The 245092-nt window shown below is 41.1% G+C and overlaps 15 protein-coding genes across 34 annotated transcripts; 8 read left to right on the top strand and 7 right to left on the bottom strand.

Moving 5' to 3' along the window:
* Positions 1 to 9656: 9656 nt before the first annotated feature.
* Positions 9657 to 30712, top strand: epn1a (epsin 1a). Of its 10 annotated transcripts, XM_033640304.2 has the most exons (16): positions 9728 to 9765; positions 9850 to 10041; positions 11092 to 11136; positions 11461 to 11509; positions 14936 to 15098; positions 15421 to 15522; positions 15885 to 16043; positions 17399 to 17527; positions 17888 to 18008; positions 18162 to 18319; positions 18527 to 18598; positions 20083 to 20166; positions 21410 to 21692; positions 22332 to 22496; positions 22688 to 22930; positions 26142 to 30712. In XM_033640304.2, the coding sequence occupies exons 6-16, from the start codon at positions 15454 to 15456 to the stop codon at positions 26606 to 26608; spliced, it is 1950 nt and encodes a 649-aa protein (XP_033496195.1). In that variant the 5' UTR covers positions 9728 to 9765; positions 9850 to 10041; positions 11092 to 11136; positions 11461 to 11509; positions 14936 to 15098; positions 15421 to 15453; the 3' UTR covers positions 26609 to 30712. The 10 variants fall into 10 exon arrangements, with proteins under 10 accessions (XP_033496200.1, XP_033496203.1, XP_078027745.1 ...); XM_078171621.1 differs by lacking the exon at positions 14936 to 15098 and having other exon boundaries at positions 9727 to 9765; XM_033640305.2 differs by lacking the exon at positions 11092 to 11136.
* foxj2 (forkhead box J2) lies at positions 28230 to 37629 on the bottom strand. 2 transcript variants are annotated; one of them, XR_013492190.1, is made up of 10 exons: positions 37341 to 37629; positions 36698 to 37053; positions 36470 to 36544; positions 36256 to 36345; positions 33825 to 33986; positions 33262 to 33751; positions 33029 to 33181; positions 32756 to 32916; positions 30213 to 30554; positions 28230 to 28670 (listed from the first exon to the last, which is right to left on the bottom strand). XR_013492190.1 is itself a non-coding variant. In XM_033640313.2 (10 exons), the coding sequence occupies exons 2-10, from the start codon at positions 37025 to 37027 to the stop codon at positions 28558 to 28560; spliced, it is 1857 nt and encodes a 618-aa protein (XP_033496204.2). In that variant the 5' UTR covers positions 37028 to 37053; positions 37341 to 37629; the 3' UTR covers positions 28230 to 28557. The 2 variants fall into 2 exon arrangements, 1 of the variants encoding a protein (XP_033496204.2); XM_033640313.2 differs by having other exon boundaries at positions 32815 to 32916.
* A 164-nt stretch (positions 37630 to 37793) lies between these two features.
* isoc2 (isochorismatase domain containing 2) lies at positions 37794 to 42856 on the bottom strand. The gene is made up of 7 exons (XM_033639858.2): positions 42699 to 42856; positions 42401 to 42510; positions 41891 to 42015; positions 41236 to 41448; positions 38926 to 38996; positions 38671 to 38788; positions 37794 to 37965 (listed from the first exon to the last, which is right to left on the bottom strand). Coding segments are annotated over exons 2-7 (594 nt in total). The 5' UTR covers positions 42402 to 42510; positions 42699 to 42856; the 3' UTR covers positions 37794 to 37899.
* A 1-nt stretch (position 42857) lies between these two features.
* atg12 (ATG12 autophagy related 12 homolog (S. cerevisiae)) lies at positions 42858 to 53352 on the top strand. Its single transcript, XM_033639859.2, has 4 exons — positions 42858 to 42990; positions 49704 to 49840; positions 49962 to 50024; positions 53153 to 53352. Exons 1-4 carry the CDS (start codon positions 42897 to 42899, stop codon positions 53210 to 53212), a joined length of 354 nt encoding a protein of 117 aa, XP_033495750.1. The 5' UTR covers positions 42858 to 42896; the 3' UTR covers positions 53213 to 53352.
* Positions 53353 to 56970: 3618 nt separating this feature from the next.
* Positions 56971 to 64888, top strand: LOC117266462 (germ cell-specific gene 1-like protein). The gene is made up of 7 exons (XM_033641687.2): positions 56971 to 57047; positions 57205 to 58261; positions 62687 to 62869; positions 63003 to 63050; positions 63173 to 63325; positions 63436 to 63547; positions 63646 to 64888. Exons 2-7 carry the CDS (start codon positions 58066 to 58068, stop codon positions 64016 to 64018), a joined length of 1065 nt encoding a protein of 354 aa, XP_033497578.1. The 5' UTR covers positions 56971 to 57047; positions 57205 to 58065; the 3' UTR covers positions 64019 to 64888.
* Positions 64889 to 65537: 649 nt separating this feature from the next.
* Positions 65538 to 71363, bottom strand: rcvrn2 (recoverin 2). Its single transcript, XM_033641689.2, has 4 exons — positions 71261 to 71363; positions 70604 to 71139; positions 67477 to 67588; positions 65538 to 67013 (listed from the first exon to the last, which is right to left on the bottom strand). The coding sequence occupies exons 2-4, from the start codon at positions 70982 to 70984 to the stop codon at positions 66925 to 66927; spliced, it is 582 nt and encodes a 193-aa protein (XP_033497580.1). The 5' UTR covers positions 70985 to 71139; positions 71261 to 71363; the 3' UTR covers positions 65538 to 66924.
* A 6146-nt stretch (positions 71364 to 77509) lies between these two features.
* On the top strand, positions 77510 to 80533 carry LOC144464490 (uncharacterized). Its single transcript, XM_078171623.1, has 2 exons — positions 77510 to 77634; positions 79801 to 80533. Exon 2 carries the CDS (start codon positions 79871 to 79873, stop codon positions 80303 to 80305), a length of 435 nt encoding a protein of 144 aa, XP_078027749.1. The 5' UTR covers positions 77510 to 77634; positions 79801 to 79870; the 3' UTR covers positions 80306 to 80533.
* Positions 80534 to 82095: 1562 nt separating this feature from the next.
* On the top strand, positions 82096 to 98654 carry LOC117266270 (C-Jun-amino-terminal kinase-interacting protein 3). Of its 2 annotated transcripts, none has more exons than XM_078171615.1 (28): positions 82096 to 82219; positions 84006 to 84403; positions 84493 to 84687; positions 84814 to 84934; positions 85116 to 85186; positions 85765 to 85829; positions 86819 to 86891; positions 86984 to 87153; positions 87301 to 87572; positions 87977 to 88034; positions 88229 to 88381; positions 88497 to 88539; positions 88682 to 88809; positions 88949 to 89002; positions 90405 to 90539; positions 90695 to 90791; positions 92525 to 92611; positions 92710 to 92757; positions 92911 to 93052; positions 93208 to 93250; positions 93347 to 93427; positions 93583 to 93650; positions 94906 to 95054; positions 95144 to 95315; positions 96221 to 96334; positions 96431 to 96529; positions 96646 to 96732; positions 97529 to 98654. In XM_078171615.1, the coding sequence occupies exons 2-28, from the start codon at positions 84305 to 84307 to the stop codon at positions 97645 to 97647; spliced, it is 2943 nt and encodes a 980-aa protein (XP_078027741.1). In that variant the 5' UTR covers positions 82096 to 82219; positions 84006 to 84304; the 3' UTR covers positions 97648 to 98654. The 2 variants fall into 2 exon arrangements, with proteins under 2 accessions (XP_078027741.1, XP_033497262.2); XM_033641371.2 differs by having other exon boundaries at positions 90659 to 90791.
* Positions 98655 to 99758: 1104 nt separating this feature from the next.
* On the bottom strand, positions 99759 to 100923 carry LOC117266388 (transmembrane protein 238-like). Of its 2 annotated transcripts, none has more exons than XM_033641558.2 (2): positions 100777 to 100923; positions 99759 to 100393 (listed from the first exon to the last, which is right to left on the bottom strand). In XM_033641558.2, the coding sequence occupies exon 2, from the start codon at positions 100389 to 100391 to the stop codon at positions 100065 to 100067; it is 327 nt and encodes a 108-aa protein (XP_033497449.1). In that variant the 5' UTR covers positions 100392 to 100393; positions 100777 to 100923; the 3' UTR covers positions 99759 to 100064. The 2 variants fall into 2 exon arrangements, with proteins under 2 accessions (XP_033497449.1, XP_033497448.1); XM_033641557.2 differs by having other exon boundaries at positions 99759 to 100398; positions 100777 to 100919.
* Positions 100197 to 106588, top strand: ccdc106a (coiled-coil domain containing 106a). 4 transcript variants are annotated; one of them, XM_078171617.1, is made up of 8 exons: positions 100197 to 100321; positions 103038 to 103107; positions 103203 to 103301; positions 103416 to 103637; positions 103777 to 103833; positions 103911 to 104192; positions 104284 to 104451; positions 104543 to 106588. In XM_078171617.1, exons 2-8 carry the CDS (start codon positions 103038 to 103040, stop codon positions 104857 to 104859), a joined length of 1215 nt encoding a protein of 404 aa, XP_078027743.1. In that variant the 5' UTR covers positions 100197 to 100321; the 3' UTR covers positions 104860 to 106588. The 4 variants fall into 4 exon arrangements, with proteins under 4 accessions (XP_078027743.1, XP_033495524.2, XP_033495521.2 ...); XM_033639633.2 differs by lacking the exon at positions 100197 to 100321 and adding an exon at positions 102400 to 102527 and having other exon boundaries at positions 103203 to 103268; XM_033639630.2 differs by lacking the exon at positions 100197 to 100321 and adding an exon at positions 102400 to 102527.
* A 1742-nt stretch (positions 106589 to 108330) lies between these two features.
* u2af2a (U2 small nuclear RNA auxiliary factor 2a) lies at positions 108331 to 120066 on the top strand. 4 transcript variants are annotated; one of them, XM_033640744.2, is made up of 12 exons: positions 108331 to 108946; positions 109951 to 110092; positions 111816 to 111851; positions 112174 to 112280; positions 112449 to 112600; positions 112726 to 112842; positions 112937 to 113075; positions 113217 to 113296; positions 113819 to 113941; positions 114068 to 114154; positions 114999 to 115247; positions 119832 to 120060. In XM_033640744.2, the coding sequence occupies exons 1-12, from the start codon at positions 108898 to 108900 to the stop codon at positions 119964 to 119966; spliced, it is 1416 nt and encodes a 471-aa protein (XP_033496635.1). In that variant the 5' UTR covers positions 108331 to 108897; the 3' UTR covers positions 119967 to 120060. The 4 variants fall into 4 exon arrangements, with proteins under 4 accessions (XP_033496635.1, XP_033496634.1, XP_033496636.1 ...); XM_033640743.2 differs by having other exon boundaries at positions 108332 to 108946; positions 112937 to 113093; positions 119832 to 120065; XM_033640745.2 differs by lacking the exon at positions 111816 to 111851 and having other exon boundaries at positions 108332 to 108946; positions 112937 to 113093; positions 119832 to 120066.
* Positions 120067 to 133078: 13012 nt separating this feature from the next.
* Positions 133079 to 147523, top strand: cacng6b (calcium channel, voltage-dependent, gamma subunit 6b). Its single transcript, XM_033640239.2, has 5 exons — positions 133079 to 133435; positions 136940 to 137633; positions 141997 to 142071; positions 144814 to 144951; positions 145404 to 147523. The coding sequence occupies exons 2-5, from the start codon at positions 137276 to 137278 to the stop codon at positions 145622 to 145624; spliced, it is 792 nt and encodes a 263-aa protein (XP_033496130.1). The 5' UTR covers positions 133079 to 133435; positions 136940 to 137275; the 3' UTR covers positions 145625 to 147523.
* Positions 147524 to 152164: 4641 nt separating this feature from the next.
* Positions 152165 to 181440, bottom strand: cacng8b (calcium channel, voltage-dependent, gamma subunit 8b). Of its 2 annotated transcripts, none has more exons than XM_033641113.2 (6): positions 181168 to 181440; positions 165573 to 165867; positions 164703 to 164927; positions 157998 to 158081; positions 155081 to 155221; positions 152165 to 154814 (listed from the first exon to the last, which is right to left on the bottom strand). In XM_033641113.2, exons 3-6 carry the CDS (start codon positions 164923 to 164925, stop codon positions 154018 to 154020), a joined length of 1245 nt encoding a protein of 414 aa, XP_033497004.1. In that variant the 5' UTR covers positions 164926 to 164927; positions 165573 to 165867; positions 181168 to 181440; the 3' UTR covers positions 152165 to 154017. The 2 variants fall into 2 exon arrangements, with proteins under 2 accessions (XP_033497004.1, XP_078027740.1); XM_078171614.1 differs by having other exon boundaries at positions 165573 to 165864.
* A 6412-nt stretch (positions 181441 to 187852) lies between these two features.
* cacng7b (calcium channel, voltage-dependent, gamma subunit 7b) lies at positions 187853 to 208400 on the bottom strand. Its single transcript, XM_033640086.2, has 6 exons — positions 208158 to 208400; positions 200035 to 200230; positions 199531 to 199617; positions 196645 to 196785; positions 192660 to 192805; positions 187853 to 189961 (listed from the first exon to the last, which is right to left on the bottom strand). Exons 2-6 carry the CDS (start codon positions 200228 to 200230, stop codon positions 189512 to 189514), a joined length of 1020 nt encoding a protein of 339 aa, XP_033495977.1. The 5' UTR covers positions 208158 to 208400; the 3' UTR covers positions 187853 to 189511.
* A 2879-nt stretch (positions 208401 to 211279) lies between these two features.
* Positions 211280 to 240425, bottom strand: prkcg (protein kinase C, gamma). The gene is made up of 17 exons (XM_033640351.2): positions 239459 to 240425; positions 238185 to 238431; positions 229875 to 229906; positions 229675 to 229757; positions 228663 to 228774; positions 226887 to 227015; positions 226614 to 226770; positions 225325 to 225526; positions 224640 to 224837; positions 220903 to 221076; positions 219840 to 219931; positions 219331 to 219393; positions 219010 to 219148; positions 217787 to 217867; positions 217490 to 217597; positions 215246 to 215386; positions 211280 to 214400 (listed from the first exon to the last, which is right to left on the bottom strand). The coding sequence occupies exons 2-17, from the start codon at positions 238424 to 238426 to the stop codon at positions 214239 to 214241; spliced, it is 2115 nt and encodes a 704-aa protein (XP_033496242.1). The 5' UTR covers positions 238427 to 238431; positions 239459 to 240425; the 3' UTR covers positions 211280 to 214238.
* Between the last annotated feature and the right edge of the window lie 4667 nt (positions 240426 to 245092).

Below are 245092 nucleotides of genomic sequence, written 5' to 3'. Positions count from 1 at the left end.
CCCTCTCAGCCAGTCTAAGTCAGGAATTCCCCCCACTGTGTAAGATCCCTCATTTAATCAACAGGTATGCAGGAATGATCGGAATAGGCCAACAAGCTGTACCCATGATCCCTGAATGTTACTGGGATTACAGGGTACACTTAAGCACACCTCTTTATTGTCCAGTATTACGGTCCTTTTGCACTGCCCTTTGTTCTCGGTTATCTCTGCACGAGGCATAAAGACAATACAGTTTGAAATACACTAAACCCAGGGCCGGGCCTGGTGCATTCAATGCCCTGGACAAGCGCTAATGAGAAATCAATGCTAATAAAAAACTTAACAAACAATAATAATAATTAACAAACATCATGGGCGGATTATGAGTCAATGAGTCCTTGGGCACAGATATGCAAAAGGCCCCAGCACCTCTCCTACGCAGAAGCAGGACATGGAGACTTTATGGTGGTTTTATGTCTCTTTGTTATGCATCTTTTGGTTGTTTTGTGTCTCTTTGTCATTGTTTTGGTTGTTTTTCCTGTTTTTGTAGTTGTTTTGTGTTTCTTTGCAGTTCCTTTGCATCTCTTTGTGGTCATTTTGTGTCTCCTTTTGGTTGTTTTGTGTCTTCCTGTAGTCATTTGAGTCTCTTTTTCTGTTTTTTGAGGTAAAGTTTTTGGCTGGTTTGTGACCTTTTTAGTCAGTTTGTGTCTCTGTGTTTGCTTTGTGTTTTTTTGTAGTCGTTTGGATCTCTTTGAGGTAACTTTGTGTCTTATTGAGGTAATTTTGTGTCTGTATAAGTTAACTGTATGTGTGTTTTGGCCATATTGTGTTATTTGGTAGTCATTTCATGTCTCCCTGTGGTTGTTGTGTGTCTCCTTTTGGTTGTTTTGTGTTTCTTTGTAGTCATTTGGGAGTCTTTGAGGTAATTTTGTGTCCTTTTTAATTGTTTTGTGTCTCTTAGAGTTTGTTTTGCCTGTTTTTGAAATTATTTTGAGTTTCTTTGCAGTTCATTTGCATCCCATTGTGGTTATTTTGTGTCTCCTTATAGTTGTTTTGTGTCTCTTTGTGGCCTTTTGGGACTCTTTTAGGTCATTTTGTATCTTTTCATGTCATTTTTTGGTTGTTTTGTATCACTCTGTAGTCATTTTGTGTCTCCTTGTGGTTATTTTGTTTTTCTTTATGATAGTTTGGTAATTTTGTGTCCTTTTGCGGTTGTTTTGTGTCTTTTTGTAGTAGTTTGGGTCTGTTTGAGATAACTTGTCTTATTAAAGTAATTTTGTGTTGTCTGGTAGTCATTTTGTGTCTCTTTGTGTTTGTTTTGCCTGTTTTTGTAGTTATTTTGTGTTTCTCTGCAGTTCTTTTGTATGTCTTTGTGGTCTTTTTGTAGACATTACAGTATGTGTCTCCATGAGGGTGTTTTGTGTCTCTTTGTGGTTATTTTGAGTCTCTTCCTGGTCAGTATGTACTGTATTAATTTGAGTGACATTTTGCAAGTGAAGGCCAGGGGGGCCCCTGACACTTTGGTCCCCTGAGTCTAAGCTGGGTAGGTCCATTCAGTAATCCATCCATGACAAACAATAAAAGTATTTGCAAATTTTGTCTTCCTCACACACTCAACTCCACCATGTCCCTTATGTTTGGGGGGTTGGCAGTGGAATTTGGGGCCCCCCTCCCTATAGGAAGATCCGCCGCTGACTAAATCCATTTAATTTTACCGTGACATCCTCATGCCTCTGGAGTCTAGAGTAAAGAACATCTTTAAGGTTAAAATCTTTTATTTTTTTCTCATCTTCGGACAAACTTTGTTCCCTCAACCTTCACTCTCATGTCATGAACCCATCTTGCTTCACCTCTTTCCATATGCACATTATGGCCAATCATCACAGCCCTGACATAGTTAACAGCTGAAACCTCGCCTTGCAAAACACCTTCGCTCTGTACTTTGCTGTCTACATGCCAACTCTGTTTCCTACAGCTGCACCTCAGGCCTCTTCCTCAGCTCCCATGGCCTCGACACCCTCCTCCTCTTTCTGTCCACTCAGATAGATTTCCCTTGGTACAACATACTACAGGACTATTATTGCCACTGGCTCAATGGTTGCTCGTTATGTAACACAAACACTGGCTGCTATCACAACAGCTGATCGCTGCTCAGGTTTCTACCACCGCCGTGGTCATGTGGGCTGCTATGACCAACATGTACTTCCATGTTTGTGCTCGCACCATAGGGTCCTCTGGCCCCTGCTGTGACAACCTCTCCACAGCCAACACACAACTTTGATCGCTTTCACCCCGCTGATGCCAAGAGAGTGTCACTTTCATTCACAAACGCTGGATGTAAAACAGACACATGCAAAGTGTAGACACTGCGCACAGTCATACGAACATGGCGTCATGGAGGGGCTTGCGCACATGCACAAGAGCACACACTCCGGACAACTTTGCTGACAGTTACTGGCAAGTTACACAATGTGCTGTTTGCTATTTGATTACACTTCCATATATTTGAGTGCTTTTGATTACTAAAAAAGGAAATTGTCTATGCTTACACTGCAGATGAGATGGTCTTCATTTCAACTCCTGAACTCTTGCACTTTGGATGTACTGTGTATATATAGCGAGAGTATACTGTACAACAGCCATGATATAACAAACATGATATATTAACTGACAGAAGACTGCAAGATTTTTTAGCTTATCTTTTTTCTCATTTAAAAAAGAAACAAGACATAAATTGACAAAATATTTAATTCCACAAAATCACATCTGTTTGTCATTAACTAAATATATTAGTGCTGTAGCTATACAGATCACCTAATGCTTCATTTTGCTGGTATGTGTTGTAAGAGTGCTGCAATGAAAGAAATAACAGATTCCAAAAGAGGTAGAAGCACTTCACAACGTCAACACTTCGGAAATTATGGACATCTTGCAGGTTCCAACTATGGAAATTGGCTTTGATAACTATATTCTAGTGTTTTTCTTCTTGTGCCTTTCATAACACCTCCAACACATGACAATATGAAGTGGAATAATTTAGGATTCAGGATAAAGCAAGAAAATCTTTCATTCATCCTGAAGATGACATGACTTACATGACAAAAAAAGATTTAAAGATGATGAAGTTCAAAGCTCAAACGTTTGAAGTGATTTATTGTGAAATGAACATCAGTTACAATGGGAGTCATTGCCATTAAAAACTTGGGCCACAGACTCCCTCCAACAATGCAATTAAAAATATATAATTATTAGAATAATAAAATCTCACAAGTAGAAACAAAAAAGAGAATCAGGAGACATGGATATAAGGATATAAAGTGGTGCAGGGTAAAAAAAAGGATAAAATATAACATAAATAAAATATAAAGTGACTGATATAAATCAGTAGATGCACACATAGAGTAATGGACTGTGGTAAAATGTATATGCATAACAAGGCTGTAAATAAATACCAATTAAAAGCCTAGTCCCTTTTAATAGGCCAGTGTGGCTCCACATTTTGGGAAATAAACGCCTGTGTCAATTAGACGCCTGGTCTGGTTGCCAGCTGTTTATTTTTTTATAGCAGTTCTTCTGATGTTTGGCTACCTCAAATTAATTATTCTTCGATTACCTTGTAAATTATTCATATTCCTTTAGTCTGTAAGGGTCCTCAGATCAAAAAAATCAAAAGGGTTTTTCATAAAAATGAATCCAAGTTGTGAGGATTGTTTTAACAGGATAAAGTGGTGTTGTGTCGGTCTGATGCACTGTCTGTCAGAGCTAGATCAAATTAATGATTCATAATTGATATGTTATCTGAAGCCTAATTTTTATACAAGTAACATTCATACAGGTTTAAATAAACAGTTTGATTTTATTTCCTGATCTTTGCTGAGCAACAGTTTTGAGTAAAAGGAATTAAAGGCCTGTCCCATAGACATTTTACAGTATCTCCTCCTGAGACCCTGCGTCCTCATATATGGACATAGGGTTTCCTGCCCCTTAACTTCATTCTGCTTAACTTGGACCTGTTGTCCTCATTTGTCAAAACTTTTTTGGGCCATAGTGGTAGTAAGTACGGCAGCATATTGATGCTAAGCTGAGAAAAAAAAAAGATCAGTATCGGGTAATAACAGTATCAGGTAATAACATGAAAAGTTTTCCTGGCGTGGCATCGATATGCTGCCTTAAGTAAGAGCACAATACACTAATCTATAAAAACAAGATGGGAGCCATCTCTGACAAGTCAGTCTGCAGCCAATCCTGACACAAATGTGGACAAGGTCCAAAACCTGATCAGATTTTATGGCTGATACTTGTTATTTTATGCTTAATGTTTGTAGTTTGATAGCAGCAGTAACAAGCAACAGTACACTGTTAATCAGGAAGTAATCGTTTTAGGACGTTGGAACTTTATTATTGTTTCATTTGAGGATAATAATGAAAATGAATCACAAGGCTTTTAAATGTGTTGCATTATTTGTAATTTAGTTTTTGCACAGCCAGGCATTGAAATAAACAGGTTTATATTTTATCACACACTTGTGACTATTAAAAATAAACTCAATATTCTTTCCTATAATTTCAAGACATTATTTTTTTTTTTTCTGTCCAAAGACAATGTGTTATTGTTTTTACATTTATCCAGGTCCTTTTCATCCCAAATAACTAAGAGAAATTAAAAATGCATACTAAACAAAAGCTGGGGTCTCACGAGGATATGTGAACAGCTCAGTTTAAGAAAAGCAAAGTGGCAATATAATGTAAAGTGACAGTTCCCAATGTGATGAGCTCAGAGCACAGAGCTCAGGGGCTGAAACTGCACATGCAGAAGCACAGATCAATGAGCATCTCCTTGACAGGATTTGACTTCTGACTTAGATTTGTCTGAAGAGGGTCTACTCTTCCACTTGTTCATCTGGGAATCATTGTGTATTTAATATGTGCATCAAGATTTAGGGCAAGCCAATAAATGTCTCTTCCATCCCCAAACTGATAACAGACATGTCTTGATTTATTTTGAGTTTCAGATTTGATATTACACTACAAAACATCAATTTTGTGTCATTTTGTGTCTCCATGTGGTTGTTTTGTGTCTTTTTGTCGTTGTTTTTGTCTCTGTGGTTATTTTGTGTCTCCTTTTGGTTGTTTTGTGTCTCTTTGTAGTTGTTTTATGTCTCTTTGTGGTCATTTTGTGTCTTCTTTTGGTTGTTTTGTATCTTTTTGTAGTCTTTTGGGTCTCCTTTAGGTCATTTTGTGTCTTTCTGAGGTAAGGTTGTGTCTCTGTGGAGTAACTTTATGATGTTTTTGGTTGTTTTGCATCACTGTGTGGTCATTTTGTGTCTCTTTGTGGCTGTTTTGTGTCTCTTTGTAGTTGTTTTATGTCTCTTTGTGGTCATTTTGTGTCTTCTTTTGGTTGTTTTGTGTATTTTTGTAGTTGTTTTTTGTCTCTTTGTGGTCATTTCATGTCTACTTTGGTTGTTTTGTGTCTCTGTAGTCTTTTGGGTCTCTTTTAGGTAATTTTGCATCCTTCTGAGGTAAGGTTGTGTCTCTGTGGAGTAATTATATGATGTTTTTGGTTGTTTTGCATCACTGTGGGGTCATTTTTTGCATCTTTGTGGTTGCTTAGTGTCTTTTTGTAGCCATTTGGGTGTCTTTGAGGTAACTTTGTGTCTCTCTGAGGTAATTGTGCCTGTGTTTTGGCTGTTTTGTGTCATTTTATGTCTCCTTGTGGTTGTTTTGTGTCTCTTTGTTTTTGTTTTGCATGTTCTTGTTGCCTGAGGGTCTACTCATCCATTCAGTCATTTGAAAATCATTCTGTTTTGCTGATATGTGCATCGGAGTTAAGGGCAAACTAATAAATGTCTCTTCCATTCACAAACTGATAACAGACATGTATTGATTTACTCTGAGTTTTAGATTTCATACATACACAGCAAAACATCAATGTTGTGCTCTTAAATGAATGACAAACTCTGTTCTAACACAGCAGGGCCAGTGAGCATAAAGGCAACACTGTATAAAGTTTCTCTGTGACATAACAGTGGAACAACACGTGTCGAAATAGCCTTTATGCTTGGCCTAATCACCTGCGTTTGTTTGTTTGTCTTCATGAGATTACTGTTTCCAAAGCAGTTTGACAGCACATCACAGTTGTACAGTTTGCTTGAGTCATGCTGCAGTATTTCTTTCAGTCCCCTCCTCCCCGGAGAGAAGGCGAAGATAAAAGGATAAAGAGATGGAAGATAAAAGGGGGACTTGTACCACACATGCACCCCAGCTGTTCCTGTGTGGTTCTGATCTATCAGGCTTAACATGGAATATTTATGGATCCAGTGACAGGCGGCTCTGAGGTGAGCTGCTCTGATATCACTTGATGCCACAGTTAGTTCAATGATGCCTCTGTGTGGACAAAGTGTGCCATTACATCACTGTGGATAAACCACACACAGTATTGTGCATTACATTACACGACTTATTAATGAAGCTCAGGGAGTTATTTTGCATTTCTAGGTCAGTCTTGATTAAGGTGCTGTAAGCTTGAAATTAGAGGTGAAGTACATGCTGCTCTCGACATGATGTGACCTGTTGCAGATTATAGTTTCAAACCACTGAGGAGAATCAATCAGCAGCCGGCTCATGTGTCTCCCCACTGAGGCTCCAACAAGGAGACTTTTGTTTGATAAGCAGTCATAAGGAGCGTCTGGGGAAGTAAATGTAATGTGTTTAGGACTATTTGTGCAAAAAGAAAATTGATTCAGATTACGTAACTTCCAGCTCCTCTGCTTGAATTGCAGACATGAATAAGAGAAGCTCTGTGTGGGTGAGGATGACTTTAAATCTGTATAGCTGATCACTCTTACTTTCTAAGGACAATTAAAGGAATACTTCACCCACAAAACCTTGCCTTGAACTTGTGAAGAAAACTTGTTGTAGTTTTTCTTGCATGCCTCTGTGGAAAATGGTGAACATATTGATTTACTGATTAATTCGGGACCATGTTCAACAACAGCAAACTATATCAAAACATCCATTTATAAACTCAGAAACTTGAGCAGTATAATCCAAGCCTTATTTATTTAGTTGTATGCTCAGTACTTCCCAAAACACATTTTCACCAAAAAAAAAACTTGGCTTGAAAGAGAGCATTGATACTTTCAGTCACTTTCAGTTATGTTTTAAATCGTGAGTTCTTGCAAAACTGCATGTGTTTGGGAAGTACCCAGAATACGACTGGATAAAAGAGACTTGAATTGTACAGCACAAGTCGTGTGAGAGTTCATGAACTGATGTTTTGATACAGTTTGCTGTTGTTAAACATGGTCCACAATCAATCCATAAATTAATATGTTCACTGTCTTCTGTGGAGGCATGTAAGAAAAGTTTTCTTCACAAATTCAAGGTTACACGGCACGACTTACTGATTTACACATGGTCATTTTGTGGGTGAAGCATTCCTTTAAAGCATAAACTACATATGACAGAATTCATATGACCTGCACACATTTTCACGTTGGTCACGAATGTATTGGTGGTGACAATGATGGTGATAATATCCCCACAGAGTTTAGGTAAAACAGCTACGTCATAATGAACCACATGCACTGGGTTATGTCCTTTAAACCAGAAATTGGGAAAGGCCAGTTTGTTGACTGTTAATATAATTACAATTTGTAGTCAATAAAGAATTCATTAAGACATAAATAGGCAAGGTAGCTTTATTTGTATAGCACATTTCATACACCAGAGCGATTCAAAGTGCTTAACGAGCAATAAAAAATAAAACATAATAAAGGATAAAAAAGATATAAAAGGTAAAATTAATTCTAAATGATTTACAATTTAAAAAATCCCCGTTAAAAGAGGTGCAAAGATAACAAGATTATTTAACTGATTTAAAATGAAGTTTAATAAAGTTGCAGTACAATTAAAATCAATAAAAGTACTTGATTAATGAAAATTACAGTGCAGTGCAAACAGGGTGAAGTTGGGTAGTTTGGGGTATCAGGTAAAATGGGACAAGTAAGGTTTTACATTTTGGGTTCTTTAAATATTAGCAAGGAATCACCAAACATGTTATTGCAAAATATGTTTTACGTATATATATATTTTTATTTTTTTTTGGTCTGAGAGAAATAGTGTGGGCCCTTGCAGGGACGCCATGTGGCATGTTGATTCTCTGTTCTGTTTTGAAATAAGAGAGCTGCAGCTAAAACAATCAGGGAAGGCCCTTAACAACAAAAATGGCTGTAGAATATTTGACTTATAATCAAAATAATTTCACAATACACTTTACTTTTCTTGGGAAATGGTTTTGAGTGAGTATATCATGCGCCTAGGTAAAATGGGACAAAAGAATGAAGCTAAAATTGGATGTTTTTCTCAAGTGAAACCAGCATATTTTAGGCTACAAGGTACCATACAATCATGACCTATGCTATTGTGCACCACCCTGTAATATTACAGACATTTTTAGTATTTTTTTTTTTGTCGATTAAAAACATGACCATGTGCAGACAACTGCAGTGGTACCATTGGTTTTCAATGTACCCTTGGTTTTAACAGACAATTATGCACCTTGAACATGGAACAATCTCCAAAAAGATCTAAATTAGAAACACTTATATCCATCCATGAATTTAAGGGCATCATAGAGAATGTGGTGATAGAGACATGTGCTTGTTTTTTCTTGAGAGGTCACTATGTTTGAATAGTTGTTGTTTTATTGTGGATTTTTGTATTATATGTTGTATTTGTTGCATTTTAAATATGTTCTGATTGGCTGCTGTCTCGGCCAGGTCTCTCTTGTACAAGGGATTTTCAATCTCAATGGGACTTTCTGGTTAAATAAAGGTTAAATAGAATAAAAATAAAAAATCATTGTTGCACACACAAGCACACACACGTATTTCCACTGTACAAACGGGTAGTAAAAGAACAGGCAAGGTATGGCAGAACAGTTGGATGATCTTTTTTAATGAATATAGGTTACATTAATTAGATAATGAATTACTGACTGAATTGATGAATGGATTTAACTATTTAAAGCACAAACATGTCTGTCCCATTTTACTTCAGGGTACAAGCTGTCCCATTTTACCTGAACATGACCTGAACATGGGTCCATGACTGAAAGTTTCTTAAGTATTTTGCTTGGCAACACATTTTTTATAGAGATGTAGCAGAGATACATAACAAGTGTAATGGTAACACTTGGTCTTCAGAATTTTAGGGGGTTTTCTTGGTAATCTACCATAGACTGTCCCCAATTAGACTACCTGACTTCACCCTAGTTTCAGTTTTGGTTTAAAGAATAAAGTAGGCTCTAAGTTATCTGTTGATCACCCTCTGTATAACTGTACTCCCTGCTTTCCACGTGGCTGTATGAGCCCAGTCAATGCTTTACTTTACATCTGATAGGCCTGTATGTAAGTATACATGGTGTTTAAAATGTTCGGTCTACAAAAAAGGAAATAGCTTCACATGTTGATGAAAGAGGATGTGATTTCTTTCCCCTACACAGTGCGTGGGTGGTATTTGAATAAAAAGGAAATTAGGCCAGACAATCAATTAAAAGTCACGTTCCTGTCTCCTTTTGAAGGGCTTAAACAATAACAAAACGTCGTTTCACTTTGTTTTGCTCATTTGGGACTTTAATTCAGGCTGTTAAAAAATAAATTAATAATTCATGAGTTTTCTACTACCATCCCAGGAAAACAAAGCTACAGGGGGTGCGGTCTTTCCTGTAGTCGAGAACGGAAGCGGAAATTCGGCCATCTCCTCGTACATTCAAGCTACAACAGGGTCAGTACACACTTGATTTCAATTTTTACTGTGCTGTGTTGTCTTTATTTCTTGACATTTTTGGCTTGTGGTTTAAACTCGTAGGTTCAACACTGCCCTGAAGCAGGACGTGTCCTTGTTAAAGCTTGTACAGTCCAGCAGTCCTGTTGCGAACTAACTGGCAGGAGCTAGCTAGCTAACTGCTACCTTGCTAGCAGGCTAATCTTTCCTAGCAGCAGCAGCACCAGCAGCAGCAACAGAGCAGCAAGTGATTTCTTTTATCAGTCAAACTGACAGGTAACCTTAACGTCCGTGTCTGGTCTGGTTTGTTTCAGTGTTGAGATAAGAACACCACCTTTAATTTGACGTTACTTTACCTGCTAATTCCTGCCTAGCTACACCTTTCTGTACCCCTGTTTATACTTTACCCAGACTTTACCCAAACCCTGGTGTCAAAGTGCTAGCCAACTGTTTCGACTCGCTTAGGTGAGAATGGGAGAGTTTGCCTGCTAAGTGGCTAATGTAAGCTAACAGTGCCAGGTGACAGCTAGCGTTTGTTGGCTAATTAGCTGTAGTAGTTGCTCGTAAACTTGTCTTTCGCACACAGTCTATGTGGCACACATATGCTGGTTTGACGATGCACCTGGTAACACTGTTGTATAACGTTAATGTGAGGGTAACCATTAACTCTGAGTCTAGACTCTGCGCTGTGTCAAACACCCAGCGTAAGTTAACAGTTGCTGGTTAGCTAGCATAACGTCAGTTGACACAGCGTTAGCTAGCTAACTTGGTAGGTGTGACAGGGAAAGCTGCATTTGGATGGGCAGCGGTTCGTTAACGTTATCTGTGTGCCAGCTAACAGGGTGTGGGTAACTTTTTCGTTGTGGTGTGCAACGTTAACTGCATGCAGTTGATAGAAGGAATACGTTAGATCTGGTATCAGCTTTTATTGGCAAAGTAAATGTGTAAATATAATAGGGCTGGGCAGGATATCAATATTAGATTGATAGTGTGGTGATAGACTAGATACTGTCTTGTCTTCTCCTGGTTTTAAAGACTGCATTATAGTAAAGTGATATACTTTATTGAGCTTCCCAGACTGTTGTAGCTTTACTGTTATTTGCCTTTACCCACTTAGTCTTTGTATCCACATTACAGACCATTACTTATTAAAAACCTTATTGTGTAAATATTTTGTTAAAGCAACAACAAGCAAACCTACAGTACATTCACAATATGGACATCAAGGTGTTTGTTCAAAAATATATAGATTTTTGATTTTCTTCATATTGCCTACCCCTAACACATACTAGGAATTTGACTCTTGAGTTTTTTGTACTTGCACAGAAACAAACATAACAGCTAAAAGCAAGGACAACAAAGCTGAACAAGGTAAACAAAAACATCGCACTACCATGACTTGATATGAATATATATATATATAAAAAAAAGTACATAACATATATAACAAAATTTACTTTGTGGACAAGAGGCAGGGTACACCCTGGACAGGTCGCCAGACTAACGCAGGGCTGACACATAGAGACAGACAACCATTTACACTCACATTCACACCTATGAACAATTTAGAGTCACCAGTTAACCTGAATGTCTTTAGACTGTGGGAGGAAGCCGGAGTACCTGAAAGAAAACCCACGCTGACACTGGTTTCTCTCATGTTTCTCTCTGGGTTTCTCTCATGCAAACTCCTCACAGAAGGGCTCCCCCCATCCAGGGTTTGAACCAGGAACCTTTTTGTTGTGAGGTAACAATGTTATTATTATTATTACTACTACTACTACTACATTGTATTATTTTTAGATTTAAGGGCGGCAGTAGCTCAGTACATAGGGACTTGACTTGGGAACCATAATGTCTTCTGTTCAAGACCCTGTATGGAGTGTGGACTGGTAGCTGAAGAGTTACCAGTTCATGCTCTTGTCCTTTTGAGCAAGGCACAGAACCAGGGTTGGAAATTAGCACCAGACACACCAGCCAAATGTTGGTTAAGTATACATGTGACTGCCAGATTAGCTTCACTTACCAGCCAAAAAAACACAGTAATCCATTGAGTGGCTGGTAGATTTTGGAATCCACCAGTCACAGTGGCAGGTGGACAAGAGAGTTCATTTCCACCCCTGCACAGAACCCCCAACTGCTCAGGTGCCTGTCCATGGGCAGCCCCCTCGATCTGACACATCTCTCCATTAAATGCACGTGTATAGGTAGTGTTTGTGTGAGTAAATTTCCCCTCTGGGATTATTAAAGTAAGTCGTCATCTTCTTCTTCTTGAATAGAAGACAGTTATGCAGTGGCATGGAGTGCAAAGGGTGCTGGAATAAAATTTATTATTATAACAGGTTGCTTTACATACATGAGGTAGTTGGATTTGGCAGTATATAGCCCACAGCCTGCTTATACTCATATTGATGTTGATATTTGCATGTTCAAAAACTGTGTCTATAAGCCATAAAAATACCACAAAGTTATTGACACTGCATGACTAATGTTACCTGTTCATCATAGTGACTGCCTGTGGAAAGAAACTGTTTTAGTGTCTGGTTGTTTTGGCATACGTTGTTCTGTCGCACCTTTCAGAGGGGAGAAGTTTCAACAGGTTGTGTCGAGGGTGTGAGTTCTACACTGCAGTAATATCTTAGGTTTAATGCCAACTCTTCACCCTGTTGCTAATGCAAAGCTTACGTTACATTTGTAACATAGGTGTAACTGGGATTTTTTTGGTCCTCAATCACTTATCTACAACAGGTTGTAAACGTTCAGTGTTTAGCTTTGCATGGCTAGCTGTGTGTTGAGCTAAGTACGGCATCTGTCTCTCATAATAAACCATAAAGTGATTGTGTTTTCTGTCCCTTAGTGCTTCAGAACAGCAGAAATTAAATGTAGTAAATTACATTTTCTCAAAGTGGTATAGATTGTGGAGAAATGTAGGACAACCAGAGATACCAAGGGCATGTTATGTCCCTTATCACAGATCAGCGTGTCTGAACTTTGGTACAAAGCTTCAGGAGTCCCTGAGCTGGCTTTTGCAATAGTTGCCTTATGTTCCTTTATGTAACATGGTCTCGTATTTGTCTGACCTACAAATCTAAACGCTGACATACATTTGTGTCAGGCCTATACGAACACTTTAAAAAGTTGTGTTTTGGAAGAGCATATTTGTCATGTCACTGGTTTGCCAAAGAAAACCTGAACAAAAAGTCATGTTTGAATTCATATAACTGCTAAAATGTGTTACTCTTGTTAATAAACCAGTTTATTTAACTGTGAGTGTGGGAAACAGTCCACAGGCATGGAGTGTGCCAATATTCTTTACATTGCTTATAACAAACTAACAAACAAACAAACAAAAAAACAGTAAACCCAGGTAAGTCTGTGTACCTCCCTGTCACCATTGAGTCTGAGTGCAGTCTGCAGAAAGGTCTGCAAGAATGGAGGGAGCAGCACTGTTTCTCCTTTCAGTGCTCATTTGCCTGGTCGGAGGTAATATTCATGCAGTGGGTGGGATGAATTTGTCATCTTCTTTGGCGCAAAAAAAGTGTCTTCCTCCCTTTAGTCTTTAAGAGATTGCAGCTGAGGGAGTGGCCAAGCACTGTGTTTGAAGATGATCTTAAATGCCCTTTGCTGAGCTTGCTCAAACTTCTTCTCTTTCCATTAAGTACATCTAAAGAGAAGAACATGTCCAAACTCAAGCAATAACATAATTATAGCACAGCCTTATGAAGAGGCAGACAAATAACTGGATAATGACTGGGTGTCTTTTATTATTGTACGGGAAAGGTTAGGGTTAAGGCTTGTTCTTAAACTTTCATCGAGAACTTTTAAATGGACTGACAACAAAGTGATGTCTGGAGGTGAGTTAGGTACGTCTAAAGCCACTTTCAGAAAGCTTTTTGTTTGTCATGTTGTTTTGTAACAGGCCAAGATGGCGTGTATTTGGTGAGAAAATGCAGATAGTAGCGGTGAAAGGATACATCTGGTCAGCAACAGTGTTTCAGCCTGCTGTGTAAGCAATCAAATACAAACAATGCTCCGTAGGTACCGAGGGATCCGATATTGTGCCACAAAATCATTCTCCGCATGCCATTACACCACCAGCAGCAGCAAACTGGATGGGTCTGTGATGCTGCTGTCAAACTCAGACCCAGCTACCAGTGTGGCACAACAGAAACAACCATTTATTTCAACAGACACTGTCTCCGCTTGTCAGTCATCCAGTTTGTGCTGATAACTTGCTCACCCTACACTTCACCTCTTGTTAATAGTTGACAGGAGTAAAACACTGTGTTTCACTTCGAGGCTTGACAGCTGTATGTTCTCAGATGCCCCTGCACATAGTGTCTTATCAAGTTCAGATTTGTGTACTCTTGGCTCATCTCTTAAATAAAAAAGTCATTAGCTTTACAAGTCTTTCTGTGCTCTGGCTTCTGTCTTTCCATTCCTGTAAACTCTTATTCCACTTGATGTTACTGCCTGGTAATGAGATTAAGATAACAGCTCATGGTGTTATCAATCTGATGATAAGAAATATTATTACATGAAATTAAATGGACACATGTTGTTGTGTAGCAGGCCGCAGAGTTCAAAATTCAGTTTCTGTGCAGAAATCCAATATTCATTTAATGCTGCTGTTGCATAGCTTGACCCTGATGGAAAGATAGAGGTTGCCTGAATGATTTTCAAATGTGAAAGTAATTATTGACTGAACCATGAATCAATCACAAGTTTGAAATGTGTACTTGAACATGTGAACCACATGTCTTACTCTTAACACGTGCAGCTCCTTTCAACTCAGATAATGTGACTTATACCTAATGCTACTATTTAGATTTGACAACTGATTTTACGAGTACGAGGAACAACACTTTTTTTTTTTTTTTTTTTACCATTCTGTGTGTTAGTGGCTCAGCAATAGTCTCTGCTATTGTTAAGAGAATAAAAAGGACTTCAAGACCCGACTTTCATAAGTAAGATGAAGTCTTTAACTATTATGTTAAATCTAAATATTAGCCATGTGTGGATCAGCAGCAAGTCCTGTGATTTGTTGCTGAATATCTGCTTTGTAACCCAGCATAAAGTTTTAACTTGTCCTTATTTCTTTGTTGTGATTTAGTAGTAATCTTTCAGTGACTATGGGTTATTTTTTAACGTTAATCTCAATCTTGCTCTGTAGTTTTCATCTCCTCACGCTCGAGGTTTTGGGACCCAATGTTGCCACGGGAAGAAACAGACAAACTGAGACATAGCACTCCGTGAATGAGTGGCTCACGAGCCAGAACACACGAAAAAGATACCAAGAGGAGAGACCCTTATTCTGCATCATTCTTGTGTAACAGGTGTGCATGACACTGTTTCTCTTCCTCTGTTGATGCCAGTAGTCACGTGATTTCAGAATGATCTCTGGTATAGACACCATCTTTCACACTCCGATTGTTCCTCTCAAGGTCCCTCACTCTTTCATCCAGACTCTTGTGCTTGCATACATCTGCTCCAGTCCGTTTAACTCTTCATCTTCGTGCACTCTTTTTTTATCAGTAATAACTCTTTTAATGAAGTATTTTTGTCTTACATTTCATTTTAAATAATGTTCTTTGCCCTGTCGCTGTTTGTTTTGTATTAACTTTATTCTACAACCCTTCTTCTCCGTCTGCTGTTCAGATTGCAACAGAACTCGACGGCCAGACCGTTGCCATGTCGACCTCATCGCTACGGCGACAAGTAAAGAACATCGTCCACAACTATTCAGAGGCTGAAATCAAGGTTGTGTGTTCTTCTGCTTATCTGGCTTCTTCTGCTGTCCTCTCACACCCACATCCCCCATATGTCCGTGGCTTAAATGTCGCCCGTGTATCTCTGCAGCACATCTGACATAACGTAGCTGCTGATAATCTAATATTTCTTTGAAGCAATCTCCTCATTCTTTCCCCTGGTTATACATGATACGACATAATCTAATCATATTATCCGTTCATTAGTTTTTCCCTGTCTGCCTTGTGTTGTAATTGAGTTTGCATTGCTACTCAGAACACTGTGGACCATTAAATTGCCCCAAATTTTTCTTACCACGGACAGTCTTGGATGGAGGATAATTTCACTTTGTCGCTTGCTGTGCTGTTGTGCAGGTTAGAGAGGCGACATCCAATGACCCATGGGGCCCCAGCAGCTCTCTGATGTCAGAGATTGCTGACCTGACCTACAATGTTGTGGCCTTCTCGGAAATCATGAGCATGGTGTGGAAGCGCCTCAATGACCATGGCAAGAACTGGAGACACGTGTACAAGGTTTGTGTATGTGGGTGTGTTTGTGTGTGTTAAAGCCAGGGGTGTAGTGCTATTTCTTTAAGTACTGGAGTGCACCTTTGACACATGTGTATTTGTGCACAGATGTGGTTAAGTTGTGGCTCTTTTGAAAATTATGTAACTGCTGTTCCTGGAAAGTTTACAAAGTCTACAGTGGTCAACTACAGCTGACCACATGATCAAATGTTAGAGAGACTTTAGTAATGGTTTCATCATGTTGTGATTATTACACAGTAGTCAGCCAAACATTAGAGCATAAGGCTCTACTGTGAATGTAGTCGATTGTAATTAGCGTAGCATTAAGCAATACAGTACAGGCCAAATAACGCAAGTAGTTTGTGTTTTGAATGATTCATTTACATACTTGTGCGGTGCACATGAAGCCGCATTCATAACATCCGTTCTCAGGAAAAGTTGCAGTGCAGGCAGAGGTCAGGCTCGTTAAACGTAGCTTCCCTGCAGGCATTGGAGCATAAGCTGGCCAAGTTTAACAGACTGGCTTTGTAATGCTTCTTTTCAAATGCTTCATTAATGAAGAAACCGTTGGAAGAGTGATGCATATATCATATACAGTCAGCTAGCTATAGACTGAGAAAAAATAATTGAATTCACTGCTGCTCCGGAGCTGCCGGCGGCTCCTGGCAACTTTTAAGGTGGAACTTTTTCTTGCATGTTACTCAGTGCACAAGCTGATGTTGTCATGAATCAGTCAACACACCCTAATTGTACATTTGGCAACTTTGACCATTCTATTTATTTATTTTATTTGATAATTGGATCTTCAGGCACTTATTAAATGTAATTAATTTCAACTGGAAAATTGAAACTGTAAATATTTCTGTACTTTGAGGAGAGAAAAAGTGGCATAGCGGCGTTCTGGTGCGCTCCAGCAGCACTGCACTTATGGTTGGGAATATTATTGTGGTGATCACAGTACATACCAATATTTCAGTAATGTGTTTGCAGTGTTGTAGTGCAATGTATGTGTAATGTACATTACTCTAGCAACGGGATGCGTCTTAAATTGCACCCTATTTACTGTGCAGTCCACTTAATTTAATTTAGTTTTTATCTTTTTTTAATAGTATTTTAGAGTGAAATTTCTATTCTATATAGTGCTTAGCTGTATTTTTCCTGATTTTTGTGGTAAAAGTTTTCACATTATGAGTTATTTAGTGATTCCCACTCTTTCACTACATACCTGTGTATTTTTGTGTGTGAATGCTGTAAATGCTCTAATTGTAGCTTTCTAACTGCCCTGATATCTGCATTTCTGCTATCTCACTATCCAGACTTTCTTTTACATTTGATCATTGTTTGTGATTTGTATTTTCCAGGCTATGACTCTTATGGAGTACCTGATCAAGACTGGTTCAGAACGTGTTGCCCAACAGTGCCGAGAGAACATATACGCAGTCCAGACCCTCAAGGATTTTCAGTACATAGACAGGGACGGCAAAGACCAGGTACACAAACACGGTCACGCTCACAAAGCTGCATAGAAAGTTAGAGTGATTTGTGAGTAAGGTCCACCTCTGTGGAATGCACAAAGTCAAAGGCAGTCAAACACGCCGCCGTGTGTCATTCAAGGACAATTTACAATGAGTGTCCGACCTCTTGTGCAAACTTACAGAGCTGGCCATAAAAGGTTTTTATGGGTTGTTGATAACTGAAACTGTGGTAAGTTAACGAGCTGTTACACTAACAGCACAGTGTAGTCACAGCTTTAGTAATTAAATGTATGTGTGTTTGTATAATATAACATTTAAAAAAGGGAACACACATCTGCAGCATGTAATTGTGTGCTTACACCTGTGTTTTTCCAGGGGGTGAATGTGCGAGAGAAAGCCAAACAGCTTGTGACGCTGCTGAAAGATGAAGAGAGACTAAGAGAGGAGAGGATCCACGCCCTCAAAACCAAAGAGAAGATGGCACAGACCTCCAGTGGTGAGACTTGCCCTTAAAACAGACATAATAAAGGGTTGAGCCAGTGCTCAGAGATACAGTGATACACTCTGAGAGAAGCTCTGAGCTTCTCTGAGACGTTAATAACCTGAGTCGAGCTCTCATCCATGCATATGCTTATTTGTTTTGCTGCAGCCTCCTCAGCTCCCTCAGCACCCAGCCTGGGGGGCAGCCTGTCAGTGGGCTCCCACTCTGGAGGGGCAGACCCTGAGCAGGCGTGGCCACAGAGCTCTGGAGAGGAAGATCTACAGCTCCAGCTGGCTTTGGCCATGAGTAAAGAAGAGGCAGAGCAGGTAACACAAAGCAGCATATTCAAGGCAGGGACAGCTGCATTACTGCTCTCTAAGATAAGGATTAAAGCATGACTATAACTAACTACAGCTAAGTTTGCAGTTTGTACAGTCTGTTGCAGCAGTTGTGTACACAGAGGCATATTACTGATAATTTTCACGACATACACCTAGCTTTGCTCTCACCATGTAACACCTGACCTCCCCCAGACTAGCAAGGACCCTCTGGAGGACGCAGAGCTCCGCTATGCAATCACACTCAGCAAAGAGATGCAACAAAAGGTCAGGGGCAGAGAGTGAGCCCAGCTGACTGGCCAGCCAGTCACCAACTATCTGTCTTTCTATCAATTGGAATCTCTCAAACACACATCGTGTATTGATCAATCAGGAAAAATTAATTTATGCTCATATTTGTCATGTGTCATTTTCCTCAAGATGCAAATTTGCATCAGACTGCAGTAATTTGGTTGAGATAATTTAGTTTGCTGTGCAGTGTCACATTTTTTCACAGTGCTTGCACTCATAAAAAAGTGTAGATGCTTTTCAAATCTTTGTCCAAAGTGAGCCCCCGAAGAATTAACTCTAATTTGATTTGTTGAATTTGCATGGCATTGGCAAATATTCATCATAACTGACTAAATTTAACACTGAATGGTTTGTAAGTGTTGATTGTTCTTTCCTCCCTGTCACCCTCTCTGATGGCATGCTTTGACCTGTAGCCTTTATTTGAGATGCACTCTTTTCCTGACCTGTTACACCTGTCTCCTGCTGTTGTTGTAACCTCCTTGTTCTGTGTTCACTGAGTGCAAAACGTGTTTGCTTGTTGTATTCAGGTGGTTAGAGTCCTGAACCTGCTTTACCACTTGACTGGTTAAGTTTATAAATTAATGCAGGGTCTTAAGGGGGATAATGCTGTTGTTGTTATTGCTTAGTGGCATCATGCATGAGACTTGTTCAGTTCTGCAGCAGACACGGCCTGTTTCCTTGTGGATTAGTCAGTGTTCTGCTGTGTGATAGTCAATCCTCCTTATAAAGACGTAAGACAAAAGGTGGCATTAGGTAGGGATGTCCTGGACTGATCTGCAAGATCTGTATTAGGTGTGATTAAGGCATTTTTATTCAATATTGGTTATGTAAAGCCTGCTTCATTTCCACTCCATTTTTTTTATCATAACCTTTTGTGCTCCTGGTAGGCTGGATGATAAAGTGGCTCCACTGTGCTTAGCTGAAAAACTATCTCTAATGCACAGCATCGTGAGCGAGTGAACCACGAGCAGCAGAGACAGATTAAAACCAGCCACCAGTTTCTGTGGATTATTCACAATGACAGCATGTCAGCAAGCAAATTAACCACAGCTGCTTTCACAGCTGCCCCCGCCCATTAAGTGCTGCTCTTGGTTGAAACTGCGTTCAAACCTCAGTATTCTGTTTTTCACATCCTATCTGTGTCTAAACCTGCTTGTCACAGCAGCACTACAGTTCTCAGTATTGTCTTGGGTAGTCTTGTGTCAACGGTTGTGAATGAGCTTTTTTTCTGTGTGAAACAAGCATTCGTCTGATTGGTTATTAGTTGAAATACTGTAATGTAGAATTGGTTGATTTGCGTTAATGTTCTGTCGATGATTAAAGGTCAGGTTCATTGTCCAATCCCACTGATTTAGACTTTTATTGTGGAATTGTAAACCAATCCTGAATCCATACGTGTGGTGTGCTGTCTGAAAGTGTGCGTCTCAGGTTGCTGACATCACAGTGTGTGTGATTGACAGGAAGAGCGACTGCGCAGAGGCGACGACCTGAGACTGCAGATGGCCATCGAGGAGAGCAAGAGGGAGAAGACCAAGCCTGAGGAGGTATGTGAAACTGTACATCTCTCACTCTTCTGTTGTTACTCTCTTTAGCTGTGTGTCTGTGTTTTTACAATTTACTGTACATATGAACTCAAACATTTTGTTGGTGGTTATTAAAGCCTCTCACATTAAATCAGTCACATACTTGAGTTTAAATCATTAAGAAGACGATAGAATGCTCAGCTGAATAAACCAGATGCTTTCATAACTAATGTAGGGGTGCACAGTTCGTACATATTACTAACATCGTTGATGCAAAGTAGATCAAAATCATGCCGATTTTTTTTAGTCGCTAATGCAATACCATTTTTCCATATGTGAAACCTGTCCAAATGGGGCTTTCTTTGGGATATGTCCAGATGTTCACAGCCACTATGTTTGGATTTATATTTGTTTTTCAGGCCTGTCAGTTGACATATTACTTGATGTAGCTCATTAATTTAAATTTTTCAGATTTTCATATACATTGATCATACTAGAAGATGCCTGTGTGCTCACACTCTGTCGACTGAAGCTGTACTTGGCATTATATGCTGTCAGATTCTTAAAGGTTGTAACTGGCATCGCTAGCTTATTTCAGCCTCGATCTGGGGCCTGAAATATCTGCAGAAACTGTCTCTCTGTTGAACGCAGATGGCCCTCGAACCACAGCATCGGTGTATGTGACTTTAAACATCTGTGCACATGGTGCAGAAATCAGGAATAGAAATCTTGTAGTTTCGTTAAGTTATAATAACACTGCACAGACAAGAAACTGAGAATTTATGGTAAGAAGTTCAGTCTGGTTTTGTTCACCGTCTGTTTGATGCAACTGTGTGGTCTGCAAGTCGTCTACTACTTCTGTGTTTTATGAATCTTATCACAACACCATCATCTAACCTCAGCGTTGTGGGGTGATTGTGTCTTAGATTTCTTAGCCAAATATCTCTTCATGGTCTGCTAGCTGTCTATTCGATGGGCGCTGAAAAAAACCTGGTGTTCATGCCTTGGTTCTGTAAATGGGAAACAAACAAACCAGCTCAGACAGAGTTGCACCACACTATTCCAGCCAATCAGAAACAGAGCACGAGACTGTGGAAAGGCCATGGATATATTCAGATGGATATAAAGGCGGTGGGAGCGTGTACAACAGTAAAACGGAGCATCTGGAGGAGCACTGATTTGTTTTAAGTGTTTAATAAAATATCAACAGTCTTGCTCCAGGGTCACTGACTCCACCTTTGATCTATAATATATTCTCTCTCAGGGCTCTCTGATGGAGCTGAGTGCCGTGGACCCCTGGGGGGCCGCCCCTGCTGCTGCCACTGTGGGCTCTGCCGGTCCCTCGCCTCCACCCACAGTACCTGCCCCTGCTGCCTCAGGTCCGTGGGGCACAGCCCCCGCAGACCCTTGGGGGGTTGCGTCACCCACATCTCCTACAAGCTCCGACCCCTGGGGTGGGGGAGCCCCGCCCACTATAGCCCCTCCCCCAGACCCCTGGGGAGAGACGTCCAACAGAGTTAACAACGTCGACCCCTGGGGGAGCTCCGGTAAGATGCTGCAACACTGGTCATGTATTCACTCTGTCAGGTTTGTTGGAAACATACTCATCGCTGAGTATAAAACAGAAGCGTGTCCTGCTCTGTGGGTGAAAGAGGATGTGAAGACGTCTCGACTTTTATTCCTCTTCACTCCACTGTTCCATTTCCTGTCTTCATTACAGCCCTGTTACATTTTCTGTCATGTCCCCATGCTGTCATATTATCTCATACGCTCACATGCTTTCAGTTTGTAATGAGGAAAGCAAGCATGCTAAACCCATTCTCCCTCTGTGTCTAAACCAGGGATTTTTATCCTCTTGTTTCTACTCAGGACTGACTGTGGCTGTGTCTCAACCAGCGCTGTCTCTTCTCTTACCCTTATGTGCCTTTTTAATGTATGGGCTAGCTGCTTACTATCTCTCCTTTACCTCCACTGAGTTTTAGATAACAAATAGGTGACAGTAACACGGTGGACAGCTACAGAAAGTCTGCTCTCACCTGTGGAGTTAGTGGGACTGCAGAGGTCAAGGAGAGAAACACCAGTGTTGGAACCCAGCCCAGCTTCCTGCTCCCTCCTTATTGTGGATTGTACCTGTAAGGTGTTGTGTTAACCCTCCCCTCCCCTGCGTCTCCTCCCCTCCCCTGTAGCTGTGACCCCCCCCAGTGCCGACCCCTGGGGCCCCCCAGTGCCACCCAGCACGTCCTCCTCGGGGGGGCCAGTAGACCCCTGGGCAAGGGACGGGCCTGTCCCTGCCTCTGACCCTATCACCTCCGACATCTGGAGTGGCACCGCCAAACACACAAACGGCACAGGTACATTCACACTTATAGCTACACGGACTCACAGACACTGAGGTACTGGTTCACACGCATGCACACAACAGTTGTCTTGTCCTACATTTCATCCTCCTCCAGTATCTGTGGTAAAGCAGTTCTACGTTCTGTTTCATTATAATGAAAGAAATTATATTCTGATTTCTATTCCTCCTTCGTTTCCTCCTCAGGAGACCCAGAGCGACGAGGGTCCCCAGCAGCAGGCTGTGACAGCACAGGCTCACCGGTGCCCTTCGACCTTTCATCTCTTGGTTCCTCACTTCCTGTTCGTAAGACTCCTGAGTCCTTCCTCGGCCCCAACGCAGCGCTTGTGGATCTCGATTCCCTGGTATCATCTAAACCCAAACCCAAACAGCCGCCGCCTCCTTCCATCTCTTCCTCTTCAGCACACAACCCCTTCCTCCAGAACACAGGTTAGTTACAGCTAGGTTACAGTTAGGTTCAGCATTACCTCTCTAGACAGTCTTACTCTTCCTGGGAAGGGTTTTTAAGCTTTTGGTAGAGCCATGCAGGTTGCACGAAGTTTTAAATGTCATCATCAGCTGTTTAATTATTCACAATAATACACAGCTGAAAAAGACCATCTATATAAAATACGCTCTGAATCAGGTCCTTAATGTCTTCAATTCAATGTTACAGTAAGACCTTAAACGTCATTAAATAGCCTTAAATTTGAATTTGTGAGGTCTTAACTACAGTTTATCTTATTTCCTTTATCCATTTTTTAATTTCTTTTTGTGAAAATGAGTGAAGCCTTTATATGTAAAAGTCCCCATTTCTAATGTCACATATCTTTAAAAAACTATAATACTGTCATTTTATTTAATACTTGTATTTACCTGTTGGCAAAATGTAGACAAACTTCACTCTCTCTGATAACTGTATTCATACATAACAATTACCTCTGCACAAGACCACATATATACTACTTACCTGCGATGCCTGGATAAGTAAAACATGATTTGTCAAAACATCTGTCCTAAATTTGGTTAAAAGGTGTCTTGAATGGGTCTTAAAAATCAATAAATTTAAGTGTCTGATACCTGTAGGAGTATGGGGAGAGTTTGGCTGAAAGGAATTTGGTTTTTCTGAATACCCCAGATCAAATGCAGGCAATGAACCAACCAACAATCATGTGAGAGATGAACTATACTCATGTTTTCTGGAGTTGCACTAAACTAAGCCTTTCTGGGACGATTTAAATGCAACAAATAGGCATACAAGACAGGGTATGCTGAACAAGGAGTCATATAATTAGTGTAAAGCTGAGCAATAATTTGAAATATTTACCAGTCTCTTCAGAGTTAAAGGATGCTGAAACCAGTGAACGTTTCGTTTCGTTTTTTTTTTTTTTTTTAAAGATATTTTTTGGCACGTTTTAGCCTTTAATTGATAGGACAGACAAGCATGAACGGGGGAGAGAGGGAGGGAGTGACATGCAGCAAAGGGCCACAGGCTGGAGTCGAACCCAGGCCGCTGCGGCAACAGCCTTGTACATGGGGCACCTGCTCTATCTACTAGGCCAGTGACGTCCCACGTTTTGCATTTTTGCCAGAAAAAAATTATTATCAGAAAAGTTTGGGGCAGCAGGGTGGCGCAGTAGTTATCATTGTCGCCTCGCAGCAAGAGGGTTCCTGGTTCGCACCCTGGGGATGCGGTGTGCAAAGCCTGCATGTTCTCCCCGAGTCAGCGTGGGTTTTCTCTGGGTAGTCTGGCTTCCTCCCACAGTCCAAAGACATGCAGGTTAATTGGTGACTCTAAATTGGCCGTAGGTGTGAATGTAAATGGTTGTTTGTCTCTATAGCCCAGTTTCCACTGAGCAGTATGGTACGGGTCAGTTTGGTACACTTTTTTTCTGTTTCCACTGTAAAAAGTTGTAGATGGTACTAGGCATGTAACGATATGTCGAATTCCGCGGTGTCATGATAAAATAAATTGTCAATACCATCGTGGGAATGCCACGGTAGTTATATAGCAGCGTTCTCCTATAGAGCCGGTAATATGACTGTGCGACTGCATTCCCCATAATCCTTTGCATGCAACTGCGCGTGCAGGTGAGAGCATACTCGTGCAGCTTAGCCTCCGTCTCTGACCCGTGCGTGACCGGAGGAAACAGCGAATAAAAGTACGAAGATTGATTGTTCTTCTCTGTGGATTTTCTCCGCGACCGTGTGTCATAGCGAGAAACCACGTATATCACTTGAAACAGCGGAATCGTGGCTTTCCGACAAGACCAAGCACTTGTCGGTAGTCCAATGTTTTCACAGCGAAAAAAAAAATGATAAAGTTACACTAAAATAATATATAACAAAGCTTTCATACAGCTTTGCACATTACTTTTGGATGGATTACTCGCGAATGCAGGGTCGCACAGAAATGCCACGCATATCACATGAAAGCGCAGGACCAGAGCTTTTCTCTCCTCATCTCCTGTTCTAGGGTCTCCTTGATGTCAAGATTGTCAACCTGGCGTGAACAAACTGAGTGAATCGTGTGTTTTTGAGTTTTTCTATGACTTCCAGGGAAATGGCTGGGCTTTATTTATTTTGGTTTTCTTTTACACACATCTCTACCCACCTCTCTCTCTTTCTCTCCCTCTCTCTCTCTCTCTCTCTCTCTCTCTCTCTCTCTCTCTCTCTCTCTCTCTCTGTGTCTCTCTGTGTATCTGTGAGTGAGGGATTGAGTTTACATTATTTCTAATTTGTTAATTTTGTTGTTGCAGGGTCTGATTGTTCTAAGTTCTGTATATTTGATGAATATTAAGACTACTCTATCCTCATAATTTGATGTCATTCAGATGACTTTCTAGTAATAGTACTACATTACTTTTGTTCAGAGTAGGTTAAAAAATAGTGAATGTTTCCATTTTCATATTCTGTCACTTTAGTTTTAATTGACATGACTTTGTTATGGCACTTTAATGTCTGCCTGCCTAGCAGTAATAGGGGGGAAATGAAAGCACATGTTCAACTGTGTGTTGATTTGTTTATGATACTTTATGATGCGCTTCCAAGTTAAAAATAACATGCTGTACAGTGTACATGCACTATTTTTGAATAAAATAGCTATTTTTAACAATAAATTTTCTCTTTTTTCCCCTTGTATAAATATCGTGATATATATCGTATCGTGGACTTTTTATTGTGATAATATCGTATCGAGTTTCTGGTATCGTTACATCCCTAGATGGTACAGATGAAACTGTTTTGTACCATCCCCATTTTTGGTCACCCCCTCTGTTGGGGTACCTAGCACACAGATCTGGTGTTAAAATGTGGAGTTAAAACACTGCATTCCATTGACTGGTCAACAAAGAGTCATTACTTTAGCCCTGTGATAGTCTGGCAACCTGTCCAGGGTGTACCCCGCCTCTCCCCAGTGTCAGCTGGGATAGGCTCCAGCTCCCCCACGACCCCTAACAGGATAAGTGATTACAGAAAACGAATGAATGAATCAATCACAAAAGTTGCTGATAATTCTGTCGATGTACTTATCGATAAAATGACATGTCATAGATTTGAAAACCTGATATTGATTAAAAAAAAAAATAATTCTATGAAAATGTGTTGAATATAATGTACGGGTAGATATTAAGTGACTTTTTCTGTCCCCTCTGACCCTCAGGCTCATCTCCTGCTCCTGGCATGGCAGTGACACCAGGAAGCACCATTTCCAGTCGGGGAGTTTCTCCAACGCCTGCCTCCTCCAACCCTTTCGGCGTGGCTCCATCCATGACCTCCATCTCACCTCAGCCCTCATCACTTGGCCTGAGCGGCCTCCGCTCCAGTCCTGTGCCTCCCAATCCCATGCTGGGCATGGTGCAACCCGGAATGGGCATGGGGCCAATGAGTGTGGGTATGGGGGCTCCAGGAATGGGCCTGGGCATGATGCAGGCCAGCCCCATGGGCATGCCCTACAGCGGGCTCTCACCTATGGCCCCCCCGGGCTCGGCTCTGTTGGGGCCCGGAGGCACAGCGCCTCCTCAGCTGATTTTGGGTGGGCCCGCTGGAACAGGAGGAGTGATGGGGGCAGGAGGGTCAGTTGGAGGCGGAGGAACGACGGGAGCGAGCACCAACCCTTTTCTTCTTTGAGGAAGTGTCACCACTACTTTGCTCACCTGTTTCAACCTCCTCTGTCGTACCTGCTGCCCCCTTCATTCACCCCCCACCCCCCCCCACCCCCACCCCCAAACACAATTTGTGTCCAAAAAGAAAAAATGTGTACATCTCTATATTTAAAGAAAAAAACAAAAAATCAAAAATTTTGTTTATCTTCTCCTTGGAAAGCATTATTTCATTTCAGAATAATTTTCCACATTTAGTTCCTTTCATTTCAGTTTTGGGTTGTTTTTGGGCGGGAAAAAGAGATCTATTTATTTTGTTTTAATCCTGTTCTGTTCTGTATCGTTCTTCATGTTGTTGGGTTTTTTTTTTGTTTTGTTTTGTTTTTTTCAGTCCTGTCTTGAGATGAAGGTAAGTCTGTGAGCGCAGGCTTCTTCAGTAGTGTCACTCTGTTGTAATATTAACGCACTGAGAGAGAGACAGAGGGAGAGGGGACTTAGCCACTAACAAACTGAACAGTGAAACTGTCGTACCTGCCTCTTCCTCTTCTCTCCCTCTAGAATGAAGACAAACACTGAACCACTGAAATGAAACGAGTGCATGAAGGATGAATTTTAAACGAACTCCAGACTGAGATATGGACTGAAAAACCTGCATTAACATTTAAGGCACAATGTGGTCAAACTATTTCACTTTTAATTTAATTTAATGTTAAATGTAATTTATTTTTTTCCAATTTTTGGGAACAAATAAACAAGGAAGATCACACGATTATGCCATTTAAATCAAATGCTTATTTTCCCCCCTTCCTTACTATTGTAGAAAACTAAAGAGAGCTCTGACATCTGTGGTCCGACGGGGAAAATGATGGGATGTTTGATGAATGTGTGTGTTTGCAGCAATGTGAGAATATGAATGCTCATTTGTGAGTGTGCAAGTATGCAATAGTGCAAATGCCTGTTTTTGTGTATATGTATCAATATCGGTCTCCATTTTTCCTGTGTCCCAAATTATTTCAGTGACTCAGAGAGGAAGAAATGACATCCATTATTTTTGTTTTTAAAAATTGTCACTTGTATTAATAATATGTAATGTTGGGATTTCAAATGAGGTATTATAAGGGTCACACATTTCTCTGCCAATCATTTTTATTTTTTTTTTGTTAATCGGAAGCATTAGTTATTTTTTTCCAATCTCACATTTCATGAGATCCCTGGTGTCCAGGTGTCCCAGAGCACCACTGTCCACCTGTTTCGTCCCTCTGTCCTTTGGGGAGGGAGAGCTACTGATGCTTCTTTAAAAAAAAAAAGACAATTATTTCAGTGAATGAAAGGAAGAAAAAAAATGGGACTTGACGACATGCTCCATGCTGTTCTTTTAATTTAGTTTGATGAATTTATTGTTATTTTATATCAACAAGAAAAATATCTCTTTTATCGGGTAAGGTTGAATTTTGTGTGGTGATGACTGTGAACATTCACATTTGAAAAGTAAAATGGAAAAAAAAATCAAAAGGAATTTATGAAATAAAACAAAAACACAGGATGTGTGTTTGGCTTGTTTCATGCTTCCTCTGTAGTTCATGTCTATATCCCATATGTGGGTTTTTTTTTTTTTTTTTTACTGCTGCGGAGAACAAAATGTGACGAGAATAAATTTACACTTTATTTTCTTTGGTGAACATGTTTATAAATCTAAAACAGAAAAAACACCCTGCTGATTACCTGCAGAAGAAAAGCTTAACAGAAGTTATTACAGCATATGAATTTGAATAAAACGTGGAAAAAAAACATACAACTATTTCAACCTTGAAATACAGCATTCAGTCATATGTGACAAACTTGATCTCAAACTTGCTCTCTGAGAAGCTTCAGGATGCACAAGTGAGGCAGCCTCTGCATAGAGTTTAGTAAAGACGGCTGTGAGAGCCACATTTCTCTGAAAAGTTCTGTTGTTTCTCCACACGCTCACGGTGAGGCTCAGGCGAGCAGAGAGTCCCAGTCAAAGTCGTCCTGGATCTCCTCACTGTTGCTGTGGAGACTCTTTAATGGAGGACGCTGTCGAGGCGTCATAGACTGAGGCTGCATCCCAGCTGACACAGGGACAGAAACACAGACTGAGTTAGAGGAAGCCAGATTATGCGAAGGATATATTTCCATTTAAATAACTTCTCCTTTAAAACAGACTGCATGTTTCCATTTTGGGAAACGGCTAAGAAACATAAAGGTTAGGTTCACACTTTCAAGTCTACTTTAATGAAACCGTCACATGTCTGCGTGTACAGATGTGTGTGCATGTTGGCTGTGAAAAGATCCCTTCCTAACACGATTTTAATATAAATGATGTGACTGAGCAAGTATTCAGAGCATTTACTTCCATAAAAGTACTAATACCACCTTATAGAAATACTCTGTTACAAGTAAAAGTCCTGCACTGAAAATGTTACGGAAATAAAACTATGATTATAATCAGAAAAATGTTCTTCAAGTGTTAAAAATACAAGAACTCATTTCAGAAAAATGTTCCCTGCAACCATTCAACTATTGCATATTATATCCTCGGATTGTTATGACTCAGTGCATTAATGTAAAAGCAGGATTTTATTGTTGTAGTTGGTTGAGATGGAGCTCATTTTGAGCTGTTGTATGCAACATTCAGATCATTACTATGGCAGCAAACCACTAATTGCTATGTAAAGACATGGAGGAGTCTTGGCACTCCTTCTGTGTGTGTTGTAATTCAAGCTTCTCTGTGTTTTGTTGTGGTAGATGGTCCGGATAAGGGAATACTTAGCATATCTATTTCCAAACAGGTGCATCGGAGAGGGATGAGCAGAACGCAACTTGTAGATAAACTCCCAATCATTATTTTTACAAGTGAAACTGCGTACAGAAATTTTTCTACAAGACAGTCCGGACACACATCCCTGTCAGTGCATGTGTGTATCCCACTGGCTCACTCATTGCTGCCACTTTGCACTGCTGTCATATGGTGGTTACCGCTGATACCTGCACAGCGTTGTCACTGAAGCGTAGCACCCACCTTCTTGTTACCCCCTGGTTAACACTGTTAGCTCTGTCAGCACTGTCGCTGTTGTTTAACACTGTTTATGGAGTTGGCACCATTATCTACTAGCCAAAGTCATCCATTGACTTGTGGACGTCTTTTTCACAATGTAAGTCTATGGGGAAAAAGTATTTTTGGGCCCTGTGGCTTCACATGACTTAATGCACTGTTTGTACTGACATGTTTTAAACTGTAATGTTGAAGCAAAAATGCATGTGCCTGGGAAGTACTGAGTGTACGACTGGAAAAATAAGACTTGGAATATACTGCAGGAGTTGTGCAAGAGGTTGTGAATGGATTTTCTGATATAGTTTTGCTGTTGTTAAAGGCGGACCCTGATTACTTTAATTTGGTCTGATTGCTCGTTCACTGTGGAGGCATTTCTTTCATTTCATTTAAATTAAAATCACTGAAAGAGAGAATCCTTTGGACGGGAGCAGTGACAGTAACAGTTTCAGCCTGCTTGTGAGAATCCTTTTAAAACAGACTGAAAAATGTGAACCTTTCCTTCCACAAGCCAGACTGGAAATGTTCAAACAACTTTTAGAACAAGATGTTTGGGTCTTACCGGTTGTGTGTGCAGGTTGTGTTAGCTGTGGCCTGTGGAGGCCTTGTCCCTGCAGGTGCAGAGCCCTCCGGGGCGGCTGCACGCCACCGATGGGGTGAGCCATGGGAGAGTAAGGGAGGGGTGAGGGGTGAGTGAGGCTGGAGAGGGTAGGAGGAGGGTTGGAGGTGAACGGTGGGACCTGTACGGGGTGAGGTGCACCGAGGGCGAGTGGGGAGTTACTCATGGAGTTGATCATGCCTTTCTGAGTGAAGAAGCGGTTCAGAGAGTCACAGAGGGAGGTGAAGAGCGCTGGGTCCAGGGCCCAGTCGCAGAGCTCCGCCTGCCGCATGCTCTCCAGCAGGTCTGGTGACAGACAGGGAGCGTCTTTAAGTACAAGACGAGTTATGAAGAGAGGCAAAGACTTATGTAACAAATACACATGATTACATTTACAACCTTTTTTTTCAAATATCTCAAGACATTCTGCCAAATAAAATGTTACATTAGCTGCAAAAGAAAAACATCTTAAAGGGATAGTTCACCCAAATCACAAAAAAAAGGCATTTTCTCACTTACTTCTTAAAAAAATATGATACCAGTACCAACACAAGTGATACTGATATGAATAGAGTACTTTATTCGATACCAATAATGTGAGTGGAGTGGCGTGCAGTATAGCCGTACTTTCTCGACACACTGAACTGCAAACTTCATTAAATAGCACTGAATTCTGTAGCTGCTGGAGTGTAATCTCTTCATCTGGTCACACACACACACACATTGACAGGGGTAACTGTTAGCTTCACATGGCTAACATTACATAATGGTTATTAATGGGTTTAAGGACAGAGTTTGTTGAAAGGGTGAAATGGTTCAGTGTTGTGTTTTTGTTGTTAACCGCTACTGCTGTTATCTTGTGCTAAAGAGGTAAATGTTGAACTGACCATTCTCCATGGGAGGAGGGGCTTTGGAGAAGGCAACAGAAAGTTTGCTGACCCTGCAGGGAGTCAGGACAGTCTGGGATTAGACCCCCAGTGCAATGCAAGTATCATTTGACTGGAGACTTTTTGATACTACTTGGAAATGGGTTATTTTGGTCGATACCTTAAAGGTATCAAATATCGATTCTCAGCACTATGTAACTTCAAGTTGTATTTAGCCATGGACATAGCTTCTGTTTAGATATCAGTCTCTGAGATTCCTCCCTCCATGCTAATATTCTGTAGGCAAATGGAATGTAGTTTTTGGTGTGACACTGAATTGAAAAATGTATTTATTCATTCGTTAATTTAAATGTTTTGATGACACTGTGTCATTCTAGCCTGCAACGATCATTTATTTTCATTGCTGAATAATCTAAAACTAAACGAAACTAAATGAACATAAATTTTCTGTTGCTTGACTTATTTGCCGATTAGTCCAAAACCCAAAGATTTTAAGTTCACTATCATAAAAGGCAAAAATAAAGTATCACATGTTCATATTTTAGAAGTTCGGACTAAAAAACATTTGGTGTTTTTGCTTCAGAAAATTACTGTCAGTTCATTTTTCTTGATGTACAATGGACAGACTTTAATAGTCCTTTGTGTTCACACTATAATCGACAACAAATCAGCATGGCCAGCTATGTTACTGCCATTAAAGTGTTGCTTGTGCGCTTCTTAACATAGTTACGTCATCACAGATTTGTGTGTCTGCTACTTGCCTCAAAGCACCTCAACTGAACATAAAGTTTGTATTTGGTCAAAAATACATGCCAAGTAAGCTAAATGACAGTACAGGAACACAGCTAGAGAGAAAAACATATGATTGGCTGACGCTTCACTGCATCATTGAAGCACTGAATGTTGAGGCCAGCTCAACTTTGATTTGTAGCGCATCATGCCCGTCCACTGCAAACATAGACTGTATAAAATAATGGACCTAGCTACTGTGACATCACTCATTGGGTTTGTAGCCCTGAGTTGGGCATTTCAGCTGTCGCCATCTTGATGTTGTGGAGCGAGAAGTGACCATGTTTGGAAAGGAGGGTACATTTGTGGAAAAGTGAGGAATGGATCTGTCTGAGAACCTGAGATGAGGCCTCACAGACACCCAGAGAGGCCATGGCCTTAATCATGTGTATCTTTAAGTCTTGATAAAAAGTAAATGGCTGCGTTATAGAGTAATTCACCCCTAGCACAGTTGTCATGAAGGGGGAAACTAGCTACAGAGATCAGAACCATTTTTGTACCAGGCTGTACACACGTTTTTCTGCTCTAAGGTTGGATGTCTATGGGGATCGACTGGCTTCAGGAGCCAGCCTCAAGTGGCCATTTGATGAACTGCACCAACGTTGGCTTCATTTTTCAGCTCCAGAGGTTGCTTCTTGGCAGCAGCAAGTGTTGGGCTTCAGTTTGTAGCTTCATGTCACCTGTTGCTGTGTCACTCGTAGTGTGAACACTGCACAGTACTAAGTGGATTCATGACTGATGTGTAGACGGACCAGAGTTAACACTCAGACCAATATCATAAAACCTCAGCAGATAAAACCCGAACTGCCCCAGAGGTAAGTGAGAAAATACCTTCATTTGTGATTTGGGTGAAGCCCCCCTCAAACAAGACTCTGGTAAACAGCACAGACCTGGGTGACTAGAGAGGTCTATGTTTGCCCAGTCTAGACTGCTGGCAATGCGGAAGCTCTCCTTCAGAGAATCTGGGTTACTGAACCAGTCAGCTGGCACCGCTAAAGTGGAAGAGAGGAAGGTAACTTTAGAAAGCACTGATCTTTCCTGTGTCATGTTGCTGCTTTTAATACAGTCCAAGGATTTCTAGGGTCACGGCAACGTGAGACTCACTGTATTGTGGAATGCGGTCCGTCTCAGGCGGGTGCGCAGCTGGTGGAGGTGGTGCGGGCGGCGCAGGAGCAGGGTGAGGGGACAATGGTAACAGAGTCGGAGTGTGAAGAGGGGTAGTGTCACTGTGCGGGACAGCCAGAGGAGCACCATCAGCTGTAGAGAATATAAAATAAGTCATTTATTTCTGTTTGCGTTTGCATACTTTATAGAGTTAATGGACACACAGTACTTACACTGTGAGCCCCCCCGCTCCCGCATGGTCTTGAAGAGAGACTTGAAAGACGCGTACAAGTCCGGTAAGGTCATCTCATCGAAGGTGAAGCGCAGCGGAGGATCAGTGGAGGAGTTTAATGAGACAACAGGAGCAACAGATGATGGGACAACACACACAGAGGGGTGAGTGGGTCCTGGCACAGTGCACACAGACACAGGCGCTGCGTTAGGAGCACAGGAGAAAGTGGGAGCACACACTGAGTTAGCAGGAAAGGTCAGAATGGCGTTGGAGAAAGAGGGAGCCACCGAAGAAGCTGCGGACATGTTGGCAGCAGACAGAGGCGTAGCAGAGGCAGTGGGGATGGAGTAAGTGGGGCCAGGTGGATGGGGAGGTGGGAAGGAGTTGATGGAGGAGATGGGGGCGGCAGGTGGGAGCCCAGCTGAAGGAGAGGCAGATGGATGATGGACAGGGTGAGTCGACCCCGGGCTGGGCATGTAGTGTGACGGTTGCTGTGAGAATAAAAGACATTAGATCAGATGCTGCAACTGTGGCTGTGATGAAGAGGAGGGAAAGTGAGTCTACCTTGCATGGGGGAGGAGAGAGGGAGGCAGAGTGGGGCGGCTGCTGCTGGATGGCTCCCATTGGCTCTGTGTTATGAAGATGGTGGTCTGTGTTGGGGGGTGGTTGTGGTGGTTGATGAGGAGAGGCTCCTCTCTCTGCTTGTGACCCCTGTACTTGAAGAACCTGTAACAGCACAGCGGTACGATTTTTAAAGATGGATAAAGAGAAGTAAGAGAAGCATTACTCAAGTTAAAGGCCCCCTCCAGTGAGAATCAAGTTCTTACCCTGGTGTTTTTATAAATCATGAGCAGAATAAACAGTCAATACTTTGGCTGAGTATTTCCCCATTGGAACTGCAGTGTACCAATGACAATCTCAAGTACACAGACACTGTCTTCTGGGGTTTGTTACATCACAAATATAGGGAACCAATCCATTCAACATGCAGGTTGGGGCTTTCCATATCATTAGCATACCGCTAAGGTAAAACCTATTTTGCTATTTTGTAACTTAATTTCAACGTGTCAGAGCTGGCGATTGGGACCCAGGCTTATCTAACATCAACAACACATTATTAGCTGTTTGATAGTCTGAGTTCGCTGCATAGATCAGCTTCTCATTGGGTGGAACGAGCCTCCAGTTGTGTAGCAATTTTCAACCGTTTTCAACACGTCCTTTACTAACTTTTGCGGTGTTTGATCTTGCGGGGATGTAGCCATTTTTCTGCCATGGTTTGCGTCCTGTAGGTGATATTTTTGTGGGCGTGCTACACCAAAACCTGTTTCCCCCGGCAATATTTTTGCAAGCGCACCGTTGCTGTGGCACCGCCCAGAATGATTGTGATTGGTTGAAAGAAATACAAGCAGCTGGGGCGTTTTTTTCTCCAATCTTAAAGTGAGAGTCGGCCCAGCCAGACCTTTCTTTTCTTGAGAAAGGTCTGGTGAGCGAGACTAGCTCTTTGATAACTTAATCGAGCTAAGGGTTCGTGTTATCTATCACTGTTAACAAGCAGAGGTTTGTGTGTTTGATGAGCAGAGTCGAAGGTGAGCAGGTATGCTTTCAACCCAAATGCCAAAAAAACCTGGATAGGTAACATTTGTATGTTACTATGGAGCGGATATGTTGAAACTTATTGTTTCTTTATGTTTCAACAACGCTGTGGTTAATGTGTGGTTAGCTTTAGGCACAAAAAACACCTGACTATAGTTAGGGAAAGATCATGTTTTGGCTTGAAATACACAGTTTTCGTGGCACTATTCGGGCAGGAATTGCAGCAATGTCTTGGTACAAAAACACCCACATTTGGTGGCCAAAACGAAGACTTGCTAAAAATTAAAATAATAATAATAATAATAATAGTAAAATTTGCTGGTCTCGAATACTGGTCCGCCGCTTGGCAGGTGTCTTGCCTAGGTTTCACGCCATCCACCATCCCCCTCCACCTCTGGATGACAAATTCCACTCATAAATTACATCACTAGGTTGCTGTGATACATATGAAATGTTCGGATGTATCATACTTGTGATTTGCAGAAACATACAGCGCTAACATTTTCTTCTGGTGACTGGACTGATGCTTGAGAAGGCGGGGAGTGACTGAAACTTGCATATTCATAGATCTGTGCAAACTAAATGAGGCAAAGGAGTTACATTTAAGCCATTTTGCAGCATGAAGGGATTTTTTTATGGAAAAAATAAACTTCTAAATATGTAATCTTGAAGAATACAAATGAGTTTTAGGGATTTAATCAACACCTGCAGAGGAACTTTAAAGGTTTGGTTCACCCAAAATACCAAGAAATACCAATTTGGTTGCCATGCTTTTCTTTGCCTGGGTTTTTAAGATTTATAACTCTCAAAAAATAATGTCAACCTTTTTCATATTAACAACTTCTTTCATATAAAGTAAAGCCCCTACATAAAAATGTAATCTGCATGGTCTGCAGATTCTCACGAGTAGCCAGGACACTGCTGGTGTTGAATCTTAAATGTAATATTTTAATGCTGTGCACAATAAATTATGTTTCATTCATCATTTTATTGTGGTGGAGGCAGAAATCTCATTTCTCATTTTGTCTCAAAACCTCGACAAATGAAACCAAAACCAGTGTCTGCATGACTAAATAACACCAGAGGTAAATTAGGGAAGATGTTGTATGGGTGAAGTGACCCTTCTGAAGTAAATAAGTATTAGGAATAAAATGTGTCACGGAAAACTAGAGTGCTAGGTGTTGATTAATGAGTTTTACCTAATGCATTACAGGAAGTTTTTAGTTTCAAATCTTAATTTGCCAATACACTAGTGATTACATCTGACAGACTAATGTAGAGCAGTAAAGAGTAAAATATGGGGATAGAGTGCCAGCATTATATGGCTTCTTTACACTTTTGGGTATTTTAGCAATATTGGTTTGATAGTAATCAAGTTAATAAGTGATATTAAACAACATACATCCTGCCTCTCCTCTTCCTCCTCTGGGTAGGGACGCTTCGGTGCCCTCACTGGATTCTCTGCAGGTCCATCCATCGTCCAATATGAGCCCTACAAATACAGCACAAGTCTCCAGTTTAACACTCTTTTATGCAAACATTTTTCCATCTCACATGCACAAGCACAAATATGTGTACAACATCATGATATAAATAGTATATAAAAAGTAATTCACCTTGCCGGGGTCATTCTGAGGCCGAGGAACTTTCCTGAAGCATTTATTAAGAGACAGATTGTGACGGATGGAGTTCTGTTAAGGACAAAAACTCAGTCATAAACCAGGTGATGCAAATAATATTAAAATTGTTCATAAAATCACCTCCTACTTCAAACGCATCCTTCAGTTACAAAGACATTACTACCCCAGTACACTGACAATATGTTGTTCTACATTACAGCTCACCTTCCATCCACGGCCCGCTCGGCTGTAGTAGGGAAACGTGTCACTGATCCAGGTGTAGATGTCATTCAAACTCAACTTCCTCTCAGGTGCAGCTGCTATTGCCATGGCGATGAGAGTGGCGTAGCTGTGAGGGGGTTTCCCTTTATAGTTAGAAGGGGAGGGGTCCGGCACAGAGGGTAGAAAGTCTCCTCTCTCCCTCCCTCTGTCTTTCTTCTTGTCCCTCTCGCCTCCTCCTCCTCCTCCTCTCTCTTTCCCCGAGCGCAGGCTGCTGATTCCCAGCTGAGGCAGCCAGTCAATACTGGTGAGACTGGAGTCCAGTTCAGAGGACATTGTGTGCCCTTTTCTCTGTCCAGGGTCTGGGGGATCAGAAGAGGAAGCACTGGATCAACATGTCCTTTTTACTCTGGACACAGCAGCAGCAACACAAACACTGTGAAATGCTTAAGTGGATTCCTCTCTGCCTGTAATGTAACACTGTCAACCGCTCTGTTCCTGAACTTCCACCCAGCAAGATCAGACACTTTGAGCTGCTCTGGAAACTATCCACTCACAAGCAAACACAGTGCATGAATGTGTGACCATTTTACTGTCACAGTTCCACCTACACTTTCTATTTACTGAGGAAGAAGAGAGGCTTGCTTACCTTTTTATGGTCACTCGAGGCCCAAGGCCTTAGAAAGTGTTAATATTTGATGTTGTCATCAGCTGTGCACAACTGCTGACAAACTGGTGCCCGTCCCTCCCTTCAGATCTCTCTCTTCAGCATGTTGATCCACACCGGGCCTCCAGTCATACCTTTGGATTGTGAAAGTTGGTGTAACTTTGGAGAAACACACAAAAAAACTTGTCGGAGAGCTTCCTTTTTCTCTCCCTGTCTCCTTCCCCTCCCTTTCTGACTATACCAGAATGACGTCACTCACCCCTCCCTCTCTGTGACATAACTCTTTGCTCCCGCCTCTGTCAGCTGGTCCCTCCTCTTCAGCTTCTCACAGCTTGCAGTACAAGTTTCAGCTCTCTGGGTTCAGTAAAGAGGAACAACCTGTAAGTTTGTCCTCAGGTTTAAGGGTTTGATTCAGAAACACAAACACAAACGCAGTGCAGATTTATAGCAGCATCACTTTATTGAAGCACTTTAACAGTGTGGTGGAAGCAGTGAAATTCTGTACAGTATCTATGGGACAGAATGACAGGTGATGATCTTCCTACAGGGCGCTGAAGAAGGCGAGGAGGCCGGTGTCAGGGGACGGGTGGGCCAAGAGCTTCTGGATCTGTCAAAAGAGAGTATACGTTTGTCACTTCATTGCTTACGCTGGCAGCTCAGAATAAAATCAAAATTTAAGACTACAAAAAAGTACCACTGCAGCATAAAGTCTCCCCTCACCCCACAGTATAAGGTCATCTGTAGCTGGCCCTCAGTGTTTGTGATAAAGGTTGTAAGCAGTGTATTTTTGGCAGCCCTGAAGCTGCAGTCTCTGGACTGATAGCAATCTGTGTACGTGCAAATCATGTTTTCCTCTGGAGTTTACTGCCAGGCCTATGGTACGTTCCATTTGCATTGGGAAGTCAGAATTTCCAGCCAAGCGTCCAGTTGGAAGTTTCAACTGGAACGCCTCCTGAAGTCAGATTTCTGATTTGGAAAGTCGGAAGAACCTCACCAACCCCAACCTTGACCTCAAACTCCAAGATAGCTGCTGAAAGCTGTAGTAATATACTGTTTATTAGCACTTTGGTCTTATTTGTGACACATTAAAACAGACGTACACACAGTACTGTCCAGCTCCTGACTTTAGATATGTTGTTATGGTGTTTGTATGTGCAAAATACAGCTTAAAGCGTTCTTATTAACTGGTATTGCTAACAACATCGTGGTTTTCTGACTCATATCTAATATCATTCCCAGCTCCGACTTCCCACTTCAGAGGTAAATGGAACGCAGTATTATATTCAAAACAGAGAGCAGCTGTACTAAGCACCTCCTTGAAGTTGGGGTGTTTGGCGTCTTGAACCAGCTGCAGCAGAACAGCCTCTGTGGTGGTGAGGTACGCTCCGCTCTGCTTCAGTCGGGACAGAGCAAACAGACGGTCTGTCTGGCTGTGGGGGAAGACACACAGAAGTATTAAAACATATACAGGTAAACAGGTTCCAGACATACACAGGAACAGATTCATATTAAATGCAGGTTATATCATTGCATGCTACACGGCAGAAATAACAGAATACACAGATACCTTCTGGATGAGACGGCATCAGCCACGATATGAACCTCTATTCCCTTTTCCAGCAGGTCATATGTTGTGCACTGTGGGAAACACAAGAAGCAGAGGTCCTCGTTAACTAACTGAATCTGTGGCACATAATGACATAATTACATTACTTAATAGTGTAATAGCTTAATTATCATCTGTCACATCATCACCTGCTGTTTTTTGGGGTCATTTTTAACAACAATAACTAATACCTGCTGTGTACATACAATGCAAACACATGTATTTGGGTACACTTTAAATTGTGTAAAAGAATTTGTTAGAGGCTGTTTCTTAAATTCTTTAATCTCTAAAGGGCCAGTGATAAAGAAGGTAAATTTGCAGATTGCAATAGACTACTTCATTTGATACCATTTAAAGGGCCAGTGTGTAAAATGGGTTGAAAACAGTGACATCAGTGGTCAAATTCTAGATTGCAGGGCTCACTCGCTCACCCCTCCCGTCGGGTAAATGACGGTGGCCTCGTAGGGACAAAAAGCCTTGCGCACGAGTTTTACAGGAGTAGGCCTATCTTGCGACGAGGTGAATATTTATTTAGAAATCTAAACCATGTTACGATATTGTAATGAATCCCTCACGAGCAGGAGACCAGAGGAGCGTTCGGGAAAAAGGCCAGTTTATTTGAGCACTCCAGAAACTCCGGTAACACACCACTCCGTCCCAAACTCTGACTCTTCTAGCATAACACACACACTTCATACACACATAGGCTACTCGTTTACCATACCAAGTGGGGACCCCCCTCCCCTCTCTGCTCCACCAATCTCCAGCCCGCACACTGACTGACAGCGTAGCCTGTAAACAGAGCTCAGCTGTTTATTTAGCCTAGCAATATCTCCGGACTATAGTAGCTGCAATAGACGACTTTGAACGCGATTTTGAAGAGTTTCTTGTAGCGGACACAGACCCAGAGCCATACCTGTTTGAGCCAGAGCATACAGATGAGGAACTCCATGTGTTTGATGCTGAGCGGGCGAGAAGAGAGGCTGAATGCACAGAATGGGATTCGGTGCTACTGCTGCCATCGTTGGGGAGATATATCACCAGGAGGAAAAGCACCGCAGAGAGTGCATCACAAGGAGTGAAGTTGCGTTTTCTTTTCCTCGCAGATGACGGTTCGGGTTCATTCTCTCCTGTTGCGTGGTAAGTGTGGTCCATTCGCAACCTTTGTAACTAAAAAAAACTTTTCACTACTCTCTATCGATGAACTACTAACACTCTCTGCTGTTTCCTCCTCCTTCTTCCTTCCTTCCGCTGTCTTTGTTGGTTCATTTATACACGCGAAACACGTTCTCTGGCTGGCTGGATTGTCCACTCGGTCTGCCGTACATACATGGCGGCGCAAGATGGCGATCTCTCTAAAGCAAGGCCCTTGCTATATATATATATAAAAGCATAATTATAAGGCTACGAAAACCAAACGAATTTTATTTTATAGCGATTATACACTTATATAAACATATTAATGGGTAGAATATTCAGATTCAGATTCAGAGTGACAATAAACCATGCCAAATATTACATACTGGCCCTTTAATAGCCATCTCCTGAATGGAAGCATTCAGTTATCTACTTTAATTATGTTTGTTTTGGTGGCATGATGAACTGCCAACTCCAGCGCTCAACTTCACCACACCACAGACATAAAGTCAAAGAACTTGCAGTGATTGGCTGCAAGCAAAACCACACAACAAGTTTATCTTTCTAGATCTGGGTACAAAAAGAATCAAATGCAGGTACTGTCTGACTGGAGAAGTTTCGAGTACTGATACCCACGCTGTTGAAAGTCTACATAAAGAGATCACCTTACCCACCTGAGGCAAGGAGGATAAATCCAACACTCCTGCCTGAGAGGGACCCACCTCCCTCAGGTGCAATCACACAAGTTAATGAGAGGCTTTAGATGCAGCCTTCCTCCTTTTGTTCATACTTTTGTGCAGCAGTCATGATGTGTGCATCCTGTAAGTTAACTTCCTTTAACACTTTGATTCACCCTCGTATTGCACATTGCTAATATTGCTGCTTTGAATGGAACTTGCTGACTGCTTCCCCTTCCTTGCTCATGTAAGTCAAGTCCAGCGCTTCTCCACAACACACACTTTAACTAGATATCAAATAAAGTGGGGAAAAGCTTCATTAAGGTTTGATGATGCATCTGTTTGCAACAGCAGATTCCGATCACGAGATGAACATAAATATGAACATAAATGTATGCGTGTGTCTTCATACTGTCTTTCATGAGGCCTGGTTCATTTTAACAGTGTTGGGTCTTACTGCAATACAGGCGTGTGCCTCTATTCCACACAGTATAGCCTGCTTGGGGTTCCCCAGGGCCTCCAGCTCCTTCTCCACCTCCGCTATCATCATGGTGAATGAAGTTTTAGCATGAGCTTTGAGGTCTGATGCTCCCAGCTCTGGTACTGTAGGACCCAAGCCTTTGGGGTACTGCTCTGTCAAAATGGGGGGGATGCCCAGAATACGGCTGGCCTGTGAGAAGAAGAGAAACAGTTAACACTTAGAAATGAATATCTGAGGCTGATAGCTGGTATGACTAACATGTAGGGTTGCGACAGATTTCAACGGTAAAATACTATGCTATCACGACATATGATATTACACTTATTAGTTACGCCCTTAAAGGAAGTAAAATGCCTTTTCTGGTTGAACAAAGGCTCTATTATAATTGAAATTTGAGACCATTTTTATGGATGTTTGTGTGAAAGGTCTGACAGGCAGTGAAGGAGGAAAGGAGATGCACATGTGCTGGTGAGATTCGCCGTATGGTTGCATTTTTTTCAACACCATGAACAAGCAAATGTGCATGTTATAATTGTCATTTTTCATACTTTGCTAAACGGTTTCACCGCACACTGCTGCAACCCTACTGACAAGACACTGCGATAGTAATGTGATGGTGAGTATTTCTAACCTGGAGCACTCTGGCAGCGTTGCTCACAATGTTGGTGAACTGGAAGATGCTGGGTCTGAACTTCTCCTGCATATCACACAAGAAGACCACGGCATCTTTGGTGGAGAGCCTGCCGATGTTTGCCACTGCAAGAGCAAGGTCAGATAAGGACGAATCATGTTCAGATACAATGAGTTACAAATCCACTGGCACAGTGTTATGGATAGCATGTCACTGAATATTAAAATAGCCCTGAAGCTTGGAGAAACAAGCAATGAATGACATGTTTGCAATATAGTGGCTACTTTTGAGATTTCTAACTTCAAATCTTGTTTTTACACTGGTGCAATGTGTCTACTTCAGGAGGAAAGAGGTTATCTTTCTTGTATGAAATGTTTCCTTAATAGAGTTCCATTGTCTTCATAACAATTGAGATCAAATAGTTGCTTCACACAAATGAACTGTAGTAACACACAGATGGCTGCCATCCTAGGTCATCTGAGGGAACTTAAACATAAGAAATGTACTTACTGTTGAGATCTGATGGTCAGATAGTAAGGAGCAGGAGTAGGTGACAGGTTCAGCTGGACTACAGAGAGTTTATCTGTCAGGTTAAAGTATAATGTCCCATGTGACGCCTCCTGTGTAATCAGAAACCAACAGAAAATGTAATGTTACCTATTTTAGTTGCAAGTAAAGGAGGAAGAATGCACTAACTATTTAACACAAAACTGCAGGAGATTAATCAGAAAGACAACCAACATCTGAATTTGTTAAAATAATTATGCTATTAACAAATATCTATTCAAAAGTCAAAACAATAACTAACCTAGCATGTAGCTAAGAAGACCGACAAGTTCAACAGCCTTCCTTTGAAAAACACCACTCTCCAGAAGCCCATCCACCAATAGAATTACGCGTCTTAGTGATTGACGTTTCTGTCAGCCAATAGCAGCCACTGCTCGCAGCGAATCGCCGTGCTAGCTGAGGTGGGCGGGTACTGCTCACCCACAGTGGTCACCTGAAGATGTCTGACAATGCAGAGTCCCCAACGGAAACGCAAAAAGAGGAGTCACAGCCGCCGTCAGACGACTCAGCGACAAACGATGATAAGAAGAAAAGTAAGAACGCGCAATTTATCGGAAAAACCTGGTCAGTTAGCGCACAACAATCACCTGTTTACGAGGAATGTTGATAGTGCGAGAAGAAGCAATTCCGGGTGTGTGACGTGACGACGATTGACTAAGATTTTGGCCAATAGGAACGCTCCGTTTTTCTGTTCAGCCAATAAGCGTTTAGCTTTTTTCATGTGGCACTGCCTGGTTTGGGGAAGATTGAAAGCTAATGCTAATATTTATGAAGACAACATGACATCTTTTTGCTCTTATTTGATAGATATTTTTTCAGAGTGCATGTTTGTCTTATATTGTATTAAATATGTTACGGTAATGCCGATAGCAACTGCACATTTAGTAGATAATACTTTATAAAGGCTAAGCTAACAAACTTCGGTTAGCTTAAAACTGTCTAACTGTCAGTTTAGTGAAAATCATGTTTTGGGGTTTGACATGAGTTTGAAATACTCTTTTATTCTTGTTCTTATTTTATTAGCCGTGTTAGATTTAATTCAAGGATGGCTTTCTGTTTCAGAGTCATTACAGTAAACAATACTGGCGTCTTACTGTACTTCATACGTGTTAATAACAACCCTGAGATGAAACTCTTGAATTCAAATCAGGGTCAAGATGATAATCATTACACAGACTGCCCAGAACGTATTGTTTTGATCTGTTAATCTGTCTTAATATTTAAAGTAATAGTAATCATATAACAGTGATTAAATACATGAATACCAGTAAATAAAGAAGGACTACACACTCCCCTTAGTTCATAACATCCGGTATATGAGAACAAAATAAATCCTAGTTAAAATGGCCTTGGCCCGACCTGCACACATGACACTATACATATACACTGATCAGCCAAAACAACAAAACCACTGGCAGGTGAAGTGAATAACATTGATCATCTTGTTACAATGCAATGTTCTGCTGGGAAACTTTTGGCTCCTGGCATTCATGTGGATGCCACCTGACACGCAGCACCCACCCAAACGCCGCTGTGGACCTAGTACACCCTCCCCCCCACATGGCAACAATGCACCTTGATGGCAGTGCCCCCCCAAGCAGAGCAGTGCGTCATGCCTCACTGCAAAAACTGCTCAGGAATGATTTGAAGAATGTGACAGAAAGCTCAACGTATCGACCTGGCCTCCAAAATCCCCAGATCCCAATCTGAGTATTCGTGGGACGTGTCAGTACCCCAGAGGAACCCCAGAGGAACCCCCAATCCACGGTGGGGCCTTCTTGGATTAGATTTGGCTCTGACATGTCAAGGCATGGACACAGGACCTCTGGGGGTGTCCTGTGGAGTCTGGCACTGTGGCGTTGGCGGTGGATCCTTTGACACCTGTCGGTTGTGAGGTGGGGTACTGGCATGTCCTATGGATGCTCGATCAGATTGAGATTTGGGGAATTTGGAGGCCAGGTTGATGCCTTGCACTCTTTGTCATGTTCCTCGGGCCATTTCTGAGCATTGTTTGGGATGAGGCATGGTGCATGTTCTGCTGGAGGGGGCGCACTGCCATTGAGGAGTGTTATTGCCATGAGGGGGGGGCTTGGTCTGTTACGGTGTTTGGATGAGAGATATGCTTCAAGTGGCATCCACATGAATGCCAGAACCAAAGGTTTCCCAGCAGAGCATGGCATTGTGACAAGATGGTCAGTATTGTTCATGTCATCTGTCAGTGGTTTTAATGTTTTGGCTGATAGGTGTATACTATTCATCTTATCCTGTCTACATTGCAGTTAATTCATTTTATCACCACTGCACACCAGTTCACCACAGTGTTTTATTTTATTTTACATATATTTTATTCCTTTTTCTGATTTTCTTTTATTGGTTTTTCAAACAAACCAACAACAAGCAAAACAAATAAATAACAGCAATTATAAAACAACATACAACCAATAAAATACACCACAAGTCAAAAAACTGACAGCAAACTGCTACACGACAGGACAAAGGGAAAACAACCGAGACAGAGCACTATATACATAAATTTGTGGATGTGTGTACACAAAAATATATACGTGCATGATACATATTCTACATGGTACAATTCATAAATATCAATCATATACGCAAGTTAACACCTCAGATTATTAGAGAGGGTGCACTTATCAGCACGCCAGGTAACAGTAGCATAAGGGCCTCATATAATGTTTTATTCCTACATTTTAACTAGTGCACAATTTATGTTTATGTCTTCATTTGTCCTCTTTTACTTTCCTTTGATACATTTTTTTTGCAGTAGCATTCTTGGACTGAGCCTGAGAACAAGAATTTAATTGCCAACGACTGCTCCACTGCAGCTGTTGTGCAAATGACATGTAAAGAACTTGTGCTTGTATATTCAGCCATTTTGTGTCTGTGGTCATAATAATGTTCTTTGAGTATAATGTTGCACACATGAGATCTGAGCAGCATAGGATGGAACAAGGATGGAAATTTGTAGTCATTCGGGTAATTCCTGAGGATGCAAAGCTTTCACAGCCTGTTTTCATTCATTCATATTTTCTAAGCTTATAAGAGTAAAGTGAACAAATGGATCTAATACCCTGAATGTTTAAAGTGTGCGGGCTTCACTCAAAAAACTTTAATTTTAAAAAATGTGCCATAACACATAATGAAATAGTACAGCGGATTAGCAGATAAATTGTGCACTTTTTGAAAATAGCATGAAATTTCTACCATAGTTAGTACATACCATAAGGTTTATTTTCAGATGTGGAAGGAAGTCAGATTTGACCTCTGAGGCCCGGGAGAGGTCAAATTCAAGATGGCTGCCAATAATATTCAAATATGCTTAACTTTGGAACCAAACACAGTAGAACGACATTTAAGGTGTCATTTCCAACTAAATTTAGGGTGCCCATTCAGTTGATGATACTTTTGAAATCACCAGAATTCAAGAAAATGCATTTAGGTCAAAGTCATGGTCAAATTATGCAGACGGAGTAAGATAAAGGGCGCAAAAAGATGGTTTATTTCCAACATAATAACAGTAATGGTAATGATCACTAAAATGTATTTACTTACAATATTTCAGTAGACCAACTATGCTTCTTATACTGAAACTTGCTTTGAAATCAGTAATAACACGTCTACATTTACATGCCAGCTATTAGCTCTCAAGCCTGTTTGATACCAGCGGCACAGTATTGAACTATGCTACTTTGCTATCACCATTAATTCAGCTATAGTCCTACTTCACACAAATGACCGAGCTGAAATCTCTAGAACATGCGCTGTTCAATCATTCAACTAACTTCAGCTCATGTATGTTCCAGACTGTCTTCTAGTTTAGCTAGCAGAATTATTTTGATCAGTGCCCGGTTTTTTTTTTTTTTTTTTTTTTTTTTTTACCACAGAAGCTAGATAGCTAACTAACTAGGCAGACTCATTCCCAGCTACAATCAAATTCAATGTATTTGCATGTTAAGGCTTTACTCAAGTATACTTATATTGGCGCCGTTTCCCAGATGGCTCGTAGCGCTAAGAGTTTCTTAAGAACACTCTTAAGCCTCCCGTGAAAGAAAAATGCATTTCCCAGATCGCTCTTAGCTTAAGAAGATCTTTCACTAAGAAGGAGTTGTAAGATCGAGCTAACCCACTCTTAACAGTCTTCTTAGCAACCAAATGCGCACAGATCTGGCCGCGTCAGGCAAATTAATATTACACTAAGCTTTCTGACTAATTACTGTCTGAGTAATTTTTTCCCTGTTTTTCGGAGTAATATTTTCTGTTTTTCGGAGTAATATTTTCTGTTTTTTCAGAGTAATTTATTTATTTTTCTGTTTTTTGGTGTAATTTTTTCCCTGTTTTTCATGGTAATTTTTTGTGTTTTTCGGGGGGTTCTGTTTTTGGTGGTAATTTTTTTCTGTTTTTCATGGTAATTTTTTTTCCTGAACGAGGAGACGAGATACTTCAAAATCTCGTGAGAAGATCCCACCTGGCACCTGCAAGTGACTGGTGCCTGCGTAAAGTCGACAAACTAATGATAACACCATCTATATGACTTAAAGACAAGAGTATCTCCCAGTGTCTCAAACCCAAAACAAAGTGAAACTGGATTAAACTAAACAAGCGGGTCATGTTGGCTTCCATTATATCGAGCTCTCGAGAAAGGAATGAAAGTGTCTGTTGTTCTATTGGTCTCTTAACTCAGAAAAAAATACTCAGAAAAACAGAAAAATAAAAAAACTACTCTGAAAAACAGAAAAAAATACTCAATAAAACAGACTTTTTTTTAATTTGTCAAGTGAATGCAGTACGCTTCTGTAGATATTAAACAGTGCGCACTGTATATATTTTGATCTATTTTATACTTCAGATTTATATTGTTTAGCATTAATTGGTGACAGAAAAGAACGAATTTCATTCTGCAGGGAAACGCATGTCCTTACTGTGCATATGACAATGAACACTTTGAATCTTGAATCTATATGTTTTATGAAGACCCTATGTGCGCTCAAAGCTGTTGCACAAGTTACGCACCGAAATCTGGCGGAAGAAAAATAATAATAAGAAAAATAAGTATGAGGAATAACAAGTGTGTTCCTCTATGTGCTGTGCACATCAGGCACACAAATAAAATGAATCATCATCACTATCATTTATCATAATTTGTCCGCACATATCCCACATCTGTATGCACATATGAGATAGTTTACCACATCCAAAAAATGCATCAGGCCACAACAGAAACACATCCACCCTCCAAACCTGCGACATTCAGATATCAGGCAACTGACAGGTGTAATTGAGCTCAGCTGGAACCACATCCATGGACGCTCCACCCGCTACTCTATATAAAGGCGTTGCCACATCACACATGTGTGAGATACCATGGCTGCTTTACAGCATATTCTCGCTGCTAACCAACAGCGTTGCCATGTGCGAAGCCAAACCATATATGTAAATGCATTTGTGCGTCACTCGACGTGCTGTCAGACCGGGCTGTCCAAATGAAGTACCGAGATACAACGCCTCATCAACTAGTGTCTCCACACATCCGGAGGGCAACCTGGTGCAATTTTGCCCTCAGCCCGGAGGTGCAATGCCTGGCTGCGCTGCGTTTTTACGCAGTGGGGAGCTTCCTGGACGTGGTGGGAGACGGCACTGGCCTCAGCAAGGCGTCTGTGTTTTTTTGTTTAAATATAATACATTTCCTTATGATTCTCTTACCAAGACTACTTCTTATTTAGTTGTAGTCTTGTTTTCGTCATGAAAATAGGTCAATAACAAATATTTATCGTCTTAGTTTTTCATTAGAATTATTAGAACACACATACACACGAGCAGCAGGGAATTAGTACATTAGGTAGCAGCGCTGTGTGTCTTATGTGCTGATTAAGTGGTGGGTGATCGATTTGCCAAACATCGATTGTTTCAGCACCGCGGTAGTGGACAGCTCCTGTTAAGAGCTTCTTAAAGAGCGATCTTAAGAGCGATCCTTAGAAGGGCATTAAGAACGCATCTGGGAATCACTCGTATCTTAGCAACCCTTCTTACCAAAGACGTTCTTAACTGTGCTCTTAAGTCTTAAGATCGCTCTTAACTGGGAAACACGACCATTGTCTGTACACAGTCAGTCAGTTTACCTGGTAGGATATTTATGTCAAAAGTGCTCTCTGTCTCGTCACTTGTGCATACTGTAGCCTACTCATCATGTTGCCTACTGACTACATCGCTACTGGCATTAGCTACTGATGCTCTAGAGGGCCATCTGCTGATAATGATGTGCTTAGCAGGAAAAAAATAACCACACATCCCAGTAAATGATAACTAATTACTGAATAATACATGAGAATAAAAAGTAATTGAAATATTTTTGGTGTTCATTAAAAAAATAAATAAATAAAAAAAAGAAGAAAAAAAACAGGGGAAAATGTTTTGTTTTTGTAAGCAAATTTTTACCTTGACCTAAATGCATTTTCTTGAATTCCATTGATCTCAAGGATATCACTAACTGAATGGGCACCCTAAACTTAGTTGGAAATGACACCTTAAATGTTTTTCTACTGTGTTTGGTTCCAAAGTTAAGCATATTTGAATATTATTGGCGGCCATCTTGAATTTGACCTCTCCCGGGCCTCAGAGGTCAAATCTGACTTCCCTCCACATCTGAAAATAAACCTTATGGTATGTACTAACTATGGTAGAAATTTCATGCTTTTTTCAAAAAGTGCACAATTCCTCATAATTTGAGAGCTTATCCGCCGTACTAAAAGGAAATCTTTAAACATGTAGGTTCAATGTAAGTTTATTGTAATAAAGCTAAGTTTTCTGTGTTTGTCAACAGTGAATCTTGATGCGTATAATTACAACAAATAAACGGCTTTTCATAGGAGTACACATGGAGAATGTAGTTTACACTTGTACCAACAGGAAAGGACTTACTTGAATACACATCTGAAGTGTTTTAAGGGACGGAAGTGTTGCACAAACTGTTGGCTAAAATAACATATTGTGCAAAAGCCCACTGCTCATTTCTTGTATGACATGTGGTTCTGTACTATTTTGTCTCAGTCCGTACTGGAAGTGCGTCATCACAGTTTCAGTTTTCTTACTGTTGAATAGCGGTTATGTGTCACTGTATTTAACAACACTTTTCCAGAAATTCCCCTGAACAATGCAAGTTGAGATTTGCCCAGACCACTCCTGGTGGCAGCAGCAGCACTTTCACTTTTCATGTTTTCTACTTTTACAGTTGACGTGTTGCTGAAGGCAGTGGGAGACACTCCTATCATGAAAACAAAGAAGTGGGCAGTGGACAGGGGGAGGACGGTGCAGTCCCTGTCGCAGTTCATCTCTCGCTTCCTCAAGCTTGATGGCAGTGAACAGCTGGTAGGAATGAAGTTTGTTTTGTGGCTTGTTCACTTCACAAAATCATGTCTTGGACAGAAGCTTTGGAAAGTTTTGCAACTCTCTACATATCTGTTTCTCTTTTCTTTCTTTTTTTCCTCAGTTCATATATGTAAACCAGTCCTTTGCCCCCTCACCGGATCAAGAAGTAGGAGTCCTCTTTGATGTAAGTACATACAAACACTCGATTTAACAGTATTGTACGACGCAACAATAAAAAAAAAAAAAAAACTAAATAGGGAGAGGAAGAGTGTTGGCATTACTGAAAACATTTGCAATCTGTTTAAAGATGAGAAAATGGAATGTTTTTAGATGAATTAAATGAAGACTGGGAATGGATCTTTAATACAGTAATTTATTCAAATCAAAAGGCACTAAAAACATAACTTCTTTGGACACAAAGGGCACAATAAAGAGGATCTGATCAGAGCCCCAGTGAATAATTTGACATTTAAGGAACAAAAAATGTTTTTAGCTTTGACTTAAAAGTGATCAGCGTCAGGCTTGTCTAACATCATCTGGGAGGTTATTCCAGGTTTGTGCTGCATGATAACAAAACACTGCTTCACAATGTTTTGTTGTGACGTTTGGGACGGTCAACAGGCCGGCCCCAGACGTCCTCAGGGTCCTAGAAGGTTCATATGTCACAAGCACGTCAGAGATATATTTGGGCGCTGAGCTACAGAATGATTTATACACAAGCAGCAAGATTTTGAAATCCGTTCTCTAAGTGACAGGTAGCCAGTGTTAGGATTTTAGAACTGGAGTCATGTGGTCGCATTTCCTGGTTTTTGTCAGGACTATGAGGGTGTTTTCACATAGAGTCTTTTTTTAAACAAACTGAACTCAGTCCTCTTAAAGTGTACCAAAAAGTGTACCAACAGAAAAGGGACTCAGTTCTTTTTGTGTTCACATTGTCAGTTCATTTGAAAGAGGACTCGGCTCTCTTTCTGGTCAATTTCAGCTCTGATGGGGCCTCGGTCCTCTTTCTGTTCACACTACAGCCTATATATGATATACAGTACAGGCCAAAAGTTTGGACACACCTTCTCATTCAATGCGTTTTCTTTATTTTCATGACTATTTACATTGTAGATTCTCACTGAAGGCATCAGAACTATGAATGAACACATGTGGAGTTATGTACTTAACAAAAAAAGGTGAAATAACTGAAAACATGTTTTATATTCTAGTTTCTTCAAAATAGCCACCCTTTGCTCTGATTACTGCTTTGCACACTCTTGGCATTCTCTCCATGAGCTTCAAGAGGTAGTCACCTGAAATGGTTTCCACTTCACAGGTGTGCCTTATCAGGGTTAATTAGTGGAATTTCTTGCTTTATCAATGGGGTTGGGACCATCAGTTGTGTTGTGCAGAAGTCAGGTTAATACACAGCCGACAGCCCTATTGGACAACTGTTAAAATTCATATTATGGCAAGAACCAATCAGCTAACTAAAGAAAAACGAGTGGCCATCATTACTTTAAGAAATGAAGGTCAGTCAGTCCGGAAAATTGCAAAAACTTTAAACGTGTCCCCAAGTGGAGTCGCAAAAACCATCAAGCGCTACAACCAAACTGGCAGACATGAGGACCGACCCAGGAAAGGAAGACCAAGAGTCACCTCTGCTTCTGAGGATAAGTTCATCCGAGTCACCAGCCTCAGAAATCGCAAGTTAACAGCAGCTCAGATCAGAGACCAGATGAATGCCACACAGAGTTCTAGCAGCAGACCCATCTCTAGAACAACTGTTAAGAGGAGACTGCGCCAATCAGGCCTTCATGGTCAAATAGCTGCTAGGAAACCACTGCTAAGGAGAGGCAACAAGCAGAAGAGATTTGTTTGGGCCAAGAAACACAAGGAATGGACATTAGACCAGTGGAAATCTGTGCTTTGGTCTGATGAGTCCAAATTTGAGATCTTTGGTTCCAACCGCCGTGTCTTTGTGAGACGCAGAAAAGGTGAATGGATGGATTCCACATGCCTGGTTCCCACTGTGAAGCATGGAGGAGGAGGTGTGATGGTGTGGGGGTGTTTTGCTGGTGACACTGTTGGGGATTTATTCAAAATTGAAGGCACACTGAACCAGCATGGCTACCACAGCATCCTGCAGCGACATGCCATCCCATCCGGTTTGCGTTTAGTTTATTTTTCAACAGGACAATGACCCCAAACACACCTCCAGGCTGTGTAAGGGCTATTTGACCAAGAAGGAGAGTGATGGAGTGCTGCGGCAGATGACCTGGCCTCCACAGTCACCGGACCTGAACCCAATCGAGATGGTTTGGGGTGAGCTGGACCGCAGAGTGAAGGCAAAGGGGCCAACAAGTGCTAAACATCTCTGGGAACTCCTTCAAGACTGTTGGAAAACCATTTCAGGTGACTACCTCTTGAAGCTCATGGAGAGAATGCCAAGAGTGTGCAAAGCAGTAATCAGAGCAAAGGGTGGCTATTTTGAAGAAACTAGAATATAAAACATGTTTTCAGTTATTTTACCTTTTTTTGTTAAGTACATAACTCCACATGTGTTCATTCATAGTTTTGATGCCTTCAGTGAGAATCTACAATGTAAATAGTCATGAAAATAAAGAAAACGCATTGAATGAGAAGGTGTGTCCAAACTTTTGGCCTGTACTGTATATAAACATGTGTCCTTGCAAGCGTTACATGCCGGCATGGTTTTGGCTGTTTTTTCAAGCGTCCCAGGTCAACAGCATGTGATCTAGAGGGCTAAATACAATGGCAACAAGCAAAGCAAACCTGGAGCGCTTTGAGTTCACAGTGCACAGGTTTAATGAACCGCATCACAGACTTGAAGAGAACCGAACTCACCGAACTATTACAGTTCACTTCAGAGGGGCTGAGTTCTCTTGGAGTGTTCACATATGTGCAAAAAATGCTGAGTCACAGCTCTGAGTCCACTTAGAGGGCTGAACAGGACCAAGTGTAAAAACACCCTAAGAGTGGTAGCCTTTAAAATTGGCAGGCCTGAGAGAACCAGCCTATGAAACATTAATGTGTCATATGGAGCTGTGACCAGCAGAGGGAGCAATAAGAGGAATGCTGCATGTTTCAAACACCAAAATCCTAAACCACTGGTTAAAGTAACAAAGGCAAAGTCCAGTATTCACACTGGACATCAGCTCTCACAGCTTGACAGGTCAATATCAAATGAATTGTGACTGTTAAGATCAGTTCTGTACACAGTCATATTGGAATCATACTGTCACATCACTCTTTTGTGATATTGCTTTATTTAACATTTACATTTCTGTCTCTTCTTCTCTCTTTCAGTGTTTCGGCAGTGATAACAAGCTGGTTCTTCATTACTGTAAATCTCAAGCCTGGGGTTAAACCGCTTCTACAACTCCCTCTTTCTTAAATTCATCCTCCAAACATGCACACAATGTTGTTGTTTTTTCATTTTTATGTCTTTTTTTTTCAGTTTTCTGTACATACATATTGTAAATAAATTATTGTGACTATAGAAAGCTTGTCAGACTGTTTTTATCTTTTTTTTAAACGTGACATTTGGCACCCAAAAATAAACACTTAACTTAGTGGGCACAGGATTTAGCTTTGCTCGGTGCTGGTGCTGATTAGAGGAGGAAAAAGGAAAAGCCCATTCATATGGATACACTGGTTCACAGTTTCATTCAGCTCTTGTTGTGTTATAATTAAATATGTGGCAAAAGTTAAACTGGTGAGGAGCTTCGACTGGTGGCACAGGGAGGTTTGGGAGGTTACGAAGGAGCAGAGTCTAAAAAGGGACAGACACAGGAAGAGAGGGGGCACTACAGTAACAGATGGACTTAGAGGGATTACATGATTCAGGATGGGTTTGTGACATAAATTCCCAAGAAAGACAGAAAAGAGAGTAGAGTGGCGTGGAGACAGACGCTCAGTCGCTCAATCACTCCATCACTCCATCAGCAGTCCTGCATCTCTGACTGACTATTGGCCAGCAGGATTAAAGGGAGGAGTGCAGCCGGAGAGGTAAGGGTCACTGATGCTCATCCCGGAGGAGGAATACTAGTGACAGAGAAAGATGAAGAGGGCAGTGACACAGAGAATCTGTCCCTGATGGAGCAAATAGTTCTTAAGGAGCTTTTTGATTAAGGGCAGAGAGACCGTAGGGTTACAGGACTGCAGGAAGTCACAACTGGTTTGACCTGAAGTACCACAGGGGACAAGAAAAAGATCTTTGGTAGGTACCTATCACTGATCATTCTAAAATAACTAGAGCTAAAGATATCAGTCAATCACCTGGGAACTAATCGTTTCAGTCATTTTTTACATAAAAAACACAAGTTGCTGTTTCCAGCTTCTCAAATGTGAACATTTGATGCTTTTCGTTGTCAATTATGATGGTAAACTGAGTTGATTTTTGATTTGCAGTCATGCTCGGATAAAACAAGTAAGATGAGGATTTAACTTTTGGCTCTGGAACATTTTAATGTGGATTTTCCACTATTTTCTGACTTAAAGACAAAACGATGAATCGAGAAAATTAACTTAGAGATTTGTCAATCAATGGAAAACAAATCGTTTAAGTCATTTTTCACATGACAAATTCTAGTTGCTGGTTCTGGCTTCTCATGGTAAATTTGATGCTTTTCTTTGTCATTTGGGTTTTGCATTGATGTTTGGATAAAATAGGTATTTTTTTTTTTTAAGAGTTGACCTTTGGCTCTGGAAAATTTTAATATGGATTTTCCGCCATTTTCTGACTTAAAGACCAAATGATAAAACGAGAAAATAATTAACTTACAGGTTTGTCAATCACCAAAAAACAAATTGTTTCATTTTTTTACATGACAAATAGTAGTTGTTGGTTCCAGCCTCTCAAACGTGAAAATTTGATGCTTTTCTTTGTCATTTATGAAGGTAAACTGAATAGATTTTAGTTTTGCACTGATGTTTAGATAAAATAATTAATGTGAAGATTTGACGTTTGGCTCTGGGAGATTTTAATGTGCATTTTCCACAATTTTCAAAGCTATAGACCAAACAATAAATGAAGAAAATGATTGACTTACAGCCCCCAAAATATATATTGCTATTAAAGTTTAAGCCTAATTTGAGCTTTCTGATTTACTGATTATACACCTTTCAGATGTTTTGCTAATGAGTTCAGACAAATGAGGCAAATGGCATCTGGTTTCTAATCAGCCACTTTAAAAAAAAAAAAAAAATAATAATTATTATTTATAGTTCTGAATTGACATATGACGGAGGACAGCACACTGACATACTACATATAGCATACACACTGTACACAAATACAAAATCGAGCAAAACATAACAGATAAAATAGATTAAGTTCATTCATGAACCATTTTCCCTCTGTAAGATCTTAAATCTATAAAACTCCAGGGTTCATCATCTTCATGGCTTTATTCACAAAGAGCTGAAGCTGCCTGTTCCATTGATAATGTATCCATAAATATCTATATTAGGACAGTTTGATTTGTTTGATTTCCAATTCATCATAATGATACGTTTAACTGACATAAAAGCACCGTGTGTGTAAGCTTTGACTGTATATTTTTTATCCTTGTGCCAAAGAGGCAGACTGATGTACACCGAAGTATTTTCACTTCCAGGATAGAAACTAAACAAACTTAATATCAGCTTGTCCCCAGAAGGTGGCCAATCAGCTACTTGACATTTGTCAAGACAGACAAATTGCCAAAGCATCTGAAAAACAGAAACTTCATTTACTGTTTTCTTGTAAGAGTTATATTGTTTTTTTCTTCTTCTTCATGCTGTGGTGGTAATTCTAGTAAAATCTGTGGATTGGTGTGCATGCAAGTTGTTCACGCTGTAAACTTTCTGCAAATTTATATCGCACACACACTGCACTGTGTGTTCAGTATGTTTTAACTGGAGGCTGAAGAGTGACGTTCTTACTTAGGAAGAAACTGTCTTAACATTGGAGTTAACAATGGTGATAACATCAGGGCATAACCAGACTCTGAAAAAAATCTGTGGATTAGTGTGCATCCAACTTGTAAACTTTCGCAAATTTATTCACACACACACACACACACACACACACACACACACTGTACTGTGCGATCAGTGTGTTGTAACTGAGGGCCGAAGAGTAATGTTCTTAAAAGGAGATTGTCTTGACATTGACGTAAGCAATGGTGATAATATCAGGTGATTACAAGAGTTATGTCTCAAAGGTCTTTTGAAAACCATAGAAACATATAGTTGTCTTTAACATTTAAGAAATGACATAAAGCAGGTATTAAGGCTGCCTTAGTTTTAGTCCAGTGCTTCTCCTCTGAACCTTTTTCATGTCCAGGACCCTTTTACTGCTAAGATCTCACTTCAGAGATGTCCACCTGAAAAGATTTTGGATGTTAGACATGATTAAGACCTGAATTCTGTAGCTGTCAAATACAGTTGGGAAGATAAATGTGAAGAAAGTGAAACCCAGTCACTATCACTCACACTGAGCTCACATTTACAGTGAATTAAAATGTGAAATGTGACACTGTCCTTACACTTTTAAAACGGTAGCCCCCAGTTTATATACACAATGAAAGTATGAGATCTGTTGTGACATATGCTACATGAATTTCGCCCTTGCATCATTTTTTTGTAAATATGATAAGATAATCTTTTATTCATCCTACAGCGGGGACATTGGGAACATTACAGCAGCAAACGGATAATGCAAACAGGAAGCATCAGTAGGAAAACATAAAGTCAGTACGTAAAACTGTACAAAAACAAGGAGCAGTTTAAAAAGAAAACAGTTGAAAAACACAAAGCAATATGATAAGGAAGCATTAAAAAGAAGCAGAATATAACAAAGGAACTGACTAAATTTGATTTAGGTACAAATTTGATTTTACATCACTGACTGATGGAAGTATAGATATTGCACAGTTGACAATACTGATAGTGCACCTGAGTAATTGGTTGTAAACAGTAAAGAAATAAAAGCAAGATATAATAATAACTAGACAGACTGTGTGTGGCCAAAGTGATCTTGTTCAGGGCATCCATTAGATTTTATTCTTTCCATTTTCTAAAGTTGTAACCGTCTGTTATTCAAATAGAAACCAACATGAATCACTTCCCATGCAAATTCTATTGGTTTCACTACTGTCCTGTTGTGTTTCAGGGGCTGTCGGCTGAAATATTGCATGAGAGACAGACAGCAGTCATGGTCAGAGCACACTTCACACTAAAACACACCTAACACAAGCAGATTATGAGGGATTACTCGCAAAAAATTCATTTCGATCTGTGGTTTATCCATAATTTCATCAAAAACAGTAATCTCTTGTTTGTGCTCCCCTCTTCTCGTCTTCTCTTCCACTTAGGGTCCAGCAGTGGAGCTCGTAATGAGGGTCGGGCCTGAGTGTGTTCATCAGGAGGCAGGGAGATATTAGCAGCACATCACTTATTCTTCCATAACCTCTCCTTGTAAACACAGCTGGAGGACGTATGTGACCTCAGGCGGGTTTATGACTCCAACAATGTTAGATGTCACCATATGGACACTGTGGTTTTAGCCTCTGTTTCATTCAACCATTTAATTTCACTTTCTTGCCAGATGGGTTTAAGGATGTCCTCTATCTCCTCTTTAGATATTCAGCTTTTAACAATAAATTCTTTTTATTTTATTCTTGTCACATCGAGTGAAGACAAACTGGTCCACCACTGCTGAGGTCAGGGGATGTATGGCCACACGGATCAATAGCAGGATATCACATTAAAGCTGTCTGGCCAGCACACCATTATGTCCTTGCATCTCTCCTGGGGTCGTCCACCTAAATCCCCTCTTGTTCATTTTTTCATTCCATCTGTCCTTTCCCACGTGTATCAACCTCAGAGCATCTTATCCACCTCCCTCCCCTCCCGCTCCCTTTATCTTCCTCTCTTTTAATCACGCTGAGTTTACAGTATCGCTTTGTCAGCTGTGTTTTATCATCTTCTGTCCCTACTGTTACATCATATTTATCTTTTACTTTCTGTTAAAACCTGGCAGCTCATCACCTCTTTTAAACCACCCCGAAACATCTGTGCTGCCCTCACGGCTCCATCTGTAACAGTAGTTGAACCCTCTGTCCTTCTTTGTCCTATCCCCACGTGCAGCACCTGCCCCCTCTTTGCCTGGCTTTCTCCCCTCTTTCTCTCTCTCTCCGGCCTCCCCCCCCGCCTCCCTCTTCACCTGTGTGGCCATGCTGGAGCGTTTGTCCCGTCGCTCTCGCTCCCTGCTCTCCCTGACCTTGACCACTCTGGCTCTGGCCCTCTCCATCCTGGCTCTCTGCACCTCTTACTGGTGTGAGGGCACCCACAAGGTGGTCAAGCCCCTCTGCCTGTCGCCCGTCAAAATGAAGAACTGTGGTCAGAACAACAGCGAGCCTTACACCACAGGTAGATGTCACTTTGTCTTTTACATCTACACATCAAAAGCTGTTTTGAGCAGCTTTATTGTGTTCTGTTTGTGTACTGACAATTGTTTTAATAGCTATTTACTTTTTTAGGAGCACCTCCCTATTTATGCAAACAGCTCTCTCCTGAGTTTGACAATGATTTGCGTCTCAGCAGAGAATTTAGGCTGGGTGGAGATGTACAGTTACTGTTAAAGGGACAGTTTACCACTTATTCAAAAATACATATTGTTCATCTTACCTATAGTGCTATTTGTCAGTCTAGATTGTTTTGGTGTGAGTTGCAGAGTGTTGGAGATATCGGTCATAGAGATGTCTGTCTTCTCTCAAATATAATGGAACTAGATGGTGCTTGGCCTGTAGTGCTCAAAGCGCCAAAAAATACATTTGAAAAACTCAACAGTTGATGATCATGATCCATGAGTAGATGCACGCTTCCTTCTGTGCGATGATACAGTTGGCGGGAGAAGTTCATAGAATGAAAATAGTTCAAACTACACCTGCCAACTGTATCACCGCGTAGAAGGAACCGTGCATCTACTGCTAGCTCACCTAGCATCACTAAGCTAGCTAACATCACAGCTCAGCCGAGGAAGACGCCATTAATGTTTAAATTTCGGGTTGTCATGTACAAGTCTCTCATCCACGAGTAAATGCACGCTTCCTTCTGGGTGGGGAGGAACTACTTTCTTTCTAACAAACTACACCTGCCAGAAAGGAAGCATGCAGCTACTCATGGACGAGAGCCTCGCACTTTTGACAGGGCAATATGTAAACACAGAAGGCGCCCTCCTTGACTGAGCTGTAACGTTAGCTAGCTCAGTGATGCTAGGTGAGTTAGCAGTAGATGCACTGTTCCTCCTGCGCAGTAATACATGGTGTACTTCGGTAGAGAGAAAATAGATCCTAATGGAACTGCTCACAACTAGGTTTGTGGATTATTAGTAACCGGGTCATGATTTCTGGAAAGAGACATTGCTGCTGAGTTTTTCAAATGCATTTATTTATTTTTTAAGCTTTGAGCACCACAAGCTGAGTACCATCTAGTTCCATTATATTTAAGAGAAGGCAGACATCTCTACGACCGATATATAACACCTGGTAACTTACATTGCAGCAGTCCAGATTAATAAATGACACTTAAGATAAGAGGAAAATGTGTATATTTGATTTTTGGGTGAACTGTCTCTTTAACACATTAAATATGTAATGCATTAATGAGTTAATTCTCATTCTTGAACTTGGGAATAGTACTTTGACAAATCAATCTTGACTTTAAGTCTACTTAATTGCTTTTTCCTTCAGAAAGAGCTTTCAATCACATCTCAGTTTGGTCTGCTGATATGGGCTGTGAAATGCAGTTGAAAGCTTCAGAAAGAGTTTGGAAGAAGACCTGGAGTCAGGATTTTTTCTTTGTCAAATAATGGTAATTGTGCCCATTTTTAAGAAGTAACAATGACACTGTTACAAATAACTGATTGTAATTGGAACAGCGTTTCTTAAAGCAGTTTAAAACAATGATGCATTATCCTGTTGAGAGTATACATCTGAAAGACAGTAACATGTGGAGTGTGACGGGTGGAACCTGGTCGGTACGGTTTAAACAGTCACATCATTCCTGACTATTGCAAAAGTCTAATGACAGGAAAACATCACCTAACTGCTGACGTCATGTAGGATGAGTTTATGACAAACTGATATGCCTGCAAACGTATTGCAACAGATACTAGGATCAGTCACCTGGCAACTTTTTGTCATTCAGTCTTCTTCTGCTTCAGGCCAGCTCAAAGCTTAATATTGTAAAATACTCCCATTCACCACCGTGGAACATAAAGTACTGTACTTAAGATAAATGTTGAGATACTTGTATTTGAGTATCTCCATTTTATGCTGCTTTATACCTAGCAGCATAGAAGCAGTTTCATGTAGGAACTATTTTCTTTGTGCCAATCTACACCCACCAACTGTATCATGGCACAGAAGAAAGTGTGCATCTACTCATGGATCACGATCAATGTCATAATCATTTTGGGTCATGATTTCTGGAGAGACACATCGCTGTTGTGTGTTTTTTGAGGGCAGATGTTTCTGGTGGTTTAAAGAGGTGATGAGCTGCCAGGTTTTAACAGAAAGCAAAAAATATATGTGATGTAACAGTAAGGACAGAAGATGACAAGACACAGCTGACAAAGCGATACTGTCTCTTTAATAGTGTATTCAATATATTATGTCTCATCTTTGTTTGAGTGTCTGTTCGTGTGGTCAGTTTATTGTCGTGCATCGTCTCATGAGTCTTCCAAAATGCGCCAAAGATATAAAATGCAGCTTGATGACGTTGACTTTAACAAAATTTTGGCCTTGACTTTTGAACCTGATTACACAAGTACTGAATTTCTTGTCACTGCATAACAACCAATACCTCAAACTAATCTGAGTGGATAAACTGACAGGCTTCTCCCCATGTGAGAAACTGAATGTCCTTGGTTTGATGTTTTTTAATCTCTTTTTGCACATACCTAGGTCCCACAGTGAATTATGGCTTAGTATAAATCTGCAGGGTGTGAGGATAGATGCCAAAGGTTTATTGGTCCGTGGGGCATAGTGCACTGCCTGCTGCCTGGTTTTTATTTTCTCAACAGATATGCTTAATCCACAATGAGATTAACCGCTCTTACTGCACCGAGGAATCATCTTTGATCGCTGCATGTACTTTATGTACTCATACAGAAAGATCTACCTTTACAGTGGTGGATTTGACTCTCCCTTATGCTTCTAGACATGATTTACAAATACACACATGGATGTATGCACGCATGTTTCTGTATCTCTATATGTCTCTGGAGAGATGTTCCAGCCAGCGCATTTTTGATACAGGGTGCTGCCTGACAAGCCTGCGTGTGACTGGAAAACACAGAGGCGTGTTGCTTTCGAGGCCATGGTGTGATTAAGACTTGGTTTGTGCACACTGTTATGTACAGTATCCATCTCATTCTGAAGCACATACTCCATTTTAATTTCCATCAATTCTGCATCAACACACGTCTGCACGCAAAGTGTGTGTTTGTCATTTAATTCTCTGACCTTTTGGTGCATTGCATTTTTCCCAATGGAAAATCTTCAGTTAAAGAGCCTATTAGATAGTTACAGTCATAGCTATTAGAAGTTTGCTCCTTGGCAAGGGGTACAATGGGTTACAAGGGTGAAATAGTTAAAATCATCTCCTATGAAATGGGATCACCCTTCAAGACTCTGATACATCATCAGTAGTTGTAGATGGCTTTTACATAAACAGGTGTGACTATGACAGTATTGGTTTTATCACTTGCCATGGAGATAGAAAAGTACGGATGCTTGCAATTTGTTTACAACTTAAGTTTCATGCTATCAATCGATCAAACAAGTCAACAATCATTTCCAGGCCACTAGCAGTGCTCTGTAGGCTAACGTTTGCAATTGTTTGCTCCTATCCCATAGATTTCAATAATAACTCGACACTGTTCTTTCCAATGGAGTTGCTCACCTGGCACATACACCAAGAAAGTTTTCTAGCTTCCTGGAAAGTTTTACAAATAGAAAAAACCTCCATGGTTCAAGAATTCATTGGAGAAAAATTCATAATTAACATTGTTTGCAGTTTTAGGTGTCCTGTCAACAGTTTTACAGACGTCTCTTGTGTAATGGTGGTCTATGGGAAAACGCTTTTTCGGCCACAATACTTTATGTTGCAATAGCGTGAATAGCCACCGGGAAAAGTTTGCCAAAAGGCTGAGCAGCTTTCGTGGGGGCCTGTTCTATCCTGCCAGTCTGATATTAGAGGAGCGGTTACAAGTTGAACAACTTTGCTGCTCTAAAGTTAATTTCAGGCATCATATGCGTATGTCAAAACGCAGGACCGTCATGCACAAATCAGCAATAACAATGTTACGTTAGCTAGCTAGTTAGTTAGCTACCGAAAACATCAGCGGAGGCTACTTCTATGGAAAGAAAGGGACAAAGAAAAGGACTATAATACATTGAAACAACATTAAACTAAGATAATATGATGGTTATTGTTGTTTTAAATCTTAATTATAAAGAAAATACATTTTGTGGTTCTTCTGTTACTTGTGCAGCCATCTTGGCAGTGATTTCTCACAACTCTTTGTCAAAACTTTGGAGTGTGCCGCCGAAAACTATCAAGCCCTATCACTTTTCACTACCCGTCTGTCCCAACAAAACAGAGGGGTAAAAGTCAAGTGCTAGGGGCAAAAGGTGTTCTGGGATTGAACCAAAGTCTGTGAGTTGATGGTCCACCAAGTGCATTTTTGTGCTCCTGCCATTAACTCTATCATCCTATGAAGTATAGGCAGGTACAAAAATGTTCCTAAAATGCTCTCCTCATTGTCTTCCTCTTTGTTCTGTCAAACAGAGAGTCCCACTCAGAACCCCTTCAACCGCACACTGTCTCCAGCCAGGAGGGACGAGCTGGCCCGGATCAGACAGAGACAGCTGGCCAATGCAGTTCAATACATCTGGGAGACGGGAGAAGACAAGTTTGCTTTTAGATACTTCCACACTGGTTTCTGGGAAAGCTGCGAGAAACACAACGATGGTGAGGCCACAAACCGCACGTCCAGTCACACATAAACTAATACACTAGCGCCTGGTCACAATATCTTTTAATTTGAACTCAAAGAAATGTTTATTGTATTTATTTTGTTCGTATCTGTAAATTTGGTCGGCAGGGGAGAAATGTCGGAGCTTTATAGACTTAACACCTGGAGAAACACAAGGTGAGTTGTGTATCACCTGAAATATAAAACCACGAAATTATCATTATTTTGACCCCTTTTTATTGCTATTTTCAATACGGATCCATGTGCGTCAATTGTGTATGTGCTTTCAAATGTTGCAGGTGTGCTCTGGCTGTCAGTTATTTCAGAGTTTACGTACATCGGCCTGCTGGGGATGGGCTTCTTACTGATGTGGCTGGAAGTCTTGTGTTCCCATAAAGAGATGCACTCGCTAAAAATCAATGCGTACGCAGCGATTTGTACCGTGTTATCAGGTGAGACTCGTTCTTTCACTAACTTTATAACCACCTCCTTATCCATATAACCTTTTCGATTTGCATGGCTCTTTATTCTGTCTGGTTTTTATATGTTTCTCTCTATGTAGGTCTTCTTGGGATGGTGGCCCATATGATGTACACCACAGTATTTCAGATGACAGTCATTGTGGGCCCCAAAGACTGGAGGCCTCAGTCCTGGGACTACGGCTGGTCATTTGCGTAGGTGGCTGCTCTTTAGAGACACCTGTGCTTTTAATGCACATACATACAAAGTTATATATAGGCTCTGATGACGTGTCTCTTTCCTCCCTTCTCAGTCTTGCCTGGGTGTCCTTCAGTTGCTGTATGGGGGCCGCTGTGGTCACACTCAACTCCTACACAAAGACCATCATTGAGCTCCGTCGCAGACAGAGGCTCCGTTTGGAGGAAGCAAGAGCCGCCACTCACGCTCCCGCCTATGATGAAGTTGTTCCAGGGGGCGGGCTCTACTCCGTCAGCGGCCTGTTGCAGTGTCCAGACGGTATGATTGACGTAGCGTGGGCCCCGAACGGGAGTGTGGTTGGAGTGAGCAATGGGGACGTACCAACGCTGGTATTAGTAGGAGGCTGCGGGCCAGAGGGGTGTGAAGACTGTGAGAGAGAGATGGATGAGATGGATGAGGCCATGGACCGAGTCGATTCACCTTGTTAGAGGATCATTTATATCCATAAACTTTTAAGGGCTGAAAAACGTAAAGACACTATCATCGTGCTGGAGGAGGATCGATGTGAGCAAACAGATCCAGTTTTTCTTTTCTTCCACTTTGACTTTCAGTGAAGTTGGGACGTACTAAAGACGCTTTAAGGCAAATGAAACTGATCAAACTGTTAAAGACTACAGTGTATAGATATCACACTGACATGCGGGACTGCATGTTTTCTGGGTATTTCTCAGTGCCTCATGGTAGCGAAGTAAATGTTTCTCCATATGTTAACACATGTTTATATTATTTTATTGTTCATATTTTAAAGGTTCTGTATGTAACCTTCAGAGAATCCTTTTGTGACACCTCAGTTAAGTGAACAGCAGTCAGCATCCTGTCCTAAATTTGAGTTGCTACAGGTCCTTAAGTGAAGATCTGTCTTCTGTCGGGCCACTGCTGCAAACTATGTAGAGGCCTAACGGAAGCAGGAAACGTGGACTCTGCTCCACACTGTAGTGGAGCTTGAGAGAGGCAAGGAACTCAGCAATGCACATTACGTCACATCCATTGAACTGTTTGATAAGAATTTGGACCGAGTCCTCTACATAGAAGTTGATCCACAGCCTGCTAAAGGCAACTGAGAAAGTCGAGGAAACTCTCACTTTTTAAGTTACATTACAACCTGTTCACCACTGTCAATAAAAACCAATTAATACTGGTACAAAGTTACATACAGAACCTTTAACATGCAATGTATCAGGACAGATTATTGCAATGATCATTTCACTGCATAGACAGGTCGGATGTTTCTTCTCCTGTTGATACCTAAACGGATCAGCCTGTCCTTTAGAGTAAATACTAAAATATCTTCTCATTTATCTGAGTGGGGCATGTTTCCTTTTTCGAGCTCTTCTCTCTCTTGTGACAAACTTTATGTACACCAGAGGCTACAACAAACAGTCTCCCTGCAGATGCACAGACAAACCCTGTACGATAGACACGTAGTGATAGAAAGATTACAGAGATTTTGAAAAGTCTGCTCTCTGATGTTGAACAGAAGATTATGTGTAAACCAGTAATCCCGAGTTGGATGGAAAGAAGGAGGAGGAATAGAGTGAGGAGAGATGGAAGGCATGTGAAGGGATGGAGGGGGGAGCAGGTTGTGGGGGGTCAGCATGAAAGTTGGAAAGAAACGCAGGCACGCACACCCAGACACTGCACAGACACAAAAACACAAACGATCTGCACCACGAAAACACACTTTCAGGGAAATAACAGTTTTTAAATGGATATTACATTCAGGTATTTACTGTGTTTAACATCACATTATACAGACAGAGATCTCTAAATAAATGTTCCAAAATTCACCTTGAATGTTGAAGGTTTTACATGTGGGATACTCTTGAATTTCCTGTCGGGAAAGCGCCAGTTTTGTCAACCTCCAGTATTTTATTACACAGCATGTTTCTGGTTCATAGAGGAATTTATTGTTTCATGGGAAAGACAAATAAATTGATTTTCAAAGCACAGATTTTAGAGAAAACCTTTAATTGATTGTACAGTGAATAGAGTACAACATGTGAGAGCTACGACCTCTATTAAGACATTTCCAGTAATGTAAAAAAAACTTAATCAGGTATTATACTGTATTTATATAATTGTTATAAGCATTAATTTCTCCAGAGCCAAAATTTGTACTATTTAAAAGATTAACAATAGTACAATATTTATCATACACATTCTTTACATATATATATATATATATATATATATATATATTATGGAGTGTGTTTTTGCACCCAGGTGAGAATAGTCACACTGAAGCTTTTCAGCCATTCAGACCCATTCCTATGACCAATTATTATGAATCCCACTGTGTGCTTTGATTGGCTAGTACACGTCACGTTAACGAGCCAAGATCTGAAACAATTAGTATAGACCCTTTTACTGTTAGTAAACAGTATGAGTTTTTTTGGTGGGGTGGGGCTTAGCTGGGGGCAAAACAATGCTCCACAGACATTAGCTAGCACTAGCTAGCAAGTTCTGTTGGCTTGTTTTAGACTATGGCGGAAGATGATGCAAGTGGTGTGTTCAGAAATACTCAAACTGGACTGTTTGTAAATTCATAATGCTGTCAGAATATACCGTTTGGTTATCCAGAGCACCACACTCTTGGAGAATCAAAGAGCCGAGCGGAGTAAATGTGCGATTAACTTAATCGTTCGTTAATTCACATAGAAATATAAAGCTCCGTGTCTTCAACCAACGGGGCTCTCATTTTAGTGTAGAGCATCAGACTGAATTTATGAACGCACTGTCAGGTCACTCATTCTCTGGGACCGCGAGTGTTACTTGAAAAAGTAAACACTGACCACGGACCAGACTGGCCGACCCGTATGGGGTTAGATGTGGTCGATGAATTTGTTGAGCACAGGACTTTCACACAGGAGACTGGGATTGAATCCTGTCTCAATCAACACTGGCTTATCATCTTTAAATTTAGTTGACTTGTTTTCAATTTGTAGGATGTATAAACCTGTGTACAAGTGTAAATAACCACATTAGCTGTTCTATACTGAGTGCAAATGACATTGTTGGCTACGGACACCTGGGTGCAAATAGCACCTGCCTACCGTAAATCTTCTTTTAAGCTGCACACACATTTCAAACACTACATCTTCATTTGCCTCTTTTAGCCTCTAATATAACAAATTCATCAATAAACAAAACAACATGACATGAGCGAAACATACTGAAAAATTAGTTGCAACCAAGACACTGCAGAGAGGAGTATTTACACAGAGCAGATTGAAGACGACGGAGGAGGAAGCCTCTGAGGCTTGAAGGGAAGAGGAGAAAAATTGTTTGGTAGAGTCTAACGAGAGAAAGGAGAGGGAAAGAAACAGGAATGACTTTATTGTTTCATTGGTTCGTAGTGGATAAGACGCATTGCATTCTCATTTTCAATCACTCCTTTGATGAACTCTCCTTCAGCCAGTCGCTCTGTGAGGGGAAAAACAAAGGAAGTGAAAACAGTAAACAAGATATACGGTCAGGCATGAGGGGTAAACATGAGGCTGAATAATGCGTCTGTATGTTATCTAAGAAATCCGGTCTTATCTCCTGTGTGTGTATGTGTGTGTGTTTGTGTGTGTATGACAGTAGCATGCAATGCAGTGGAGTCATGAAATATGGCTGGTACATACATAATAAAGCTTGCATGACACATGTGATGTTGGGATGTGCCCCCAGGTGGATTTATTGCTCGTATTACTGTGAAGCCAAACAGCTGCAAAATGTAATCTTCACTACAGGATGCAAGAACAGCTGCTGAGGAAAGGTAGTAAGGGCTTATACACGACTTTATCTCCCTCTAACATTAAGTACACAGCGATAAGAACACAGTGACCTGTCATGCACTACGGGAACACAAAACACAGTCACACATGTATGTAATTCCCTTTACCGTTGTCTTTCTTTTCGAAGTAAGACCACAGCTTGTTGGCTCTCTTCTCGGGTGTGTTCTCATCCTCTCGTAGCCTGCTCTGCTCCTCCTTTGGGATCAGCTTAAATATGGCCTGAAGGGGGGTTGGGTATAAGATTGGTGATAATGCCGCATCATTTCTCTCACACAAATAATGTATGGAACATCAACACCGCACAAGAAATGAATGAGTGCAAGCCAAGCAGCGTTTAGCCTGTAGGACAAGTGAGTAAGCTCAAGTTAATTAGTGTCTTTGGGTTTAGAGAGCGTCTGATGCAAAACAACTTGACATTTAGAGAAAAGCTAAAGGCCAACACTCTCTCTTGTGTCTCGTCCCTGATTACTGTCATTAGCCATTGTATACTCGTAACAATTTGTCTGTATACAGACAAATCAAGTAGCCTACAATTACATCTCACAGGAAATGTAGCCTGCAATCCCCACACGACGTCTGATCTGCCGACCAAATGCAGCTACGAGAGCAGTCCTGGAGGGCTTGCCCATCACAGCTTATATGTAAACAATGTGTACAATCAAGCAGCCCACGGCCTGTGTGTCATTTCTCCAAGACAGTGAATCTGGAATATGCCACTTAAAATCCAGCAGATTGTAAATGACTAAATGACGGTGCACTTTAGGTTCAGGCCTTTAAGTGTGTGTCCCACTTAGAGAGGAAGCACTCATCTCCCACATTTAAGACACCTAGATTAACATGGATTAGTGCCAAGACTCAGGCCACAGGCCAAACACCAAGATGTCCTCTCTTTTCTCACTGGACTGTCCCTCCATCTTGCCCCTCTGATCGTGTGGCCTGTAGTTCACACTGTGAGCTTATAGATGACAAGCAGTCAATTTTAAATAATAAAATCAGATCTGTATCACATATAAATGTGGATACTCTTACAGATACACTGTATTCACACCCTCTGTTAACTTGTGTACCATATTATTGTGGTTTACTATACTAGACTAAATTAATATTTGGCTAATTCTGCCCTCCTCACTCACTTATTCGAACCCACAGATGGAACCAGATATCACTGGATTATCTCTCTGTTATAATGATGTTAGTTTCTGTGCATGGCAGATCTGTTTATCGCCCTCCTCTCCACAGAGTCTAATTCTGTTAAAGGTTGTTGAACTTTTGGCAGGGTGGCTTTAAAAAGTGGCTATTTTGTGCACTGGTTGTAAACGTGATGCACATGGCCTCAGTCCAGTTGGCCAGGCATGCAATCCCATTACAATGCCAGCTGGATACTCAGCTGATCTGTCTAAACCTCTTACAATTCTATATCATTCCTCTTAAAACAGAAGATAAAGAAAGTAAATACAACCTAAATCAGAGTTTTAATTATGTGAAAACAATTGCTAATGACTATATAATGTAATTAGCATCAATACATCTCAAAAATCCAAAAGTGGCGGCCTTGTGATCCAAAGAAACATGGATTAGCCTCAGGGACAAAGATGAGCAGTCCCTCTAAAGACAGAGCAATGCAAGAGCAGTCTTGCTTAAGAGTAGGACTGCCTATATTGTCTAAGAGTTAACCCTGTAATCACAGAGATTACCAGGGGTTTGAGGCTCAAATAGACTGGCTAATTAGGATGGCAATTAGTGTCGGGACCTACATACCATAAGAGGGATGGTCACTTTCCAACGAATAGCAACTCATTTTACACAGACTTTAAAGGAAGTGGGCAAAATACCAGGAAAACGTAACACCTGCACACGTACGCCGCACCACAAATAGTTTGTGGTGCGGCATACGTGTGCATGCATGATTTTTTTTTTGTCACGTAGGCTGTTTTTAATAGCCTTGCACCTACATAATGTACGTATAATTACTCTCCTTCAACAAAGTACCCAGCCGTCTCCTAGAAATTATGTTTATTTATAATTAATTTGAAACAGCAAATACATTTTGAGGGAAACGTAATACAGAGCAAATTATGTTTACTATTAACATATTGCGGAAATGTTGCTAATTAACATACCTGGCTAGTCGTAAGAATGTTCATACAAAACGTATCAGCAAAATGTCCTCTGGCAATGTATTTCAGTTGTTGTTGTCTTCACCAAAATAGGCAATCTTACTTTTTTCTTAACATTTAGCTAGAATCACGATCTTTCTCTAAACGTAGCCAGACTGCATTTGTTGCCTAAACCTGAGGCATGAATCTGTATCTGGGGTGCTGGTGACATAGTACTGCATTTTGTATACTCGCCACCCTCCCCAACCACCTACCCTGCCAAGCCTACATGGTACATAAATGTGGTGTTTTGTTGCCTGAAAGGAGCGTTGTCTCTGAACATAATCCAGGCAGCAATTACGTTGCGACAACAATGTAACTAAGAAAGCAGTTTAGTAACATACAAACGTAATTCTAGGAGATAGTGTTGAAATACAAGGATAACTAGACAATGTGATGCGGTACAACAATAATTCTCCAAAACTATAACCTTAAAAATGACTAGAGAGTTAAATCAGTATCTCATCGGCATAGAAATTCAAGAATATTAAACATTATAAACAGTAGTGTAGTGGTAGTTGAGGTGTGACTAGGTAGATGGGTATGTTACTGAAGAGGACATGGGTGTACTCTTCTATATATTCCAATGGATTCTTGGCTCATACTGTAAATGGCCAGAAAAAGAAGTGGGTATACCCTGTATAACTGCGTATACCCTCCACTACACCACTGATTCTAACCTTAAAAAGTAGTATTCACAGCAGGACTATTGTACTGGATTGCAGGTCAAGTAATCCTCTTATTTTGTCTGTCAGTTTTAGCTTTGACAACTTAGAATCAGGCATTTCCGTGAGGAGCCACAGAGCAGCTTGAAGTTTTGATATTGTATGTTTATAGCAGCAATACTAATGATATGAGACAGCATTTCTGTCTTTAGTATTCCTAGACAATAAAGTTTGATACAACTCTCCATAAGATAAGATACATGTTTAGGAATTAATCTGAAGAAGCAAAATGTTTAGAGCAAGACCACACTGTAGGAATAGTAGATACCTTTAGTTGTTCACACTAGAACCAAGTTAAAGTGTCTAATCCTTTGATCATTATCTGACACATGACTGTAGGTATTCCCCCTCACCTGGCAGATCTCCGTCACCTCCGTCTTGTTGATGTATCCGTTCTTGTCCACATCAAACAGCGAAAAGGCCCACTCCAGTTTTCGGGTCGTCTTCCCAGTGGAGGTCATGTGCAGTGCGATGATGTACTCCTTGAAGTCCAAAGTGCCGTCATCGTTGGTGTCAAAGGAGCGGAACACATGTCGTGCGTAGCTCTTGGCGTCACTGTCAGGGAAGAAGCGGGCATAGATCTGCTCGAACTCTTCAGGTGTGATACGTCCCGTCGGGCACTGAGTCTGAAAGTTCTCGTACCACTGGCTGATCTCGTTTTCGGTAAATTTGGTGCTGAGCTTTAGATCCTCCAGGATCTCCTTTGATAATGCGCTACTGGTGGTATTTCCCATGGTCGTTGCTTTCAGTGTCTTTGTTCTGACAAACTCACTGGCAAATATTTGCCACCTGAGTTTTTCTTCTTTGTCCCACTTGAACTTCTCCTTTGTTCAAAATATTTTACCACTGGCTTGACCTCTTGTCTTGATCTTAGAGGCCAAAGAGAACCCTGCAAGAGGAAAAAAAAAAGATTTACAAATATGGTACAGTCCACGTATGAAATCCTAAACTGGTTGTTACTCAGTAAATTACATTGGGAGGATGATCTGAAATAAAATAGGGAAGCTTACCTGTGTGTTGTGCAGGCAGACGATGGCTGCAGAATTGAGTGTGTGTCTCGACAGTAAGACAGTGAGAGATAAGGAGGGCAGGGGGAAACACTCCTACCATGGACGAGTGGGTTAATCGTGTTAATGCGGGATTTAACCTGGCTGAGCTTTTGACTAAAACGAACCCCCGGATCCGACTTTTCTCTATTGGGTCTGGAAATCTAGAAAGATCTATGGTATATAACAGTGTTTATTTTCCCAGTTATGTTATTTATAAAGTGTAGGAGTTTTGAGTCACACCTTGTGGTAGTGTATCCAAGAAGTTATAGTCTTACTTAATAACTCAGTATTAATCAATCAACAGAAATCTAATACATTTCACTGTATCCTCGTGGTTACAACCCCTTCATGAAGCTAGCAAGTGTTTGCATGCCACAGAATAATAAAAACATAAAAGTTATTTTTGACCAACAGATTAGCAGACATGTTCACATGGCTCCACGTGGGGTCTTTTCAAAGCTAGCTTTAGGCCCTTCAGCAGTATGTCTGCTATTTCAGTAGTGGCCTTTCAATGGGTTTAGTTGACCACTGACATCTAATACCAGACTACCATCTGTCCAGGAAGTTTAACTCCCCCCTCCACCTCCAATCCCACCTATGCCCCTAGCATCATCTTCACTGCTGGCCTTCATGTAGGACAAGAAGGAGGTCTCCTTCTTGTCCTACATGACGTCCTTTTACTGACTTTTGTGTCATTAGTCTGGGTTTGTTTTACTGAGCTGAGTGTTAAGACGTTTCGGACATGTTTTCTTACTCTGCAAAATTATGTTTTTGTTGTTGGTCTGTAGGGCTGGCATGATATCAGACTCTCACTAATCAATTGTCATGGCCAAAAGAGTTCACGATAACTATATTATCACGATATCTGAAGAAAATTTAAATAAATAAATAATGCTATCTGTCCAAGTCATTTTTAACTTTGTTTATTGTGCGTTTTGTCCAAGCAGTAACCTCTAGGGTTGAAAAATGAAGCCAACGCAGAAGTGCCAGAATCTGCAGTTCTTTGAATGGCCACTTGGAGCTGGCTTCAAAAATCAAGTCAATCCTCATGGTAAAATGCCCACCTTTACAGCAGATATAAACATGTCTGGGCCTGGTACAGAAAATACTGTTAAGGGTCCCTGGAGGGTTGGGTTGGGTTCACAGCTGACATTATTATTATTAGGCGAGAGGCGGGATACACCCTGGACAGATTGCCAGACTATTACAGGGCTAACACATAAGCACTTTTTACACAGAGATCATGCTATAGGGCGGCTACAAAGTCCCTTCTTTATGCCTCCTTTGCATTTTTACACAGAGCCAAACAATGGCGGCATCATTTCGCTTCAGTGTGTGATTATACACTGCATCGCGGCTCCCAGACCTCATTGTTTTCCCAATTTAGGACATTTTCAGCCGCTGGTCTTCTTCTTTGGGTTAGCTGCTAACTGCTAACAGCTACCTTATAAATTTCCTGCTTTGGGTAGCACACATAACATCCTGCAGGCTGTCCTGTTCATACAGACACCATTTTAGCACTGTTACTACCTCCTCTGGCGGACGAAAGGCGAGACCACTCTGTCCCCCCATTCTGTGATCATACCTTATATACAGCGCAGTGAGGTGGCATAACAATGTGATATTCCTGACTTGAACAGGCAGTGGGAAAGCTGCTATAGAGAGAGACAACTGTTCACACTCACATTCACACCTATGGGCAGTTTGGAGTCACCAGTTAACCTGCATGTCTTTGGACTGCAGGAGGAACCCCGAGAACCTGGAGAAAACCCACGCTGACATGGGGAGAACATACCAACTCCACACAGAAGGGCTCCAGTTGCACCTAATTAATGGCAGGGCCACTTTGAGTGAGCTCCACCTTCTCATAAAAATATGGTCACTTCTAGCTCCAAAAAACATGAGATGTAATGACAGCTGAAATGCCAAACTCAAGGCTTCAAAACAGAAGTCCACAAACAAATGGGTGACATCATGATAGCTACGTTGATTATATTAGACAGTCTATAGTTTTGTCTCTTTTTTCAAAATGAATTACACTCAAAAAACAAGTGTAGGGAGGTGGAGAGAGAGTCTGTAACCATAAGTGTACAAAAATAGCAATTACACTTAATGGATATCGAAAAGGCAACCAGATGGTGTTGAAGAAGGGAAAAAAAGAGCGAGAATGAAACTGACATGATTTAAAATGGGCTGGATTATTTACACAATATTTTTATGCAGTATGTGAATTATTAACATGATATCAATATTTCATTTTTAGATATCATGGTTATCATCAAGACCAGTTAACACCCCTTGGCCTGCCAAATTCTTCTTCTCTTTAGCCTTTTTGGTCCAGTCTTGACTTTACCCTCCACACAGTATTGTTTCATGCACTGAAGGAGCCCTGTTATATGTACAGGCTGATACAAACATGCACACACATGACTTTGCCTTTATTTTCAATGGTTTGAAAGTTTCTACCCAGTACCATGTAACTTAGTCCCAGTCCTGTGGGCATTTCTCTGTATATAGTCTCCATCTTTATTGTCAACAGCCATCACCCTACAGGAGGTGTCACAGAACATTAAACTCACTTCATTACACTTGGCTGACACATTTACATCATCAGTCTGTGTTCTGTGTGTCCGCTCTGATTAGACTGAAAGTATTATCTTGATTGTCTTAACTGCTGTTTCAGACTAACTCGGCATGGATGCGGGGGTGTACGGCAGAGTTTATGTGAGACAAATGTGTACAAGGGTGTGTATGTTGTAACAGGACATGTGGAAGTACAAGTTGACGGCAGCGGTAGCATTTCTTTAGTGTGTATGTATGATTATTATTTATGTTGTATTTTGCAGCAGGCTTTTCTTTCACTTCATCGTCTCATGTGGTTGGGAATTTGGATTGGGCTTCCCCCCATGCTGCATCCATACAACAAAGTCCACATACATAAAAGGCAGTGGCAAAACAACTACAGGAAACAAGACAGGACATAATAATAAAACATACTCTGATGCTTAAATTTATTAGATGATGAATTCTTTTTAATTAAAGAAGGGATAAAAGAGTATTTAAAATCTATTTGATCAACAGTGTGGTACTCTAAACCTCCTCCCTGATGGTAGTAGCTGTTACTCATTGTGTAGCACACAGGATGGGTCGGTTATTATCTTGTCAGCTTACTTAAGAGCAGCCTGTTTGTAGGTAGACTGCAGGTATAGATGCTGTTTTGCACCTGTTATCTTTAATGCAGTCGGCATGAGTCAGACTAGTTTGGACTTCAGTTGCACAGAGAGGTTACCAAACCAAACTGATGGCGTATCTAATTAGGCTCTCAAAGACACCATGAATTCTTAGAAGCCGTAAGAAGGGCAGACGCTGTTGTAGTCTGGTACAGAGACCCTCAACATACGTGTTCCAGGTCAGCGAGCTCTCAGTGAGTCCATCTATTGGATTACTGCTGACCTGCCCCATCCCACCCAATCCAGCACTAGCCAATTACCATCATCATCATCCTGTGAGTGCCACAGCCAATAGCATTACCCCTCCTCTCCACAAAACACCCTGTGATACCTGACCTGTACCCTGGGCTCAACTAATAGCTAGAGCTAAAGCAAGCAAAGGATTTGTGTGCAATGTTTTTCTGCTTGTGGTGAAGGTGAGGGTTCATGTAACGTGGATGCTGAAGCACAATCTTTAGCAACTAAGCACAACAATGACACTTATTTAATAAAGGAATGATAACACGTTATAGCAGCTTTTACAGTGCTTTGCAACAATAACCAGGATATATATTTATTTTGCAGGCTGTAACCTCTAATACACATTAAAAATAGTGTAATGACAGGTGAAAGTTTCGTGATAGTAGAAGTCAACACATCTAGAAATATCTGCAATGAGGTCAATGACTCACCACTGGCAACATCCCAGTTGGCTGGGCAGCATTAAAGCCAATTAAATGGCAGTAGCAAGCTTCACCTGTGTGACAGCATCAAACCAGGAGCCAACTCAGTGTCAGCACTGACATATACATCTGCCTCACTCGGTGTACACAGATCAGGCCCATGCATCCATGTGTTTCTGCCACTTGGTAGGAAAACCAAGCAGCATTCTTCAATTTCTTATTTGTGTAGATCAGTGGTTCTCAAGTGGTGTGATGCAAACCCAGGTGTGCCGTGAGATTTTGTGATAACCATACATTGTTATTGCAATATCCAACTTGACCTATATAAAGTTATGCATGAATTTTTAATTGACTGTATCAGTATGTTGTGCACACCCATTTCCTAATAAAGAGGCAAACTATACCTAAAAAAAATAAATAAAAATAATTCAATTTAATTTTATTTAATTAAAAATAAACCTATTTGTCACCCTTCACACATGGGAATAATAAGTGTGTGACACATCACATTATCTTACATTATTTACTGTTTGGATTCTGTTACTGTGTTACTGGTGCTTTGATGTAATTTGAAAAAGTTTCAAGTGAATTTTTAAAACATTGTGTTAGATATTTCGCGAGCAATAGTTGGTTGTCAATTGTTATTTGATATTAGTAAATAAATACAAACATTTATGTCGTGATAAGAGTGATAACACACATGATAGAGGCTACTGTACACAGATATTTATACAGGTGCGCCTTGGGCACAACATTTTTGAAAACCACTGGTGTAGATTATGAATGATTATTTCCAGTACACAACTCTATTACTTGAGTCAAAATATAGATTCTCCCGGTCAAATTTTACTCTAATACAAGTGAAAGTTGCTGAGTCAAATTGTTATTTGAGTTAAAGTGCTGGAGTATTTGCTTTAAAAACAAACTTAAGTATTCAAAGTACTTTTTAAAAAAAGAACTTAATGGCTCTAAAACAAACCACTGAATGCACCAACTTGCTAGAACCTGTAGAATTGTCAAAAGAGCTCCAGCAACACTTGTGGTATGAAAAACAACTTTATTGACTGACGTGTTTCAGCTTGTGGCCTTAATCAGGGTCATCCCAGAACCTGTAGAATTAAAAGCTTGTTGAATTTGCTGCCTATAGACATGCCCATAGGACCACACATCTCCAGCTGCTGCCCTAGCCACAGTAACAGGTCATAACCAAATACAACTGCTGATGATGATCTCTCCTCTCTACCTGTCTCTACTTATGAGCTGCCGGGTGTGAGTAGTGCATGTGCGAGGTGAAGGTACGGGAACACCACTATAACAGCACAAAACTCTCAGTCATCTTCCTTCCTGATCATATTTCAAGATAGTCATAATGTTGAATAGTATGGAAGCACATTTCCACCAGTGTGATGGAAAATAAGATTCTGTAAGTCATTATAATGATGTTTTTTTTTTTTTTTTTTACTGAAAACGATTATTTAGTATGGTGAAATAATGAGAAAAAAATCTCAAAATAATGGCTTGGTATCTCAAAATAATAGGAAGCTTAAAGAATGACTTAGTCTCTTTTCTCATTATTTTGAAATACTGAATCATTATTTTGAGAAAGTTTCTCATGATTTTGAGATAAGTCATTATTTTTGAGATACTAAATCACTATTTTGACATGCTACAACATTATTTTGAGAGAGTTTGTCATTATTTTCAGATTCTAACTCATTATTCCGAAAAAAAGGTTGTAATTATTTTGATTTAAGTCATCGTTTCGATCTTTGCTATTTTGAGATACTAACTCATAATTTTAACAATGTTTCTCATTATTTTAAGATACAAAGTGATTATTTTCAGACATTTCTTGTTGTAATGCCCTACAGGATCCTTTCTTTTAATCACACTGGTGGAAATGGGCTTCCACTTCCCAAATTTTTAGAAGTAAAGCACTGATGAAATAATGTGCACTTCACCACCAGAGAAATAGGAATGCTGAACAGGAAAATGTTTTAAAAGAAGAAAAACCCACTTTCAGCCCAAACAATGCCTCTGTGCCGACACAACTCAAATCTTAAGACTGACAGAGAGAGGAAAAGAGGAAGGGAGTTGTTCCAAGATAAATATCTGGTAATGGGTTATAATGAGGCTTAATGACGGACAAGAGCTTCCTACTGAACACGAGGAAAGAGAGGAACAAACAAGTGGTGACAACAATCTTCACAATTGTGTCCACCATCTTGTGAGGCCTCATGTTGTGACGCATATGAGTGGGTAACAGCACTTAGGGCCCCTGCTCACATTTCTGCACCCATTGTCCAGAGAGAAAGTCAACAGCACTATTAGGCTTTCGCTAAAATCTCTCACATACCTGGACAAGAAATAATCACATGTATGAATTTAAAGGACCTTTTGTAACAGTTTCCATTGACATCTGAGCTCCTGATTCAACGCTGAGGTAAGCACTGCTGTACTTTTTATATACATGTACAACATTTTAGTTTCTGATGTGAGCAAGTCTTTTACTCTTTCATATTCTGTCCCATCAAAGAGATTAAAAAATAAAGATATACACCTGGGGAACTTGTGATCTTCATTTCAGTTTAGAATTTAGAAATTTAGTGGGTTTGAGCAATTTTGTTTGCATGACATGATTTTACAATAGATCTGTTGTCCACTGGGTTAAAGAGAGTAAGATTTATGTTAAAGGGTAAGTTCAACATATTATATATTTCTACCTGGACCCTATTTTCCCATGTTTTAGTGTCGAAGTGACTGATGGGGACAATAATCTTTGAAGTCTTTGCCAATGACATGCTCAGATTATCATTCTAAGTGTCTGACAACATTTCGGAAATGATCCTACCGAGATAGACCTCTCTGATAGAGTGAGATCCTGCCCAGAAATAACTATCGCTAAACCCACTGGGTTCTATTAAATCAAACAGTCATTTTAGCGTGTATAGAGGGAGCATATTTTCACATCTACCTGAGTGAATTAAGAGTTAATTGTAACCAAACCACAGTCGGTGATTGTTGGAACAGTGAACAGACCAACCAAGACGGCTTTTGTGAGTTTTATTTTATTTTTATTTTTTTCCACTTTTAATGGGGGTGGCATAGTGGTGTGGTGGTTAGCACTGTTGCCTCATAGCAAGAGGGTTCCTGGTTCAATCCCAGGAGGGAACCCTCTATGCAGAGTTTGCATGTTCTCCTCGTGTCAGCGTGGGTTTTCTCCAGGTACTCCAGCTTCCTCCCACAGTCCAAAGACATGCAGGTTAATTGGTGACTCTAAATTGTCCGTAGGTGTGAGTGTGAATGGTTGTCTGTCTCTATGTGTCAGCCCTGTGATAGTCTGGCGTCCTGTCCAGGGTGTACCCTGCCTCCCCAGCGCCCCCATGACCCCCAAGAGGATAAGCGGTTACAAAAATGGATGGATGGATGGACTTTTAATGGAGTGTTATCCAAGGATAAAATTAATATTTAATTACTGTCTGCAATGGTCTCGCTCAACATAGCCCCTTTTAAAAAATTCTTGTTCCCATCACTTAAACCTTGTTTCCACCGAGCAGTACAGTACGGTACAGTTCAGTTCAGTATGCATTTTTTTCCATTTCTACTGTGCAAAGTTGTGGATGGTACCAATGGAACCGTTCTGTACCGTCCCCATTTTTGGTCCCCCCTCTGTTGGGGTACCTAGCACACACTTGGAGAGAAAAAAAAGCTTGTCGGAGCATAGTTCTTGTGGGCTCCGTCAACACTAAACCTCTGAGCTTGCCTGAGAAGGACTAAATGCACAAAGCTGCTATTTTTAAATATCCCATGGAGAGAGACTCTCACTGCAGCCTGTTTTATTTTGTTCTGAAAATGGCGGTGTGTAGCCTCGTTCTGTGGACGATAAACAAGGTGTAGACTTCCATTTGTGTCACCGCTGATGAGGAAATACAGCAAGTTATATACAGAGCAGTGAGTGACAACAACTCCGCCCACATTTAAGGGTGCTGTTTGCAATTAAAACACCAGGGTCTAGGTACCCTGTCTGAAGGGTTACTTTTGGTTCCACAGGACCCATACCGAAAGTGTTTGGTGGAAATGGAGCTTAAGACACAAAACATGGGTCCAAGTTTAAAAACACTTAACTCACCCTTTAAGGCTTATCGCAGTTTGCTGAACTGAGGCCATTATAGTTATGTAATCTTCAATATTTGTTGGTTCCATGTAAAAAGATCTCACTTGTATTTGTATCTAAACCTTACTTAAGTTGCTGTGTATCTTAATTCACCTCAGCTGAAATGCTTGGACCTATTTTGGTTGCCCATCAGTGGGTCAATCATTACATAATTTGTGCAGCAAAACATTGCTCACACCCACACATCTTTAAACTGTAGTGGAGAGCCCAAAGATACCCAGTTATTAGGCTGTATTTTTAGGAAACGTGTAAATAATGCACTGGACATCTTTGATGAAATATAATGATGTGCTTTGAATATTTCAGTTGCTGTAAACATAGCTTCAATAAAGAGTTGGAATAAGATGATTTTTCCAATCTTATAAAAAGTTTCTTAAATAAAAAGTGAAAACTGAATGTTAAATGTTTTAATCAGGTCTATATGTCATGTTAAAGGAGCAAAGACGAAGAGGAAGCTGCAAGCAAAATCACTTTTGACTGTCTGACAAAGGAATTAAAACCAACCATGGCGAACAAGTTGGAAACGCTCGACCCATCAACTCTATCAGACGCCACCTCTACCGTCACCTATGACCCCAAGTCTGAGACAGTGACCTTACCAGAAGGGGTTGTCTCTGTGGCGGGCATCACTGTGATGACCGGGGGTGTCGAGCTGTCCTGTGGATCCTGCATGCTGGCCTTTGGTTTTTGGGGAACTCTAATTGGCTTCAGTTGTGTAGCTGTGGGGCTGTGGGACCAACTGAACCAGTCTAAGGGAGGAACCTCTCACTTACTGGCACTGGGACTTGTGATTCTGGGCCTCAGTTTTGTTGTGGTGGGAAGTGTGGTGGCGTTTTACCTCCTGACAAGGAAGAAGAGAGAGATGACAAGAGGGGAGAGAGAGGACGGGAAAGAAGTTCTTGTAGAGAGTGGGAGGGTGATTAAAAAAGTCACAGTATGAAGAAGAATTATTGACAAGTCTGCACAAAATTCTGAACGGACTGTTCTGCAAATATCATACCAGACAGAAAATGCGTTCTGCTCTTCACTCATGATGGATACTGATGAATACTTTATTTTTGATACCTTAAAGGACTAGTTTGTAGGATTTAGTGGCATCTGGTGGTGAGATTGTAGATTGCAAACAACTGAATACCCCTCAACCCCCCCCCCCTCCCTTTCAAGCTTGTAGAGCCTACTGTAGCCTCAATGTAAAAACGTGAAGTTCATAAAAACTCTTTCGACAAGAACATTTCACTCAAAAAACCTGTTTTATTAATAATATTCAAAAATCCAAATTTCTCTAAAAACCAATATATAACTAATTTAATGTAATCAATTTACTCATTATCTTAGCTGAATATTATATTCATAGAGCAAAATACTTTTAAAAAATTCCCCCCATGTGCTTCTTTGAAGAATTCTATCTATCTAATCTAGAAAAATATCATAAAACAATGTCAAATTTTAAAATATGTAATAAAAAACTGACCAAAATGAATGATTTATGCATATCCTACAACTTTACGACCAATTTCGTAAAAACCTGTGTGTATGTACATACTTGTGTCTTTTTATTTTTCTCATTTTGTTTGGTTTTGTATGATTACATTTATACCTGGAGATTGTGCGTACTTGTTACATTATTTTCATGTATGGTTTATGATCATTGTTTTCCACTTTATGTGCAAACTGAATGTGTTAACCACTGGGTGTATTGTATGGGAACTTAATACAAAGTTCAAACAATGAATAAATGAGTGAAACTACCACTAATAATAAGAATAAAAACATTTAAAAACTTTGCTGCAATGTTGACAGCCTTGGAGAGCTTGTTTTTGCTCTTCACTGAACTGTTAATGTGCCAGTAATGGTTGCTACTTGTACTTCAACTAAAAATACATTTTTAAGCAGCTATATAAGTATTATGTTGTACGTAAGCTGACCCTTTAATGTAAATAATTGTTGGGGTGAATATAAAAGATGTAGAGACTATATCGTTATGCTTTGTAATACACTGCAGACAAGGAGATGTGAATAAGCAAGGCTTTGTTATTTTAAAGGCTACTAAAGGCAGGTCAACAAAACAGAAACCAACAACTTCATCAGAAATCAAAGGGGAGCAGAAAGAAGAGGACTGAGAGGGGGTTAATGTGTTAGTACCTCCATCTGCTGGAATTAAAATGAACTGTACTTCATCCACTGACATTCCTCACTGTGATTTACTGTACATGTTGTTTCCTTCTGTCCCTCACTGTGTGAAATTATAAATCAACCTTTGTTCAAGCTGGTTTCGTGGTGATTATTTTACAGCACATTTGTATGTAATAAAACAACAAGGCTTTGGAATGATGTCTTTATAAGAAGACTGGCTCAGCTGTCTCCTTTGATTTTTAACTTGGCACCTGAATAACTTCACCTACACGACCTTTGCACAATACAGACATTTAAACTTCCTGATACTATTGTTATCACTTAAAGTGACATGGGAAAGAGACCAGCCACTTCTCAGGTATGTGAAGTATTTCTCCAGGTATCAGACTCGGCCGTGTGTCACTCAGATCACCTGACAGTCCGCTGCAACCTTCTTGGTCACGTGTCAACGTTCAAGTTTCAGGAAACTTTTTTTTTTCCTCCTCTGAAAACAAACCTGCCCACGTCCCGCCTCCTCTTCACGCCCATTGGCTACTCTGACAATTTCAGCGCTCCGATTGGCCGAATCGAGTACATGTCTGCACACGTCACAATCAAACAACACCTCCTTCTTTAAACTCGTTTATGTGTAATTGATATCGTCCCCGAAGAAAAACGGCTGGAGTTACCGTGTTTTGAGGGGGCAGTGAAATGAAAGTTAACGGAGGAGTCAGCCGTTAAGGTGAGTTTGTGTAACGGCCGCCGAACAACGCGACGACTCGGCTTGTTTTATAGTCAAGTTACAACTTTGTAAAGTTGCTGCCAGAGATCTCTGAAGGTGTCCACTGTCAGTCATGTTACTTATTTATACAGTATGTCAATTCAGCTGTGACGTTTCCAACCGTTGTTTATTCCTCTTTGCTAACCATGAAGGCTAATTAGCGACACATATAACCTGTTAGTGTCTTTAAGCTGTCATGTTAGGTTGAGTGTTTACATTTAACCGTTTGAATTTCTGTATGCTATTTGTGGTGCTCTCACATACTGTCCCTCCGTGCTGCACATTACATAATCCTCATTAGAGATACATAAGTATTTAACATAGAGACCCACCAACTCCTTAGGTTAAATGCCAGAGGGTCTTTAGAGCTCATTAGTGAGACTGCACAGCCAAAAACTAAAATAAGAAAGTAGCTACATGCAACTTTGGAGCTACACCCTTTCATTACACACCTTGCCAAATATGTATGATAACTAACCAACATCAATTAAACTGCTGTTTATTTTCTTAATCATTTTGTCCACAACATGTCAGGAAATAGTTAGAAAAAAGTCCCATCACATTTCCTGAAGCTCATGGTGACACTTAAGGTTGCTTATCTTGCTTGGAAGTTAAAGGATGAGTCGATTGGTCCATTGACAAAAAATAATTCATCCATCCATTTTCATCTGCTTATCTGGGGTCGGGTCGTGGGGGCAGCAGGCCGAGCAAAACACCCCAAACATCCCTCTCCCCAGCAACGCTTTCCAGCTCCTCCTGTGGGACCTCAAGGTGTTCCCAAGCCACATTAGATATGTAATCCCTCCAGCGTGTTCTGAGTCTGCCTCGGGGCCTCCTGCCAGTGGGATGTGCAAGGAGCACCTCTAACAAGAGGCATCCTGATCAGATACCCGAACCACCTCAACTGACTGCTTTCAACACGCAGGAGCAGCGGCTCTACTCCGAGCTCCTTACCCTATCTCTAAGGACGCATTCACACTGGCGCTATTTGGTCTGCTTTAAACGAACCCTGGTCCGCTTCCACGGATGGTTCGGTTCGTTTGGAGTGGTGTGAACGCTCATTCCAACTCTGATGCGGACCAAATGAGCGAACCCTGGTCCACTTGAAAGTTGGGGGTCTTGGTTCACTTGCAAGTGAACCCTGGTGCATGCCCTGAAGTGAACCAAAGAGAGGAAGTGACGTAGAGCGCAAAAACATTGCAATCAGCATTTTTCACATTTATTTGAGATATTATTGAAAAAAACAATTTGTTTGTTTGTTTGCTCAAATGATTAATTGTTTATGAAAGTAGTTGCCGAATTATTTTAAAATGTATTTAACCCACAGAACTACACACAACTAACTTGTGTCTGCCTTTTAAAATAGTGACTTTTAAAAGAAATCCCTCCAGACATGAGTGTGTGTAATCTAAACTGTACATTTGTCTGTAAGTCTGACACACTCTAAAGTTACTGATCTTAAAGAAATGTATTTTGAGTGTAAAACCAACCATTGGAATTTAAAGTTCATCCCTAATTGCTGTTAAATAAACCACGTTAGTCACAGATTATTAAAGCAGAGAGCCACATGACCATGTTCAATCATTTACAAGCTTATGGTAATTAGTTGGAAAAAGGGGCAAAAATGCATGTCTGAGCTTGCACATTGCACAACACAGTTGACTGTCTTTCTGTTATTAAACTAACTGCAGTGTGGAGGAGATTATCATTATTATATATGATTATATTTTCTTCTTTTCTCTCCCAGGATGGAGCCCAAAACACCCCCTGACATCAGATAAACTCCACAGTGCAGAAACAGCTAGATAAATGCAGTCTGAGATGATGCTGCCCTTGTCGAGGACGAATGGAACATGAAGCTGTGAAGGATGGGTGGTGCTGGTGTCAGCAGAAATGTTAGAAAGCCAGATAAACTAGTTGTAGTAGTTGTAGTAGAGGAAGTGTAGTCAGGAGAGCAACAGAATTGTCTCACAGAGTTGTAAAATCTACCTTCAGTGTGATTTGGGGAACCCGTTTGAACAGTTTATGCAGTAAAGCAACAGGCAGATGGAGTACAGTGAGAGAGTGCTGTGTGGGTCAGGGGAGGTGGAGCTGGACCCAAACATCGTGAGTGAAGAGGCAGGGAAACTGTACTCAGAGTTACAGGTAAAGCAGCTCTGCAGGTTTTTTTTTTCTCCTTTCTATACAGTTATTTTCTGAATGGTTTCTCACTCTGCTGCTTTGCCCCATCACAGACTGTTATTGAGGCCCATGGCGAAGGTGTGGTGGAGTCGCTGGTGCCCATATTTGTGTGGGTCCTGGAGGGGCTGGCCAGCTGCAAAGCCCAGTTGAGGGACAGGGAGGAGGAGGCGGAGAGGGAGAAAGCTGAGCGAGAGGAGCTGCTGGAGAGATACCAAGCAGAGAGGGCGCTTAGGAAAGACAGTCAGGAGGTGGGGATTGATGGAGTTGTGTTCATATAGTGTGGCATACCATGATTTAGATTATGTGCATTTAAAGGCTATAAAAGTAGGTAGTTGTCTTTGCTCAGAGGTGTTAAAGTGATCTGTTTTCTTCAGCGGTATCTGGAGCTGGATGACCAAATTGAACAAGAGAGGAGAGCCATGAGGGGGAGAGACAAGGAGCGAGAGCGCCGAGAGAGGGAGCTGGAGAAGAAAGCAAGAGAGCAAGCTGACCAGTGTGAGTATCTGAGTATTAATGGTGACAAATGGCATATTAGCCTTCCAGTCATCCATCTTTCTTTTGCATGGCTTGACTAGATACATTTTAAATGCTAAAGTAGAGGTACAGTTAAAAAGTTTTTAGTGGAACTGACTCAGTAGACCATAATTCTAAAGCTATATGTTATGTTTTCTTGCAGTGGTGGCCTTGGATGAGCAGAAGGCAAATCTAAGTAGAGAACTGAGCACACTGAGGCTCACTCACAACAAGGTCAGGGCCGACTGTTTAGTCTCTTGTATCACAACACAGTGACTTATTAACATCATGTTTTAATATTTAAGGACTGCACAAGTAATCAGATATTATTCACCGCCACAATTTTATCTTCCTACAATTAAATAAACTTGATCCCCTCTCATATTAATGTTTTAATTACATGCTCTGCTCATAAACATCGTTTTTATTTGGTTGCATTCTGTAATGGTGTATTTATTTTTAGCTAGCCTATATTTTGGGCATAACTTTAATTATATTTTGCTTCTGAGAGATGCACTGAAGGTGAAGAAGAAATTTTTATATTTTCTTTCTCAGAGATGCATTGTGAGTAAGGGCCAGTCTTATTTTGATGCGCATATTTTTTTACATTTGCAGGAATGAGCACGTGACAGCACAGTAAAATTATTTTGGCCTTAAAATCAATGAATAACCAAGCTAAATAATCACAGTCTCAGAATTGATAAAAACAATCATGACTCTTGTTTTAGCCATAATTATGCAGCCCTTAAAATATTTACCTGTTTTTTGTCTCTACCCTGTTTCTTACATATCCCTGATGTTCTCTCCTTCAGCTGGCCCACACATATCGAGAACTTTTGGACAAGAGAAAGGATTCTGAACAAGACTCTCCTCTAAGGTTGTTCTTATTCAGCTCTTTTTTTATCTATAACTTATTTCTCATGCTGTAGACTGTGTCTCACACATAAAGACTTAAGTATTTCATGACAGCAGCTTCATTTTGAACTGTACACAAGCTACTATGGGCCATAGCCAACGACATAATCAAGATATCCCACTCTTAAGCTGTCTCGACATTGGATATTGACCCCCATTGGGACATACTAACTAACATTTCTGAGCTTAAATATATACTATGCAGGATTGTTGGTTACTCTTGGTAGACAAGTGAAAGTGAAATCCAACCCCAGATTCACTCTCGTTTCATGTTTTGCTTTGTTGTATTTGCATTTTTGTCTGTGCTGTGTCTCTAAGATGCCTGCTGCCAGGTCTGACACCTGTTTGTCAACTTTTTATAAAGCTACGACCTCACCTGAGCACTGTGGGGGTATACACCCATAAATGTCTTGAACACAGAAAATAAGAATAAAATAGGACAATACAGGCAGAAGACAGAGTCTCTGCAGAAAAATACACCACCACAGGATTTTTTAAGGAAAATCTTGCATAATGTATCTCAAACCATAACAACTGCATAACATAGCAGTGTCTCTGTTTACCTTTTAGTAGTATACGAAGTACAGTATGTACGTTATGTAACTAAAAGATGTCAGTCTGCAAATGTAAATTGAGTTTTGCTTTTCAGCAACACTTGGGAAAGCACTTAAAAAATTCTCATGTTTTATTGGTTTTAAGACTTTTATATAAAGTGGTTAACTTGTTAGCGAGAAAACTATAATTTCATCTTGAGCCTTTGTCTTGAAAAAAAGGTATATAATGGTAATTTTAAAAATAAAATAGCTTTTGTTGGTAGGTTTTGATCAAAGGTTGCAGGCTATAATTCAGTGATGTTAAGAATGCTGCAAGAAAGTGTTGCAAAATGTTTTGAAAGATTGAAACTGTTTAATTGAATTGTCCTAACTGTGTTATGTTGCATGTTGTATTTAGGAATCATCTGCGTCCCAAGAACGCTGAATTTCCATCCAATCATGTCCCGTCCGAATCCAGTGTGAATGAAAAGGTAAACAAATTTTCTCTTTACACATATTTCAAACTATTTTTAAAGACAGTTTTGGCAGATAAGTAGCTGTTGTTTCCTTCTCTTTTTCCCAGATAATTCAGAGACCACATTCACAGTCTGGTCCTCCCTGTTTGGAAGATCTAGTAGCAAAGAAGGAAAAGGTGATTGACACTGCAGTAAAGCCAGCCGCAGATGAGTTTATCAATGACATCATAAGCTCCACTCCCGAGCTGAGGCAATTTCACAGCAGCATGAATGCAAGGTAATAATCTGGAACCATAAACTACATTTTGTCAGCTGGAGATTTCAGTGAAACGTATGTGTAATCATTAACTAACTCCAAGTTCACCTCAGCTCATGTTCACAGCAGAGCACATCGTTCCTTATCTTTCATTTGCATCTCCATCAGCACCCCGGTTAAATTGAATGCCAAAGAGCTGCCGAGAGGGACCAGCGTGCAGGACGAGATGAGGGTGGCAGAGGAGAAGGATCGTAAAGAAGAAGAGGTGGAGGGTGGGGAGAGGCAGGAAAAAGACGAGAAGGAAGAGGAGGAGGAGGAGGAGGAGGAGGATGATGATAGCATGGAGTGGGAGCTGCGCAACAATGACTCTGTGTTCTCTGAGCTGTCAGAGCTGAGTCGGGATTATGTGGAGAGCGTTGACCGAGGGGCCAGCGTCAGAGGTAAAGTCACACATTCATAGAGCTTTTTCACAAACAAGGTCGATGTACTTTCACTTCATCTTAACCAGAGGTTTAGTTCATGCTTACAAAATGCTAACTCCCCAGGAATTAGCCAGTTATCATTTGCAGAAACAATGCTTGTGTTGTGCTGTGTGCAGCACTGAAGCACAGAGTAAGTGGTCACAGACATCAGGGTGTGAGAAATTTATACCCTGCTAACATGAAGTGCAAGTACATCAGTGAAAATGTCTTTAAGCCATTAGTTTCAGGTTTACTTCCTTTTTTACTGATTTGCACCTTTTCATGTAGCCATTTCCTGTTGGATGTGAGTGAGGATTAAATATATTCTTCTCTCAGTGTTCTTTGTGTGTTCAAGCATTTTTCACACTTTCTTTTCTGTGTAGGCAGTGCAGACCAGTTTGAGGAGATTCTTTCTCAGTATGAGGAACTGAAAGTCACCCAGTGAGTCCTATATTTAATCCTCTCTCCTTATTATGACTAGTCCAGCATGCGGGGGATTTTCCAAACACTTTGGTTTCTTGCTTCAGTACAAACAAATCAATAAAAGATAGAAGATACTGTTGTCACAAATTTGTTGGAACTGTTGTCCTCATAATCTTTAATTATTCATCTTTTACTCCGGTTTCTGTTTTCAGTGAGTTAGTAGACGCTGCCCGTAAGGCCTTGATATCTCGGGTAGTCGAGCTCACTGACGACCGGTCAGCTCTCAAACTGGAGGTGACCTCTCTTCAGGAAACAGTCTCAAGACTGGAGGGGCGGATGAAGGAGAAGGAGGAGGAAACAAAGAGGTGGAGAAGATTGTTCTAGATATTTTCCCATCATAATCTTGTTTGTTGATTCTCAATCTCTTTGGAACAATAACAATACATTAACTTTGTGATTTATATCCACTATTTTTTATAGACTTAGGAAAGAACTGGAGGCATGCCAATCTGAGGATCCTGATGTAAGAGGAGTTTATTCATCATTTTAATTTACTGTATCACGCAGCAGCAGTAGCACTACATTTGTAAAGCTTTTTTAAATTCAGTAACCTCACTGTGTTAATTATGATCACCACATTAAACAGCATGAATCTCTCCACTCAGGCCTCTCTGACCACCTCCATGCGCCACTTCTCTCGCTCTGAAATGGCTCGTGTGGTCATGGAGAAGAACCAGTACAAGCAGCGTCTGTTTGAGCTGCAGGAGGCTGTACGACGGAGTCAGACACTCAGGTAACTAGACCACTGAGCTAGCATAGTATATTTAAATACACTATGTCAGTTTTGATGGAGAATTATGATTGTGCAGTTGTGTTTCCGGTTTTTAATCTCTTATCTGATTTAGCGTTTGTTTGTTTTTTCTTCTTGATAGAGCGACAAAAGAGGAGAGGCTGACGGAGGACAAAAGGTTGAGTGTTTGGAGAAAGTAAGTGTTTGTCTTGTCTTATTATACTGCATACCCACCCTCTTGTCAATTATAACTGCAGTAGAGTTAATGTCCTCATTACAGAATGTTGGATGGTGCAGCCTCCGAGGGTGTCTGGTTCCTGTGCTACTGTGTGCCAGATGATAAACAGATAGTAAATCTGCCTTGTGATGCTCATAAATTGTTATTACCGATTACTTTAAAGATCTCCTCTGCTCAGGATGTGTTTATGTCCCCTAAAATGTTATGATATTTACTATACTGTGACCGTCTTGTATCTGTGCAAAGTTTGTCACTAGAGAGGAGTTTTCACATTCCTTTCCCAAAGTCTGAGATTTGAACGTACACCGAGCAAGCAATATAAAAATCTCAGCCAGACGGAATACATCTTTCTGCAAACTTTGATTAGACCTCTGGTGTAAGATTACATAATCACAATGTGACAATGTGAACACACTGTAACATTGTACGTTTTATGACCACTGACACTGTGTCAGCCGCTGCCAGTTGCAAGCTGACAAACAACATAAACAAATAAATACAGCTAACTACACTTGTCATGCTGATTTGTCTGCTATTTGCTGATATGAGTGCACAACAAACTCCTCATCTGAAGCTGGTTCTGACACAGACTCAAATATGTGTGGCTGAATCTCTAAGATGTTTTGTTTAGCAGCAAGCAGTGGTTGTTGGGTGGGGAGCAAGGCCAGATCCAGAATTTCTTAATGAGGAAGAAACAGTAGATGGGCTTCCAGACCCTTTTCAGATTTTTTTTTTTTTTAATTTTGTAGTGGGAGAACTATGGGAAACAAAATATTAATCATAGAAGAGTATTTGTACATACTTAAAAACGTGTCTGGAGGGGAACTTTGAAGCAAACCAACAAAGAATGAAACAATATGCTATATAAGAAAAACAGTTGGGATAACCAAGGTATGAGGTTTGCCAGGTTGCCTTGACCTCCTGATGACAGAGCAGCCTGCAGTCCATAAACACATTAAAATATCAAATATAAAAGCAGTGGGAATGTAGCGTTGTGGCAGTCTGATTTTAAAATAGTCACAGAAATAACTACAGTTAAAAGGTCTGTTTGGTTTGATGAACTTTAATATGCAGAAGTTGAAGCTCAGAAGAGTTACATGAAGGCAGACAGGCCGCTCCTTGAGTATCCTGTAAAGCAACCTCAGTGTTTGAAAAGGTAAACAGTGTTAGCACAGCGGTACATGCCTGAGAGGGAAGAACCTTTGCGGCTTTTGGATTCATGTTGAACCCGTCTGTAAAGCTACACATGTGGACACAACACGGAGCTGTAGAAATAAAACTGCACATTTGGTTACATGCTGAAGTCAGGTGTTTTTGATGGTCTGTATAAAATATTGTGTTTTTTTTTCTTTAATTAAAGGTTCAACCGTTTGTTCGGCCTGTCCAGAGAGCCCTTAATCCCGCCTCCTGCCTCTATATTCGCCCTGCCAACTTCTCCATCGCTCGCTCGCTCTCCTCTGGAGTCTCCACCGGCTGTCAGTCAAACTTATGCTGAGTAAGCGAGTGTTTATGGGCGTGTCACTCTTTCATATGCTCTGTCATTATTTGCAACAAATTCGAATCATTAAAAAAATGCTCAGTCGAGCTGATTAACAGTAAAAGCACTCTCTCTAGATCTGCTTCTCCTGCTGCTGTCTCCCCTCGTGTCAGGAGGAGAGAACTCTACAAAGAAATTCGCTCCCACATCTGGGGTTCACTCGGAAAACGGCAGATACACGGCTGGAGCACACCGCTGGCTAACACACAGGTAGCAGAAATCCACATATAGGTACACAGGAACGCAGCAATCTGAGTGGGAATTTTGTAGAGTACATGATTTTAAATGGGCCTAACAGAATGCTGCAGGGTTGATGTTTTTTTGTAGGCTGATGTGGAAGTTGCATCTCAAAAGCTAGTGGGATGCATGCATGGGATGGATAGTGGGTGGCATGACTTCAATGTTGCTGTACATGGAAAAGCTTCAAAATTCATACATGGGGTATTTACTAACGTATTTTACGCCATAGAGCAAAACATAACAACATACTTTAAAGATTTTGACTAGCTTTGTATCATAACAATGTGGGTAGAATATGTAAATTAACTGTGGTAAACTTCACCCCGTCATACCAGCACCCACATCTCCCTGCTCATTCAGTCGATCTAAAGATTGTACTTCCTCATTTCTGTGTATAGAAGCGGATCGAGAGAAGAGGCACCCTCCTCCCTCTTTCAAACTCAGACCAAATTCCAATCAAACTATAAAGCTAGGCAGCGCTGATCACATATAAACCAAGATTCTGTTACTGTATTGCCTATTTTATGCCTAACAGTTTTCAGAAACATGTTTTAGTGCACTGTTTAAAGGTTCAGTGTGCAGAATTAAGGAGGATATATTTGCAGAAATAGAATATTATATAATTCATATGTTTTCTTCAGTGTATAGTCTCCTGAAAAAAAGAATCGTGTTTTTGTTACCTTCGAATGAGCCGTTTATAAATACATACAGAACATGTCCTTGTCCATGGAATCCGCCATGTTTCTACAGTAGCCCAGAATGGTTAAACCAAATACTGGCTCTTGACAGGGCCATCTGTGTTTTCACGTCAGCCAGCGTAGTTAATAGCCCCTTTGTGACGAGCTGAACAGCATAGAAAAAAACAGTTATTTGTAAGGAGATGAAGAGACCTCTGCAGAAAATTCAGCTCTCCTTGAAAACCTCCCGAATATCTGAATCTTATCTTATCAGAGACAAAAGGTGAGCAGGTAAAGGTAAGGTGCTGGGCTGGCACCCCCGACTGCAACAAGCCAAACACTGTAAAAACCTCCCAAACAATGAACACTGAGGGAATTCTAACTGCAAGTTTACACTTGGCACATGGGAGAAATTTCGGCTGTTTGCAATCTACAGTCTCACCACTAGATACCAATAAATCCTACACACTCCTTCTGTAACTGTAATATGAGATTGTTTGCTATCAGCTGGCTACCATATTGCTTTGGGATGGGCAACTGGCATTACGTTCCCAATCAGCAGGAGGGTTTATTGGCCTGTGCAGTGCATCCTTGTAGTTGTAGGTTTTCTACCTCTTGAGCAAAAGTGAATGCCACAGCCCCTTTCCTCTGTGTTCTCTGCTCATGTAGCACGCATTTCAAAAGTATTTCTTGTGCATAGACAGGCCAGTTTTGTGAAAAGACCATCTCTCAGACAGTGAAATACTTCTTAAAGCTTGTATTAACCGCAGACCCTACTTCAAGCACGAAACTAAAAACCAGTTAACTTCAAGACAAGGGAACCGAAAGTGCAAAAATGCTAACTCATTTCAGCGTTTTCCATTTTAGGACTCATTCCTGCAGCACTCTTTGCTCATCTGGCTTTTATTAGTCTGTGTGCGAATTGTGCATTTATGTTACCATCTAGCATTTACTTGATCTAAACCAATGAAAATATCTGGACGTGCACATTTCTGCAATCCTGCTGATTATCTGTCCTCATTGTAGGAATCCCAAGAACCCGTCCCGGAGCTGAAGGACGTGCCTGTCCTAATGCAGCTCAGACTGCTGGATCACAGAGACTCCACAGCTAAGGTAAATCTTTCCACTGCAAAACTCTTCAACACAAGAACCTAGCAGCCGCTCATGTCACGCCTCCGGTGCATTTAAACAAAACTTATTTTTCTCTGCAGCTGAACTGTGCGGTTGCAGTCACACCTGAGATCTCAGGGGAAGCCACGGTGAGTCTGTCATTATCCTGGTTAATAATAATAACTGCAGTCATGCTCTAATCACCATGTACAATGCCATCCAACCATAACTAACACCACCCATGGACATGTTGTGTCATGTTGCTCATCTTTCCAAACTCCATATTCGTCCTTCTCTGCCAGTGTTCTGTGTGGGTAGTTTCTGGCCCCGCCTCCTGCAGCGATGTTACAGTGATTGATCCAGCACGGTCCAACACAGTACTGGATCAGTTCAGCCTCCCTCCCACAGCTCCTGCCCTCTGCCTCTGTGCTGTGCCTCCCATAGGTCAGTGCCAGTACAATGGGCTGCAGCAGCTGCCTAAAGACAACTTTCCTAATGTGTACCGTTCTCATATTATCCCCTCACGCCTTACTGATAACTGGAAACATTTGGAAATCAACACTGCTTACTTCCTTTCCTCTCTGGTCTTGTTATGTCAGGTGACACTGCAGGAACTGTGTGGATTGGAACTCAGGAAGGAAGGTAATGTGTGCTGGATGATACCCTCTCTGAGTAAAATGCATGTTGGCAAAGCGCTCTGACTCTAATCCCCCTCTTGTTTCTCTCTCTGTCTCATAGTATACTGATACACTCAGCCTCTGCTGGCAGGAGGCGCTGTCTGCAGTCTGTTTCTCTCTCAGAAGGCGTTCACTCGCTCTTGTGAGTTCCATGTGCTCTGTTTGAAACATATTTGTATTCATATTTAACTATTAGCATTTAATTATTGTATATTATAATGTAACATTGAGCTATCTTCATGTCGTCATCCAGAGATCTTTGAAAATAAGATGCTTTTTGTTGATTCAATCTGACAGGTATTCCCAGGGTCAAGTCATTGCTGGTTTAGCTGATGGGACTTTAGCATTTTTTTCACACAGTTCAGGTAATGTCTCTCTGTTCTTCTCTTTATGGTAAAGAGTCTCAGTTAATCAGTGCATTCGTCACAGAATTTAAAGGGCAGCTCCATTATTATTATTGTCATTATTATTATTATTATTATTTTATGAGTTTTTTATATCATTTTGTTCTTATGTATTAAGTTCTAGCATTTGGTCTTGAACTTTGGTCAAAGTATGTATGTTTCAGCATCAAAATGCAATTTTCCCAAGCCCTCCTAAAACCTTTTTCCCACGTGACCTGCCGTAGGTTTCTAATGATGAGGTTGCTACATATAAACCCCCCTGTCTGCCTAATGTGCCTCTTCATGACTGAGCCAAGCCGTCTTTGAGAATTGTGTGTTATCGATCCTCCAAATAAGCTATATCCCTCTAAAAGCCCTGACACACCCGGCTGACTGTCAGCTGTCTGTCAATGTCGAGCCATCAGTGAGAGCCTGTCGTCACAGTTTTTGTGGTGTGGTGTGTCACAGTTGTCACTAGTCTGTCAGTGAGATTGGCAGTTCAGCTTAGTGCATGAGAAGAGAAACAAAAAATGAAGAAAGCAAACAAATGATGTCTTGAATCTGCCCTGTCGGTCTTCCAATCTCCCTTTTTGGATGACGAATACAGGCTACCACAGCCTGCCACTATGGAGAGTTATTTCCTCTCACACAGGCGCAGAACGTACGTGCTTGTTGGCAGTTGATTGTAGTCTCTGCGGTGTATTCAGGTGCAACTTTGTGGCTGAGACACAGGCCACATGAGGCGACCCAACAGTTGGCTTTAGTTGCCACTAGTTATTTGATGTTGGTTTGGTGTGTCTCAGCCTTGATCCGCTAGCCAGCACGGAAGCTGAGCAATGCTGCTGTGGATGTCACTTTAGTTTGGATCTGGAAGTAACACAATGACAGAAACTAGCTAATTGATAGAGGCAGCGGCTAACCAGCGACTTCCTGTGTTCAGCAATGAAAAATTAGTGTTTTTGTCAAAGGAGTCTGATGGCTTTGAAGAGAGCAATATAAGAGCTTCACTTCCTGGTGGGATAGGGCTGTGTGACGGCAAGGTTAAGTGGTAAAAATATTACATTGACTGTGGATAATTACCTCATACAACCCCTCAATCTAACCTATGTCACGACTATTTGCTAACAGCTAAGTGGGTAGTGTCATTTGAAAAAAAAACTGGGAAAAAAAACACAGATGGAGTCGACCTTTAATGTTTAGTGACAAATAATGAAGCAGTGAATGCTGTGATTTTCAGGTGGCTGGAATCTACAGTCACACTCACTGATGCCTCTCGGATCAAACCCTGTGCAGCCCATTCGCTGCTGCCTTGCAAAAGGTGGCCGCTTGTGGGTGGGATATTGGAACAAAGTCCACGTGGTTGACATTGACAGTAAGAAGGTTGAGGTAAGAAACGATGGTGTTATTTACATTGTTAGCGTCTAATTTTCACGTACATCTTTGAACTTACCGTATCTCCTTATCTGACCCCACAGCAAACATTCTCAGTGTCTGAGCGCAGTGAGCAGCAGGTCCGTTTCCTGTGTGCCGGTGGAAGCGGTGTTTGGGCATCCTGCCGGCTCGACCCAATCCTCAGACTGTTTGACTGGTCCACAGGACGGCCGCTACAGGAAGTCGATTTTAGCGCTTTGGTCACTAAAACATTAGGTACTAAAACTGCATTTTTTCTTTTGTTAAAAATCATTTTTAAATGTGAAGTAATACATTTAGTGGAATCTACAGTTTTACAGTATGTTTAATCATAGTGTAGTCATTTCTTATAATGTTAGCAAGCACAGTTTGAGCTCAAAGGAGCACTGCTCACACTAATAGTCATTAGCTGGATGCTGACATCTTGTCGTCGTTACTACCTTTTGTTTCTCTGTTCTTAATTTTATTATTGGGGAAAGAAATTTCAGCCTGTGGTGTTTGTGAATTTACCTTTGCATGTGTTAAACTGTTATATTTTTAGCAGCCCTTGTGGCTTCAAGAGCATGTGCAGGTTCCTCTGTGGGTGTGTGGAAACAATTCATAATCAACAGACAAAAGGTCAACCTGCCTAAGTTAAAAAAAAAACAAACAAACCATTTTTTGTGTGTGTTTGTGTCAGGCAGCTTTGAGTGTAGCAGGGTGTCTGCAGGTCCTTTTAAAAGTCTTAAGATGTCTTTAATTCAATTTTGTTATACAAATATTAGACCTTAAAATTCATTAAATAGTCTTAGATTTTAAGATCTTCTGCGTGAATGCCCACATTTCTGATGTTTCAAATCTTAAAACCTACCGCTGAACCTAATACCGTCTTTTTACTTCATACCTACACGTACCTGTTGGCAGAATTTAGATTAATCTCGCTAACTCTAAAAACCATATTCCAACATAATATAGTAACCTTTATACTTACCTGCAATGCTGGAATAAGAAAACGGTTATGCGTTCAAAAATCATTCTTAAATTTCATCATGAATTATCTTGAAAATGTCTTAAACAGCATTAAAGTGTCTGATGCCTTTAGACACCCAGATTTAAACTCGTTCCCTGCAGGTCAGCTAACATGCTTCTGTCTTCCTCTGTAGGCCAAGCCTTCCTGACACTCGCACCGCTCCAGATCTCATCTCTCACAGTCATCTCTGGCCGTCTGTGGGTGGGCACAGGAGGTGGTGCCATTTTCTCCATCCCATTATCCATAAGTGAGTTTTATTTAGACAGAGAGCGTAAGCACTTGAATCTTACATTGTCAGAAATGTGCTCGCTCTAGTATTAATCATATTAATGACCATCTACAGCATCAGAGGATGTTTCCATCCCATATTGCACCATGCCATCAGCTCAGCTGTGTTACCATGGGCATAGACAAGCTGTCAGGTTCATCATCGCTGCACCTGGTAAGAAACTAATTGTCTGAAGCACGCTAAACATTTTGATTCAGGGAGTTGTTTGAGAAAGCAGTTGCATGCTGTAGTTGTCTCATAGTGAACGTAAAATCATCTTTGCCCCACAGCTTGTTTGATCGTCTCCCCTGGCTGCAGCACTACTACCTCTCAGTTTATCCTCAGTGGAGGAGAGGGCTACATTAACTTCAGGATTGGTGAGTTGAAGGAAAATACTGTAGTGTCAAATTGTTTAAAACTTGTCTGATGTATTCCTACTCTAGGTTGCATTTACTGACCGTTAAGTCCAGTGGTTCCCAACGATTTTCCCCGAGGGACCCCTTTTCTATCGTTGAATAAACTGACTTAAATGACATGTTTTATGGATATTTCATATTATATTCAATGCATAACAATAACAGAACAGAACAGCTGATAAACTATAGGATTAATTCAAACAGTGAACATAGTAACTGCAGAAAGTTTGTGTAAAACAAGCAGTTTGGATGAATTTTAGCAGATAGTTTGCTGTGAATGTTGCATCAGTTTTTCTGACATTTAAAACTTTTTTTATTTTTACATTTCTCCGATTGTGTTTGTCCTTTTTAACAGTCATATATACCCTAGGGTTTCTTCTCCCTGATGCTAAACTTTAAAAATAGGAAGTGGCTCAGAGGTAGAGGGGGTCATCCACTAATCGGAAGATCGGCGGTTTGATCTCCGGCTCCTGCATGGCAAAGTATCCCGCATGTCAAAGTATCCTTGAGGAAGATACTGAACCCCAGATTTCTCTTGATAGCTGTTCCATCGGTATGTGAGTGTGTTAAAAACTGAGTAGCAGGTGGCACCTTGTATGGTAGCCTTGGCCACCAGTGTATGAATGTGTGTGTGAATGGGTGAATGTGACTCGTAGAGTGGTCAGATGACTAGAAAGGCGCTGTACAAAGTTGGGAACCACTGCTTTATTCAGTGCTTTGTTTATGAAACGCCTGACTGAGCCATCCACTCTTTCAGGCGACGATGCAAGTGAGGGATCGGTTGAGTTGTCCCAAGCTACACCTCAGCGGTCGGAACGCAGTCACATGATCGTCTGGCAGAATTCCACGCCCTCTGTGCCCAGCCCTGCCCTCTGACATGAATCATCTCCAAGTACTGCCCCGCTGGAATGAGATAAAGAAGCAGCAGACATACTGTACACTGTGCACCAGCAAAGCTAGAAACATTGAAATGGTGCTTTCATGGAACTGAAGGAACCAGCATTTCAATGTGGCAGTGATTAAAGTATCTTCTAAAATATATATGATATATGATACATGCTGTTTCATCCTTGTTTACCTCGTTAATTTTGTACATCTGTGTTTGGACTGGATTGTCCTGATGGATGTCGATGCCTTACTGTGTGCCTTCATCTGATGTTATATCATGTCTGTAACTGGTCAGTAATTCAGCTCCCTGATTGTTCATAGCTCATTTTACCTTTGCACTAACATTCAGTCTCCCTGACGTACAGCTCTCTGATTCATTTTTCTGCCAGTGTTCATTCACATCTTCGTTCCATCCAGGCGGCACCAGGTCCTTTTGTCCTTCATCTTATGATCATAGAGTTTAAGTTAATACTGTGGCTGCTCGTGAAGCTGCTGTGTACATATTTTGTTGTTAACTGTGAACTGGAAACAGGTATTATTCTTCTCTCAGCGTAAAGACAATCAGACACTTGTTACGTCGTGATGCTGCGGAGACTGGGCATAACTTCTTTTGATTGTTTTTTTTCTTCCTTTCAAACTCTCCCCTCCACGTTGCACTGTAGTGAAATTACAAACTGCACATTTTAATTGTGTGATATCCCATCCTCTAAATGAGCTTCATCAGTGCTTGTCCTTAAAAATTATTTATTTTCTCAATACGTTTTCCACCTTTATGTCTTTGGTTGTCTTAATTTGTTTTAATTTGATTTCAGTATGTTTTGTGAAATAAGGGCGATCTTTTTTTCTTCAAGTGTCCTATGCAGTATTTAAATGCACTCATGGTGATATCGTAGCATCTCCCTATTCTTCTCATTAAGAAAATTAGGACGTGAGTATTCCTTCTGGCTCAACCTTGTGCAAACATGATTATTGTCATTAAATATGTCTTCAATGGACGTTGTGGTGATTTTTATTCTGAGCAGAAGTGTTGTAATCCAGTGCAGAAACCCAAACAGTCAGTGCAGGAGTCAAGACCACTTAAACTGAGACCGAGTCAATGCCAAGAGCAGAGCAGTGTGAGTCCCACACTGCATGACAATAAAATGTAGAACATAAAAACCATATGCACTCCTGAATCTGATCCGAGAGATCCACATTCCCATAAAAACACACAGAAAACATTTGAAGACTCCTTCTCATTCTCCTCTTTCACTGTCATACTGTATATATGTGCGTATGTTTACACGTACCATGTGTCTTGATAAAAAGACATTGCAGAGGTGAATTTTATGTGTCGGAATTTGCCTTAACCATTCATTTTCAGCACTCCTTTTTCACACAGGCAACTTAGATATCCCATAGTTGTGGTTTTAACTGGTCTTGAATTAAAATCCTGAGTCCTCTTTGTCAGAGTGAGACAAGATTGAGGAAAATTGGAGGTGATTCTAAGACAGAGACCTTTTAAAAGTGGTGTAGACCGATCTCGAAATACAACTCTGCAAGTGTAAAGATGAATGACTTGACCCACTTGTTATCACCACATCACAAAATAAAAAAATAATAACTCCAGAGTAGGGCTGGGCAATATGAAGACATTATATTGCATCATGATACATCGTCTTAGATTTTAGGTATCATTGTATTGTGATATAATAAGTGGGTTTTTTCCCTCGTTTCAGAGACAGAAATATAGTAAAGTGATGTAAAGTTATCAACTAACCAGACTTATTTGTTTTAACACCTGCCTTAACCCACTTAGTCTTTATATCCACATTATTGATGATTATTGATCAACAATCTCATTGTAATAATATTTTCTGCAACTTTTTTGTTTGCATCTGAGAATATTTGGTAAGAAATATTGTTATGTTCGATTTTGTCTTCCTGTCCGAGCACTGATAAGGTGCGCTGGAGAAGATTTAAATATAAATATGTTATTTTATTTTTTTAATATACATTCTTTTTTTTGTATTGTGTTTTGAGATATAGCCTAAAAATATCGCGATATAATTCTCAGGATATATGGCCCAGCCCTACTTCAAAGAAAACTGACAAATTAATACATGAGATTCATGTTTTTAATCTTCATATATTGGAATCTATAATGCTTATTACATAATTAACCTGAGTGTAGTCCATATACAGCTTCCAGTATACACATTTTCCCAGTTTTCCTTATGACAACACAACAAATGACACTGACAGGTCATTTTTCCCATGTGAATGAGGCTTTTGTTTTGTGAGGAGAACGACAACCAGGAGTGACACTCCTTCGCCTCAGGCAGTTTGGCCAGCTGCCTGGTTAAAGGCAGGCAGCCCTTCATGTAACAGTCAATCAGTCAGTCCGTATCTTCAGGCTCCACTTCCTATGTGGGGCTGCTGCGAGTTCTGGGGATGCGTATCCTGCGGCTCAGGGAGCGAGCGAGGCGGTCCATAGCTCCAGCAGTCTTCCCCAGCTCCTTCTGAGAGGTGAGACCTTCAATATTGCCACTGTACCACATGACCCAGCCCGCCAGGGACAGCAGCACCAGGAGGGCTCCTGTGTACACCAGCAGATCCCCAAAGTCTCGGCCTTGGATCTCAAGTTCAGCGAAGACCCCCAGCAGTAGGGAAATCACACCCAGTAAGTCCATGAGCACAGCAAACACCAGGGCCAGCTTACAGTGGGACAGGCCGTCATATTTAGGTGCCATGGCTGCACTGGAACAGAGAGGGGAGGATGTGATATGGAAATGTTGCCTTGTCTCTGTGACTTTTAAGTTACATTATAGAAATACAGACAAATATTCTTAACTAATTCAAACATTAATCAACCAATAAGCTGTAAGCAAGTGTTTTTTTCCTCCAATAATACCTAGTTATTTTAAGATAACAAAGCAATATGCAAAGGTACATTTTCAATACTAGATACTGGCTTCTGTTTTGTTGCATGTTTGACACTGCATTTCAAGTCACAACAAGTGCCACACCTGTCCGGCGCGTTTCACAAAACTTCCTTTACATGCAGCCCAACCACACAGCAGCAGAGTCCACATTAATATGAACATATTCAAGGCAGAAACAAAATCCCAAACTTACCGTGAAGTCAATAAGTATTTTAAATTCAATCGTGGTCACAAAGGAAATCGTGTTTCTTTCCGGATCGATTCTAAAGAGCTGCCAGCCGACACTGAAACCTGACACCTCGGCACCTGCCCTACCTGTCCTCAGGTGTGGCCACCATGTGGTGTCGACACTACGAGTGGGAAATGCTGTTGCATGTTTTGCCAGCGAATTTATAATGTTTTAACATCATATCAAGAAAAATGCTCCTGAATGTGTAATTTTGCTGCACACAAATGATTATTTTTACATTTATTATTTTTAAAGCGTAATATATCTAAAAAAAATGTCATTTCACTGCACACAAAATTAATTTTAACATATTTATATAACGTTGCATATTCTAAGCAAAACTGCTCCAGAATATGTAACTTTACTACACACAAAAATATTATTATTTTTTATTATTTATCTAAAGTTAAATATCTAAAGAAACAATGGATATCTAACTTACACAAAAATAATGTTATTTTTACATCTATTATTTATGTAATGTTGCATATTTTAAGCAAAATGCTCCAGAATATGTAACTTTACTACACACATAATTACTTTTTTTTTTTTTAAATTTATTATGTATATAAACCTACATATCTAAAGAAACATATGCTCCTGGATATCCAACATCACTGCATACAAAATTATTATTATTTTTATTTATTATTTATATGGCGTTACATATCTAAAGAAAGAGAAGCTCCTGGATATCTAACATTATTGCATACAAAATTATTATTATTACATCCATTATTAATTAAACGTTGCATATTTTAAGCAAAATTGCTCAGTAACTTTACTGCACACAAAAATGTTATTATTTTTTATTATTTATCTAAAGTTACATATCTAAAGAAACAAATGCTCCTGGATATCTAACATTACTGCACACAAAATTATTATTAATTTTTACATAAATTATTTATATAACGTTGCATTTTAAGCAAAATTGCTCAAGAATATGTAACTTTACTACACACAAAATTATTATTTTTATTTATCATTTATATAAACTTACATATCTAAAGAAACAAATGTTTCTGGATATCTGAAAGTACTGCACACAAAATTATTTTTTTTATATATATACATTATTTATATAACGTTGCATATATTGAGCAAAATTACTTCAGAATATGTAACTTTGCTTAACACAAAATTATTATTATTTTTTATTATTATTATTATATCAACTTACATATCTAAAGAAACAAATGCTCCTGGATATCTAACTTTACTACACACATTTTTTTTTAATTCATTATTTACATAAACTTAGATATCTAAAGACACAAATGCTCCTGGATATATAAATTTACTCTAAAAAAATTATTATTACGTACATTATTTATATAACGTTGCATATTTTAAGCAAAATTGCTCCAGAATGTGTAACTTTACCAAACAAAATATTTTTTTTTCTTTTGCGTATTATTTAAATACATATTTTAAAAGACTCGTCGCTTTAAATACTATATTGAGCTATAGTAACTTTACAAACAAAGCCTCTACAGGACTTTTTAAAATTTTATCTTAATTTTATTTACTGAAGACACTCATCCGGTAATTTCATTAAAACCGGAAATGACGCAAGACAGTGATAAAAAAGAAAACATCGGTAATTGTTATTGTTAGCTTGTTAGCTAGCAGTCGAACTGGTGAATGGAGATATGACAGAGTAATAACGTCTTATTACATGTGCACGATTAAGTTATTACAAACGTAAAGTGGTATGTACCAATTTCTGCACAATATATTGGTAGCATGGAGACTGTAGTAATGTCCGAATGGCGGAGTTAAACACTAAAGTGTACAGAAAGGATGGAATTGTAATTTTATATTCGCAGCTAAATTCTTGCTAGCGTTAAGCGAGGCTAACGTAGTGCGAAGCTAACTATAATGTTAGCAAGCTTCCATATTGTGAGCTCTGTGCCTGGCTGCTACAAACTTATATTTGAGCAACACATCCAGTTTTACTGTGTCAGTTAATGCGTGCATGAGCAAAGAGGGTTATAATAAAATTAGCTATGGTGTGCTGGATGTGTGGGCTTGCATTTAACACGTCTAGACACATAGAGAAAGCTTGTAACGTTACCTTTTGTAAATAAATGTGAGCATAAGCACTATATTTATGTAACGAAGGCATTCGTAAGGTCGGTGCATAAGTGTGAAATGTCCCAGTGACCTCTTCAGTAATTAATTTTTCATTGTTCATGTTGTCTGGTGTGTAACGTTGTGAGATGGAGGACGGAAACAGGAGTGATGCTGCTTCCACATCCAAGAGTCACGCAGGCTCACTCCACCTGCAGAGTAAGCTCTGACAAACTGCAAATACACATGATGTTCAAGCATACAGCTGTAGGTCAGGTACTTAATTAACACTGTGCATATTTCCTCCTGTTCAGCTCCCAAAAATGAGGACGCCTATGAAATTGCCATTCCCTATGAGGAGAGCAACTTTGAGCAGCAAGGTTTTTTCAATCAAAGTGATCAGAACTTTGATGGTGAATGTCAGAATCACTACCAGAAAGTTCACTTTTTCAATCTCTACGATGATTTCATTGTTCTTGATGCACAGCATTGGTGATTTCCCAAATTATCCTGTCTGTCCTCCTCAGAGTCGCCCCCATCTGCTGGCCCATCTCCAGTAAACAACTCATACATGGTGATCACCAACCTGCGGACCCAGCTACAGATCTCTCTGGAGAAAAACTCTTGGCTGCAGAAAAGGATTGAGGACTTGGAGGAGGAGAGGGACTTCCTCCGTTGCCAGCTGGACCGCTTCATCTTTTCCACAAAGAGCCAGGGACAGGAGCAGAGTCAGAGCCAGTACAGTAATGGTGAGGACAGAAGACAGGTGTGAGATGATAACCTGTTTGACAAATGTTTGAAGTATAAGTTGATCAGGAACAGAACTTCCCAAGGCAAGTCTCTAAGGATGGAAAACAAATTCTTACCTCTTGGTATTTGTCTTGGTAGGTTATGAATCCAGACGATTCAGCTGGAGGGCAAGAAGAGAGGAAGATCGTCCCGTTGGTAAAAACAAAGATTTATGCACTACAATAAAATAAATACAGTATGTATTTCATCTTACATCTTTCTTCTCTTCCTAGAGCAACAGAAGACGGAGTCTCAGCATTTTCCCTCACGTCAGTTTATCCAGCGAAGGCCTGGCCCTCCAACCATGGTACCTTCCAAAAACAATGTCTCCAATCCACTAACCACTCAGCTTGCCTCTATAAATGCTCTGTTCAACTCTACACAATCCCAGGCCCTCTTGCAAGGCCATAGCCATAGTACTCCCAACACCACAGCCAGCGGGAGCAGCGGCAACAGCAACAGTGCTGCAAGGTCATCCATGAATGAAATGAGTGGGCATAGCAACATGGGTCCAGGTAATGCAAATGGCACAAAGCTACCCATCACCTTTGTTGATTTCTTTCAGCTTGTGATGTTTGCTGAGGGAATTTTTTATGTTCTCATTAGAGTCACTTTCACTCTTGGGAGAATCTGATGAGTACTTAGAGCAGGAGGGCTACCTTGAGGAGGAGGAGTTGATATCCGGGGAAGATGTAATGCAAGACACCATTAACAGCAACAGACACCAACTAAAGAGAAGACGGGTCTTCCGAGCCCCTAGAGAGAGGCAGAGAGGTAAAGGAAGGAGAAAAATCCTGCATAAGTCTGTTATAAAGTATTTCTGATAAGACTGCTGTAGCTAACTCTCTTGTACATTCTTCTTCAGTGAAAGATGCTGCTGGAGTGCTGTTTCGCTACAAGAAGATCCTGCTCACATACCAGCGTCTGAAAAATATGTCGAAAGCCTTCCAAATCCACGGTGTGGACCGCAACACGGTGGCTTCCACCACACCCATTGCTGAGCTGCTACTAGTGGCCCCAGAAAAGGTGGCAGAGGTGGGCGAGTTCGACCCATCCAAGGAGAAGCTGCTGGACTATGCCCGGCGCTGCTACACGGCCCTGGATGAGGAGACACTTAGCAGGGTGCAGGCCCTGAAGAAGAATAACCTGCTCCTGCCCATCTCCTACAGGTTTAGACACTGAGCAGAGAAGGACAGAGGAATGGGACGTCTCTCTGGAAAACATATGAACTGCAGCTGAGCTCCTTTGTTTTTCAGACAAACATTTAGCATCTCACTTTTTATTATCAATATGATGTCACTTTCTTTGATAAATCTATCACCATTGTTCCAGTAATATAGAGGATGTGGGAGTGTCTGCTGCAGTCGGAAAGGGAAAAAAATGGTTCTCATTGCTCAAAGAGCGAACGTGGCATGTCTGTGATTCAGAATTTCTGGACACGAGTGTGTCTTTACGATTGGGATTATAGAGTGTAACCAACTTAGCTCATTCATGTTTCAGCCTTTGCAGAGATACACTGATCTTTTCTCACCTGAACATCTGGATCAGCTTGTGGTTGGTAGTTCATTAATTGATTGTCTCGATCATTTCAGCTCCTGACAGTGTAAATGATTTTTAAGCGTAGCCATTTTTATCACTTTATGTGTGCAATTATGACATGATCCCAAAAATATGGTAGCTGTCAATCACAATGTCTGTGTATGTTAAAATTATGTTGCACTTAATAGATTTTGTAGAGTTATACTGTATTTTTAAGAACATTTCATTTTGTTTATATTGCTCTGTGTGTCTTTGTTAGATCATTTTTAGCATTGTCATTATATCCTCAACCATTTTCACTTGCCTTAAAGCAATTATGTGATCTCCTCGTGTGAGACAAGCGACAGTTTTGGACCACTTTCACTTCCTGAACACCCTGAAGAGAAGGACAGTACAGACTACAGTAAAGACAAGTCCAACATTAGCTGCAGATGCATTTCTGACAGTAACATACTTCTTGCAACAAGATTCACGTCTCTTAGATAAAAATCAAAGACAGACACATATGTTGGTAATATTGTGTGTGTTTGACTCACTTTAGCCCAGTTTTAACAAGAATACTGCTGCATTACTCTGATGTTCCACTAAGGGTTGTACCAAACCTTTTTGTAAATGATCTGCACTAAAACACAGTAAATGTCACTTCTTATGCTTCTTTTATTGGGGCTCTTGCTGTAATGCTTTTGTGACAATTATACCTTTTGTAAAACAGCACAGAGCATTTACTATATTAGCTATTTGTAACTTTGTGTAACTTCCGGTTCTGTGTGGGAAAAACTGGGCATTAATCACACAAACAATTTTATAGTGTGAGTTACGGCATCAGCAAAGCAACTAGCTTGTGCCTACAGAGGATCTATTATTGCTTCCCACTACAAATGCATGTAAAAATAATAGCTCATTGATGGTTTGTAGTTTATAGAGGTCAAAATCTATAATTCTCAAAGCAGCAGACTGTTGATTATATTGTACAATAATGTGTGGTGTTTATACCGGTACAGTGAAATTATGAGATCTCTTATATTAAATCAGATAAGGGAACAGTGGAATACTTGGTTTAAAATTTCCTAAAACATTTTTCTTAAAAGTAAAAATAGAGGTGCTCCAATCTGTGGAAATTACACACATTCAGTGTCTGATTGTTTGTATGGCTTAAAGGCAAGCGGTGCATGGTGTTGTGCAGCTGCTAAACTTAGCAAAATCATACCAGGGTACAATGTTTGAAACAATAATCTGTCTCGTTTCTATGTCTCATATTCATGTATGTTGAGAGAAATGTGTATCTCACTGAAACAATGGCTATCAATCACTAAATGTATATTAAGGCACTAATCCCAATAAGGCATTTGATTGATTAAAAAATGTAGATTTATTCATCTGTGATATCCATTGGGGAGTAAAGGGTTGTATGGTTTTGTCTGTCTGTAGGAGAGTGTGGCAGACAGGGCAGCCACGGGCTCATACGTAACACAAAATGCAAATAGAATGTTTTCTCTTTTAAGCATTAGGAACTGGGCAACTACATTATGCTGTGAGTGGTGTTTCTGCTTAGAGACAATGTAGCTTTCCTTTGAGCACTTTATTATGTAACTTACAGTTTCTCCTGTAAAAACAATGTAGTCAGAATTGTATCCTTCAAAGTCAATACTGATATCACATAAAGAGCTTGTAATTTTTTTTAGTTAGTTTGATAAACCCAGCTTGTGCTAACATCTTTAACTTTCAGCAAATTCAATGAACAGCAGTGCACTATAGATATATATATATATACATGGCAATAACTCTCCCCAATGGCAGTGGCCCCCCAGCAGGACAGTGCACCATGCCACACCACAAATGGCCTGGAGAACATGACAAAGAGCTCAAGGGATCCAACTGGCCTCCAATTTCCCCATACCCCCATCTGTGAGAGCATCCGTGGGATGTGCTGGCACCCCACCTCACAACCCACTGCAGGACTCAAAGGATTTGCCGCCAACACCCTGCTGCCAGACACCACGGGGCATCCTTGACAGGTCGGTCCGGGCCAAATATGATCCAGGGAGGCCTCACTGTGGATCTAGGTCCAGTGGCCTTAATGAGTTGGCTGATCGGCGTGCAACTGTGTGTGTGTGTATATATACACCTATCAGCCAAAACATTAAAACCACTGACAGGTGAAATGAATAACATTGATGGTCTTGTTACAATGCAATTTTCTGCTGGGAAACTTTTGGCTCCTGGCATTTATGTGGATACCACTTGACACACAGCACCCACCCAAACGCTGCTGTGGACCTAGTACACCCCCCAATGACAACAATGCACCTTGATGGCAGTGGCCCCCAAGCAGAGCAATATGCCATGCCTCACTGCAAAAACTGGTCAGGAGTGGCCCAAAGAAAGTGACAGAGTGCTCAACGCATTGACCTGGCCTCCAAATTCCCCAGATCTCAATCTCATTGAGCATTCGTGAGACGTGTCAGTACCCCAGAGGTACCCCTGATCCACAGTGGGGCCTTTGTGGATCGGACTTGGCTCTGACATGTCAAGGAATGGAAACAGGACTTCTTGGGGTGTGCTTTGGAGTCTGGCACTAGGGCCTTGGCGGCTGATCCTTTGACACCTGTTGGTTGCGAGGTGGGGTACTGGCACGTCCCACAGATGCTCGATCAGATTGGGATCTGGGGAATTTGGAGGCCAGGTTGATGCCTCGCACACGTTGTCATGTTCCTCGGGCCATTGCTGAGCATTATTTGTGGTGAGATGGTCAGTATCATTCATGTCCTCTGTCAATGGTTTTAATGTTATGTATGTATCGTCTCTTCTCATAAGATGCATTCAAGAGTCCAACCCCAAAGTTAGGGAGCCATCTGGATCTATCAGAAATATTTTTATACAGTCTATGGTCAAAACTGGTGACCTGCAAATTAAAATGGGGCTCCAACGTTACAAAAAATAAAGTGAATAAATAAAAACTTTAGCAGCAGTTAATGAGACTTTATTTAGCTGTGAAAGAATAAAGAAGGGGGCTGAAGAGGAAACTCTTTTATCTACCGTGTGACCCTGACGGATGGAGTATTAGCTCCGTAGCGTCCTTTTTCACTCACCGGAAACCTGTCATTCATCAACTTCCGGTGTCACGGGGTTCCTGGGAGACGGAGCAAAAAAGCGGGCATACCGAAATCTTAATTGTTTTCACTAGCCTTTAAACATTTAAAAGCGCATGCATTTGACTTATATAGTCAAACAATTGCGCCTTGTGGACCAGTGACCCCCTGGGACCTGCATTTTGCGTGGAAACGAGTCTCATTCATCCGTCTTTCGCAGCAGCTAGCAAGCTAACGAGCTAACGAGCGTCCACACTAGTGTCTGGAGCAGGAGGCCTATTCTTTTGGACTTTGCTACAAGCTAGTTAGCTAACGTTAGCAGGCTAACCCATGCGAACACGTTTTCTTTCTCAATGATTCTGTCTGTTACGTTGTAAATATACACCACACGGCTGATGTGCGTGCTGGTTAACGATTTTTGTAAGTTCTGTTGTTAAATAGGCCGTTGGGTGAAGCAAACTTAGTCGAGCTAACTTACATCTACGGGGCAATTGCTTTTAAAAGTGTTGTTCACTTTGTTGCTAGCTTAAGCTAGCCACCGCCAACTGAACAACGCAGTCGCTGAAAACGTAGCAGCCTTCAACCCACAGAGATGTCGGACTTCGACGAATTCGAAAGACAGCTCTCTGAAAACAAACAAGGTAAATGAAACAGTTTCACATCAGAAATATAAAACGGTGGCGGTTAGTTTTATTGTAATCGCTGCTTTCATTTAAGCTAATCGTGGATATGACTATTTACTGGAGCACTGTTAGCTAAATTATTAGCCTACATTCTTTTATCATTTCAAATGTGATGTATCTCATCAGATAATTCTGTCTGACCAATTATTGCGTATGTCAATAAGCTTCTGTGATATCCTAATAGCGGTAGCTGTTGTTGTAACGTAAGGATTTCTTGCATTGTTTCCTTAAGGCAGGGGCAGTCTATGTCATGGTAGTCCAACTGCCTGTACCAGCTGACTGAATGACTGGGGCTGGTAACATTCATCCGTTGCAGCTGTTGCGTCCAGCGAAAATTTCCAGTGCTGTTTACCTATTATCGCCTTCAGCTTTCTCACACACACACACAGGCGGTAACGTCACCAACCATAGCCTCGACCCTTATCCCATATTAAGCTCAGTTTAACCCAGATCTACATTTACACTCAATACACTGTCCCAAGGTAGTAGTCAACGCTTGGCTATGAGCTGGGCAAATTACACATTGTGGCACTTAAAACCAAATTCATACTATGTTTTTTTATTTAGTTTTTATTTCAAATTCAGAGGACACATTGCATTTATTGGTAACTAATCCATTCAGCATTGTACTCACATGTAAGCTGTAGTTTTGTTATAAAATTGCTTACTTGTAGTTTACCAATACCAATTCTAGGATCACCATATGAACTGAGTTGAGGTTAGATTCATACTCAGCTGTGTCACTCATTGGATATGTGATTGCAGTCTAAGAGAATATAACACACTGGGCTGTTGGATATTACTAGATTCTTTGGGATGTGCATTATGACAGATGTTGGTATTTATGATTACTATATTGCCATGCTGTGTTATTGCTATGTTTTTATCCTTCCTCTGACTGGTAAGTGGGTATTACATATTATATACTGTTCTGTAAGTTAATAAGCCCTTCATTCCCGCAGCTGAAAGGGACAAAGAGAACCGCCACCACCGCCGGTCCTCCTCCCGCAGCCGTAGCAGAGAGAGGAAAAGGAGGAGCAGAGACAGGGACAGACGCAGCAGGGATCGCCGTGGGGATAGTAAGGAGCGCAGACACAGACGCAGGTTAGTACCTCTTATAAACTTAGACCTGGACCAAAGAACTGTGAAAACCACTGGGTAAAAATTGTGTCTTTCATTCAGGCATACGCCATCACAAAGAACAATTTTGACCATTTTAATTTAAAGAAGCTAGCATCTTTCACAGTTAGCTGTAGATGTATACAAGCATGCACACATTTTTACAGGTTCGACATCACTCTGAGTGTGCACGCAGACGTGCCTTATTGCCATACCAGCATGTCTTCTCCACGCCCTCGACTTGGTCTTGGCATTGAACCAGTGGCCTACTGTATTGTAGGTGGCTGCAAATTCCAAATTCAAGCTAATGCAAGCAAATTTAAGTCCTGTCCTCACAAGCCCGTTCCTGTCATCCATTCAAAATTTGGGGGTTGATGTCGTCTCAATTTCACTGGCAGATACCAATCTTGGCCCCAGTGTAAATTCACAAAGCTTGGCAGGTGTCTGCAGCAAGTTGTGACTGTAACGTGAGGCTGTAGATCACAGTGATTGGTTTAGACTGGCTTCAGACGAGCTGGTCGGCTGCTACTGAAAATTAACTGCATATAAGCCTGTGAAATATTATTCCTATTATTTCACTAACAGATTGACTTTCTTAGAGTCTATTTTGGATGATGTTATTTTTATGGTCTCTGTCCCAAAGCCCTTTGTCACAGGTGTTAATGACATTGTAGTAATTTTGCCTCCAGCTTATGAGACAAGCTCTCGAATACACAAAGCAACAGCTGCTGTAACCTCTTTTTATATTCTTGATAATTTAACACAGAACATCAAGACTAACTCAAAATGGTTTTATGAAGAATTTAAGATCCACCCTGGAATCATAAATCACACATACTGGTATTAATAGAATTCCTGTGACACGAATGGCTTTGTAATTTGCATATTCACTCTGGTGTCGCATTGTATCAGATGTCTTTGACACATGCAGCCGAGCATTGCGTGTGTGATTGTCTCATCGTGATGAGCCTAAGTTGCGTTGTTTGATAAAAATCTGTTTAGGCTTGTGGCTGTGGGAACATTTTCATATGTGTGCAAGCTCTTCCTACAATACTGCCAAAACCGCTGATAACACCTACCAATGTGACAGTCCTGTCTGTTGTCAGGGAAACATGATCGCTTTTTGACACATAGCACCTGTATGTCTTTTTGGTGATTAGAAGTGTTGAGAATTATATCTTTCAAACAATGTGCTTTTAGTAAATCTAGTATTGGTTAGTGTTGGTTAATTGAATTAGTTAATGAATTTAATAGAGGCTGACTTTTAACAGTTTGAAGCTATATCTCTTTACTGAATGCATTCTTCCTAACGTGTACTTTTGTAAGGCTTGTTCAGGTTGGCTGTGAATGTGACCTCTGGCCTCACCCTGCACCTTGTTTCTCAATTTAAAACAAGTCACTGGTGGTCACTCAGTGTGAGCAGATGTAAAATTTGACCCCTCCCCTTTGCAGCTGCTGTGTATTTTTGAGGATATAATTTCTGCTTTCATTGCATCATTAGTTGTTCACAAATGGTATTACACGTCAGCTGCGAGGCTCACTGAATGCACCGGTTTTTGAAATACACAAATTGCAGAGGCTCATAAGAGCTTTTTTAGTAATTGGTGAGGGTCATAGAAAAGCAGGTTCTAATTTTGTGAAGTAGAAATGTTGGTGAATGTCATGATTGATTTCAGAGAAATGTGAAACCCTTCCAATGTCATTTCAGCTCACCATCCAGCTTCCCCCAGGACAAAGCTGGAAGGTAATACAGCAAACTAACACAAAGCTGGTTTGTGCATTACTGCAACAACTGCAATTTAATGACCTGCCTCTGATTCTTTGTAGTATTGGCTCATTGTGTAAACATCTGCCTGGGTGGGGTTTTGTGTCCCTTTATCCCCTTTCCCATCATGTTTACAAAGTTTTTATTGATCCAACCCCCCCCAAAAGTGACTACATTTTGTTGTGTACTTTTTGAAGACATGACTCATCATCACATCTAGTAGTTTACTGCTGAGCTAATGAGAGATGTCTGTTACATGTTGATGGTGCGTCTTTTATTTCACCTTCTGTTTCTCCAACAGCCGTTCTCCACACCGTGAGAAGAAGAAGAACAAGGTAAAGAAGTACTGGGATGTCCCTCCACCTGGTTTTGAACACATCACTCCCATGCAGTACAAAGCCATGCAAGGTAACATCCCACTTTCCACTGTCCTAGTTTTACAGTTAAGAAATTGATGCCCATATGCTACCTTACTGCAGCACATCAGTAATATGCTCATCAAGTTACTGTATGATTATAGTAAAAAAAATGTGATTAGATTGATGAATGTTTCCTGTCTTTGGCTTTGCTCTCCAGCTGCGGGCCAGATCCCAGCCACAGCCCTCCTGCCGACCATGACTCCAGATGGCCTGGCTGTTACTCCCACCCCTGTCCCTGTCGTGGGCAGCCAGATGACCCGGCAGGCCCGCCGGCTCTACGTGGGCAACATCCCCTTTGGTATCACAGAGGTGAGGAACAGGACAGCATTTGGCTTTTGAGTCGAGGGTTATAAGCCTGTTAGGTTTCTTAATATGACTTTTTCATCCTCTTCATCCTATTTCATCCATTTCATTCATTTTCATCTTCTGCGTAGGAGTCCATGATGGACTTCTTCAATGCCCAGATGCGTTTGGGTGGTCTTACTCAGGCCCCTGGGAACCCTGTCCTTGCAGTACAGATCAACCAGGATAAGAATTTTGCCTTCCTTGAGGTGAGATAATATTTCTATAAACATATCATGTGTCCTCTTTGGGTTTAATGTAGCAATTTATAATGTAATGACCTTTAATTATGTCTCTGTGTAGTTTCGTTCAGTGGACGAAACAACACAGGCAATGGCCTTTGATGGCATCATCTTTCAAGGCCAGAGTCTCAAGATTCGTCGTCCCCACGATTACCAGCCCTTGCCCGGCATGAGCGAGAACCCCAGTGTCTATGTGCCTGGTACACAGCCACTTAATGGTTTTTAACCCCTAAGTACTTGTGGCATAATTCATGAGTATTCAAAAATACATTCCTCACAGGAGCTTGCTCTCTGTGCTTCCCTGTTCATGTTTCTTACTGTTGTCTTCATGTCTCCTGCAGGTGTGGTGTCCACAGTGGTACCTGACTCTGCTCACAAGCTCTTCATTGGCGGCTTGCCCAACTACCTGAATGATGACCAGGTCGGTATTTCTGCATTGGACAGCTAATGTACGACACTCATACTGCCCAACACATTTATATTTCCTTCCAAAACAGTATTGACCTCCTTAACCATGGCAATTAGTATTAGTAGATTAGATTAGTATGAAAGTCGACCATGTCATACACACTGAGTTCTGTATTGTCCTGTAAAAAGAGAAGAAAGACAAAATGATGCTTTTATGCATGCAGCAAGGTTGTTATAGCCAACTAAAACAAGGTGAGAAAAAGCATGTTAGTTACCTGAAATAAGAATAAAACTGAACACAAGCAGAGATACAAGCAAACATACTCTGTAAACTAACTAAAATTAAAGTGAATTAACGACAAAGATTAGTAGAAAATAACAACTAATGAAAGATATAAAACTGTAACTCTGGCTGCCATTAAAGGCAATATTACACTTTGGTCTGTTTTGTTCACCTGATGGAAACGCCTGAAGTCAGTGAAACTTTCTGAAATTCTCCAAACCTTCTGTGACTCTTTTGTCTTGTGTGTTTCAGGTGAAAGAGTTGCTGACGTCATTTGGCCCCCTGAAGGCCTTCAACCTGGTGAAGGACAGTGCTACAGGCTTATCTAAAGGATATGCCTTTTGTGAATATGTTGATGTCAACCTTAATGACCAGGTATCCAATGCTACAGAAAAAAAGACAATTTTAAACAGACTATCCAAAGACTACATTGTCATTTTAAACTTCCACAGTTGCGTATGGCTTTTGAAAGGATAACTTAAAACCTTGGTATTGTTACAGGCTATTGCTGGGTTGAACGGCATGCAGCTGGGAGACAAGAAGCTCCTGGTGCAGAGAGCCAGTGTGGGATCCAAGAACGCCACTCTGGTGAGTGTCCAAAAGCTGGACAGATGACAGCAGGGTGGTGGGAGGCTGGATGCTCTTTTAGAGTTGCAAAATTAGATAAAGACACATTGCTGACGAAATCTACTCTGCAAATATATCTGCCACACTCTCGGGCACACTGCTAACAAGTATACATGTAAAACTTTTCCTGGTCAGCAAGCTTATGTTTGCAAAGTAGTCCAAGAAAATATTTTGCATAAGCATCAGCTGTCAAGTACCGTAAACTTGGTCGGTTCCAGTGTGTTGCATGTGAAAGTTTAATCCACAGTCCCTGGCTTTAAAACTAGTAACCACTCGCTTTATTGTTAGCAGCTACAGCTCACACTATTGCTAACATTTATCATTCATTATTAATTATGTGCATTATGGTATCGCAGAAAGCAGCCTGAAATTTGATGAAGCACCACTGTTATTTGTAGATAAACGACTCGGGGACATGGTGCACTTTATTCACACACTCTGAACCATCAGTAAATTATTAAATACAGCTAGATGATTAAAGCAGGGAGAAGATGGATGTGAAATCATATAATGAAGGCTGTGGTTTCACTTTAATCACAAATTAAAACATTTTCTCCCTTTTAGTGGTAAATAACACGAACGCTGTAGACGTAAGAGAGAAAATGTTTTGTTATTCATGCGAGCCAGCACTGTAAGGGGTTTCTTAAAAGTCACAGCAGCAGTCAGCAGTTAAATATGACACATCCTCTTTTCACCTTTATTATGTCTACACTGAATGACATTGAAGATGTCATAATAACCGTAGCACGTTGTTAGGTAAATTACGCCACTGACCCCGTCCCAACTTTTCTGTCTGTCCTTGCAGACAAGTATAAATCAGACCCCAGTGACGCTGCAGGTGCCAGGTCTGAACAGCTCAGTGACTCAGATGGGTGGCCTGCCCACTGAGGTGCTGTGTCTGATGAACATGGTGGCCCCAGAGGAGCTGCTGGATGATGAGGAATATGAGGAGATTGTGGAGGACGTCAGGGACGAGTGCAGCAAGTACGGCCAAGTTAAGAGCATTGAGATACCTCGACCTGTGGACGGCCTGGAGGTGCCTGGGACTGGCAAGGTAGGAACTGCTTTATTTAATTTGATCATCCTTAGTTAGATTTGTCCTGAGTTGCAGGTCATGAAAAATTATGTTACATGGCAGTGTGAGGAATCACCTGACTACGGACAGATGACGATGGTGTCTTTGTAAGATTCTTGACTCACCAGACTGGAAAATTTATGCTTAAAACATTTAAAAGACAAGTAGCAAACCAAAAAATAAGTTGAACAGCTTTATCAAGCGGATGTCTCAAGACTGGGTAACAAGACAAAGAAGGAAAGTTGGGTATTCTTCAAAGAACACAGGTGTGAAGAGAGTGAAGGATGTGAGTGAAGGGAAGACTCAGGGCACTGACACAAGTAAGGAGGCTCCAACATGGACGAAATGTTTAACCAGAACTTTCCAAAGCAACCAAGAAGCCCTAATGTTAAACTCGAGAAGATTAACTTGACCATTCGAAACTTATCCAGAGAATTTAAAAGCGGTGGAACACAGGTGATGTGGAAGATGACTTGGGAAAGGAAAATGCTCTGGTTAAGGAATTATCCAAGCAAGTTTCAAATCTCTGCTATCGGGTTAAAGACCTTGAATCTCGCAGCAGAAGACGTAACATCAGAATGATGGGACTGAAGGAAGATAGGGAAGTAGGGGATCTGATTGGGCTACTGAACCGCATATTTCATTACGCACTGGACTTAGGTGCGAAAGAGCCTTGCCTCGCGACCGCACCCAGACACAGAGGATCCACCTCATCTGATCATAGTGCACCCTTTGAGATGGAGTGACAGGCAGAAGGTCCTTACCGCAGTAAAGAAAAAATATCGTCCTCTTGGAAAGGGCAGCCTTTCTACATTTGGCAAGCTATATCAGCGGAGGTGCAGAGACAACATGCAAAATATAATTAATGAATAGAGAAGCTGAAGAAGCAAAACTTGAGGTTTGGAATATCATAACCAACCTTATTCGTCACCGTCAGTGGAGTAACGTTGATGTATAACACACCTGAAATGGCACGGGAGGAGCTACAGAAGTGGCTGCAGAGGCAACCTCTTTTCTTTATATAAATGCCTGTGTCCCTTTTGTATCATTCTGCCCTGTCTCTAAATTCAAGTACATAAACCAGTTACAAAAACAAGCTACAAAGGAGTTGATACATATGGGGGATGCAAATAACAGTTGTCTAAAACAGGAACTGCTTTTGGCAAGAGCAGAGACACAGGCAATGGTGCATGAAGAGTGTGCTTTTGCATGATATAAATTAAGAAGGAAATATGATGAAAATGGGGGAAAGGCATACCAATTGGAAAAAACTCGAACAGGAGCACTCGATTACTACTTTAATGGAGAGTAGTGGTACCATCACAAGTGATCAGGAGGTGATCAATGATACGTTTTGGACATTTTCTCATCACTATACAAATCTGAATTTTTATCAATTTCTTTGTGAATCTACCCATACCAAAATTAGATGAACCAGAAAAAGCAACATTAGAGGGCCCCCATTTCAGAGGTAGAAATTCTTAACACTATTAAATGTTCAGCAAATGGGATTCACCAAGAGTGAGTGGTTATACTACAGAATTTTATAAATGAAAGAAATCTCCCCACTGTTTCTTTGTTGATATCATGATGTTGCACGTAAGCAATGCGAACAGCTGTTATATCATTGTTGCCCAAACCAGGGAGAGACCATTTGGACACAAACAACTACATGCCTTTAAGTTTGCTTCATAATGATTACAAACTATTTGCTAAAATATTAGCGAAACGCTTAGAAAAAGTTACATCCAATCTAATTCACCTTGATCAGGTAGGTTTTATCCTGGGGGGGCGCCTATCCAATAATATGAGGAGGCATCTGCAAATTATGCCTATGTCCAGAGCTCTCCAGCGTTCAGTAGTAGTGGAGTGGATGCGGAGAAATCGTTTGACCAAATAGAGTGGCTTTACCTGATTTATACACTGTACAGATATGGTTTTGGTCAGAGGTGATTGCAGTGGATAAGAGCATTATATTATGAAGCCATTTCATCAGTTAAGAGCAATGGCATGGTTTTAACACCTTTTAACTTGAACGCTCCACCAGCCAAGGTTGTCCCTTGTCTCCATTATTGTTGAACCAATTAAACATATACGTCGATGATACTATGTTGACCTTGTCTAACCCTTAACGCTCCATTCCAAAAGTCTTAGAAATTGTTAAATCATTTGGCAGTCCTCTAGCTATAAAATAAATTGAACCAAAAATGAAGCCATGCCTTTTAAATCACTGGTCATATGTTACAGATCTTGGTCCAGCTTTGAATTCAGAGCCTTTACTACATGCTATGGCTAAGGACCTGAGAAGGTGGTCTACCCTGCTTCTATCCTTACGGGGCAGAGCTGAAGTGCTCAAGATGAACCTAATATTGAATTTTTTTTGTTGTCTTCTGAGCTATTTTATCTTTCAAAACCTTGGTTTGATAACATTAACAAAATGTTTTCTTCTTTTTTGTGGAAGGACCAAAAGCCTAGAGTTACTCAGAAAAATTATCTCTCCCGAGAGATAGAGGGTTTTTTGGAGTCCCAGATATGTATCTGTATTATCTTGCATGTAATGCCAGGTATCCTTTACATTGGTGCTATAAAAAGGATAGAATCGGGGTTGGTTACCTGGTATTATTAATGGTATTATTAAGTTCTTATGTGATATAATTTTAAAAATCTATTTAAAAAAAAATGGGCATCACAAGAGCTGACATAGCATCATATCAATTTTAGTACAATACAGCCTTTAAAGCAGCAGGGAATCTGCTATTAAATTATGTATGGCAGCAACGAAACATCACAGAAATTTCACAAACCATTGAAAATGGAGTGATTTTAACCTTTGAGGAGCTTTAGAAGGGGTATAACCTGAACACAGATACCGTCATATAGTATCCCCAATTGAAATAAATTCTCTCAAAGCTCTGCTGGCATGGTTGTGGTCAAGTGGGAACTTTGATTCATGTGCTGTGGCACTGCCCTGTAGTGACGTCCTTTTGGACAGAAGTGTTTCATTTGACTTCAGTAATAATATCAACCCCTCTCCTTGTCTTGCTGTTGGTAAGGGTATAGGGCTGCACAGTGAAGATCAACAAATGACAGGGAAACTGTAAGCTCAGCCTTCTTAGCTGCTAAAAGAATGATTGGAATTGGAAGATTTGTAAACAAATGTTTCTCAATAGATACTTGAATTTCTCAACCGAATGTATGGAACAAATACTTAATATTTTCAGCAACACTAAATACAATTCTGAAATTAATCAGGATAAAATCTGGGAATGTTTTTCAGCCTTTAGATTGGCCAATAATGATGACTAGTGCTGAGCAGCTCTACATGGGTCTATTTCAAGACTTAAGCGCCCTCTATACAGGTCAAGTGTACATTATAAGAATGAAGTAAAATGATTGATTAAATCATAATGTACCCGAGTCAGAATTATGTTGCTCAATCAGATTGGGCCGTTTTTATATGAATGAAAGTGGATGCCGAGAAAGCATTTTGTGTTTTTTAAAATTTTAACGAGGCTCAGTGGGATGTTTGGGATGTTCAGTAACAGCGGCATTCACACAAACAGGAATAATTAGCAAGAGAAGTGCAAATAAGCCTGAAAATTTTGAGCAACCTTTCTGAAACTGAATCAGACGACAGTGAATTGTGCTCGTGGCTATGTGAGCAGTGGCAATGGAGTCTCCACAGCACCTCTAGCAGCAAATAGTGACTTGAGTAACCTCTATAAAAAGCCCCTTTTACACTGCCAGATTTTCTGCGAATGTTGGGCCGTTTTGCTGGCATAGGGTAGTCATATTGGCGGAACCCTTTTAGTTTAAACAGACCGAGGCGGCCTTCCGCAACGGGAGGGGCTGTTGAAGACTTGTGGGAGGAGCTGTTGATGACGCCGCACGTGTGACCCACTGGCGGTGGATAAACAGGAAACAGCTGATAGCAGGAATTAGCGATCAGTTAGTAGCAAGAGGGAAATGCAAACCTGACAGACACTGTAAAGATGAGCAACTGGGGAGACAAGGAATTGTGCGCCCTCCTTGTCCTCGCAAACGAAGAGGCCATTAACTGTCAGATGACGGGAACAGTGAAGAATGAGCCGACTTACGAGAGAATCACCGAAGGACTGACCAGCCGCGGCTTCCCTCCCACGTCACTGTTTACGTCACATGCTGAGCTACATGTTTTGCTATTTGCTCACGCCCCCCATTGCCCCGAAGAAGGCGCATTCTGTATAAACAAAAGTAGGTAGGCGTCATTTTGCCGCACTCCCCGATTTTGTTTTTATACTGCCAATGCTGAAAAAAAGACTGATTGGGCTTTCCTGCAAATTTGCACAGTTCCTATCTAAAAAGGGCTAAAAAATCTTCTTAAAAACCTGCCTCCTGTGTGAGCTGACGAAACCTGTGTGAGGTAGTCCTACGCCACTGTATTTTAATGTCAGTCATAACAGTGCCACTTGTGGGGTTTAATATTGTCTGAGGTGGTACGTGTTGTAAAAAGTTTGAGAACCAGTGTTACATGCTGATAAACCCTCTGTCCTCACTGTAATCTTTTTCCCCCTCTCTTTGTAGATCTTTGTGGAGTTCATGTCCGTTTTTGACTCCCAGAAGGCCATGCAGGGGCTGACAGGAAGGAAGTTTGCCAACAGGGTGGTGGTGACCAAATACTGCGATCCAGACGCTTACCACCGCCGGGACTTCTGGTAGAGGAGGCATGAAGAAAAGATGGGATGAGGGGAGGGATGGGGAGGGAGGGAGGGTACATGTATCGCCCATTTCAAAATCGGCCCCCTGATGAATTTGGCAGAACAACATTTCAGGTAGATCTGGGAGTATTAATTGTTTGACAGATGGCTTTGGTGGTACCCAATTTATAATTTGAGATCTACTTGAAATGTCCAGTATTTAAAACAGATATTTGGATTGGTGACGGAGATGAATTGGGAGGGTTTATATTCAGTCCACTACAGAGGGGACTAGATTTGGGTGGTGAGGGTGTAGCTGGGTGGGTGGGGGAGTCAAAGATTTTTGAGAAATGTGTGTAATAATAGGTCCAGGGTGGGGTCAACAATTTTTATACTTTGTGAGACAGGGACGTCATGTTGGGTGGGAGGGGGGTGCCCCACTTTAAGGTTTGTATTTAAATGGAGGTAGCCTGTTTTAAGTACATTAGAAAGGAGCTGCAGTAGGGAACTAACTGGACTATTGTGATGGGGAGGAAGGGTGGAGAAAACAGGAGTGTTTATTCGAGAGAGGGAGATGTGGGGGAGATGGGGAGGAAGATGAGGGCATTTTTGTTTGACCATCTAATCTAGATACTCAGTAGTTGTAACATCCACTTCCGTTTTACCACCATCATTAGAAAGGGCGAGAGGAGACTTCTCTTTTTTTTTCATTTCTCCATGTTGTTTCGTTTCTCATCAGATTGCTGCCCCCCTCAGGACGATTGTTAGAGAATATGTTGTCTAATTGGACTTTATCTGAATGTCAACTGTAATTGTTTCAATACTGTGTGTAGCTTCACTGATTTGAGCTGTAACATCACCTTGTATTCAGGCCGCAGAATAACACGAGCTGCAGAAAAAGAACGTTACGCCAGTTTCTCTTTCCCTTTTCTATTTTCTGTAACTTTTTTTTTCACGTCCATCTTTTGTGCACAGCTTTTAACAGGTGAGGTTGTTTTTGTCTCAGCAGTTCAGTCCTGATTTAATTCAAGAGGAAATAAACAAAGGAAGATGGGGAGAGGCAAACAGATTGGTATTTAACAGGGGATTTTTATCTTCCTTACCAAAAAGCCTTAATGTTATTACATGTCAATTCGCTAAGGGAAAAAAAGAATTCGGCTTGCCCCCCTTTATCAATGATGTCTGTATGTTTATAGATGTCTTGTTCTTTGGTCTTGCATCACTAGTTTTCATTTTCCCTTGTTTCCCAGCAGATTTTGGGTGTAAGATGTTTTGGACCCGGTTGTTATTTTTGTGCAACGTCTCACCTCTTTGACAAGACCAAATAAACATGTGACTAATACCCACGACTCATGTTGTGCCACAAGGTGAAACCAAAACCACACAACTTTGTCTTTGTTCTGCCGACTGCCAGCCTGATTTGTTTAAATGACTAAGTAGATAAACTGATAAGCGATGTTTCGTACACACTAAAGAATAACACTGCAACTGGGCTCTCTAGAGATTCATAAATTAAAGCCTGCAGACTGAAGACTTCCTGTCATACACCCTATTAAATTTCTACAATGAAAAAATTATGTCACATTTTAGTGTCAAGCGTTCATTATTTTATTACGTTAGTGGTTTTTCACTACATCTAAGAGGTCGTTGTTTGGATGTTAAACACTGTATGTACATCTGCTTTTCTCTCATCTCCCTCATCTTCTGCCCTTGATTCTCTGAGGACCACATGTTCACACTGTACGGGCTTGAGACTATGCTTTCATTTTGGTTTGCTTAAGACAGCGCTGAAGAGAGACTGTGTCAGTGATAACACTTTTGAGATGTTACTCTTTACTTTCTGAAATCTGCTTTCTCAGTGTCACTGTGTCAGTTAATTTCTTTTTTTTTTCTCTCTGGAAAAAAGTGATTTCTTAAATGATTTAAAAACCTTAAAAAAAACAACACACACATCTAGTTTATAAAAAAGCGAAAACAGTCTTTCATTTGTCCAATTTGTTTTCAAATGTTGATTAAAAACTGAATTTACATGATGTCTTTTCTTCTTTTATGCTTCCGCCCACGTCCACCCACCCGGCCACAGCACACTTTTATTCAGCCGGCTGGTGATGACATTCACAGTTAATTATGTAGATGGAGCAGACTGTAGCCGTGTCCGAGCGGTTTCATTCAGTTGATGGCATAATTTATCAAGGCCCTGTAGTTGATGACAATGTCCTAACGATGGGGCTGTTTCACACCCACTAAAGGTACTCCCATTAGATTTTTTTTTTTTTATGTGATATGACATCCATATATTACAACAACAGGACCAAGGGACCAACAGGACCCTCTGTAACACACCCTAAATACATTTGAGACTGCACTGACCTCTCCCGGTTCAAATCATTTCTCAAAACACATCTTTTTAAAATGGCTTTTAATGTGTGAATGATGTGTGTATTTTATTGTAGTCTATTATTTTGTGTTTTGTCTTGAAAAGCACTCTAAAAATATGGGAGAGGACATTTTCCACAACTCCAAAATATTATCCAAAAATGCATTTTCAGCAACCTTACCAAATCCTGTCATCCCATTGGCTTCTTTATTTATGTAAGAAATGTATATTATTTTTTTAGTATGTTGTTCCAAGACCTCTCACACACAGATCGATTTTTAGTCAGATATAGGGATCCTAACTTAAGATATCCTCTTTAACGTCATACAAAAGTCATCTGTTTGACAATTTAAAACGTAGTATGTGCCATAGCAGGTAAATGTATGTAATTATAAAATGCTTAGAAATCCTATCTTCCTCTTTCTTAAGGTAGAGCTGCTTGTTGTGTCTAAATCCATCCAGAAACCAAGTGAAGTTGTTGTCTCTGGTCTTTCCCTTCACACTGAAGTCAGTTCACATGAGCACTCCGTCTTGGTCAACAGCAATAGATGCCATAAGCTGTGTCCACCTGGGACTGGGACTGTAAAACAGTTACAGGAAAGCAACAAATCCCTGACATGAAATAAGGTCCTGTGTCAGCTCTATACTGCATCTGCATCGCTGCGCCCCAGTGCACAAAACCCAGCAGCAGGGCCACTGATGCATCACTCTCTCTACCCTGCTGTTCCCGGAGGGCACAGATGAAACAGCAGCTCTCCCGGGCTGCCAGAGCCATATTATCCACCAGAGGGAACATGTAAAACTGACCCTGCCTCTCGTATAGATCAGGACATCCAGGCTGCCTGACAGGAGACCTATTAAATGTTATTAGCAGCCGTCCCCAGGCCTCATGCTGCAGTGAGGATTGCAAATACATTATCTCCCTCTAGTGGTGAATGTAAAGCTGTGTGATGGTCATTGTCATTCTGGGCAGTGCCTCCCCATTGATCCTCATTCAGAAAGATAGAACACTGCAGCAGTGGGAGAGTGCAAGGCTGGAGTAGGATGGATGCAGTACTCTCTGTACATATGGCAGTTTGCATTCAGTGTATGGAGTTAAAAGAACTGAAACATCCCATGAAACCAAAGTGAAATTCCTTGTATGTGAACAAAAACTTGCTCATTAAAGCTGATTCTTATTCTGTGGTTGTTTGATTGTATTCTCAAGGCAAACTAAACTATGACATCATAATGCCATTTCTCCTGACGTACTGTACTGTCTTTTATATTCAACTCTAAGGACACAGAAGACTATGACTTATGATATTTTTTATTAAAATACTATACCATGACGTTTTTTCATTATTCTGGACAACATCATATACTATGACATTTGTTCGTGAGTTTTGACGACATACGATACTATGATGTTTTTTCGTGATTTTTGACGACATACTATACTATAACTTTTTTTCACGATTTTTGACAACATATTATACTATGACTTTTTTTTCATTATTCTGGACCACATACTATACTACGACGTTTTTTCATGATTCTCGACCACATACAATACTATGACTTTTTTCATGATTTTGGACCACATACTATGCTATGACGTTTTTTCATTATTCTGGACCACATACTATACTATGACGTTTTTTCATGATTTTGGACGACATTTTAAACTATGAAGTTTTTTCATGATTTTGGACGACATCCTATGTTATGACCTTTTTTCAGGAGTTTGGACGACATAATATACTATGACGTTTTTTCGTGATTTTAGACGACACCTATACTATGACTTTCTTTCATGATTTTGGACGACATATTATACTATGACGTTTGTTCATGATCTTGGACAACATCCTATACTATGACGTTTTTTCATGATTTTTGACGACATACTATACTATGACTTTTTTCACGGTTTTGGACCACATACTATACTATGACGTTTTTTCATTATTCTGGATGACATACTATACTATGACGTTTTTTCATGTTTTGGGACTACATACTATACTATGACGTTTTTTCATGATTTCTGACGACATACTATACTATGACGTTTTTTCATGATTTTGGACAACATTCTATACTATGACTTTCTTTCATGATTTTGGACGACATATTATACTATGACGTTTGTTCATGATCTTGGACAACATCCTATACTATGACGTTTTTTCATGATTTTTGACGACATACTATACTATGACTGTTTTCACGGTTTTGGACCACATACTATACTATGACGTTTTTTCATTATTCTGGATGACATACTATACTATGACGTTTTTTCATGTTTTGGGACTACATACTGTACTATGACGTTTTTTCATGATTTCTGACGACATACTATACTATGACTTTCTTTCATGATTTTGGACGACATATTATACTATGACGTTTTTTCACGATTTTTGACGACACACTATACTACAACGGTTTTCATTATTCTGGACCACATACTATACTATGACGTTTTTTCATTATTCTGGACCACATACAATACTATGACGTTTTTTCATGATTTTTGACGACATACCAAACTATGACGTTGTTTCATGATTTTGACGACATACTATACTATGATGTTTTTTCATTATTCTGGACCACATACTATATTGTGACGTGTTTTCATGATTTTTGACGACATAGTATACTTTGACGTTTTTTCGTGATTTTTGAAGACGTACTATACTATGATGTTTTTTCATGATTTTGGATTACATACAATACTATGACATTTTTCATGATTTTGGACAACATACTATACTATGACATTTTTTCATTATTCTGGACCACATACTATATTATGACGTTTTTTGCGTGATTTTAGACGACATCCTATACTATGACTCTCTTTCATGATTTTGGACTACTACTATGACGTTTGTTCATGATCTTGGACAACATCCTATACTATGATGTTTTTTCATGATTTTGGACGACATACTATACTATGCTTGTTTTTTTACGATATTGGAGGACATACTGTACTATGATGTTTTTTCATTATTCTGGACCACATACTGTACTATGACGTTTTTTCATGATTTTGAACAACATGCTATACTATGACGTTTTTTTGTGATTTTTGACGACATACTATACTATGATGTTTTTTCATGATTTTGGATGACATACTATACTATGACGTTTTTCACGGTTTTGGACTACGTACTATACTATGACGTTTTTTCATTATTCTGGACGACATACTATGCTATGACGTTTTTTCATGATTTGGGACTACATACTGTACTATGAATTTTTTTCATGATTTTTGATGACATACTATACTATGATTTTTTTTCATGATTTTGGACTGCGTACTGTACTATGACAATTTTTCATTATTCTGGACGACATACTATACTATGATGTTTTTTCATGATTTGGAACTACATACTGTACTATGACGTTTTTTCATGACTTGGGACTACATACTGTACTATGACGTTTTTTTCGTGATTTTAGACGACTTCCTTTACTATGACTTTCTTTCAAGATTTTGGACGACATACTATACTATGACGTTTGTTCATGATCTTGGACAACATCCTATACTATGACATTTTTTCGTGATTTTTGACGACATACTATTCTACGACATTTTTTCGTGATTTTTGACGACATACCATACTATGATGTTTTTTCATGATTCTCGACCACATACTATACTATGACGTTTTTTCATTATTCTGGACCACATACAATACTATGACGTTTTTTGATTTTTCTGGACCACATACAATACTATGATGTTTTTTCATGATTTTGGAGGACATGCTATACTATGACGTTTTTTCGTGATTTTTGATGACGTACAATACTGTGATGTTTTTTCATTATTCTGGACCACATACAATACTATGGCGTGTTTTCATTATTCTGGACCACATACTATACTATGATGTTTTTTCATGATTTTGGACTACATCCTACACTATGACTCTTTTTCATGATTTTGGAGGACATACTATACTACGACGTTTTTTCGTGATTTTTGACAACATCCTATGTTATGACTTTTTTTCATTATTTTGGACGACATACTATACTATGACTTTTTTTGTGATTTTAGACGACATCTTGTACTATGACTTTTTTTCATGATTTTGGACGACATACTGTGCTATGACGTTTTTTCATGATTTTTGACGACATACTATACTATGACTTTTTTTTCACGATTTTAGTCTACGTAGTATACTATGACCTTTTTTTTATTATTCTGGATCACATACTATACTATATGTTTTTTCATGATTTGGGACTACATGCTGTACTATGACTTTTTTTTCATGATTTTTGACGACATTTATACTATGACTTTTTTTATCATGATTCTGGACCACATACTATACTATGCCGTTTTTTCATGATTTGGGACTACATACTGTGCTATGACGTTTTTTCATGATTTTGGATGACATACTATACTATGATGTTTTTTCATGATTTCGGACGACATCCTTTACTATGATGTTTTTTCATGATTTTGACGGCATACTATACTATGATGTTTTTTCATGATTTCAGACGACACTATACTATGATGTTTTTTCATGATTTCGGACGACATACTATACTATGATGTTTTTTCGTGATTTTGGACAACATACTGTACTATGACGTTTTTTTATGATTTTGGACGACTTACTATACTATGGCCTTTTTTTCACGATTTTGGACGACATACTATACTATGATGTTTTTTCATGATTTGGAACTACATACTGTACTATGACGTTTTTTCATGATTTTGGACAACATGCTGTACTATGACGTTTTTTCGTGATTTTTGACAACATACTATACTATGACGTTTTTTTGTGATTTTAGACTACACCCTATACTTTGATGTTTTTTACATGATTTTGGATGACATACTATACTATGACGTTTTTTCGTGATTTTAGACGACACCCTATACTTTGATGTTTTTTACATGATTTTGGATGACATACTATACTATGACATTTTTTCATGATTTTGGATGACATACAATACTATGACTTTTTTTCACGATTTTGGACAACATTACTATACTATGACATTTTTTCATTATTCTGGACCACATACTATACTATGATGTTTTTTCATCATTCTGGACCACATACAATACTATGACGTTTCTTCGTGATTTTTGACGACATACTATACTATGACTTTTTTTCACGATTTTGGACCACATACTATACTACGCCGTTTTTTCATGATTTGGGACTACATACTGTACTATGACTTTTTTTTCATGATTTTTGACGACATACTATACTATGATGTTTTTTCGTGATTTTGGACAACATACTATACTATGACGTTTTTTTTCATGATTTTGGATGACATACTATACTATGACTGTTTTTTTCACGATTTTGGACAACATACTATATTATGACGTTTTTTACATTATTCTGGACCACATACTGTAGTATGACCTTTTTTCATTATTCTGGACTACATACAATACTATGACGATTTTTCATGATTTTGGACGACATACTATACTATGACGTTTTTTTGTGATTTTTGACGACATATTACACTGACGTTTTTTCATGATTTTGGACGACATAACATACTATGACGTTTTGTCATGATTTTGGACGACATAATATACTACGATGTTTTTTCGTGATTTTTGACGACATACTATACTATGACGTTTTTTTATGATTTTGGACGACTTACTATACTATGGCCTTTTTTTCACGATTTTGGACAACACACTATACTATGACGTTGTTTCATTATTCTGGACCACATACTGTACTATGACGTTTTTTCATTATTCTGGACCACATACTGTACTATGACGTTTTTTCATTATTCTGGACCACCTACAATACTATGACTTTTTTTCATGATTTTGGACAACATGCTGTACTATGACGTTTTTTCGTGATTTTTGACAACATACTATACTATGACGTTTGTTCATTATTCTGGACCACATACAATACTATGACTTTTTTTCATGATTTTGGACAACATGCTGTACTATGACGTTTTTTCGTGATTTTTGACAACATACTATACTATGACGTTTTTTTGTGATTTTAGACTACACCCTATACTTTGATGTTTTTTACATGATTTTGGATGACATACTATACTATGACGTTTTTTCGTGATTTTAGACGACACCCTATACTTTGATGTTTTTTACATGATTTTGGATGACATACTATACTATGTCATTTTTTCATGATTTTGGATGACATACAATACTATGACTTTTTTTCACGATTTTGGACAACATTACTATACTATGACATTTTTTCATTATTCTGGACCACATACTATACTATGATGTTTTTTCATCATTCTGGACCACATACAATACTATGACGTTTCTTCGTGATTTTTGACGACATACTATACTATGACTTTTTTTCACGATTTTGGACCACATACTATACTATGCCGTTTTTTCATGATTTGGGACTACATACTGTACTATGACTTTTTTTTCATGATTTTTGACGACATACTATACTATGACTTTTTTTCATGATTCTGGACCACATACTATACTATGACTTTTTTCATGATTTTGGACAACATCCTTTGTTATGACATTTTTTCAGGATTTTGGACAACATACTATACTATGAAGTCTTTTTGTGATTTTAGACTACATACTACATTTTTTAATTATTCTGGACTACATACAGTACTATACTATTACGTTTTTTCATTATTCTGCACCACGTACAATACTATGAGTTTTGACGACATCCTTTGTTATGACGTTTTTTCATGATTTTAGACGACATACTATACTATGATGTTTTATCATGATTTTGGACGACATACTATACTATGACATTTTTTCATTATTCTGGACCACATACTATACTATGATGTTTTTTCATTATTCTGGACCACATACAATATTATGACGTTTTTTCTTGATTTTTGACGACATACTATACTATGACCTTTTTTCATGATTTTGGATGACATACAATACTATGACGTTTTTTTGTGATTTTTGATGACATATTATACTATGACTTTTTTCACGATTTTGGACAACATGCTGTACTATGACGTTTTTCATGATCTTGGACGACATCCTATGCTATGACGTTTTCCATGATTTTGGACAGCATACTATGCTATGGTGTTTTTTCATGATTTCAGACGACTTACTACACTATAACGTTTTTTCATGATCTTTGACAACATACTCTACTCTGACGTTTTTTCATGATTTTGGACCACACACTATACTATGACCTTTTTTCATGATTTTGGACGAGAAATTATGCTTTGACTTTTTTACTGGGATTGTTGACAATATACTCTTCTATGATGTCTTTTCATAATTTTTGATGACATACTATATTATGATGGGTTTTTTGTGATTTTTGACTACACACTATACTTTGACTAATTATCCATGACTGTTGACAACATACTATACAATGACTTTTTTCATGATTTTGGACCACATACTATACTATGACTTTTTTTCACGATTTTGGACAACATACTATACTATGACGTTTTTTCATTATTCTGGACCACATACTATACTATGACGTTTTTTTCATTATTCTGGACGGGTCCATGTCATTGGTTCGACAGCCCATTGGTTCAACATCCCATTAGTCCGACTGTCTGCGGTGCTGAACGGCTCGCGGCGGGCGTATGGTGCTCCGCGACCGGCTTGAGGTGGAGCAGGCTCATGGCTTATTTGTTTGTCACTTTCTTTTTTATTTTAACCCACACCATGATCTTTTCCTGACTCTAACCAAGTGGTTTTTGTGCCTAAACCTAACCAGACCTTAACCACAGGGCATCGTGATGATTTCAGAACGGACTTCGGAACAATGAGTTTAATATGGTCGGAACAATGGGATGTCGATCCAATGGGCTTTCAGACCAGTGTGCAGTTCCCTTCTGGACCACATACAATACTATGACGTTTTTTCATTATTCGGGACCACATATTATACTACGATGTTTTTTTATGATTTCTGATGACATACTATACTATGACTTTTTTTTTCATGATTTTGGATGAGAAACTATGCTATTAAGTTGTTTTCTGGGATTTGTGACAACAAACTACACTATGATGTTTTTTCATGATTTTTGACAACATACTATACTCTGATGTTTTTCATGATTTTGGACGACATACCATACTATGACATTTTTTCATGATTTTGGACCACATACAATACTATGATCTTTTTTCATGATTTTGGACGACATACTATACTGTGACTTTTTTTCATGAGTTTGGACGAGAAATTATAATATGACTTTTTTTCTGGGATTTTTGACAACATACTCTTCTATGATGTTTTTTCATAATTTTTGATGACATACTATATTATGATGGGGTTTTTTGCGATTTTTGACTATATGCTATACTATGACTAATTTTCTGTGACTGTTGACGACATACTATACAATGACTTTTTTCATGATTTTGGGCGACATACTATACTATGACTTTTTTTCATGATTTTTGATGACATAAAATACTATGACGTTTTTTTCATGATTTCTGACGACATACTAAACCATGACGTTTTTTCATGATTTTGGACGACATACTATACTAAGACTTTTTTTTCATGATTTTGGATGAGAAACCATGCTATTATGTTTTGTGACAACATACTATACTATGATGTTTTTTCATGATTTTTGATGACATACAATAATATGATGATTTTTTTGTGATTTTTGACTACATACTATACTATGACTAATTTTCAATGACTCTTGATGACGTACTATACTATGACGTTTTTTCATGATGTTGGACGACACAGTATACTATGACGTTTTTTGACTACATACTATAGTATGACTTTATTTATGAATTTGGACGAGAAACTATACTATGACGTATATACTATCTTACTATCATCATTTTTGAGGACATACTAGCTTTTACTATGATTTTTTTTCGTGATTTTTGAGTACTTACTATAGGCCTACTTTGACTCATTTTCCATGACTGTTGACTACGTACTATACTATGACGTTCTTTTTTTTCCACGATTTTTGACAACATACTATACTATGACCTTTGTGATTTTTTTTCATATATCATTCTATGTTTTTTTCCACATTTTTTGACATTCTACAATATGAAATTCTTGTCACGTTTTTGGGATTCTTTACTTTTACCTTCTTTGTTTTAAATACTTCACTATGATTTTTTGATTACTTTTAAGACACTGTTTACTATTTCTTTTTTTTTCATTGCCTTTTTATGTCATACTATGAAGTTTTAAATACAGGTCATACACATACAATTTAAATGTAAATCATTTACTCAAACATTGTAGGTTTTATCAGATACAGATTCAAATGGAGTAAATTGCCTGTTTTATGGGGGCTGTATTTTCGGCTGCAGATCTGGTGAACTAGGTTGTAAATGCCACAAGAATCATGCATGCAGGATTGAGTTAAAACAAACCATAGAGCCCATGTTGTAGCTTTTTGATGTAATTTTAATAGTTTTTGGACAACAACAGAGAATAGATAAATGGATTTTGTCTTATCATGGAATTTGTTGACAATACATAAAAATATACAATATCACTAGACCTATGTCTTAATCAGGCAAATATTTTTCGTCAAAATTACTTCACAACTTTAAAGTGAGAGATGGTTGCAGCTGTAATGTGCACCTGTGTGGTCAGTGTGCGCATGGCTGCATGCATGAGCACACATATGTGCAGTTAAGTGTGTTCAAGCATACATCAGCACTGCTAACAAGAATTCTTGAGTGATGTAGAGACAAGATTGTTCACATCAGCATACTGTAGATTATTAATGGCCTCAGATTGCCAGTGGACACTTTCTATCAATCTCATATGATGGAGGAGCAGCGATAGGCTGCATAATTAGAAGCAAAGTCATTTTAAAGAATAGACACACATATGTGCGTTAAAACAGATAGTTGTACTCCAGACGAATCAATTTATCACAGCTGTCATGTGTCCAACATATTCTTTTCTCTCTGTGAAAGTCACTCTGCAAACTGCACTGTGGCTTCAGCAGCAGTCTGTCCTGAAGAGGAACATGAACCTGACTGTTTTGGACATCGTAGGTGTTTATTTTCCTGTCATAGCCTACAGCCTGTTTCATCCCTTTTCTCCGATTCTCTCCTGTTCTGTCGTTCCCCAACTCACTCTAAGTTTGCATCACCCCCTCAGCCCCCCCTTTCCCCTCTACCCTCTCCCCTTTCCCTCCTTCCTGCCCTCACTGAGAGTGGCTGGCTGCTGGGGTTGGCCTCCCTCTCACTGTGCCACGTATGTAACCTAAACTGTGCAGGAGCCAAGCAGGGCTGGGCCACGAGCAAAGCTTTCCACAAGACCAGTCTGAGTCTCTGAAGTCTCCCTGGACCTTGTTCAGTGAAGAATGAAATGGGGCTGCACATTCTCATTTTCCTCTCTGAACCATTTCACTTTCATACAGTGTAGTCCATATCTGCATCTACCTTTAGACATTAGTGCTCCTTTACCTTTTTATCCCTCCTTTTCCTATCTCGCTGTCTTTTCTCACACTTATTTTTTCCCTTCTCCATATGTGTCCCTCTCTGCTGCTCTCTCCGTTTCACTTTCACTCTCCGTCTCTGTCACATTTTCACTTTCCTCACACTATATTGTGTTGCTATAAAATGCTACCCTGGCCCCTCTCATATAAACACAGGCTCCTCCTTCACCCTTACTTAATGTCATTAACAGGTGGCTGTCCAAAATAGACGCACACACACACAAACAATGAGGCTGACACAGATAGAGACATGTTTTTAATCATGCAGGCATGGCTGTCGTCATGTGAGCCGACCACCCTGCAGCACCCCTGCTCCGTGATTTAAGATTCGAACATGTGCGTTGAGTGAATGGGTGCTGGTGAGATTGTGCAGTCTGAGGAGCAAACAGCAGTGCAGACACACACATTTGATCATCAGCAGTGTGAACCAACCAGGCTGCAGCCCCCTCCCCTGTTACACTCACTTTCCATAACCCTTATGTACCTCCCTCTCGCTTTCTCACTAACTCTCCCATCACCACTCTCCCCCTCTATTAAGTTTCAAGCGTCTCTTCCTCCTGAACTGAACAACACACACCAAACAGGTCAGAGTTATATTCTTATTTTCACTCAAGTACATTAGCCAGTTGTTGCTTTCTTGTGCCCACAGGTCACACAGGTTACTGGGGCAGTCTTTGGTGAAACCGTAAAGAGTTCCTTGTTTTCCTCGTGTGAAAGGCACCCGTGTTTACAAGCTTATCATCTGCTCAGCTGCTACCAAACTTAAAGTCAGCGCAGCATAGCTGATGCTTCATCAATGTCAAAACACACACAGCTCAGGATAATGTTTTAGTACAAAGTGTGCATTTGTGTGTGTTATCCCTCCAGTAGAGTAGCCTGGCATGCTCTGACCCCTCCGATCATCCTGTGGTTAATATGGATGTAATGTGATCAAGGTTTGTAACTCAGTGACTACTAACTTGGCTGTCAGCAGCTGCAGTCTTCATATCCTTTATTACAGTTAATGCTGGAGGAGGATTCAGATGCATGGCTGCTATTCCAAACTTTTGGATCATTAGAGACATGCATAGATTTGTTTAGCTTTTAATATTAGGAGATTATATGCCTTTGGGGAGCCTGCTGTGGGTCAGGATGGGGCGACAAATTGATATTATTGTCACTGACTTTTTGCAGAATAATATCATGATGATATAATCTTATCATGTTGTTGTTTTGCTCATATTTGTTGTCCAAATTAATGTCATCAAGTTAGTTGTGATTAAAACCTAATTCAACACACCAAAGCCAGATTCTGGCTACTACTATCAGACCATCTTTACTGGCTTGGCTGACTGGACTGTCACACTCTGTTGCCCTTGAGAAACTTGTATGATTAAGGGTAAATATTCTACTTTTGATGAGATATGGTAATGTTTTATGACATTTCTAGAGGGGGGGAGAAGACTACATAAGTCTACCTGTCTTAATTTGTTGAATGCAACGTAATTATGTGCAGTAGGTAGCAGTTCTGATTATTTAGTTTAGTTTAGTTCTGTATTGTCCTGTCATAACAGTTTCGGACGTTACTTTTTTTTGTTGTTGCTGTTTAAAGTAATATTTGAAGTATATTAAAAATCCGATGAACACACTTGTTTAAAAAAAAAAAAAATCAAACTCAATTAGGCATCAAAAATAATCTCATCACAAGGTCCACATAATTTTCCTCTGATAGTGGAGTTTACTCTTTCAGATAGAGTTGGCTTTGTCAAGTTTAACTGATGCTATTTGTTATTTAAGTTCTTTTTTTTAAACATATGAAGTGTCTGGTGACATGTAGTACATATCAATGAAACACAGATTATCAGAGGTGTGAACTCAAGTCAGAATCAAGTTACAAATTTGATGACTTTTGAATCGACTTGACAAAATCCAAAAAGACTTGCAATGTGATTTGGGTTTAAACACCAAAGACTCATGACTCCACCTAAACTTTCCCCCAAGCCGAAAAATCAAAACATATTACATTTAAGAAGTGTGCCATAAATGGATCATCAATCATTTCCTAAATCCACTCACACTGAAGCTATTCATTCCCAACAAGTTAACACTTAATTCCCCAGATTTACTTTGTCTGAACTGTCCAACAACATCCAGTCAAGCTGCAGTAAAGAGAAGAATACATCTATATTACTGAGCACCAGTTGGAAAGAAAGATACCTCAGATAATTTTGTTCATGTACAAAAACAACACTATGTTTCATGTGACATTATGATTCTTTACTCAATATACAGTTATTTTAGGTTCTACTTTACTCCTTCTGAGTTGTACAGGATGAGTCTACTGGCTTGTAATTTCTACATGAAATCTGGTGAACACATTTTAAAAAAAAAGTTCACATAGGGAAGTGTTAGGGTATAATTGTATCTAACTCACCAAGGTTATGCTTTATGGAGGACCAAACAGAATTACAGAATGCATCAAAATATGACCTTGTTGTGATAAATGTAGGGGTCGTCACAGCTGCTCGAGTGATCCTTCTGGAAGAGCACATCATCTCCAGATTTTGAAAAGTGGAAGGAGTCTATGTTAGAAATTGTGTCATATGAACACATGTTAACGAGGGTGAGCAATGAAGCTGAAAGCTTTAAGAGGTCATGGGCTTTTTGTATGTAATATAATACAATGTAATACGATGTGGTGTTTAGTTGTACCTCTGTGGTTGCAAAATTATGGGGTATACGATATATGTGTAGCTATCAGGTGCCTGCGGATATGTTGAGTTTCAATAACAGCACTGGCGGTTTGTTCAGATTTGACTGAATTGATGGATAAAAAAATCTGAATTATATAAAAAAAAAAGCTGAATGATATGATAAAGGTATTATAGCATAATTTCTGGTATTCAAAATTATATGGAAAAAAGTTAACATTAAAAAAATCCTTTTGTTTGAGCATGTTAAAAAAGAAAAGCAACAAAAATCTGTCACAGTCGGAGTTTTTGATTAAAAAAATTCTGCAACTAATAAAGTATCAAAGTAGTTGCAGGTTAATTTTCTGTCCAATTAACCAATTACTCGTTTAAGATTAATAAATGTGCTGACAGCAACCAAAGTTTTTTTTTTGTACTCTCTCTCTCTCTATATGCTGCAAACCATAAATTTAAATTCACATATTTCAAACTGCTCTTCATATTTATACACTGCAAAATATTGTACACAAAGGACCTGCACTCAGTGAGTTCATGCGGTGCGTCGCCTATATAAAATCTCTGATGCTGTCAGCGCAAAACTCTGAATTAAGTGATCCACCAACTGTGTGTGGCCTGTTGGTGCTGCCTTCCTAACTGCCTGGGCCTCCTGCCTCCACTATGTGACCTGTTGGACTGCACAGCAGAGTTAATTACTGCTGCCCCCTCTCTGTCAGAGGGTTCAGGCATGAATTATCACCTCTCATGCACCCTGCGCAGAGCGGCGACACCGCCGTGCCCCGTCACTCACGTTGTTTAAACTGCTCCAAAGGTCCCCTGCTCACAGTCTGGAATAACAGAAACAACTCCATAAGCCTGGCCCCACTTAGAGCGCATATGCCACACTCTGAAACGCACACACACACACATTCACATGGGCGCTCAAAAAGAGAGTCATGGCTGCAGATTCCAAGTGTTTGCTGGTACACGTAATGCAGGATGGGAGGTATTTGTGGCAACCCATTATCCCCACAGATCAAAGGGGATCTGCGTCTAAGCCACAGATAGTGTAACTGCTCGGGGAAGAGCTCTGTTGTCAACTCGTCTGGGAAAATAGAAGATGGGTGGTCCAGTCTGGCGCTGTGGTGTTATCTCTCACCTTGAACCCGCACCGTCCGACTTCACCGGCTCACCCAGCCCAATTGTTTCTTCATCTGCAGCAAAATCTGCCTTTCAGGGAAACGCCATATGGCTTATCTATTGTTGGCTGAGAGCATGTCATATGGCTTTTAGGGAGGGAATACTGTAGATGCTGATAAAGCTCTTGGAAATTAAATATTACGCTGGTGATGAAAGGATTTTGCTCTTGTAAAGCATATGCCCGCTGCTCTTTCATCTCTCTGTTTCATCTCTCTATTTCAGGGGACTGGATGGAAAACAGAAATTTGCTCTCCTGGTCCTCGCCTCCATCACCTCCCATTTTGTCATTTCCTTGCTTCATCCACCCCCACCCACCACACCCCCATCCTCTGTTCACTATGACTGATTTTGCTCAATGTACCCATCCATCACAGGCTAGTTAATAGCTGTGTCTGCATACTATTTTAAAACTTCCAAACCTCCACTTTCTTCACATTTAACCTCACCCCATTCTCCTACACCACCCCTCCATTTTTTCATCTATTACTTACTCCTCTACTCTTTAGCCAAAGTGCACTACTCTTTCCCCCGATCTTCCTCGGGCCAGTTGAGATCAACATGTGGTCCAACTTTTTCGTACAGCAGGATGAGGACGGTCGGATTGGAGTGGCAGGGGCTGGACAAGGCGGGGGTTTGGGTGGAGTGAAAGGTGGAAGGAGGAGGATCCACAAGATGAGCGACAGTCAGGAGGGAAAGATCAAGCTGGCCTTCTTTGTGGCTATCATTGGTGTGACCCTGACGGTGCTGGGCATGGGGACAGAGTTTTGGGTGGAGCTGGCCCAACCAAAGAATTTCAGTGGCAACCAGACCTGCCAGATGGCCCATTATGGCCTGTGGAAGGGCTGCATCCGCACCCTATGGGTGGCTGACATAGACCCGGAGAGGACGAGCTGTGGCCCTGCTGAACTACCTGGAGGTGAGACCTCTGGATGGAATGCGCCTGTGTGTCTGTGTGAGTTTGAGTTCATCTGTCTGTGCTGTCTGTGCTGTCTGTGCTGTCTAGGAGGTGAGCAGGTGAGCTTTCTGGAGGGCATGTGTCTGTTTTGTTTCTGCGACTGTCTGCTCGTGTCTGCTTCTCTGCAAACTAAATTGCCCAGCCATGCAAGTGTAGCTTGAGGCTGCCTCTATGCTACAGTATGCACCTCAGTATGAAAGTGAATTAAAGGGATACTTGGCTGATATTCGCCAAGCTTTGTATCACGACATTGTGGGTAGTATGTGTAAATGAACGGTGGTAAACATCCCTCCATCTTATCAGCGCCCAGATCTCGATGCTCATCTCTCAGCTCAAAAACGTGCCATCCAACAAATATTCCCTGCATCTAGGGCTGTTGCTCCAACTACAGATTGTACCTCTGTATTTCCATATGCTCACCACCACAAACACAAAGAGCCAACACATTCTCACTCAGACCTCGTCACATATCGACGTTTTGGTTGTGGACTTTCCACATCCACATACGACTTGCAAGGTACCCTGGGTGCATTGGTTGTTGACGTTCTGGGACACTATGTCAAGTTCTGTCTGTTACATGTGTTGTCTTCTTTCAAAATACACTTCCATTTTCACAGGAAATTTACATCAGCACAACACAGCGAAGTGACGTTTTTTTTCCTTCAACAACAAACACACATGGTTGGGTTTAGGCAACAAAAGCATGTGGTTAGGTTTCGGGAAAAAGAACAGGGTTTGGCTTTAGAATCTTACAGGATGTGAACGCTGCTCTATTGGGTGTAAGTCGGCGTTACTTGGATGCACCAACCACCTCTCCTCCTTGTCCCACTTGGACTTTCGCCACATGTTTGTGGTAAACAACATCAAGCACTTCCAGCCTATGCAATGGAGAACAACATAAAATAAATGTTTTTTGAATCTGTCCGTTTCCAAGGAAAATAAAAGGAGCACCTATCCACAAAAATACATGCAGACAAACCTGCCGCCTTAACTTCCTTGTCTCGCCAAGTTTCCCCTTGCTGTGACCAGGTGCTGATAAAATATAACACCAAACAGCCACACAAGGACGCCTTTTTTTGTTGGTTTCCGATGCTGCAAGTCACTGCCCAAGTGCGGTATTTCGACGCCTTCAGAGTGAGACTGGGCTCAGAAAGCAGATCAAACATGGATCAAACAGTAACACTAGATAGTGCTGATCAAATATAAACTAAGATTCTTTGGCATCACTCTAACAATCACTATCATTTCCAAGAAGATAATTATATGTCCTCAAGCACTGAATAAAATTTCCGGAAAATAAAATGACATGCTCTGGGTCCATGATTTACGGGTAACTAACGTCTAACTAATTTACTAGCTTTCACCTTCTCATCAAGCGCACCTGGTTGCTAGGTGACAGGAACAGGTCGGGGCGGGAACAACGTGACACAACCAAGAAATCACCCGCAGACCAGACCGTCCTATTTCGGAGACCCTTCGGTTTGGCTGATGCGGTCTTCAAAGGACGCGGCCGAGGTAGACTGCGAAGGCTGCGTGCTTCAAAGGCTGCAGCCTCTGTATTAAGACACAGCTGTATTTTAGTGCCCTGTTTGAGTTTGATAAAAGAATTTGTGAACAGGAAGTGGGCACCTGATTTCTTATCTACAGTCTCTTTAGAAATATATTTTAGCTTAATTCAAGATCAGTTGTTACCAGCTGACTACCAACCAGATTGTTTCTTGTGGAAAAATTGCAAAGCTCGCATTGTGTCACTCACTAGAGGGAGCGTTTATTAGTCAAGTCTGGTGCAGTGCATTCTGGTAGCTGTAGGTTTTCTTCCTCTTTAGCAAAAGCAAATGCCACAGCCTTTTCCTCTATTTTCTCTGATCAGTTTCAAAAGCATTTGTTTTTTCTACTACACAGACAGACCATCTCTCCAGCAGTGAAATTCTTCTTTAACAGAAAAGGGTCAAAGGATGTTTCGGAGAGGTTGCACGTTGTTGACATCATTGAGGGAAAAAAAATGTATACACTTAATCGCCGCAATTTTTCTTTGCCATCACCACTGATGTGAAAACAGAGGGAGCAGGCATAACTAATACGATGCATGCCCTCTGGGAATATGCTTACATCTGTAGGTCTTTTATCTGAGCCCATAAGGGACTGAGGAGAGCTTTGCCAACACTTCATTTTAATAAAAATAAATGTCATCCCACTAACAACCTCCAGATTTCTGAGCGACATATTTATGTTTTTTGATAAACACTTAACATCATTTCTCCATGCGTATATATTTATATACACTGCGTGTGCATCCACTGTAACCTTTTAAAGCAATGGAGAGAGGGTAGCTGTGTATGTGAAGCTGCCTGCATACATATGTATCTAGGTCATCCTACAGATAATGTGCAAATTGAATCATTAAAGAAATATGATGCTCGGAAACAGACCACAGTAAAGCTGCTTTCAACTCCTGTGCTATTGTAACAAACACAAAGCAGCACGCAGGAGCATTACACAGTAAAGTGTCTGTGATTCACAACATTGTCAGTGTAATGAAGCATCGATTTCAAGTTTTTCCCTTGACTGGGTACCTAATCATCTCCTGTTGTACACACAGTACAGACAGGTGATGAGGGGCAGACCACGGGTTTATTGTGCTGACGAACGTCCGTGTTTAGAGTTGTGACAGCTCCTTTCGAAAAGCGCTTTATTCAACTTGACCATGGTTAGGTTCTCCAGAGTGCGTTGATTATCCGCACAATGACCTACTTCTGTCTGAAAAGTGAGTCTGGAGACGGAGAGAGGCAGGTACTGGGAGAAAAGAGATGGGCAAGGCAGGCTTTGGAAGGTGCTGCTCCTGGAATCAGAAGGATCCGCTGAGACACAGCAGAGCTCTGAAGAAACCAAAAGAGATTTCTCATCCAGGAGAGATACACATGGATAATATATACATAAATACTATTAACATGCAGCACCTTGAATGATGTGTCGTTGTTTTTCTGTTCAGTCATCACAGCTAATTCATCTCCCCTGTCAAAAAATCCTGGCTGCTTCTATCTAGCTGTTATTTATCTGTGCCTTTGAGATGGTCTGTTGGTGTGTGAGAGCAGCCAGTATGCTTCTGACAATCTTTCTCACACGTCCTAACAGTGTTGGCCCACGCCGCCTGTCGCAGATGGCCGTGGGCTTGTCATGTTTGGAGGAAAACAACTGTTTTTGCCATCTCTGCTTCAATGTTTCACGTCGCTGTTTACATGCCTTTGGCTCCCGTCCCGAGCAAAGTGTGGCCCCACTGATGCCGCGCCTGTCATCTCAAGACCAGCTATCCATCTTCGCAGCCTGCTGGAGAGGGACATGACAGCTCAATAATTATAGCCTCAGCAGGGGTAGCGAGAGCAGAACCAGTTGACTGTGATAGCGTAATGTGTTAAAAAATCAGTAAGCTAATAAATGGCGTGTCTGCCTCGGTTAAAAAATGTTTGCCCAAACATATTTGTGTGTGAGGAAATCTGTGTGTGTGTGTGTGTGCATGTGGTCATCTTGGAGCACATGATATTCAGTGGGTGAAAGTCATCGCTATGCGCTTGTGAAGTCAAGTGGAATCTGACTACTTCACAGTTTTTGTCTAAATATAGAGAGGGGGAAACGAGGAAGAGGGACAGACAGGGACTGAGGGAGAGTGTATGTCTAATGCAGTATTAACCAACCCCTCTGTGCTTCCTCCCCCTCTTGACATCTCCTGCTCCCCTCACCTCCTTCTCCATCTGTGGCTCCCTTCTCTTTTCCCCTTCACTCACCACCCCTTCCATCTGCCCTCGACTCACTCCTCCTTTTCCCTGCCGTCTCATCCTCTGAGCCTCTATCCATATTTTCTGCATCCCCCCTCATCATTCGCTCAGCCAACATATCCCCTTCCCCTCACTCCTTCTTCTTCTTCTGCAGCCACGCCTCTCCATTTCTATCCTCCATCTGCCCCCTTCTCTCTGTCCACCTCTCTTTCTCCCCTCTGCCATCCACCTTCAGTGTGTTGCTGTCTCTCACCCTCTCTGGCGGCACCATATGTGCAGTGCTGGGCAGTGTGTGTGTGTGTGTGTGTGTGTTTGTGTGTGTGTGTGTGTGTCTCTGGGTATTCCAGCTAATGCTCGACACTTGGATATAAATAGGAATGATGCCTGGAAGGACAGAGTGCATGGATGCATAGGAGGCACATAACAGAAGACCAGCAGCCATCCATAGGAGTGTGTGTGTGTGTGTGTGTGTATGTGTGTGTGTGTGCGTACGTGCGTGCATGCACATGTGCATGTGTGCGTGTATCTGATCTTTTTTTTCTCTTTGCCCACAGAATCCAACTGTACCTACTTCAAATTCTTCACCTCTGGGGAGAACGCAGTCATATTCAAGAAGACAACTAACAAGAGTGAGACATCATACTTTCCTCCCTGCGTTTTCTGCTACACATGCAGATGCACACTAACAGTCACAGAGCAGCTACTATCAATAAAGATGTTCACTGGGGTGCTCAGAGGACCGTGCTGGTGGTTTTTGCATGTTTCAGCCCATTAACTTCTGCTGCCACCCATTTTCCAAAGAAAAACCATGAGCTATTAGACTGATGAATGTGTTTAACGCACTGTCCAGGCAGCTGCTAGTTTCAGTGTAGTTTGAAGATCAGCTGGCTGAGAACTGATACTCACATCACATAGAGCATAAAGTCAACTTTAGCTTTTAGTCAAAAGTTTTGAGCAGGGACTGTTTTGATGCATCCAAGGAAGTTAGGACATTTAAAATATAAGAGCTGTGAGCACAGAAGGTGCATTGTTGGCGTTCTTAAACCCAGAGGATATACACTAAGCAGTCCCTCCAGGATTTCACAAGCTGTTTTTGGGATTGCTGCAACCTGAAACGCCTGATTTCACGGCAGCTTTTCTAAAACATTGCAATGCATGTTGCAATGTTTATAGGTGTATTTTTGCAAAGAAAATACAGGGGGCAAGTAAAAATCTGGATTCGGAGCTTATTATTACCAGCATTAAGTGTTTCCCGCAAAATTAGAATCTACTTGTGAAGGTATGGGGGATAGGTCAGCAACAGCTGTTGCTGCCGTTGGACACAGCATTGACGGACGGTCTTCGTGAGCCGCCCTCCTCCTGCTTTCTCTGCACGGTTACCAAGACCTAACACACCACATATTTTGTCGGTTGGGCCGAGGCTCTGAAGCAGAGATTAACATCCGACACTGAACACTGGAACGGCACGACTTCATCATTAAACATGTCGTAATTCCTTGGGGTAACATTTGCCATGCGATGCTAACAGTTAGCCCTGTCACTGTGTGTGTGAAACTGTCTCAGGCACAGAACTCCAGTCCCGCAGTAGGCTCATGATAAACAGTGAGCGAGATGGGCTGAGAGAATCAATACACCAAACACAGTTCTACCATGAAATGAGATTTTATCCATTTTGGATTGTCAGATTTGCAGTGAAATTGCGGTGACTGGACAAAATTACAAGGTAGCGTATAATTTATGGGAATCGACTGAATTTGCGTTAATTGCTGTGGTGGCAACATCACAACATCCTGGAGGGACTGACTCAGCAAACACTGATTTTATTAGAGGGATAATATGTGGGTGTGTAAATCACAGTTTTCAGTGGGATATGACATCTTGATTTACCCCCTCAGTGCAGTTCGTTCGGGCAGGTGTGAACACAGCAATTGCACTCAGGTGTGCACCAAAACAACCGGACCGAGACCTTACTTGAAGAGGTGATCTCGGTCTGGTTACAAACGAACTCTGGTGCTGTTCGTTGGTGAGAATGTGTTCCGATCTCTATCCGAACCAACTGCAGTCACATGACACATTGTTTGGGTTAAACATGAGCATGTTACAGTCCTGGAGGATTATTAATGTGCACCTCCTCCTGTACTGCCTTAATATGCACATTCAGCACATCCAATGCATCAAAACATTGTTTTCTAGTTGGAGCCGCGCCTCGTTTTCAAACTGTATGGTTTGACTAAAATGAACAATGACAGCAATATAGTCCACGATGAGCAGCGCTAAAATCAACCTGCGTAGTTGTCCCTCCATTGTGACATTAGAAAGTGTCACATTTATCTTGCAAGTGTACTCTTCTTCAACGTTTTGTTTACTTCCTGGAGCATGAACCAAATCCAGGCGATTATACAACTACAAAGAAATTTAGTCCCTGCTTCGGACCAAAGCAAGACAACTCAAGGTCTGAAAGGACTCTAAGATGGCGTACATGCTACTTGTTGAATATTACGCCTGCTGAACATCAGCATGTTACTGTTGTGACTGTGAGCATGTTAACAAGGGTACATATGTAGAGCCTCACAGAGCTGCCTGCATGACGTTACACTCCAGTGTCCTCTTTCCTGAAACTGGTGGCTGTATGGCAGCCAGCTCATAGATGCCAGGCACCAACAACAAAGACTCTTCAAAACACCCTGTGGTGCCAACTATATTAACAAAATGTATTCACTGTGATGACTGATTCACGTCAAGCAAAATCCAATTCTCTGCAGATCCATTTAAAAATCTAATGGACAAAGCCTTGCATGGATGGTTTCCATGGAGGATAAGAAAAATACATGAATCAACCTAAAAGCTATAAAATGTAGCTGGGCAAAAACAAAACTGCTGTTTTTTTGTTGCTTTCATTGTTATCTATCACCTCCTTTTTGGCTTCTCTCTCCCAACAACAAAACCCATCCCTAAAGCTTGTATCTGCCCTGGTTTAATTAATAAAATAATAATAATATCTGCATGGTCGAGTGTCAAAAAACACAAAATTGGCACTGGCTATTGTGGAATGTTGAGCAGCTTTTTGGGTTGCACCTGTTCATGTTTCTAATGCCAGAAAAATCTGTTTAAAACAGAGCCAGTATGGGAAGTGGTACAATTCACACCATGTTTGTATTTTCAGAAGTATAAACAACTATAGGCCCAGTAGAATCAAACTTTGTGAGCTGATGTAATGTCTGATTTCACAATACCTTTGCCATCTTTGCTGAATATTTCTTGCTGCATGAAATTACAGATTTCGATTTCTTTACTCAAATTCTTGCATAGGCTATGCATTTGTACACTCAGTTCCCTTTCCTCCTTGATTTTCTCTCTGCTCTCCTTCACAGAGCTGAATCTAGCTGCAGCTATCTTGGCCCTTTTGAGTCTGACCATGATGGTGATGGGCTCCATCTGTATCGCCATGTCTCTCAGCAAAGGAGTGCCCTTCTTTCTTAAGCCAGCCTCCTTCTGTTTCATCCTATCAGGTGGGACCTCACTATTATATAATGTTCAACTGTGGCAATGTCACTAATTGACTGATGTTTGGCAAAATGATGTTTATTCTGTCTTTATGAGCAGTTGTTTGTGGAGATTATGAAGTTATTTTCAAGAGCTGGGTATCGTTTAAAAGAACAATGATACCAGTACCCTTAAAATGATGCCGACCCCAAGAGAGGACTTCACTTAATGCCCAAACGTGGAGACATAAAAACGTTACACAGAGAAACCTTTGTCCGATGTGTTCTGTCGTTGTCACTGCTTCTTGGTCAAACTTAGTCTCTAGGCTTTTAAATCGAACCCGTTCAGGAAATTCAGTGTGCAACACAATTGACTAAATGTGGGGTCATATTCACTTTTAAACAAGTGACAATCAGGATGAAAAATTCAGCCTTGGTGTGCAATGGCCTTTATGCCCCAAATTCTTTTCTTTGTGCAGGTGTACTGGTGCTTATCTCTGTCCTGATATTCCACCAGTCTGTGCTGGCCCTGCTGTCCAGTGACCACTCCATACCTTTACACCATGAGCTGTCCTGGTCTGTGGCCTGCGTGGGTTCAGCAGGAGCCATTCTTATTTTCGGAGGTTTCCTGTTCATCATCCTCTCCCTTCCTTTCAGCCCCTGGCAGAAATGCCTGCCACAGAAGAATAGCGCCACCTAGCACTTGAATGATAATAAAATACACATTTAGTGTTCTTGATGTCTTGTTTGAGAGCAAGCAGAGATGTCCAGTTCACGAGGGCTGTCACTTTGCTTGTTCTTAACATTTGTCACAGACATTGTACAAGGTCTTAATCAAATGTATGAAGAGAAGTCAGCCACACATCTGTGAGGCCTCCAGAACTTGCAAAAAAATGTTTTAGTGTTTTTAGTAGAAAATAGACAGAAGGAGCAACGGGAACTGCCCATTGGTTCGACAGCCCATTGGTTCAACATCCCATTGTTCCGACCATATTAAACTCATTGTTCTGAAGTCCGTTCCGAAATCATCATGATGCCCTGTGGTTAAGGTCTGGTTAGGTTTAGGCACAAGAACCACTTGGTTAGGGTTAGGAAAAGATCATGGTGCAGGTTAAAATGAAAAAGAAAGTGACAAACTCATAAGCCGTGAGCCTGCTCCGCCTCAAGCCGGTCGCGGCGCACCATACGCCCGCTGCGAGCCGTTCAGCACCGCGGACAGTCAGACTAATGGGATGTCGAACCAATGACATGGACCCGGAGCAACAGGGTTACTGCTGACTGTTTTTTTTTTTTTCCAGCTCTGTGTTGTGTTTACTTAAACAAGTGTCACAAATTGGCTTGTTAGCCTGCCTGTCGCTGTACATCCAAACATAAATCTGGCCTTTTGCTAGCATAAGGGGAGTAAAAAAACTTCTTTAACGCCAAGACATTTTTCTATTTTTAAACTTTTTGTAGTCAGTTTAACATGGAAGCCCATTTCTAGCCCATCTCTGGTGATTAGATAGGGAAATCAAATCCCCCAGAGAAATCATTTAGACTGGAAAAAGATTATCTTGCTGAACAAAACATATAAGTATCATAAAGGTTTGTTTTCCTCTGAGCTTATTTTCTGCAATGATTCAAAATCCAAAGGAAAAATCTCATAGGCGTATTGACGAGGGAACCAGGGCGACGCTAACTTCCATGTCGGCCTACAGAAAAATGTCATCCCTGGAGCACTCTATGTCAGACTGAAGGTGGAAACAGACAACAAGACAACAATTTTGTCTGATATCAGGCAAGCACTGATGCAGTTATCTTCTTAGGAGGATAGTCTCAAAGTTACATAACAAAAATTAAAAAGTAAATCACTGTAGATTGTAAATCAAACGTCAAAATGATGGCTAACAAGTCAGAAATTTGGACTTAGCATCACATAATTAGACTTACCCTGAGTATTTCTTATTTTTAATATGCTTAACTTTTCATGTTTTTTCAGGCAGAAATGAGCTTCCATAGTTTAAAACTCCTAAACCACCATCACAATGTATCACCATCACTGTAGCAACATGCTAACAATCAGCGAGGAGGAAGTCCTGATTACTTTCAGAGAAGTTACTTGTCATATCTGCTACATGTTGCCTGATCAACAGTCAGTGAGTGTCCTTAATATTCTAGCAATAAGTCCTATGAAGCTTTTTATTACTTAATACTTGATTTAAAAAAAAGAGGCTTCAAGTCGTTATTTATTACAGATGTGTGTTTTTTCAACTATTAGGTGAATGTTGCTTGGGTATGAATGTACGCTGAATGAAATCAACTGTGAGAAGTGGTTAAAATACCATTTTGTATATCAGAGAATTGTATGGACTCACTTTATAAGCTCAACTTTGTACATAAATTGAATATATGTGTTTATATTGTATGAATGGTCACTGGTTGTGGTGCTGTCTTCAGTCACTTTATTTGCGATACTAAGGTAGTAAATACACTTTATTTTTGTTGTAGGATGCTCACCTTGTCTCTCTATCAGGAAATGCTATTTTACAGAATATATGCTCATTTCTACTCATGTATGTGCACAGTATGTGGCACCAGGTTTGCTTTTCATTAAAGGGATTTGACTAAAATAATTGCCACCCTTTTGTTTGCTGACATGACACCCTGTCTCCTCTTGACATTCACCCATTTTCACCACTTCACAGTGTGACTCCTAACCTCTCCGCCAAACATATCCCTCCCCCAAACCGCTCCTCTATAATTAGGCCAGAGCTCATCGCAATGCATTTCACTGCAGAGGTTGGGAAACCTTATCCTTGAATTTCAACTATGCACGACCCAACACCACCCACCCCCACCTCCATTACCAGCCTATCCTCATACCCCTGTGATCTCTCCTCTCCTTCTCCACCCCTGACCTCAGTGCGTCACTTTCCCTGCTGTCGCCAGGTGACCTCGCCGGTCGCTACTCCTCCACTCCACCTCCACCAACCCCTCTGCACCACACGCACACACAAGGACGACCGATTGGATCAGAGATGTCCCAATAGCTACTCACACTAAGCCTGCTGGGAAGTGGGTGGCATCCAGACACCTGCACACACACTCACACTTTCACACATGCTTTTAACTCTCAGTGGGCAGAAACTCAATCCACATGACACACTATCCTGGTTGTATATATAGCTGTTAATACTTCTACTGAGACTCTGTGGCAAGCAGTGCACAGCCACTAGCTGCATGTTTGTAAATGGAAATTGACTTCATAGACTTCTTGACAGATAAACAAATAACATCAGCTGTTATTACTGATATACTTGTCTACACTTGTCTATACTTGGATGTCAATGGTTAACTATTTATTGGTTAACTGCTGAGAATATTTTTACTGGTAATACATGTCTGTCTTTAGGTTAATTTTGCTACTCTTCAGTTTACTGCAATGTGCACCAACCTGACCTGGTGGGAGACAGTCAGCTGGCTAACTGTGTTGACATGCAGAAACATGCCCACTGCCCACCTTCCTGTCTCCACTGGTTAGCTAGCCTTGGCCTCTCTGCACTTTGCACCCAGGCCCCCAGGAAGTGCACCAGGCTTTGAAGACAACTTTCGTAGTGGCCAAACGGTTGCACTGCAATTTCAGGGGTCTGTCATGTGAAGCCCTGCGGCCCAAAATGACTTTTTCCCATTGACTTACACTGGGAAAGAGACATCTGTAAATCAGTGGAAACATTTTCCCAAGCAATGCACCCCCAAATGACTCGTTACACTGTCAGGATTTGATCCATTTGGTCTGATAGCATTTCAAAAGTCTAGAAAAGCCACAAGATTAAATTATTTTATTCCCATTTAAGTTAGCGGAGCGCTAAACTGGAAGATAGCTGTTTGGTGGGTGAAAGTAAGATGCAGAGCTGCACTTGGTCACGCTTGCTTTTATATATATATATAGTTTTAAAATGTTGGATATACATATTAAACATGTCCAAAATTTCAAATAATAAGGTAAATGTATCTAAAAGTAGTCCCTGTGAGCAAAAACCACAGGTTCCCTGATGCTCTTAAGTTAGCAGAGTGCTAAACTGGAAGTTAGCTGTTCAGCCGGTGGAAGTAAGATGCTTGGCTGCACTTGGTCATGCTTGTCCCCCATAAGTCTCTAGTGTGCCGCACAATGCAGAAGCAGTGCCAATCATCCGGGTAATTTTATACACAGTAGTTGCACCATTTTGGCTTCAGGTGCCACTGAGCAACTCTCATAGGAATGAATTTGGCCCTGCTGCCATACCCCTAGCCCTGACATGCTAACATAATTAAGGATGCTAAAGGGGTTTTGTGGCACAAGATAAAGCCGCTTACTTTCTAGGGCTACTTGGGGGGAGACCAGAGGTTGTCATCCCACCACCAACATGGCGTTAGCAGTAGACACAAATGAGTGGCGCCACTAACCAGCTATACCCAACCTGGCTGGTGTGCAGTGCAGAGCAGCCAAGGCTAACATTAGCTAACCAGTGGAGACCAGAGGGTGGGCAGTGGGCATTATGTTTCTGTATGTGAATATGGTGATCTGACAGGCTGTCAACAAACCCAGCAGAAAATAAAAGGCAAGACATTGACATCACAACACATTAAAATCTGGCCACCTCTAAATAGATAGTGCTTTGAAATGTGGCGCTAATTCTCACTCAGTTAGTGGAGCACCGCACTAAAAGGAAAGGCCTCTTGTATGTCACGTCATTTTGTGTTTTTGTTTTCTTAAACATTAACTGGTTTGTTACTGTTGGATGAGTGTCAGGCTATCAAAAGTAAAATTAGCCAAGACTGTTGTACATAATGCCAGTGTAATGTTTATGTATCTTAAGCTACACTAAACTGTGATAAGGCATGACGCCTGTGTGGCAGATGACATTAGTTTGCTTTGGCAGCCTCTCATCCTTCCTTCTAAATCTCAGCTGTGTCACTGTGACTAAAACTCGACTGTAGGTATGATACTAGCAGAGGAACACACTCCCAATAACTAATCCTCAGGGTCCAGGAGCACTGCTAGGAATCTCAGGCTCCTTGTCAAAGATGTGACACTGCTTCCCTCTACTCAAATGCATCTGAAGTGTCATCCCTCGTCTCTGAAGGGACTCTTGCAACTTGATCCTCAATGGACGTATTCCCACTGTCCTCTCTACCAGTGATAAACACTCTGGGGTCAAGCACAACCTGCCCAGGGGGCCTGAAGGGACCAAAACAGACCTTCGCAAAACTTTATAATTGATAATGCAAAAACATGCACGAGGCACCAGATGGGCCCATCAGGGAAAAAAGATGATGAGCTCAGGTAGGGCGGTGGTCACAGAAAAGTGTACTGAATTAACTTTCAGTCGCTTTTCTTATTATCCTATTTGACAAATACCACCCATCTGGTGCTACCCATATATTTGCAAATATTATGAGCCTCAGGTCTGACAGCGAAGGTCGAAGTCTTTTAGGATCACAGCACACCAAAGATTAGCTGAGAGAGCAACTACTAAGAGTAATGTTTGCTCTGCGATGATGAACAGCGTAATCGCCTAGCGGTGAAAAGTAACTAAGTGCATTTACTCAAATACTGTACTTAAGCTGAATGTAGTTATACTTTAGCATTTCAGTTGCAACTTTGTACTTCCACTCCACATCTCTGAGGGGAATATTATAATTTTCACTAACATTTATCTGACAGCTTTACTGCTTCATCTGTGTTCATCATCTTTTGATACTACGTACGTTGAAGAAGCTAGCTTGGTATTCTCAGTACGGACATTATGGTAGAGGCAAAGAGACCGAAGATGATGTTCAAGGAGGTTTTCAGAGCTTTTCTTTTCTGAAAACAGCCGCCTGCTGCGGCTGGCAACAACACTGCGAGAAAAGTGAGAGTGAACCAAAACAGTAAAGTTGTTGCAAGACAGCTAAACAGTGAGCAGAAACTCCCTATAAGGCTCCATAAATCCAAGAGGAGCTGCAGACTTTCAAATCAGCCCAGTCATCACAGGACAATGTTGGCACTGCACATTTCTACAAACATGAATATGTTACATTTGCACATTTTAGATGTATCATATCAACGTTTCTAAAGTGATATAGGTCATCCAGAGGTTAAGGAGATGGTGGATGGTGCGACACCTTCACAAGACGCCTGCCAAGCTGCAGCTCACTGGAAACCACACAGCCTGAGACCAACAAACAACAACATCATTTGCCATTTCGTGAGTCATAGCTGTGTTTCCTGCAGCTTTTAAGGCACCAAACATGGGTGTTTTTTTGCGACCCACTGTTGTTTTTCCTCTGGGGATGGTGCCAGACATTGCTGCATTTCCAATGGGGAATTTGTCCCTAAAACCAGGCCAGAAATAATCTTATCCTAACCATAACCAAGTGTTTTTTTGCCTAAACCAAACCACACATTAACTACAACATTGTTCACACATTAAGCTTCAATGTGTCCTCCTCATAAAAACATGAAAATGTAACTTATCTGGGGGTCCGCCCATAATTCGGACATCCCATTATTCCGACATCCCATTGTTCCGAAAATGACCCATTGTTCCGAAATCTCAATATTTTGACATCCCATTGTTCCAACCTTATTAAACCCATTGTTACGAAGTCCTGTTGTTCCGCAATCTCATTTTTCATTGTAACAAAATAACTGTTTCATGGTTAAGGTCTGGTTAGATTTAGGCACAAGAACTACTTGGCTAAGGTTAGGAAAAGATCATGGTTTGGGTTAAAATTATAACTTTCAGCATTGGTTCTACTTCCTCAAAACAGGGCGACCGTTGTCATCACGGCAACAGTAAACAACATGACAACACGGTCTCTTGCTGCTTTCCCTTGCTGCTTGCTTTTTCAACTTTTTGCATTGCAACATTGAGATTTCGGAACAACGGGACTTCGGAACAATGGGTTTAATATGGTCAGACCAATGGGATGTCGAAACATTGAGATTTCGGAAAAATTGGTAATTTTCAGAATAATGGGATGTCAGAATTATGACATGGCACCACTTATCTGTGGGAACGTACAATGCAAAAAAAAATTCAGGTGAATGGGTTGTTCACATTGTTTTCAAATTGTCATTCGATACATTGTTATTACAAAAATACTGATTGCAGTCGCTTTAAGTGAAGGATCTCAATACTTATAGACTGTCTATAGATGCTGAGGGACACTTTAAACACAGGTATATGCTCGCTCCTCTCTCTTAGCAAAAAAGAAACAAAAGACAGCAGTCTGTGAATATGTCTGTTATTGTTTTTTTTATAAACTTCGTGCAATACAGTGTTTAAGTTTATCACACATTTAGATAAACCATAATCATTTGTCTAGATATATCTATTCTCAACTACATACTATTCATATTGCCCACATAAATGCTATCTGTGTGCAGTTTTTTATCACATTATTCTTTTTCTGAAATGAAATCAAAGAAATGAAAAACGTAAAGAATCTGGAAGCGTCTGGTTGTTTTGTTTTGCTTCTTCATTAAATCACGTAGCGGTGTGTCCATGGTTTCGACCCGGATCTGCAGTCACTCGGGACAGTTTAGAAGACAGAGTAACGGGCGGTGGTGGCGGGTGGAGGGGGTGGGGGTTAACATGTGTTTACATTCTCATCAACATAAACAGATCAGAGTTCAGACTCAGCGGTCACAGGGAGGAAGCACAGTGAAAAGAATCTTTGGGGAGGTTTAAGGGGTCGTCTCTGTGGTCAATCTGTTGTTGGTCATGTGACTAAGTTGAGGGATGCTCATCATGTGGCCAAATATGTGGGCGGGGGGACACGGGGAGCAGGCGGCGAAGGGCTGGCGGATGAAACCACCTAGCAAGAGTCCAAGGAGGGCACCGGGAACAAAACAGCCCAAAATGCATACCCAGTTTGAACAGTGGTCCCGAAAAAACGTATCTATAGACTTTACAAATATACGTATGCGTAAATTACAATGTACATGTATCTTTTCAAAAGTTTTTCTCTGTAGTGTTTTTTTAAACCCTCTGAGCCCACATATACATATTGTCTTTTTTTTGCCACTGAAAATGATGAATTGCATGTCTCACTTTGGGACTCTTCATAGAAAAAATGATTAGGTTTTTTTTATTTTCTGCTCAGGCAGTAACCTTTACCTGAATCTGTACAAATGTATTATTCTATTTCTCTTTTTTTTCTTCTTCCTCCAGTCAGAGGTTTCTGTTAATGCCCAAGAACAAACATCTTCAACACGACTATAGCTACAAGTACTACTGTTAACACTGATTAGAATGGAAATAAGACTAACAGAGGCCCATAGGAAACTCAGACTTATAATAACAATGAAGTTGGTTGCTTGTCTCAGTCACTCACATTATTGTTGCATTTCTTTCAATATTGGAAGACAATTTACAGTATTCAAATCTGACTTCATGTTATAAATGAAAATCATATCATATGGGGGTTAAAAAAATAATACAGGCCCTCATTCTCCCACATATTGTGCACACTCATGCTTGACACTTTGACACAGTTACACACAGCTCACTGACAGTCCCAGCGGCTCTGCATGGAAGAAATTCACAGTAAAAGTCGTCGAGATCTAAAATCAGAGTTAAAGTAAAATCAGAATTTCTCATTCCAAACTATAGTGTTTTGCAAATACGGTTAGCCTGTAATAACGCTAAGAATAATCACAACAACAATTTTACATTAATGATGATCTGGTTAATTAGCAGGAATATTGCACAAAAAAATATGTGAAACATTTTCATAATAGCCCAAGGTTAATTGCGTTTGATCATTAACAAAATAAATCATTTCTAGCACGTTAAAATATCAAAATAGTTTTATTGTGAAAGTTCATTGTTGTTGTTATTATCGCTCTGTTATTACTCTTCTTCTTTTTGTTCTCAGTGAGATTGAGCAGACTAAATAACAGTGAACATGGAGGGAGAGATTTAGCATTTCACCTGTCTGTCTGTCTATCTGTCTGTCTGTCTGTCTGACTTTCTATTTCCTGTTGAGCCACACAAACAAAGTGCTCCTCTCTATCCTCCTTCTTTCATTACGACCCAGCCTCCTTCTCTCCCTTCCTTCTCGCCTCCACCTCTCACACCCTTTTCTCTACACAGGCGTCGTCTTCCTATTGAGGGTGTTAGAGTTGCTCTCCCTGTCTCCCTTCAGCCTGTCCAGAGTCCCCATCCCTCGCTCCCTGTCTACTGTGGATGAGGTGAAGGGTGGAGGGCCGGAGCCCACCGAGTTGGGCATCGGCGCGTTGGAGTTGGAAGAATTGGAAGGGTTGTGGGACTTAAGCGAGGGAAGTGTACCACTCATCATCACCCCCCCTCCCCCTCCATCCTTTGGGAAGCAGTTGTGGAGCTGGTAGAGCGTGGCCCTGTCCACCGTTCCATACATGGGTGGCAAACCCCCCAGTTTGGGGTCGCGGGACAACGTATAGAGAGAGATGTCACCTCCAGCCAGGGCCGTGTGGGAGCGAGAGTGGGGGTTCGGTAAAGTGGATACTGAAATGGGGCCCTGGGAGAGCAGCGCAGAGGGGGGCAGGCCGAAGTTCTTGCCCCCACCTCCCCCTACAGGTGAGGGGTCTCGGGAGCGGGAAGGGTCGGTGGAGCGGGACGAAGAGCGGGAGCGGCGACGGAAGCGGTAGCTGGGCAGGCGGAGCATGGCGTGCGTGGTGCTCTTGAAAATGTCGGTGCGCGAGCGGCAGCGCAGCTCCTTGTTCTTCTCGATGTAGATGTTGACAGCTAGCACCCCCACCATCTCGGCCATGATGAAGGACAGGCCTCCGAAGTAAAAGGACCAACCGTAGGAGTACTGCCACTTCTTATCCTCATCCTTCTTAGGAGAGATGTCCCCCAGTGCGGCCGAGATGTACACGATCACTCCAATTATGTTACTCAGACCTGAGGGAGCACATAGACACGGTATTTACAAAGGAGCTAAATAAACTCAGACAGACCAACTTACAGTACTAATAAACACATTTATTGGACATGATGACTTGTGACATTCTCAATTAAGACAACTGGCAAGATGAAGGTTGAAAGTAAAAACCTCTATTAAAATGACAAAATAAAAACTGTCATCAGACCAGCACTCATACAGACAGTCACATGCATATAAGCAAATATACCCACACACAGATACACATACAGTATTCATAAGTTACCTGCAGCCACAAAGAGAATTCCCGCCCCCAGGATGATGTTCCTTTTACTCTTATAGAAACGACTAGCAGCGATACAAACCCCTCCCATCAGCAGCAGGATGGCACTGAGGATCGGGAAAATGTTGGAAGCCCTGACTACCCCTAAACAGAGGAGAGAAGAATGGTGAACAGCAGGAACTAGAAAAAGAGATATGTGTAAGACAACAGTGGACAAAATCTGAATTGTCTTCAGGTTCTGATTGATGATTATGACATAAAATCCTGTTTTTGATATTTTTTGTGGTTGTCATTTTTTTTCCAGCAACAGCCATCCAAAGTATTGTAATAGTGATAGTTGTTTTCATTCTTCGTGGCGGAGTCCGCCATTCCCAGCCAATGGATTCAAACTGCCTAGGCACCATACCAATGTATGCATGTATTTTTAATTTCATCTCATTGATATCAGTCTCACTGTTTACTGTTGACTCTCTTAAAGTCAGAACAGAACTTTTCCTGCATTATTCATCCATCTTTATTTTAGTGTCGTGCCTTCTTGGGCCCACCCCGTATGGGATTACAAGACACTGCTATTTCACAACCATCTTCCAGTCTTGAATGTACAAAACAAAACGTGCAAAAAGAAAAGGGAAAACAAAAGAAATGAATCAAACACAAAAAACACACAAATAATTAAAAATAAACACATTAGAAAATACCAAACATTTACATGTTATTTCGTTAAAGAGCCATCTTTCTTTTCTCCCAGCCTTTCTCCAGATAACTGGTTAATTTGTATGTTTCAGATGTGAACAGATATTTCAGTCTTGAATCTTCCATATTTACAAAATCAATAACTAATTTTATCTCATCAAACAAAGCATTGTGCAGTTCATAATAAAAAGGGCAGCAGAAAGCAAAATGGAACTTTTCTATATCATTTAGACAGCAAAGTGGACAGATCCATCTTCCTGTGCTAGATTAATTAAAGGCCCAGACACACCAAACTGACTTCAGAGACCTTGTGACAACAAAAGCCCCCTGCTGTGTCACCTGACGTCGCCATGTCTCAGCCAAAAAAGTTGCACATGGACACACCACTAAGACCACAGCCGACGGTCAACCAGTGCATACGATCTGTGTGAGAGGAAATAACTCTCCACACAAGCAGACGGCGGTCGTCTGTATTCATCATTCAAAAAGGGAAACCAGAAGACCTCCTTGATGCTATTTAGCCACTTAGCACATTAACAACACAATCCAGTGTTAAAAAACAAAGCATTTTTACTGTGCGCCAGTGAACAGTAACACAAACTATCACCAAACATTTCAGTTTAAGAGCTCAGTGGCAAAATAATAATAATTATCTTACCCTTGTAACAAGTTTGTTTTGGTCTCACTGCCTCTTGACTTGACTTTAGCTCTTTGTTTACTTTCCTCACTTCTGTTTCTCTTTTCGTGCGCTGAGCTGTATACCAATCAGAGTGACTTCATACACAAACAGGCACTGCTGTTGCCAACACCAATTCCAGCTTACGAGGGGCAATGGGGTGGTAGAAGCTTACCAGTGGTCCAACTTTGACCAACAGCTGACCATCGGCTTGGTGTGTGAGGGCCTTAACATACTGTTCAACAGTCAGAGGTAAAATACCAGATCTCATCTGAGCGCATAGAGATCTTTGGTTTTTAGACAAATTATATCCAACACAATTCTCTGTAATGTACTCAGTTTTTATCATTGTAAAAATACGCAGTTTTGGTTTAGTCCGTATATCATCAGACCACTGGCCATTGTCCTGGGCAAACACAGATTCTATAAACAAACCATTTCATTATTTACAGCAAAAAAAGCCTCACTAAACACAGAATTGCAAAACAATTTGCATTTATCTTTACACCAAGAACCAATTTTTTGTTCATCCCAGATAAATATTTGCCTTGTCAAAACACAGGAGGATTTTACTGTGAAAGAGTCAAAGGAAATGCAATGTGTGTGATGAACGATGTGAGTGTCATCGTTCATCAGAAATGCATCTACAAAATAAGACAACTGTCTCTTTGGGCAACAAGTCCATTTATTGTACCTTTTACTTTTACTGTACTGTTGTGTGAAAACGACCACTGTGCACAGCATGCATCAGATTGTGTTATTGCTGACACAGCAGCTGCTGAGCAAGTGTTAAGTGTAGTATTAAACTGTGTTGGCTGTTACTACGGTAACACGTTTGTCACCAAATCAACCACGAATGAGATCCTAAGAATTACAACTTTACAAAAACTGGTGCTGTAGCTACTGCAAGTAGTGTAAAAAAAACTAATAAACACAAACTGATGCTACTTAATTCAGATTTGGACGATACACGCATGAAAAATAACGGAGATTAACGGAGAAAATAAAAAGGGTTAATGCTGCTTCATTAAAAATAAACACATAATACTTGGTGAGGAAATTAATTACTCAGTCCTAGACACACAACTGAATCAAACCCTTCCCATGTGGCCTTCAGTGCTTTCAGCAGGTCTGCCAAACACACACACACACACACACACACACACACATTAACACTCTTCTCTCATCTAGGACAACTAGGCCACAGGAGAGGAAATGCCACCTAAATGCCAGCAAAATGCCTCTGCAACATTGTAAACAGAACACAAGCTTTTCTTTATGTATGCACGCGGGCACACATGTAGCATATCATGGAGCAGAAAGACATTACTGCAGGGCACTGAGGACGAACTAGGGCAACCTCACTCCCCTGACTTTCTGTACACAATGCCACATGTTTATTTCTTGCCGAGATCATCTTCTGAGGAATCAGCAATAAAAACACCACGTTCAAAAAAAGCAGTGCGCATTATTTTCCTCCTCTGTTTTATTTATAACCAGGCTTCTCTCTCATTCATTCATCCACGTCTAGAAATGGTAGTGCTGACTTACGTAGGACGTACTCTGCCCCGTCATGGTCAAAGTCTGCATCTTCTGGGAAGTGGTTGATCTGAGAACACACTCCTCGCTTTACTCCTGAGATATGAGAGGAGACAGAGGTGACCAGACACAACAAAAGACAGGAACTCATAACTGTAACCTCAAGAAAAGAGAACAGCAAATATCCTCCTGAGGGACAAACTGACCCCTGGACACAGTCATATCTTTGAAAATCTCTTTCTCTGAATCCAAGCATATGAGCCAGATGATAAACCTCAACATACTGATCACAACATCACACAGGTTCTTTTAAATGCATGTTAGTAACATCACACACATGCACAGCACACACACACACACACACACACACACACACGTGTAAATACATGAGTATACAGACACATAGGCAGACAGATAACCTTCCGCCGGGGTCTTGCATGTAGACAGACAGACGAACGGAGGGATGCACGCACGATGATGACAGCACATCACTGTTGCTGATGGATGGATTGTGAGAAAGATGAATGGAGGTGATGGAATGAAGAGACAGACGGAGGGAGAGACGGACAGATGTGGGGTGAGCTGGTCTCTTTCTCACAGCTCTTATATTTCCACAGGTTGGTCTGTAAAGAAACGGAGGTACATCAGTTGAGCCACACAGGTCAGTGTCATCGGACACAGGCACAGGTGGTGTTCATACAGTCATTGTTTAGACATTAGGGTAAGCTTTCAGATTTCCTTCAGACCAATCACTGATTTCCTGAATGACTTACTGCACATTAAACATTGCGTCTCTACCAGCTCTTCTTTAGGACATAAAATTCTACGTGTCTGATCAGCTGGCTTTTTCTGTGTCGTCATCCTCACAACTTGAGGATGTCAGGATGAAAGAGTGGTCTATGGCTTTGCGTCAAGGTTGCAGTTATCCCTGGAGGTGTGGGTTCCAATCCCACTTCTGACAATAACCCTGTATTGGTTCCAGTGTTGTACATGCAACATAATGGGACATAATGTGCAATATCATGAACATAATCATGGATGAACTAACCACATACACTCACCTGTACTTTGTATTTTGTATTGTGTAGACTAAGCTGCGTGCCACTTCTCATACATGTCTATGATCCTTCTTTTATCCTGGATATATTTTTGGCATTGTATATATTTTGGATTTGAACCTCACTGATATTCTATACTTTATATTGCACTGTTTGTTCTGCGACTGCTGCACAACAATTTTCCTCATGATAAATCTGTCTTGTCTTGTCTTGTCTTATAGTCGCGAGAAGAAAATGGTGGCATTGTGACTTTCTGCAAACCACATGTACTTCACATTTAAATGTTTTATATGTATCATATCAACATTTCTAAAGTGACATAGTATGAGTTAACTTTGTCATCAGTAGGTGGAGGGGAGGGTGGATGGTGTGTCACTCAGGCATGATGGCTGCCAAGCTGTAGAATACTGTTTGAGACCAACAAACAACAGAAACAGTGGTGTTTTAGCAAGTTATCGTTGCATTTCCAGCAGCCTTTCAGCCATCAAACATGGGTGTTTTTTAGTGACCTGTTGTTGTGTTTTCACCAGAGATAGTGCCACTAAAAGCAGTGTTTTTTACTGAGACATTGCTGCGTTCCAGCCAAGATTGTGCCACCAAAAGCAGGTATTTTAGGCCAAAATATGATCTTTTTCTAACCAGAAATGAGGTTTTGGTTTTTGCGTCTAAGCTTAACCACTTGTTGACCACGGCAATGTTCAAAGGAAAAGAAATGTTAGGTTTCAAAATACTGACTACATAATAATGTTCAAATGTAACCTATCCATGGTTTACAGAACTGCACAATGCCAAAATTTATTTTAACGACTAGTTGACCCCAGGGGGTACAAGGCAAGATTCTGAGTGGCTCAGCTAATTCAAAGATAATTAGGACTTAAAATGATAAAAAGCAATTCACATAGTGAGTCAGCTTTAACACATGAACATCACATGCTGTGATAGATAGTGTGTGAAAATTTAGTGAGTGAGCAGAATCGTAAAAACTGTTAGCAACAAGTAATGGATGAAAGAGTTGAACAAGAAGCTGAAACTAACTAAAGAATTGTTAAAATAGATAACTGAAGGTAGCAGATACATGGCTGAGCTCCACTCCAAGTAAAAGTAGTAGAACAAATGCGAACTTTACCAAACTGACCCCGACATTCAGAGTGTAGTTGTATGTGCTACATATTTTCATTTATTTAACCCTTATTTAACCAGGATAGGTCCCAATGAGGTTAATAAATCTCTTTTTCAAGGGAGTCCAAGATAGACAGGAGCACAAGACAAAAACATATAAACAGACACAAGACAGAAGACCTGACTATGCTACAATATAAAACATCCCAGTGAACAAAGCGTGGAACAAGCCACATATCTGCACCAGCACTAGGGGTGTAAATTATAGGTTTCATCATGATATGATATGATATTGATTCTTCAGACAACAATTTGATATTTACTGATAGCACAACGTCTCCCATGATACAATTCTTATTCTTCTTGGCTGCTTGTCATTATCTGCCTGATGCTAAGCTGCTAGCACTGTTTGAATGTTTAGGAAGAAGGTGCACTTAGAGAGAAATAGTCATACAGATCATGTGAATGTAAAAAATGCATATCTTAAAGATGACAATATGTATTAATATTTCTACTCTGCACAAATAATGTTGGACTGTTGATCACTGAATCTGTATATTGATCCAGATCAATGTTTGGTCGCATCCCTGACCAACACCCCAACGATTCTGTCTCCAGGTCTTTTCAAAATTGATTTAAAAGCATCAAAGAAATCAAATGAGTTTAAAATATTCTACAATGAATTTCAGTCACAGGGTGCGGCATACCTAAAAGCCCCTTTCCCACTATCTGTATAAACAGTCCTACACATATGAGGAAGTAATGATTGACGGGTAATTCAGCGCCACCCCACCTTCAGTAAACCTGCAGAAGGGCTGGAGAGGAGGACAGGACACGTCTCTATCCACAGCATAATGTGCCACCCACCCACAGGCATAAATCTTTTAGAGCCAGCATGTCCTGCATTTCCACCCCAGCTACACCTCACTGCATCACTGCACGACTACTGAGCATCTATCTTGGCTGAATACTCCACAGACATCAAGGATACTTGACCTCTAAGCCATGCCAAGACACTGTCAGCTTTACTGCACCACAATGTGAGAGAAAAGACTGAAAGAGAGGAAACTACATGGAGGGGAAGAGGAGGAGAAACCAGTGAAAGATTAAATTCAGTGTTTGGGGGAGTGAGACTGAGGGATAGCAAGTGGAGAAACTGAAAGAGTGAGGCAACGGAGGGAGTGGGTGGGGGTGCACTGCAGCAGTGCTGCAAGGGCTAGAGCTTATCTCTAATTGGCTGCTTTGCTATCAGGAAGCTTAGAGATGAGGACAAATTAGCTTTGTACAATGACCAAGCCCAGGATGGGCCGGGGATGCTTTATAAGGAGAGCCAAGAGGTTTTTCCTGGAGACAGAAGTCTGTATGTGAGCACAGATCGCTAACTCACACCACCCCTTTGGCTGGAGATGCTTCACTGTTAACTCCATCCCAGCCTTTGCTGCTGAGTGTCAGCCAGGCAGTGTAATGTATAATGAATTAGCAGCTTGTGTTGCGGTGACAAGCCGAAGATTGAGAGATGGCCACTGCCAGTTTCTGTAGCTTCCGCCACTTGGAGTGAGAAGACGATTGGCGTCGGGGTGAGCGCAGGCCTTTTGTTTCAGCAGTTGAATTAAATTACTGCAGCCTGAATCAAACACAATGATTAATGGATTATTCTGAGTGAGGGTTACGCTTCAGTATCGTGTAATTATACTGCAATTATGCAAACTTGTTTTCTTGTCGCTGCGGTGCGGCCTAACAAGTACGAATAGAATGTGCACAGTATATGTTGGTGCTGATATGACTACTGATATCACAGCCACGCTGCGGCTCTCTCAACAAAAGGTCGAGTGAAAGGCGGCGGACGCTGCTGAAAAAATGTTTACACTGATCCCGCTTTGCAGAATAAACAACACACGAAATGAAAAAACAACAACACATGGTGACTGACGGAAAATATGTTTCCAATTAAAAGCTTTGACATGGCCAAGAGATTTTCATTCCACTGTAATGAGTTCATTTCAGTTGGATTCATCACTACCTCCAGCGTCCAGTGCCACCCACTCGATTTTGGCGAGTGTTAAATAGTCAAATCACAGCGGAGGAAGGAAGACGGGTTTGTGATTACAAACAAAGACTAAGTACAGACATCTCTATATTAATGAGTTTGAATTATTCTGCAGACAAATTGGCAAATGTTATACAATACCTCCTACCTCACAGAGGAAAACTAAGACTAGGAAGACCACTTAAAGGAATAGTTCAACATTTTGGGAAAGTTATTTGCTTTCTTGCCGAGAGTTACTTGAGAAGATTGACCCCGTTTACACCTTTTATTAAAATGCATTTTGGGTGATTGGATTGCAATCAGTTAGTGCTTGACTACATGGAAGTACAGGTGTAAATGCACCCAAAACACATTGAGGACAGGTTGTGATCTAATTGGCCAAATCACCTCCAGAGGTATTCAGGTACACATCTGACCACATTTAAGACAAATCTAAATATAACTGCATTTTTTAGTCCACAAGCAACATCTATTAATGCAATCCCACGTGACTGTTCCAAAACAACGAGGTAACAAAGGCTCTCCTTCACCGAAAGCTGAAACTGTGGGGCGACACTGAGCGCTGTCTCATCTGATGCTAAACTACCAGGGCATCTCCTTCATCTGTGATGTCTTCTTCCTGTCGATCACTGCCTTTGCAATCAGGTGGGCCTGTTTTATCCTCGACAACGTCCCTGTCGCTGTCTAAATCTTCCTGACTGTCTCAAATGTACGTAACAAAGAAAACTACCATTTTTTAAAAATATAACCCAGGGATGCTCAAATTGCTTTGCCCGGAGGCAACTTTTGCAAAATGCACGAGGCAGAAGCCAGTCAATAAAAAAACATTAATCATATTTATCGTTATATATAATAAATGAATTGCCTGTATTCAACTTTTCGATGTTTGCTGTCTTCACTCAGGCAAATCCAGTCACAGCAGCCTTGCATAGGTCAGGTGTACGCAGGGGTGTTTTTAGGATTGAGTACAGTGTACCTGGAAAAGGCTACCCCGATGTTGACCCTCGTTTTTTGAATTTGCCGGTCATGTTGCCTTTTTGATTCCCTTTTGTGCTTTCTTGGCGACAACTATTCCGTCTCCCGTGATGCTGCATATACATGATCCTGCATTTTGCTCAAAGAGTGGGACTTTGTTATGCTGCAGAAGTGCTGGGTAGTGGCGCTGGCCGCTACTACCCCGCGGCTAACAGCTGCCAGCGGCGCAGTAATGCGAGGACAGGGATGTGTGAGGTTGAGCCACTAGTCAGTTGTCAAAAGACAAGACATGATTGGTTTGTTTGGATTTACATCCGCCCCAACAGTCCTACGTTGTAAACACAGCCAGCATGGTGAGGAGGGGGTTTGTCAACTCGTGTCGCATGTGTCTGTGTAGGAGCCTGAATGAGTACTCCATGAAGTATCGGATAACATGGTTTCATAAATGTTATCATAGCTTTTTGGTACATAGCAGCTACCATTGTTGCAATACGCGTTTGAAACAGTGAGGCACTAGAGTGCGCTATCCGTTTGAATGCAATATATGATTTCAGCGTTAGATGGGAGAAATTCCTGCACACTGTGGCTTTAAGGTTGGCCATGCTGTCGAGCTACTTTACTGTATCTGTCAAGTAGCTGTCCATTATTCACTCACTCTATAGCGGGAAATGACACTTAAAAATATAAACTGTGTGCCGGAAATTCACTGTACTTAAAAATAAATTGTTTTTTACAAACTTGACATGTTTGTGAGTCACTTGTAGTTCATTCAGAATGGGCCTGTGACCCACTTTTGGACCACAACCCACCAGCTGACCAGTTGGGAACCACTGGTCCAGGGCATCCCTGACACCCTTTCTGAATATAATTTAAAAAAAAAAAAAAGCTCCATTTTGATGCTTTTTATGAACTCTGTCAACTTATTGACACTCAAACTACAAATAAAAAGTGGGCCACCTGTCACCCTTTCATTCGTCCCACAGGCCACAAGTTAAGTATTATTGGTCTAACCTGTGATATTTCTCTCCCATGGATTTGTGTGTAATTGTTTCTCAAAAATACAAATCAGACGGGTGTCCTGTATCATTTCTATATGGAACACATTTAGTTTTTATTTACGGGATGATTCCTTTTTTTATGGGACAGTTGGTCACCAAAATCAGCTGCTGGCTTTTGCGTCATATAGCGTATCAATCTTGTCATCTAACTTTCAGCAACAAAGTGAACAAGAGCATTTCCCAAAATGTCTTCAGTCTTAAGTTGTGCCTTATTTTCCCTGCTCACCCTCAGGTCCTGAGTGCTGAAAAAGCAAGAAGGTAGTGTGACTAAATTCGGATCTGCATTAAATGCTAAATGGCTAGGAAGTAACCGGAGCTGTGCTGCCATTTATCAGCTTTCCCTGCACCCTTTTCACTGAAAACAACAGCCCCAACCACAGCAAACTTGCTCCTGCGTGTATCCCCTTCGGTCCAAATCCCACCCATAGACCTGAAATGTCTCCCACATCTTCTTCTTTACCTTCCAGGCAGCATATCCTCCACAGTCCAGAGTGGGTGAGCGCCCCAGGATCCTTCTTGTCCTTGTTATGGGGGTCATCCTGGGTAACATTGGCTGTGCTGTTGCAGATGAGGGCACGGGAGTACAGCCAGTAGTCCGTCCCTATTGCCACCGTCATCAGGCCGAAGGCAGCGAATGCCCCCACGGTGGTGAGGAGGATCTGGATCCCCTTCTCACACACCATGCCTTCAGAGAGAGGAGATAGGAGGAGGAAGAGTAGTTAGATAACAAGGAAGGATGGAATAACCAAGCAGGAGGGTGTTTACAATCACACACAAAGTGCAGTTTATTGAGAAAGACGGCGAACATTCAGGTGAGATGATGAGGGGGCAAGAGGAGGTGAGGGGCAGAGAGGGGGGGCGATGAGAAAAGACGAGGAGGTGGATGTGGGAGGTGCATAAGTGGATCTATGATGTGTCCTTGGAGGAGAGTTGGATGACTCTGCTGACTTCGCTTAACAAGACAGAACTAATGTGAAACACAACAGATCACACCCTCCCAATCTCAGTGTACTCCATATTCATGACCCTGACACCATTTCCCCTCAGTATCAGCAGGGCCGGAGATGAATACAGAAACACACACATGCGCACACACACACACACATACATCAGATCTAACATGAGATCACCTTGTACCTGTCGCAGTCTTTATTAGAAAGGAAATGTAAGTGCAGCTTATACATACACATCAAGCTTCATACAGTTCGTCACATTGACAAGTGGCCTATAAATGCTGCTGTAGATATTCTCTGCTCTGTTCAGCAGGTAAAACTGATTCTAACAAATATTTAAAAAGACTGAAGCAAAGTCTCAGCCACTCAAAACTTACCTGACGGCGAGTTTCTATCCTTCGACTCAATTTTGAAATCTTTCTTTTCCTCGTCAGTGAAGAACGTGCTGTCCCCTCAATCCGGACAGCATCCATCGACTGTTTTCACCCGCTCCCCTCTCTCCTTCTTGCACTTGTGCTCTCTCTTTTTGCCTCTTTCTCTTGCTCTCTCTCTCTCTGTCTTTCTTTCTCGCTGGAAAGCTGTTGCCAGTGGAGGTTGTGTCTTGGACGGCTGTCCCGCTCTCCGTCCGTCCTCTGCTAGCAGAAAACTTGCACCATGGTCACCGCTCTGCTGCTGCAGCACATAAAATAAAGCACAGGACAGCATTTTATTAGTTCATGTGGTAGTATATTAGGCCATAAATCTACAGATGAAAAGAAAAGTGGCATGATCACAAAAAGATAAACATGTTTAGTGAATAATTAGACATATAGGCTAATCATTCTGTAAGAGCTGCAACTAATCAATATCAATTAAATTATGTTATTTCATATTGTTGTTTTCATATTTTATTCAAAGCTGATTAGATGTCTGTCTTCCTTATTTTCATCCTCATCCTTTATTTGCAGTTGGTCAATCAACAGAAAATTACCTAGCAACTCTTTAGATATTTGATTAATTGTTTAAGTAATTTTTCAAGCAAAAAACAAACAAACATTAGGACATTAGTTCCACCGTCTCTTAGTTAAGCGGGATACGCCGTAGCCTACAAACGTGGCGTACACGTGTCACTCCACTCTGCAGTTACACCTCCAAAACACTAGTCAGCAGCGGGGGTTCTGTGAAGTGCTGTAAAGTTTAGTTGATTCAAAACACACATTAAACACACATTAAACATGGCTTAAAGCCTTTGGAAACACAGCTTGAAATAGTAAAAATGCATATATTATATCAAAGTCGAGTGTCTCATTAATCATCCACAAAAGTCTGAGTGAAAATAACCATTAATAACTATTAGAAAACCTGGTTTAAAAACAGCTCATTTTGCTGTTTAGACCACTTGCCAGGACAGAGTGGGCGTGGCAGATAACGCTCTGATTGACAGCTCCCTCGTTTTGATTGACATCTCCCTGGCTCAGCAATGGCTGCCACAAATTTAATCCAGCCGTACATGTTTGAGCCCTCTAATGATTCAGAGGACGAAGCAGAAGCTGAAAATGATTCCTTTCAGGTGGTCACTGAATGGTAAGTTTCAAAATGTTTTGTGATTCATATTAATGTTACTTCGTAGAAGTAACATTAATACTAGGACCATATTGGAGCGATGCTCACACAGCATAACTTTCACATGCAATGTTACGGCCAGGCTCCACTGGCTGCTAACGTACAGCGTAGCATCGCGGCGTATTAATTTGGGCTCCACTGACTGCGTACGGAAGCGACACGTAGAGAAGCCAGCAGGGTTGTTTACTGTTTGCTGAGCCGAGAGGCTGCATGTAGGCTGCATGTAGGCTGCATGAAATGTTAAAGCATTTTCCACCTAAGTTATTACATATATTTGAGTTATCTACAAGTTTACTGTACTGTTTGTCATCTACTCGCTTTCAAATGTCCGCCACGGACACAGTGTCATGGATAAACAATAGAAGAGCCGTGTAAAATAGAGTTGTCACGCCGCTCCTGTTGCTGGTGGAGCCGCTGTAATTGATTAACAGGGGGGCGAGCTGCTATGGGACTCACGCTGCAGACGTGCCCGGTTGAGCCCGGCCGTTAGCTGAGATGAATGACAACGGGAGGCTAGCGCTTTGCCTTTCTTCATTGAGATACGTTTTCATTGAAAACATAAATCTGCTCCGTTTTTCTGATAATAGCCTTTTTCATTCAAACACATCCAGTCTTAATAGATTAAATATGTCATTACTCTGACACACACACCGACCATCAAAGCGGGAGAGACCGGTGCTGGCCGGCCGTCTCTCTCGATTTAGCTGGAGCAGAAAGGTTTTGTTGCGCTGCCACTGGGGGGCGGGATGAGACAACTGACTGATGATTTATGATTGGTTTGGAATTTATTGCGTAATAAATCTCAGAGATAACCATGGCCAAATCAAACCCAATTTCAAGAATGTACAAAAACGTAAAAGACAGATATTTCGAATTTGGATGGAAACAGATTTCTAATTGTTTTACATGTTTAATATTATGTACATAAGACCCTAAATTACATAGTTAGAAGGCTATTGTGGATTTGGGTTTCCAGAGGCTTTAATGGAGACAATTTCAAACACAAGTAAACAAATTGGCTTCCAACTCGCAGCATTCACAAACACATGTCTTTATCTGGACACATTTTTCCCCACAAATGCAACATGCTAACGTTATTAGCACAATAGCTTTTTACATTGTATAAATTATCCTAGCATCTAGCAAACTTTTCCACCTCTCATATAAAACCAGGGACAACAGCAACATTTAACAAAACTAACGTTACAAAATTCGGCTCCATTACAACTCACAAGGTTCACTGACAAAACAACTGTCTTATACTAAACATGTTTTTCAAACAAATATAACATGCTAACGTTATTAGCACAAGCCTATGGCATTTTACATTGTATAAATTAGCCTAACGACGAGCAGAGATTTCCTATGCTCATAGGAAGCCAGGATAAATCACACACAGGACTTAAAATAATATTTTTATGGAGGCTTTCTTCACAATTTATTGTTTATTATCTGTGAAATTAAAGTAAAAGCTTTGTTTCCACTGAGAGAAATGGTTTAAGCAACAAAAATAAAGGTCTGCGCCGCCGCAATGTATAGTTACATTTCTGGGGAGGTCCACCACAGGCTTCAGCGTAGGTTATGTAGCTACAGCATCAATTCAATGCATAAGTATAAATTCTGCCTTAGGATTTACTTTTCTTTGTCTGGTGTGATAGCCAATTGGTAATCTAAGTAAGTTAATCTAAGTAAAAAATCTAATCTAAGTAAAAAAAAGTAAGTTTTGAAAAGTTAGTTGGACCAAACTAGCAGTCTCTAAAATTCCCACGGCCCATCCACTGGCCCAACAGTCACAACAGCAGATACAATCAGTGCCTCCGTCAGACCACCAACAAACAAGTGGGCTATGAAATTAACAGACTGCTGTTGCATCATTTTAAATGAGCAGACTCCATGTACTCCACATGCAGTCAAAAACAGGTTTTAATTTACTCTCTGTAAGCCTTGAATGGGTATATAGGCTAATTTTACAGGAATGGTAAATTAATAGTTCATCAATATACTCTAATACTGGTGCATTTAATTCTCTGTGCTCTGTCACTGAAAAATGAGACGGTTGAGTATGTAAGTTCAGTACATGTAGTTAAATTAACAGTTTAGCTACATTCAAATCTCATTAGCTTTTTCAGTAGATAACTAATTGGGTCATGTATTTTAGGTAGTTAAAGATGTCACCTTGGTCTTTAGGAAATTGTAATAAATTGTAATTAACATTTTTCTACCAATTAATCAAATTACATAGACCAAATGATTAATCATGAGTCATGATGATTAACTGATAATGAAAATAAATGTTAGGTGCATTCCTAGTAAATGTTCTCTGTATACAGAGCTCCCATGCAAAAGAAAGTAAACTGCACTTCTTGGTTTGCCGTGCATAACAAAAGGTTAACTGAATGAGAACAACGCTTTACTGTTAATCAACTAATCTTTGATCTGTAAAATTTTAGAAAACACTGAAACTATACTGCCAGATCCACTTTGAGGACGCCTGAGATGGTGTCTTTAATTTTACTTTTTGTCCAGCTAACACTTCAAAACCTCTATATCTTTAATTTAGGCCTAATATCCTGAAAGACAAAAAAAATAGTAGTGAAGCTCCACAACTGAAAAGCTGGCACTGGGGGATTTTGGGGAGGAGTTTTTATTTGTAGCCATGACAGTGTCGCTCTGTCAGACTGAAATATCTCAACACCAATTTAATAGACTGCAATGGAAATTTTGTGCAGACGTTCATGGTCATCAGAGGTTTAATCCCTGTGATTTTGCTACCATTACCTTGACATGTTTGACTTTTGGTGAAATAAATATACAACTGCTGGATAGATTGCTGTCAAAACACATTAAAATGCAACTACTACAACATGTAATACAAATAAAACAACTGCTATTCAAACAAAGTGGCCTCTCAAGAAAAACAAGCACATGTCTCTATCACCACATTCTTTATGATGCCTTTAAATTCATCGATGACCAGAGCTGACGCACAGAAGGGTGCAGAGGTAGGCCGGAAGTTTGCCCAATATCAATTTATAGATAAAAATACACCAGTGCTGTTGTCTGCGAATGGTCAGTGATGTCCAACCCACGAAATCATAAAGAATTCAGTGATGAGTAAGTGACTTTGCATTTGTAATAAAACGTAGCTGCATGGTATACTGAATCAAGGCTACGTAAAATGGAGGGGGTTGCATGCATATACAGTATGTCACTCATAGTTTCTCGAGGGAATAGGACAACGCTAACTTCCACGACAGCCTACAATACAATGTCATCCTGTCAGCACTTTATGGTAACTTCAGTGATGCTCTGACTTTTCATCCACCGCCATCACCAGATCAAAATCACATCTGTCTTTGATTCAAGACCAAATATCTGCAAAAGTAATGACATTCCCATCAGCCTCAGTTGTGTTTTGTGCTAATTAGCAAATGTTCGCATGCTAGCAGGCTAAACAAAAATGGTGAACATGGTAAACATGAGCATGTTAGTATGCTTATGTTAGCATTTAGCTCAAAGCACCACTGTACCTAACCACAGCCTCACAGAGCTGCCAGCAGGACTGTATTCTCTTGTTGCAGATTAATCTTCTGTTGATTGACTAATCACGAACCATCTCCACATTCTGCACTACAGATGTTTTATTTAAATATTGTAGGACCATATTGGAGCGATGCTCACACAGATTAGGTTAATTATAAGTGACAGTGTTACGGGCTAAAGACAGAATGACTCCAGAGCGAGTTGTACTGCATCTAGCCTGAATAAGAGGAGCAAGAGGGGGAGGCAGAGAGGACCAACCCGACATTGTTACCATAGCAACATTGAATTCCAAAGTCTGGATCAGCATAGAGCGAGGGGGGGTGGGGTGGTGGGGGGGTAGTGGGGCAGGCAAGAGATAGAGGGAGAAAGAGGCAGAGAGAGCAAAGCAGGGAGAGGGCAGAGATGGGAAATAAAGAGGCAGAAACGAGGGGGGATATTTCAAATCACTAACATGAGTGTTGACTGTGAAACCCAGACAGACACAGACGGACCAGTGCGCTAATGCTCTATCAATAGATTTGTGTGTGTGTGTGTGTGACCACGGTGACACAGATGCTCCCAGACACACACACGCACGTGCACACACACAGTCACACATGAATAAAGACAAAACATCGGTTGCTGAAGAGAGAATGAGAAGCAACCACTCTGTCAGTGTCTTTTCTTTAGGAATAACCACCAAAAAAAAAGAGGATACAACGAAGCGGCACACATTCAACAAACATTATTTAGCAGACATAATGCAGTGCAGTCAAGTCTGTTAATATTTGATGATGCAATATGGCACCGTGATCAAAATAGGTTACATCCTGTTTGCATTGTGAGACCCAAAACAGAGCTGCCTCAGAGACAGAAGGAGAGATGGAAGGAGAGATGGTGTGTTGTGTGTGTGTGTTTTATGTGAGTGTGTGTATGTGTGTGTGCACATTTCCTCTCCAGTGCATCTGAGGATGGGTCTAGTCCAATCTTATTGAATCCCAGTAATGTTCCCCTCAGCTCCTCTCAGTTAGACAGTTAGCCTCGTATCTCTGCGTTCAGGCTCCTTATTATGTAAACTATCAAATGACACCACCACAGTGTGGCTTATTTATACATCATGGGTTCGTATGTGCAAGCAAACAAGTGAGTGTGATTGTGTGCGTGCGTGTGTGCATGCGTGTGTGTAGTATGACCTTCCAACCTTATCAACATACTGCGTCTCCCTAAGGAAAATACATGGCCAGAAGGGATTACACTATCTCCAAGGCCTGAAAATGCAGTATCTAACGTGTGTGTGTGTGTGTGTGTGTGTGTGTGTGGTCTTTGACTCCAGTATTTAATGAATGACCTTAGTAATAACCTACTAAGTTATTCCCCTCAGCAAAAACTCCCCTGAGTAGGAGATCATAATTGTCATTTAATTATCTGTAATTTCTATTTTCCACCAATAATTAAGAAAGAGGGGAATGAGGGGAACGAACGCAGGAGAGCGTGAAAGAACAAGAGGGCGAGAGAAAATAAAGTGTGAGAGTTGAATAAATGGATGAGAGTAAGGGACGGTGCAAAAATTATTGGCAGGGGATGGGGGTCAAAAAAGGGAGGGAAGGGGTATTGGAATTTTTCTTTTTGCTCAAGGTACAGTAGTGTGGATTTTATTTATTTATTTTTATTTTTGTCTTAAATTCATACATAGTTAATGGTTACAACAAGGAGACCTTACGGGTGCACTTTGCCATATGGGGACACAACACCGTCTCAGACAAATCATGTTTGTATGTTACCAAACTGCTTTCTCAATTACGCTGTTGTGACAATGTTATCACTGCCTATAGTAGCCTTTGTTCAGAGACAACGATTCTTTCAGGTAATAAAACACTACATTCATGCACTGTACAGGCCTCGGCAGGAGGTGGTTGGGGAGGATGATGGGTGTACAAAGCGCAGGACGTTGACACCAGAACTTCAAGTTTGCGTCCAGGCTCATGTCTTAGGTTTAACCAACAAAAACACTTTGGTTAAAATTAGAGAAAGATTGTGATTTTGGTTAAATGTTAATAAAACAGGTAATAAAACCATAATGCTATGGGCATGATGAGGGAATACTGTATTGCAAAATTCGCTATTTTGGTTAAAAAACAACTGAAATATATTGTTAGTGAACATTATGCTGATATGTTCTGTATCAACAAATGTGCAACTTGCCAGGTACATTAATTAGCAACAACCCTCATTATTTAAAGTATAATTCCCTTGGCATTATGTTTCCCATAAAGGGTATTAGCTGTTTCAATATAGTTGTAAACATAATTTCTAGAAGACAGAGCTGGCAGAGAATAACTGTGTTGTCTTTGCATCAAGGTTTTATCAATGTTAACATTGGTGACCCACAATAAAGGTTGTTTAAAGGTCTAGTATGTATGATTTAGGACAGGGGTTGGCAAGCCGCCTCTCCAGAGCCACATTCATTGGCTCCCTGTGGTTTGACAAAAAAGTCATATGGAAATGAAAAATGTCTTTTATTTAACATTTTAATGATCATTTATTATTGTTGTAGTCCTAAAGAAATTCCTACATTCTCCAATTGTAAAACTGTCTAGCCTGAAAAAATGCATCATTCGACCACAGCTGGCTCCTTTTCCTCTAAATTTTGACGAACCTCAGTATCAGTGGTTTGTCTAGAGTTTCACTAGCTTGGCTAACTGTGGATTCAAAATTCAAAAAAGGAAAGGTCTCGGAGGGTAATAGAGAATCCATTCAAATTCATTTTGGGGCTCCAGACAGAATTTTTTTTTTTTTTTTTTTTTTGATTGAGTGACATCGAGAGGTGAGGACTGCAGATTGCAACCAGCTGAAACTTCTGGTTAGAATACCCTCAGTTCTCTTTGTACAGGAAGTTAAAAACAAAGGAATACTTCACACATGTATTTCCAAACAGGTGCACAGGAGAGGGAAAAGAAGAATAAATCTTGTAGATTAATCTAGATAGAATATATAGATAGAAATGTAGATAGAATCTTGAATCTTGATGGTGATCTCCATCGTTGAAGACACAAACACAGCTTATTCTAAGGTAACGGAAACACTATGATTCTTATTTTCAAGGGTTTATGCACTAAATAAAACATACTTATTATACTTAATTCCACTTCTGCCAATACATCCCCCTAAATCTGACACACTGGACCTTAAAAGGCATTAAGGCTTAAACTGGGGTACATGGTGCTCCTCATCTCTACTTGAAACTTGCAGCTCAAGGCTACATTAGTCGTAACCAGCATAACACATCCGAATATCTCAGACCAAACAGTTGGTAGCTTTGTGGGAAATGTAGGGGCCAGGTGTTGAAAAGGAAGATACATGGGAGGAATAAAGAGCCCATATCTGGTTGTGCTACATCAATTTGAGTCTTTTACAAAGTGAAACATCAGGTTCAGCCCTCCTCACCACTTAAATAATGTTAGTACAGTCTCTGATGGCAGCATATTCTAAAGAGAGGAGAAAATTTGGGGGTGATTTTAAATTACGAATATGGGTTGATGTAAAACATACAAGGACGTTTGCCTTGTCCACAATTCTGAGCTTCCCAGAGCTAACTTACTCTTACAGTGAAGCTTTTATAGTATGTTTGCAGCACTCCGAGGACTCTGGGCCAGCCAGAGGCCAATTAGCTGCAGCAGGATGTACTGCAGCAACAAAGGCCAAGGGCTTAGCTTTGGGAGCTAGCTGCTACAGGGATCATTATGGAACCAGGCACTCACTTGTCAGAAAACTTCAGATGTAATCAGATCTACCTGCCTGACTCATTCCCAGCATGACAGAATACCTCGTATAAAATATAAGCACGCTCAATGAGTTGTGGCTCCAATAATGCAGCCATAAATCACACAGGAGATTTGAAATTTGTAGCAGCTGCTCCATTAGCTATTCATTGCATAAATCAACTACCAAACTGCTTGTTGAATAAATGATGACATCTGTAATAAGTTTTTCCACACATGTGCAAGGCAGTGATCCTGTGTGGGCATGTGAGAGCATTTTCAGTGTAAATACACAACAGTGACTCAACAGCGAGTCACACTGCGTTGACTGTTGCATGTCCACGAGAGGGAATCTGGGATGTAGTTAGTAAAAATGACATAAGCTAATACTGATTGCTTGACCAAGAGAAAAAAATGCACTAGGCCTACTTATGATGACAGCTCTAAAAATACAAGCAGCATATTCTATTCTGAGTGCTTGATGCAAACATGCCTAAATATTCAGAGCGGTGACTCTTGCTAGCCGAGATGATTTCTCTCCTTAATCATGAGAAAAAGCAACACACCTGAGCTCATTGCTGAGATCCCACAGCTGGCAAAAACACACACATTTACATCTCCAAACACTCACATGCATGCCAGCACAGACACACACGCAGGTGCACAGAAAAAGATCAACACGCAAACAAACCCTTGGCATGCGAGCACATATGCAGCTTCAAACCCCCACAACTGTCAAAATGATGACAATAAAATCATAAAATAGGTCATCTTTAAAAGACACTTCAAAGCGTAGCAGAATTGCCATTAAGCCCATGTGAAGAGTCCACCACGATCCTCAGAGTGCATGTGACCGAGTCTCTGCCTGTCTGAGCAGAACAGCCCGAGGAGGCAGTGACAGTAACACCTTGGTCTAAGAGGCTCCCAAAATAAAGTGTCTCTGGATGACCTGACGCTCATGAACCCATGAACATATGCTTAAACACATGCGCACGTGCAACCATGCACATGCATAAAGACGACACTCTTCACTGAGTAAAGTGACAGCAGATCTAACTCAAGATGGCTCTTTAATTCCTGGTTTTTATACAGAGAGAAGTGTGATGTTAATTCATTACCCTGCAATATGTGCAGCGGAGGTGAAAGACTTAAAGTAGGAAGAGAAGTGAATATTTGCATATATCAAAGCTACTCAAAAAAGGCAGTCGCCCTGAAAAGAGACAACACGCTACCTGCAGCTACAGATTATTTTCATTAATGATTAATAATGTTGTGCTTTAGATGTCATAAAAAATACCTATCACACTTAAACTGAGTCCAAGGTGATGTCCTCAAGTTGCTTGTTTTGTACGACAAACATTCCAAAACCCAAACATATGGAATTTACAATGATATAGCCTAAAACTGAGAAAATAATGTTAATTCTCAAAGTGAGAAGGCAATTGTTCAGCAGTTTTGCTTAACTAAAGATAATATAAATAAATGAATGTTAGAAAATAGGCTAACTCATTTACTTGTTGAAAAAAGATGATAAGATCGATAAAGTGCTGCAGGAATAACAGTATTTGTAGGCCTGTGCAGAGGTTAGCATCTCCCTGGTTCCCCTGGCAAACAGGCTAAGGGATTTTTCCATTGGATTTTGGATTGTTAAGTTCTATGACGAACAAAGTTTATGATAGGTTACTTACATGTTTTGTTTAGCAAGATAATCTTCGCAAATGAACACCACCATATCTGAACTGTAAGTGCAATTGCCAGAAATACAAAGCTAATGCTAGGCTACAAACAAGCTACACTTTGGTTGCATGACTTAAAGTCGCCAGGCTGTAATGTCGTGGTCTACATGATGACGCTCTCATTTAGCCACTTGTTAGCAACCATTTACTGATGATTTTATGTCGCAGAACAAATCATGAAAGTCTCTGAAGCTTGTGTTAACCACAGACCTTATTTCAGGCATCCAACCAAAACCCACGGACCTTCAATACGAGGGCACCTGGAGTGCTAAAATGCTAAATCATTTCCAGGTTGTAGGACTCATTCCTGAGCCACTTTGTACCACTCTCAGTCTTCATGCTAAGCTAAGTTAGCTGCCATTTGGCGCCATTTCTTAAAGTAGTTTCAGCATGTAACAGCATGAACTTGTTTTTATTTTTCAGTTTTTGCAAACAAATGAGATACAGCATGTTTATAGTGGGCGTTAGAGTTCATAGGTTTAGACCTTTATGCAGAGCTTGGCTAGCTCTTTACCCCTGTTTCCATTCTTTATGCTAAGCTAAGCTAACCGACTCCAGGCTTTAGCTTGATATTTAGCCTACAGAAAGTGGTATCAATCGTCTCATCCAACTCTCAGCAAGGAAACAAGTTTTTAAAAGTGTAAAGTTATTGCTTCAACTCAAGGTCCAATTATTAGCTTATTCAACAGCCACCAGGGCCCCGACACTCTGGAGTGACCTGCCCGTGGACGTAAGGCTGTCGGAGTCACTGGCTTCGTTTTAGTCTCTCCTAAAAACATACTTCTATCGGGAAGCATATCCTGACTTTATCTGAGCTGTCTATTTTATCACTATCTTATTTTTTCTACTTCCCATTTATTATCTTGATTTTAGTTTTGGCCTTCCTTATTTTATCTTTTACTGGAATACATTTTATGACATGTTATTTGTTTTATTTTTCTTGTGTTTAAATTGTGTTTAATTTTATTGCACAGCACTCTGCAACTGTGTTTTGAAAGGCACTATAAAAATAAAGTTTATTTCAATATCATTATTTCAACTCCATCACGTGGTCTTCACATTGAATAGAGTTTATTTATGTCAGTTGTGAATACATTTTCAGTCAGTCAACTTACTAACTAATCTACTCTCTGTTGGTTAATTTGGGATAAATCCTTGAAACTGTAAAAATGCTGATGCAGTTGTCTGATGAGCTTTAGCCTATTTTTATTTGTTCATTTTTTAAATTTATATATATATTTGTAATACTGGATAGCAGCAGTGATACTCACGAGTGGTGCTGGGTGGCCTGCCGACCATTTTTGATTTCACAGTGACATTAAATTGATTGACACTGGGCTTTTTTGTACTGTTAATGTGATTAAGGTGCTTGAATGCAACAAAAAGCCTCAAAATAGAGGTTGTTCATCAAAAAAGTGCCAGTGAAGGGTTCACAGGACCTGCAGCAGAGGTTGAGGCTAGCTTTTCTAACTATTTAACTGTTTATATATTATTTATGTTTGTTTATTAACTAGTCCCTGGCCTCCAGTCATTTTTGCAAAAGTGGCCCCCAGGCAAAGTAAGTTCAGTGTCCCTGCTGTATAGTATACAGTGTATACACACACCTACAGCCTGTTGTAGTGAATGAAAAGGTCCCATGTTGTGTCTCTCCGGTCCATTGAGATCACTCGCCTGTCAGACATGCTAACACTGTGTGTCTGCTGTATGTTTACACTGCATGCCCCTGCACAGACAGGTTGCCTACAATATATCACTGACACGATATGGTTCAATCGTAGGCTCTTACAATCCTGCTCTTAGAGACTGCGCTAACTTGAGCGAAGCTCTTAAAAACACCAAAGCTGGAGGTTAATTGATGCATGGGTCACAGCCATTGAGACAGGAGTCAATTAGAAAGCCTCGGATAAAAGCCTCTGCTCTCTGGAATTATAAGCAAGGTTGTGTACTGAATCAGCAAATACAGGAAGCCCGTGTTTAATTTGCAAGTACAATCGTTGGTTCAAATTTACTTGACTTACCAAGCACGGTAAATATAAAGGGGTTTGCCTTAATGACATTGGTGCAGGAACAGAAGCTGCACATTTATGTGATTGAACAGTTGTTTTTTGATAATTAGACCGTTCTGGGACGCTGACATCATATTTAAATTGAGCCATCTGAGTCTGTTCCTCTCTTACAATGCAGGGTATCCTCCTGAGCTCCCTGAAGAGAGGAGGGAACATTGTGAAGCCTGTAGACCATCAAGAAAATTGCAGCAAAGGCATTGATCCTCTGAACAATAGCTACATGACAGATGTGATGATGGTTGCAGAATCGCTTCTCCTCAGAGAGAGGAACAGAGAGTAAGAGGGAGATGAACGGCTAACGGCCAACCAGCTATGAAATAAGAGAGAAATAGCGAGGCGAAACAAGCCGAAACATTCAGAAGTTGCAGACGTTCCTTCCGATTGTTCTGGACCGCTCATGCATTAGATGATTATGATTTGGCCGGCAATAAAAAACAACTAGAGCCTGTGTGGGCTACACACAAGTATTGACTGCAATGAGTCACCTTACAGCGTAAACAGCAGATCTTAGAGGCGGCTGAGGGGTTTTGAATGTAATCCAAAATGCACAGAGGCAATCATCAAGGCCACACACACGTAACACACATAGTACAGACGGTGTTTACCACGTGGGAGGAGGGGCTGAGGGGTTTGACCCACAGATGGTGGGACCAACCATACCTCAATGAAAGATTCAGCAATGATTGATGGAGCCGCCGGCTGCCAATGACAGCAATATGATAAAAAAAATTACACTATCTCATCCCTGTTTGGAACATATTTGATGTATCGCTGCACATAAGTTGGACGAACGTGCCCTTTGAGGTGCGATAATGTGTAAGCATTAAACTTATTATTTATACCGCCATGAAAAGTTGGAATTCTGTCGGAATTTTGCGAATTAGAGTTCAAATAACTTTTATGAACTCCACATTTTACGATATGTCTGCTGAGTTGTTCAGAATGAGGATTAATTAGATGTGCAATTAAAGGTGCAGTCTGCAATTCTAATCCAGTACACTTCTTCAGCGGATAATCTCCTCACGGCCCGCTAGCTTTACGTTCTGTGTGTGCGCTGAAACAAAATGTGTCCATACACAGTTCTGGCTATGTAAATTGGAAACAAACAAAGTGGTTCGGACTGAGCTACACATCTTCCATGTCTTTGCCCACAAAGAACGGTGCTACGTCATGATAGTAATGAAACGTAAGTAACATCGGAGATATTAAAGACCATTCTTATTCCCAACTTTAACATAGCAACACTTGGACATTGGCCCTCAGCGGCATACCCTGAAACACATAGGCACTCTTAGCCGTGGCATGATGCACACCAGGTGGTGGTATTTGTGACGCAGCAGTCAACTACCCTAGTATAAAGTGCAAGAAAGTCTAGGGTGGTCGGGAGCTCAGGTGGATGTGTCAAACAAATTCCGGACTTTGACCCGAGAGACTGCTGTTCTTCTCCTGTGTGAAGTGTGTAGTGTTAGTAGCGTACTATGCTAATAACGTATGTTACGTGACGTTACACTACACTGGTAACAACTGTACTTATTTTAAGCCAAACCATGATGTTTATTTCTTAACCTAACCTAAAACTGCCTGAACTTAAGGAAGTAAACCTAAAAACTACGGATTTAACAAGCAGAAACTGGACATTTCCTGTGAAAACGGAAGCGCATTTTGAAAAGACACAATGCACGTATCGAGCCTAAATTGAGAGGTTGTCCCTGGACATCCAGGAAGTTAACCAGCACACCATATTTTGACATGTAGGGCCACTGACCAAGCATCCGTATTTGGCGGGATGGGATGATAATGTGTTAGATATGAGTGGAGCGAGCACTGAAAGGAGGGGTGTCTTTGTTCGGGTTTTGAGTTTAAATATCAACAGTGTTTCTCCAGAATCACCTTTAAGGTTCTCATTAACAACTATATGCTCACTAATTTCATGGAATTATTAAAATAATAAACAAAAACTACTATTTAACTATCAATCACCACCCACATATCAACACCAGAACTTTACAGGTAAGTGTGATGTAAATGTAAAAAGTTCAGCTTCATCCCTGCGACACTGAGAGCTACACAAGTTAGCTCTGCATCACAACCACGAAGGAGCAGGTGCTGCTGATAGACACTTGTGCTGCTGTAAAAAAGGCCAGTCCCTGTGCTGAGGAGAAGCAGCACCTAAATCAAAAGCTCAGCTCAGAGGGGGAAAAGCTTGTGCGATAACTACAAGTGACCACATTTGGTTGTTTCACCTTAGATGACAATAATCACTCAGAGCTGCACCTGTCATGGGCTGCAGCCTCAGTGGAGACAGGTATAACTCACTCACTCACTCACTACCTTGTTTTTTCTATCAGTGCATGGTGACTCCTGAATGCTGCAGTGCACACACTCCTTTAGCATCTCCAAATCACAAGACATTTCACTCCACCTTTAGCCCAGATGTGATCTGAGCTCTGATGAAAAATGAATGATTGATAAGGTGCCAGATGTTTGGTGCCCTTTACCTCTGGATCTGTCAGAGCTCAGTGAGAGCAGACAGTGTGGCTGAGAGGAAAACGAATCTCATAACGCATCAGATAACATGATGTGGCCCAGGTCCAACACGAAGCTAAGATGCTGGCCCTGCGCTGTGAGGAGTCCAGCAGCAGCAGCAGAGCGGCAGAAGCTGTGCAGACCACTGATTAGACACATAGGCTACAAGCTCGGTGCTGAGAGCGTGCAAAGCTCAAGTATAGTGATGCGGACTGCGGTGCATTCATTAATAGAGTAGGCTACACACATCACCCTGCCTGCATAGGCTACACGGTGGAAAATGGACGCCTAGCATCAAGCGGCCGGTTCAGAGAAAAGTCAGTGGACTGGGACACATTAAGACATCCACATCCGCAGAAATCACTCCTCAGTGTGCGTCCATTTCGGGCATACAACAGATATTTTAGTCCCCACACCTGCGGTGCGGATGCAGGGAGAGCTTCAAACGAGCTATTATAAGGCTTTCATTTGCATAATAGACGTTGCCGTCGCTAATTATAGGCCCGCGGAAATAGGTGGGAAAATTATCAATCAGCATTTAATCAGAGAAGTGGCACAAGTCTGAGAATTATTATCATTATTATTTTTTTTGCCAGTAAATTCCGTAGTCCACACTGTCAGGAGTGGGCTAAGTTGCAGGCAACGTGAAACAAATCAATGTGGCGTGTAAATGACACTGAATGAACTGTGTATCCATTAAGCTGCAAAGTAACAAACAACAGTGTTATTGTGATGATAGAAAGAAGCTTGGAGAGGTCTTACCTGCAGGCTTTTTTTTTTTTTTTTTTTTAATTTCAGATATTCGCAGCGCGTCGCGCTCCCAGCGAGGAGATGGAGGGAAAAAGAAGACAGGGGGTGGACGGTGGATGAGCTGAATAACGGGTCTATCGAGGCAAAAATAAATAAATAGAAAAGGGGGGTGAATAGAGTTGATAAATAAGAAGCACGCGAGGGACTTGGTTCTCAATTCCTGGTTAAATTTAAATCAGCCAGTGATGGAAAAAGGGTTGCATTAAAAAAAAAAAAGGCTGATACAAAACACGTCACTGAACACGGATTTGTCTACAGTGGATGTGGCCGCTGCTTGTGTGTGTACTCGGGGAGAATGCGTCTCCCCCTCCCCTCCGGTTGCACGAGCGCTCTCCTGCCTGCCTGCCTGCCTGTCTGCTCCTCTATCTATTTCTCCCACACCGAGCCCGACGCAAGCAACTTGTCGCATCCCACCAAAACTCCTCAGTGATGTGAGTGGTGACGGATAATGTCAGAATCGACACAAGATGAAATCTACGACAGTATGCTGCGCTGCAAGAGCACGGCGGAGGGTTTTAAAGCCCCCCATCATCATCATCATCTCCCCTCCCTCCCTCCCTCTGTGTCTCTTCTCTCTCATATTGAGAGAATTGGTCTGGATGTGCTTATTGGAGCGTGTGGCACGCGCGCACGGCTGTGCGGTTGTAAGTAGCCTACCAGCCATGGCCAGGTTATATAGCTATATATATACTATATGTGTGTGTGTGTATATGTGTGAGTGTTATTGATGTCGATTTTTTTCCCTTTTTATGGTGGAGAGTGACTCGATGGAGCGCCACTGGGACACTTTTCCTCTGTGGTGATGATGATGATGATGATGATGATGATGGGGGCCGCGCTGGTAGTTCTGGGAAATGCAGCACGAGCGCAGCCCTGCAGAGAGAGACAGAGAGATCATGAAATATCTACAGGTCAATACTCATGCATCAGTGTGGACAGAAATTCAGCAGCATCCCTAAAATAAAAGTGATGACTGACTGTGATTGTAAAAATTATTCAGTCTCCAGTAAGTGTTTGTCATGCAGACTGAATTATGTCATAGATCTATAACAATGGAGCCAATGGCTGGAGCTGCTGCACAAAACTGAGCGGACAATGACCTTCAATAGCTTTAAAATGGCTTTGCTGCCCAGTTCACCCCTCTCTCTATGTCTCTCTGTCACACACACACATGCAAACACACACACACACACACACAGAGGGGAGAGGGAGAGCTGAAGAGAGCTAATACAGAGTGACAGGTCTTTCATGCAGTAATGGTGATGGTGAAAAGAGAGATCCACTCAACCCACACTGCCACACACATAAAGTCAAACACACACGCACACAGCAGACAAACAAAAGGAAGCAAATACACACACACATGCACACACACGCACACACACGCGCACACACACACACACACATATGCACGCGAGCTCAGTGAAAAGCACATTATTACAGAAAAGTGGCCACACAACAACCACAAGTCACAATTTAATCTCAATTGTTTACACTAGCAGTCAGGCTTCATTCATCAGGAGAGACGCACACGCACACACAACTACACACACTCAGCTCGCAGTCCTGGAAGTCAGGCAGCCGAGTGTGCTCACGCTTTTTAGTTTTATTGACCTGTGGATGTTTGATGTTTGACTTCCTAATGTACCACCTCTCACTCTCTTTCTGTTACAAACAGACACATTACTGTTTAGGAGAGGCCGGGGTTAGTTGGTGCACAGCTGTTCTCTGGTCATGTGAAGGTCACAGAGACAAAAATGTGACATCAAAATGTTTGTTTCATTCACCTGCACTCATCTACTGTGTTAAAACATCTGGAAGTCACTTACTAATTTTGTAAGGGTAACATTTAATTTTATAGTATCAAAGGTAAAAAGTGGTCTGTGGACTGAATGTGGTATAAAACTGCATTAGACAGAGACACTTTTAGTTATTAAACAAAGGAAGCAGCTACATTTTGATATAAGATTTGAAAGTCTGTGATGAGTGATGGCAGCTGGCTCACATAATTTAATTACAACGTTGGGTCAAATGTGAGCGGGGCTGGTTGACACACTGATTTTACTGAAGTGTAAAATTAAGAGTTGTAACTTTACCTGTATTTTGACAGATTATAACTATTTTGAAAGATTAAAAACAGAGTTATGTTGTTAATTTTTAATAGTTATTTTGAATAGTCTATAGTAAAAGTAGTTAGATGGATAAATAGATCAATTAAAATAAATTTTAGTTTCAGACTCCCATATACAAGGTAGTACAAAGTACATTCTCACTCCAGTCTCGTCACGTATCGACGTTTGGTCATGGACTGTCCACGTCCAAATATGACGTGCAAGGTACCCTGGATACGTTGGTTGTTGACGTTCTGCGATGCCGGGTCAAGTTCTGCCTGTTACATGCATTATCTTCTTTCAAAATACACTTACGTTTTCACATGAAAGGTGCCGTTTACATACAGTCTCTTTCAAAATAAACACACTATGTCAGTACAACGCAAACTGACGTTTTTTCTTTTCCTTCAGCAACAAACGCACGTGGTTACATTTTGCCAATACACACGTGGTTTAGTTTAGGCAACGAAAGCATTTGGTGGGGTTTAGGAAAAAAGAACAGGGTTTGACCTTACAGTCTTAATGGGTAAGCAAACATTGCCCTCCCGATTGATGGTCATTGGTTGTTGGACCCATCCACCGCCCCTCCCACCTGCCCTATTCAAACTTTCGTCGCCTTAACTTTCGATGTTGTCCCACTGCGTTTCCCTCTGACATCGCTGGGTGCTGTTAAGCTATAACAGCTACTGGCCGCATATCATGCCAACATGAAAGGATGGCTTTTTTCGTCAGTGTCTGAAGCTGGAAGTCACTGCTCAAGCGTCAGATTTCAGTGACTTTGGAGGGAGACCAGGTCGTAAAAAGACAGTCGATAGAGATTTGGACACTAGTCTAAGAAGTTAAGTCTAAAGACATTCCTACCGATAAATTGCTTAAAAATGTTGTTTTAAAAATTGGCAGATGTTCTTTTAAATGTTTATATTTTCTGGCAACACATTCTCACTCCAATCTCGTCACATATCAGCGTTTGGTCATGGACTTTCCACGTCCACATACGACATGTATGGTACCCTGGAAGCATTGGTTATTGACGTTCTGGGACGTCGTGTCAACTTCTGCCTGTTACATGGATTGTCTTCTTTCAAGATACACTTCCGTTTTCACAGGAAATGTATCGTTTACATACAGTCTCTTTCAAAACAAACGCTTTATGTCAGTACAACATCGCAAATTGACATTTTTTCTCTTCAACCAACAACCGTGGTTAGGTTTAGGAAATGATGCCGCCAACCGTTAAACTATAATGACAAAGTTGCGTATCATGCTGACATGAAAGGACGCCTTTTTTATCGCAACTGACGCAGGAAGTCATTGCCCAAGCGCCGGATTTCGACGACTGTGGAGTGAGACCGGGTTGTGAAAAGATAGTCGGTAGAGATTAGGACATTTATCAGGGAGGAGAGGTTACAATCTGTGTACTCATATACGCAAATTATCTACAATCACTTCAAAAGACATTTCTACTGATGAAACACTTTTCTTTAAAATAAGTAAATATTCTATGAAATGTTCATATTGTCTGGTTATTTTTTGAGTTGAATGTTCAAATTGTTATTATTGATTGCTTCTTTTTTTGTCGCTATTGCATTTTAACACTGTGCCCTCCAACTCCCTGATGGGGCTGGTTGGTTCAAATGGACAAGGTGACTTTAATCTCAAATCACCTGATTTTAGATAACATTTGTTTACATTTAAACATATATATTTAAAGCTGAGACCTTAACCTTGCAGTCGCTGCTGGTTAGAATATTCTAACATAAATTATGCCAGAGAAAGGTGGCAGAATGTGAAAAGGGTGCCAGCCAACCCCAGTCTCCCCTGAAATTTGCATCTAGCATTCAAATTCTGTCTAGTTCTGGATTATATTATACTTTCTGAGAGATGTCTGATTGTATTTTGTCTCTATTTAATTTTGCAAACTGGCTCTCGCTCCAGATGTATTATTAGTTCACCTACATGGCTCATTCCATTAACTCCACTCTGTTTCTGACCTTGACCAAAAACAAGTTCTTCTTAAATTTATGTCACACAGACTAAATTTTAGAGACGGTGATTTAATTTAAGTGTCACTTCTCTTACTTTAAGTTATAATACATTGAAATATCTTCAATGCTGTGATTTTTAGTCTCAGGCTGTTTATAATAAACAATTACAAACCTTCATACATACGCAACCACATATGCCAACAAACGCAGTCAGGCACAAATGCATGCACACATACAACGCTCTGATCAATTGTTGCCCTCAGGCTGTGGTGGCTTGCCGTGACTGAGGAGGGAGCCTGGTTAACACCCAGTGGTTCACCGCAGTGCAGTGTGCATTCACTTACAACAGTTTCCTCCATCACAAGGACCAGCCAGAATAACAGTCTTTATGTATCATACTATTATAAGTGCATGCTGGGCTTGTATCACTACATTTAACGTCAAAATGAGGGAATATTTTTCAGTTCTGTCCAAACACTTTCATAGCAAAATTTAAAAAAAAAAAAAAAAAAGTAGAAAAAAATATATAAAAATACATAACTTCAGCAGATAAGCAGAGAGGGCGAACAGTGTGAAATGAACCCAAGTTGAAAGTTTTATTCATGTTTAAAGAAAGTGAGTGACAGACGTCAACACTTTCGAGAACAGTGATCTTAATCACAACTGCTATTGAATTATGTAACTCAAGATTATACAGCGTCAGTTCCATTGAAGCACTGAAAAGCATTTGTTTTACCCATTTCTTTTTCTTTGCAAAGACGGTCATGTGCAAGAAGTCCGGGCTTTATGCGGAAGCAAGCACAGCTACACCCTTTTATGTAATCATGTAGAGGCAAAGAGAGAAGCTGGGGGTAGTAGAGAGGGAAAAACAAAGAGGTACAGAGATGAAAAAGGAAAGAAGTGCCGCAGTCTAAGATGCAGCGAAGGATTATCGAATGGTTCTACAAATTAAAATGGAAATTAGTGATGTGAGGGGAGAAACAGGGCAGCTGTGCACAGTCACTAAGGTCATGACGGGGTCAGCAGCAGTCTAAAGGTTAGATAGCTGGATTTTAACTGCATGGTTTAGATGCCTGTTGGTTGGGAAAACTCTATAAAGGGAAATACTTTGATCTTCTTCAGCAGCTACTGCTGAGGTGCCCTTGAGCAAGGCACTTAACCCCCTAACTGTAACAGCAGAGCCAACAACAGAACGCTGCAGTTACACCAGGCTTCACCTCAGTGTGAATTTGTACAACTGCATAAGCAAAAAGCAGGGTGGTGCTGAGGAGCGGCACGCCTGCACAACAAAACCCTGCAAAAGGCCAAAATATGATGATATCTCCATGATCTCACTTCATATACTCCCCTGTACATCTTCAAGATTTCTCTTCCACACATCCTCTGTACGACATCTGTGTGTTTCCCTCTCTCCAGCATCACAGTGATAATGAAAACCAGCCATTACACAATGACACGGTGGTTTAATTCTCAGTACAGAGATATATTGTTTTTAACGTATCCCTGTGCATGATGTGCCTCAAAGACAAACAAACTATTCTAAATTAAGATACGACTGTTTCTGATATACAGGTCCTGCTTGTCTAAAGATAAAGATACTGGTATAGTATTGAAGTGCATTAAGGTTCTAGAGCATCTGAAAATACATTATGTACAACAAAAACAATTATTATAGATTACAAGACAATGGGCCCCTGGTCACAGACACGCAGAAGGCCCCACCACAGATAAACTTGATAGTTGTTTAGCCTCTTTTTGTTGTTTTGCATCTCTTTGTAGTCTTTTGTGTTCCTTTGTAGTTTTTTACTTTTTTGTTTGTGGCCATTTTGTGTCTCTATGTAGTCATTTGAATCTGTTTGAAGTTGTTTTGGGTCTCTTTGCAGTCTTTTTATGCCTGTTTGTAGTTGTTTGAATCTAACTGAATTTGTTTTGCATCTCTTTCTTGTCATCTTGTGTCTCTTTGAGGTTATTTTGACCCTTTGCATTGTTGTTTTGAGCCTCCTTGTGTCTTTTTTGCAGTCTTTTTATGCCTGTTTGTAGTTGTTTTAATTCATTTAAGTTGTTTTGTGTCTCTCTCTGTTGTCATTCTGTGTCTCTTTGTGGTTGTTTTGACCCCTTTTGTTATCTTTGCGAGCCTCCCTGTGTCTATTTGCAGTCATTTAGAGTCTCTTCTTGCTCCACACGTGTTAATTTTAGTGACACTTTGCAGGTGAAGGCCAAGGGGGTGCCCTGCACTCTTGACTCCTGAGCCTGCAAGCTCATTTATTGATCCATTCATGCCCACAATATAACTATATTTGGTTAAAGTGCTTGGCTAAAACATCCTACAACGTCCTACACAGTCTGCTACACTGTGATGTTGAAGGAAGCGCTACTGTGACCCATGCGGGATCGTCTGAAAATACCTGATTTATCAATTACCGTAAGTCCATCAACATAAATAAATAATAGCAAAACAACCATTTCAGTCAGTTTCAAAGCAAAATTCTAAACTCTTGCTTGTGCCAGATTTTCAACTGCAAGTATTCGGTGCATTCCTTTGTCACAGGGTGGAATAAGGACTATCTTTTGCTTTTGGATAGCAGATCAAATAAAACTAGCTGTTTAAATACATCAACTTGGCATTTTTCACTATTATCTGACATTTAATAGACAAAATGATCAGTCTAGAAAGTAATCAGCTGATTAACAGAAAATAAAATTAATCATTAGTTGTATCAGTTACAAGAGAGCGCAAAACATATTTTCAGGTAGTCTAGAAACCTTTAGCAGGATGCACTGTCACCAAAAACATTTTAAATACTTTGTCTACATAGTGAGGACCTGAATTTCACTAACAGTGGTATCGTCCTTTGAGCAGTAAGTGCAAATGCAATTAATACTTTCACCATGTGAGATTTCCAGATATATATAAACAGCTTTGAAGCTTTTAAAAAATACATCTAACCAGTCTTTAAAGCATAAATCTTGATCCATGTGCAGTTCAAAATGTCTCCTTGCTCCTGACATTCACCGTTGACTCATCTGTGCTGCACCATCACCTGACACACAGTGCAGACCAGTGAGGAAGGAAGAGTGCATGAAAAAGTAGTGACCTGGGCCCCAGAGCTGATCCAGGGTCAGTGCGGAGCAGTGGCCAGTAGAGGGCATCAGACCGCCGTGTCAGCACTGGGTGGTTCCTCCTTTAAACCAGCGTGCGCTGCATCCACAGGGTGCGTTGTTGGTTGTAGTGCGCCTGTTGCAGAGTCTTCATCCAAAGCAGAATGAGTCAGACATTTTCTTGATGTGACTTGTGCCAAAGCTTCATTCATAATTTACAACAGCTATATAGAACTCCTCATGTGCAATTTTATATACAAGAATTTTATAAATTTGTATCTTAAACAAATATGTAAAACATGACGATTTGCTCTTATGATATTTCAGAACATCATCCACTTCTGTCTGTCTGTATTTTTTTTTTTTTTTACAAAGATTAACAACATTCACATACAGTGTTCTCATTTAAGAATTACTCTATTGTTTAACTAATGTTTTTTTAATTAATAATATCATTAATATTACTTTGACATTGTGAGTTATGAAACTGGACTGATGATGTAAGAAATTCAGAGAAGACAAGAATATAACCACATTTACCTTTTGGTAAAAAAAGGTACCTTTTTCCGTGTATTTTTATGAATTATGTATGTATAAAACTATGTGCATCCTCAGTCTTTGTGATCAGTGTTTTGCATTGTACATTTCCAAGTGCATACAAATTTCCTGCAGCACTGCAGTATCTTGTATTATACCGCAGCCCCTCGCTCTCCCTGCCTCACACTCCCTCTCCTATATCTCCTCTGTCACTCAACCTAACCTCTAAAGTCTTTCTAGGAAACTCTTTTTGCCTCTTTCCATTATGACAACCCGAAATTCCTTTTTCTTTTCCTCCTGTTTCTACTGTTCTGTGTCCATCACGGTTTCTGTCAAATCCCCCACAATCCTGTTAAACCTTTCCTTTTACTCTCCAACACCTCCTCTGTCCTTGGTTCATATTGTTCCAAAGCTACATTTTATTATGTTTGATCACCTCTCCCTCCACTTCATCTCACATGATCTGTGCTCTAAGCTCAGCATTAACTCTCATCCACAGCTAAATGTACAGTGTACGTGATTATGAGGAGTCAGTGTCTCTTCCCTCCCCGATGCTCCTGCTTCCTAACAGGGGGAGGCGCTCATGTGCATGTGTGTGTGATAGTGAGGGGGAGGTACAGGTGATGGAGGCATTGCCATGGGGAGAGCCTGGCCTTGGGGGTGTGAGGAGTGCGACCTGGTGAGGGTGTGCGTGGTGGGGTAGCCAGCAGACTGTGGAGGCATCTGGTAGCTCCCTGCGGAGGACGACCCAGAAGGTGGGCTGCCCTGCCCTTGGAGGCTGCTTTTGGGGGGTGCTGGTGGTGCCTGGTTGAGCTGGATGGAGATGTCACTGGAGGCTTCAGAGGTGCTGCGGCCTCGCTTCGGTTGAGGCCAGGAGGATTCTGGGTGGAGGAACTGGCCGCTGTAGTCACTGCTCTCGGACAGGCGGGGGCGGTAGAGCGCAGGGTGGGGGCGGTACATCTCTTCCTCGGCGTAGCGCTTCATAAACAGATAGACTGACATCACCCCAGCCCCCTGAGACAGTGAGTGAGAAGAGGAAGCAGGAGGAGATGAGGGGGTGATAAGATGTGACAGGGAGAGAGGCATTTAGTCGCGTAAATAAATTGAGTTCAGAGACAAATTTCAAAGACGCAGTAACAAGTGATGGCTGGGGAAATTAGATTAAAAGTGACTGAAAGGTGAGAAGTGTTAAAAGGAATGTACAAAGTAGAGAGGTGTAAGTGTGTGCTTTTGATTTAGAAAGATGAGGGTACGCTTGAAGCCCATAAAACAGATTGGAAAAGAAAGAACGGAGACAAGTGTGCGGAGAACAGATGAGGGAGGGAGGAGGTTAGTGTCCACTGCACCACATTAAGAGCAGTGCTGCTGATGATGGGAAAGCAGCAGGAGGAGAAGTGGTGGTGGGGGGTATGAGCAGAGGATTCATATGAGACATCACCACGCATGGATGCACACACGAACACACAGACTCCCACAAACCACTGATGCCTCACCATATCTACAGAAAACCAATCACCTTACCTTCCTGCACACTCAGCATGCAACACTCCAGGAAAAAAACACTCATACCATAGAAATGAAAATATATTATCTGTGTGTAACATATGTATGCACGCAGACCAAGAGCACAGGTTTCATTTCAACACTTCGGGGAACACATATTAAAGGGGGCGTCTGGAGGTCCCCCCTGAGGAAATTTGAAGCGTCAAACACTTCATTTCCTGTATGCTGGTCATTTTTAGGCATTAATTTTTGCCTTTCGCTACGCTGATCTACAACTTATAACGAATATGGACCAGGGTGCCTTAATCATCTCGTACTGAAAAAATAAAATGCACTGCCCCTTACTAAATCAATACAAGATGCAAATTGTTCAGTGTCTTTGTGCACAAAACAGTTAAGGTAAAGATGGTGTCTCCTTCACTTAGCCTTCATATACATCTATGTGACGGAGCTGCAGTCTCGACGTTTTCTTCTGTAGGCCGATGCGGAATTTAGCTTTGCCCTGGTTCCCTTATAAAAAAAAGTCTATGGGATATTTTCATTGGTTTTTGGATTATTGCAGAATATAAGATCTGTGGCAACCAGAAGTTTAGGTATATTTTGCTCAGCAAGATAATATTCTTAGGATTCTTTAAGCATAAATGCAATCACCAGAAGTAAAAAGCTAATGTTAGGCAATAAACAAACCACACCACGGCCACCACAACAAGGCTGTGAAACCGAGTTAGGCGTGATGACATTTTGTGGCCTCATTTAGCCACTTGTTAAGAACTGTCTTTTATAAGATGCGTAAAAACTTCAAAATATAGGCTACGAGTCAAGGGCGTAGGTTTACAAACATTAATGTAAGGCTATAAACAAACTGCACCACGGTCACATGACTAACTTCACCACTACGAGGCTGTAAAGCCGTGTTCGGCGTGATGACATTTTGTGGTCTCATTTAGCCACTTGTTAAGAACTGTCTTTTCTAAAATTTCAAAATATAGGCTACAAGTCAAGAGCATAGGTTTGCATATGGACAGTAGGGACATGTCCCTACCAATATTTCGGCAAACTCATTTGTATTATCCTCATACTAACCGTTCTGTACATGAAAATACAGGACAAATCATGTCCATTTATGTTATTATGTCTGATCAGAGGTGTTGTCAGTTAGTTTTGGTATTCCACCTCCAATGAAGAGCAGTGCACAGCCGCTTAAACTTTGCCTCATATAGAGAGAGTCCCAAACAGGGTTGTGTGTCTGTCAGACGGTCTGAAGGGGAAACTACCAAATCAATAGAACAAAAGTGTAATGCCCAGCAGACAAAACAGCAGGTAGATTTTCTTTCTTGAAACATTCTGGCTTTATTCTCATTAATATAAAAGTTCATTTTTGTAATATTACGACTTGATTCTCAACTTCTTAGAGAACACAGATATCTGGGACATAATTTGACCGTGCAGAAAGTTCTCAACATTAGTAAATATCTTGCTGAAACACACATGAGCTATTGAAGTCCAGGGATTTATGAATAAATTAAAATGAACTGACTTCTCATAGTGAATAGGTGTTACATGTACATTTAAAGAGGTTACTTCCCCGAACAGAAGACACAATGGAGGATGGGAAAGTGACATGTGTTGAATCAGCAGAGATAACAGAGAAACAGAGAAACTCACTGTGTTATATTCTATTGTAGCCTATTTCTATATTTTGAATTGTCACCTATGGCTTGAAATTTGTGTTTTTCTTTACAATAAATAAAGACATTTCCATCATAAACTGACGCATGAAATTTCCTGGAAGAGGGCCCCCAAACCCGCAAATGAAACCTACAGCCTCGGTACAAGCGCGTTTTTTTACTGACGTATTTTATTTTGTAGAATAAAATGTGAAAGTCTGTTAAGCTTGTGGTAACCATAGACCTTATTTCAGCCATCTCACCAAAAACCCAGTGAAAAAACCAATTGACTTGGAGATGAGGGAACTGGGAGCGGTAAAATGCAAACTCATTTCCTGGTTTTAGGACTCATTCCTGCAGCACTCTATTGCCAGGGACGATTCAGTAGTCACTTCATATTTATGGGAACATGTTCCTAATGTCCCTACCAAATTTGATGCCCTTCAGACAGACACACATTCTCTCACACTCTTTCATATATTTTTCATCACTACCACACACACACACACACACACACACACACACACACAGCCCAGACCGACCTCTTTGAGTAAGAAGGAAGAGGCAGCGAAGGCGAAGGACCAGCCATAGTGGTAGTTGAAGAACTGCTCGGGCTCTCTGGGCCGGTTCATCACCTCGTCATTAATACTGGAGATGTAGAGCACCAGACCCACCACCAGACTGAGGCCTGCACACAGCACATTAACAATGACACTGAGTCAGAGAGAGACAGAGAGACCCAGGAGGTCATTATAATCCAATAGAGACAGCTGCACCAGTGTGGCGAGAGTTTAACAGACAGAGAGAGACTGAGAGAGAGCAATGGGATGTGGAGTGACCACACCAAGCAATTAGCCTCAAAAATTCCAACTTTAATAAAGAGATGGGAGAGAGACCAGAGAGGGTGTGTATGTATCATAATGACAGATAAAGAGATAAAAAAATAATGACCTGCAGAGATGAAAAGAATGACTCATAGAAGCAAAACAATGTAGACTTTATGTAGGCAATTTTGTAGGCAATTGGATGACCTTCTGACTTGTCCTTTTGTTGTATCTTATGTCCTTAGTGTGTGTGTGTGTGTGTGTGTGTGTGTCTGCTACATGGCCAGGACTGAAACACATTTAACAAACAAAGTAAGGGCATTTCTGAGAGAAAGACATTTTGGTCGGTCCTCACATCTTCAAAGGCCTGCTTGAGGGTTAAGACTTGGTTTTAAGATTCAAGTCAGAATTAGGTTAGGCATTTAGTTGTGAAGGTTAAGATAAGGGGTTAGGGAAGGCATCATGTTAGTCAGGGTCCTCACAAAGATAGACGTACAGAACTGCGTGTGTGTGTCTACTTGTACATGCTACACAGTGAGGACCAAATATGTATTTTAGCAACAGAGTGAGGACATTTTTGCAAAATGAGGACATTTTAATCAGTCCTCACTTTTCCAAAGGCCTGTTTGAGGGTTAAGCCTTTTTTAGGGTTCAGATTAGAATAACTTTTAGGTTAGGGTTAGGTTAGGGATTTAGTTGTGATGGTTAAGGTTAAGGTAAGGGGCTAGGGAATGCATCATGTCAACGAAGGTTCTCACAAAAATACAAGAATGTGTGTGTGTGAGAGTGTGTGTGTATTGGGAAGGACTCTGAAAGTGGCTTTGTTCCTTGCCTGCAGCAACCCTGTCTCATGCAAAATCACATTTCCACACTACTAAATTGTTTTGCCAAAATTAGTTTGGAGGGAAACACAATTTCATATAGATTGTATTTGGCAGAGTTTCCAAGTGCAGGAAGTGATACTTTTTATTCAGTGTGCTGTTAGGTTTAGGAGATATAAGTACTCTAGTTAATAAGGACACAGACAAACTTTTTGCTTTATAAGTTAAAGCATTTCATTATGAAATAAATCTTGATTGCATAAATAATAACATCATTTGTGTTTATGTTGGTTCCCTATAAGCCTCGCTTTCGTTATTCAAGTCTGTCAGCCACCAGATACGATTTCAGTGGAAAATGAAGACTCGATCTAAGAAGTGTGTCAACAATTGCGCAATGAAAACAGAAAGAGGACAGTGCTTTTGTTTTCCTGGTAGCTCCTGGTAGCTCTCCCTAGTCACCAAGGAGTATCAATATGAGTTCTTTGTAAAGGAAACTCTACCCACCAAAATAAAAAGAGACTTAGAGGAAAAACAGAAAGCGATGAGGTTGTCTTTGCAACAGCGACACCAAAAACAATACTACTTTCAAACACTGGGGAAAGGAGACAGTTTAACAAAGTTAGCCATTTTCACTTTCAGCTTAATGAAACACTGGGTTTACGGTTAACTGTTAAAGTAAACTCCTCTTTTCTCGTGCTTAAAGTCATTATTGACTTTCTAATCATATAACCACGATCTTTCCCAAACCTTAACTACATGCTTTAAGTACCTAAATGTAACCCTCAAAAGAGTTTATTCATGCTTTAGTTGCTATGAGCAGATGTTGCACTGCAGGATGTGGCAAAGAAAAATGAAGGAAAATCAGAAATGTCAGTGAACATATTGCAGATACAGATATTGTGATTGTGTAGATACATTCTTTGAAGTAAAGAGACAACATTTTGATCCCAGTCAGATTCTCGTCAGGTCAAAAAAACTTAATAGTATATAAATGGAATTTCTAGGGGACAGGACTGCCTGCAGATCTGCATTCATAAGAAACTAATTTTCTTTCCTTTACTTATCCCAAGAGCAAAGTACTTTCAATGTAACATCATACTGATTAACAGCTGAGCTTGTAATTGTATAATTTGGTTCTTCTTGAAAATCACGATAAAGACATGTTTCAAAAAAAGACAGATAAAGACTGAAAGGAAGTAAAAACATGAAAGCAGATTGACACACCTTCAAGTCCATTACTAAGAAGCTACATGCAGCATACACTGTAAACTTTTCATATACCGTATGGAAAACCAGAATCAGCTTTCAACGACCGTTTTCCCCCAGAAGCAACACATACAACATTAAAACCCCCTCCTCCGAGAACACCCACACGCTCTCCACTCTGCCTCCAACATGTTAAATGCATGAGGCGCAACATATGGCCAACATTGAAGAATCAATATTCAAAGAAAGCTACATGCTGTAAATAGCAAATACGAGTATTTTTAGCTTTCGCTGCAAAATTCAAATGTACCATGAGGCTGTCGAGCAGTTATGTCCTTTGCAATGAACGGCTTGTTTAAGAGACTGTGTTGTTGGGTTAAAATTGAAAAGCATAGAAAATGCAGAAACCATGCTGCTGCCAATCCTGCACAGGAAGTACATCTCTATCTAAATAAGTAACACCAGGAAATTGTAGGAAACACACACATGCACGTGCACGCTAAGAGCAGAGGAAGGAAAAGAAAGGGTGTGCATGTGGGTGAGACAAAAGGAAGAAGACGTAGAAATAAATTATGCGTCTACGAGTACACATGCATATGCAGGATGTCTGTGGGGTAAGAATATAAAGCTCTAACCATGCTTGAACAGCTGTGGCTACATGCTGTGCTTTTTCACTATGAATTCTGTAATATCACCCAGAACATGACCCAGACTACAATATTTACCAGACCAGCGTGTCAGTGATGCCAGCAGAATATGCTCACATCAACACCACCACATCCACTGTGACTACTGAAAGACTATATTATGAATGAAGGTGTGGGCAGGAAGGAGAGTGACTGAGAGAAGGGAGAAACAGAAAAAGCAAAGAAATCTAAGAAGCTGAGTGAGCAAGAGAGGAGGGGGAGGCGGAGGGAGGAGGGGGGGAGTAGGGAAGGCAGTGTGTGGAAAGAGAGTGAGGCTCAGTGCTGCAGAGAATCTAACCGCTGAAAAGCAATTTGATACACTTGCCCCTTATTATCACCCTATTATCAAAATACCTCATAAAGTAAAACACTGCGACACTTCCAGCGCAGGCTATAAACATTACATAACCCCCGTTACATAACACCTATTATTCTGCTCCACCCTTTATCAGCAAGTCCCCGCCACGGCAAAGTCAGGAGCTGTCGCTGCGGCCCACGTTTGATGCTCCTCTGAGCTCTGCAGCGCTGCTTCCTTCTAAAACGTGTCATGTGAAACAGCCTTCAGAGAACATGAGCTCCAATTTGGCTCCTGACTGTCTTTACTACACACTGAGGATGAGAGATGGGAGCATTACAGCCACCTGCTGTTCAAGAGGGTTAACTGCACTAATGCAGGAAATGAAGCTGAAAGGCCTGTCCATGATGCTATGAGAGTATTTCAGTCTTGTCAGAGTTTTCACAATCCCTAGCTCATAATTTCTCACATAAAGCCTGTTTAATCCAAAGTAATGCAAAGTCAGAGGAGCAGGAAACTCCCACACTGAAAACTAATCATCACCTGCTCTCATGACAGCCTACACACCTGCAACACGCACCCAAAATAGAGCTGTGATGGAGTGTGTCCACGTGTGACACAGGACACACCAGGCTGCTGTAATCAATCACGCAGTGAAGGTGCGGTGACAGCAGGACATGAGTAATGGCTCCCACCTGAGAGGATGAAGAAGATGCCGGACACAAAGGCCAGGATGGTACGCTGAGGCCGGATGTGTCCGATGTTACTGATGACAAAGGCGGTGAAGACAAAGAGCAGCGACACCATCGGGAAGGGAGTGGCCGTCCGCACCATCTCTGTAGGGAGGAGAGGTCACAGTGTTAAACACAGCTGATGTAATGTGTCCTTACACTGCTGGGAAAGGTGAATGTTAATGTCTCTGGAGCTCTGAAAGTGTTAGTTAATATAATCTGAGGCAGTAGAGTCTGGAATATAAAGCCAATTATGTGGAGATGTCGTGACTTTCATCTTTTAAATGGTGAGATGGGAAAATTTCTTCCTTTCTTATAATGGTTTACATTTCACAGGGTATGGACATATCTCAGATTTAGTGTTTCCAGTGAAACATCTTGTTGCTTTTTAACTAAACAGAGTTAAGGTGTCAGGATGTTACAACAGAACACAGCTACATGGTTGTAAACCTGTGAGATCACAGAGAAACATCATCTTTACACTAATTGTTTAATCCAAGGCCGTAGCCATGGAGTCAGCACCGGGGGTCAGGAGTCGTGTGCTAATACTTGAGTATTACTTTTTGGAAACGTATTACTTGGACTCCAGCTTATTTGAAAGACAAATTTCGTCTTCTTGACTCCACTACATTTTTACAAAGGCTGTCCTTACACTTGCTTTGAAGTCTGCGGATGATTTTTATTATTTTTTTTAAATACAGAAGTCTATAAACTGTGTTCATGCAGTTCTGTGCTACTCAGATTGGTCAGCTCATCGGTAGAGAGAGGTAGAAAGGAGAGGTCATCAGTGATTGTATGACGTTTTTCTGTAGGCCGACATGAAAGTTAACATCGCACTGGTTCCCTTGTCAAACAGCCTATGGGATTTTTCCATTGGATTTTTGATTACTGACAAAAATAAGCTCTGTGGGAAACAAAAGTTTATGATACTTGCAATTTTTGATCAGCAAGATAATCTTCACAATTGAACATCAATTTCATGATCATTGAAGCCTACATGCAATTGCCAGAAGTAAAAAGCTAATGTTAAGCTATAAACAAACTACACTACGGTGGCAAGACCTAACGTCACCATCATAACAACACTGTGAAGCCACGTTTGGTACAGCTCGGTGTGATGACATTCTGTAGTCTCATTTATCCACTTGTAAGCAACTGCCTTTTTTAAGACACACAGAAGCTTCAAAGTTCATGAGTGGGGTATCACCAGACATATTTTATGTTGTAGAACAAAATGTGAAAGTCTCTTACGCTTGTGTGAACCACAGACCTTAATTCAGGCACCTAACCCAAAACCCATTCATAAAACAGTCGTAAAATGCCAGCTCATTTCTGGGTTATAGTCAAGGAAAATATAAAGTTACATATATATTTCATACCTCTCTAGCCTCCTGGGGCACTTGGTTTGGTTTTGCGGTATTACTATGGTTACCGCAGCAGATGTAGATAAAGATTGCCCACCAGATCACTCGTGGTCACACCTCAAGTCCATGTTGGAAGTTTCTGAGATGCTCTGTTTACCATGCACAAATGTCATCACGGCCTACAAGAATTCACCATTTACGTTTACTTCAACCAGGTATTTCTGTTAAAGCCATATTTTTGTTTATGAAGATGATCTTTTCTGAATCACGTCAGTGTAGTTCATCTGATTACTGTTAGAGAACAGAGGCTGAAACTGACTGATGACCATTTTCATCGATTAATCTGACAAATATTTTCTTGATTATTATAAAATCAGTGTCAAAATGTCCACCACAGTTCCAAGAGTCAGAGGTGACATCTTCAAAAAGCCAAAAATACAAAATGTTCAGTTTACAGTAGGGCTGCACAATATCGTGTTTTTTGTTTTTGTTTTTGTTTATTTTTTTATATTTCACTGTGATGTCAATTTCACAAAAGACTGGGAGATTGTCCTCAGGGATTTTTTCTTTTTTTAATTAGTTGAGAAAGAGTATCGGTAGAAAACTGCACTATAAAATGTAACAATGATTTTTTTTTCCTTTGGTATTTTTAGTGTTTAATTTAATGTTCTAAATAATAATATATGCAATATATAATAATATATGAATAAAAGGAAATAATTTCCTTTTATTTTTTTAATTCAAAAAAGTGATTTGTTGTATTTTAGCACTATACTGAAAGCATTAGAAAGATAGAACACTTGATTATTATTATCTATTGATCACAAATATACTATTGTTATCACGATATTCAATGTTACTTCATATCACACATTTTCCTCATACCATGCAGCCTTAGTTTACAGTGATATAAACATGAAAAAGCAACAAATTCTCACAGTCAAGAAGCTGCAACAAGAAAATTTTGTAAATTTTCCTTTAAAAAAATGACTGTATATCAGTGATTCTCAACCAGGGGTCCTTCAGGGAGTTCCAGGTGGAGCTTCCAAAAATGGGGAATAATTTATTTTTCACTATTCAATTCACTATAGAACTGAGCCCAATGTGAATAAGAGTCATAAAAGTGATCATAGATTTCACTTCCTCCACAATTAACTCCTCAACTGTGGTTGATAACTGTAGAATTCTGGTCTTAATCATATCTATCAACTCAGACCTTTTCAGATGGAGGTCCCTGAAGCAAAATCTTATCGAATGGGGGACCTTGACCTAATGTGTGGCAATTTAGGGGTCCTTGACAAGAAAAAAAGTTGGGAACCACTGCTGTAAATCAATAATCAGTTTTCTCGTTATCCAGTAATAGATGCAGCTCTAATGATCTGTTCAAACTTCAGTACCCTCGATCAATCAGCAGGGGGACTCTGCAGAGCCTCTCATACAGCAGATAACTGTGTAATGTCACCGGGCTGTTGCATGTTTTACTCACTGAGGATGTTTGCAGTGTTTTCGGTGGTGATCTCTATCTCGGGTTCAGTGAAGTACTCGGATGCAACACATCTCCCGTTTTCTGTTCCTGAGAGAAAACGCATCAAACAAAACAAGGAACAAGTTGGGCTCTGCTTTTAGGATCAAAGTCAGTGTTGCATGAGGAAACAAAACAAATCCAAAAAAAAAGAGAAAAAAAAAAGAAAAGCATGTGGGTCTCTGCAGTGCTGCTCACAGGTAACGATCATGTTTTGTGACAGCTATGACTCTGGAGGCCAGAAGCTCTCCTCTCTCTTTTCTCTCCTCACTGCTCTCACACTCTGCTGGTTTCTGTGTGTTTGTCGCTGCTGTGATGATGTGGACATATGCACACACACACAGCAGCACTGTTTGAATGGTGTGTGCGTGTGTGTGTGTGTGTGTGTGTGTGTGTGTGTGTGTGTTTTAAAGTCAGCCTTTTAATTTCTGAATGTGAATATTCAAACATGTTTTCGTATCTGCCTACCCGCCACGAAGCAAACTCTCCACAGGCCTGAATGCAGCGCCATCTTCACCTCCATGCTCTGGTTCTGCTGCAGGATGATGCCCTCCACCATGATCAGCCAGTAGTCTGTGGACACGGCCACCCCCACCAGCAGCAGCCCGCAGGCTCCGAACACTGTGGACAGGATGGTCAACGCACGGCTGCTGCACGAACTCATCTGGAGGGCAGAACGAGGGAGGGAAGGGTGTTAGAGGAGAGGAAGAATTACATGTCAAAACTGCATAACACAAATGTAGGTAAATGTTGATGGGATCGTGGAGGGAGGTCGTTAGGAGCAGGGGGACACACCGAGACAGACGTGACGTGCACACATGCAAACAGCTACTGGCCATCTTCCTGTCTGGCCTTGTTACAGCTAAAGATGAGTTAGCGACACATCCGGTGGTGACCAATCCTGTTAAAGGTCAGCGAGGAGTCAACGCAACAGATGAAGATTTCACGGCGAAACACTGAACTTAAGCCAGGACTTAAAAAACTGAGCGACAGAAACACACACACAGATCAGGACAGGGAGGAGAGGTCCTGTGTGACTCACACATGGTCTTTCTGTGACTTAGTTCTGGTTGACTGGGGAAGACTTCACTGCAAATTCTTTGAGCACACTGTCTGTATGCATTTGTGAGTTTTCATGTGTGTTATTGTTCAGCCACTAGCCTGAGCTTAATCTGGACCGCTGTTCAGTATCATCGGCTTGACAAGTCATGGAGAATGTGGAGAACACAGAGTGGGTTTGTGTTTACTATAATCACCCTCATTTTGTTGAGTTATTCAGCACATTATGCGTTACACTGGGAGGATCATTACCGTGATGCAGCTGACCTCGTATCTTCATTATTCAGACTTTGTTTTTGCATTTCTCTTTTATTCTAATTTACACTTTAGTTTAGTTAATTTATCCAGGTCTATACACCTGGTGGTCATTTATTTGGGAGTACTAACAGCACCACCTTTAATTGATAGATTTTTTTAATAGCACATAAAAAAGGAACATTAACAAACTAGGATTACCGTGATTTTATGCCTCTGTGAGCCGGTCAACTTACATTTTACAACCATGTCTGATCAGACTCATATGACAGTTAATGATGCTTCAAATGTGGATGTTGCTGCACAGAAGCTACATATTCTAAAACATGAAGGCTTCACACACATCTCAACCCAGCACAGTTTCAAGATGGACACCCAAGAACATTATGATGTCACAGTAAAGTTGACCTTGGATATTAACATGTCATCATTTCATTATTTTATCCTATTAGACATTTGTGTGAAGTTTTGTCATAATTATGTTATGGCCAAAAATTGGGTTCTGTGAGGTCACAGTGACCTTTGACCACCAAAATCTTATCAGTTGATCCTTAAGTTCAAGGGGACGTTTGTGCCAAATTTGTAGAATTCCCCTCAAGGTGTTCTTGAAATAACTCGTTTCAGAGAGACTGATAACCCTAAAACGTAATGTCTCCAGCCATGGCGTTTGCCAGTGGTGATGAATAAAAACAAGTAGCTATAAATAATAACAGAATATGCAATGGCTTAACACAGGTATCCCTTAATTTTGAGTTGAGCTGTCATGGAAAAGAAACGTAAGCTGAATATAATTTTTAATATGTTAGTAAGTCATTATTCTTACACAAAAAGTCATACTGATAAGAAAAGTAATTTGAACCTAAATAATTAGAAACAGATCAAAACAAGTGACTCACAAGAAAATTAGCAAAGACTGTACATAACCTAAACACAAGTTCTAGTATTTTCTAAGAAATTATTTTATTTATGAAATACTGACCTGGGAGCTGATATTCACTTTTCCTTATTATAGGTCCTAAATATTTTACAGAAAATTGACTTAGGTGGGTTTTAAAAAGGGGAATGTGACCGTGACATCAGTTTGATAAGAGTGAAGATCAGAGTTGAAATTGCGGTAAGCTCTCGAGTTCATGGACAGCTTTGTAAACAAATTCACAGATTTGTAATCTATGAATGCAGGGGTCGGCAACCTTGCCGATCAAGAGAGCCATCCATCCATTTTCTAACTGCTTATCCTCTTGAGGGTCGCGGGGGGGCTGGAGCCTATCCCAGCTGACACTGGGTGAGAGGCAGGGTACACCCTGGACAGGTCACCAGACTATCACAGGGCTGACACATAGAGACAGACAACCACTCACACTCACATTCACACCTACGGACAATTTAGAGTCACCAATTAACCTGCATGTCTTTGGACTGTGGGAGGAAGCCGGAGTACCCGGAGAAAACCCACGCTGACACGGGGGAGAATATGCAAACTCCACACAGAGGGCTCCCACACCTGGGATTGCACCGGGAACCCTCTTTCAAGAGAGCCATTTTTGGCCAAAAAAATCAATCATTGGAATGTTTAACTACAAGGTGACTAATCTGCAGTGGCTTGTTTATAATAATTTGGCACTTTCATTTTGCAGCATTCACAGAGTAAGCAAACAAATCTGTCCACACACACTATTAAATTCTCTATTTTCCTCCAAGACTTTTTGAATTTGGAATCCATAGCTAGTCTGGTTAGGAAAAAATTAGCAAAATATAGAATTTGAAAATTAAAATGTTAAAAAAAAAAGAGTTGTTAATTTACATATAGTTTTTTGTCAAAGCCACAGGGAGCCACTGGAGAAGGGCTAAAGAGCTGCATGTGGCTCCAGAGCCTCAGGTTGCTTATCCCTGTATTAATGTCATAAATGGATACGATTTTCAGTTCATGAAACAGTGAGACAGAAACCAAAAAACTGAAAAACTGAAAAAAGAAAACTGAAACGAGAAAATGTGGCATCTCTAATGTTTTGTTTCCGGGAAGGAAAGAGTGGCTTGATAGGAGGGGACAAATATTCTGGCCCATACAATATTACAGTAAGAAAAATATAGATATATTCTGCTACAATAAAGTGTAAGGAAACTTCAGTGGTTTATTGTAGTACCTTTTTCATAGATAATGCCAATATTTTTCGTATTTTTATTTATCTATATATGTCAATATGTTGCATCCAAATGAGCAAGAACACCATAACACCTTTCAGCAGGAGCTTGGTCTATTTTTTTGCTGGTGCATGTGTGCTGTGAGCATCACATTGACTGTGCAGGCCATTAAAGTCCACCTCAGTCACTTTAAATGAGATGTGACATTGTAATAACTATCTGGAAGAGCCCAATTATGGGCACGAAGCGATGCACCTGCTCTACAACAACGAGTAAACACACACTGACACTCAATCCTCAGTCATTCAAAACTGCAACAGCCGCCCTGATGTGCACCGAGAAAACTTATCCGACATCATTACACACATACACACACACAGTGCTGTTTGCAGCCTGAACTGTCGACCAGAGGCAGAAGGGAGCTTTTACACCAAACGTCTGACCCTTACTGTCACAAAATAATTGATATTAGCTGTAACAGGAAATATTTTTCACTCCTCTCCTGTGCGGTGTACTCGAGCTTCACACTCTCGCTCCTGCACTCAGTGACAGGAGTGAAATCAGGCATGTTCTTCTGCTGATGTAACACAGCTGCTGCTTCAAGGTTTCTGGAGATGTGTGTTTGAGGTTTTACCTTCGCACATCGCTGTCGTGCTGAGCTGTTATCTGCATACTTGTGTCCGGCCTGTTTGAGTGTTATTAATGAAATGTTCACAGTGCTGCAGCTCACCAGATGCTTTGGTGTCAGTCTCAGTCATATGGTGCACAAAAAGCCAAATTATTATATACCTAACAAACACTGAACTTCTGTGTCACTGTCTTTGGAGTGAACTATTTGCATACTAATGTACAGTAAAATACATCATGTTTAGTCTGACTAATTAATTCAACACTGACCATTTATCAGGCACTTAAGAGACGGCTTTGAGGACAGGAAATGAATGCCCAATTATTAACTTGAACATGAGAAGCACTTTATTCTTCTTCTGCTCTTTCTTTGTATGACAAACCTTTGAGTCTTTAAAGAGCAGAATTCTGACAGAGACAGTCACTCTGCTGGGGAATAAACTCTTAAAGATTAAGCCTGGCCTCATCTTATCTCGACAGCCATTGTGCGAGACGTGACCACTATAGAAGTTGCTTTAGTTTCTGTGCAGCACCGGGGATGAATAGAGCTTCTTTTGTGAGCATGGCGTGTGTGTAAGAACAGAGCTGGCTGCTGGTAAAGGGTACGCATCAGAGAAATCCTCTGAAAAATGACAAGTTAGGCCGTGTCGAGGCTGAAAGAAGCACAGAGAGAGTTACTAACAGGACAGACAGATGTGAGGGGGACAAGCATGGGCTGCGAACAATCCAGTCGCACAAACACGATGGATTAAAGATGGAAAAACAGGGGGAAAGGTAAAAGATTTTCAGACACAAGGGCACAACTTAAGATTTGTGGGAATTCTTAAAGAAGCAGTGTGTAAGATTTAAGGGGATTTGGTGGCATCTGGAGGTGAGGCTTGCAGATTGCAACCAGCTGAAACTTTCCCTGGTTAGGATTCCTTCAGTGTTAACTGGTCAGGAGGTTTTTACTGGGAGCCACATTATCTGCAGAGGTTTCTTCCTCTCAAAAACAAACGGACATGGTGATTTAAAAATGGTGACATCACTGAAAAAGGCAGTTTCACATTACAAGTCGGTGTTTCTCTGATGCTGTTCAGCACGTCACATTCGGGCCACTAGCCCAGGCCTGGAGATAGCCACCCACGCTCTTATCTCCTCCCATTTGGACTACTGTAGACCTCCTAACTCTTCATTCCACACCAAGGTCCCTCAGGTCAGCTGACCCGGGGCTCCTGGGTGTTACATGCTCCAGATTCGAGCTCAAGGGTGATCATGCCTTTGCTGTGTCTGCCCCCAAAGCGTTGAACAGCATCCCCCCCTTCGAATCAGATCTGCCCCCACCATTGACTCATTTAAGTCCAGGCTCAAAACCTACTTTTACTCATTAGTGTTTGAGTCCCCCTGGTGAAGCTTTCTCTGACACGTGAATACGTGCATATTAGTGCCTGACAGTTATGTTGCCTCTCGTGTGTTCCTTTTGTACAGCACTTTGGTCAGTGTGAGTTGTTTTTAAGTATGCTTTATGAATACATTTGAGTTGAGCCCAGCACATGCTAATGTGTGCTCAAATGTTTTCTCAGATAACTTAAGATCCAGACGTTCAGGAGGTTTTAACCGAGCGCTAGGTATCCTTCTGCATCTCTTGTTCACGTTCCAGGACACCTCTACCAAACTGACCAGGTGATTAAAGCCGGTGAAAATACTAATAAAGTAGTTTCACTTTACAAATCAGTGTTTCACCTTTGCTGTTGTACTTGTCGCAGATGGGCAGCTAGCCCAGCACCTGTTAATGTGTGTGTGTGCGCCTATTTTCTCTTATAACCTAAGATCCAGATGTTCAGAAGGTTTTTACCGTGAGCCCAATTATTATGTAGATGTGAAACACCACTAACAAAGCATTTACATAATGTGACAACTTGGGATGAGTAATTGTTGGGAAGAAACCTCTGTGGATAATTTGGCTCCCAGCAAAAACCACCTGAACGTCTGGATCCTAAGTTATCAGGTCCTCGTCTACAGAGATTGCCATGTTTTACAGTAGTCAAGAGTGGAAAAACCAAACACTGGCTCTAGATAGCATTTTCGCACCGGCCACCATAGTTAGCAGCCTGATTTTATTCACGTGAAACTGTTTTGTTCCGTTTTTTTTACTGGTTTAAATCTGTCAGTTTATTTTGGATAGAAAGAGACCTCTGCAGATAATTCGGCTCCCAGTAAAAACCTCCTGAACGTCTGGATCAGAAATAAGCAAGCACACATTAGCAGGTGAGCTAGTGACCCATCTCCGACATACCAAACAGCATCGGAGAAACACTGATTTGTGAAGTGAAACTGCTTCATTCAGTGTTTTAACCAGTTTAAATACCTTTCCATTTCTTCTGGAGAAGAAGACACCTCTATGGTTAAGTGCTCAGTATCCTACATCTGCTGTTGACATTCCAGGACGTCTCTACCAATGCTGGGATGTCAGAAAAACATAAAAGCACCAGGCTCCCGGGTGAAAGTCCGGGGTTTGTTGAGTCAGGTGTCTGATGGTGAAATCCCTGACAAAGCCGCAGTATTTGACGACTTCAGAATGAGAACTGGCTGAACACACAGACCAGGTTTTATGTTTAAAAAAATCTGTGTTTTTCCAACGCTCAAGTGTTGCTAACTACGGTGGCCTACGCAAAATCACAAATGGCCATATCTAGAGCCAGTGTTTGGTTTGTCCATTCTGGGTTACTGTAGAAACATGGCAGTGCAACATGGCAAACTCTGTGGATGAGACCCTGCTCTCTATGTAGATAAAAACAGCTCATACTGAGGTAACGAAAATCCAAAGATTCCTACTTTCAGGTGATTATACACTAGAAAAAACATACTTATTATATTATATTATAGTTCTGCTAATACATCCCCCTAAATCCCACACACTGGACCTTTTCACACCAAAGTTTCTTTAATTTTCATTCTTTAATCAGAGGTGGTGGATCTTACAACAGGCCCAGCAGTTGCCATCGCTGCTGTTGACACTCAGTGGACAAGAGTATGAGCCAGTGTGATATAAAGATTTCGAGGAACATCTCCACAAAAATCAAAAACAACTCACTGAAATGACAGATGAAATAACTGAAGGCAAGTTATATAGAGGAGCAGAGAGGAGCAGAGAGGAGAGGAGATGAACAGTCACACCTTCCAGCGGTTGGAGGACATGCCAGAGTGTTCAGGAATGAGTGAGAATCAATTGGAGTTGCAACCCAGCAGAAATGAGTGGATGTGCCTGAGTGGCTCTTCCAGACTCGTTCAGCACCGCGGACAGCACCCTCATCCCTCTCTCATAGACTGCATGAAATCATCCTGCTGGTTCATAATGGATTTGGACACAAAAAACGAAGGGAACAAATTCACCTCTTCACCGCCCATGTATTGAGCTCACATCATCTCCCCCCTTTTGGAGAAACAAGAACAGGCATTGTGGATTTGGGATTGAGATTGAGTGAAAAAAAAATCCCTGTTAGATTTGTGATAACAATCCCATTTTAGCGCTGTGAGACAGGCCCCTCAGCTCCATCACCCAGAAAGTAATGAGCCGCTTGAATTGGTTAGATAGGAGCCACAAGGGGGACAAAAGGTTTAATTCTCTCTAATCTGTCACAATCTGCAGACTGACATCACCTCTAAGACTCACAGGAAGGAAAGAGAAAGAGGGAGTGATGGGTAGGGAGAGGAGATGTGCTGAAGGAGAGAGGAGAGAGGAGAGGAGGGAGTGTTTGAGGCAGGAACAGCGCGGGTACATGTAGCAGATATAGGTTAACACAGGGAAAGACCTTGGCCCAAAAAATGGAAGGAGTACCCAACATGGACGCGCACCACGGGGATGCGCCTACACCTGTGTTAAACTAACCAACCTTGACTGTGCAGCGTCTCCAAAATCAGCCCGAGAGGAGGACGGAGTCACTGAGTGGAGCATAAATGACTTCATAAACGTACATATCGTGACTCAATGGGTGGGTTTGCTCATGATGTCTCAGAGCTGCGCGGCCACACTCCGAAACTCGCACCATTTTCACGCAGATCATTATTCTCTGTAAACTGCACGCGTGCAAAGCGGGATGTGGATCCCGGCACAGGGCTGACTGAGGCACTGATGTGCGCATAGGATTGTTTAGAAACCCCCCTCCTCCTCATCCTCCTCCTCTTTTACTGTCACACACACTCACACGCGGAGTTTGGAGATGATAAACACAGAGCAGGGAACATGTGAGCCACTCACACACACGCACACACACATTTGGGTGAGATGAAGAGCTGCTCCAGGTACCATTAAAGAGTGATACCTCCAGTAAAAGATGAGCGGCTGTCTCCACGCTACACGTTATGAACGCTGCGCTTCTCACAGCTGTCATCACACACACACACACACACACACACACACATATATTTTATAAATGTCTGACTCAGGTTTGGGAAAAGACGTCATCGTCACAACTACTGCCAAGACACACACAACTGTAGTTATTTTAATAAAGGGGATAAAATGTACTCACCCTGCCACGAGAGTCGTGCGCACACGTCAGTAGCCAAGAAACCTCACACCAGGGAGGCTTGGTGGATGTTGGTCCTCCTCTTTTTCCTCCTTCTTCTTCCCTCTCTCTCTCTCTCTCTCTCTCCGTGTTCTGTGTGTTTTCCCTTAAGCCCCCTTACCCATCCTCTAAATCCCTCACTCTCTCTTTCACTCAATCTGTCCCAGGCACTGCGGTGGATTGGTTCAGCAAGCTACTTTGGCTACAGAAGAGACATAGCGGAGCAGGAGGGAGAGGAGTGCTGGAGAGGGAGGGAGATAGTGAGTGTGAGAGAGGGGAGGAGGAAGGGAGGGAGGGAGGGAGGTCATGTTAAAATACAATTTCTCATCTTATGTGTCCTTTTTTTTAATAATGTTTCTATGTGTATGCAGTAATACAGTTGTTGCATAATGTGCAGTGCATGCTTGGTGTAAAATGTGCTGTTACACTGCAGTATAAAGTGCAAGCACATTTTTTATCATCTATTTTAATGGTTTTATTATTATATTTTTTTATAACTTTTCCCCCTCGTGTCCATTTACTCCCTGATTTAGGATCAGACATGTTGCCAAGTAGCTTTGCACTTAACAAGGAATTTGACTTGATGATGGGTTGGGGCATACCATTTAAACACAGTGCCAAAAAATAAATAAATAAAAAATAATAGAATGCTTTAAGAATTTTTTTTTTTTATAAAAATATAAATATATATTTATTCATTAAAAAATATGTAAAATAATGTGTAGTTGCCCCCTTTTTTCTGCATTTTCATGGTTCACTTCTAGTATAATTTTACATACCTTTTGGCTCTTCTTTGCAGTAGTCTTACTTTGTGTTTTATATTGCTTGTTTTAGAGCTGCACATTTTCATTTTGTATTTTTGTTCTGTGTTATCTGTCTGTAACTTATGTTGCTGCCTGTCTTGGCCGGGGCACTACTGAAAAATGGTATTTAAAAAAAATATTTTTTTCTGGTTAAATAAATAAATAAAATTAATATAATCCTCCTCCTGTGATACCATTTTTTTTTTTGGGGGGGGGGGGGGGGGGTTCCCTTATCCGCTGTGAGGGTCCAAAGGACAGAGGGATGTCGTATGCTGTAAAGCCCACTGAGGCAAATTGTGATTTGTGATATTGGGCTTTATAAATAAAATTGAATTGAATGTTATTAATCTAACTGTTTTACAAAAGTTGTGCAGTTATTGTCTGGGGGATGTAAAAGTTCGTAGTGTAATACAGGTACAGGAATATGTATAAGAGGGGTAACAGTGATGATGGCCAGGTGTTACACTCACATTTGTATATGTTGTCTTATTATCAGCATGTCAGTCATGTGTCAAACACAATATTGCACTAACTTGTAGGTACACCTTTTAAATTGTTTTCTAATATCATATTGCAATGCTGTACTTACTTGAGCATGCTCATAAAGCAAAATTTCACTTCAGTGAATTCACAAACATGACACAGATTTACAGAGTTAAATATCAAATAGAAAACATAGTGGTTCACCTGCCCTGTGTCGTAGCTGTATCTCATTCAAGATCTGGTCACACATTCATTTCAAACCACATCATGAGTGCAGATGAATAAGCTGCACAGCTATTGTAGTAACCTCTATCTCCCTCTCCTCCTCTTCCTCTTGCCCCCTCCTCCTTTGTCTCCCATGGTCCATGTCCCTTGGTCTATTTTTAGCTGGCTGGTGGAGGAATCCTATATTTTTAGTAACGATATCAATAGTCTACAGCACACTCTGACCTCAGGGCAGGACAGAGGAGGAGGAGGAGGAAGAGGAGGGGTGGGTAGGAATGAGAGATTAAGAGAAGATAGAAAGAGAACAGAAAGAGACAGAGAGGTAGAGACAGAGGAAGAGGAGGCAGCAGCGGTGAAGAAGAGGGATGATATCATGTCAAAGTGACAGTGAATGATGGTGTGCACACACGAGTCCGACCGGAGAGCGCAGGAGGTTCAGTTACACGAAGGCAGATACTGTCAAGGTTGGAGTAAAGGTTGTGGTGGAGGAGTTTAAAATTAGGCAGTCGACATCAGGAGCACATCAAACTGAGGAAGATTTATCTTCCCAGAAAGCTGCCAGCACACATTTTCTTTAAAATACTCAAGTGTGAAATTCCTTCACCACTATATTACAGGTCAGACACACATCACACACTATTAAAGAGCTGCGTGTGCCACTACAAAAAAGTCTACATTAATTATTTTCATCACAGGAATCAGACATAATACATATAAAAAATAAAAGCCACATTTCCTGACACGATTTGTGACATTTTTATGGGGTTATAGCCACACATCATTTCATTTTGAAAATTGGCATGCAATGTTTTGATATCTGTCAAATCAAATGTGAGGACACTTCCTTAACACCATTATTAGAGCGTAAAACAGGTCACACTGGTGATGCAGAGGCCGGGACAAGATAAGACATGATACTGGTATCAAGAGACAACATTTGGGGGGGTGTATCAAAGAGATAACAGCAACAACAGTGATTTCTGACATTATGATTTACAGAGAATGACATAAACAGTGCATCGAAGCATTTACAGTGCAGCGCTGACAGAAGAGACCAACAGAGAGGAAGAGAGATGAAGGACAGATAGAGAGGAAGAGACGGAGGCAGAGAGGGAGATGGGAAGTTGATGAGATTTTAATGTGAAGGTCAACTTGTTATAACTCAGATCTCTATGGGGATATTAGTCCCATCATGATGCTGGAGGGGCTGGAAGAGGGGGCGGGGCTGAAGGGTGGAGGAGGTGGGAGCGTGAGGCTGCTTCAGAGGAGAAAGAGGAGGAGGAGGGAGTGAAAGTGAGATGCCTGAGAGGTGGTTTTGCTGGTTCGACAACTACAGAATCAGAGTAAATAGAGGGGTCAGCATCTTCTCTGCATGTGTGAGTGCGTACGAGTGTCTGTGTGTGCGCGCACATGCTTGAGATTGCACTTTTGAGTGTGAGTATGTGTGAAAGTGAGGGAGAGGGAGTAAGCGTGACAGAGAGGCGTGAGGAGGAGACAAAGCGAGAGGCTGTGCATGTTTGTTTCTCAGCAGCTTCGCACATAAAAAAAAAATCACAGAATGAAACACTTCACTGGTTCTTGTTTCATGAGTTGTTGTTTTTTTCAGTGAGTTTATTTCGATGTTCTTTTTTTTCCAGCAGATAAAAACAGAAGTTAACTCAACTAACAGATACATCAATCCATAAATTATCTATTGTATCATTAATTACTGATTGCATTCTCTATCGTATTGAAGTATTGCTTGTGTTGGGACATTTGACCTCGAATCAAACTGAGCTGAGGCGATCGGATGAACTGCTCCGACCTTTTACTGCCGGCCACGGTGGAAGCCTGATTGTAGATTGAAGAGCTATTTTTTGGTACATGCCATTTTTGGCTGTGGTCCGTATGTACATTTCTAGTATGGATCCTATGCACTGTTTTATAAACGAGACCCCTGGTCTGTTTGTTCAGCCCGTTCTCATTTTGAAGTCATCAAACACTGTGGCTTTGTCAGTGACTTCGGTGTTTAGACAGACCGAAGTCGTTGAGTCAAGTCAGACACTTGACTCAACAAACCCCGGACTTTCACCCAGGAGCCTAGTGCTTTTCTGCTTTTCTGACATCCCGGCATTGGTTGAGGCATCCTGAAACGTCAACATCAAACGCAGAAGGATACCTAGTGCTTAATATGTAGATGTGAAAGGCCACTAACAAAGCTGCGATATGTGATGACTTGGGATGAGAAATTGTTGGGAAGAAACCTCTGCGGATAATTTGGCTCCCAGTAAAAACTGCCTGAACGTCTGGACCATAGGTTATCAGGTCCTCGTCTGCAGAGATCACCATGTTTCTATGATAGCCCAAAAAAGACAAACCAAACACTGGCTCTAGATAGGGCCACTCGCATTTTCACATCAGCCATCGTAATTATCAACCCCTTTTTTTCATCAGGACAAAATAACGCTGATTTTATTCATGTGAAACTGCTTTATTTTGCGTTTTTACTGGTTTAAATGCATCAGTTTGTTTTGTAGAGGAAGCGACCTCTGTGGATAATTCGGCTCACGCTAAAAACCTCCTGAACACCGGGATCAGAAAAAAGCAAGCACACATTAGCAAGTGAGCTAGCTACCCGTCTCCGACATGCTGAACAGCATCGGTAAAACACTGATTTATAAAGTGAAACTGCTTCATTCAGTGTATTAATGGGTTTAAATCACCTGGTCCATTTGTTTTGGATAAGAAGACACCTCTAAGGATAATTTGGCTCCCGGTCCTAAACATTTGGATCTTAGATTATAAGAGAAAGTAGGTGAGCACACAATAACAGGTGCTGGGCAAGCTGTCTGCCTGCAACGTGCCATATAGCGTAGGAAAAACACTGATTTTAAGACTGAAACTGGTTTATTCAGTGTTTGTACCAGTTTTAATGACCTGGTCCTGTTTTGGAGAGGAAGAGACCTCTGTGGATAATTCAGCTCCTGGTAAGGAATCCTAACCAGGAGATGTTTCAATCTGTAATCCTCACTGCTAGATACTACTAAATCCCCCTAAATCGTACACACTGTTCCTCTGAAGCATATCTGTAGGATTGTGCTCCTCTGGATGATGGTTATAATTATTAGTCTGCTGAAATATTATGTAGATTGAAAAAGTCATAAAGATGCATTAAAGAAAACCAGATTTCTTGGCTTGTGAGATAAGACCACTGAAATGGGATAATTAAACTGAATGTTTGCAGCCACCTGCCCCGCTCAGATAGTGTTTAATGACAGCACTGCTATTATTTTTTCCATGTATTGAACAGTCCCAGTGAGCCTCACTTTTAATTACGCCTGATCAATGCTGTGAGTACGTCATTACACAGCAAAAAGCTTTATGGTATACACCACAAAAATAATAAAGTGCTTGTATCTGCACAAGCGTCTTTATTAAGAGGCATATTTTCTGAGACTGTGAATGCATATTTCAGTGCAGTTGTCGGATGTCATTAAGGAGCAGAGATACTGTATATTGCAGTGCTGATAGGCAGCTCGCTCAGGAATAATAAGAGAAAACAATCACGTGAATGAAGAATTATGAAGCCCAAACTGTGGCAGTGACATGAGGACTTCCTCCCACTGAGTCAGGCTGAGTGGGCATGAGCTGGGGGGGTGGCACTGCACATTAACTGTCACATTGCGCCTGCTGCGTTGTTTCAGCATCTCAGTGGATCATCTGAGGTCACCGGTGTGACGTTAAACTGAGAGTTCGGGCCAGGCCAGAGGAACCTGACTGAGCTCTTCCACAGGCCGCCAGTCTGATACATAAAGGCTACTCGCTCAGTTTGCATCACAGTCAAAGTGTCAACACTCACACACAAATAGAGTGAGAGAGATATTTAGAAAGACACATAATCGTGCTTCTGATGCTGAATAACAGTGCTGTGTAAAGATGTAATATTCGACTGGAATATACCTGCTAAGAAACATTTTTAATCATGTGTATGAGCTGCAAAGTGTTTTAAAAAGTGACCTGCTATGTGGCCTGTGTAGCTGTATGAGAAAACCTGACCTTGTAATTGTTTCGTAAAATACGGCTCCTCGCCACAAAAGATTATTCTAATCAGAGTAATGGAAAAAGTTTGAAATAAATTGGTTGTAAAGTCACACAGGGAATATCTTCCTGGATAATCTATAACTCTAGAAAACTAGTGTGTCGAAGCAATTCGTTCTAAAAACACTGCATGCAAAAGAGACTCATTTCTCCGCTCCATACTACAGTACTCTTATATCAAGTTAAGGGATGTCTTACAAAAAAAACTCTAAGATGGAAGTCTACAGTACAATACTGGCTCTGTTTGTATTGCTGCAACATATTCTGTGACTATCAAGATATTATACATACAACAAAGAGAGTGCATGAATATAAAGGTGTCTTGGCATTTTCATGTAAACGTCAGAATTTGGTTATGAGAGGTGTCTTTAATACTCGCTAGCTCAAATTCTCTGTTATAAAACTACTATTAAGGGGATTGATAAGGTAGATTTTGGAGCAGGTGTGGGAGCCGTTTTCAAACAGCGGTGAGAGGCGAAGGGGCAAAGTCTGGGTTTTGGAAGGTGAAGCCCTGGAAGTCCTCCTGGGTGATGGCTGCTAGTACATCTGGGTCGGAGGGGGTGAGCGCTGACGGAGCCGCTGTGAAGAACTTGTCGAAATTTTCACCTTTTCTTCCACCCTGAGGAAGGAGAGCAAAAGATTAGCACCACACGTTTGTGATAAATACAGACTGAACACACACCATTATCGTCCTCCTGAAAATAAAAAGAGAAGCTGAGTTATAAACGGACTCCACCTACGTTTCTCTGTTTCTCACCCACACCCTCGTTTTCTCTCTGAGGAACTCTCTATCACACCTACTGTTGGAAGAAAGCTGCTCACGTCTCTTTTCCTGCTCCCTGACAGCCGTTCTGCTGGATGATTTGAATCTCATTTGGCTAATGGGCCTGGCCTCTAACCCCTGAGCATTCTCAGCTCACTCCAGGCACACCTCACCGTCGGCCAGCGGGGCCGCAAACTGGCGTGTGGCAGGCTAATGATGACATACATTTGCATATGGGAGGAGTAGGCAGGACCTCAAGGTCAGGGGGTCCTGTCTGTTATGACTGGACTGTCTGTTCCCGAGCGCTCAAAGCCCATTTCTAGGAGTCAGCAGAGGTGATGAAAAGACAGAGAAGAGACGGGAATGGGGAAGAAAGAGGGAGGGAGGGACAGAGACATTTGAAGAGAGTGAAGAAGAAGAGGGGATGAAATGGCCAACACAGTGAGAACAGCCAAGAGAGGAAGCATGCAGGGGAATGAGGGAAGGCGTGGGAGTCTGAGAGAGAGGAGACAGATGGAAGAAAGTGACAGCTTCAATTCCCTAAAAGTGTCCTCGGAGAGACAGAGACAGAGAGAAGGAGGACGGAAGAGAGGGGGAGGAGAGGAATGAGAGAGAAAGAAAGAAAGATGGGAAGAAAGAAAGAAGTAAAGAAAGAAAGACAGATGAGTCTGTAGAGTCTGTAGTCCATCTGTTCAACTGACAGTTCTGGGTTTGAAGGGCGCCTGGATCTCCAGTCTTTCCAGACGGTCCCAGTCAATCCAGCGGAAGAATGGATGCTCTCTGATTTCTCTCTCTGCATCCTCTCCTCCACCCAGACGCTTGGCCGGGTGCTTCGTCAGGAGCTTGAGAGAGAGTGAAGAAAAGGAGGGAATCAGTGGAAAAGTCATAAACAGGGTGAATTACATCTGCTCTGCTTTTCTTAGTCAACAATGTGCAATAAACTTTAAATATTATTCAGGTGTGTATTAAATGTTATATTACATAATTGCTGTGTGTGTGCACTTATTTGCTGTCTTGTTGAGAGTTAGATGAGAAGATTGATACCAGTCATGCCTGTATGCTAAGTATGAAGCTACAGCCAGCGGCCTGTTAGCTTAGCATAAAGACTGGAAACAGCTAGCAGGGCTCTAACGGCATTTGCGTACCAGTATTTCTAAAGATCACTAATTACCATGTTATATCGTTTTTGTTTAACCCATACAATAGTCAAAGTACAAAAATTACTATTTGTGGTTTTAGGAAGGTTTATGCACAGGAGTATTTCATAGCAACAAGACTTCAGGAAGGTCACTGCACCCAGCCAAGAAAATGCCACTTGGAATGAAATTTAAGAACAATTTTACAAAACGAAAATTACAGAAAAAAACCCACTTTGACAACAAGCCACAAAATCTTGGCTATAAAGCACAGTTTTGTTAAAGGAGCTATTTGTAAGAAATCTAAAGCAAATAGCCGTAAAATCTCTAATATGTCACAGAGACTAAGGAATAATGTTCATATAACATACTGATCTCACCGACAACAATAGTACAGCCAGAATATTTGCATCTAAAAATTTTTTTTTGCAGTCTGCAAATCATGTTTATGTTTTGAATTTCTGTTTTGGCCTGTTGCGCCATCCACCGCCGTCTACCAGTCACACAGTCAGTAGAGTCTCAGCATCAGTTACAGTTACAACTGAGCTACAGCAGCACGTCAGCCGCGTTAGCAGTGTCCCAGTACATAGCATTAGCAGCCGGCTCCTCCTCAGCTGTATCCCGGCAGCAGCGTTAGCAGCAGAGAAGCCGGACTTGCTCGAACAGTCCGCTGGAAAACCGAAGATCAAGGACGCAGTGACGCGGCCCTGCCACGGCAGCCACCCGTGGGCAAACAAATCAGTCTCCAGTGTGCCGCTGTCCAGCAACCTCGAATCTGTAGAGGAGGGGGGGCGGACACGACTCGCGGCAGTATTTTGAATTTGAGTGCAGTAACCGTTTTGGCCACATTCTTACATACAGCGCCTTTAATTTGCAATTCCCTAATAATCCAGGGTGCAGTGACAGCTAGCTAGCATGTGTTAGCATTTTTAAAACTCTTGAAATATTAATCTAATACATCTTAATGACAATTAAAGCTTTAATTTTAGATTAATGAACTCCATGTCTTTTAAGACTTTTTAAGGATCCATGAGAACCCTGATTAAACAAATAAGATATAACTGTTACCTTCAGACAGAGCCAGGCTAGCTGTTTCCCCCTGATTCCAGTCTTTGTGCAAAGCTAAGCTTCATATTGAATAAACATATGAGAGTGGTATCGATCTACTTATCAGACTTTTGGCAGGACAGCAAATAAGCGTATTTCCTAAACTGTTGAACTATTCCTTTAAAGGACTCTATATGACATTCAGAGCATTCATACAGCAGCAAACCTCTATTTGCTATGTACAGATATAGTGGAGTAATGGCGTCCTGAGCAGATGATAATGATGTAACACTACCTCTGTGTGTTGTAATCTGAGCTTCTCTGTCGTTTGCTGTGGCAGTCAGTCCAGCTGTACCTGCATGTGAGTCGTGTGTGTGTATCCCACTAGCTAGCTGACGCTTTGCACTGCGCTTATACAGCGGTTACCATGGATATTGTGATGGCATCATTGCAGATATGTAGCGCCCACCCCCCAGTTAACACTGTTAGCTCTGTCACCACCATTACTGGTGTCCCCATACCGGGCGACACCTCCAGCCTATCAGCCACCTCCATGTTGAGAACCATGTGCAGATGATCTGATTTAGACTCTGAATCTCTGAATATTGTACAGAGCTCCTTTAAGTATTCACCACTGTTCATGGTTTGCTGCATTCATTTAAATATATTTTTTAGAAATGTAATATCAAGTAATTTCATTTCTTTTTTTGATTCATACATTTATCTTAATTGTCTGTGCGATTAAGAAGAATGGTGTCTTACTCCCTTGCAGATTGCGACAGCTTCACGAGTGAGACTTTTGGGGTATACGACACTCTGCTCCATGATGGACTGAAACAACTCCTCCTCGTCAATACCATCAAACGGTGGCTGGAAGGGAAAGACAGAGAGAGAAGAAAAAAGAGAGATTAACCACGAGGACCTGTGAGCAAATTGAAAGCAAATATATTGAAATTAAAGTTCTCTTGAAAGTCTTTTGAAGTGATTACAAAGGATGAGTACTGGAGGCTTAAGTGTCTGAGCACACGGCTCTATTGTTGGGATTAAGCTGAGTGTTACCTGTCCTGCCAGCATTTCATACAACAGTACTCCATAGGACCACCAGTCCACTGCTTTATCATAGGGCTGATATGCCACAATCTGAAAAAGGATGGAGAGAACAGGAGAGGAGATAATGGCAGTACTGAGATAAGAAAGTAGAAAAAAAAGACGGGGAGAGTGAGAGAAAGTGGAGTTGTAGCAGCCGGATGATACACAGCCACAGTATCAGGGAAGCAAAGAGAGAACGTACGGCATTAGGGAGGGTGAGTGTATGAATGAGCTCAGAAATAATCAACACATGACTCTGGATTTGTGTGTTGGTGTTTGTCTGCACATGTGTGTGTGAAAGTGCTCTGCACGTGTGTGGGTGTTTGTTTGTTTCCCTACTGTGTGTGTGTCTGTGTGTGTGTGTGTGTCTGTGTGTGTGTGTGTGTGTGTGTGTGTGCAGGGGGGTGGGGGGGGGAGCACAAGGGAACAATTCCCAGCCCCTGGGGAAATATATTGTATCACATCCAAAATGGCAGATGCAGAAGAATCAATGGGTGTTTACATAAGAGAGTCAATACCCAGGGGTACCATAGCAAGGTTTACAATATCAAAGACGTGCACAACAGTCACATCTTTCCTTTCTCTCTCTGCTGGCTCTGTTTCCTACAAGTCCAAACACCAAGCAAGCTGGATATATCCTTCACTCTTTGCTTAACATGAAAACGCACACACACACATTTTTCAAACAATTTGTAAGCTAAACATTATAAAGCATACAGTTATGATATTTTGCATTTTAAAAGGGTGTCAAGCAAAACCACCTCCACTGTTTTCAGCCTGAAATTTGCATTGTCATCGATTAAATCCTGCTTCAGTTAGTTTGCAGTGGTTTGTGTCACTCTCGGGGGAGTTAACCACCTCAAGTCAATTGCATTAAGTGGAAGGAAAACTGGTCTCTGAAGGACAGCCGTGGTTTCTATGTGACGTTCTCATAGCACAAGCACACACCGCCGCTAATTGAATCATGTGAAGTTAATTATTCAAAAATGCTGACAAGGTCAGAGAGGACGGAGGAGATGAGAGGAGCTGCAGCGAAGCAACTCACCGTCTCGCAGCAGCACTGCAGAAACAGGTCAAGCAGATGAAGAGGGGAAGACAGGGGTGAAACGAGGGGAAATGAGGGATCTAAGGAGCAAATGAGGGAAGTTCAGGAGTTAGTCTGGACCATGAAGTGAGAGCAGGGGTGGGTGTACCTCCGGGGCGATGTAGTCAGGGGTGCCGCAGAAGGTGCGCGTGGTGTCGCCCTCGAACATACCCTCCCTGCACATCCCAAAGTCTGCTATCTTTATGTGGCCCTCGCTGTCGAGCAGCACGTTATCCAGCTTTAGATCCCTGAGAAAGGAGGAGACAGATCACACAGGTATGAATCATTTTGATAGATAACGTCTTTATAACAGTCATTAGCTACAAAAGAGATGATAAATCTGTGCCACGGCTGTGTGTGTGTGCTGCAGCGAGAGGAGCAGTGTCAGCGCCAAACCAGGCCATGTTAGATGAGCAGCCCACTTCTCTACCTGTAGATGATGCCTTTGCTGTGGAGGAAGAAGAGGCCGACCGCTATCTCCGCTGCATAAAACCTGGAGGGAGAAAGAAGGGGGGGGGGGGGGGGGGGATTGGCAAAGGTTTTCAGCGAGAAGAGAGGAACGGGAACTCAAGAGGGTGATGAAAGGGATAGAAACCAAACAGATGAAAGGCAGGGAGATGAAGAAAGAGAGCTGGAAATGAGCAACAGGGTAAGAATTAGTTTTAGATGATTGATCAAAGATTATTGATTAGATGAACAGCCAGGAGGAGGGAAAATGTAGATGAAAAGATGAAATTAGTGGGAGGAGAAGGACTGGGGAAAGGGAAGAGGGCCGGCACTTGAGTCGATGACTTTATATGAGTCACCAGGTATAATGAACAAAGCTAAGAGATGAGTGTGGATGTAAAGGAACAGAGGATAAAAGAAAGGCAGGAAATGAGATGGTGTAGATGAAGACTGTGATTAAAGGTGAAAGAAAGGAGCTTTTCGACTACATACGCTGCGTGAGGCTCTTTGAACTTGCCAACTATCTGAATGTGAAACATCAGGTCTCCTCCGTTGACGTATTCCATCACATAATACAGACGATCCTGCAGAAACAAAACACAAATGGATGAATTACTGAACGGGCCTACCGGGCACAGGCCCAGGGGCCCGAAATGTCAGAGACCCCTCTGGGCCTTCACCTGCAAAAAGGCACGTGAAGAGACATGTAGTGACCAGGGAGAGACTCAAAATGGCCACAGATACAAATTACTACAAAGAGACAAGAAATGACTACAAAAGGGGCAAAATAACTACAAAGAGAAACAAAGAGACTCGTGACAACCACAAAAAAGGAAAAAATGACCACAAAGAGACTCATGGCAACTACAATAAGGGACAAAATGACCACAAAGAGGTTCAAATTGACAACAAAGAGACCAGAAATGATCACAAACAGCTGCAAATAGACAAAAAGAGTCTCACCACGACTACAAAAAGGGGAAAAACAACCACAAAGAGACACAAAACAACAACAAAGAGACTCAAATTGACTACAAAGAGTTGAAAAATGACCAAAAAGAGACTCAAAGTGGCCACAAAGAGACACAAAATGACTACAAAGAGATGCAAAGCAACCATAAGAGGATGCAAAACCACAGAGAGATGTGTAATAACTACAAAAAGAAGCAGAACAACAACAAAAAGAGGCTAAACAACTAGAGTCTTAAAGGTGGCGGGGCCCTCTGTATGTCTGTGCCCAGGGGCCCCACTGTCTCATTTTCCACCAATGCATGCACACATGAACACACACACATATGCACACTCTCCACACATAATCACTTCTTGTCCAAATTAAAAAGCAATCTGTTAAATCCTCCTCCAGGACCAAGGACCTTGTTAAAGAAAGCAAACTAATTATTTAATTTATTAATCGAAATTCTCAGGCAGCCATTACTGAAACAACTCCAGGGAGAACTACGCAGCCAAATGTCAGGCAGGTTTATGGACAGTTTAATGAAAATGATGTGGTTCGTTTAGTAACCCGTATACCCGCTACGGACAGACACACACACACCTCAGTCTGGAAGGCGCAGTAGAGCGATGTAAGGAAGTGAGGGCGAGAGGAGAGCGCCAGAACCCTCCTCTCCACCATGGCGCTCTCCGTGTCCTCGTCCTGGAAGAGAACGTCTTTCTTCAACACTTTCACTGCGAACAGACGCTCGCTGCCTCGCTCCTCTGCCAGCAGCACCTGCACACAGACAGAGGGGAGAGTAACAACAAACAAGACCAAGAATTCTAAAGCAGCTCCTGCACGTCTTCCACCTGCTGAGGTCCAAAGATAAACACAGTGTGTATTTATAGACAACACTACACCCACTATCATATAAAACTGTGTTTTTTATTCCAAATTCACTTTTTAAAAACTCCCCCCACAGTTAACTGAGTCTGTGCAACAAAGTCTTGAATTCCATCAGGCTCTCGATAGAATTATGCATGTGCTGTAATGCTGCCAGTACTGAACATTTTTTAGGTCATTGTGTTATGAGTGACATGGTGCTCTAGTTAGAAGAAAACTAGTTCTGCTGTTTTTATTAAACATTATGTGCTTTTGAGGCACATTTGTAATATTCTGTGCATGAAATTAAGAGTCATGCTTAGCCAGGGCTCGTACAAGGTGTCCACAGGTATCAGACACTTAGATTTAATGCTTTCTGAAGATCATTTTTAACCAAATTTCAGACTGATTATTGGACAAATCATCTTTTTCTTACTCAAGCACTGCAGGTTAAGTATAAAGGTAAGTAGCATATATGCATGTGCTCCCAATGCAGAGGAAGGTTTTATGTAGGAATGAGATTATCAGAGGGATTTAGGTTTATCTACATTTTGCATCAAGTGCACATATGAAGTAAAAAGACAGTAAAGTGCAACACACACCGCCACCGGCGTGGCGCTGTGGCCATCAAGTGCCGCCCCCCAACACACACTGGCAGCAGCGTGCAGCGGCACCGTCGACGTGTATTTCCCACCCCAGCCCGCTAGGTGGCTGTACCTACACTAGTCGCCAACGGTTGCCAACTGCTAGTAACGGAAGAAGAAGAGGAAAAACTTTGAGGCAACAACAACTTGGATTTCGCGGGTGAGTTTCTTATCAAAGTCGTCTTACTAAAATTTTGAAACAACCAGAGTTGATACTACAGCGGCCGAGACGTACTTAAAAGGCTTTTCTCGCACCGCTGCCATGAGCGCCGGCCGCGCTGGAAATAGAGCAGTGGGATGAAACAGAGCAGCGCGTCAGCCGGCGCCAGTGTGGGTTGGTTCATAGAATATAATGGAGGCAGGCGTTTTGACGCGCGGCGGTGTGTTGCACTTAACAGGTTTAGATTTAAAGATTTGAAAGTGCTATATCGTAGGCAAATGGAATTGATTGCGTTTCTAGAAGACGTTTCGCCTCTCATCCAAGATGAGAACAATGGTTTGATAGAGGCGTGAAAGAAGCCGTCTACCTCAAGCTGGAATGACCATCGTCAAACAGAGGAGGTGGCCTATGACAACAATTATCACCAACCTACAATGCAGTCTGGGGATCCCTCCCCGGACGACTTAACAGCCATTCACACTTAGTCCCATCTAACCCTAAGGGCCAGGTGGGTCAACAACTCACATATGATCTTAACGACCTTAAGGGCTCACACCCACATAGTTTAAAGCCTGCGACTCTTCACCAGTCTGTTAGAATTGAAGAAGCCTCTTGGATGAGAGGTGAAATGTCTTCAAGAAACGCAATAAAGTCCAGTTGCCTATGATATAGCACTGAAGATCACCATGACCTGAATGACTGAGAATCTTCACTGACATTTAAAGATTTGGTACATCAGAAATATGGACTTTCATGTCGAAGAGCTTGGGTGGCAGTAACTCAGCAAATAGGGACTTGGATCGGAAACCAGAGGGTCACTGGTTTAAGTCCCTCTCTGGACCAAATATGGATTTTGGACTGGCAGCTGGAGAGGTGCCGGTTCACCTCCTGGGCACTGTTGAGGTGCCCCTAAGTAAGGCACCGAACCCCCAACCGCTCAGGGCAGCCCCCTTGCTCTGACATCTCTTCATTAAATGCATGTATAGGCCCTGTTTGTGCATATTTATGTATTTATGTAGTGTGCGTATAAATTGGATTTCCCCTCTGTGATCAATAAAGCATATCGTCTTCTTCTTTTCCTTGAAATTAAAAGATGGACAAATGAAATTAGATAAAATGTTTGTGGCAATAAAGACCTCAAATATTCACAGTTAAAAGTATGATTTGTGAAGCTTGATATTTACAAAATTTATTTGGAATTTATTTTAGTTTGAAGACTTTATAAGGAAGGCAGACACTCTGTTACATAAAGTGTCCAGCACTGAAAAATGCACATTCTGGTAAGAACATAACACAGTGCAAGAGAAAAAAGAAAAGTTATCACATTATATGGAAAGATGCTCTACCAAGTTCATTACTGTGCACATTTCCCCCCGACATGGTGAACTAACTGCGCCTACGCCTAAGATTTCAAGACACGTTCATGTCATAAATGAAAAAGTGAAGTGGCTCTCGTGTTTTTATCAGACATTAAAAACACATTTGGCGGCTATCTTCTCACTCCTGCGAAATTGGCTGCGAGCAGGTTGCTCTGAAAGCTAATGATACTATAATTTTCTACAATGAGCGTCACGTGACCCGAACTTTACTGTGGTCCACTGAAAGACACGGTCAAGAAGAGCGCCGGGAAGTGCTGACAACAACACTGTTTCAAATTGGCTGGCCAGCCTGCAGCGCTGTGCCGTAATGGCTGCCGGCTAGCGGGGGAAAAGGATCTCATTTAACTTTCAAATAGTGGGGACTAGTGGAGAAAATTACAGGGTGTCATTTTTCAGAAATCAATGTGACTACACACAGGTGCCTGTGGAGAAGGTGTGTGCGTGCATGTGCTGGGTGTGTGTGTGCTATTGATGAACTGTCAGTCACTGAGAGAAATCCTGCTCTCCTCTGTGATCTTGTTTCCTGCTCTTCCCCTGTGGTCTTTTAAAATTGGAACTCATCACACTTCAGAATATTACAAATCTCACTAAAATCACACATACTTTTTTCCTCTCTCCTCTCCGCTCTTGTTATCCCACTTCCTTTTGGTCATTTTGTCACTTTCCGCAGCACAGTAATCCTCTCCTCCTCCTCTCTATCTCTGTCTCACTTTCCCTCACTCAGCAGCCCCGGGGTCTGTCTCTCCTTTCTTGGGTCGTTTTTTTTTTTCTCACATCTTACGTAAGTCGAGTCTATTTCTCCTGTCCTCTGTAGACTCTCCTCTGACAGTTATGAAACAGCACAGGGGGATTTCAGAGGAGGAAGAAGGACTCAAAACTCCACTCTCTTCATTATGCCTCATCTACTGGGGAATTAAAGAGAAAATGAAGAGCAGAGGCTCCCTTGAAATGAACACCTCCAGGAGGACTGTGTGGCATGTAGGAAGACAGCCAGCCCGAGCTCACGACTGCTGACAGCACAAAAGAAGCTAAGGGTTAAATGAATCACTTGGCAGCGGTGGGAGAGACAATGAGCATGTTAGTAAGAAAAGGGTTTTTTTTTTCTTTAAAGAAATTCCACCGGGGAGCTGCTGTATGAAATGCCAGTTGAAGGTCAAGTCCATCAACAGAGGAAATTATTTAAATCTTTGTTGTTTGCAGCATGAACGGCCTCTTTGATATCACTTACAGCTGCTGGATCACAGGCGCTGATTGTATGTAGAAAAGCTGACATTTCGTCTCTGCTGTGTTTACCTTGCCAAAGCTGCCTTTGCCCAGCACCATGAGGAAGTTGAAGTCGTGGATGCCCACTCTGACTTTGGCAGGGCCGGGAGTGTGGATGACCGGGCAGGATGGTACAGGGGTCGGGGACAGGGCCGTGGGGAACGGTTCAGACAGCGCAGCAGGTAGTGCTTGAGGCAGCGAGGGTGTCGTGCCGTCTGGCTGGGGCTCCTGGAGAATCGCAGTGGGAGGGTTGAGAGATGAATGCTTGGATGATGTCCAGCACACAAACAAAACCTGACAAACAAACTCCTTCCTACCCCGAGTTGTGGATTACAGTCAGGCAGAACAATCCTGCACCCTGGTGGAGACGGAGTGTAACAGGGACGGGAGTGGATCTATATAATTTATTATGTAATTATTCAGCTACAACACCAGGCATAAATCTTCCCTGTTTTTTTTTTTTTCCTCAGATAGAATAGGGAGGGACAGGTTAAAATCCTGACCCAGTGTGAGCATTGGCAGCTGGTATTTATTAGATGTAGGTAATTATGAGCTGATAAAGGTTAAGCCCAGACTGTAGGATAAATGCTCATTAAACAGAAAGGGCTGCTCCACTCTGGTGAATACAGGTGCATAAATATTTCCCCTGTTGCTTTTATTCAACATGATGACCAACTGATGGCTTTCTTTGTCCGTACTGGCATAAGCTTCCTACCTGCAGGTCCGGGTCTGGCACGGGAATGTTGTAGTACTCTCCCTCATCCTGGGCCAGCAGTTTAAACCAGCCGCTGATAGGACGCCTGAATATCTCACTCACTCCAAATGACAGCGCTCCCATGAAATCGTTCCTGGACGTGCGGTCCCAGTCCCACACCTCCACAGACAGACGCCTGTCCCACTGGTGACCGCGCACTGAGCTGGAGAGACAAACACAGAAACTCAAAATCACTGGGGGGAGTTAGCTCACTGCGTTAGCAAAACAACACACAGAGACACAGAAGGAAATTATTGTTTCTGTTGTTTTTGTTTCACTTTTGGGACGTTTTTCAGATTTCTAAGGCAATTTTCTAACACCTTAAAGGGGTAGTGTGCAGGATTTAGTGGCATCTAGCAGTGGGGATTGCAGATTAAAACTTCTCCTGGTTTGGATTCTTTCAGTGCTCATTGTTCAGGCGGTTTTTACCAGGAGCCGAATTATCTGCAGAGGTCTCTTTCTCTCCAAAACAAACAAGACCAGGTTATTTAAACTGATAAAAACACTGAATAAAGCAGTTTCACCTACGAAAAAATTGTTTCCCCAACACTGTTCAGCTCGTAGCAGACAGGCCGCTAGCCCAGCACCTGCTAATATGTGCTCAACTTTTTTTCTCCATTAGCTTAAGAGTTAGATGTTCAGGAGGTTTTTACCAGTAGTCAAATTATCCACAGAGGTCTCTTTCTCTCCAAAACAAATGGACCCAGTGAAATAAACCAGTAAAAAAAACATTGCATTAAGCATTCTCACATTAAAAATCTGTCTGCCTGCCGCAGAGAAGCTGCTAAAAAAGCAAATGGCCCTATCTAGAGCCAGTGTTTGGTTTGTCTGTTCTGGGCTTCTGGCTGTGCAACATGGTGATCTCGGTGGATGAGGACCAGCTCTCTACATAAACAAATATGTCTCCTTCTAAGTTAACAAAAAAAAATACAGTTCTTATTTTCAAGTGATTATACTTTCAAGACATTATACTTAGTATATTATATTCCATTTCTGCCATTATATCCTCCTAAATCCTTCACACTGAAGCTTTAATTCTACTGAATATCAGAAAAAATGCAAAGATAAAGGTATTAAAGGACACACTGTTCATGTATATAAGCTGCATATATTAAACTTATATTCTACCCTCTAATCTTTTTCTTTCATGGTGCTTTTTATGACTCAGTAATTCCAGTTTCAGGGACTTTTTTTTTTGTCCCTGACACGTTTACATTTTCCACCTTGGATTAAAGAACACAAGGACTCACAAGGTGAAACTCTCATTCCAGACGGGATTTAGTGTTGAGCGGATGGTCTTGGTCTTCTGTTTGCTGTGGCTCTTCGGGTCCGGAATCAATTTCAGTTTAACATACGGGTCTGACAGGCCGTTTGGATCCATGGGCATCAGGTTACGAGCCTCCCGCACTGAAGAGAGAGTAGAATAATAGAGAGCACAGAGAGTGAGAGAGAAATCCTTTATTACCTGCGTAATCCTACTGTTGGTTTTAAAATACTTTCCGCGATCCAGCTGTGCCTCTCACCTGTGACAAAGACGTCCTCCTTCTCTCCTCGGACAGTCAGGTGGATCCTCCCTCTCTTCTCTGTGTGGTCCTGGCCACAGAGACTGGGAACACTGGTCTCACATCGTCGATGCACGTTCATGTCGCAACCTCATGATACGATGATAAACAAGTATGAACAAACACATGCAGAACAAACAGTAAATAGATAAATAAGAAGCTTAAAAATTATAAAATGTTTCCTGTATATCACATTGAATGTCAGACAAATGCTAAATATCTATCTATACTTTATTTTATATACACACACACACACACACACACATTGTATTCCTCCCTTTAGGATATTGAATATAGCCTTGACTTTGCCTTTATGTATGTATTCCCCAGAGACTTAACTAAAATTAACCCAAACCACTGCATGTCTAACCCCCTGCCCTGATCCTAACTTAAAGGAACACGTCAACATTTTGGGTAATGCACTTGCACGTTTAATAGGAAACCTGATACAACTGTTATGTCTGAACTGTAACTATGGGTCTACCGCCAGTAGCTGGTTAGCTTAGCTCAGCATAAAGACTGGAAACAGGGGGAAACAGAGGGCCTGGCTCGAACTGCGGATGACAAAATTTGCAGTAACTCTAAAGCTCAGTTTGTAGGATTTAGGGGCATCTATGAGCAGAAATGGTACATAATATTCATACCTATGTTTTCATTAGTGTTTAATCACCTGAAACTAAGAATCGTTTTGTTTTATATCTACATATGGAGTGTGTCTTCTTCCACAAAGTCTGCAATGTTGTTTCCCAGAGTGGACAAGACACTGGCTCCAGATAGGACCATTTGCGTTTTCATGTCGGCAATTGCAGTTCTTCTACATGCTTGGTACACGGAGAAGTTTCAGTTGGTGGTTATCAGCAACCTCGCCACTAGGTGTCGCTAAATCCTACACTCCAGACCTTTAACATGTTTTGTAAGTGTTAAAATTAGCCATGGTTTTACAGCTGGTTATGTACTGGATTATTTCTTGATAATCTCTTGATAAACTCTTCTTGAGCTGGTTGCCCAACGTGATCTCATCCCTACTCGTCATATTTTGACACTTGGGCAGAAGCCCCCAGTGTTATTATGATGGCACCAGGGGCAGCATTTGCATGTATCCTCATGCAGAAGGGGTCAGTGGTAAGTCACATGAGTCGAATCACATGCCTAGGGGGTCGGCAGTTAGGTTTAGGCAACAAAACCACTTGGGTAGGGTTTGGAAAAGATCGTGGTTGATGTTAGTCACATCAGTAGACTCACATGACTAGTGACTAACGTGACTAACAACACTGACGTTTAGTTTGACACAGGACACAAACACTGGTCTCCTAGGTCAAAGTCCTGTACATGTTGGGCCCATCCATGTCCCCTCAGACCAACTCCAAGGGGACTTTTGTGCTCTTGACACTCTATCTGTGACTCTGAACCTCTAATAGTGTGGATGGGTTTGGTCGGTTGAAGGCCTGTTGTGTCTTATACATATGCTAAAGCGTGCTCTCGGCATTATAACAGCAATGCTGGAGACACTGCCCACGTGACGTATTTTGACGCCCTGGGAGTGAGACCAGGCTGAGTTGCTAATCTCCTCATCAGCAAGAAGCGTGTAACATACCCTACGCATAAGCTTAATCGAGTCAACTGTAAATTTTGGAGGCTAATTTTGCTGGGACTAGCTTTACCCAGCTGGGAGGTGAGTCCCAGTAATGTGCCTGTGTGAACTGATTTGTAAGGTTAGTTATATGTGATGAAACTCACTGCCGCATTTCATGCCCTGGTGTATGAGGCCATACAGCAGCGAGCCACAGTGGTCGCAGAAGGTGGGACTGGAGTAAGTGTGGACCTTAAATGTGTGCTGACTCTTCAGGTCCTGAAAAAATAACAGAAATTCAGCATTGAGAACACACACATACACACACACACACACAGAGCGTGACCGTGGAAGAAACTGTGAACACACACACATTTACACACATACATGCAGAGTATGATTAGTGGAGAGATGTTGAGTGGGGTATTCATGAACAAGCCAATTAGATTTCTCCACTGGGAGAGGACATATAAATGAGAGTGCATCTAGGCAAGGCTGTGTGTGTGTGTGTGTGTGTGTGTGTGTGAGTGTGTATACTGTGCAGAGAGGGATGAATCATTTTTATCTCTCTACAGCTCATCAGACCCCACCACCACTCTCCACACACCACCTTCTCTGAAACTGTTTTCCCTCTGAGCTGCTATTTAAAAACACCGTCACCCTGTTTCTCCTCTGTGTGTGTTCCTTTCACTCTCTCATCCATTTTTTCCACTCCAACACACACACACAGTCACACACATGTTCCCCTTGACCTAATTTCTGAGGCAGTTTATTTGGCTGGCAGAAAAGAAAAAAAAAACACGTGAAGAAAAGACAAATCTCCTTGAAATCCTGAAAATGCCACAGAGAGGAAGACTGAGCAGTCTGTTGCTCTTGCTCCCCTCCTCTAATTCTCCCTCTTATCAGCCCCTCCACCTGCATCTCCGTCACTCTCTATCTCCAACCTGCTGCATCTCTGAGGCCTTGTAGGATGACATAACATGAGTGCAGACGTCATAGATGGGACAAGGCTGCGCAACAAGAAGGATGTATGGATTGACGAATGAGTCACGCACACGTGTTCCTGGCACGGAGCGGATGGCTAAATATGATGATAACAGGCTGGGTCTTGACAAAAAAATGAAAGACGAGAAAGTGAGAGGAAGGCAGACGTCAAAGTAACGGATATATTCTGCTTACATCTGGTCTGGGGGCCGCCACAGAGCCGGGACAAGTGAAGGTCACAAACTCGTGACATCTTTTGTGGACCACAAAACTGCAGACTAGAGGAATCACAGAGAAAGAAATATCCTCAGAAATGACTCGGTCACACTGAGAAAATCATCTAAGAAGATTAAATACTTCGGAAAAAAAGACAATAACACCGAGTTTATCTTTACCTTGACATTGGAATCCCTGTTTGCCGATGCCCCTGAGTGAAAAAAAGGCACATGGATTAAGACACAAATACAATCTTCTCTTACTCTTCTTTAAGGTGAAATATTTTGCTTTTTCTGAGACTGTTTCCTCAGCCAGAGGAGAAAAGATAACAGTGCAGAGACCGAGATAGTGCTGTTGCATTATTCCGTCCTGTTTTAAGACCAGCAGACATGCAGGCACAAGTTGAGAACAAACTCTGTCTCATCAAAAAACAAACACCACTAGCTGTGTTAGAGGCTACCGACGTGATAAACAAAGTCATTATGTGTGTCTCTCTTCTCTAAGCCACACTGCTGACCAGGTCAAGTGGTGTCAATCATTGTCACAGACACACACACAGAGACACACATGCACACACAAACACAATTCTCCTGTTTCCAGAACTGCGGTGTTGGCTCGTTTCCAGCATCTCCTCAGAGCTTTAATTGAATAATTAAAGCCATTGATTGACTAAAGAGTCCACTCAGCGGCTTGCCTACTGTGAATCAAGTTTTGATTAGAAAGGCAGACGAACAAGACACCGCCGAGAGCTCCTCCACAATCATACTGGAGAGGCCCAGGGGTTCATAGGAAACTGACCATAATCACTGATCTAAAATCAGTTCACCATCTGGCTGGGTAATAATTAAAGATGGGGTTGCAGAGGGTAATCTGATCCTTGATCAGCATTCAGCTGAAGTCTCTGTCTGCAGCAGTCTTGAGTGTGTTAAATCCAGTTCTGCTTTTTGACCAGCAGAGAGCATGAGAGAGCCAGGTATGGATCTGGAGAGGAACAACAGCGTTGCATGCTGGGCAGATATCACAGGGAATTCACTGCATTTTAAATGTAATGACACACTGAAAAAAATATGCAAATACATAAAAAGCTGACATTAAAAACCATTAGAAGAACTATATGAAACTGACACGACTATTGATAAACATTCTGGACTATTGAGTATTCATTTCAAATTACAAATAATCTATTAAAGAGAAATTAAAATACATTTTAAGACGGAAAAACAGGACTTTGTCTCTGTAAAAGGTCTTTTTCAATGAAGACATTGTGACAGTACACAATTGCTTAATCCTACGTGCTGCCCTCCTTAGTTACTGTTGCTAAGTCGGACAAGCTTGACTAAAAGAAACATGGCGGCGCCTGTTGCATCCAGCCGGTGCCACAGTGTTTATTTGAAACTTTCTGGGTGTCAGGCAATAGAGCTTCAAGAACCTGACATCAAGGACTACAGTATGCGATGGAAGGATATGTTGACGATGTTAACTTTTATAAACAACGCATATTGATGCTTCCGGTCTCGACGAACAAAGGGGAGAAGTCGAGACCAAGGATGACAAGACAATCAGTCAATATTGCTCCTGCACTGTTGGGTATGCGGCCCCCTTTCCCCTTCTGTGGATCAGTGTTACACTAGTGTCTATGTATTCATTACTGAATACAGACCTCACATCAGTCTCTATACAGTAGTAAGTTACGTTAGTTATTTTGGGGCGGCACATAGCTTTACAGAGAAAATATAAATGAAGGATCTTTTCTGGCTAACAATAATTCATGCCATCTTTAAGATGTGTCAGCAACACACCTGTCCTTTTCCAAATCTCGTTGACACAGGGTGTCTGCAGGTATACACAAGTTAAATTTAAGACTCCTTAGGACCTTTTAAAGACCACTGTCAAAGAAATCTAAGACCAAATTTGTGATGGAAAGACACACTGAAGTGAAAATATAGTCTTTCCAAGTAAACACATTGATGTCAGTTCAAAATGAACAATAAAAATGACCCTGATACTTTCTGTGCTTACAGCCCTGATCCCCATTTTACTGCATCTGAAATATTTTCAACATACAGCACAGTTTGCTTCATACACATTTCCAGGCTCTGGTTTTAATCACCACGTGTAATTGTTGTTATTCGTTTAAGCTATTTGTCCTTACACTTGCACTTTCCCATTTTTCCATAGCTTGCAAGGTCATGGTTTAACTTCAACTGTAAAATGTGATGGATTGTCTGTAACTATGTGATGTGTTTTTTGCTATAACACAAAATGTTCTGACTGGTTTCACATGCTGTATTTCATTGTCGTTTTTGATTTTTCTAGGAGGCCTTTTTACAGCTGTTGAAGGGAGTGTCGATAAAAACTAGCCTTCCAGCTAATTCTGGTGCATTTACTTTTGTTAAAATGTTGATTAAAGCACACTGTCCCTTTTCTCAAATAAATAATTAATAAATAAAAATGCAGACTCATTGCTTGATATTACTGTGTGAGGGAGCAAAAATAGGGGCATTGCTCAGGTACAGTTGTTGTGTCGAAGTTTGGAACTGAGTCAAATAGTGTTTCCCTCCTGTTAGGATTACCTTTTCCTGTAGCACCAACACCAAAAATTACATTGGTGATGTGACGAAAAACATTCAAGAACCATTCAATCAGAATTTAAGACAATTTAATAATGCTTTTTAAAGCCTTTTAGTAGTAAACATGTATTTTAGACATTTCTAGACTTTTTTAGGACCCGCGGCCACCCTGTCATATTACCCCATAAATAAGGACGAAGCCTGGCTGATGCTGATGATCTAATTTATAGGCTAACTCCTCCTAAGCTAATTAGCTAGCAATCTGCTAACATTAGCTAACTTAAGATGTGACTATACATAATGTGATGTGTCCATCAAGACTGTAAGGGCCCATTTATGCTCAACGTTAAATACGGATCTGGATACGGACGGAGCCTTCTGTCCGTGCTCTGCGTTCATTTTGTCCGTATTTCTGCACGTTTCCATAAAGCTTACGGATACGGGCCAAACGGAGCAGTACCACCGGGAACCGTGGGGGCAGTGTTGCTGTCACTACCCGATACGTAGCTCTAGTGAGACACGAAGAAGAAATAACAATTCAATTTCTCTCATCGGCAGTACTAGAGAAAAGAATTCTCCGTCCTCCAGTCGCGATGTATTTAACGGCCTCACCGACCACCGCCTCCTACAACGCTGCCCCGTTTTTGTCTTTTATGCAAGAGGTACATTATCAATATCTCCTCCACAGTCGCCATGTTTGTTTTTGAGTTTGTTGTTATCATAAACTTTTGACACTGGGCTGCCTCCTGGTGGATATATTGGTTAACATCCATGCCAACGTAAAGGGCGCATGGAAGTATGTGGGAAGTGACGGTAACATCATTTGAAACGGACGTATACATTTTCGTACATAAAGGGAGCATAAATGAGCCCTTATAGTCCCACTCTCACATCTTTTAGCCATCTTAGAAATTTGTAAAAGCTGACCAAGGTTCAGCTGGGTTCTATGCTTGCTCAACTGTTATTGGAGCACAGAGCAAAAAGGGGCGGGACTTAGGAAGACCTTAGTGATGGCTGAATTCCATTTAGCTGCTTCAGTTTCAAGGTCCTGAGCCAGTTGTACAAAACACCTCAAGTTTTCTCCTTACATATGACGCTTCCGACTTAATTTTTCCTAAGCTGAGGGACTTACTTAAGGGTGTTGCACAGAATCTCTTAGAGGGTCTCCTTAGTTAAGTAACAATGTTAAGGCATTTACTGCATTGAAAGAGATTTCACAGTGGTAAAATACTACAGTTTCCATGATAACCATTTGTATGCTTGCGCTCAAGCTTGTGATACGTATAGTCTGTTGTTCAATGGTTTAACTATGGGTGCTTTCAGACCTAGAGTTGTCTTGCTTTGGTCTGAATCAGGGACTAATTTTGTTACAAAGTTGCATAATTGCCTAGAGTTAGTTCGTGTTCTCACGGCAGCATTTACAAGCAGACCAGATCAAATGTATTACATGAGAGAGCTGCTCTTGATTGGTCAGAATTTCCATGCTGGAAAAATCCAGGAAGTAAACAAAACGTTAAAGAAGAGTACACTTGCAAGATAAATGCAACACTTTCAACGCTGCTCATCGTGGACTATATTGCTGTCATTGTTCATTTTAGTCAAACCATACAGTTTGAAAACGAGGCACAGCTCCAACTAGAAAAAAATGTTTTGATGCATTGGAGGTGCTGAATGTGCATATTAAGGCAGTACAGGAGGAGGCGCACATTAATGATTTGACTGGTTTCAAGTCTTAACATGGACTTTTAGAAAAATCTTAACTTAAGGTGTTTTCTGCAACCAGCCCGTGGTACTGTACATGCTGGCTCAGTCACACAGTCATGAGTTACTGGGACACTTAAATAGAACAAAGCCATTGTTACAGCCTAAATTTTGTAACACCTGTAATTTTCTTCTGTGACAAGTCAAAATATCTACTGTGGAAAAATGCCTGTTGGATCTGTTCCCATATCAGTTTAAAGCATGCTGTTATCTGGAGTTATTCAGAGACTTTTAGTGTAAGCAGTGTTCTTAATTTAGGACCCATTAGAGCAGCAGGACTCCAAACACACATTGAACTGTGTGACACTTTTTCCCTTTTGAGAAAATTTCACTTAATTGATGGTAATTGAAGGTGCCATACAAGGTACAACCCATTCCCTTTCAGAGCCTGACTTAATAAACCAGATATTTACATTTCAAAATTAGAATCTTTTCTTAGTCTTTAATTAATGTACCGATCCCCCCCAGGGGCTTCGGCGCCCAGGTTGAGAGCTGCTGCTCCGACATCCTGTGTGAAGGAAAAGAGTTTTCACCCTGAACTAAGTGCTGCTACCACGGCCAAGACACAAGCCAGTTGGAGAAATGTCCTGAAAGCTACCCAGAGGCTGCTGGCACATGCACTGCCCTGCATCCGACATACACCACCACCATATGTCACACACACACTCACACACGCACACAGAATCACACAACCACTTACACACACAATGACTCACAGCTTCACTGGACAGAACAAGCTCTCTGCATGGTTGTCTGTATGGGCATTTATTACATGAATATCCATATGCCTGCATGTCACAGAGGTCATACATCTACTAAAGTACTGTACTCCAGTACAGTTTTAAGACACTGGTACTTTACATGACTATTTCCTTTTCTTTTCTTTCTTTTGTCTCTTGTTTACGCTGCCTCTCCACTCACATCCAGAATATTTTGTTCCTCTGCATTCACCTGTAAATGCTAAAACAAAAAAAATCATCCCTGTCCTACTGTATCTCCAAAAGATAATTTCATGAGCAAAACAGCCCTTTTTCAGCCTTCAGACTGCCTCTTCTTCCATTTTTGTCCTAATTTATCCCCACACTATCTAATGTTTTTTGCAGTGTAAGAAGTAAAAGAATTTTCCAAACCAATAAAGAAGCACTTTTAGCTCATCTGAAAAATTCAGCAAATTTGGAGAAATTTAGTTTTTACTGGACAACGACAAGCATAAACTCCAGCAGTTTATAAAATAGTTACTGTAAATCTAATTAAATACTAATTATATATAAATACATTAAAAATAAAACACTGCAAAACACATTAAATTTTAGAAATTGTTCTGTTGGTACCTGAGTTCATTTAACTGCTTATGCTTATTAAAGGGCCACTATGTAAAATGGGTTGAAAACCATTGGAAACAGTGACATCAGTGGTCAAATTCTAGATTGCAGGGCTCACTCGCTCACCCCTCCCGTCGGGTAAATGACGGTGGCCTCGTAGGGACAAAAAGGCTTGCACACAAGTTTTTCAGGAGTAGGTCTATCTAGCAACGAGGTGAATGTTTATTTAGTAATCTAAGCCATGTTATGATATTGTAATGAATCCCTCACGAGCAGGAGACCAGAGGAGCGTTCGGGAAAAAGGCCAGTTTATTTGAGCACTCCAGAAACTCCGGTAACACTCCACTCCGTCCCAAACTCTGACTCTTCTGGCGTAACAGACACGCTTCTAACTTTACACACATACTCGTTTACGATACTAAGTGGGGACCCCCCTCCCCTCTCTGCTCCGCCAATCTCCAGCCCGCACACTGACTGACAGGGTAGCCTGTAAACAGTGCTCAGCTGTTTATTTAGCCTAGCGATATCTCCGGACTATAGTAGCTGCAATGGACGACTTTGAACGCGATTTTGAAGAGTTTCTTGTAGCGGACACAGACCCAGAGCCATAACTGTTTGAGCCGGAGCATACAGATGAGGAACTCCATGTGTTTGATTCTGAGCAGGTGAGAAAAGAGGCTGAATGCACAGAATGGGATTTGGTGCTACTGCTGCCATCGTTGGGGAGATATATCACCAGGAGGAAAAGCACCGCAGAGAGTGCATCACAAGGAGTGAAGTTGCGTCTTCTTTTCCTCGCAGATGACTGTTCGGGTTCATTCTCTCCTGTTGCGTGGTAAGTGTGGTCCATTCGCAAACTTTATAACTAAAAAAAACTTTTCACTACTCTCTATCGACGAACTACTAACACTCTCTGCTGTTTCCTCCTCCTTCTTCCTTCCTTCCGCTGTCTTTGTTGGTTCATTTATACATGCGAAACGCGTTCTCTGGCTGGCTGGATTGTCCACTCGGTCTGCCGTACAAGATGGCGATCTCTCTAAAGCAAGGCCCTTACTATATATATATATAAAAGCATAATTATAAGGCTACGAAAACCAAACAAATATTATTTTATAGCGATCATACACTTGTATAAACATATTAATGGGTAGAATATTCAGATTCAGATTCAGATTGACAATAAACCATGCCAAATATTACACACTGGCCCTTTAAAAATCTGAATTCTTAAAGTACTCTGGAGTATTTCTGAATGCTTCTGATTCTTTCTGATGAAGCATTATTTTATGTTGTGGTATTCACACTAAAGGTGAACTCTGTGAATTTTATGCATTAAGTGCAGTTTACCAGTTAGAAGAAGTACGACTCAATTTCTGAAAACAGTTTTCTCAAAAGACTGAAAAATAACCCTAATCATGGTGGGATGGTGGGACCACATGAAAGTGGCCACTGAGTTGCATTATGGGACTTCCAGTAACAAGCATGCTTGGAGACTGGCACACACTACAGACTAAAGGTCAGAATATCTCGGTTAATCTTAACTATTCTTGTTTTATTCTGTCCCTCGTGAGTTCTTAGCCTGGGCAGAGGACAAATCTGGAGCACATGTTTCATGTGCTCTAGCAGGTGCGTCTGGTCCCCCGTTTTGGGCCAGGCCAATCACAACCATTAATCTCATAAGGGGTGAGTTTGACAGAGGAGCGTCACCAGTCCAGATTTGAAAAGTCACATGTCACACTTTTTGTTGCTCTGATTGGTTGTAATTCTGTCCAGTCTGCTCCATCCAGTGCAACACACCAGGCTGCTGTGTTGTGCTATGGCATATTCAAATGCTGGTATTTGTTATTTACGTGACAGCGCCTGAAAGCAACACAGGCTCTGCTCCAACTGAGAGTGTGTGCTGTGCTGCGCTGCTGTGCGTGCCGCTTGATTGACTGCGCATAACAGCAGCCTTTTGATGGTCATTTACACACTGTCCATGTGTGATCATGGTAAACAGACAAGCTGTTACCATGATAACAATAACTATGTCGAGCTCGGGTCAGGTTCGGACTAAAAAATCAGAAAGGCTGTCGGGGTCGGACCGGGCTCAGTTATAACCCGTTTGGACTCGGGTCAGGTTCAGTCAGGAAAATGCGGCCCAAGCCATGCTCTAGTCCACACTGCCCAATCTTGCATGTGTCGCTCAGCACTACGTCACCCATTTTGTTGCTCTAATTGGTTGTACTGTAGGTCACATTGCACTGATTTGACTAGTTGTAGCTCTATCCAATGGCATCGAGAGGCATTTTGGTCTGTGCCCGTTGATAACGCCCTCTGGAAATCAAAAATGAACTGGAAGGTTCAAGACTGGCGATGCCAGGATAGTGAGTTTCCCAACTCTCTGGGAATGACACACTAAAGAGTGCTCCTTTTAGATCTGAATAATTTCACCTGTGTGTGTTTGTGCATGTTTAAATTTACTCTTCTTCTGTGTGCAAGAATTCATCCTGGAAAAAAAAAATCTGTGCGCTAATTAGGTTCTTGCTTATGTGCATACTGTATGTGTGTCTACATGTGTGTAAGCACATGTTCCTCAAGTAGCTCCCATATTGTGTGGGCTGCAGTGTGGAGGTGAGGTTATATGATCAGATCGGGTCAGTGTGGTGGCTACGGAGTGTAGGCTGTTTCTCCAGCAGGCAGCTGGATCTTGTAAAAGACAAAAAAAGTGCAGAGGAATTCAGAGTCAGATGGAGTAGTGGGATGTCTGAGGAGGCGGCTTATGAACTGCCGGGTTGGTTTCTGTGTAAATGTGCAGCTCTGTGTGTGTGTGAGTCTGTGTGAGTGTGTGTGGTACCAGATGAAGTCGGTGCAGTGGCTGCAGAAGGTGGGCTGTTTGAAGAAGCGAGCCGTGAACTGATGGTCTTTCACCTCGACAATTCTCTTGTGTTTGAGCGCTCCCTTCCTCTGGAACACAGGCACCCTGGCTGGGGGAGAGAGGGGCGAGGGTAGAGGGGAGGCACCCGGGGAGGTCGCCGATGCAGGGGAGGCCAGTGTCAAAGGTGACAGGGAGGGGGAAGGGGAGACCGGGGTCGACATGATGCCTGGAGGATACAGTAGATAGAGAGAGGGAGGGAGAAGGGGGAATGGATGATGAGTGTCAGTAAGGAGGGTATAGAGTTGCACAGGCAAAAGACCTTGAACATGCGAGAAGGAGGATGAGAGGAGGCAAGGACGGGGAGGAGGAGGAGTGGGAGGAGGAGGGATGGAGAGTGTACTGGGTCATGGTAGCGACAAGAGTTGTATTAATGGCACAAGGGATATAGGGAGCAGCGAAGGAGTGACGCGATGGAGAGAAAGATCGAGAACGGACCGGAAGTGCAGAAGAAGATGGAGGGAAAACGATGAGAGTGAGAATGATGGAGAAAAGAGAGGTGTAATGAGGGAGACAGGGAGGTTAATTCACATACAGAGACAGAACTCTCCTAAGAGACTCCGAGACACTAAACGATTAGTGCAACTCACTGTGTGTCCCACATACGGCCTGTCCATTCTACCTCCATCTCCCTCTCACTGTACCCCTGATATCTTCATCTCCCTGGCAGCTATGATTGCCCCCCCCCAACCCCCGCCCCCTGGTCGTCATGTCAACTCTACCTCCTGTTGCCATGTCAACAACACCCCCACCACCTGCTCCAATATTAGAGTCAGTATCCTAACTCGACTTCCTGCCTGCCCTTATTAGCAATTAGTCCCATTTCTGAAGTAAAGTTTAGAACAGAATAACATGTACACGTCTACAGGGAATGAGAAGTGCTGGAAAAAGTGCAAAACAGCAAATATAAGAGATTGTGGTGCAAGAGGTTGCACGCTACTAAATGATAAATGAAACACCAACAGAGATTTAATGAATAAATAAATAACCCCATAGCAAAAAAAAAAAAACAAGGCAGAAAAAAGTGATGAAATGATGGTGTCTCAGCAAAGAAGCAGAAGCAAATCAATCAAAAGGGGTGAACGAGGAGAATGGCGAGAAAAATGGCACAGTGCTAAGAAATTAGTAAAATAATGACAAGATGAAAAATATGTTCTGAAAACGGGCGCACACCCATATGGCGGAGATAACAATACCTGAATTTGTGGTGTTTTCGGAGGAAAGGCTCGACTAAAGGTCAGCTTTCTTCTCTTCCTCTTCCCCTTCTCTTCTCCTCGTTTGGCTCACTTCAAAAGACAGACTAATGTGTCACACCTGTAGCTGGTCACCTCACAAAAAAAAAGAAAGATGGAAACAAGAGACCAAGAGAAGTAGTGCTGTGGCGAGTAGAAAAGAATCAGCTGAGATTTAATTTTAAAAAAAAAAAGGAAAAAAAAAGAAAAACCTATTACGACAAAAAGCAACAAGCGTTTCAAGAGACTCAAGCTTTCTAGGAACCAAAGATAGAGGAGTGAAGTGGTATATATCCGTTAACCCAGCGGCAGGGTGAGGAGGAGGACGAGATAGAGAGGTGGTATTCTCTTTCCAAGATTGATTCTGTTTTTACTAAGAAGAGGATGAGAGATGGAGAGAGAGAAAAAGAGAGAGACGGAGAGGCAGAGAGAGAGAGCGAGAGAGAGAGAGAGAGAGAAGAAAGATTGAGGGGAACAGGCAGCGATTCATTTGGAAATCTGGGTTACTTCTCTCAGGAGAGGGTGAGGGAGGTAGAGGAAGGAGGACGGCTGAGACAGAAGCTGCCATTTTGCCACCACCAATACAGTATGGACAAGCAAGCGCCAACTGTCTCTCACTTCCTCTAGTGCCAGACGGAGGGAGGAAGAGGAAGAGGAGAGAGAGAGAGTATCCAATCTGGAAGAAAAGAGCAGAGAGCTTCAGAGGTGGAGAGTCCAACAAATGGCCAGTTAGACACAGCTGACACGGGAAATAAAGAGTTAAAAGACACGGCAGCAGATCCAAATGACTGAGGGATCAACAGGCCTGTGCAATAAACAACCCTGTTAATCTTTTCTGCAACAGTGCTGTTAACAGTACGTTCACTGCATCTGAAATTTGTTCTGAGATCAGAGCGAGTGGTGACACGATAACACTGCTCCGCTGTGCACTGAAACCAGGTCAGCTAAGCCTGATGGGAAGAGTAGTTTCCAAGAGAGAGGGGCTGTTTGTCCATTGATTGCCCGCACACTGTCAAGGACACACACATGCACACACACACACAGAAACATGTTAGGAATTGGCTTGAATTCATTAATAAAATACAAACCAAGCCTTAAGGAATATTTACAACATTTCAGGAGACTGACTTATTTGCTTTCTTGACGTCTGTAGCTGGTATGTGTAATTAGAGCCAGCAGCTGGTTAGCTTAGCTTAGCATAAAGACCAGAAACAGGTGGACACAGCTGGTCTGGATCTGTCTGTGACAAAAAAAATTGCCAGTCAGCACCTCTACATATTATATCCTGTTTGTTTTATCCTCATAAAAAAACAATTTGCCTTTTTTATGTGCCAGACTCTTTCTTGGCCCAGATCAGCTGCCAGGCAACAGAGACACGACTACAATGTGTTAATTAGTGAGCTTTAAGGATGCTGATTAACAGTTGTTTTTTTTTACCCTTTGGACTGAGCCGGACTAGCCATTTACCCCTTTTTCTAGTCTTTATCCTAAGCTAAGCTAACCAGCTTCATATTTACCACACAGACATAACAATATCAATCTTCTCACGTAACTTTCATGTAGAAAGTGAGTAAGTGTATTTCCTAAAATGTCAAACTGTCTGTGTTACCCTAAACCTCAATGGCTTCCCTTGTGGTGACAGTTTTTTGTCCCCATATGGTAGCTAAGTCCCCATAAAGCTGCTATAAGAATAAATGTTTGTCCCCAGAAGGTCAGCAATACAAGTATCTATACACACAGATACTGAAACTTAATTAAATTCATGAATAAACTACAGACCAAGCCTTAAGGGACAGTTACAACATTGTGGGAGATTTACTTATTTGCTTTCTTGCCAAGACTCGTCTGTAGCTGTTATGTGTGTTTAGCGCCAGTGGCTGGTTAGCTTAGCTTAGCATAAAACAGGTGGAAACAGCTAGTCTGGATCTGTCTGTTATATCCTCTTTGTTTTGTTCTTACGAAAATCAAAATGTGGCCTGTTTTAATGTGACAGTTTCTTCACCCAGATCAGCTGCCAGGCAACCAACAGAGACCTCGATTACCACACCACTATAATGTGTTAATTAGTGACCTTTAGGGGTGCTGCTTTTTTCATTTTTTCCTCAGGACATAGCCAGGCTAGCTGTTTACCCATTTGTAGTCTTTATGCTAAGCTAAGAGCACCAGCTGCCAGCTTCATATTTACCACACAGACATGAGAATATCAATCTTTTCATCTAACTTTCATGTAGAAAGCAAATAAGCGCATTCTTAAACCTCAATAGCTTCCCTTGTGGGGACCAGCTTTGTGTCCCCATATGGTAGCTGAGTCCCCACAAAGGTGCTGCATGAACAAATATTTGTCCCCAGAAGGTGAGTAATACAAGTACAAGCAAATACTCACATACAGAAACTTGCTTAAATCCATTAATAAAATAGAAACCAAGCCCTTAAGGAACAATTACAGTATTTCAAGAAACTGATTTATTGGCTTTCTTGACGTCTGTAACTGGTCTGTGTAATTATTGCCAGCAGCTGGTTAGCGTAGCTTAGCATAAAGAGTACAAACAGGTGGAAACAGCTAGTCTGGCTCTGTCTGAAAGTGACAAAAAAAATGCCAGCCAGCACCTCAAAAGCTCATAGATTAATATGTTATATCGTGTTTGTTTCATCCTAAAAAAAATCAACATGTAAATACAACAATTTGCCTAATTCTATGTGCCAGACTATTTCTTGGCCAAGATCAGCTGCCAGGCAACCAACAGAGACCTGGATTACTGCACAACTATAATGTGTTAATTAGCAAGCTTTAGGGGTGCTGGCAGACAGTTTTTTTTCCTTAAGACAGAGCCAGACTAGCTGTTTACCCGTTTGTAGTCTTTATGATAAGCTAAGCGCACCAGCTGCCAGCTTCATATTTACTGAACAGACATGAGAATTATATCAATCTTCTCATCCAGTTTTGAGGTTGAAAGCCAAAAAACGGTATTTCCTAAAATGTCAAACTGTCCCTGGTACGCTACACCTCAATGGCTTCCCTTGCAGGGACCAGCTTTGTGTCCCCAGATGGTAGCTGAGTCCCCAAAAAGCTGCTGTATAAACAAATGTTTGTCTCCAGAAGGTGAGTAATACACACACACACACACACACACACACACACACAAACTTGTGTTGAATTGGCTGGAATTCATTAATAAAATACAAACCAAGCCTTAAGGAACAGTTACAACATTTTGGGAGATTGCCTTATTTGCTTTCTTGCCAAGACTCACGTCTGTAACTGACATGTGTCAGCAGCTGGTTAGCTTAGCTTAGCATAAAGACTACAAACAGGTGGAAACAGCTAGCCTGGCTCAGTCTGAATGTGATCCAAAAACGCCAGCCAGCACTTCTAAAGCTCACAGATTAACATGTTATATCCTGTTTGTTTTGTCCTTACAAAAATCAAAGTGTGAAAACAACAGTTTGCTGTTTTTCAGCGGGTTATGTGCCAGATTATTTCTTGGCCTGGACCAGTTGCCAGGCAACCAGCAAAGACTTGGACTACTATAACGTGTTAATTAGTGAGCTTTTGGGTTGCTGGTAGACTTCTTTCTCCCTTTGACAGAGCCAGGCTAGCTTTTAACCCCTGCTTGTAGTCTTTATGCTATGCTAAGCTAACCAGCTGCTGGCTCCAGCTTCATATTTACCGTACAGACGTAAGAATGATACCAATCTTCTTATCTGACTTTCAGATGGAAAGCGAATAAGCGGATTTCCCAAAATGTCAGACTATCCCTCTGACGCTATACCTCATGGCTTCCCTCGTGGGGACCAGCTTTTTCTCCTAAATGATAGCTGAGTTTCCACAAGGTAGCTGTGTGAGCAAGTCTTTGTCCCCACAATGTGAGTAATACAAGTACTCACACACACAATTAATCACACTCCATGTGTGCACGTGGTCTATGGACAATCTTGGGAGAGGAGAGCAGCAGGCGGGAGCAGGGATGCAGGCAGGCAGAGGACGAAGGGGTGGATTGGAGTGGGACGCAGAGAATGAGAGAGGGAGCGAAGGGTTGAAGGTCTAATTAATGGAAATGTAGGTTATTAGTCTCCTGATGAGGACACTGGCAGAGAATTAATTAACAATTATAATTAGCAAGATTGTTAGAGAGCAAAATGGTGTCAGCCAGCGAGATAAGAGTGAGCGAGTGTGCATGGACAGTGTGTGTGTGTTGGACACTGTCATTATTACTGTATGTGTTAAAAAAAAAAGCTGTGAACATGCCCTATCTGACAATGATATATGTCATTTCAGCATTAGTCATGCAGAACTGGCAGCTGATTGGAAATGATAGGAGGGCTTTTCCTTCACACAAGACGTCACCAGACCTTTCTCTATAGAACTGCCATTACTGTCTTCATTTTCTGGCCCATAAGACTCCCACTCCTCATCGCTCATATCTTGGATGAGTCATGTTCTTGTTCTGTTGTCACAAATAAATGAGGAAGATGTCCTCGCGTAATAAGAAAGAGAGGAGGGGGGCACAGAAATATGAGCAGTAAACCATGCACTCCTCAGTAATCAGTGCATTGAAAAACAAAGCACATAAACGGCTCACAATGCTTTCCCTCCATGCGGTGTGATGAGTAAGCACTTGTGGCTCTAAAGTGTCTGTATCAGTGTGCGTTTGCATGCCTATCGGAGCATGCTTTACAGTGTTTGATCCCGGGCCATAAAAGCGAGCTGATGTGCAGCCAGCCAATGATACATGAAGGCTGTAAACTAAATAGACAGACACACACACAGCAGAGTGAAAAACACACAGATTCGGCCTGTATGATTAAGAGCAGAAGGAAAAATGCCATAAAACACAGACTGAAGTGAAGATTAAAGGAAAGAGATGACAACAGAAAAAAAGAAAAATGAGGACAGATCAATGAAAAAGACAATCCCCAAAGCCACAACCTGTCTCTTAGTCATCTTTACAATAATTACTAAAATATGACAGCACTGGAAGCTGTTGCTATTTCTGATTATGAGCACCTTTCAGACACCCCAGCCCCCCTCTCTTGTTCTCTCTCAGTCTACAGATGGCTATCTTATTATTTCTGACCATGGCTTAATGAAACAGAAAATTCTCCTCCGATGGAATCTTTTTTGGGGGAGCAATCAGCACTTCACCAATTACACGCATCCATTATCGCCTAACGAGTGCTCACTCGCATCAAGCACCGGCTTCAACCTGGCTGGCTTGCAGGCTGCCTGGCTGGCTGGCTTTCTCCTTCAATGAAATTAAGGTAAATTGAGTTGCCTAACTGTTGTTTGTGGAATCGGGGGAGAAGTGGTGTCTGAGGTAATCATATCTGCCTGTTAAATTTGTCTCTTCAGAACCAATTGGCTCAGTTTGCCTGTATTGGTTTTCTGTTGGGGTGCGCTTCTATTTGCTTTTTTTAATGAAGAGTGGTCCGCTGTGTTTTTTGGAAGAGAGCGACAAACCTGAACGGCAGTCAGATGAGACATTTGGCAGGCGACAAGGGCTTATCAACATGGCCTACAAACTCTCAGCACTGAAGCAAATAAGCCTGCTCTCCATATTTACTTTAGGGCTGACCTGCCTCTCATTGCAACAACAAATA

This window comes from Epinephelus lanceolatus, chromosome 10 (assembly GCF_041903045.1).
Source record: "Epinephelus lanceolatus isolate andai-2023 chromosome 10, ASM4190304v1, whole genome shotgun sequence".
NCBI lineage: Eukaryota > Metazoa > Chordata > Actinopteri > Perciformes > Serranidae > Epinephelus > Epinephelus lanceolatus.
Note: the sequence above shows the minus strand (reverse complement) of the source record. Positions and strands in the feature narration are given on the sequence as shown.

Coding starts and splice junctions, on each gene's coding strand:
- LOC144464490 (XM_078171623.1), top strand. CDS start 79,871: ATGGCGAACAAGTTGGAAACGCTCGACCCATCAACTCTATCAGACGCC.
- cacng8b (XM_033641113.2), bottom strand. CDS start 164,925: ATGGTGTGTGAGAAGGGGATCCAGATCCTCCTCACCACCGTGGGGGCA. Junction 155,222..157,997: donor CGGGGCAGAGTACGTCCTAC/GTAAGTCAGCAC, acceptor TCCTCTGTTTAG/GGGTAGTCAGGGCTTCCAAC. Junction 154,815..155,080: donor AATTCTCTTTGTGGCTGCAG/GTAACTTATGAA, acceptor GTGCTCCCTCAG/GTCTGAGTAACATAATTGGA.
- foxj2 (XM_033640313.2), bottom strand. CDS start 37,027: ATGTCCTCTGAACTGGACTCCAGTCTCACCAGTATTGACTGGCTGCCT. Junction 33,987..36,255: donor AGGAAGAGGAGAGGCAGGAT/GTATGTTGTTTA, acceptor GTGCTGTTACAG/GTTCTTCAAGTACAGGGGTC. Junction 28,671..30,212: donor ACAACCTGCACACACAACCG/GTAAGACCCAAA, acceptor TCCCTGTGTCAG/CTGGGATGCAGCCTCAGTCT.
- LOC117266462 (XM_033641687.2), top strand. CDS start 58,066: ATGCTGGAGCGTTTGTCCCGTCGCTCTCGCTCCCTGCTCTCCCTGACC. Junction 62,870..63,002: donor CTGCGAGAAACACAACGATG/GTGAGGCCACAA, acceptor TTTGGTCGGCAG/GGGAGAAATGTCGGAGCTTT. Junction 63,548..63,645: donor GACTACGGCTGGTCATTTGC/GTAGGTGGCTGC, acceptor CTCCCTTCTCAG/TCTTGCCTGGGTGTCCTTCA.
- epn1a (XM_033640309.2), top strand. CDS start 15,454: ATGTCGACCTCATCGCTACGGCGACAAGTAAAGAACATCGTCCACAAC. Junction 22,497..22,687: donor CAAACACACAAACGGCACAG/GTACATTCACAC, acceptor TTTCCTCCTCAG/GAGACCCAGAGCGACGAGGG. Junction 22,931..26,141: donor CCCCTTCCTCCAGAACACAG/GTTAGTTACAGC, acceptor TCTGACCCTCAG/GCTCATCTCCTGCTCCTGGC.
- atg12 (XM_033639859.2), top strand. CDS start 42,897: ATGTCTGACAATGCAGAGTCCCCAACGGAAACGCAAAAAGAGGAGTCA. Junction 49,841..49,961: donor TTGATGGCAGTGAACAGCTG/GTAGGAATGAAG, acceptor TTTTTTCCTCAG/TTCATATATGTAAACCAGTC. Junction 50,025..53,152: donor AAGTAGGAGTCCTCTTTGAT/GTAAGTACATAC, acceptor TCTCTCTTTCAG/TGTTTCGGCAGTGATAACAA.
- LOC117266388 (XM_033641558.2), bottom strand. CDS start 100,391: ATGGCACCTAAATATGACGGCCTGTCCCACTGTAAGCTGGCCCTGGTG.
- cacng6b (XM_033640239.2), top strand. CDS start 137,276: ATGTGGTCCAACTTTTTCGTACAGCAGGATGAGGACGGTCGGATTGGA. Junction 137,634..141,996: donor CCCTGCTGAACTACCTGGAG/GTGAGACCTCTG, acceptor CTTTGCCCACAG/AATCCAACTGTACCTACTTC. Junction 142,072..144,813: donor CAAGAAGACAACTAACAAGA/GTGAGACATCAT, acceptor TCTCCTTCACAG/AGCTGAATCTAGCTGCAGCT.
- ccdc106a (XM_078171617.1), top strand. CDS start 103,038: ATGGAGGACGGAAACAGGAGTGATGCTGCTTCCACATCCAAGAGTCAC. Junction 103,638..103,776: donor TCAGAGCCAGTACAGTAATG/GTGAGGACAGAA, acceptor TTGTCTTGGTAG/GTTATGAATCCAGACGATTC. Junction 104,193..104,283: donor GCATAGCAACATGGGTCCAG/GTAATGCAAATG, acceptor TGTTCTCATTAG/AGTCACTTTCACTCTTGGGA.
- rcvrn2 (XM_033641689.2), bottom strand. CDS start 70,984: ATGGGAAATACCACCAGTAGCGCATTATCAAAGGAGATCCTGGAGGAT. Junction 67,589..70,603: donor AGGTGACGGAGATCTGCCAG/GTGAGGGGGAAT, acceptor ACCCCCCTTCAG/GCCATATTTAAGCTGATCCC. Junction 67,014..67,476: donor CTTCGAAAAGAAAGACAACG/GTAAAGGGAATT, acceptor TTCCCCTCACAG/AGCGACTGGCTGAAGGAGAG.
- u2af2a (XM_033640743.2), top strand. CDS start 108,898: ATGTCGGACTTCGACGAATTCGAAAGACAGCTCTCTGAAAACAAACAA. Junction 112,601..112,725: donor TCCCCTTTGGTATCACAGAG/GTGAGGAACAGG, acceptor TCTTCTGCGTAG/GAGTCCATGATGGACTTCTT. Junction 113,942..114,067: donor ATGTCAACCTTAATGACCAG/GTATCCAATGCT, acceptor GTATTGTTACAG/GCTATTGCTGGGTTGAACGG.
- prkcg (XM_033640351.2), bottom strand. CDS start 238,426: ATGTCGACCCCGGTCTCCCCTTCCCCCTCCCTGTCACCTTTGACACTG. Junction 221,077..224,639: donor GCAAAGGCAGCTTTGGCAAG/GTAAACACAGCA, acceptor GTCTGTGTGCAG/GTGCTGCTGGCAGAGGAGCG. Junction 219,149..219,330: donor AGCAAAGGCATCATCTACAG/GTAGAGAAGTGG, acceptor CTCCTTTCTCAG/GGATCTAAAGCTGGATAACG.
- LOC117266270 (XM_033641371.2), top strand. CDS start 84,305: ATGGAGTACAGTGAGAGAGTGCTGTGTGGGTCAGGGGAGGTGGAGCTG. Junction 84,935..85,115: donor AAGAGAGCAAGCTGACCAGT/GTGAGTATCTGA, acceptor GTTTTCTTGCAG/TGGTGGCCTTGGATGAGCAG. Junction 88,810..88,948: donor CGACGGAGTCAGACACTCAG/GTAACTAGACCA, acceptor TCTTCTTGATAG/AGCGACAAAAGAGGAGAGGC.
- cacng7b (XM_033640086.2), bottom strand. CDS start 200,230: ATGAGTTCGTGCAGCAGCCGTGCGTTGACCATCCTGTCCACAGTGTTC. Junction 196,786..199,530: donor AAACACTGCAAACATCCTCA/GTGAGTAAAACA, acceptor TCCTCCCTACAG/AGATGGTGCGGACGGCCACT. Junction 189,962..192,659: donor CTTCCTTCTTACTCAAAGAG/GTCGGTCTGGGC, acceptor TCACTGTCTCAG/GGGGCTGGGGTGATGTCAGT.
- isoc2 (XM_033639858.2), bottom strand. Junction 38,997..41,235: donor AGGCACACGCCTGTATTGCA/GTAAGACCCAAC, acceptor TGTTTCCCACAG/TGCACAACATATGACCTGCT. Junction 37,966..38,670: donor AACACCCCAACTTCAAGGAG/GTGCTTAGTACA, acceptor CTCTTTTGACAG/ATCCAGAAGCTCTTGGCCCA.